The 243,258-nt window shown below is 37.5% G+C and overlaps 3 protein-coding genes across 5 annotated transcripts; 1 reads left to right on the top strand and 2 right to left on the bottom strand.

Annotated features, from left to right (window-relative positions):
* Positions 1-76,445: 76,445 nt before the first annotated feature.
* On the bottom strand, positions 76,446-111,557 carry AGL (amylo-alpha-1,6-glucosidase and 4-alpha-glucanotransferase). Of its 2 annotated transcripts, XM_080349116.1 has the most exons (34): positions 111,364-111,557; positions 110,770-110,919; positions 108,086-108,296; positions 107,013-107,179; positions 106,412-106,615; positions 101,776-101,957; positions 101,425-101,536; positions 100,998-101,118; positions 100,717-100,819; positions 100,529-100,626; positions 99,776-99,915; positions 97,176-97,363; positions 95,764-95,887; positions 95,023-95,186; positions 94,369-94,470; positions 93,997-94,149; positions 93,766-93,916; positions 92,507-92,631; positions 92,284-92,396; positions 92,023-92,157; positions 91,488-91,618; positions 90,756-90,892; positions 89,010-89,143; positions 88,102-88,277; positions 85,605-85,707; positions 84,126-84,351; positions 83,571-83,682; positions 83,044-83,179; positions 82,795-82,907; positions 81,419-81,630; positions 80,763-80,860; positions 80,131-80,218; positions 79,906-80,039; positions 76,446-79,641 (listed from the first exon to the last, which is right to left on the bottom strand). In XM_080349116.1, exons 2-34 carry the CDS (start codon positions 110,849-110,851, stop codon positions 79,524-79,526), a joined length of 4,593 nt encoding a protein of 1,530 aa, XP_080205242.1. In that variant the 5' UTR covers positions 110,852-110,919; positions 111,364-111,557; the 3' UTR covers positions 76,446-79,523. The 2 variants fall into 2 exon arrangements, 1 of the variants encoding a protein (XP_080205242.1); XR_013922448.1 differs by lacking the exon at positions 80,131-80,218 and having other exon boundaries at positions 79,510-79,641.
* Positions 111,558-121,140: 9,583 nt separating this feature from the next.
* FRRS1 (ferric chelate reductase 1) lies at positions 121,141-140,004 on the top strand. 2 transcript variants are annotated; one of them, XM_080348641.1, is made up of 16 exons: positions 121,141-121,524; positions 126,654-126,849; positions 127,072-127,208; positions 128,433-128,527; positions 129,219-129,369; positions 130,106-130,285; positions 131,177-131,275; positions 131,808-131,955; positions 132,505-132,621; positions 133,446-133,561; positions 133,848-133,934; positions 134,901-134,998; positions 135,189-135,247; positions 135,960-136,103; positions 137,026-137,087; positions 137,185-140,004. In XM_080348641.1, the coding sequence occupies exons 2-16, from the start codon at positions 126,654-126,656 to the stop codon at positions 137,275-137,277; spliced, it is 1,782 nt and encodes a 593-aa protein (XP_080204767.1). In that variant the 5' UTR covers positions 121,141-121,524; the 3' UTR covers positions 137,278-140,004. The 2 variants fall into 2 exon arrangements, with proteins under 2 accessions (XP_080204767.1, XP_080204768.1); XM_080348642.1 differs by lacking the exon at positions 121,141-121,524 and adding an exon at positions 121,580-121,715.
* A 4,047-nt stretch (positions 140,005-144,051) lies between these two features.
* Positions 144,052-190,866, bottom strand: PALMD (palmdelphin; the record flags this gene model as incomplete). Its single annotated transcript, XM_080349256.1, has 9 exons — positions 144,052-144,095; positions 148,256-149,353; positions 150,081-150,191; positions 150,288-150,321; positions 151,183-151,297; positions 157,405-157,535; positions 161,973-162,053; positions 166,855-166,900; positions 190,823-190,866. The coding sequence occupies 9 exons, from the start codon at positions 190,864-190,866 to the stop codon at positions 144,052-144,054; spliced, it is 1,704 nt and encodes a 567-aa protein (XP_080205382.1).
* Between the last annotated feature and the right edge of the window lie 52,392 nt (positions 190,867-243,258).

Here is a 243,258-nt window from a genome sequence, read left to right as displayed (position 1 = left end):
TAGGTAACACAGCAGAATTCATATTTTCAAAGCAATATCTACTGATACATTTTGTACCAAATTTCCAAGTATTTAATCTAAATAAATGCAAAAAAAAATTCTATATGATGATTGAAAAATAACACAGAAAACAGATTTTGAACTGGTGTGGTAGCAATGTGAAACTGAAACATAAAAATGGTTAAATAAAATTATCACTTGAGATAAGAGGCATTCTGAGGTAATACAACTAAAATTATCACCTATGCATCTATGCATCTATCTTTAAACTGAAGTTTGTTCATGCTACTCCATTTCAGTTACTGAGAAATGGTCCCTTTTTCAGATTGAGAGTAAAATTACTCTGAAAAACTGAGTAAAATTATGCTGAAAAACTGATTGGCAGTATATGCACTGCATCGTATTTTTCATTTAATAAATAGCACATAGGAAGAAGATCTAGAAAACAAAGAAAAGTTGCTTGCCTGTCCACTATATGGACTGCTTCCAGAATATGATGAGACCTGTAAAAAGAATGTGACAATTTTGTAAATAATTTTTTAAAATACCGTCTTGGCATCAAAAAAACCTGGACCCAATCTAAACCATACTCACAATACTGATTAGCTGGAAGAACTTTACACAGGTTTTTAATGGAGTGGCCAATTTGTCCTGATTACTAGTATAGTAATTCTGTTTGGTAGATTAAACAAGTAAAGGATTTAATTTCAATTTATCCTTATTCCTTCAGATTGTTTACTTGCAAAGAGAAGCTGATAATTTACATGTTGTTTCAGCACTTCTGATTCTCAGAAGTGGCATGTATGCCATGAGTGCTGTACTTCTGGCATGTGGGTTTTGCTTGATTTCATAATCTCAGAAAGTGTAGTAGTCATCTAAGCAATTTTGACTATACTGAGACCACAGAAAACTGAACTCCCCCTCAAAAGTAAATCAGCTTAATTTCAGCAAAATAGTGGTTTGTTTTGTTTTCTTTTTAAAGTATTTACAAAAGTATAGGGAATATACTAATTAGACAGAAAATTGGAAATAGCCATAACTTTTAAAATTGATTGTTCTGTTCCTACTTGGAAGCATTTTGGGCCAAGATTTTTGATCTAAGTTTCACTAGTTCAAATCATACTGTTAATAACCACCGTAAGAGCAGCACTGTTACACACATGTGTAAAACCCAGCAGATAAACGATGAGATATTTGGGAAACAGATTCTTAGGAAAGTTCCAGGCCTCTCTTACAAACCAAAATAAATCAAATGCTTTGAAGCAGTTATTCATATCTGGATATTTTACAGAATTAGCTGCAGTCTTCCTTTAATACAGATATTGGAGAACACTACTACTTCTTTTAATCCAGGGTGGTGAAAATGCATTTTATTTTATATGTGTTTCTTCGAAAATAGAAATGTATCTGGGTAGCTAGTTTTGAATATAACAATATCACAGGTGCAAGTCACTTAATGTTTTTGTCTTAAGCAGGTTCAAAAGTTCTTATTTTAGCACAATGTGAAAAAAACTTCCATCATACATATACATTCACAAATGGAATTATTTCAAGAAATGTAGTTTGGGAATTTTGCAGTATGTGTAGATAGTATGAAAAATATACAAAGAATACTTACTGAACTTCCACCGGGGCACACACATCCACTCTGCATAAAACACAACCAAACTTATTTTCCTGAGTCTATGACTCAAAGAGGCCTCTGAATCAGTAAACTAAGCTCACATTCTGCTACTGCAAGAATATGAACTATGAAATCCTGCTCACAGACTCACCAAGCTCCATCTAAAAAGTAGTTTCTTTCTGTCTCCACTGTCCTTTCAGGGTAGCTGTGCACTTACTGATCATTTTTTTTAAATACAGCCTTCTGATTTCACATTTAAAACTTAAAGTAAAAACCTTACCCACATAAAGGATGAGTAAAAAATTCTGACTAGTACTACAGAATATTTGGGAATATATGTAGTACTCTTTCATGCTACAGATGTTACAGAAAACACTAAAGATGACTTCCAGTGGAGGCCTGCTAGGTGATTTCTGCTCCCATAAAACTAACTGAAAGGTGGCCAGGGCTTCACCATTCAGTGTCTCACTTTCCATATTCAATCTGCATGCAAAGCATAAGAAAAATGTCCAGCACCAAAGCAGGTCCAGAACCTCCCATACAAGTGCCATTCAGACAGTTACTACTGGCTGCTCTGGCCTGCGGGATGTCTGAATGACACAGAAAAAAGAAAATAATATGCTGCTGGGGCTTTAGGCAAAAAGGACAGTGGTGAAGGAAAACAGTTCTTCTGAAGGAACGACTCAAAGTAAATTGTGAGTGCCTGACAGCAGCAGAACTGAACAGTGTGCAGAAGTAAAGCATACCTGTCCGCCAGACTGGCTGCCTCTTGAAGGAGAGCCCTGGGAAAAAGGAAAAACTCATTATTTCTGTGTTATGGTGTAACATTCTCATTTGTTCTCTGTAGTTCTTAGGCTTTCAAATTGCTTCTGTTTAAACATAACAAAAATGGGCTTCTTGAACCCTGATCTGCGTAAGGAAGCATTCGCATGCTGTCACACAGATCCCTGTATCATTTGTTCATACCATGACCTGATGTACCAGACAGACCCATACTTACCAAAACCCTCACTCAGTTTAGCTTAAAGCTATTCTCTCTTAGAATATTCCTTTTTTAAAAAAATGCAGTTCAGTTTTCCTAATGAACTGTGTTCTAAAACTGCAAACACTATGAAAGTAGAAGTTTTACCTGTCCACTGTACTGTCTGCTTCCTGAAAAAGCTATACCCCAAAGAAATGAGAGAGTATTTATATTTTTTGCACATTCTTTAACTTACGATGTCATAGGAAAAAAAAAAAACAACACTTTTACTTGTGTTCCATTGATTTAAGTGTCACGAGAATGTGAACACTTCCTTTATAACCATATTGAAATCTACTAGCCTTTACAATGGCTACTGTTTAAATTGAACAAAGCTTAAATCCAAGTCAGTATAGGCAGGTGCGATTGTGTGCTCAGGGCAACCTCCTGTGCTTTACATTCCTGAGTGGGCTGAAGCAGCAGAAGGTCATATATTCATCTATTCTACTTAGATGCCGTTTTGCTATAAGCCACCCCTTTATAAAATGTTCTGGTTTTCACAAACCAGAAAAAGAGAGAAGGGTGAACATTAGAAAAAACAACCCATAAATAGAAAAACAATTCTCACCTGTCCTCCATAATGGCTGCCACCAGAGTAAGGTGAACCCTGAAGAAAAGGTACCAGTTATTTCTCTATCAAAAAGCTTCTTTAAGGGTTTTTTAAATAAAGACTATTTTATTTCTCTGTTGTACAATGGAAGATAAACACACAACCTGTTCCTTTATGTGTTCTATGCAAATTAGGGATGGTTTGTACCACAAATCTACCATAATACTAGTGATGAATTAGTAGCATTATATACCTAGTTTTAGGAAAATGTATTTGGACTAGAAATCTCTTTCTCTTCCAGTTCCCTCTCTAATAAATCTGACCATAAATGTTTTCAGAGGCCAAGGACAAGTTTGTTGGGAATTTCACTCCATATTAAGGGCTATACCACTAGACAGCACTAGGAACCCTATCCATCACCTTTCATTTCCCAGGAGCATGGAACAGCTCTCAACAACTCCTGCCCCACCCCCTGCTCCCCGCCTGAGACACACTGCTCCTCTGATATCAACTTTGATATCACATTTTGCTGAAGGAAGCGAGGTATTCTGGAGGCTGAGGTAGAGAAGGAATGCAATCTGGGTTTTTGGATAAGGACTATACAGGAAGAGTTTCTCACCTGTCCTCCATACTGGCTGCTTCCTGAAGAAGGTGAACCCTGAACAAAAAGAATTAAATTATCTCTGTATCCATGTCATAGCACTCCTTTAAACCACGCTTCATAGGAGGGAGAGGTACCTATTTTCTTTCAGTGCAAAACTGAGTGGACTGAACCACACTGTGCAAAAAGGACTGAGACTCATCTGGATTTACCATGATGCATCAGAAATTACATCTCCTAAAAACTCTCCTGTGGCTTTGTATCACATACTTTTATAACTACTACACACCAAGCAACAAATGAAATAAAACATGAAAAAAAAAAAATCTCTTTAAAATGTTATTTTACACAGAGAACTACCAAGTCTTTTGGATGAAGTAGGAAACACTACGAGAGAATTCTCACCTGCCCACCATGATGCATGCCTCCTGAGGAAGATGGACCCTGAATATAAACAAAAAAAGGAAATAAAACTTCTTTACACCCATTTCATAGAATCATAGAATGATTTCATGAGGCTTTTAAAAATTTTGGTTAGCTTCATGAGCTACTAATTTATTTCAGAAAGACACAACTTCTAAGTCTTGAAAATTTCAGAAGCCAACTGAGTCAACCATGTATTTCAAGTTCTATTTTTTAATTACTCTTAAGCAATGGTTTTCATCTGAACTTGTTTTGTTTAATCACAGTAGCACCGAATGCTACAAAGAAAAATTTACTGAGATTTTAGACTAAGATAAATAAAGCTAAGGTAGACAGCTGGGTATGCAATGAATAAACTACAAGTTTGCATAGGTCAAAACTACAAAAGTAGGGACTACTAATGCTTACTTGTCCACCAGAATGGCTGCCTCCATAAGATGACCCCTGGAAAAAATATTCAAAATCAGTTATTTCTGAATATCTGATTCATGGAGACGGAGAGTAAAGACATCAGTATTTTGTTATTTGACTGTTTGTTTGTAATCTGCCCAGAATAAACTCTGTATTTTTGTCTTCCTTGGATTCACAATATTACTACAGAGAATAAATCACTATAAAGTTTCTTGAAATATAAAATTGAGATAGCTATCTGCATAATCCTTTCCTTGATAAGAGTCGAATGATGGTAAAACAAATATATAACATAAAATATTAAAAGAGCTTACATGCCCACCATACTGGCTAGCTCCAGAGGAATATGAACCCTGTAAAGAATACCAAATAGTGAATTACCTGCTGTAGGATTTGTTTAAATCAAAACATGACTCTCCAAGGACAATAGGAGTGAAGGCAGGACTTTTCGTATGCTTTAATAACTAGAGTTCAAGCCTTACAAGGTAACTTGGGGAAATTCCCAAGTTCATAAGCAAGGCTGGAAGGTAAAAAACCCCTACTGCTTAGTTTCTGGAGAATGGCATGTCTTTACTTAGAAAGCTGAATCCTGGGCCAAAGCTACTGGTAAAAGATCAGCAACCTAGCAGGACTCTGCAAATCAAACCAAGCAAGTTTACTGAAACCTCATACAACAAGAGGTCTCTTTAAAGAGGGGAGATTTGGTTTGTTTTTCTTCTTAATAGACTTAGGTCCACTAGGAATCAAAAACGCTATGTTTTGATTAATTCTTTCCCCACACCTATTTTTTGTATGACCTTCATTATGCAAGTTTCACACAAACAAGGGCAATATTTGCTAAAAAAGTCTCATGTATAACTTTTAGGACATATCAAACTCAATGATGAATTTAATTTAGTGAGGTTTTGCTCTTTAGACTTATTTCTCATATCAAAACTGAATTTGAGTTTGTGAATAGCCCTCATTTACAAAAGCGGCAAGCTGGATCTCCTTTTGGAACGAGTGCTTACTTGGCCGCCATACTGGCCATGGTGGCTGCCTCCAGAAGAAGGTGAGCCCTGGAGAAAGACAAACAAACCAGTTATTTTCCTCTAACAGAACTATTTCAAAGCAAATCTTTGGAAAGGATAGTAATATTTAAATCTCTATTTAAACATTTTTACATTTTTGTTTGGGTTTAAAATCCACTCAAAATATAAAATCTAGCCTTCCCTACTTTGTTAATACATCTAAAATTTAGCGGGTACCTGTCCACCATACTGGCTATAATGGCCACCTCCAGAAGAAGATGAGCCCTGAAAAAAAAGAAAAAGACGGTGAAAGAAACTAGTTATTTTTCTCTAACAGAACTATTTTAAAGCAAATCTTCAGAAAAGATAGCAGTGTTTAAATTTCTATTTTAAACATTTTTGTTTGAGTTTAAAATCCATTCAAAATATAAAATGTAGCCTTCCCTACTTTCTTAATACATCAAAAATTGAGTGGGTACCTGTCCACCATACTGGCTATAATGGCCACTTCCAGAAGAAGATGAGCCCTGAAAAAAAAAAAAGAAGACAAAAGAAACTAGTTATTTTTCTCTAACAGAACTATTTTAAAGCAAATCTTTGGAAAGGATAGCAGTGTTTAAATTTCTATTTTAAACATTTTTCTTTGAGTTTAAAATCCACTCAAAATATAAATTCTTGCCTTCCCTACTTTGTTAATACATCAAAAATTTAGTGTGTACCTGTCCACCATACTGGCTGTAGTGGCTGCTTCCAGGAGAAGATGAGCCCTGGACAAAAGAGAAGGGAAAGAAAAAAAAAAGAAAGAGACAAACAAACTAGTTATTTTTCTCTAGCAGAACTATTTTAAAGCAAATATTTGGAAAGGATAGCAGCATTTAAATTTCTATTTTAAACATTTTTGTTTGGGTTTAAAATCTATTCAAAATCTAAAATTTAGCCTTCCTTACTTGGTTACTACATCTAAAATTTAGCATGTACCTGTCCAATAGAATTGCTGCTTCTAGAGCCCTTTCACAAATACCAGTTATTTCGGTTCAAAATATCTGACTGAAGGAGTGGCAGTTTATTTCTTTCAGTTTAAAACCAGCACACTGGAGAATGACATCCCCCAAAAAAGCTTTTAACGTTCATTCTTGCAGAGTACTACAGACCTTTTGAGTCCCTCTGAGCTTCTACAAGATCTGCTAAGCTCATAAGGAAATGAAACTGGTTTGTGTTTAGTATGTAATGTTAAGCATCTATCAGAAATGTGTCCTTCATAAGGAATCTTAACTATATAAAATTACTTTTAAATTTCCCTGTAAAGAAGACATTCAAGACAATGTTCTGAGGTAGGCTGCAGCACAGAGTTGGGGAAGGACTAAGATCTACATTCAGTCTGCAAAAGCCATTCACCCATGCTGAGGTACTGGGTGCATCTAGACATCAACGTACAGATCAGGAACGTGCCCTTGAGAAAAACCTCCCGTTAGTAGCCCCCACGTGCTGTGGCTTGTTTTGCACCATGGAGTGGTGTTGGAGTGAAGTAATTGGATGCCTTTCAGATTAAACTAAATTGTAGAATGCTCTCTAAGGGCACAATTAGTGCTTTCAGGTAGTAAAAGGACCAGAGCAGCCCCTTCCTGAAATGTGTATAGTGTGGCTGTCAGTTCATCAGCACTGATTTTTTTCACTCTGTGTAGTGGAACAACCCCAGCAGTTTGCAGTACTTGTTGACGTAGACACAATCACTACATTCCTTCAGTCATTTTACACACTCCTTGATTCTGAACTGCTCTCCAAAGATGGCTAAAGTCACTAAAAAGATATAAATCAGTCCTAATTGGAAGTTTCATAGGAAACAAATCTCAACATCAATAATATGAAGGATGTAGAACACAGATGGGTAAGAATATTTTTGTGTCTGTAGATATATAAACATTCCTCCTTCCAACAAGGGAGCATAAGACTTGTCTTATTTATAATGTAATATTGATTTCTGTATGGTACATTGATGTAGCTGTGTCCCAGTTAGCTTTATATCAGTTAGCAATCTGGTAACAATGCTACAGAGTTTTGTGCTAGATACAAAGAGACTTCCTTTAGTGCAGCACATATAGAGCTCCAGTGATGTAGCCAGCATGCCTTTCTAACACACAATGAACAGAACTGGTCTTGTGAATGCTGTAAACAGGACTCTCCTGCAAAAGAGTTACCCATATAATAGGGCCAGCATCATTAAATTACTGGTCTATGAATCCTAACCTTTCTTGTAGTAAATGGTTTAAGAGGAATACAAACACATAAATCCATGTCTTTGGGGATATTTTGGCATAATACCAAGGAAATCAATGAAACTGACTCCCACAGTAAATCTTTATATTGTTACGTACCTGCATTTGTGCCAAATAGAATTTTTCAAACATTTCCAAACACCACTTGTCTTTGAATGAATACTATTTCAAATGGAAAAAGAAACTGCAAGTGCTCCTTGAATGTTCTGTGTGTACTTTTAATTGTAGCTAAGGTAGTTTATTTTCACAAGTGTATGACGAAATTAGGTACTGACCCTTTTTAACCTCTCTAGCCATTATATCAACAAAACAAGCACAGGGCATCCTTACAAGCTGATGAACAGTGCTTACATTTGCAGAGGAATCACTTCTGACTAAGGTAGGGGATCCACCCTGTAAGGGAAAAAAGAAGAAGAAAAAAAAAAATTAGCCTTTGTCTGATCATAAACTGAAAATAAAACAAAATCTTAAAATGTCTATTCTAGGGTATTTTAAAGGAAAAATATCACAGTCTGAAATGAAATTACACTTACATTTCACTTACTTTTCTTAACTTGCCAAGATAGCAAATAGCCTTTTTTGGCCTGGAAGACCATAAATTAAAAAGTATCGTTTTGTATCTGCGCATAACTCACTGCCTAGAAAATAAGAACACTATCCACTGTGCAGGCACGTCCTTTGCGTATTACATATTACATGTTGATTGACCACATATGATTTGCTTTAGAAAACATGTATCATCATATTTCACAGTCTTTAAATAATTCTGTATAGATTTAAAAGCAGAAATGAGAAGTGGCTCAGGTTTGTGGGTGGTTTTTTTTTATTTGGTAAGCATTGATTTTTGAGACAACTTTTATGGTTGGCAATTTTGTAGACTTGATATTTTTGAGATTATTTTAGCTTCTGTTCATGACAGACTTCTTTTTGTCAATGAATTCTACTATTTAATGATTTATTTTTTTAAACACATACACATCTCTGTAAATACTGGTCAGAGAATACACCTTTCTGCCACCTTTTAGGGTTCCTGGCTTGTATCAGAACTACTGTGGCCAGCAGGACCAGGGCAGTGATCATTTCCCTTTATTCAGCACCAGTGAGGCTGTACCTTGAATCCTGGGTTCAGTTTTGGGTCCCTCACTACAAGACATTGTACAAGAAAGACATTGGGGTGCTGGAGAGAGTTCAGAGAAGGACAACAAAGCTAGTGAAGGGTCTGGAGCACAAATCTGATCAGGAGCAGCTGAAGGAACTGGGGCTGTTTGGCCTGGAGAAAAGGAGGCTGAGGGGAGACCTCATCACTGTCTACAACTACCTGAAAGGAGGTTGCAGCATGGAGGGGTATATAAAAATAAGGGTACATTCAAATAAATAAGTTAGAAATAAATAGGACCACAGATAATTTTCCAGTTAAATAATGTAGTAAACCAAAATGTGTAGTGAATAAATAACACTTACGGAACTTCCTCCAGAACAATTGCATCCCTCCTGTAAAGAATGCAGAAAATATTTAAGATATCAAGAACACAGAACTGAAAAGGACTCCAGTTACAACTCCGATTACTCCTTCTACCATCCCAGGTATGCAAGCCATAAAGTTACATTCAAAACTGCCCAAGCACCCAACTTCTAGAAAGCAGTCTATTTTTTTGTTCTCTTTGTCCTGTGCAACAATTCCCACACTTACTGCTCTGATGGTGAAAAACTTCTAATTTTGTTATGTTTAAATTTGTTATCTACAATCTTGACCTTGAAAACCTTATACACTAAAAAAGATGAGTAAAAAATTCTGAGTAGTACTACAGAATGCAGGGGGATGTTGGTTTTTGTTGGTTTTTTTTTTTCCCTAGAGAGGCCAGAGCACCTGGAACACATGCAGTACTATTTCATGCTACAGACGTTACAGAACACAGGTGATTTCTGCTAAAACTGAGAGGTGGCCAGGGCTTTGCCATTCAGTGTCTCACTTTCCACATTCAAAGTTCATGAAACATGAAAGAAAAATGTTCAGCACCAAAGCAGGTCCAGAACCTCCCATACAAGTGCCATTCAGACAGTTACTAGTGGCTGCTCTGGCCTGTGGGATGTCTGAATGACACAGGAAAAGAAAATAACATGTTGGGCAAAAAGAACAGTAGTGAAAGAAAACAGTTCTTGTGATGGAAAGAAAGTCAAAGTAAATTGTGAGTGCCTGACAGCAGCAGAACTGAACGATGTGCAGAAAGAAAAGCATACCTGTCCACGAGACTGGCTGCCTCCTGAAGAAGCTGAACCCTGTAAATGATACGTCTTCATTTAAAAGATTTTCCTTCAGTTTCACATGTATATTTTATTACAATGTATTGTCTTATACTCTCTAAACTATGTTAGAAAAGATCTATCTGGTTAACAACCCAATTTTACTTATGGAAAGATGAATAAGGATGAAAACCCCACAGTAGTCTGGAAACATAGGTATTACCAAACTGGTAATATTTTCTTGAAGTATGTACATTGGACAACAAAACAAAAAAAACCAACACCAAAACAAATACTGAAGAAATATTTCCCACCCGCTCACCATATGGCTGAAAAAAAAAAATCATTTAATATATGTTGAAAAAATATAAATTAATACAAAATATTTATTACTTTCATTTATTTCCTGGCATTGGAGCATCAGTGAATACATGAATTGTATTTTGACCACTCTGCTTACACTTGGACTTTTACATGACATATATAAGGAAAAGGTGATTGAGTACCAAATAGATCTTGCTCACAGATAAAATAATGCTGGAATACAATTCGAGGACTCGAGCTTTTGTATAACACATACTTCAGGTCAACAATACAAAGAATTAGTATTTACCTGTCCACTGGAGTAGCCACCACTTTGAGAAGATGATCCCTGCAAAAAAGTAGACGAAATTTATTTTTGTTTAAAATGGCTTCTGGAAAACAAGACTATGTTGTTGAATAGTCATGGGCATATTTTTATGAAAAACAAAACAAACCACACACACACACAAACAATCAACCAAAACCAATCCAACAAAACACCAAAACAAAACAGTTTGCCATTTGGTTTCACAAGACACGATGCCAGATGTCATGAAAAATTCTAGGAGATAACAGTTGGGTATAATTTACTTGTCAGGATAATTTTTTTAAAAAACAGCTGTTTTGGAAGGGAACTGCAAATAATGAATAAAATAGATGCTTACATGTCCACCTGACTGGCTGCCTCCTGGGGAATAAAAATCCTGGAAAAATGTATTGAAATTACATGAAAAAACCAAACACTTCCTTTCTTTTGTAGTATGGAAAGATGAGGACGGAAGCTGAGCATTCATTGCTTCTCCACATTCCTTAATTTTCTCTCATGGGTCGTTCAAGAACAATAAAAAAAGGTCTTTCTGTATAAAACAGCACATGCCCCTTTACACTTGTTGATAATTGCTCTTTTGGTGAAAGGTATTATTTTGGATACAATGATTAAAGAGTTGTGGTATCTCCAACAAAATAATTTCTCAGTGTGTCATTTAATTCTCCTTAGAATAAATGAAATGTGTGCTATGTAAAAATGACAGGAAAGTGGAAGCCCTCATAACTAAGTCATGCAGCACAACAAAGCAAAGGGTTTCACTTTGAATAGATGCTGGACAAATCATGGTACTGAAGCCTTTTGCAGTCAGGCAATGAGTAAAAAGGCACAGGAACCTGAATGTGTATATTGTGGTAGTGCGATTGTAATGCATTGGTTGGGATTTCTAGCGGTACTACAATACTTTAAGCACATCCTCATTCCCTCTGTGCTTGATGACTTTCTATCCCACACTAGAAGCTGCCACACCACCTTCCACACGATATAATTTAGGTGGCTAGTGGTTGCCAAGCACTGGGGCAGACACCCTGGCAACATGTAAGGACGGAGCACTTACCCGTTCACTCTGATGGCTGCCAGATGCTGACGTGGAATTCTAAAAAAATATTAGAATCTAGTTTTTGCATGGCAAATACTTCTATTTTTTTTCTAAGCAAGTTTGGAAGGCAAAGGAAACTACTGCTTGTTTGCATGCCTTGTTGGGAAGGTTCAAGATGGTAGGGTGTAGGATAAGCAGTTCAAAGTTTCCAAGTTCCTCCCTTGCTCATTTCTGGAGCATAGCATTTCATTATTTGGAAAGCTGAATTCTGATAGAGCATAATAAAGGAATGAGCTTACGTCTCAATCTACGTTATTTCCTCTAAGAACGCTGTAGGGGTAAACATCAGCACTTTAAAAGCTGTCTTGGTTCTGGGTAAGACCTCAGTGGTGCACACTGATGTTGGAATACTTTAGTTTCTTTCATACCTTAGTTTCTTCCAGAGGGTCTTGGGGCCCCTATAGTATCATATGTTAACTTTGCTGAACATCCACAAGAAGATTTTGCTACAGAAACTGTGTGGAAACTAATGACATTATACTTGTGGCTGAAGTGCAGAGATTAATTTATAAAAATTTGTGGAGAACAATTTCCTACTAACCAGGACAATGGAAAACAAGCTTATTAGAAATCCAGTTAAAGTACAACCAATCACTCAAGACTCCAAGAAAACGAGACATCAAATTTGGGAAATTTTATAAACAGCTTCACCAGAATTAATAGGAAATATACTTTAGTTGGGAGAAAAGGCACGTTCTTAAGCAGAACAGCAAGCAGTTCTCACCACACTACACGAAACCAGACCATTCCTATGCAATATACAGACGAAGAAATATAATGCTTTTATGTCTGGCACTGGAAAAACACAAATCAAGTGTAGCGTGAATTGAAGACAGAAAGAGGGAATTAGTCTGTGCAGTATTAATTAGGGAAGCTGTATTTTAGAAAAAGAATAAAATGAGATAATGATTAAGGGTCAAATACAATGTGTTTTCTCAAAAATACAAGGAAAAATTGAATTTTAAAATAAATCTGTATCTTAAGAGCAATTAAGTTTGAAAGTCTTAATTTGTGGGAATTGCTATGAAAGTCCAGAATAGTAAACATAGATGGAATATAATCTTATGGAAATAAATGACAAAAAATCACCCTTAAGAACAAGAAGGGCTGATCTGACATATGGATAGTATTGTTCTTGTAGTTAAATTAGTGGTTTTGTATTAAATTAACTCTGAAAAAGTAGACAAATTAAATTGCTGGAAGTAAGAAGTATCTGGTTCTTTTATACACTAAGCCTATACTAATATTAAGTTTCAATGGAAATTGTGAAATAAGGGAAGAGAGTTTCCTTTGTAAATACCAATTCTAATAACTGATTCAAAAGGCATATGGTTGTTACAAGTCAGAACTGTTGCAACTGCAATTGTAATTTGCCAAATCCTTATCATACCATAGCACAATAATGTGACATAATATGAATCTATATTTTCCTTTATCTATAGAAACAATATAATTTCAAAGAAGGTATTGCAGAAAATTACAAGACAGATGATCAGAATGTACTGTGAAGGACCTCTTAAAGATAAGATGATGAGATAAGGTAAACATCCATGTAAGCACCTAGATAGTTTAAAAGGTAGTAAATTCTGATATTGTTATACTTGAGAAAAAATGCTTACATTGTCATCATTTTCACCGCCTCCTATGGGAAGTGAATCCTGTAAAATAATTGAAAAACAGTTATTTTCATGTAAAAAGGACTCCTACATGATCTTACTAGTGGAGAATACAAACTATGCTTTTTTTAATGTAAAAAATACTAGATAAAGTTGAATTGAAAAATTAATCATTCTTTACATTCAGAAATTGCATTATCTATGCTCTCTTTATAGATCCTGCACTAGAAGTAGCAAGATAACACAATTTTCTACGAAAAACCAATCTGGATTATATGCCTTATTATTTTTAATATATCATTCTATATGACTTCAGCTGTTTCAAATGTATTGCTAAACAAAGCATAAGATGGTCCCTATAGAATAATCCCACAATGTGACACAGTCTTCAGATACAGTGCATGCATTTCTCTAGACTTTCAATAGCTTCTACATGACTAAGGTGTGTAAAGTACATGCACAAAATATTTTCCTTTTGAATAAGCTAGTGCATAAACAACAAAGTAATTAAAGTATTGAATAACCACAGTGGCACAGTTGGCAGGATGGTGCATACACTGCATCACGTTCCCTCCATCATGGAAACATTTGGAGTTTAAAGGGGTAAATAAAGAGAAACAAAGGATAAAATGGCATTTCTATGGTCATCACTTAAAAATAGAATCATAGAATGGTTTGGGTTGGAATTAGTTCCAAGCCCCCTGCCATGGATAGGGACACCTTCCACTAGACCAGACTGCTCAAAGCCCCATCCGATCTGGTCTGGAACGCTCCCAGGGCTGTGGCATCCACAGCGTCTCTGGGCAGCCTTGCGCAGTGCCTCACCATCCCCATGGTGAAGAAATAATTGAAATATCGAAGCTAGTGCACAAATGAACTGAAACAGCAAGCTTAAGCTTTTCATATATGAGACAAATAACATTTACCTGACCAAAAGATTGACCACCGCTAGGTGTGGAAGATCCGGCACCACCATAGGTAGAAGATCCACCCTGTTCAGAAAACATAAATCATATTCATACTGCAAACAGACTTTTTGGTTTTTTTGGTCACTTACTGTAGGGATCTCCTTCTGGGGAGATTTAAAAACATGAATATTTACGTAGTTATCAGAATGGCTATTGAGCAACTCATAGTTATGTCCCTGTAAAACACTAATTTAACATATTTTAAATCCAAATTCTATTTTCACTTCTGCAGAGAAGCTAGCATTGTTGGGGAGAATAAGCTCTAATGGTAGAAGGCACTCCACTTTTTACTCCCTCATAAACTTTCAGGCTACTTAGTTAACAGTATCTACAAATTGACTCCACAAACAAAAAAGCCCACCTTAATTAAAATGTAGTGAGAGCCAAAATAGAGAATATAGCTGCATATAGGAGTCAGGGTGTTGAGTCTCAGCACCCTTTACACAAAGATGAAAAAAATAGTATTTACCTGACCATAGGATTCACTGCTACTGTCATAGGTGGAAGACCCTCCCTGTACAGGGGAAAAAAAAAAACCAACAAACTTTATTATCTTAGTCCCCTGAAGAAAGAGTTTTCCTTCTTTCAAGGGCAGTATATGAATGAAAATAACAGAGGTCTGTTTTATCTTTATGTCACCATTTAGAGCAGGGTGGCAATAAACAAAGTGTACACTTACAAACGAGAAAAAAATGTACCTGTCCAGAAGATCCACCATGAGAGAAGGAGGATGTGCCAGGATAGTAGGAAGACTCTTCCTGTACAGAAAACATAAACATTACTGTTTTGTAGTTGAAAAGTTATCTCAAGGAAGACTTTTAGACTACTCTTGTGCAGACACAGGGACCAGAATATTTACCTGGTTACCGGAATAAGAGGTGTGGGAAGAAACTGGGCCGCCCTGAAAGGAAAATCACAGACCACTATTTTCATGCAGACAAGTGTTTAAATCGCAGTGTATCCACTTTCATTTTACACCCTTTCTCCCAGTTTTGAGCTAACTTTTATGCACCTAAACAGAAACCAAGATCAATATTGTTAAATGGAAGAAGTTTTTGGGTGATCATTTTCTTAGCCTGCTGAAATCTGAATACTGCAAAGAAACTGCAGATATTGTTTTGTACTGCTCTCTGTCAAATCTCACACCACTAGGTTACATCAGGGTTAATTTAGGTTTTCTTCTTGAAGAGACAGCTATCAGGTCTGTAATTATAGCATGTCATAGCACCCACAATATTGGCAGTGAAGGAACCAGGAAAATGGGAGTCCGAGTTATCCTGGTAAGGGAGGAAGAACAACTACCTGTCCATAGGATCCTCCAGGATAGAAGAAAGGCCCTCCCTGTGCAGAAGACAGAATGGGTTACTGGCTTACATTTGGCTGCTCCTTCAGGGAAGGTTTTAGATGGAGCTTCTGAATAAGGCATTTTATCTGAACATTTACCTGGTCACCAGAATATGTACTGTGTGCAGAACCTGGGACTCCCTGAAATGAAAACACAGACTAGCTATTTTCTTGCAAATGGGATGGTGTAGATAGCAATGTACCTGACTCTTATTGTGGGCCAAATTGTTAAAGAACAAGGAACTTCTTATGACTAATTTTCTTAGCTGGATGAAAGATCATTCCAAGGAAGTTTTAAACACAGTGTAGTCTTTTCTTCTGACAGACTTTATGGTATAAGTTAGAAATAGTTGGTTCAATTCTTGGGTGTTATATTTCACGGCAACCACTACATGGGGAATATAGGAAGGAAGATAACAGAAGTCTCTCTTATGATGACAAATGAGGAAACACACCTGGCCGGAATATCCACCAGGATAGAAGGAAGTTCCACCAGGATAGAAGGAAGACTCTCCCTGTACAGAAAACATAAACATTTACTGTTTTGTAGTTGAAATGTTATCTCAAGGAAGACTTTTAGACTACTCTTGTGCAGACACAGTGACCAGAATATTTACCTGGTTACCAGAGTAAGAGCTGTGGGAAGAAACTGGGCCACCCTGAAAGGACAACACAGACCACTATTTTCATGCAGACAAGTGTTTAAATCGCAGTGTATCCACTGCTCCTTCAGGGAAGGTTTTAAATGGAGCTTCTGAATAGGGCACTTTATCTGAATGTTTACCTGGTTACCAAAATATATGCTGTGTGCAGAACCTGGGACTCCCTGAAATGAAAACACAGACTAGCTATTTTCTTGCAAACAGAGTAAGTCAATTTCCAAATTTCTATTCTTTCAAGATACAGCTTTCAAAACTGACATTACCGCAATCATTGAAAGAGATCACTGGGTTTTTTTTTGTTTGGTTGGTTTGGTTCTGTCTGTTTTGTTAAAGATAAGGAAGCCTTTAGCAGATACTTTTCTGTTCAGGAGAAAAGACCTGAAATAAATAGTAACTTTCCATTTTACTCTTTCTAATCAAAGAATCCTATGCCATACCTGGTAGACTCTATGTTGTTATAGATTATCATGACCCTGACCATGTTTTTCAAAAGTTGCCAGAATGCTGAACTTTTAAAGTATAATATAAATAGGGTTTAGGAGAGCAGATTTTTCAGCTCACTGCTTAAAAGAGTAAACTATTTACCATTTCGTAACATCCATTATTACTCCCACTCCCCCTTTATATACAAAACAAAGGATTATTCTATGGTTAGGTTGCAACCTCAGAGACTATTTATAGACTGAGCTTTTGTCTTTAGGCGAAGCTTAGAGAAAAGTTGGAATAATTACAGTGTAAAGAATTCAGGCATCCACATAAGGAAACTCATCGTTTCCTTTGAAGCAAGCTGGTTTGAATATGTATAGCTTTGACTCTCAATTTATAATCTTTCTCATGTTTGAAGAGACCTTTATGTAACTCACAACTTTTAAGTTTAGAAGAAAGCTTTTTGCAGATATTTTCCTACTGAGCTGAAGAATCTTAAAGGAAGTAGATGACTGTCTCTTTTATGTAAGATTCAGGAATGCTGCTTTATTTATACATATACATCTACCTATACCTTGCTTCTTTTAATTTAGAAGAACAAACCTGACTATCATGGCCAATGTGTTTACATGCTAATCTCAGGCACTGCTACTGCCATATGTAGAGGATCGACCCTGGACAGAAAATGAAAGTAAGTCCAGTTTTTAATTCAGCCTATTCCTTTGCAAAGATCACTGAACTTCACTGTGAGGTGAAGACAAAGATCAAGACTATTATTATCTAGTTTATAATAAATTAATTCTATCAGCTGATACTATCACAAATAGAAATTTGTGTATCAAAGTGGACATGTCTGCACTGAGAACTGGTTTTCTAATGTGTGCAATTTAGATGCCTTATTTTCTTCATGTTGGAAATTATTGTTTGATAGCAACTAAATACACTCTTGTCCTTCTGGCCAAGCCATGATGGCTTGCCATTAAAAACTAAGCCTTTTTTGCACCGATTTAAGCATGCAAAGAAAAAAGGCCCTTTTAGAATGAAAACTTGCATAAAGGTGTCCACATTTTTTCTTGTAAATGTATTTGTGTATACAGCATTACAATCACACAACAAATAAAGTTCTTCCTCAATGAAGTTTCGGTATTAGATATTTTAATAGGCTAGTCCATATTTTATAACATGTAGGTCATGATTAATGTTCAGTCTCAATTATATGAAAGAGGTAGTATTTTACCTGACCAAAATTACTGTTGCTATTTGTTAAAGCCAACGACAGTTAAGTTCAGAAAGCAGTAATTTCTTTATAAAATTATTTTTTTAAATAGCATACTTTTTATAGAAATGATAATACATAGGATTCTTGTTGAAACTTATATCTGAAACAATATTACACTCTTCAAATGGGTTTATGTAAATACAGCTTCAATAAAAGCATCAAAAAGTTTTCAGGTAGAAGACAGGTGACTTTAAAATCCAAGTTCACCTGGCAAAGCCAGGTGAAGCCAGAAGCCTGGTAAAGCTTGTCTGTAATGCCCCTGTAACCTCATTCCTTGGCCTTTTTCCTGGCACAGAGACATTGTCTAAGAGAAAAGTTCATCCAGTGCTACTGATTGTGAAATTGGAGTCATTCTCTTTATGGGAAAAAATAGTTTAAATACTGATTTAAGAGAATGTATTTTGAAATATTTATCAGATCTTGACTTTTACTCACAATATTTTATTGCACCAGGGAGGACAAGGAACCTACAGTCAATACAATTGAATTCTGTGGTTACTACAGGGCATACTGACTCTGGTTTTTGAAAGTAATGAATAATTAGCACATAACAGTCAACTGACAGAGCATCGGGATTACCATGCACAGTTACAGAAAGTTAGTGGCCACATAGTAATTATGCAGTTAAAGTGAGACTCGTTCTTCCATTTAATTGTATATTAATCTGTCCATACTAAGGAAATTATCAATAATGTTTAGTGTTACCCAAGTGTCCATACTTACTAGGTGATTAATTCAAAATACTCCACTATGTAGATGAAAGTATAAACCCAGAAAAATAATTACCTGTCTGCTACCACTGCTTCCATCAGGACAAATGCAACCACCCTATAAATAAAATAAAATAAAATAAAGTAAAATAAAATAAAATAAAATAAAATAAAATAAAATAAAATAAAATAAAAAAGGCAACAGTTATTGCTTTGTGGAAATCTAAAATAAAATCTTATTTCAGATGTTAAATTGTGTTTAGGGGAAGAGAGACTGGGACTACAGAGTAGCTGTGACCTTCCCTAAACCTAGAATAAACAAGAGGACAGCATAGCTCTATACATTTAATGTTTGCTTTGGAAGTTAGACGGATACCACACCTCTCAGTGCTGTCTCAATGACAGATGCCTCATCAAGAGAGAATTATCGGGGCAGTCAAGAGTACAGGGAATCACCATGGTGCTCTCACCAATAAACTGTCAAATCGAAACAGTGTTAAGTGATTTCAGAGAGCCATTTCAGATAAATTTAATCTGAATAGGGTCACTTAATTTACAATTTAATGCATAACATAACCAGGTCCCTAGGCAAAACTACTGGATTTAAACTCTGACTCCTGAATTTTACTTTAATTACTAAGAAGGTATCTGGACAAGACTAAAAATAGAGAAAATCCTGACCTGACTACTTGATCCAGCACCAGTTGCAATAAATGATCCACCCTGTGAAGAAACCAATTATTTTTTATAGAAGCATTCTATCAGAATCTAACATGTATAAAATGATGCAGTGATAAGTAAGGTGACAAACTCTTTGTACTACTTCCCTGCACCAACAGACATTATTTCTTCAGAACTCTCTGTATGAATAATTGTGAAAACATAATTTTGGACAAAACTTAATTAGTGATGAGATACAATACACATGGAATGGATATTAGAAAAACTAATTAAGGAAACTATTGCTCTCTGGAGCTCAGAGATCTGACTGTACTATTGAATTAGACTTCAAACTCTGTGAGACAGAGTACTATGATAGTGTTACATCTACAAAATCCTGGGCATAATGGGATTCCAGATCTCTGGGAAGCTGGGGGTGCCAATGCAGTACAGTACAAAGTATTAAGAAAAACAGAATCAGGTACCACTCTGGATCTGGATCAGTTACATTTCCCATAATTTTGTAACATGTACATCACTGCACCAGAACATAAACCTACAGAATATGAAAGTTGGACCTAATTTCATAACAAAAATACATTATCGCCAAGATGTACCTTATCAAATCCTAAATGAAACAGAATTATATATCTGGCCATTACCATCACTAGAATAGGACTGTTTCTAAAAGAAAAAGATTCTAAAACTATTTGGTTTGTGTTTTGCAAACAACTTTTATGAAGTGCCATCTAAATAAATGCTTGAAATGATTACTTGCCTAGTGGAGTGAAGGAACAGAGGAGACAGTATATTCTGGGCCCATCATCATTATTTACAACTGTGCAAAATTATAACATTATAGCAATGATGCTGCCAAATTAAAATAGCAACCTTCAGCACAGATAAATTAGTGGAACATAGTTTGCAGAATTTAAATATAATTTATCAGAAAGCTCCTTGCAATGAGATAATGCAGTAGACACTGTTATTACCTGGAAGTTAGTGTGGCTGCTGTTTGAAGTAGAAGATTCATTCTGTGAGGAAACAAGAAATGATTCATTTTTCTGGAAGGGTAATAAATTAAAATACAGAGTTCTATTGGGAAAGAACTACCTAACCCTAAATAGGATACTCTGTTATGGAAACTAGATCCTTATTCTTCTTTTTGTAGGTAATACACCAAGGAGCTGTAACACCAGCAGTAGTTCAGAAAAAGTGACAAGCATGGTTTACCTGTATATCATGGTCTCTTCTGCCCAAAACACGCGATGTATCCTGTAAGAACCAAAGACATTTACTATTAGGAGATGAAAACTCTATGATCAGTGACAGACCTTTATCTTTCTGTATTATTTATTTATAACAACTTCAGACCCTTCAATGCATACTTTGAGTAGGAATGCCTTATTATAAAATGAAAGGTTATTTGCACAAAATTTTTATCTTCAAGTCAGACTCAGCAGTGACCTATATACAATACACATCTGTATCTCCTCCACAACATGCTGAGCACAATAAATCACCAAACATTATTCTTTCTTCATTATTCTATCTTACTTCAACTAACATTTTAGTTGTCCTCTGTGTGACACTCATTCAATTTTAACTTAAGCTTGGACCAACTCTGTATATGTGCTTCCTGAAGAACAGGAGTTTGTGCTGCTCTATACCTCAGAGCAGATTTTTCATGTCTTTTTTCATATATATATATATGTATATGAATATATATATATATATATACTTCCTTTAAAGTAAACTCTACCAAAGAAGAAATAGCCCAGCTATTTTATTTTCATTTTTCCTTAAATATGAGAATATTAATTAGGACCAAGATAATTAGCAAAAAATCAGGCATAATCGGACAAATTAGGTATAGTTAGGGCAAAAATCCTACAAGTAGTAAAAAAAAAATTAAAAAAATTACTTACTCTGACAACAAGTTTCTTTCTTGCACAACCAGATTTCTGCAAAGGAGTCAGAGGCCAGTTATTACTTTATAGATGCGGCCATCCACACAAAATGCTTTCAGCAGAAATCTACCTAAACTTGTCAAGGTGGCATATTTCAGGACAGAAAAGTGTCCAGAGCTATCATTTTACTATAAGTGTCTTAAAATGCATCTCCCTAATATATTTTGTTTGTTTCTTTGTTTGTTTTTTTCACCTTACCACTCCTCCATCAGAAGTTCCTGCCTAGCAGAGTTTCCCTCAGCTCAACCCCTGTGGTACAGAGAACAATCTGTGTGATTTTTTTGTTTGGTTTTTTTGACATTCCCCACCTTTCCTTGTGAGAACGTTTAGAAGCAAACTCTTTTACAGTAAAGTCCAGCAATGCACGCTGGATAGGGATAAACAAGGGATTAATTGCATCTTTTGTGAACAAAGAAGGAACTGATGACACTCTTAAACAGGGCTTGCTGCTGAAGGATTTTTCTCTGCAGAACCTTTTGCATTAAAGCCAATGCAATGCATTCAAGGTAAATACAAGAAAATCCGATGTTTTCAGAAGGTCTCCTTACTTCCTAGTGTATGTGTTTGGTGCAGCACCAAAGTGGAAAAATAGGGAAAATCATGAAGCAGTAAAGCATATGACTGACAATCAAAGAGAAGGCAAGTAGCTCATGACAGAAGGTTACTCTAGATGGCAGTAAAACAAAAGGAGGCTGTAACAGAAAAAGCTTTTCTGTGAACAGAAACAAGTACAGAAAAATGTAGTTTATTTACACAGCGGTATATTTGCTTAGTCACAATCTATCCATGTTAATCACAGTTTCTGCTTGTAGGACAGATGGGAAGCTTTGACAGAGAGTGTTTTACCAGGGGATAAACATTACTTTACAATACTAGCATATATATATGTGACTTGAAATTAGAAGAAGTGGAAAAAGCTTGGGGTGGCTACGTGCCTTATGTGCACAGATGGTTAATTCCCAAACTATTATCCAGTCAAAGTGCATATACTGCAACATGTTAGTATATAATCTTAGAAGTATTGTGCTGTTTTAAATAATTGTGCAGCAGCCTTGAGAATGGATAGAAGTGATTGAGAACAGAGAAATATAATATCACATATCTCATTCTTGAATTAACTTTTTGAAGGGCATTATAAAGCATTCCTACACTAAAAGTAGAGATCAGGTCTAATGTAGAAGTGTTCGGTTACTAACACTGTCCTTAATCATAAGGATTTGAATATTACAGAAGAAAAAAAAAAACCACTTACTTGACCATTGGCACCATTGGCACTATAGGTGGTTTCATTCTGGAAAATAATAAATTATTTCATTCTTTGAGAATTATTTCAATACAGTAAGCTTACAGAAATGTGATTCTTTCTGATACTGCATACAGACATAACAAAAATAATTCGTTGTTCACATCCTCCACAGCCTTGCCTAAATTAGTTTGAAATCTTACCATTCCAGTCTGAAAAATATTTTAATAGCAACTTTAGACTGGGAGAAATGTATCATGAAAAGCAGTGAAATTTTCGCCACAGTATCTCCCTTCTTTGTTTCATTGTATGTATTTTTTTTTTTTTTAAAATTACTGTAGAGTGCACCCTTAGATTTTGGGTAAAATCTTCTGAAATAGCTATTAGTGTGGGAACACAACATTTGTTCTGCTCACAAGACTACATCTAGCAGTGCAAAATTTTCCCATCTACATGAAAAGTATATTAGAGAAAGCATACTCACATCATCACAAGCGTTAGGATTGTAATCCTGTGAACCCTAGAAGGACATCAGATAGCAGTTATTTCTTCAGAAAAAATGGAATATTAAAAATGCACTTTGATGTTGTATTCTGCAAGACAGAATTGAGGCGCGTGCGAAGAAAAAGCTGAGTTAAATTAAAGTAAGATCTTTATAAGGAGAATGAGGAGGCAAATACTTGGTTGCAATAGGTACTTACAGAGAATGTTCCACTCTTCGGTAAATAAAAAAAAACAAACCCAACCCAAATAAAAAAAATCACAGAAACTATTATGTTTTACTATATCTTTGAGAAAGATGATGCAGTGACTACAATGATTATAATGAAATAACATGTAACTAGGAGAAAGGAAGAAAGAAATAGTTACCTGGCCATCATAATAGCCAGATGAGGAGGATGATCCACCCTTGAAAACAAAAAAGACAAACCAAAGTTGAGAAAAATACAATATAGAAAGCCTGATTTTGGGCAGAGGCTAAAGCTTGTATGAAGTGATGTACAAGTAGGGAAATAGAGCATTACTTACTTGGCCACCACCATAGTTTTGTGAAGAGTATCCACCCTGTAAAACAAGCAAATAGAAACCCTACTTCAGAAGAAGCTATGGTTTTGTTTGGAGGCTGTAAAGCTGGAATAAACAATTGCCTGGAATTTCTTGATCTTTTGAGGCCCCTTCCAATCCCTGACATTCTGTGATTCTTTGAACAAATACAGCTTTCTAGATATCTAGAGTATTTATCAGATATGATGAAAATTCTTACCAGGAGAAAATTAAGTTCTACCTACCTGGCTGCCACCATAATTTTGTGAGGATGATGATCCACTCTGCTAGCAAAAAAAAATAATTAGAATTAATATTACAATATTGCAGATCAGTTATTGTTCAGCCATCATGGAACCCATGTGAAGTAAAACCTCAGTGGGAGGAAAATACAATCTAGTACTTACTTGGCCACTGCCATAGTTTTGTGAAGAGTATCCACCCTGTAAAGCAAGCAAATAGAAACCCTATTTCAGAAGAAGCTATGGTTTTGTTTGAAGGCTGTAAAGCTGGAATAAACAGTTGCCTGGGATTCCTTTGAACAAATACAACCCTATAGATATCTAGATTATTTATCAGATATGATGAAAATTCTTACCAGGAGAAAATTAAGTTCTACCTACCTGGCTGCCACCATAATTTTGTGAGGATGATGATCCACTCTGCTAACAAAAAAAAAATATATATATTAGAATTAACATTACAATATTGCAGATCAGTTATTTTTCAGCCATCATGGAACCCGTGTGAAGTAAAACCTCAGTGGGAGGAAATAACAATCTAGTACTTACTTGGCCACTACCATAGTTTTGTGAAGAGGATCCACCCTGTAAAGCAAGCAAATAGAAACCCTATTTCAGAAGAAGCTATGGTTTTGCTTGAAGGCTGTAAAGCTGGAATAAACAGTTGCCTGTGTTTCCTTTGAACAAATACAACTCTCTCTATATCTAGATTATTTTCAGATATGATGAAAATTCTTACCAGGAGAAAATCAAGTTCTACCTACCTGGCTGCCACCATAATTTTGTGAGGATGATGATCCACTCTGCTAACAAAAAAAAAATATATTAGAATTAACATTACAATATTGCAGATCAGTTATTGTTCAGCCATCATGGAACCCATGTGAAGTAAAACCTCAGTGGGAGGAAAATACAATCTAGTACTTACTTGGCCACTACCATAGTTTTGTGAAGAGGATCCATCCTGTAAAGCAAGCAAATAGAAACTCTACTTCAGAAGAAGCTATGGTTTTGTTTGAAGGCTGTAAAGCTGGAATAAACAGTTGCCTGGGATTCCTTTGAACAAATACAACCCTATAGACATCTAGATTATTTATCAGATATGATGAAAATTCTTACCAGAAGAAAATTAAGTTCTACCTACCTGGCTGCCACCATAATTTTGTGAGGATGATGATCCACTCTGCTAACAAAAAAAAAAAAATATATTAGAATTAACATTACAATATTGCAGATCAGTTATTTTTCAGCCATCATGGAACCCATGTGAAGTAAAACCTCAGTGGGAGGAAAATACAATCTAGTACTTACTTGGCCACTACCATAGTTTTGTGAAGAGTATCCACCCTGTAAAACAGGCAAATAGAAACCCTGCTTCAGAAAAAACTATGGTTTTGTTTGAAGGTAGTAAAGCTGGAATAAACAGCTGCCTGGGATTCCTTTGAACAAATACAACCCTATAGACATCTAGATTATTTATCAGATACAATGAAAATTCTTACCAGAAGCTAATCAAGTTCTACATACCTGGCTGCCACCATAATTTTGTGAAGATGATGATCCACTCTGCTAACAAAAAAAAAATATATTAGAATTAACATTACAATATTGCAGATCAGTTATTGTTCAGCCATCATGGAACCCATGTGAAGTAAAAGCTCAGTGGGAGGAAATAATAATCTAGTACTTACTTGGCCACTACCATAGTTTTGTGAGGAGTATGATCCCCCCTGTGAAGGCAAAACAGAACAGTTGTAATGCTGGAGAGCTGATTTTGATCAGAATCTATAGAGCTAGCTTTATTAGGTTGCCAAGTTCTTTCTATGTAAGTGGAATTTCAGGGCTGATAAGAAGCACCTTCTTTGAAGAGAATGAGTTGCAGGCTGGAGCTGGGGAGACTCTGCAAGAACCTATGACATCATGAGCAAGAAAACTATACTCTGGATTAGAACTTCTTAAAAGGTTTTTACCAATGGATAACAAAGAGCTACCTACCTGACCACCCTGTGATCCACCCTATAAATAGACAAAAAATATGCCTGCTTTAGACACTTACTGTTTGGCTATGGATTCTTTTTAATGAAAGCTGTGATACTTGATTAGGGGGAGTAAAAGGTCCAGAGGCAGATGCACAATATAGATGTGACTTCTGACATAGTAAGCATAGATTGCCAATAGAGCAAAAGTAAATACTAGATAAGACATATGTCAAAGAACTATAAACATTTATCTTTAAGTAATTCCTAGTACACAGATGAGTTTCATTCTGAACAGTCTGCAGAAAATGTAGCTTTTATTCTCTTGTAGAAAACTCAATTTATACAAATGGAATGAAAAAATCCCCTGGTAACATTATTACACAGAAAGCTGTGAGATACAGTGGCCTTAAGGAAAAGGTTTTAAATAAAATACTCGGTGTGTTTCAACATGGCTTCTTTAGAGGCGAATGTAACTCCTCCAAGTAAAATCAGAAGAGACATTTGTAGAACTATTAGTGTTAAAAGTGCATTATAAGAACAGTGGCATCCTGAGCTATTGAAGTGGGATATTTGCCATTTGCTAAAATGGGGTTGAGACTTCATCCAGAAAAAGCAAAGGAAAATGAAACAAAAAGTATTATCTTTCAATGTTCTAGCAGTTTTTAGTACAAAAAGTGTTCCCTTTAGTCTTAAAAAGAAATAGCTCCACTTTGCAAATAAAATTGAAATGCTATTATGAAATAATTATATACCTGTATCATATATTATTCTTCCAAGTTACAGTAACATATTACATACAGCATATTGTATATACTATACCACATAATAATAATATATTATAGCAACATCTATGTTGTTAATAATTTATATAGTACATATCTATAGTGGTAAAACATGGTATTTATTAATAAAATGAAATTACCTGATTTTTCCATTTCTTGTGAAAAATCAGTACGAATCAAGAAAAGTACCACAATACATAATCTAATAATAATATATAATCTATTGCTGTTTTCTTACTAATTTTTAACATCTACAGAGATCGTTTCTTTAAACAAGGCAGATATCTTTTAGGATACTGGGTTTTAGAGTTCCAATGCTGAAACTTGTAACGAATACACATGCAGCTATCTACACTTCACTGCACGAACTGAATGAATTGTGAAGCCCATTTCTTTCAGGAACCTCAGGGGGCAGTACTAAAATATTTTCTGACTTCAGATGGGAAAAGTCCACAGAGAGGATGGTGAGCTCCAGCACTCATTTAAGTAGTGTCAGTTGAGCAACTCTGCAGCAGGCTTATTCTTTCCAGAATCTGGCCTTACTGTCCTATATAGATAGATATGTCACAGACATAATGCTATTAAAGAGGCGGGGAAAACATCCCAAGCCTCTGTGATGCTCTGGTGTATAGGAAGATAGTGAATTCTAATCTCATAATTGGTAAGATTACATGGATTTGCACTCTAATTCACTTGGTACCAACTGCAGTTGCATAGTGGCAAACCTCATTTTAGACACACACTAAAATCAGAAATGGAAGAACATTTACCTGGTGGCAGGGATTGCTATCATAGGAAACACCCTGTTAAAAAACAAACAAACCAAAAGGTAAATACTCTAAGTTTAATTTTCTTGCAAAATCAGCTACATAATTATGCTAAATATTTCTGTATTTATGCTTCTCTTTCATTCTCATTGCTTTCCCCAATATATTTATTTGAACACAGATTTACTATCATGGCCTCATCCATGATCCTTTCACCATCATTGAAGACACCATCTTTACATTCTTGTAGGCATACATGAGTTGAAATGGAACAAGGATGAAAACTACTAATCGAATTCTTATTCCACAGGAGCCACTCTCTGATCCTATCACTTTCTATAGGAACTAAAAGGAGTAACATCTGAAAATCATTCAGAAACAAAGACTTTATCTATTTACTGAGTAGAAAGAGGAATCCCTACTTGTTCATCTTCTGTGTCTAACACTACATTGGAGAAGCCACTTTATTTTGGTTACAATGACCAGGAATATCAGACTTCCTTGATGTCTTCACTAGGAAATTCTATGTAAGAAGGAAAACAAAAGATTCCAAGCAACCAACATTATATAACTTAGTGAAAAATAAGTTATAAAGAAAGCTGGGTCCAGTTTTCAAGTAGATCGGAGAAAGAGAACTTACTTGTCCACAACCGCTGCTGCTACCTGAAGAAGATCCACCCTATTGGGAAAAAAAACAGAGCAGCTCAATAATCCTTATATTCCTTTTCTCCGTTTCACGTACAGAAATCTATCTTAAAGGGCTTTAGCTACCTGACTGGTTAAAAGCTAGAAGATGAGCTACACACCAATATGGATTGTGCATATTTAATATTATACTGCATCAAAAAGCTGACACCTACACGCACTCCTTTCTATGTGGGAAAGACCTGCTTCAAGGAGCATATTGTTCCCAGACCTATATGAAAAAAAGTTCACAACTCCAACTTCAAATGAGAACTTACCATATTATTTCAAGAAACAAACCACAGGATTCTCTGTACCTCTATGGGAACATCACACACATGTGATGTTCTGACCGGTGACTGACCAATGCTTACCTGGCCATAGGAACTGCCACCTTGAGATGAGTAGCCCTGTAACCAAGCAAAGAACCCATTTGTAAAACAGAGCTGTAGTCCTAGCACAGCTGCAAAAGAAGAGCCCATTTCCACAAAAAGTTCATCTATACAGTTCTTTTTCCTTCAAGGAAATTCAGTGATGTGAACCAAAATTAAGGACCACTCAGCAACACCAAGAAAGAAAATAACCCAACCAAACCAAACACCAAAGCCCAGTTAGAAAGCAGCCCCCTACAGAAAACCTCAATACATTTCTGCATAAATGTTTCACCTGTCCGGAGAACTGGCTGCCTTGGGAACCCTTTAAATAAAGAGATGATAATTACCACCTTGGCACGGATGCTTCTATGGAGAGCATAAGGTTTATGGAAACACAGCTGCAGAAGGGTTTCTCAAAAAGTCTCTTCCTGAGCCAATGAAAACCAGAGCAGTACGCTAAGCTCTGTGCTGCAGACTGTCCCAGTCTCGGCAAAAGCCATGAGATGAATCAATTTGGAGACTACCAAAGGAAACATCGCTCTCAAAAATGTGCCAGTTGTGCTGGTCACAGAGAGGTAAGTGAAGAACACCCTGCAAAATATCAGATTTGCTTACCTGGCCAGAAGAAGTGCTGCTGCCTGTGAAACTTGGCTGACCCTAAAGACAAGGACACCATTTGGTTCCTTTCCTTTTGTAAGGGACCCAGTGTGCATTAGGAAAAGCAGCTATATCTTATGGCTGTGCAGGGCAGGATGAGGAGCCTGCACTTCCTCCTGGCCCTCAGAATGATGGCAAATGCAGTGATTCGCCATCCTGGTATTCCAGATAAATAAGTAGCGTGTGGGTACACTGTGAGTATGAGAACAGACACTTTTAGAGAAAATGTCCTTTTAAGTTCAAATGCTGAGTGATTGCTGTGTGGTTTTGCAGTGCCATAGCTCCCCACTTCTGCAGACATTGTATTCTGACTGGTGACTGGCTGATGCTTACCTGGCCATAGGAACTGCCACCTTGAGATGAGTAGCCCTGTAACCAAGCAAAGAACCCATTTGTAAAACAGAGCTGTAGTCCTAGCACAGCTGCAAAAGAAGAGCCCATTTCCACTAAAAGTTCATCTATACAATGTTCTTTTTCCTTCAAGGAAATTCAGTGATGTGAACCAAAAATCAAGGACCACTCAGCAACACCAAGAAAGAAAATAACCCAGCCAAACACCAAAGCCCATTTAGAAAGCAGCCCCCTACAGAAAACCTCAATACATTTCTGCATAAATGTTTCACCTGTCCGGAGAACTGGCTGCCTTGGGAACCCTTTAAATAAAGAGACGATAATTACCACCTTGACAAGGGTGCTTGTATGGAGAACATAAGGTTTATGGAAACACAGCTGCAGGAGGGATTTCTCAAAAAGTCTCTTCCTGAGCCAATGAAAACCAGAGCAGTACGCTAAGCTCTGTGCTGCAGACTGTCCTAGTCTCGGCAAAAGCCATGAGTTCAATCAATTTGGAGACTACCAAAGGAAACATCGCTCTCAAAAATGTGCCAGTTGTGCTGGTCACAGAGAGGTAAGTGAAGAACACCCTGCAAAATACAAGATTTGCTTACCTGGCCAGAAGAAGTGCTGCTGCCTGTGAAACTTGGCTGACCCTAAAGACAAGGACACCATTTGGTTCCTTTCCTTTTGTAAGGGACCCAGTGTGCATTAGGAAAAGCAACTACATCCTATAGCTGTGCAGGGCAGAATGAGGAGCCTGCACTTCCTCCTGGCCCTCAGAATGATGGCAAATGCAATGATTCGCCATCCTGGTATTCCAGATAAATAAGTAGCATGTGGATACACTATGAGTATGAGGACAGACACTTTCAGAGAAAATGTCCTTTTAAGTTCAAATGCTGAGTGATTGCTGTGTGGTTTTGCAGTGCCATAGCTCCCCACTTCTGCAGACATTGTATTCTGACTGGTGACTGGCTGATGCTTACCTGGCCATAGGAACTGACACCTTGAGATGAGTAGCCCTGTAAAAAAGGCAAGCACTCATTTGTAAACAAAGCTGTAGTCCTAGCACAGCTGTGATAGAAAAGCTCATTTCTACTCAAAGTTCCTCTCTACAATGTTCTTTTTCCTTCAAGGAAATTCAGAGTTTCAAGCCAAAGTCAAGGACCACCCAGCAACAGCAAGAAAGAAAATAACCCAGCCAAACTCCAAAGCCCATTTAGAAAGCAGCCCCCTGCAGAAAATAATACATTTCAGCAAAATAGTTTCACCTGTCCAGAGGACTGGCTGCCTTGGGAACCCTTTAAATAAAGAGAAGATAATTACCACCTTGACAAGGAGGCTTCTATGGAGAGCATAAGGTTTATGGAAATAGCTGCAGGAGGGTTTCCCAAAAAGGCAAAAGAGGTTCTCCTGTCTCTGTACTATACCTCACAAATCACCACTCAAGTCATAACCATATTTATTCTTATTATGACTGATTTTTTTCATGAATAAGCACAAATTTTTGACAGTGTCTTTGTCGAAACTAAGATTAGAAAAGCCATAGGTACAATTTAACAAAAGGAAATGTCACTGCATAAAATCTTTCAGTTCCCATGAGGTACATGGATAATGAGAAGAATCACATATTCTGCAATTTTATTTATAAACACACATTGAAAATATTTAACTTGTGTCATTAAAATGCTATACATTTATATTCAGAAATAAAATAACAAGGAAATATTATTCCTTTCTCTGTCAGGATTCATCACTAGTTACGGAAACATCTAATGCTATACATTTTGAAAACAATGATTTTCAAAATACAAATTTCAGCTGTGTTAACCTGCTACTGATCTTTTAATGAAAATGAGAATTTGTTGTCATAGTCTGAAGGAGGAATGCCTAAACTGTGAACAGTGGTAGGTAGGTTAGAACTGCAAAGGATGCCAAAAACTACATCTGAGTGATACCCATAATACTTTACAAACATGCTCTTAATGCAATTGGATTGTAATCAACTTTCCAAGTGCCTCGTTATCAAGAAATGATGTTATAAGTAGAACACGAAACAAAAGTTGAGCTAAACACTAAATGGCACAGTTTTTTTAAAAAAAGTAATGCTGAACTAGTTGTTTGCATTAGAATAATAGAATGTTTAAATGAACATGGAACTGTGCAGGTTATGATCTATATATATTTTATTTAACATAGAAAAACATTCAAGTTTAAGTTCTAAAATTCCATCTGCCTTCCTGAGCAGGTTGAGATGGTTAAATTTTGCAAATTTTGAGATCATTATGTAATTAGCATACAGAGGGTTTCATATTTTATGACTGTAGAAAACAGCAACCACCACAGAAATGTCCTACTCCACCACTGTACTTTGTGAATATCTAAGATATCCATAAGTGATCCATACTTATTTATTCCAGAAGAGATGAATCATTATTTAGTTCACTGAGACAGGGCTTCAGTTAAAACTCAAGTGTAATGGAAAAAAGAATGTCTACCTGTATTATGATCCTAGTAGCAGAACTTCCCAAGCTCTGGAGGAAAACAAAACAAAAAACCACAACAGTAAACATTTAATTTGACTTGTTTAAATGCAATGCAGTTAAACAGCATCATCCCTCCAACCTGTCTCACTGTCACCTGCATTGGACATATATCAATCACACATATGAATCCAATTTCTGATCCAGTCATTTGTTTGATGAATTTTGGGGCATGATAGATAAATGTAAAAGGGTAGCAGACATCATCCTGAGGAAACTGGTTTGCTCCCATAAGAACTGTATTGCTGTTATAGAAAACACAGGAAAAAAGTATGCTTACCTGGGGGTAGGTATGACGCTGCAAATGAAACAAAACAATCTTTAATTATTTTGCACAAGGCCTTTTCCAAACAGAAAAAAGGCCCTATCTTTTGGACTCAATACAAAACCAAATGTAGAAGAAAGATATAGAAAGGATAGTGTAGAACAAACGCATCTCAGTCTTCATTCAGGTTAGAACAACATGTTTGATTAGAAACTAGACATCAGAAAAACATATATATCAAATGTTATGGCATACAAACTCACTTTAACCACTTTAAGGATAAATTTACTTTTCACTGATTCTATGAGTTCCAAGTAAGCAGAGTAGAAATTTAATAATTTAAAAATGAGAATGGAAGTGAAAAGAAAATTGCAGTAGAAATAGAAAATCAAAACTATTCAAGACCACAGAGTCTGTATACATTGAGAGACCTGGAATCCGCAGTTAATCCAATATCTCTGCAAGTACTAAAATCAATCAAAGAACCACAGGATTCGAAGCTATCTGACTCCTGGCTTTCCCTGAAAGTAATATGTAGCTAGAATAAACCCAGCATGCCAAGCAGCTGTCTACACACACCAGGAATCTTTTGTACAAATTCAGCATGTAGATATTTGAAAGCTTTTTAAGTGCAAATTTTGAGCACTGTAGAGAATAACTGCTTACCACAGGTGGATAAGGGTTGCTGTTGGTGATGACCACTACCTATAGAGAAATCAGAGAAAGCTGTTTACTCAAAGAGTTTATTCAAGTAGTTAAATATATTAGGAAAATGAAGAATACTGCATTATCTGAATTTACAAACTCCAATAATAATGCTATGAATGATCACTTCTATAAAACATTATTTTAATAAAAATGTTTAATGCACATCACCAAGCAAAGAATATATATGTATACATGGTTTACACAATTGTACAAGGAGATAAAAGACTTGCTTCTAGTCAGTCACACAGTGACTCAGCTGTAGAGGCAGACGTGGGATTTCATGTATTATACTGTATCTGCTGGCCTATACTGTGTGTCCTTTTTGATCCTCAACTTTCCAACCCAAACTGGAAGATCAATTTCTTTTTTCTTTATTCAGTATTATGCTAAAAAAAAAAAGGCTTAATATTGAGTTAATTCAAAAAAATAAGCCAAATACAATAGTAGTATCTTCTGTTTAGATTTTAATGTTTTCTGATTAGAAGTTTTTTCCTTTTTTCTCCTCTTCTACCCCGCCCCCCCGCCCAACTGAAATTGGTTCATATTGTCCAGTAGTGTAGAAAGGAAGAGTCAGTGCTACCAGAAGTAAACAATTTTAGTATAAACCAGGGAGAAGTATGACATTTTAAAAACTAAGTTATTAAAAAAACCCAAAACAACAACAAAAACAATCTATCTGTATGTTTTGAATTCCTAAAACAATGGAAAACTAAAATGAAAAAGTATCTGTGAGGACATGAATGGGTACACTGTGCGTTTCATGAACATAGCACATCATTAGCCCTGAGCTTCCTGGGGACTGAACTAAGAGGAACAGTCCATTACATGTTACGAGTCAAAGTCAACAGTAATATGAATTCTACTGGTTTTACTTGCCTTGAGTCACACTTGTTTTCCAGCCCCATCTGAATAATAATTACAAAATCTATCTCCTTAAAAGTCCTAATTACATCACAATCCCATTTCTAACTCTTTAAAAACAAATCCTCATAAGCATGGATGAAATTTTATTTTATATACAGTTAAGTTAACCACAGCACAGCTAGTTAGTATAAGGCATCTTAAGAACCCAATCGATTCAAATAATGTGAAGCAATCTGGGTTAAAAACTTTAAAAGTCTTAACTGGTAAAAGGAACTGCAGTACCACTGAAATAAAAGGAGTAATGCCAAGTTACAACTATAAGAACATTTTTCCTTTCAGTTGAAAAGGAATGCTTACCTTCTTACTGGAATCTGAACTGCTTGAAGAGACAGACTGTAAAGAAAACAGAATAAATTTTTTGCTTAGGTAAATGTATGACAAATTGACTACAGCACTATTTTCCACAAGAATGTTATAGTTAACACCATTTCCATAAAATATCAAACAAAATAAGATTCTGAAAAAATATTTAATGCATTGACAATTAATAAATTAATGACTGAAATAAATCAACTTGTCTAAATTTTTCCACAAACCCCAATTATTTTGGTAGCTTAACGCAGAACTGTAGAAAAGCTGCAGATGTTTATCTAGCATCAAATTAGGAGTTTGCTTATAACAAAAATAATTTATTGGTAGGAAAAAAAAATATTGTCTACCTTAATCGAAAAAGAAACTAACCCAAACTCCATAACCAATCCCCCCCAAAATATAAAAACATACTATTGAAATACAAACTGGAATAAATGGGATGCACCGTAAGAATATAAATGTTTTAAATGAAGCATAATGTGCAGCGAATTTTTGCATTCCATCAACCCATACGTACAATTGCATAGGTAAAAGCCACAAAAAATACTTGTAATTCTTAGTAACTATTGAATAAAGCACTGACTTTTGGAAAATCATAATAAAAGTAACTGGTGTTCATTTACAGAATAAATGTAATTGAGTTTCTGTGCAAAACAGAAGTAAACAACTTCTAACTAAGTTGATATTACAACATACATTATACACATAACTCATCTCCAGAAGTTATTTCCAGATATGACTATGAACCATTTGAAGACAGTCCTCTTTTACCCCCTTTCCATGAATTTTATTATCGTTTGGTAAAAACTGGGCATAACTGCTCAGTTTCTGAATAGCTTAAGAATCTGAAAATATGTTGGAAAGCACATAGTTACCTGGCCATAGGTAAGACCATTGCTGTATGAGGATGCACTCTGAAATAAAAACATAAATTGGGTATTTATTTGTATAGTAATTTGGTAATTATATTTAGAAGTCATTGCTTTTTGCTCTTAGATGACACAGGTTTCCTATGAAACTCATTTCATCTGTACTTAAATAGATCTAGGGCAATAGCAAAGTATACTCAACTTGCTTAAAGATAAATGAAGTAAAAAATTTGCCAACATTCTACTACAGTCATAAGTTTAATGTTGCTCTATCACAAATACAATTTACACTTAGATATTAAAAAATATAAAATCTACTTAATATTTAGGATTTAATATCACTAATGATGCATTTGAAGTTAAGCATACAATTAAGCAGCTTTTTGGCTACGGTTTCAGTTCCCAACAGGTATTAGAGAGTGTGTTGTCCTTCTGGTAGATTTTTTTACTCGCTTTTGTGATTTTAAAAATGGAAAACACGTTAGTCTTTTTAATAAATCTGTTTTCAGGTGAAATTGAAATAAATGAGATTGAAATAGAAATATTTCTAGTAATTAACAAATTATTGGATTAATACAAAAATATTGTAAAAAAAACCCCCAACCAAACAACAACAAAAAACAAACAGGAAAAAACCCCAAAACCAAATAAAAACCAAACAGCACAACAAATCCCCCCCAAAAAATTTTGCAATATCCAAAGACAATTACTCTAACAGACAAAAAAGCATTACACAGTAATAATTCTGACATTTTAGTAGGCTAACAAATTAAGCATTTATAATGGTGAAGAGTAGCCTCTGTAACATAAATGATTACACTTTGAAGAAATGACAAGGTAACACCTTTTAATTTTGTTTTTTGATTCCAGAATAATACCTCAGGCAACTGCCATTTTCCTTAATATATTTAGGAAGAATAATACAGCTGTGCAGAAGAGAATCAAATGCAATTTGCAATAAGGAGATGAGTTAAGAAGCACAGTAGTAGACAACCAGTAAATACATATATAAGCAACTTACATCTTTACAGGCGTATTGACCATATGCACCAGCAGCACCTCCCTAAGAAAAAAAATGAAAGTAGTTATTTCTCATCTATAATTACTTAAGAAAAAAAGGCAAATTTCAGACACCTTCAATTCTGATTGATACTTATGTAGAATATGTGCAGAATACATGATAAGGAGAGTATTGTACTCTCTACTAACACATGAGCATTCATGTGTGCACGTAAGAGCCAGAGATATTAGCCCTTTGTATACTAGTGCTTATCTAGTGGTATTCAGGAAACATTTCAAAACAGACACTGTCAAGAAATTATTTTAATAAAAATAAATTATCAAGATTTAATATAACATTTGTAATTCAAACATTACGTATGTAAAATGTACAAACACATATACATAAAAATTAGGAAGCGGAAACTGGAAATAAACAAAAATCATCACCTTCCTGATTTGCAGTCAATCAAATATAAAATATCAAGGTCCAGCATAAATAGTAATAGTTCCCTTTCCAAAGTAAATCTCACTTATTATTATTAATACAATCAATAGTCTCCTGCAAAATTGCAGTTTTTGTTGTTCTTACCAAAAATCAAATACATACTGTGACAAGTTTTACATTTTACCACTATTGATGACATGAATGTTTTAAATTTTTGGAAACATTGTCCTTGTTGGTGCTGGCTCATCCCCATTTTTCTGGTTTGAAGTGGCAACTGATAGTTCTTAGCAATAGAACTACATGATTGGTTTATTTTTGTTTACTTGCTATACTATGAAAAAGAAGCAAAAAGACCTGTAATTGACATAGAAAGAGTAAAACTTGACTGTTTCATTTATCTTTCATGTTCTTCCTCATTTTTTGTATTGAGTAAATGTTTGAACATAGTAAATTTGCATTAAAAAATAAAGATCTTGTAAATGCTGAAAAGAAACCAAAATAATGATATATATTTGACATTAATCTGCAAATATTTTAGTCCATCCAATTAGTCACCATGTCGAGGAAAAAATGCTTCAGTTAAGTTTTAGATCTATTCAGCACCATGTTAGAGCACTCTTGCATCTTTCCCCTATTTCTGGCTTGAGCTATCTAGGATTCATAATTTCACAAGCACCCCTGCTGCATGAAAGAATGAAAAACTGAAACGGTGTTGGTTATTGTAGATATGTGTGTGTTTACTTCTGAGAGGAGGAACAACTTAGAACATGCAGACCAATTCACACCAGTCTTGTCTTGGGTAGGAGAACAGACAACCTGTTTGAATGTAATCTAAGTGGAACAGACAACCCCTTTCGGTCTTTCTTCATGATTCTATAATCTATATGTTTCTATTTAACTTTTTAACATCTCTGCCAACTACTTTGTGTTGCTGAATAAACTGTAATATTCATCTTCAAGCTCTCTCTTAATTATTTTCTATTTGCAACAGAAGATCCCACATGAACACTGAAATAAACAATGCAACCAAAGGGTAAGAGTTGCTATAAACATAGCTAAGTTTGGGACAAAAAAGTAAACGCAAGAAAAGTGCTTACAGGGCCACATCCATTCCTGGTTATTGTGTAGACTTGTCTACCCTGAAATGAAAACAGAAGTCAATTATTTCCATGTAAAAAAAAGGTGTGTGTGTGGGGAGGGTAGGGGTTAAAAAACAAACAAACAAACAAAAAAAGCGCCCTACTGTTGATGGCATGAAAAGCTGCGCAGGTGACAATGTGTGTGTGCAAATATGGAATAAGCAAGTACAGAAGTTACAAGTTCACTGGCAACTGGCTGTACTATTTCTCATTTAGTATGAGACATTAATCATCGTGGTTTTCATATAACATTGTCATTGGTCACGTAACCTTTCAAAATCCACAAGCTGTTGAGCTAAACAGTCTATATTTTAGAAAAAAAATTAATAACTTCAGGTAGTTAGGTGACATGATGAGAAACTCAACTCTTAGAAAAGAACATGTATTATATGTGAAAGAAACACAATGAAGAAAAATCAGTATTTACTATTTACATAAGAATAATTGGTACTTCTCAGAATCTGGCATTCCAATTGTGAAGATTGAACAAATGGAATATTGCCAATTAACTCACTAATAAATATAACCATTAGTAAGTAGTAAGAAATAAATCCTTGAGAAGCTCAGTTCAAGAAACTGGAGATATACCAGAAAGCAGCTGACATTTCAAGTGCAAATACATAAATTATGGTAGTGGAGACAATTAACTAGAAAACAAGTACTATATCAGTGAGAATGCAGACATACATTACACAAAGTTTTCAAAGGCTACCTGGACAGTGAAATCCCCAAATTTTCAACTGCAAATATAATCTGGTGTTAAAAGTGATCGACATTATACTGGAGCTTTAATATATGCACGCATATCCAGTGAAGTTTGGAGAAATCTTGCAATTTTTTTGTGGAGAAGACAGTGAAGCACAACTATATTCAGTCCTTTTATTTTGATTATTATAAAAAGGAAAAATGCCAAATAAATCTATTTATAATAACTACAGCTTCATTTTCATTATGCCAGATGTCTCTAAAACTATAAAACAAATGGTTTGTGACTGTGTTTGCACATATGGGTAGGAATCCTCTAGGAAAATGGAAGGATTTTTTTTTTTCTCAAAAAAGTTAATGCTCAACAAAAGTTTAATGTGTGAAATCAGAGGAGGTGAAGGTAAGAATAGGACAGCAAGTTATTGAGCTCAACAGAGTGTAGGTAGTTGAACCTAGACCAGTTTACTAGATGAATAACTCTGGTATTCTGTGTTAGCTAAGAGAGATAATATTCTAGTATAGTATTAAATCACCTGAGTACTCTGTAGTTACAGAATTTCAGTTGTTCAAGGTAACTAAAGGAAAACATACAAATGCTGGATGTTAGGACCCTTACCTGACTGCCTGAATAGCTGCTCTGAGATGAACCGGAAGGTCCAACCTGTGAAGAAACCAAAATGCTATTTATTATTTTGCAGAAAACTGATTTTTATATAAATGATTTTCAACGAAAGATCTACTTGGTGGGAAAAAGAAGAACACACAAAGTCATTTTCTGTAACTTCATAGCACCAATTGTTACTATTAAAATTATTTCAGAGATCTTTAAAGCCCAATTATCAAAACTATACCAAAACTCCTGGTATAAATTAACATCTGGCCTGATACACTTGGTGTCCATTATTCAGGAAGAGACCTACACTATCAAGGTAACTAAAAAGTAGATGAAAACTTTATATTGATATTACTATGTAATCACTAGACACTATGTAATGTAGGGTGTATTTGCTGGGAGGAAGGAAAGAAGCTTAAGAGGCTTGTTCACCGAGCTGAAAGCAATAGTATTGAGGAAAAAAAATATAATCAAGTAGTTAAATTTTATATCTAGATTGTGATTTACAAAAGGCAAGGTTTCAGAGCTGTTAAAACAAGTTCCCTTGAAAAGTAAGCAAATACTAAGACCAAAAAGTGAAGACAGGAAAAAGAAAACTTCTGTTACAAAGTTACTTCAGATTTACCTCGAGAATCTGCATGAGGAAATGGTAACAAGACTGACAATGATTTAGAAAGTTTGGGATTTTAATCAACCAAAGTAAATTGCCAAAAAGAAAAATGAATTGAGCAACAACAGGGATAAAGATGTGACTAGAAGCAGCATTTGACTAGGTCTTGAGATCTTGGGCAATCAGCAGTAAATCTCTGAAGAAAGAATATTTACCATGATGCATCGGCCCTGTGTTGTGTAAGTCCCTCCACGCTGCAAAAAATGTACAGATTCCAGTTACTATTTATTGACTGGTGTATAAATATCAAGTTATTTTAAACAGGACATCAACTGAATTCACCCTCATGGTCTGAGTGGAGTTGTTAAGTGTTTCATCGCTTACAATACATTGTAACAATCTGATCAGAGAACTAACATTAACTAATTCAAAATAAAAATACCTTCAAAACTGCATGCAAAATGTAAGCCTAAATGAGATCATGCTAGGAAAGTAATTTCAATGGTACAATATAATCTTCATGCTACAACCATGCAACAACTGGACAAGTAGGACAGGAATTCTAAAACAGGTAACTGAAAACTGGGAAATGGAAGAAAAATAGCTCTTACCTTATTACATTCTAGTTCTATCAGAATCTGTGGGGAAAAAAAAAAAGAGGAAACGTTTGCAAATTATTTACTGGAGGGAAAAAAAGGCAGCTTACTGTAGGAAACAGGAAATTATTTGGTGAAGCAATGGAGAAATGACAGGTGTTTGCTCCTGGTTAGATCACAAGATGATGTACATCAGTGTTGGTACAGTCAAGAACCAATATAATAGATTTGAACAGACTTTCTTTACTTCAGCTATGTATCATGTTTAAGTTGTTTCATATAAGGATAATTCTTGACCAAAAAATAAACTCATTTCCAAGAATATGCTACTCAGCTACAGTTCCCAGGGATTGGTGCAGCAGTTGAGAAAAAAACAGTACACTATATGTATTTCATGCTATGGATTGTTTTGATAACTAGATTGTTAGATTCCCTGTTTTGAGGGCAGTGGGGGGATGATATTTATTTTTTCATCAATTTAGTAAGATGATTAGGCTGTTAAATTAAAAATGTTGAAAATACCTAATGATTTTGGCCATCTTAGTTATTGAATACATGACAGTGGATGTATGCCTTGTATCAAGTCAAAGACATTTTAATTTACTGTATTAGTTTATTGTATGAAAATACACTCAAAACATACCTTCCTTTTACTTTTTCCTGTCGCATTAACTGACCCGGAATGTGTAGCTGTGAGAGTTTTGCTCTGAATTCCAACCCAAAATTTCTTTAGATCTTGGACAACAGTTGCACTAGAAAGAAAGCAAAATAATGATTATTTTTCTATGAAAATATTTCACTATAAAATACCAATAAACTCTTCCCACTCCCCAGCAAAGAAAATCCACTCTGTTTTGATTTTAAGGGTATATAATACAAGTTCAAGAAGAACATTATTTTCCACAACACTTTTCTAGTTACTGTGTTGTCATCCAACATAATTTTGAAGATAAACAAAGCAGATCTTGAGAAGGGGTAGAATAGGAATGGACACTATTTGAAGAAGCATTGACTCCAGTGGGGATTATCAGCTCAAATAACCATAAAAATTGTCACACCTCTTTCCCTCTCTGACAATCTGTATCTATGATGGTGAACTGATTTTCATGCCATTGATAAATGGAAGTGATTGTGTTTTTAATTTGTGTTCTTCTGCTCCTTTTTGTGTTCCTCAAGATTTAATGAAACAAGGTGAAGGCATCCCCTTCATAAATCCACATTTCGAACAATATCAAGCTATCAAATATTTAGATATCTACCAATTACATTGAGTGGGCATTTTGTTAGACTAGGTGCTATTTTTACAAGCTTCAAATCTGCAAGTAAAGTATCAGTAAACATTGGATAAATTTGTCTTCTATTTTCAGCCATTAGTTCGTCGGTTGTAAACTTGGTTTTAAATTTATCTTACAATCATCTACATCAAACTATTATTCTTCTGCTGTTCAAAATGAGAAAAGGTATTGAATAGAGTCTGAACTTCACTTACTCGGGGAATTGGTTACATTCATATTGTTGCTCTTGTAAATAAAGAGGTCAAAGTGTAAAAACAGGTTATTCAAAGATCCATTAATAACCTTGTGCTTAATGAAATTATTTACATGTATTAACATCTGGAGGAGAGTGTTTACCTTTCATAATTATACTTTGAAATGGAAATCATGCTATTTAATGGACACAGTGGGAAGTTATGACAAACTATGAAAAAACCCCACGATTGTGCCAAGGTAACTAGAAACAGCAACACAGATCCATGTCAAAATAATCCATAGAAATAAAATTCCAAGGAAAAAAGATTAAACAAAAGCAATTATTTACATAAATTGAAGATCTCTAACACCATGTGGAGCAATCCATGTTGTTGTAACTTTCTTTTTCTCATCTGAGTTTGCATGACTTACTGCTGAATTCTGGAATTAAAAAGAAATACATATAATGATATAAGATGCAAAAGTTACTTTTACCTATATTATTAGGGGAACTGTCTCTACTACAACAGGTAACACTGACGTCTTCCTAAAAAGTGCCAGGTAGCTTCTACATTAGGTTCATATCACATATAGTAGATTCAGCTATTTCTCGACATTCTAATTTTTTAAACTCTACTGATGAAATAACTTTGCCATATAAAAAATGCTTACTTTTTCTATCAATTCTGATCAAAGTATTTAAAAGGAAAACAAGCTTAAGTAAGTATTCCAGAGACTGAACACTTACCGTTGCATTATGACAGTCCAAGCCTTTAGTGTTTGGATCTGTAATTTTAAAAGTACCAACAGGAACATCTCCTTCTATTTCTCGAGCTTGTAGATTAAATCCTTTAAAACCAACATCTTTAAGTGCTTCTAGAGTCACTGTGAAAACAGATGTTTTGAGAAATATAAGTTTCATATACAACTAAAACCTCTTAAACATTTCACAACTGATTTCCCTCACTCCAAAGCACAAGACTGCATGTACAAAAGGTACTTAAAACCTTTACAGTTTTTTAAAATGTTGAGGTTAATGACAGTTTTTATTAATTACCAAGAGAATGACAACAAAGGAAAAGGAAGAAATTTGGAGAGATATCTCTGTGTAAAATAACATGGAATATACTATTTACTGACAATTTTTAAAGCAATTCTGCTCTACAACTTTCTTATTAATCTAATTCGCTTCCCATGCATACTCAGTGTATTGGCCAATGGCCTTGCTGACCAAAAGATTATTTATTTTCTGTCTAATTAGGCCCACGAAGTCAAAATAACTATGGGAGGAAGAGAATTGCATTTCTTTCTATCTCTGTTTCAAAATAAAATATTAACTTTTGCCTAAGATAGAATTGTAGAACCATTTTTTCCTGTGTTACAACTGGAAAAAGAGAAACTGGTCAGTTTGGCTCTCATATTCTGTACTAAATATGAAAAATTAGTAATCATGAACTACTTGATTTTACTCAAATTTTGTTACTGAAGGAACTCAGAAAAATACAGAAAAGAGCGGTTTCATGTTTTTCGTATATCCAAATTAAAAATTAATTTCAAGATGCATAATGAAATTTTTATCATTTATTATAAACTTGCTCTACTAATGCCAGTATTAGGCACTTCTGCAAATAAAATCAGAATAATGGTTTATACCCAAAGGTATGTGTAGTCATTAAAAACAAGGACAGATAAACTTGGAATGACACTGAAGTCAAGGCAAGGACCAATCACACCTTGACAATTTAACATTCCAAATACCTGCATAATTAGCCTTCCTATTTGTCATCAACTTTCAGTCCTAATTCACTATTTTTTCACAGGTCTCACTGAATGGATGATATCCAACCCTCAAATGCAGTCTTAAATCAAGCACAGATGCAACTGCAGGAGTGTTGGCCACAGGTGAAACTGCAATACACTCAATGGAAGGGCAACCTAATGCAACTCCCTGAGATCAGGTACTGGGTGCTTACAATTTGAAGCAATAGAAAAGTAGTTCCAAGGAAAGAAAAGCATGGTTAGAAATAAAGGGAGAAAAAATGCAAGGTTAGTAGCACCAGGATTCAATATTTTATGGTAAATCCCATATAACCTCACAAAGAACAGTCTGCAGATACTTAAATTCATCCATCATTTTGCTGGTAATTCTGTTTTAAAAATAGCTATCGGTAGTCAAACAGCCCTCCCATCCTTGAAAGAGTTATTCGCATGTTTTTCCAACAATGGCAGCTACGATAGGACTCTAATGCTTCTCCATTCTTCTCTCTACATAGCACTCTCTATGGAAGCACATCCATGCTACTAGGTTCAGGTAGAACAGAATTCCAGATAGACAGTAGCTACTTAGTGAATAATGCTCTTTTTCAGCTACTAAGATACAACAAAGGACATACGACAGGATACAACTCACTTCCACTTCCATGCTCCTTCTAGCAAATGGCTGGAAAAAGAAGCATTAGCAAGCCACCTAAAAGTATGACAGCACCATGAGATGGCATCACAGTGTGGAGAAACAAGGCTTTCAAGGTGTTCCATCCAGAGGGCAATTTAGGATTAGGAAGATAAAAAGGTGATTTAAGCCTCAATAGCTCCACCCCTGCAATTTGATAAAATCTGGGATGCAGCCCCTAGAGGGATGACTCAAAATGTCTCACTCTTGAGTTGCCTTATACTGTATCCTGATTTTTTATTTTCCTGTAAGATGACAGCATGCGAACATCTAATGAGTAGGATCTCTTTGTATTGCGTAGGCCAGATACAACAGCAAATACTTAAATACTAAGTTAAAGAGCAACTGATTATTAGTTCAGTTTGGCCAGCTGTCCCATTTCATTTTCATTTTGTCACAAAAACTATAGCATGAAGTTGATGTATTTAGTAGATAAGGAAAAAACAGATAATGTATTGTCAGTTATACAAATACATACATATTCATATATATTTAAAAAAACATTTCCAAAAGATTTATATCTCGGGTATAGACGAACAAGACTGAAATTAAAACAAACAAACAAACAAACAAAACTAGACTTAGAGGGAAATTGGGGAATTTTGGTGAAGACTAGTAATTCTGAGAGACACAGATAAATATTTAATGACATTCAGATTATTTACCTTGGATTTCATTTCCTGGCTCAAAGTTATCAAAAGATGCAGTAATAATATATGGTGGTGCAGAAGTCTGTGGTTCAGTTTCATAGTTTGGTAATAAAGAATCACAATCGATTGAGTTATTTGTCTGTGGAAAACCAAGGATTCCAGGCAAAAATATCCCACAGAACAAAAAAACAAAGCTGGAGTGTATCCTCATCTGTTGAACAAAAAGACAATATAGTTTATAGTAACTTATTTTTAGTAGTTGTCATATTTGACAAGTATCTGCTTTTCTCCAGGTCAGGAAACAGAACAAGCCTAGAAAGCTGGGCTTTCATTGCATTCATGTATTTGGAAGAAAATAAATTAAAATAAATTACCTATACACACTTGCAGAACAGTGCAATAAATAACACAAATATTTTGATTTTAAAATATTAAATTATTAATGGAAATTTAAATTCTCTGATTACATGACAGCAATTCACTAACAGCCATGTCTGCTGCATTACGACTTTGGACTAGAAGAGGCTTGAAAGAAACTTCCTTGTTGTTGAATCGGCAGATTTAGCTCCGCTCCTTCATTATTCTCAATCCTTGGTCTCTCAAACTGCTTTTTGTAGATATAAACATGACTGGCATACTCACTTTTTACTGCTTTCCCTACTCCCACTTCCCAGAGACAGCCAAGAAATCTATTGTCAAATACCAGGAACTCTTTGAAGTTTTAAAAATACTTGCTTCCTGAAGGACTTAAGAAGACTTTCACAAAGTCCTTTGGAACTTCTAAACAATTTTGAAATACTGAATTGTTAGTGCATGCTTCCTGTGGGTTAAGAACAAATTATACCCAGTACAGAAATTCACAAAAATAACTAAGAGGTGGGACTGAAGCCAAGTCAGTGGGAAGAAAAGATATTTTCTTTATAATTCACTTGTAGTACTGACACTGATGGTCAACTGATTCTAAGAAAGAAAGGAAACATTTCCCCACAGGATTCTCAGGTGTTTAATACTGGATTTTAAAGTTCAAAGATGTTCAAAGCCTAAACATTCAACCATGGCACCACATAATTTGTAAGGCCATTACTTCTTACAAATATCTCCCCGTTCCAGTCACAAAAATGCTGATACGACTGTAAAATCACAAGAAGTATGTAATAATGCTATTTTTCATGTCTGTCTGCTACAGGGTTGCCTTGTGTGATACAATAAGCTGTAACAGAAAGAATGAAGATATTTACTTGAGATTTTTTAAAACATTTCAAGCGCAACATAAGAGAGATGTTCAATTTGTATTGTCTACCTATGTATCTTAATTTGTGCATGAACACATACGACCATTCAGTTTTGTGTTTGCTAATAAGTAACAGAATCATCTGGAAGCAGGGGGGAAACCTTCAGAACACAATTCCAAAGACCCATGCACTTAACTCTGAACTTAAACAATGTTTTAAAAAGCCACTGAGTCAACAGAAAATAAAACACGTGACAGTGAAGTGCTGACAGATTTCCTATAGGAAGATGACGAAGGTTTGCATGGTGTCACAACCAGTAAGTGCAGCAATCAGGAAAGCTGTATGTGCGAGCTATCATGCCTTTAAAGCAAATGAAGTCTATCCCTCCCAAAAGTCTCACGAAAATGTCACTTAAATGTGATCCTGGTAAGCATTGTGTTTTGGAATCTATGCTGGGTGCGGTTATCCAATCTCTTGTGACGATTTTGACATGGCCCACCTCTAATTAAATTTTAAATACAGCATAGGTGCTATTATATCAACAGATGGGGTAAACAGTGATTTAATACAAACCAGTCCGTGTGTTGTTGAAATCTTTGTGTGACTCATGGAAAGACAGAAAAAAAATCTGTTTCTAATTAGATGTGCTATTTCAAAACACAGAGTCCTTAGCACTAGCTCAGTTGGGACTGGAAAATTGTCTGGAGCTGCACTCCACCACAAGAGAAAACCAATCTGAACCCTCCTTTCCTCTTTTTCTAACTCGAAGAGAGCCAGAAACACAAGCACAACAAGTTGAAACATGGCTGAATGCCTCCACTTTGCATCAGCTCTCTGATTTCACAGTTCAATGGCTATTCTAAGAGTCTCATCATGCCATCCTTTGGAACTAGGTTTTAGATGAGCAAAAGATATTAGCATCTTACAAAATTCCACATCGAGGCTTGAGGCAGAAGCAGAAAACAACTTCCATGGAACCCAAGTTCCAATACATACTCTGCAATTACGTTATCTTGCATCACAAATTCACCTTTTCTCCATGAAAACGTAAAGAAACGGAACGTAAATATTTATAAAATAGAAACATAGGAAATTCTGGCAAATAAATTATATTTACAAGCTTCTAATTGAATATGATTATGAAAGGTTAACTCTATCCTCAGTTCCTTCATCTGATAAAAAAACATTCTAATTCCTTACCACAGATACAAACCCTTCTTCCTAGAAGACTATATGACCCTTATCTTTGCATTACCTGAGCTGCTACCTTAAGAATCCTCTTCCACATCTAGTCTAATATGACTTCAGGCCAACAATTAAGTCTCTGGGTGCTAGTTAGTTAGCTATGGCTTTCAAAGTCTAGTGGACTTGGGAAGAGACACTTTGATGGTTTGCTTCTCCAGAGCCTTAGGCAAACTTCTGAACAGAGACAAAAGTTGTTTTAAAAGCCTTTACATATACAGGATTTAATTAATATGATAAATACTTTTCTGTAATTTGAAAAACACAGTCCTGGCAAGTCCGGGACTGGCAAGTCCATCCTGCCAATGCTTTAATTTTCAGTCCTGTATACCCCTTTCTAATCCCATTATTTATGAGTAATTTTCTCCTTTCTTTTCTTCTAAACGTTCTTGATGAGCCACAGACTTACTGTTTAGCCTCTGAGAATAAATATCACCAGTCAGTGAGCACCCTTGTCTACCACATCCCCAACAACACACCTTATCTCCCGAGTGCTGATGCGTGGGCATCCTCCGGTGCCTCTGTGGTCAGTGTGGCGGAGCTGCAGCTGGGCAGCGTGGCTGCCCCAGCAAGATGAGAGGGAGGAGGCGGGAGGCTCGGCCAATCAGCAGCAGGGCGGGGCACCGGCGTGGCCAATCGGGGCCCGCCCTGCTGCCGCCGTGGAAATTGGGGCACCACAAGCGGGACTCCCTGCCCAGATGGGGCGATGACAACACCCGCTCCCAGGAGTGAATCATACCCCTGACCTCCACCATGGCATCCACCACAGGTAACCCTTCCCAAGGTGTTAGCCTTGGCTACTGGGGTGACTAAAATCTACAGAATTATGCTGTACAACAGCCTTTCATGAGCAGCTCCAGTAAAATGTTCTATGGAAAAGGCAGAAAATTCCAGTCACTGTAACACCACCAAGCATTTTCTCACAGCAGAGTTAATGAGGCTGTTTTATCTCATATATCTTGTGGGAAATATCTGAAGTTATGGCACCTGATCTGCATTAAAACCCAAACAGTTTTTTTCTTTAGAAGCATTTTCACAAGCTCTCTGCTGAAGACTGGGAAAAGTCCATAAGCTGGATGACATGACACAGACATGACTATTTAACCAGTGAATAACAGGAAACAATGCATCAAAGATTGTTCACAACAAACTTCAATTTCTTAATGTTTATGCATTTAAAATACACTTAAAATTCAACATGCTGATAGCATTTTAAGAACATTATCTATTTTTAAGATTTAGCATATTTAAATAACTGTATTCTGTTTCAGTTAATCACCTTTAACTAATGAGTAACATTTTATTTACCTTATTCCATTATGAAAGACACTACTTCCTATCTTCTACTATCCCTTGGGGAAGAGATCATAATCTTTTTTCTTACTGTACCATCACACTTACCATTGATACCAATGTTATAAATAGCGATGAAAATGCATGCTACACACCACAAATGCAATTGCATACTGGCAACACCATCAAATAAATGACACAGTAGAGGAATGTCAACTGGTTGCATTAGAAACACATAAGCAAAGAGATGGGATCTTACAAATGCACGCGTGAGGTACAAATGCACTGGAGGAGGTACCACTGCCTGGGAGACAGTGAGAGGTAACTAGAGGGATCAGAACTATCACTCCAGGCTACTCTGCACAGCAATGAGTATGGATATGAATATTTGGTTTGATGGGCAGGTATCTAAATGTCAGGCAATGAATTGCTGTAATCTTGGTAATATTATATTTATAAAGAAGCATAGATAAGACAAGAAATACGCTTATGTTTCCTATGACACTAATAAAAGACTACACTGAACAAGCTGGTAAAGACTCAGATCGGTTTACAGTGTGAGAATTGTAAACCTGCTGTCCCAGCTCTTAAACAACATACTGCTTGTGGTTTACTTCAGAGGAACAGTATTTCCACTTAATCAAACATAGGACACTGATTCAGTAGTAACTTATCTGTAGTCCAGAATTACCATTTAAAAAAAAATCTAAAAACATAACTCTTTTTCAGGTCTCCACAACTGAAAGGACAATTTTGAGACAACAAATTATATACTAACTGAACTAGTCATGATTTCCTGACTCTGGTGAAACCGTGATTGCAAAGTTTGCTGCACACTGAAACTACTGTGCAAATGCAGATCAACCCTACGCTGTATGCACATGCACTGCCCTGGTGCTCGGAATGCCCTCCATACATGTTCCTGTGGGAATCTTAGCCACTTGGGGTTTTTCAGATCTCTGACTGTATGGCAGCCCAGGTTACAGAGTTGGCTGGTCTTTCTTTAAAATAATCACATTAGACTTGTGCCATCAAGGGTGAGTCAATTCATTTGAGGAGCAAGCCAGGGAAAGTGGGAGCGAGGCCAGAGTCCAGAACACTGAAATGAAGGGGATCCCTGCTGTGCAGTGGGTGAAATTTTCAAAGGGTACATGGTGGCCAGAGGCCAAACCATCTACTCACCTAAGCAAAGGAGAGTTTTCTTGAATAAAGGACTGCACACCCTGGCAGAGTTCTCTAGAAATACTTTTTTTCTACTAAAAGCTGTTTACGTCAAATCAGATCAAGTAGTCTATTCCCTTTTTCCTCACTGACATTAAGATCTCCAACTGCTTTCATGATCCTCAAGAGCCTTCAGCTTGCTCTCTGCAACTTCTGAGCCAAAGATTATTTTTGAGCTGGTAACTTACCTTGTGATTCAAAATACTAGAAAGCATAAGAAAGCTTCAGCTAATGCCAACATATATACACAAATAACAAGGTAAAAGATGCTAGGGTTGTTTTTGTTGGGGTCTGGTATCCTTACCAAACTGCTTTGATGTTCCCAGTGTGCAGCATCGATATACCACTGAGTCTTGGACTTTGCAGGAGAACTGACAAACTATTCACTTGGATACCTCAGATGTGCTGAGAGTCAATGAATGATAAATCAGTAGCCACTCCAAAATTATTTCAGAGAAAAAGTGCATAAGAAGTGGTTTTACAGATATGAAGAGATGAGATTATAACTAAATACACCTTTTGTTGAGACCTCCAAAATGACTCTATGAAACAATAACAGTAAGTGGGAAGGAAGAGAAAGAAACTTTGTTTCTTCCAAACACTATTTTCCACAGTTCTGACAAAGAAAATTGTTACTAAACATCCCTGCCTTCTTTTAAGTGCCAGCTGCCTTCCCAAGCTTCCCCAGTCTTTTTCTTTGTTTCCTCCTTGCCCCCAGATGGAAGGCTAAGAAAAATGCCTGTAAGTATTAAAAATAAGATTTCATTTCCTGACTCCTACTTTGGCAATAAAAAGAAATTTCTGCAATATCCTACATTTAATCTCAAAATGAAAGTGGTTCGCTCAGTGTACAGTATTAGTGCTATTAAGAGAATGTTATCATTGTCACAGTCCTCCAGCATACTTTCTGTAATTTGAAAGTACTCAACTGAAGCTATTTAGAAACACATTCTACAGTCTAAATTTAGTGTTAAGGATTCTTAATAGTCTACGAGAATTGTATCATAATGATTATAGGAAGAGATATGTCTATTTACTTTTCCTGCAGTGTTTCTTGTGCCTTGTTCTAGTGTGTCAATATTTATATCTTATTTCTAAGGCTGTTAAGAATTGCCACATTCTTTGTTTATAAAGGAACACTATTCTGCTTTCATTCAGTAATTATATTCTCTTCTTAAAAATACACTGACATATAATACAGTAGAATTGCTTGCTGCTCAAAATAGCTCTAGCTATAACTAATTATAGTGCTCAGGAAAAGACTACATTAAAATAGTGCATTGTAAGAGGTAACTAAAATTTACATGGTATATTTTGAACTCTTACAGAAATATATTAAACATACTCTTGATAAATGTGTAACTATCAGGTAATTCAGTAAGCTAGTAATTTATATATTTTGCTAGAAAAAAAATGTATGAAAATTATAATTTCTCACATAAAAAAAATTTTCAACTCCTTGTTGTCTTTAATTTCTTGTCTTTGCTCATGTTCCTGCTTTTCTTGTCTGATTTAAACCCTGCCAACATTAGTGTAAGTCTGGTAACAATAATGGTAACAATAATGGTCCACACCCCGAAAGTCCTAGTCAGATGATGACACTGGGAGCCTCACATCAGAATTAGTGAGCAAAATTAAAAAAAGGTTTGACTTGACTATAAAAGAGTAGAAAGGGAGTGATCAAATAGATTGCTTCTACAGAGCTTTTTTGCCACATATATGTACTGCTTGGGAGAAACACCTGACACGAACAGGTCATACAACTGCAATGACATGTGAACATTGCGTCATCTTATCTCATGTCTTAGGCAAGCTGACAAATAGTATTGTGCCTATGTGCTTTTAAGGTGAGTGCTTGGGTGTGGCTGCAAACATATCCAATACTTCATATAAGCCACAGTGACTACTATTTACTAGTGATTTACCAGACTCTATATTCAGATTTAAGTCAATGTAAACATCTGTTCATGGAACTATATACATTACAGAAGGAGGATCCCGTTACTGAGATTTGCAACCCAAAAGAAAACTGGAATCTTAATATTAACAATCAAATTTGTTTCCACAGTCACAGAAAAACTAAACAGTCTTTCTTATATATATCACCTACTGGTGTTACTGAAAATATCTATTTGCCTGTCATTTGTATCTATGGATCCAGAATACTTCAGGCACAATTGAAACATGTTTACAGGCTATTTTTAAGTTCCTGCAGCTTAGAAGATTCACATATATAGTGGAGTTAATGCAATGCATATATATGCACGTATGGTTCCCTCATGAGTGAGCATCTAGGGTTCAGTAATCTAAATTTAGCTTTGGAGCTTACACCGATCCGACAGAACTGAGTGAAAAATACCATAGCTACAGGATACGAAACACCAACTGGTATAAACTCACTTAGCTGATGTACTCTCATTCATTCATTCAAAAATGTTGACTGATTACGCTGAATGAGTTTCGACTAATTTGAGAGAAACATTGTTGCACATGCACAAGTGATACTCATGACATCTGCACTATGTGATCAGACTATGCACAGATCTGCTATTAATAAGCTCAGAGCTGTAGCTTATAAGAGTTTGTTTTCTTTTTTTTTTTTCAATCTCCTAAACCAAGAGAGAGATGCTCACACTAGTAGACATTCTTTTGGACTTCAAAATCAACTAAAACATTTGGGACCCACTTATTTGAAACTGTAACTAAAAGAAGTTTATTGCTTGTCTTTATGTCAACGTATACAAGATGTTCCTAGGTAAGAGAACATGACTGTAGCTTTGAAGGGCCTCAGGCTCACCATTTATAGAAGCCAAAAAGAAGTCATCATAGAAAGAGGCATGTTTTTTTAACAGGCAGAGAGGTTGTCTAATTTTGCATAATAACAGGTGCACAACTACTTGAATACAAGAGCATAAAGGAAGCTGAGGAAAGACAGAAGGTCTTATGGGTTTATGTGGTTTCTGATAACATCAGATTCCCAAGCAATAGCCTATTTTCCAGGACATGATCAACAAGGTATTTGATACTGTGCAGGTTTCCAGCGACAAATAGCAACACTTCCACTGCATCTTTTCTATTCATCTTTGAACATGCCTTGCAAACAGTCATGAAATAATCCCCATAGCTCTTTGTGAGGCATGGAAGTATTATTATTTGTACCTAATTCTGAAGAGGAGGAAACCAAGTCACAGAGGGATTAAGTGACTCGGCCAAAGTCATACAGAAAGTCTGCTGCCACTCATGGTATGTGTCAGTCCTTGTCAGCACTCAGTGACACTCCCTGAAAAGTTCACTCAACCCCTTTCTCTGCGTAGGCCAGCATCTTTAAGATTTCATAAGCATCATCTTCCACCCTACCCTTGACTGAAAGAAGAAACTTCATCAGCCCGGGTCAGTCAGGCTGAGCATGATCCTCAGTTAATGGCTTTTCTGCTCTTTCATTTAGGACTCCTGATTATTTCCAGGATTCTACTTTATTTTCACCTCTGCCAGGAATTCCTCCTAATGGACTCTTTTAATCCCCCTTTCCCTCCCTCATCTTCTTCAAATTCGGGTTTAGGATTCTTGCATTCTATATAACCTGTTTCTACATAAAAGCAATCCTATACCTAGCTTAGTTACTCCATTATAGTAGAAGAAAAGCAGCAGAGACTGAATCAGTAAAAGAAAAAAAAAGTGTAATCCACCTCTTCAGTCCATGCATTAATTGTGCTGCCCCAAGACCAGGAGTGCCTTTCCTTTAGGTACAGAAAGAGTCATTTTGTAAGCAAAAGAATAGGCATGAGAGCTGGGGGACCTGCCATCCCTTCCTTGCTCTGTCACAAATTTCCTGCATGACTCTAGCAAGTCATTAATCTCTATATGCCTCATCTAGAAAATGGGATAATGATATTTAACTATTTCATTGGGAGGCTTTATGGTTGTGAAACGTGCTGAGCTCCTTGGATATAAGGAAACTGCTGTCAGAGTAAGCAGTAATAGCATGATTATGTTTGGTGGCAAGGTTTTAGGAGAGTCACTTTGTAACATCAATATCACAATTCTGCATTACGCACACAAGCCTGGCTAATCAAGTGAGTCACTTACTGTGAAATTTGTGTTTTACTTCACTTGTGGTATATCTATGCATAATGTCTGGACCCTAAAGTCAAGATGAATAGTTAACACCCTGTAAATATGTGGAAAGAGACACCTTCTTTAGACAATGACACATCCTTTCTCTAGTCTTAGAATCTAACTGCCAGCATCAGCCTACAAAAGGTTAAGAAACACACCCACGGGCTTTGAAACCTGCTACAGACTAGTACATCCCACCATGTGGCAGATCAGAGTCATAGACTGTACCACAGATACTGGTTCCTTGTTTTTTCTGTCTGATACTCCAGAAAACAATGAGTCTCAAACTAATATATCTGGCATTCACATACTCTTAGATGGGAATGTAGCTATAGATTCTGAATGTATTTGTGAAAGAGTAATTCATTCAGTCAGTGGGAACCACAGATGCTTAGAATCTCTACAAAAAAACACATAACCTTTTTTGAAACCTCTCTATGGATGTAGGTACCTAATGTTAGATACAAATACTCAGCAGTTCGAACTTTCTAAAGCCTCACTTCCCTCCAGTGTCCCATCCTCTCCCTCCTTCTCATTAATATTTCCTGTTTGTTTGTTTGTTTTTTTCCTGTTAGCTTGGTTTTGTTTTTTCTTTGTTTGTTTTGTTTTTCTAAAGGTTTGTATTCCTTTAATTGAGAAGAATGTGTGACATCAAATACTCTTCTGTACTGCTTTTGGCCAGCATAACAGGAAAAATACTGTGACTATCTCCTACAACCTCAAACAGCTCATGCTGACAAAATGACTGGTAACTTATTTTTGGGCAACAGCTTGAAACTGATGCTTCTGCTTCCACCATAGCAATAATTTCATTTGTGATAAGGAATTAATACTGGTCACCTAAATCCTCTGAGATGTTTTAACGTTGGTACAGCATCAAAGAATGTGCCTTGTTTTCCTCTTCAAATTAAAACATCACCTGAAGTAAACATATCTGTTTATATACACTGTCTGTAAATACCAAATACCTCACTGCTGGTATCTTAAAAAAAAATCTTGATATTCACAGCCAGTACCTTGGCTATAGGAAATACCAAACTACCTTTTTACTTGAAAAGGGAACTTAAATCAAGCATTCGTTTTCATCAAATATAAGTTACTAAATTACAAGGAATTAGAGCAGTGTTACGTAATAGAGAAACCATTTTTATATATATACACACAGAGAGAGAAAGCTAAGCTTGTATCACTGTCTACAGAACACATTCTCAAAGGTGAGGCATGGCTTTCATGGGGTTGCTAGGAATGTTATCACATCACAGCAGACATAAAGTCTTCTGATGGTAGTGGCACTAGAAATTGTAGCATTGATCCTATCTAATAAATTTAATTCACAATGCTTTAGAAAATTAACTGCATTTTCTCTAGGAAACATCTGTCCAAAGGAGACCCATATTTTGGAAAATATGAGATCTTGGGATAAACATGAAGTTCACATATATTCTGTTGCTGAATAAGGATCCTCTTATATGTAAGTCACATTTCGTGGTTTCTTATCTTTACAATCAGGAGAGTCCACATCATCACACCAGTGCCTATTTAACTGCTGTATCGTTGGAAAGTGAGCGATTCTGAGTAGAGACAAAAGATATCATTTAAATAGATTTGTAGGTAGCCGCACTTTTGAGTTCCATCACCAAATGACTTGATTCATGTCAACCCAAGTAAAACAAAAGACTAGTTATGATGTGTAGTGGACAGAACTCATATAGCAGGTCAACAGGTTAAAATATTCATTCTACAACCAGTACCTTGGGAAACACACATGGAATAATTGAAGTCCTGAAAAGAAAAAAAAATTACCATTTACTCTAGCAATTTTCAAAAACGCAATCACAAATGAGTGTTGAAACAGGAATTTGTAACACAGCACCACTGTGGTTGTTTCTGCTTGACAGTACCTGAATAATGCAAATTCTGTTAGTAGCCATACATTAAGGAGATGACAAATTATGAATTATTATGTTAAGGTTACAAATGAAATGCAGGAATGCCTGAATGGACTGCTCCTGTTCTCTCAACTGTTTTCTGCCTGATTCTGTGCTCTGGTAAGCCTTTCTGATAATAACAGTTTTAATATATATGTCTTCTAAAGCGCTCAATACAGGCTCTTGCAGGACAAGTCATAGCCTATATACTACAGGATACAGCAATAAACCTCTGAAAAAGCTCTTGGATTAACTTTACTCCAAATTTTAAAACAAGAAGGATCCACCTGTTTCACAAATCACTGCAAAATAAACATATGGTGACAAGGCCTGCCCACCACCTAAAACAGATCATCCATTAAAGCTGGAACTTTTCTAGTATGTGTTGATATTCTAGAATGTGCGGTTTTAAAATTAAATCAGGTCATGTAAGTTCCAAATACGTGCTTTCAGCAAAAGGAAAGCAGTAACCACGTTGTCTAAGCTGACATCACCAACAGGTCCCTACAAATCCACATTTGCTTATGACAACACAGAGATCTACAACTGAGAATGAGCCCTACTTTCAACTCAGAAGGCAGCGTCTGCCAGTAGGACCTAACACTCAGTGAAGAAAAATGTGAGCTTGGCATGACTAAGGTAGGCATTAGGAGAGGTACAGCTGGGAGTGGATAAACTGGAATGGGCAAGGTCGAGACTATTAAAATTTGGCCTATTTCTTCTGCTGAAAAGCTCACTGAAGGATCGTACAGTGCCAAAGTACTGTATTGTTGGCATGTAAAGAATAGTAAAAATAAACCAGTCTTCAGAAAAGGTGTTAGGAAGAAGAATGTGTATGACAAGTTCATGCAAACTAGGAATTAAGAAAATTCAGTAAAATGTGAAGAGGCATTTAAAACACTAAAGGAAGAAGTTAGAGATTACTTATTTCCCCCTGAATCTTGGTCTTGATATGTATTTGGCTATATGGATGGAAAAAATTATATAATATAGTATTTCATGCCCAGCTCATTCTTGAACTTCTCTTTCAATCTAATTTGAACTGTGTGAAATTATAAAGGACATACCATACCATGAACCTCAAGAAACTACTGTGCCAAGACTGCAGATTTCTTAAATTGCACAACCTCTTGTGCCTTGCTAAAACGGGTAGGAGCATGTAATGGCTGAAATGAGAAAAGTAAAAGGGGAGAAATGGAGCGAGAGAAGCAAGTGCTCTACTAGACTGAGTCCTTGAAGTGAGAATTGTAAACAATCTGGAATTTCCAGTTCAATGTTTTCAAAGCCTCTGAGTCTGAGTGACCCTAAAGTAGCTCTAAAGGACTGAGCAGAACACTCACCACAACCAGCAGTTCCCCATTCAGCTTCTGGCAAGAGAATGAGTAGGTCTTCGACAGTTACAAGACAGTTACAAAAGCAACGCAGATAACCAGCAAAACGATCAGTGGCCTAGCTACCCTCTGAATGAAATCTGTTCCTTTTTCCTTTATCAATATTAAATGCTTAGTGGGTAACTTTAGGAAGTTTATAATTTCAGAGCATAAAAATAAACTTTCATTATAATTAATAATTGTAATGTTTGGGGTTAAAAAGTTCAGAGTAAAAAAATTAACCTCCTTTATAATTCATATATATAATAATCCTCAAATTGTAATGTTTATGTTGTTAGCTGCAAGGTACCTAAAGTTTTATACATTTATAATTTATACTTTGAAAGTGTTTAAGTGTCTTTTAATTGTAGAGGGCCACTTTGTTGGAAGGGTGCAACCCAAAGTTCAAGGACTGACACTGACCTGGGTGGTGATGACTTAGAGCCCTAAGGAACTGGGATGCCCCTTAATTTATTATGGTGCTGGCTGAGACACATTATCAAATTTTCTGGCCTCTTGGTTAATGGTAACCTTGATTCTCATGCCCTCACTAGAGAAACACAGGCTAGTTAAGATATACATGTTCCCCAGTAGGCTGTAGCAGTTTTATGCAAATAAAGTGGAAAGTAGGGAAAAAAAAATAACAGAAAATCTAGACAAGTTAATTTGGAGGATCCAACTGACAGGCTTTTGCTAAAAAAAAATTTTAAAAATCATTTTTTTTAATTTAAACAATACAGTATTGTCAATTCTCATGATTTTTTATTTAGGGCAAGAAGAAAAGTGATTACATAAGAATATCAGCTTCCCTTTTTCACTCTAGTTATGCCCCTCCTGCCTCCAAATGAAAACATCACCTGTATTTTAAATACTACAAACAGTGATTATTATTTTTCAAACCTCATAGCTTTGTAAGGTTGAATTTGCAATCCTAGACCTGATCTCAATGCTTTTGCTTTTCTAGATAAAGGGGAGACCCTCCTTCTATAGAACTCTCTCACACCAAAACAGACACTGAACCGAAATGTAATTCTTCCATCAGCTTTGGATGTCAGTGACAATACAGCTATTGATCTGCAATGCTGCTTGTGGAAATGACAAACTGGACTCCTTGTAGGTGGCTGAGAAAGACCTTTCACAACATTAGATAATTTAATAGAACTGTTTGACAAATTTAAGAAATGTTAATAGTAGTAAATTAGAGCACTATTTTCTACTTATAATTAAAATGGGAAACCTGTGTTCAAATGTCTTCAAGACACAAAATTCTATGTTGGTTCTTATTTTAATCATAGCTTTTGACCCTCTTCTAGTATATAAAAAATGCTGTGAAATAAAGCTTTTTGAACTTTGGGGTACTAGAAGACGTAGACACTCTAAATAGGCTGCAGCATTGCTAAGCTAGACATTTTTTACTACAGCAAAAAGTTTGGAAGAGGGTGCAACTCTGAGTTTATTATTGCAACATAGGAGCAGGTTTAATCCTCACAGTCCTAAATAAATACTGGTTCAGTACAATCCTGAATTTATATCTAAGCAAACAACTGAGATATTCTCCAAAAATCGGAAAAAGAACAAAAAGATAGGAGACATATGAAACTCACATCTACATCAGTCTCAGTCTCCAGTATTTAACTACCACGGCATCCCAGAAACTAAAATGGAAAGTGTAGCATTAGTGGGACTCCGGTTCCAACTAGCCAGAGCTATTTATTTTGAGAGAGAATGTAGAAAGAGGAGGGAAGGACTTGTAATGGAGCTGAGGGAGTGCTCTGTGTTTCACCATATCCTGTTTTGAATAGTTTCATTGGGTTTAACCTACAATTAATTTTAGGAACAGATCTTGCAGCACCCTTAGGACATCTACTCTTTCCTGACTCTGTACTACAGAAGCTTACACTGAACTGGTGATACTTCTAGACCATAAACTTTTTCAACGCTCATCAACAGTCAACAAAGCAAATTAGTTGCTGCATTCCAAAGTTTGAAAAGAGAGTGTTAGTCTTGATTTGGACTGTTGGGGAGCTGGTAATGCATATTAGTAACCTGAGTTACCTCCTACTACACTTAGTGATCTATGACCTACTGATACTATTTCAGGTCTTAAAATGAGAAAAACCCAAAACCTTTCAAGAAATCATTTGCTTTACACACAGAAAGCCAGTGGATCCTAGAAAACTGAGGTGCTAATGAAGAATGAAAATTAAGAGCATAGCATATACTATATGAGGGCCTAATGTGCTTTTAGTCAACAAGACTAAAAACCATGAACTACCTGTAGAGCACATTCAATGCATTGGAAACATGAGGTAAATTTAAATGTAAAAAATCCACAGCTATTTCACAGAGTATTTTTGCCTAACAAAACTATTTCTAAAAAGTAATGAAAGGCTGATTGAATGTGAGAGAAAACTTATCATTAATGGAGCTGAAGTTTTAAATAGCTGGTTTTTTTTTCTGGCACTAGATAAACACAAGTTCCTAAAAATGAAGCTTGGGAACCAGTAACAGCAATGTCACTGATAATACCAGCAAGGGAATGATCCTTTCCTCCCTTAACCATATCAAAATGATACACAGTGTTACGAAAACAGGAGGGTGTCTCTTTCAAGCTATCTGTTAATCTAGATGAAGGACCCTTCTGTGCTCAGAAATAATGGGACAGGAGAGGTGTGGACACACATATGCAAGGACAACTATTTATTTATATGGCCTGGGAAACAAGAAGTTAGGTGTGACAGGCTTGGGCAATGCCTATTATCATTTCTGCAGATACCTTGCTACACTGAAATCAGTCCATGTGATAATTATTTCCAAGGGCTTGACTGGTGGCATTGCATCATAACTCCAACTTTATACCAAACCATTTTTGCAGTTCCAAAAGTAGATTAATCCCAAAGCACTTGACAGATGTATGATGGTAGGAAATGTACTTCATGGAAGTGATGGGGAAGAACACAAATGCCACAGGAACAGGCAGGTGGCACTGATCAGTGGCACTGCACATGGTACACTTATTTTGTTCTGATAAATTAGGAGAAGTCTGATGCACACCAATACCTTAACATGGTCAGATTGGTAACTGAAAATAATAATCATTTCATCTCCATTAACTCATTTTTTTTTGAAGCAGCAGAAGAAAAAACTTGCTGGGTGACTCAACTAATCAATTTAGAAAGATTAAGATTTCCCAGTGACTTGGAACTAAAGTTATTTCTCGGATGTGAGCTACTTTCACATTTTAGGTACAGGTATGTCTCAGCATAGCTAACATTTATTACTGCTGTCAGTCAATAACAGCCTTATAAATTATGTGAACTACTTCTAGACTGCACAAAGGAGCATTTTTATGCAAGAAATCATATACTAACACTAATTTGATGTATTTTTAAAACCAGAGTGCAAAATGGTCAGTTGGTAAATACAATTTCTACTTGTATCTTCACCAAGCTTTCATAAGCCAAACATAACTCAAACATTTAGACCTTTTTTAACATATGTCTACAGTAGTTACTATTGCATTACTTCTAGAATTTTTTGTTCTTAGAACTACATATAAGATTACAGGATCTGAATTAACATTTTAAAAATATGATCATCTAAATTATAATATGTATGACAGTGTAGATCTTATAATACAAATGCAGTAACTGGAACCACAGAGGAAAGACTAACTGAAGAAAATGTCTTTGTTATGGTCTTTTTTTGGCATTCCATTATCACCACAATATCATTGACTTTTTAGAAAAAATATAGAAACAAAATAAAAATTACAACAGAGTAATCCAAGAAAGCATCAAGAAAAGGTCTGGTCATATGTTAGAGATTTTGGGAACAACGTTATTATTGTCATCTGGTTACTTTTGACAAATTAATTTCACTAGCTTAATTGTTTTAAAATTAAAACCACACACTGGTTGAATCTTTAGCCTTATAAATCAAGGAGATTCATAAAGATGTACTTATTCTTAAAAGCATCAGTAGTTTAACTTGAGCTTAATTAAATACGAATTTAGTAAAGAGTTATTGATAACTGCAGTAGAAAGAATGTGAATGTGACGACATAAAAACACATTCCTTTTCTCCTATGTCCTGAGAAGTCTTGAAGAAGCTGAAGAATCTACTTCAAAATTGAAAAAAAATCTCCCTTACAACCTTAGTCTGACTGTCTCAAACTGGATGAAGGAAAAATGTTTTGTAAATTAGACTGTAGATTAAAAAGTCCAAATAGCAAAAACTGAGCAAAAACACTTTAAAGAATTTGTCCAACAAATGCGTCAACGTCAAGTGACACTTCTGACAAGAATTTAATAAGGTGTTCCTGCTCTGGCAGGGGGATTGGACTAGATGATCTTTCAAGCTCCCTTCCAGTCCCTAACATTCTGTGATTATGTGATATTTTAGCGATCAATAGATGGAATCTGAGAACATGAACTGTAGTCCAGAGTAGACAACTCATTAGAACAGCTGGATCTCAGACTCAAGCAGTCCTCCTGATTCTAAGCCCAGTCTGGCTGCACCTACATCAGTGCTATAGTTCAGACCAGGAATATACTTCCACATCGCCTGTGAAGCACACATGTTCTTTATTTCAGCCAAATCCATCTTATTCCTCTTTTTCCAAGGTCCTTCCCAGGTCTCATTCTAGTGCATCTAGCCTTAGCAGTAACTATTCTGTGCCCCATTCTGCCTGATCCACAAGGTCCTTATTCATGCTGAGTCAGCATCTCTCCCTAGCTGTTCATTCATCTTTCTTTTATTAGGAGGTAGCTATCATACCATTTTAGAGAAGAAATCTTCTAAGTATAAGTTAAATACATCTTCGGTGGTAATGTATTTTCATATTTTGTGTAAGCGTGAGTGACTTTTAAAATATTTTAGAATTTGGAAGTTGCTTCATTCATTGGTCTAAAATAGCTTGACTTTGGTGACTTACACACAGAATGAAAGATTTGTCCCATGTTTCTTTGCAGAAGGCTATTGATGAGCTACAGTGAGTGGATAACATGGAGATGCTGCATGCATCTGTTGGGCCAGACTAATTTAAAGAGCTTTTAATTTCACTGGATAATGAATAAGCATTTTCAAGCACTTAAGACTTCTTAAATTTGGAAAAATAAAGACACCTATTAAATACATGAAAACTGATGTTTGCGAGCAGAGGTAGTAAGCTTACTGGAGCAAGGGTTATGGCTCCTTATATCATCATACTCAACACAAGAACACCTACCCTGGGCTTCTAGATATTGCCTTAATACAAATATATTAACATCCAGATAGGGACTTGGAAGGCACAAGAGAAGCACACAAAGAAACAGAGAAAGTCTTTAACTACAGCCTTTCTCGGTAGAATCAGTTGATCTTTATTCAGAGGTTTTCTCCAGGTGCTAGGACTGAGATGTGTGTTTTGGCACTCAGGGCTTGCCAATCAGAGTGTAGAGAGTTTCAAAGGTATTCGCTGTCTGTTTCCCAAGCCAAGCCCATCCTTTCACTCTGCATAGCAGTGAGAAGTCACCACAGGATGTGTCCTCATGATGCTAAGTCACCAAGGTTGCACTGAGTTTTCACTTTCAAACACAGAAGGAGGTAAAGTCCCATTCCTTCAGCAGCTATCACTAAAAGGAATACCCGGTTAACAACTTCTGTTCGGTATTCTTAACATTTTTTCACAGTGAATTTGAAAGCTCTTCACTGTAAGGAAAAAACCAGCTTACTTTCTATAGTCAGTTAGATCCCCAAATCTCAAACAACATCTTGCATTTAGTTTCAAAATAATAAGCATGCCCAGAATGATATCTGAAATAAATTAAAAATTAAGCTGAGAAATGCACAACAGTTTTAACTCTAGCACACATTCATTTGGCTTAAAAACTCCCGTAGTGCACTCTGTCCTAGGATATGATGATATCTCTTATTTACCTAATATGACAGTACACACAATAAATACAAAAATACTTAATGCACCTAATCTTGGTGGGGTGGTGGTTTGTTCGTTTGTTTCTTTTAATCCCCATGGCAATAGTTAGAAGTGCAGTATATTTAGTATAGCTACATTTTCAGGAAAAGCTACACTCACCAGTCTGCAACTCTTTGATTGGGATAGACTCTGTCAATGTCTACCAACATTACCCTCAGAATGCCATCAACTCATCCTCAAAACAAAAGCATCTCACTTCTGTTTGGCACTCCCATTGCATGGCAATAGATACAAGTGCAGTAATGGATTAAATTTGTCATAGATAAAGCCTCAGAACAGCTGATGTATCATACATCCTCTGGTAATGCAAGTAGCTATAGAGTCCAGTTTGCAAAGACCACTCATTACAGATAGCATATCAGACAAAGGACCTAGACGCTGAAGACAAAATATTTCTACCAAAGCCTCTTAACCTTTCCTTTTTGACCCTTATTTTTTTTCTTCACAATTAATCACTTTCCTGCAACATTACTGACTCCTCCATCAGACAGAACATGATCTTCCTGTGGGAGCTGTGGCTTACACCAACTCCCTGGCTTGCAAAGTCAGTTTATAAACTTTCACATCCTTCAGGCAAAATCTGCAGTCCTGGGGTGTGATTAACAAACCAGGCCTTGGAACATCTAAAATTCTCCATCCTATAGACCAAGCCAGAGATTACATAATTTTTACTAGACTACGGCATCTTTGTTTTCTTAAGTACTTGACTGTCGGGTACTTCAGTTTCCCATGCAGTATTCAAGGACTGGCAAAATGAGTGACATATCAGCAATTATGTGATTTCCTAGACAAAGTAATGACATGTGAATACACACAGCTCCTAGGATTTTGAGGAGGAGAAACTGGTTCGGAGCACAGTGAGAATGGAATATACAGAGAAGCTGAATTCCCATCATTGTTTCATTATCATCTATCCCTGGGCATAGGGGGCACACAGAGACCTGAGCATAGAAGAGAATGCAGAAATGAAGACAGCATAGCAACAAAGAGCTCCAGACAGATGAGGGACAGCCAGGGAAGCAAAGGCTGTTTGCAGGGAAGCACAACTCACAGGGTACCTCCCCATGAAATGGAAGAGAGGAGACCCTGGTGTGCACACAAGCCACTCAGTTTACAAGACTGAGAAGTGCACATGCTCTAGAAATTGGATAAATGCAGCTGCCCTCAAGATAACACATTTCTATGAAATAAATAAATAAACCACTTCACGCTAGTAGTATTCGCTTCCATATACTAGTCATGAAAATACTTCGACTTCAGAGTTTACTTAATTACAAATACCTAGCTAGTTAACTAAGACAAAGATCATGTGTTTTTTGAAGTGGTCACTCTTCTCCTTCCATCTAATTGTCCCCTTGTCTCTTGCTATTAGTCATGATGTTAAGCCTTAATGTAAGATTATCACCTTTTGGAGGCGGAGACCAAATATCATGCCTTTGAAGCACAATGAATCCTAATTAGGTATAATCAATAATAATTATAGTTGTGTAATGGAAAATGGGAAGGTGAGGAAAAGGAAATAGCTGAGATCATAATAATTACTTTGTATTAGAACTGACAGGGAAAATTAGTATGAGAAGCTCGCCACCTTAAGAAACAGATACCTATTTATTGGAGATTTTCTTAGAGCTGAAATAGTTAAAAAGTACTTAGTGTCACAGTAAACATAACTTGAACATTAACAAGCCCTGGAAGTGAAGCTATATTTTCTTTCGACTTGAGGTACGTGTATCTCTGAAGGTTTTGCTGTGGTAATCTCTTTGGAATGCAGCAATTACCACCTACATGGCAAATTGGAAGTGTTACATTCCTCTGCTAGTAAACCACTCCTCATTTAGCCAGAGGACAGGGAGGAGGATGTGACTCCAATGGAGAAAACAGTCAGAGCCACAGAGTACCCTACTGGGAAGACAAATAAGCCCAAGGTGTTAACCTCATAATGTAAGATTTACAAGCCCTCCACATGGAGTGTAAATCCCCTGTATACTCATGAGATACAAGGTAATTTGGATAAAAATGGAAACTGAGCTCCATGACACTTCTGATCTGATGCTTTGAACTCTGGCATTCCCAGGAATGTTGCTCAATGCTGTCTTGCTAACAATATTTTGTTTACTGACAGGCTCACAGTTAAATGCTACACACTCCAATGATAACTTCATGCTACAGTTATTTTTTGCTTTCCAGTCCAAGGAGAAGTTATGCTACATCTGTGTAATGGTGTCAACATATATAAATGTATACATATGTAAATAAATAAATATTGGCATGTATCAGCATAATGCTACCACTTCAAGACTCAAGTTTTACAATTAAAATAAGGTTTTACCTCCCAAATAGTTGTGGATAAAAGGCAAGAATTTTAGAATGGGTATGTACTTTAAAGGAAGAGAAAGTAGCACTGTACGGACACAAGCTGCTTAAGTTTTTTAAGAACCATCATGTTAGTCTGAACAAGATGGGAGAGCAGCAAAAATTTCACACATACTAGTGTTCTTCCTAGTCTGGCTAAAAAACAAAACAACAACAAAGCCAAACAACCCACACACAAAAAAAAAACAAAAACAAAAAACCCACAAACAAACAAACAAAAACAACAAAAACAAAAAACCCCACCAAAGCCAAAACACACAATTCTCAGCCTTTAGGTTGCAGTTCAACAACCTCAGACAATCTCCAACACCAGCCACAAATGCTCTTAGTTCTCTACCTAATTTGACATCTATGTTTCAATCACCATACCAAAAAAAAAAAAATCCTACATAAACCCCATTTTTTCTCAGTTGTCTTTGTTACTGTTGGCCCATAGCCAGTTCCTACACTAAGGAAGTGGTACTCATGTTGAATTGCACTAATTCCTGCTTTTGCTACAACCTGTAGGTTTATACTAATGCTAAACAAAGCACTTTGATGACCTCAAAATCATCAGATTCAGTTGTGAGTAGGTGTAAGATGACACAGCTTTTATTTATGACTCCAAATGGTAGTAATATGGTGATGAAAACTCTTAGTAGTAAGTAGTGTAAATCAGGCTTTTTAGTGCCGCTTTAGATTGTGGCCTGAGTGCAGGTCACAGGCCACTTATGATCTTCAGTGCAATAAATCTGAATACAATTATATAACAACCCTTATGGAAACATTCATTTACTATAATCCGCTAATTTAAAGACTTAGTATGATACTATACACAGTATGAAAGAGACTGTCTGTTAACATCTCATCAGCCTTTCACAAAATAATAGCATCTTCATAGCAACTGTAATTATAGAGAAACGGTAATACAAATATCCTCAATACATTTTTTAATTAGGTTTGGCAAGTGAAAATATTTTGGAGAGTCAGCTCAAGGTCAGACACCTAAGAACCACCATCCTGCAGCGATTCACAAAGCCCTGACTGAGGATTCCCGCAGTAACTCAAGAAAATGCAGTATACTATCTGCTATAGCTGCATACTCATACTGTTCTTGGTACTACCAATACATGAATACGCCTTTGTGTGTCTGCTTTAAAAGAGTTAAACCACACCTATATCCAGAGTGTAAGATTAATTAGATACTTGAATCTAGGTCACTGTGTATAGTTTTCAACATTAATTAAAAAAAAAAAACAAAACAAAAAAGTAATACAAATTGGAATAAAGAGAGAATAGAAGTGAAAAACAGCAAAGGAGAAGAGAAAAAAGGAAAATACAAACACATCTCAAGTCAGGAAAAGTAGCTGAGGAAGAACATACATCTCCTAACTACACAGTACGCAGGTTTTAGATGTGGAGACAGATACTTTCAGCTTCTTGTCTAAGTTCACAGAAAGACAAGCTTCGTCTTTAATTAAAGAATAATTAAAGAATCTCTTCTTTTTACATTTCCAATGTGAAAGTCAGGAGTGTGTGACTTCCAGTAACAGAAATGTGTGTTTCTATCATAGTCTGTAAACCTGTGGTCTACCAGTCCAAAGATCTAAATTATGGAATAATCTTTTAAAAAACATTCAGCCTGCATTACAGTAATAAATAGATACAACTTTCATGTATGAGTTCTTCACATGCCATGTAATTTTCTACAAAATGCAGTATGGTAAATAACATCTCCGGAGGTATTCAATGGATATTTGAGCTGTTTCATTAAATAAAGACATATGATGATCCAAAGAAGGACCTGTCCCGGACTTTTTGAAACCTTTGTGACATGTTTCAGAAGTCAATTTGGAGATGATGCCTGAAACAGCACCCAGAAAGCCGCACATAGTTAGGTCAGAGACTAGCAAAGCCTGTGAGGTTTCCTGATGGCTAAACATGATCTGACAGAATTGAGGGCAAAGGAGCTGTAAACTGTAGGAGAAAAGGTGTTTTGTAAACTAACTATTTAACTATAGGTAGTGCAATCTAAAGGCACAAACAGCAGAGGATCTTCAGGCTTATTGCGAAGCATTGTGAGATTAGTCATGGTGTAAACTGCTGTATGATCCCTGGCACACGTACAGTAGGATTACATATCAAGCACATACGGAGGGTGAATCCAAGGTCTTGCCACTTTTCATGACAGCCCTCATGACAAGGCAGATAAAAGTACCTCCTGATGACTGCAGTGTTCAGACAAATGTTAGTATTACTGGTACGCTGTGGGAGTGACCTGAACAGGTGGAATTAACGCTGTATGGGTAGGAAACAAATTCTTGCCTTCCTGTTTTTAAATGTTTGTGTTCTACTGTACTTGACACTGTAAGATTATTGTCAGCTACCAGTCACCCTTCATCAATATGTTAGCAAGAAGAGGGGTTATTTTTCTGTTAATAGTACCACCAGCAATAGAAGCAGCAGTTTTTAGAGATCACATCCAATAACAGAGGCAAAATCATTGATTCTTTGCTTAGAAGACACCTTCTCAGCTAAGTAGCAGTCTGGCTAGTAGCATTCTTGTTATTAGCAGAAAACAATTACTAATTACTGATTAACTGGGAGGGCAGTGAACGTGACAGAACAGGAAACCAAAAATCAAAAACCTTTCAGAAAAGCGGTGTGTTAACCAGCTAGCACCAGCCATCATTCACTTCCGCATGTCCTGAAGCTACCAAAAGTTCTCAGGGCACAGCAGTCACAATTTTCCAAGAAAGGAAGTTTAGGCCACAGAGGCACCTACATATTATTCAGACGTCTCTTCAATTAATTCAGAGCAATCCTTAAATTCTTAGCATTGGACACAGACTAGTGTGACTGGTGTGTACTAATTACTGTCACAACTGTTTAGTATTTCATAGCATTCTCACATCTGAGTTTCATATCAAAATTGTAATGTAATATAATAAGGCATTAATAGTAAAAAATGCTAAAGATATAGTATTCTTGACTTCTACTGCTTTCCCCCACATTTGAAAACATATATACATCAAACATATATACATGTTGAAAGAGTGTATTAGCAGCATACTGAGTATATAATTTAGCAAATTAGAGAACGCTGAGAATTAACTTTATGAGACAAAAGTTACTATTATAGTAATTACTATTATAAGTTACTTTTGTTTATGATGTCAAAAGAAACGTGAATTTCAAGCACATAAAACCTTAGAGTCTGCTGCAGTACTTATGTTTCCAGTGATTCTGATGATTTCTGGGTGAAATTCACAGTAGTATTTTAGCTATACTGAAGAAGGGTGAAGTGAAGGACAGAGAAATTGGGAGTCCTCTTTAAGACACCACAGTGAACTGGATGAAGAGCTAGAAATAGGGTTGCCAAAATAACTCAGAATTTTGACTGCAGTCAGGTAGAAAAAGTTTTTTCATCCTGTACAGGAGTTCTTTTTACCCTGAGATTTCAATAACAAAAAAAAAGTGTTTTTAAAAAGTGAAAACCAGATGACAATTGAAATTAGTTTGTAAATGCATCCATGGTGACAATTAGTTCCTCAAGCCACTCTTCCCTTCTGTGGTCCATCCAGAACTCCTAGTCAGACTACTGTTCTGTTTTGGTATAACATCATTAGAGTCCTATGACTCTGATGCCTGATAGGATATAGTATCCAGTTGGGGAGATAGAAAAATAAGGCATAATGTACTAGGGAGTACAAATCTCACCAGGCAGTTGGCTGTATCTCCGAATCAATCTACATTTTGACCACCACTATCTCCTTCCCTCCATCTTCCAGGGTCTGGAAATACGGTCCATGGACAGCTGTGTCCAAAGGGACTCTTCAGTTGTTACATTTATTAACATAATGGTAAGAGACTGCAGATTACCTTAGTTGCACAGCCTCAGCCCAGATGTTACGGCCACTCCGTGAAAACTTGAGAATACTCTTCTTGTTCTTCATTTTGCTGACTTTTTCTTGAGTCTCACATATGTATTATTTCATTCCAGGCTGAATGGTGTGCTTTCTGTTGAACAAAACAGTATTTTTTATTTGCTTACAGTAAAACTAGAAACAAAACCAAAACCAACCAAACAAAAAACCAGAACTAAATTATCTTCAAATCTAATTGTTTTTTATTGTTGAAAAAAGTTTCTTTGCAAAGGCTTCTCATAAGCTGTAATGCAAATACCCACTTTTGGCATTCAGCTGCGTCATCTTGGAATTGATCTATTAAAAAAGATAAAAACTATTACTTTAATGCAGCAATAATACAGGTAGTTTAGGCAACCTCAGTTTAATAATATAAGTGAAATTATATAGGATTGCAGAATCTGAAACTGATACAGTTGAAGAGTTAAGTATTAAAAGCTATTTTACTTGTCAAAAATCTTTCTGATTAAAGGCTTTGTAGCATGAAAACAGTTACAAACTGATCTCTTGTTAGTCTAACAGAAACTGTTAAATTGTTTTTCTTTTGTCAAACGTGAGTATGAGGAGCTAAGATATTACTGTGCAATGAAAAACTACAAATAATGCTTAAAATAAAATGCCTGTTCTTTTTCAAAGTTTGTACAACATAATAATCCTTTGTTATAATACTGTTGAACTGTAGGTTACTAAGTTACATTTGATCATTTTTTCAGAGAGGACCATGAAAAATCAAGGCAAATCATACAATCTAGAAAATATTCCCATTTATTAAAAAAATGGGAAAACAACATTTCAAGAAAAAAAAAAAAAAAGAAGAATGTCAGCAATGTTCCCAAATCCATGCTCTGCTGGGCATCAGATGTTGTCTTTTAAAGAATCTTGCCAACTTTCAACAGCTTCCTCCTTTTGCCCTCCACTGAAACAGAGCATCATACAGACTGTCCATAGGCCCAGACTAACGTTAAACTGCAGCTTCCCCCCCATTATTTCTGTGGTAGTATGGCACACAGCCACACAACACACCAGAACTCCCTCTCTTTCCTGCCTCTTCCCTTCAAAACACTCCACAGCTGAGGAAACAGTCCCCTAGTCCCTCTGTGTCCTCATAAGAAGTCCTTCTCCCTCTCACGCCCTCTCTTTAACCATCACCACATCTCTGACTGTCCTGAAGGACTCACCAACCACCAAGCAGTAGGATGCTCTATAGATGATCAGGCTGGAGTTAAAACTGAAGCTGAAACACACCATCTTTCCAAGAGATTCTCTTCCCTAAGAACAATGCTACTTTTTAACTTCAACTCTGGCAACATAGAAACACCCACCCCCCCACAATTAAATGGGGCCATTTATGTCCAAGGAAATGAGGGAGAAGGATAGGAAGCAAGATTATAACAGCAACATTCAGTTTAGAACAATTACTTCCTCACTGATAAAAAGTATGTGCTAAAATGTAGAAGAAAGGTTTAGTTACTGACTGAAGACTTCTCATCTCATCTACTAAACTAATAAGCATTTACTTTTTGAACATTATAACTTCCAAACTTCTATAGGCATCTTCCAGCACATACAGAACAAAATTTTCTAACAATCTAGAAACCCTTCCTGTTTTTAAGGAATTTTTGTGTAAAGGTCAGCTTTGAAACCATGGCAGAAATAACCAAATGAACACCTGTTTACTCTTACTAACACATATACCTTATCACCACCTAGCTTTTATTTGCTTTTAATATTCTTGCAGAATGTTTTCTCCAATTTGATAAATCCAAAGTACAAAATTCCATTAGCTTTTTGGGAATACAGCAGAATTTAAAGTCAGTTCTGTTAGATTGTCACAAAGGTACTGACTTTCATTTCAAGGAAGGCAAAAACTCCCTATGCATGACTATTTTAAATAATCTATTGTGACAATGTATCCAATCACAGTGGTGTAGGCTCCTTACCTTGGAACAAACAAAATAGTTTATAGTGTTAATACTTCTGACTTTTACCTGATGCTTGCAAAGGTGTATAAACCATTTAAATCCAAAATTATGCAAAAGTAAACCTGAAATTATTCAATGCATGGAAATGAAATTACCCTCTATTTACTCTAATCTAGCTGATAACAGAATCTGGTACTTAAGTTTACTAGAAAGGTGCCAGGAGGCCTTGGGAAATCTCTGGAGTGACGTGACCGTACCAAAGTTACCGCTATGGCCCCCAGAGGCTTGGGGAGAGACCTGGGGCAGTGTTGGCCAGATACGCATTACAAAATGAAACTACCTCTTTAATAGCTGTCACAGTAAGTCTGATTAAAGACTTTACAAATTACAAAATTATCTGGAAAATGTGGTGTTCCCTCCCAGGTTCAGCAACTGGAATAACTGTTAGAAAACGTAGCCCGTTAAAAACATGTGAAGCTGATGGCTGGAACTTAAAGCTGCAGGACAGCTGTACCTGCATTTTGTCACCTACAGATTCTGTGGGTTTTTTTGTTTGTTTGTTTGTTTTAAATTATATATTATATAAAGCTTTTCTGAGCCACTTAAAATGATCTAGCAGTTCATATCACTATTTCTATTATTTTTTCTTATCATATCTCAAAGCCTGAGTTCATTTAGATTCTTTCCTACAGCTGGAATTCTTCTCTGGACCTTCCCATTATTGGCTTTTATTCTTAGAGTATAGCCTTAAAATTATCTTTCACTAAAAAGATCCCAACATAAATCTCAGGTCTATGAATCTTTTATGCCCTATGAGAACAAAGGCATTAAACACAAACTGCAACCAAACCTAAGCACTATGCAGTTTTTCTGAGTCCCAAATTGTTAATTTTCAATTACAGTTTCATCACTTCAGCCTCACTGTTTGCAGTTGATTATCTGAGAAAAATACAGTGTGCAAGCTGAATGTCCCTAGAAAAAATCCATGTAACGAAACACTTTGCTTAAAATAACCACAGTTATGGGGAAAGATGGCTCAGGCAGAATTATTTTCACTTTTCACATTAAGTTTATCTGTACATAAAACAGACAAGGAGGTAGATACAAATATGAGTAATCATTAGATGAACTATAACACAAATAATAAATAAATGCCTAACATAAACCTGGTTTCATATCCTAGCATTTCCCACTCTTTAGGAGATAAATGGATTATTGAACTTTGCAATAAAACAGACAAACAGATTCCTGAATTTTTTAATACCGAAATCTACTCATTAGCTTCAATTATCACCTTAAGACATCAAACTGTCAAAGATCTATCCCTTTTCCGTTACCTGGGAATATATTACTGAAACATTTTCTAAACGTCTAAAACACTTATTATGATTTTTGACCTATAGGAATGGAGATTTCAACCTTTAAAACACAGACAAGCAAGTATGGTTGTACAGAAACACACAGAATTTCTCAGGAGGAAGAACCACAGAACTGAATCACCCAGCCCAGCACTAGCATGAGCCTGAACAACAGAAGGTGGCACACTGGCGCCACCCTCTGCTATGAAGACGGAAACGCTAATTTTTCAGTTGTAATAAAAAGTTGCATTATTCTCACCCAATCTATCATCCCCAACTTTCTACCGAGATGTTCACCTCCAGCCAGCCCACAGTGCTCATCTCCATGTTACCATACATTCAAGTAAGATCTTTCCTAACATGTCACCCGTGATGTTTAAATCAATCGTTTACATCCACAAAATTTATATACCAACTTATTTCAAAATTCTACTCCAAACCCTCCTTAGGCATAACACTACATCTTGACAAGAGCTAACCTACTAATGTCCTCCAATGACAGCTCTTGTTAAGACAATGTTACCTCATTATTTTACAACTCTTCAGGGTGTTATGCAAGCAGCTGTGAGCCTTACTTTGGCAGTTGGAACCAATGTTTCATTGCATATTGTTAGAGAAGATACCACTTTCCAGGTCTAGGCTGTATCAGAACCTTCACAGACAACAGCCATAAGAAGAATTTGGAAGAAATTATTTAAATGCCTCCAAAATGTACCCCACAAAAGAACAGATACTTCATTTTGTAGAAACGTTTCCCTTAAAGATTTATTTTTGCAAGTAACATCTCCTTTCAGCTTTCCTGAATTTTTATATGTGATCTGGACTTTAAAAAACACTTGAAGGAAAAAAAAAATACTTAAACTATTATCATTTAACCCACTTTAGAGCATTATACTTTAAAATAACTGTACTTACAAGTCTGTGATTCCTAAGTGACTGCAAACATCTTTCCTTAGAATTACTTACAAGACATCATCTTACGTTTCTCATCACTACACAAAATTAGGCTCTAGTTTATTTGCCAAAATCAGACTTAGAATTCAGAAATATAGGAGTCTATGTTTGTTAGAAAATTTAATACATGGAACTTACCTCTACTAGTACTTGAAGTCTGGGTCATCCAATTTAAGACCCTTGCCAGGCTGCATCACAAGTCTCTTCTTTTGTGGCCATCTTTCATTCTCATTGCAAAACTACACTAAGGAGAATAGTGTCTCCATCTGGAAGCGTACCAGATGTGTATTGCTGTGGCACACACACATGGGGAAACACTCCTGGGTTTCACAAATTACATAAACTTACATGATTTGAGGTAAACAATTTTACTACTTGTCAAATACAGTAAATGATACCAAATTTCATCTTTATAGTACTCAGAGATTATGATACGAGGTGAACAGCCACCTGTGAATGAAAGGTTGTAAACAGCATAGACATCACAAAGAGGTAAATATTTCTGAAAGAAACAGATTCAAGGAGGCATTACACAATGAGACAAACACATCACAGGCAACAGGACCGTGCAAGTGGTTACAGAAGCTCAAGAGATTGCAACAGCACAGACTGCTGATAGTGCCGTCTGACTAACCACCAGGGACACAGTTTTCTTTCTATATTGCTCTCAGGTTCATTTTCCTACCAACACAACTGCTGGCAAGTTTGCCTGCTAATTCTGCTTTGAAATTTGACCCTGTGAGAACCGGTGATTTGAACAAGTAACAAAGAAGTTGCGCCTTGTTCAGGACTGTACATGCTGTTCACGCTCTGAAATCGACATTCCCTTTCCCAATTTTAAACGAACATTGCTCCACTTGGACAGCTGCACTTTTATGCAACACTCAGAACTAGGAAGCCACTGCTTTGATTTGATAAACACCTCTGTGAAATATCAAATGCGCAGGTAAGTCTCACAGACTGGGAAGAACTCTCAGGGCTGAGCTCTCCCTTATGCTGTTACATCAAAATGCTAGGTGTATAAGCTCTAAAGTTTGCAAAACAAACCAAATACTCATAGGCAAAACCATTTTTCTTCTTACTGTTTACAGGCATATTTGAAAAATGTTTTATTCCAATGAGGGCATGTTTCACCAGTTTTCCCAACAGAGGTGGAGCTCACCTATAATGAAACACTCGTCACTCTGGATGGTGCTGCACCTGGTGGTGGTGTTGGTCAACGCCTCAAGTGGTCTCATGAGACACTTGTAATGACTGGGCTGATGATGCCCTGGCAGGGTTGTGTTTGACAGGCATTGCTCCTGAATCATGAGGCGCTGTGCAACCCTGTGGCTGGCAGGAGGATACACGGGCTTTGTCTACAAAGGGCCGCTCGCTCAGGAAGAGAACTCAAATAACCTTTAAAAAGTGACCTAATGCACAGCAAAGCAGTACTTGCTGTAAATACCTGACACACTTAAAGGCTAGTTTGAGCACGTGGTTACATTTAATTGCCTATTTACCCACCAGCTGCACTGCTCAGCACACCAGCCCTGTGGCACAGTTTCCCGCCCAGCAAGTGGCCCCAGCTCCCGCAGCTGCCAACCCAGCTCCCACAGGGCACACACAGGGTGCTGAACCCCAGGCTGCCCAAGCAGCAGCCCTGCCCGGGGCAGCCTGTGTCCCCTCTGCAGGAAAGCGGACGCAGGGCCCTTCCCTCACCGGCCCCTCACCTTTCCCGCCACCAGGCAGGCGGTCAGGCGGGCACTGTGGAGACGGCCCGCAGGACCCCCTCAGGCGTCCCCCGCAGCCTCCAGGGAAGGGCAAGCCCCTTCTCAGGTGAAGAGATTACCTGTCATTCTGGGGCGACCTGCAGCAATATGGCAAATTTCCCACCTAAAGATGTTTCCCAAATTGCTATGTGCAATGCCAAAAGGGGCTGTTAGCAGGAAGCTGCCTGGTCACCACTGACCATCCATTTTCTCCTCAGTGGAGCTGCCTGAGGTGCCATGAGGTTTCAGAAGTGGCAGCTCTGAGGTCACCAGCTGCCCCTCTCCTTGGCAACTCAGCAACCAGTATTTCTACAGTTCTGTAATGGGTTTTCAATAGGATATTTTAAAATTAAAATATTATACAATAGAAAAACAAATTTCTCAAAGGAAATGCTTGAACAGAAGATTAGAAAAATCCTGATCTATAAAGCACGCAATGAACTGGGGTACTCACCAAACATGTTCTATCAGAGCCAGCTGTGCTGTGAGACCTTGATTTTACAAAGCAGAGCTGGAAAGTGGAATCCCTTCTCTATAGTGACAGAAATTTTGCACATGAAGTTAACTAATAACTGCATATCACTTGGGCAGCTGTTACCAGTTTACCTTCAGACTGTTCTCTTCGGGAATTTGCAGTACCATGGCTTAAAAGTACATAATAACTTGCAGCAGAAGGGATATGCAGAGCTCTTCTAGTCCAGCCCCACTCAAACACAGCTGAGACACTGACACACACATAAGAATCTGGGTACAGAGGTCAAATTGATGAGGTTTTATTTTAATTAGCTGATTGTTGTTAGCACTTTTTTAATTAATATTTGACCTGAGGAGTTAATGATCTCTCTGATGTGTATAAAATGACAAACTGAACAAGCAGCATCATCTCTAATATTTGACTTTTTTCCCAAACAACCAAGTGAACAGGTTAATTTTTACTGAATTAAATGATTTTATTTTGTGCAGTTCAGAAATAAATGAATAATGACATTTTCTAAAAATCAGTTGTTGCTGTGCTAGACAGACATATGTAAAACTCATCTTTCCATTTTACATGACAACATGCAGTGCAAGAGTGATACATTATTTTACTTGAATACTCAAGTTAATAATCTGAATAAATCAAGAGTTATTAACTGTACGAACACTGGTAACAGATAAAATTATTTCAGTTGAGAGGAAGAAAAAGAAAAGTCTCAACACCATATAGATCAAGAAACGCCAACTGGAACACAATGGGATCACAGTTGTTACTAAGTTCTTTAGTTTATTTCTAAACCGGTTTTTACTGATTATAACTCTGCAGTAATAAAAGTTTGAGTGTATAATATAAATGATACTAATGAATGAAAATACAGTTCAGGATCAGTCAATGTAAGTCAGCTATTTTTAGGGGATTATGACTTACATATAGAGTTCATTTAGATTAATATAAGCTCATATAAGTGTTAAATTTAACACTGCTTTCTTCCCTCTTAATTTTTAAACTATCCGTCTTGACAAAGTATTGAGTAGCTTTGTGATACAAAACCCAAACAAAATCCAAACAAACAAGCCACCATCAACCCCCCCAGTTATAACCTCAAATCTTGCTTTTGTTGCTACTTCACAGTAAAGTCTATCAATATGATACATATTTTTTCCTATTTAAAACATCTGTCAAAAAAACTATGCTCAACTAACCAGTGCAGAAGCAACACAATATATGGGCATGTTTATAAGTTCCATAACATACGTATTTTTGTGTACACAGTGATGATTTATCTTTAAAATTTTACTATTAAATTAGAAAAAGAAACTAGCAGTGACAAATATGCAGTCTCTATCAGCAGTGCAGTTTACAAAACAGTGGAAAGTTATCTGTAATAACGTAGGAAGGTTTTGATGAATAATTTTCTCACTTTTTTTTTTCCCCAACATTGGCAGAGTGTTATTGACAATGTTTATAGTTTGACACCTTGTGGAAATCTTTTTCAACAGTCATCATAACTCTTAAGCTGCAGTTCCAATTTTAAAGTGTTTTCATCAAGGAAGAATTTATTCTGCCATATTGCTCCTGCCTTCTAAACCACAGGAGCTATAAGACATACCTTGAAATAATAAATAAGAAATAATTACCTAGGAAAAAACTAACAAGCTAGTGATACAGTAGGACATACACCTCAATATAATTATTAAAAATTTTGGCAAGTTCAGTACATTACGAAAAATATATGCCTCTTGCATATTAAAAAAAAAACAACCTGTGGCAGACATTTCAGTAACGTTTTTGATCCAACGACATCGGTCACACATTGTGTCAAGAAAATAAAAACTTGCCAACCCACGTACTGCAGCAGCTCAAAAGCTGAGGTATAATATAGACCTTCCCTAATCATAACTTCTAAGTACTGAACACTTCAGAAAGGGAGTTCAAATACTTATTAACCTTTCAAATACATAACATGAATATAGCCACTTGTTAAAATTCATCTGTCTTCAGCCTATTAATTTGCCCTTCAGTGTATCTATCTGTAACACATCTCTGAACAAGACAGCACACTTGCACTGTACTTTAAACAGGGTACAGAAACTTGAAAATACAATAAAATCTTGACCTATGTGTTATTAGTGCATTATAATTATATCCTGCGTGTATTTTTTCAACATACATTGTCTGACATTAAGAAATGGGATACCAGTCTTGCTTTCTTTCCCTGTGATGTGGGAAGTGCTATCAGCCTCACTTTCTGCCTGTTTATTACACTAGAATGGGGGAAAAAAAAAAAAATTAAAAAAAAAAAAATCACATGAACAGAGAGTCGAGAATTACCAACTGCTCTTTTTGTCAGCCACCCTTCAGTTTGGGAACACCAAATGCACTTTGCATCACATTCACTGGATGCAGTTCCCAAAGACCCCACATAGAGGCAGCATGCTTATTCCTAGTGGGGTCACTTCAAAAAGGCCTAAAAGCCTCCACTTCTCTGGTGGCAGGGTAGTATCTCTTTCCACTGATGTTAAGTGTTTTCACCCGCTTCAATGAAGCCAGGATTTTCTTAAGAATAAAGGGCTAAGGTGACCATACTACTTCAATAAATTAAATTTAATTAAGCTGTCAAGCCCATTGGCTTCTCTATCTTTGGACTCCCCTAACATATATGCACATGCACATGTTTCTTATGAACTCCTCATGGTGAAAAAAGATTTAAATGAAGAAATAAGTTTGCTACATGGCCCATCCTATTTAAATAAATTCAAAAATTAATTACCATAGGATATTACCTCATTATTGCTAATAAGTTAACCCTCAAAGTAGCTTAAAGTTTTCAAAGATTTTATATATAACTTCAAATGTTGGTTTATTACCGTATTCGTAAACTTTATTTCTGTGGTTGCTTAATGGAGTGTTCAACTGAACACATACAAAAAATTCCTTATAACATAGTTCAACAGAGAGACAACATATTCTGCCTTCATTACTGTATGGTGCTATAGCAGAAAGCGTAACAAACTCAGTAAGCTATAGGTTAGTCTACTCCTCTTTAAGCATGCATTTGCAAAATATCCATTTACTCTTAAAGAGACAAAGAAAAAACATAAGAGCTGTTCTTTGTATTTCTAGCTCAGGAAAGAGCCACTTAACTTTGCTACATTAAGATTTTGATTTGAAAAGTCTAAATAACCAAAACTACTTAAAATTAAGTTTGTGCATATTCTTAAAATTGCTCCTTACTAGAAGTTTCTGCATCATGTGTGCACTGCAGTTTTATTGTCATGGCCTGATTTTCAAAAAACAACCCAAGCCCCACACAGTCGTAGCACACGGGAGCTGCCAGTACTCAGCATCTTTGAAAGTCAGGACACAGCTTAAGTGATTGTGCGGAACAGGACATTTCCCTTGCAATATAAGCCAAGAGTCCATTTATGCCCAATAATAAGAAGACCACAGAAGTTTCATCAAATCAATCAAAATAAACTTTTACAAGTCATGAAGGATTTCAAGGATAACACCGATGGACCAGGCCTGAGTTTCACAGCTAAAAGGGCAATACTGTCCATTTTCATTGGTCAGTTCTGGAAGCCCTTTCCAGGATGATCTGATAAAAGAAAAAAACAAACAAGCGTAGTTGTTAGATTATACATTGAAATTAAAAGAACATTTCATTTCAAAACTTTTTAGAAGATTATTCCAGTAGGAAAATGAACTGACTTGAGATCTGCAATAGTACGTATAGCAGTGAACTTGGTATGTAGAAAACAGATACTATTTATGTGACAGATCTCTACTTTTACATGAAATTAGATTGTGGATACCACTAGCTTGGATGAATATTTTGAATCTGTGTTAATTGGTGTCTTACCTTTCAAGGTGAACATAGTGGCGAGAAAGAACATTCTTAATCATAACTACAGTTTTTGCATATATCTCTGGACCAATCAACTTTGAGAAGTATAATTTGGCACGAAGAAAATATCCAATTGGCCACAGCCATTCCTAAGTAAAGAACAATAAGAGATTAGTATTATAGCTGTCAGTTTGAAAAGGTGACAGCACTTTTTCTAAAATTGAAGAAACTGGTTCTTACAGGTCCTTGGTGATAATTAAAGCCTTTGGCTACGTTATAGTTGTCGTTGTCAAGAGCATTATCATATACTCCACAGTAAACCATATCACTACAAGAAAGAAAAAATAAATTGTGCAAACAAAGCCTTAACAAAAATGATACATAAACACAAAAGGCAGAAATGAACCCCAAATCTGTCATGGCATCTAAAATTAACGATGATTAAGTCACAGAGGTCTCCATCAGGTTCTGTATTTTATATAACAATGAATTCTAAATATGATTTGAACTAGTGGGAAAATGGTTCAAGTCTTCAAATTATTTGAATTCTTAATTTTGCCCTTATGCTTTTACACAAACTGTAGCACTTTGCACTATATCATATATAAGTATGTATCAAGATGAAAATCCAACATATTTTATGATACCAATTTTAACTTGCTTAATGTGTGGCATCCAAAGCCACCTGGTGACTGTGTACATAAATAAAATCAATTGCATGGACTTTTAGAACAGCAAAATAATTGTTCTGGAAGTATTTATTGCAGCCTTTTCACAAGTACATATGAGCATTTTAACAAAAGAAATAGCACAAATAATTCCTACTCTTATGTTTTCTAATTAACACTTATTCTTATCTTTTCTATACTTACTCAGGGTCTAAGGTCTTCATGCCTAATGGACCAAGCAGTTTTTCCTCTGCTATCTGCAGAGCTTTCCAAGCTTTCTCAGGTGTGAACAACTCAGGGGCCTAAAACAAACATTTAAGGAGTAAACTCTGTGCATGTACACACATAAGACTGTGTACACAAATGCAGATGATCTCAAAAAGCCTAAATTTCATTATTACTGAATCAACTTCTCGAAGCTACAATTCAGCGTAAGCAAGAATACAGAAGCTATCCAGTGGTGGTTTTAAATTTTATTTTAAATACACTTGCCAAATATTATTGCTGAAGCTCTTTACAAACCAAACAAGCCACCCTTATAAGCTAAGTTGATGAGAAAAGTGGCCTCCCAGACCTAGCCTTATAAGACATTCTGAATACAGCAAACACTGCAAATTTATCCTGGCTATAAACTGGACAACAGCTTCATTTAATTAAGTCCTGCCAAGGATGTATTTTTAGGAGGTACACCAAGATCGACCAATATTAAAGGCATGGAAAAGAGAAGCTTTCAAAAAGTTATTCTAAGCAGTGCATGGTCCTGATATAATGCCATGCAGATAAACCTTACAACGCAAGCTTAGAATTTTCATTATTATTGAATTAAGTGCGAATGCTTCTCTCCACTCCCCTTCACTTACCACAACCATTGCTATTGTAAAATTTGGCCTGAGTTGGTAATCACACCATGGACTTGAAGCTCCATAGCTGTCCTTATAAATTCCACGTTTGTGAACAAGATTTGGATGTTTCTCATTAGGATCTGCTGCGTTCTCAGAGACAAAGAATAGCCTTTCAAAGTGTCCTTGAATTTTTCTGTTCCACTCATCATATGCGATAGTTTCCTCCTTTCCTGCAAGATGTTACATACAGGTTTTGTTTTCTGTAAACAGCCACGATGGTAACACCAGAAGTATGTTTATGGCTATTTTTACTGGTTTGCATATTGAAGCTTTTTTAAGATACTTCTAACACAAAGGACATAATAGCATTGCAAAAAGTTATTATCCAGAAGTTGAATTATACTGCACATCAACACATGCACAACTTCTTTCCTTTTTTTTGGTTTTCCCACACAACATTTTCTAACTAGCTGGGAGCAAACAGTATGCAGTACTGTGACCTGTAGTAAATATTTAATTGAGTAAGTTTAAATTTGTAATTAACATGTCAGCATGGTAATGTGTAAGCTCTTTTATAGTACTTGATATACATATTCTTGCTGTTTTGGAGACTTCAGAGAGTGTCAAAACATTAGGATAAGTGTCACTTTCAAAAGCTTTCTCTTCCTGAATCCCTGACGCTTAACAGGAGAAGACCAAGGATCACCTCTCTCCAGCTGGTGATTCTCACAAAAAACACCCAAAACCCCTAACCGCACACACACATGAAAAAAAAAACCCAACAAAACAAACTTAGTCACATTTTCTAAAATAGAACAAAAGAACCTCTAAATTAATGGTTTTCCAATATTATCCTTTACTGAAGAGTAAAAAGGCTTTACAGGGCACATATATTCACTTTGGCTGGGTAAGCTCAAAGTAAAGTAAGTTTGTACCCAGATTAGTAACCTTCTGAAATATGTGGGACATCTAAAGATACTTATATAAATATTCACAAAAAGTCATTCTCTGTATTGTGAATATTGAAAAAATAAAAAGAAAAAAGAACAGAATAGTCTTGTGTCATTTTACTTATTCTTGTAATAAATAGATACATATCATAACACATAATAATCCTACCACTTACATCCATTTTGAGAAATGATATTTAGTCTCCAAAATTCCTTAATGCATGGAATAAAATCTTTGAAATCTTGGCAGGACAATAGCAACTCTTAATAAATTTCTGTAGTAACAAAAGGTTTTAATCATATAATTTCCCAAGTTTTTCCCCTTTTACCCGTGTGCTTTTTCAGTAGTTTGATAATCATTCCTGGTGTTATATGGCCACCATTTCATTGTTCTAGTTATTTTTATACTCCAGTAATACAGTTATGAGATGTGCCTGTTTTTACCTTGTCTTTTTACAGTAACTCCACGGTATGGAAACACATTTTTCCCAGATAAATCCAGCAACCAGCGAACGGTTGACTTGCAGAGGCCAACAATTTCCACAGCAGAGCCATCTCTAAAATAATGATGATTTAAAAAAATCATACCTGCAGCAGTTTGCTAGCACATTGTAAAGAGCTTATTTTTAAATTGATTAATCCCAGCTAAAAATATAATTTAAAAACGTCCCCCCAAAAGCCTGGCTTTTGTACCTTGGAGTAGCTGGAACTCCTCTATTGCGAGCTCTGTCGCTCTCTCCCATTTTATCCATCCAAGTGCCACAATTGAAGCAGTTCCCCCCAAAGACAAAGCCAGTTTCACGGTCAACACCTGCAGTTACATTAAAACCTGCCGAGCAAGAATATCATGTGTGAAATTTATATTTTAAACAAAACCAAACCCCAACTGTCCAACTCAGCCCAAACCTCTAAACAAACACAAACCTCCTAAGTGAACAGCAAAGCCTCCAAACAAGAGATTTGAGGCGTGTTTCTGAAGGAAACTGTACTTCTTAAGTGAACTTAAAAAGTGCAAGATAACTTGCACCACAACATATAAACAGTTGCTGGTAAAAAATAATTAATTAGGCATTTTTTTTAAACATTGAATGTATTTAAAGTACTATAGTTTAAGTTGCACTAAACAATTTTCAAAAACATACTCAATAGCTAGAGGAAAAGAAATATAAAATATCATCATCATCTTTTGACTTGCAAAGCTAGTATTCTATGTATGTTACCTTCATCTCTCATGTTTTGATCTATCTGTGGACCAGCATTCCTTTCTCGGAAATTTATGCCTTCCATGTGCCGTTGCATTGCTTCCTGTATTACTTCATAAAGTGGCTGATCCTAGATTGATTGCATGTTTGGATGGTATGTGAAAGGCAAGATGAAAAGTGAGTAGAAAGGTAATATCAACGTGCAAAGAGTAGTAATTCTTAGCCTCTAGAGTTCATGATGCTTCAAAATAAAAGCATCTAAAATTTCAGTAGCAGCTTTGTCAATGGCAACACATTGTATACAATTTTTAATATAAGCATTGTTTCAAGACAAAGAGCAAAGAAAAAATTTAGAAGCTCATGGAATTTTTTTCTTCATTCCCACCTCCCTACACCTGTCTAATCTTATAATGCACATGTAGTGAGATGTGCCTAAAATACAGAATACTTGTGCTGTAATCAGTTTTCACCATTAACAGCAGATAGTGACAGGTTCTTGTAGCCAGAAAAATTACATCCTTTCCTTACAAGTCTGCAGTTGTGTTAAGTACTTAAATCAGAACTATTATTTACCACAGTGCCTGGAGGTTGAGGAGGAGAGTCATCTCTTGGATACATCCTGGAAACAGGACACCTGAGAATGTCTAATCCATTTGGAACAATTTTACAGTAGTCCTGGATACACTGAAGCCACCACCACACAGCATCACGGCAGTTGTATCTGGCATGTGTCCCCTGGCCAAGCAGATTGGGAATGAGACCATGCCTTAAAGTCCCACCAAATGCTAAAATGATGTTTCTAGAACAAAAGGAAAACATGGTCTCGACTAAGTTACTTTCAAGGCCATTATTGGACCAAGTATTAACTACAAAGCATTCGAGTTTACCTTAACAACAAGTAAGTCAAGGAAACAAAAGGGATCTTGAAGACAGATGCCAAAAGTTTGTTGTTGAAAGCAATTAATGACTTCATTTAGCATGAACTTATTTTACAATAAAAATTCATCTATTCCCTACAAATCCCCCAAAACGAATATATTAAATCAGTTTGTACAACTCATACATCTGCTAATATGAAAAAGCTAGTTGGCTTTTTCATACATAGTGTTACAGAGCCTAAATCCAAATTGCACCGAGGTCACAGGGAAGGTTTTTATTGACATTATTTATGATTACCCTGGTATCCATTCTGATGGGTGGGGTGGAATGGGGACGGAGGGCAGGAGTAGATGGGAATTTCCTATTAAAATACAGAGAGGTGACAGCAACTGAGGTTATGAGAAGTTTCATTTGAGAACCGCTGCGCATATCTTGCAGAAAACATGGATTCCAACTAGCTTTAAAAGGGAATAGAACACACTAGTAGACTGCAGATCTTACTGCATGAGAAAGGTAATAGTTGGCCAAATGTACAACAGCATAAATACACTCTCAATTAAAACAACTAATTCTTATGCTTGTATCATGTGGTGAGCTTGATGCAAATTAAAAGATTAATGGAAATATCAGATCAATAGATCTGGCTTATATCTGGCTCATTTGTCAGGTTAAACATTTACATACAGATATCAGATAGTAACAATCCAAAATTAGTTGATTTCTAGTATTAATAGACAAATACTAGCGCTTACTGAAATCAAACAATAAAAAACCCCAGTATACATGAAATCATACTTTCTCCTTAAGTAGTATTCTCTTGCTACTTCAAATTCGTAAATAAATAATTTTGAAATTATTGCTCAGCAACAATGACGCAAGTATATATGAAACACAATCACTTTAAGGACAAACAGTAGTGTTACAGGGGTTAAAACTACCTTATCGATAAAGAACATCAGCTTCATATGAGTGCTAAGAAAGCAAAACAAAATTATTTAAGTAGTGCTTTTAAATCCACTTAGAGAGAACTCCCAAATCCATCTGGGGTCATTAAAGTTTTATACTGCACATGAACAGTTTCTATCAGCTTGTGTGTCATCTCAGGTTTTGAGAGCCTGTCTTTTTCCTAAGAACCTGCAAAAGCAGGAAGAACTAAGAATAAGTCAGTCTTACCTTGCTTCTAGATAGCGCCCAGTAACTAACATTAGACCTCTCAGTGCAATAAAGGTATCCCTTCCCCAAGAGCGAAAAATTCCAGAAGAAAAGTAGGGTAGACCTAAAAAGAAATGTCATTGTTCATCTCATTTATTGACATGGTAGAAATCTCGAAGAACACATGTATGTGTAAAAATAACCAGATATAAACAGATATTCACATTGATAATTTTTTTCCTAGCTTAAGTAAACAATCCTTTAGATCAAGTTCTTGATAAAATGAAATAAAACCTCATTTTAGAACCATTTCCTTCTAGAATTTCAAGACCACACAACAGAATTTCTCACATCAATAATAAAGTCACATTGAAATCTTTAATAAACCACTTTGTGCCATCCTTTAATTAAAAACGCAGAAATAAAACTATCAAACAAAAATCCAGAACTATGGCTTACATATGAGAGCTGCGTCAACTCAGTTGCATAACAGGGATAAGACTGGAGAGCTGAATTCCTTCAGCCCAAAATTGTTCTCAGCCACTATAAAAGGAACCCTGCTTCTCTTTTCCAGCAGCTTCTAGTCCTACATCTTACTGCAGACATTGTAACTTGTAACCTTAAGAAGAATTCTGACTGATAAAGTGTAATAATTACAACAGTAAGGTCAATCCTTGTCTTTCCTTCCATTTATTAACTTTTTCAGTCTAACAAATAAAAGATTCCATATAGTAAAGTAAAAATTCCATATGGTGAAATTTCAAAACAGTAGTCTCTCAGAACATTCTGACTTCTATAACTTTTCCAAAATACTTGTGAATACTTCAATACGGTCTCCACACTTCTGCAATCTTACAGTACATGGCAGCAGCACCTGTGAATCACAGTCTATGTATGAGTTACCAATAGCAGACATGAGTACCAGTGAATACGTGAAGGGAATATTTAAAACCAAACCCTCCAGTATAATTAATCTTTATGATCAGTTTCAGGGAACATTGTGCCCCTGTGCTTCTAGGTAACACTAAAGCAAGGAAATGGAATGTTACTAAAAGCAAGAAACTAAAAGCAATAAAATTCCATGAGAGAAAAACAGACAGCAAAAAGAAGAAAATAAACACCCTGGTGAGACAGATGCCATAGAATCTGTGGATGTTAAAAGTTTCTGTGGTTTCAGAAAAGGAATGAGCCAACTTAGAACAAAAATAAATTAATTCTAAGCCACTAAACACAGAACACAATACTTCTGACACAGTAAAGTGCTCAATCCAAGGACTGCCAGAAGCTGGCAGAACATTCAGAGGTATAAACAGTATTTGCTGATTGCTTTTATGCTCTTTCCTTCTGGTGACTGTTTCAGATCAGGTGTTCTTCTGGTTTGCTAATGGTTCTTTTTCTGCAAACTTCTAAACACCAAATTCACCCTTGACCTCCATTACAATTCAGTTCTTAAATATACTTAGCATAATAAGTTTATCTTTTTTAAAGATGAATTTATCTCAAGCAAGTCTTCTGGAAAGAGAATGTACTTATGGATATGCATATGTGACAGAAGAAGATAAAACTAAAAATGTTTCTAAATAAAGTGCTTATGAAGTCCCCCCTCCCCAAGAGCAGTAATAATAAGGTGGAGATTTTTTTGTTTGTTTGTTTTTAAATCTTAAACACAAGTTAAAACACCAGTGTCCTGTTTTTGTTAAAAAGAAAACCAATTTCTCTTTTAGTGAATTTTCCTTTCAGCTAAGTTCTTAGTAACTGCACTTTTCTGAAGTTGGATACATCTTTTGGTAGACCAAGCAATGGTGTGTGAGGTCACTGATAAGAATGCACCTCAGGTATTTACAAGGTGGAGCAAACGGAACAGGTGACTGAAACTGACCAATTAAGTATTCCATCCCATCCATGTGATACTTCATATAAAAGTGGGAGATTACAAGGGTCTCATTCTCTTTGACTACGGCTGGCACCTGGGGAGGACCCTGCCTGCTGTCCCTGCAACCTGAGGCCTAGTGACAGACCCTGCATCCTTGAATCCAGTTCCGATTTGCTGCAGAGTCCAACCCAGGACTTCCAGGTGCCTGCCCTGCAGTTGCTGGAGCAGTGCTGAGCTTTGCTGGGGAATTGAAGATTGGTTTTGTTTATTTTCTATTATTTTCTCTATTTTATTAGCAGTATTAGTAAAACATTTTCAACTTTTTCCAACTTGCAAGTTCTCTTTCTCTTTGCCTCTCTTGGCCTCTCTTTGCCCTCCTATTGCCTTTCCTTAGCGAGGAGGGAGGGAGGGTCACGAGGTTGAAAAAGTGGGGGGTGGTTAACAAAACATCTGCCATGGTTTATTGTCACCCTGCAATCAAATGGTGACAACAGGGGAAAAGTGAGGAAAACTGCTGCCTACACTGTACACACAGTTGCTGACATATGGATACCAGGAATAATCAAGACAATTTTAATACAGTTACTATAAACAGTTGAATTATTTTGAAAGACTTTTTTTAAAAATAACATTGTTGTCACTTACCAGCTGCCAAGGAAACACAACACTGTTCTTTCTCATTTGTAATCTCATTCAGCCGATAGGGAACATCATGTAAGGAAGGAGACAGATCTGGCAGACAAGAATATTTTCCTATCCCACACATCTGGATTGACCCCAAAGAAAGGTGTTTAACAAATGTTGATCCATTCTGCACAAAGCTGTAATTCAACATAATTAAATTAAAATAACTTTACATTCAGCAACACAGTCTATAAAATGTACTTTTGTTCATTTACAGAAGACTTGAATATTATGCATAATAAAAATAATAATCAAGGAGTTAATTTTAATATTTTGCATTAACCAATTTTGTCTGTAAGCTTTAATTTGTAAGTCACTTTTTTCTCCAAAAGTGGGTGCCCAATGTTAGTGTTAAATATTAATTTTTAATGCAAGTAGGAGTATTTATGTCAAATACTTCCCTTTCCAGGACACAAAGGAGAGACAGAAACTAAAGATGAAACATATTTCAAGAACTAAGGAAAGAGCTCAGATAATGAAAGATATTTATCTGTGTTAATGAAGAAATGTTGAACAAAGCATCTGCATCATGTCTGATCTGTTGTATTTTTTTTTTCCCTGAACTTTAAAAGAACAATTGCATTTGTACTAAAATAAGAGTAAAAAAAGTTTCTGAAGCCTGGCAAAGAAACAATGGCTTAAGGTTTCCTCCTCGTACTGCACAATGCCATCAGTAACCCTGGGTAGATATCTGAACTCTCAGCCTTTCAAACCACCACTATTAGAAAATTGATTTGATATTCACTACCAATTTTAGCCTTCTACATTGGACGCGTATGAAAATATTCGAATTAGACTGTCCAGCAGATAAAACTTAAAAGGTGCAAACATACAGAGGTGCCTCTATAGCTCTGACATGCCAAGCATACCTAGACATCTGACGCCATCCCACATCCAGAAGCGTTGTGTATGCACCCACTAATATGGCATCAAAATAACATGGGATGAGGTAACGTGGAATTCTCTTTAGGTAGACAAACATAGCCTTCAACCATTTACCAACCTATTAAAACACAATATTATTAGAACTTGATAACACTAGCATTCAAAACCCAGTGCTTTCGGGATCCACCTAGTTAAAGTATTTGTTGCAGGTTTTGTACATTTATTACAGGCAGTTTGTGCCTGACCACCTCAAACATGAGGTGATCTTCAGTTATTAACACCACCACTAGCATGCAACCATTCATATCTAAGTTGTCCACACTAGATAATTGTAGTAGAATTACTGTATCCTCTTGCTCCAAAATTTCAGCTGAGAAAGATGAACTCTAAGGAAAGTAGTAGTGAAAAATCTGTACTATGACATAAATGGACAAGAACATCAACTATAGAAAGAGATGAGACTTCGCTAGTCTTGTAGCAAATATCTCAAGTTATTAAAACTGAGTAGCAAAGAAAAGCTGCAACTCAAAAGACATCACTACAATCCACGTGCGGGTATGAGGTTTCTCTTTGCTTAAAAACGCAGGACTGAAGAGATGAAGCTTGAGACCAGAGACAGAAAAATTATCAGAAGGCTAAATTAAGTACAGCCGCTAGTGAAAATGACTGCAGATCAGGGTCTAGGACTTAGAAGTCTGGAGCTTCACCAGTGACACCACCTTGTGACACTGCAAAATGTTTGACATCTGGGAAGTATTTAGCTTCATTCCTTCTTGTAGTGTTACAGAACATCATGGACACCTACTAGAACATCATTAAAGAGTTAAATATTGCAGATGAAGAAAGTATGTATCCATATATTATGGAAAGTTACTTATGTAAACAGTGAAATTGTAAAGTTTAGTTTCATGTGACTTCAGTATAGTTACAGGTGCTTTATTTTCTGCAAAATAGAATGAGACAACACAAACAGAGAACTCAAAAAATACACAGAAAAAAAATAAGCAGCAGTCTTTGAAGAGCAATAAGTCTGGCAAGTATCAGACTAAATTCCTTCCTAGAAAAGCTCAATCTGAGGTCAGATTCAGCACTCACTTCAGTACATTAGACTGCTTTATATCACTACACTTGAATTCAGAAAAAAAATGAAACAAGAATGCTAAAGCCTTTACTGTTACATCCATCATGTAAGCTACCCAAATCAGCTCTTCATCTGTGAAATTAATAAAGCAATTGCCATGCAGGAAAATAAAACATGGCAATGAAAGAAAAGGAGTGTTTTACAATGCAGTTACACAGGTAACTTGAATGTCAGTATTTCCTGTCTTCTCAGTGCACGACTGTGCAATCTTACTATAACTGTACCATAATTATACATGCCTCAGTAGTACTGAGGTCTCTTTTGAAAGTACTTACTTAAAAGAAATGGTCACCTCATTTTTATTTGAGGAAAAGTAACAAACAGGGAAGGATCCCTGCAGGCCTTTACGCAAGAGCTAACAACCCATTCATGCCGTACTTATTTTTCTCTTTACTTTTGCAGTCTATTCTTAAATAGAATTGAGGCATTAAAACATATTAACAGTTTAATCCCTTAGAAGAAATTGCCTAGACAAGAAATATGTTACAGACAGACTGAACTAAAAAAAATATATATATATATATAATTGATAAGGAAAGAAACTAGTAATTTAAAACAGTGAAGTCACCAAATAAATATTTTTACTCACTTCTGCACAGGCTCCTGAGCGTGAAATCAGACGATTACTGACATAATCAATCATCCAGTCTCCAGATCTTAAATTATCACAAAATGGATGACCCAAATCATTCTTTGGTCTGATGTCTGCCATCACTGACATTAACCCTGCAGACACAAACCCAACAGTGTATTAAAGGACACACCATTATCACAAGCAGCAATTACAATTCAGGAGGAAAAGGTAGACAGCAATAGATGCTTTAACTGGATTTAACTGTGTTACTTCTCCTGATTTGCAGAATTAGTTAGGGTACAACTCAGTTGTATTTTCCTCACCATACATCCTAGACAGTTATGAAAGTCATTGTTGAATAGCTCGCACGATAGAATTCAAACATTTGGATAAGTAATTAACATTCCTCAATAATCTAGTAATGCTGAGGGCTTAATTAATGTGACTTTTCACTAAAGGTATATGCGTTTTCTTTTTATTTTAAAAGCAAGCACATTGGTGTTAAAATACATATTGAAACTTAATTTTGCAGCCCTGAGTACCAAGACAGAGGGTTCTTGTTTTAGTATGTGATCTCCTGGGTACAAGACTGATTAGTATCAAGGTCAAAAAGAAAAAAGCACCACCTTAGTGTTTTTTATCCAAACAATGTCACTAGCCATAAACCAGTACTAAGGTATCATCTAGACTGAGCAGCTCTACTTTACTTTTTTTCTTGACAGAAAAAAAGGATGCTGTAACTATTACCTTGGAGGCCTGCGTACTTCAGCGGTGACCAGTTTGGTATATTGTAACAACCTCCACCGTCTTCTTGTTCTTCTGACTCACACCTATACAGTACTTGATTTAGGTCAGCCAAAGTTAGTTTAGATGCAATACTGAAAAAATAGTGGAGAAAAAATAATCACATATACACAACACTCTCACCACTTAATCTTGGAAATTAAGAGCCTGATTTTTCAGATGTTCTGCTCAGATGTTTCCCTATTTATTTATAAACACAGTATTAAGTACAAACTCTGAACAATCATACCCCAACACTGACACGGACCCCATGTTAGGCAGTCTACTTTAAGCAGCAATTACACAGACCACAAACAAAAGAGCTTGGGAAGCTTAAGTATTAACTCTGCTTAGTATTATACATATAAAGAGTATCTCAGAGGCTTTTATTGCACTCTGACAATACAAATACATCTGTGGTAACAAAAAACCATCTGTCCTTGAAGTGGGTTCCCACTGTAGCTCTCGGTTCTACTTCAGAAACTTAAAGAATACTCACGAAGAAAATAACGTTTTTAATATAGGCGCTGAATGATCATCAGGAAGACTTCCAGATTTAAAATGAGGGCTGAACTGGATCAAATGATTGCGGAGTACACCAACAGCCTCTTGCGCCTTTGGGTCAAGGCTAACTCTGTAAATACAAATGCATAACTTGTAGAAATATAGTACTTAGAATAACTAGTCCCAAGTCTCAAACCAGAGAACCCTATCATTCTATTTTAACTAACACAACCATTTGGCAATTATAATAACGTACCTGAACACTATTACACTTCCTGGTGTTAATCTTTCGAATTCTATTTCTTGAACAAATTCATTTGGGCCTTTTATGGCAGTTCCTGCTTGCTTTATAATTTTACTGTCTTTAATCTGAGAAAAGAAAACACATTTGCAACTGAAATTCACTGGTTTTTTTCTAATATAAAATATCACGAATTACAAAATATTACATCAGAACATGGGTGAAGGAGGCTAATTACCTGGATATGCTCTCTGAGTTCCACTGTGAAATTAGGTAATCCATTTATAAAATGTTCATCTTTTTTGTAAGGACTAGCAGTTCTCTCAATAGTCCTAGCCTCAAGTACTACTTCTTCAATTTTTCCTAAGAAAAGTTAAATCATGTTGTAGCCGTTAATATACTTTAAATGAAAAGTGATTCTTTTGAAAACATGAAGCAAAACCTAGAACTAAAAGCCTAAATATTCAAGATATAAGTCTCTGTTGTACAGTTAAAGAACATCTAGAAGTGACAAAAACATGTGGGGAAGTGTTTTAAAATATCCTATAAACATTTCTTACCAGTTCATTTGCTGTATTGTATTTAAAACTGCAATTTTATTATTTTCTAATAAGTTGACCATAAAATCAGTCAACAATTAGTGAATCACAACCTGTCTTTTACTCATCACCAGCACTGCTGGTTTCCTTGTTATCTTTTTGGAGATTGTATTAGATTGGCTTCCGAATTGTGGCTACGGATGGTTTATCTTCTAAGTGTAACAACTTATAAATATTCAAATGTTTTCTCTATCCTTTCAGTAGTCTGCAAACTAAGGTATACAAGTCTTGCGGCCACTTGTGAACATCTTCACATATAACATGACTGACTTTAAAACAGGCACACACATGCACTGAAAGAACTGAGTATGCCTAAAAAGCCAGTTTGGAAAGCTTTTCTTCAGAAATATGTCCAGGTAATGTGTAGAAGTCATTATATTTTACTATTAAACATAGTAAATACTTTGGATATTTGTTTAATAGTATGTATGTGCTACCTATACGTTATGTTTACATTAACTTACATGAAGTTGTTTCTCATTAAGAGGTATTTTAAGCCCACAAAATAAGTCATATATGAGAACATACTGACAAATACGATGAGATTTTAGCCTTTTTTCCCCAGTATAGCACTTAATAAATAGTAATCCCCCCAAACAATTAATCATCTTGCTGTCAACTATTTCTTACCAGGTCACAAACAAGGCAGTAAACAAAACCACAATCTAATGGGGAGCCTACAGCAGGAAGTATGCTCAAGATGTATGTCTTTGAAAATGCTAAGCAAGATACATTTGCTATCGTTACTTCTGGTGTGTGCGTCTTAGTACAAATAATATGAGAGTTTTCAGTATATAACGCTTCTTTAGATTTTATGTGTTTTACGTTAAAACATACAGAATTAGAATAGCTTGAGGTTTTTGTACACCTGCCATCTCTTCAAGAGAAATCTGATTACCTGGGATACACATTTCAGGTACTTCTTTACTGTAGAAGGAAGTTTTAGGATCCCTGAAGGCAGTTCGACTTACAGCCACAACAGACTGGTGTGTGTTAGGGCAATGTCTTGTCACTGCCACTATATCTTCATCAACTTGATCTACGTACACCTAGAAAAGACACACCATTGCAACTGTGCTCACTCAGAACATAAATATGGAGAAATTGCAGTGTTACCCTCACTTCTTGCCTGATTAAAGCCTTTAGCCCCCAGCTCCTGATGCAGCCTGTTTATGGCCAGCCTTCCTGAAAGAATTCCTGTTTGGAAATTTACTTCACCAGAAGCCAGGTGTGCTGCTGGATTCCACTTTGCATAAAACCTCTCTTCAGATACTACAGAGATCTGTAAAGAAATTAAGATTTAAGCAAATATGAGCTACTCTGAAAAAGAAAACCAGCTGGAGGTCTCAACTATATAATCAATTCAAATTTCATATGAACTTGGACAATCTGAAGTAATGCCAGCCAGTAAACTGCTTGAGATTTCAAATATAAAATCTATGTCCTAGGACAAAGTTTACATTTTAAAAATTAACTTAGGAGTTAAACTGTAGACACATACCTGGTGTGGCACTAGTTCGTCATAGCCTTTGGTGCTTCCTGTAGCACAGCATGCCATGGAAACAATCATTGCACTAGGAAGAGCATCATATGCTGATCGGTGCTACATTTAAAAATAAACAGGCAATAAACAGTGAAACAAAGATATAATTCATCCCTCCCCATTCAGCATACAGAAGATATACTCAGTTTAACAGAGGAATTGCTATTCACATGATCATAATTTTCTCAATCACAAAAGAATTATTGAAAAATACACTACAAATGCACTAACAAAAGCAACCTCAGAGAAACCCTCAAAAATAAGCACTCCAATTCCCACCATTCTCTCTCACGCGTTCCTGTAAAACAGGAGCTTAGGAGAATAGGTTAACAAGCAGAGACAGAACCACTTATAGTAGCTGGAATGAAAGAATCAATACAGCTTTAAGTAGCTTTATATACTTTTTCCCTTGAAAGACAGAAGCTTGCATGTCAGAGGGAGCTCCTATAAAATTTTTTTCTGTGCATGAAAACTTGAAGATGTGAAATATGCTCTTCCTAAATATCACTCAGGAAGAACATCCAGATTGCACCAAGCCCTCCCATGGTTCAGAAATATCAATTCAGAAAACATTCAATGTAAACTTTGGGTTTTTTTTGTTTAGGTGCTCACCTGAATTGGACATTCATTATCATGCGTAATATCCATAAACAGTGCATGAGCAATAGCTGGCATCAAAGGCCTCAAACGTGGCTGAACAAAAGAGCCAACAGGTTCACCTCCAAAACGATAAACTAACCTTCCCTCTTCATGGCTATTATAAGCAGTCATTGCCTCTAAAGAACAAAATACGTGTTTGCATAAGAATAACTACCATAGAGTACAGCATGCACAAAGATGTTAATGCAGCATTTGACAGTTGTTATTTCGCTCACTCACAAAAAAAAAACCAAAACAAAAAACAATCACATAACTATATTCTCCAACGTGAATCCATAGCCTTGGAGTATTCCATTTACTATAATATATTAAGGTATAAGAAGCTAAGAGAGAAAAAAAAAAAAGAAAAGAAAAGCAGAGATCTAAAACTGTTTCTCGTAGGCTTTAAGAAACGTGACATAACTCAGACATGATGCATCACCTGCATAGCAGAACTGTGCTACAACTTTTTTCTCTCACTAGAATAAGAGTGAAATATTTAACCTGTAAACTAATGCAGGATGTCTCCTCTTATCTTACAGCTAGTACTGTATTTTTTGCTGAGTATCAAAAAGTTGTAATACAAAACCTGTACTTCCCATTACATGGTGTATGAAATTAAGAGCGCATAATCCAGAAGAAACCTTTGGCTTGGAAAAAGCATGTCATCTATAATCTCTCTTTGGAAAGAGACCACACACGCAGCAAGCCTACCTCTTATTAAGGAGGTAATGCCCAGCCTATTCACAAAGATATTGTCCAGCTCCTCATTTCCCGTGAACAGTTCAGCCACTACATACAAATCGGCTCGCAATTTTCTAGCTGTGTCCAGCATGTACTGCAAAAAGCACAGCCAAAAAAGCCACAAAAAGGGGAAAGGCAGATATAAAAAAGGACAAGTTTCAAAGCTAGGCAAGGATTGGACAATAGGAAAATGCCATGCAGCAAGGACAAACAGAAAGCCAAAAGTAAGGAACAAAAAAGTTGTTACACAGAAGAGGACACACAAGCATAAGGAAAATCAAGAATCAGCATAGAACACAGGAGAAGTTAAACAGAAAACAAAGAAGAGATAATAGCATAAGCAAAGAACACAAATACGTAAGAAAAACAAAAAAAAGCATAACAATGTTAGTTTCACATTAAAAACTCCAAACCACACATGACAATCCTACATAATTTTCAATTGCTTATTGTACCTCTAATCAGGCTCGTAATTCCCAGTCGGTTGACAAAAACATTGTCAATGTACTCACTGCCCGTGAAGAGTTCAGCTATCACATAAAGATTAGGTCTGACTGATCTGGCTGTTGCTAGCATCTCCTACAGATCATAATACATTTTTAATACAAGAAATCCATTGTCAGCTTTGTATATGCAATCATTAACATGTCTTAATCAAACATAAATGAGTTATTCATATATGCAGTTCATTAAAAAATATCCATAACAGGTAAGATTCATAAAACCATCTTTATATTTTACAGAGATTATGTAAGGACTAAGAAATTCTCTGAAGACTTTAAGATAATTACAACTTCGTTTTCAAACAAAATTGCAACTCAAAATGCAAAACCAAAGGTTGAATAAAAGAGATACCTCTTAAGGTAAGAAATCTGAGTAGGACTTCAGATTAAGCCTTTGAAGTTACCATTCCAAAAACAGTAGCAGTAAATAAAAAGACAGTAGAAGTTTTGAACTGGCTGCATTTAAAAGCCACTTTTTGTGGGCAAATCAACATGTTTTAGAGAGCTCTCCATAGATTCAGGTAAGCTCTGTAACCAAGCTGAAACTAAGCACTAATGAGTAGCACTACTTGAATCTATTAAAAGCTAATTTACCAAATAAGTACAATTTCTGGATGTAGTCAGCTCCATGGTAAACAATAAGCACTATTTCAGCTAAATTGGAGAAATAAATGATACAATGGCTACACCACTCTAACTGTTTTAAGTAGCTGAAACCCTATCTAAACATCACCAGTCAAAACTTGGCTTATGCTAAGAGGAAGATTCATTCACACCTGAACTCTGCCACGTAGATCCTGCAGATTTTGTCACAACAATGTAGGAACTTATTTCACAGACAGAACCTGCTTTATAGCAAACACAATTAATTTTGCGTACCTCAGCTACATGAATTGGTGTTGAGTGGCAGTTGTCAAGACGAACACCATGGAAATATTTGGCAGTGATTTCAGTGTATTTTTTCATATGTGCCCAGAGGTACGGGCAATCTTCAGGTTTATTTCCATAACGCAGTTTCACACTGTCTCCCCAACAAATAAGCTCTCTTCTCAAGTAAACATTTGAACCTGTAAGAGAAATTCACTGTAGTGTGTGTATACATATATATATATATAGTATAGACCAAGCACCAAAGTTAATAAGTGGTACTTCATCTTCTACTGCTGAAGAGCAAAAAGCCACTGTGATGAAGAGTAAAAACTGTAACAATAACCACATCAACTCAATCTATATGCCCTACGCTTATGTATAATTTCAAACTACTTCAAGGGAATATTTACCTTCTACAGTGATACCGAAATAATTCTTCAGATTGAAATAAAATTCCTTTTAAATTTTGAAAGTAGTATAAAAACTGTACGTGAGAAAAAGAAAAAAAAAAGCAACAAACAAAGGAACAAAATCAGCAGTCTCATTGTTTATTCTGGCCAAACTTAAAAAAAGCATCTCACTATGTTACCATAAATAAACTGCCACAGCTGCAATTTAAAATTTTATGTTCTGTTACCAGCCGACTGCAATGCTGTAAGGCAAGTTTCCAAAGTACCCATGCAGACAGGCCGCTTAAATGGACAAAGTCTCTAAATAATTTTGTGTGTACGAAAATATTTATCCTCTATCTAATCTAGTTTTATATGCTATTTTTCACCTTCTTTTTGATGCAATCAATAAAAAGAAGTTTAAATCTGAGTTTACCTGTAATATACTTACTGCACATAATATACTGAAGGAGATTTAACTGCCACAATCAGTCACATCTAAAAAGTTACTTCTGTCCGATATAAATCACATATTTGGCAATGGCAGTAATATAATTTAAAAACCATCCAACCAACCTCACCAAACCCCCATGTTATTTGCAGTGTAGTGTTAAGGCACAACCATGGAATTGTCAATCATCAGACCCCACATAAGAGAAATACCTTTATCTTCAGCCACCAACCTTTTGAAGGTCTATTTATATTTCTCTTATGTAAACCTGATCAAAGCATAAACAGGCTCAGCATCACTCAGGACAGGCAATACAGAGCTACTCCATTGCTATCTGCTACTCCTAGACCAGCTATAATGATGCATCACCACGGTTATTTCAGTGGTTGAACCTTGAATTAGATCAGGAAACTGGTTCAGCCGAAAAGTAATCCTGCCTTAGTAAAGAGATTATTTTTCAGCCAGACTAATTTCCTAAGCTCACATTATGGACACTGAACTGATCTGGCCTACAAAATGAAAGACGTACAAGAGTGAGCAGCTACTAAGCAAAGAGCAGGGATTTTAAGTCACCACTACTTCCAAAAACATTCACTTAAGCAGAGCCTAACTTTTATCTTTGCTAATGACAACATAGCTACATTGACAGAAAAATTGGCTTTGGATGTACACCATGATTTTTTTATGGGCCATTTACAGAACTGGCTGCATTTGTTTTGCAATTTATGTATTTGTGCCTTTATGTTTCATGTTTTCACACTGTATTGTCAGCTACGATAATGTGTGGTATAAAACAAAGGTATAACACAAACATAAAGCACTCAAAAAGCTGTAGACAAATGAAGAGAGAAAACTCAGTAATGGAAGTTAAGTATGCTAACTGAAGCCAGCGACTGAAGGAAAAAATACAACAGTCTGCTCAGAAGAAATGGCAATTAGCTGAAAGGCAAATAAACAAAAACACCCTTGAAATATCTATTCTCTTCATCCGTGTGAAAGAGAAAAAAAAAAAGTAAATAAAAAGCAGCAAAAGGGCTGTAGACTGTTTTGGAGAAATCAGGTGTTTGCTAACTCCCAGTCACTCTGGAGCATCAATCAGGTTAGCTTCTAAATGAGATGCAAACAACTCTAAAATACACTTTTTAAATTAGAACTGAACTGGCCTTTGTTTGATTCAGTTTACAAAGCGAATAACTACTCTGAAAACAAGAGTTGTCAACCTTGCTTTTTTTTGGATATCAGCAGAGTTTGAATACAATATTTTAGTGAATGGTGAATTCATACGCTATCTTACTTCCACAAGTAATCTGCATACTTAGCTTGGATTAATTGCATGATCTCTTGACTGCCACTGGACCTCTCAAGGATCCAGTTTTTGCTCACTAATACATAAAATACTGTCCACCTTTTTAATGCATTAGTTTTCTGCCACATTGTCATTGTCTTATGGAAATGTCAACGAGCAGTGGTATTGGAACAAAGCACAAAGTAAGCAAAGAGAATGACAGAAGTGAGGAAGCAAGATGCCCACATTTCAGTGGCAGAAAGCTGATAATTTGCCTATCAAATCTTACAAAACTAACTCAACTCCCAATTCTTACAGTTGTTCTGTATGCTGAAAGGCAGACAAAAGTGCTATGAACTGACTGTCTGCTGTTCTGCAGCTTCACAGAAATACAACTGGAAAAAAGACAGATTAAGTAAAATCTTTTTTGCTTTGGCTAGAATATCAAAAGGTTTATAAGATGATTCAAAGTTATTTTACAAACCTGGTTCTGCAAAGTTTCTAAGAGGATCATCTCCCATAACCCAGCCATTATGAGCCATAAAATAACAGGCTTTATCCGGTTGATTCATCATAGTTTCTTCTTCCTGAAGAGTCAGCTCTTTGAATGGGTAAGTAAAATACCTATGGAATAGACAAGCTATTAAAAAATGAAACAAAACAAACACATAATGTAACCTAATCTGAAATTATCTGTCTTTGAAATTAAAAGATCTGCTATGAAGTGACTTGTAGATAAAACAGCTATTAAAAAAAAGCAGCTGCTGGACTAGAAATGATGGGGAGTTTTCTATTTTATAGCATGCCTCGAAGGAGGAAGGACAGGTGTTGCCACTATTATCTTGGTGTCAGCTGGTAGTGTAAGATTAGAGCCCCAGCTCTTCAAATACATGAATGGCATCAAGTACATCAAACTTGAAAGGCACAAGCTTCCCTAGTTCCACCTCTCTTCCACCTACAAGAGCAATTTGCACTATGTAAGGCTTCCATGTGCTCTGAGCATTGTTTCATGCACTCCAGTCACATTTGTTTACTAAACAGTTATCATTGTTGTTTAAAAAAGATAGTCAATGCATTGAGTGGCATTTGTACCCGAGAAAGAAACCACAGGCCTGTACAAATAAATGTATATTTTAACAAACTTTGGACTCACTTTACCTGGATAGGTTGTCATACTTTAAAAAAAAAAAAGCCACAACCCAAACAGACAACAAGCAAAATTCAACAACAATAATACCTGGTAACTAAAGGATGTTTTCTACTGATAGGACCCTTCTTAGGACCATGACCAGCCAGTCGTTCATAAACCACAGTCCCCACAAGACAATTGACAGCCTAGAAATAATTAAACCATGCATTATCATAATGCCTTCATTTGTTTGCAATTTAAAAAAATTCAGCATTAAGACACAGAAATTATAAGACCTGCTCTTGATGGTGATTTGTTTGTCTGTACTGTTCAGCATTCAGTTCCTCAACCCTCTTGCGAAACCAGTTACAACATTCTTCTATTGCAGCTGGGCCATTACTTAGCAGGAGGACATTAAAAGCAGAGAACAATTAGAATAATTTATTTTTGAAACATGCAATATACCTAACTAAAAGAAATGAAAAATCAAACTTTTCCCATCTCTGAAAATAATTTCATTTATTTGGTTTTGCAAATTTAACTTCGTGATTTTAATTTGTAAGCAATAGTACAATACCTGTGTGGTATGAATGTTGCCAATGCTATATTCATATCTACAGTACAACCAAGTCGTCTGTAATCAGGGTCCTGAACTATTTGAAGATGCTGATTTGGATCGGATTTAGTGCTCATTTTACCTAAGAAGAAGATAGAAAAGAGTATTCATAAAGTAAAAACAGGAATTACATTTAAAACATACACAACTTTTATGCTTCTAGCATAAGCAACATATGGGTAGATAAAAAGCTCTGAAGGGGGGCAAAATCTTCAAAGGCTTTACTAGCCCTCAAAGCATTCTTCTATGCTTAAATTATCACGGTAGATTTCTCACATAGCAAAAAATGGGATTATTTGGTTTTGCAGATCACTGTTAAGTGCACCTATAAGTTTCTTGAACTATAAATATATAATCCACGTGCTTTGGCAACATACCCTTTCTTTACCTTGAGTTAGAAGGGCTTTAAATTGCTGCACAGCTTTGTTAACATCCACTTGGAAAAATTCCCATAGTTTAATTTTTGGATATATATCTTCCCAAATTATTTTACGGATGCACTGTAAAAAAAAAATTATGTTAGATAATAACGTTGATGATGAATATAATTACAAAAAGCTAAGTGCTTGTACTGGTTGTTCAGAAAAAAACAAAATTTCAGGAGTAAAGTGTTATTTAATTAAATATATCTGCAAAGTATACATCATTTTTTGTGCGCTTCCACACCCTTAGAAATATTAAAGGTTTATTCAGCTATTTATAGCATGCATTAGTTTATACTTAGTTCTCATTCACTTACATTCAGGTGATTATCGTTTTCAATCAAGGGAGGGACCCCTTTGGCAATACACTTTCCATCAGCCACCATACAGGTCAGGTGCCACAGAGCTCTATCCAAGACCCACGCTGGCTTCAGGTGAGGAGAATTCACAAGGTTATAGCCACACTCCGGATGCATCCTGAGCCATTCACTGTTAGTGGCTTATTTGAGAAAGGGCATGGGGGTGGGGGGGAAAAAGTAAGTACATAAGCTGAACACTCAGCTGTTTTGTACAAACATCTTAACACCAAGAATTTAAGGTACTATGGTACGTATAGCTAGTTCACATTTCGACTAAAGTTTTCCATACCAATAGAAAATCATGTCTTATACAGAGGTGTGCATCACTGATAGCCATTTGTTTTGCAACAAATACAGTTGCAGAGAAACTTTTTGTTAGTTACATAAAAAAATGCAATAGTATGACCAGTTATAAGACACTAAATAAAACAAACAAAATAAACACAATGTACTTTTGTTGCAGGAAATACATCAAATAATGGACATTAAATGTTTTGTGTGTTGAAGGCCAAACATACATCCCAAAGCAACCTTTATAAAAAAAACCAAACAGCTTAGGCTATCTTATTCTTCAACTCTATCAGATGCTAAAAATGTACAGCCAGAGAGCATGACTGCACACACACACAGACAAAAAATAATTAATGAAAAATGTAGTTAAATGGGTTTTAAGAAAGAATTAGTGGTGACACTGTTGTGTACATAATCAGAAGTGGTATCAGGGAGGCTCGCACAGGAAGATGAATGCACTGCCTGGTGTGGGCAAATGGCACACTAGTTCACATCCAACACTGTCTCTATTTTCTAAACTTTCCCTGTAGTATCAACAAGTACCAGAAGATACGCTGAACATTAAGAATTAACTCAAAGAAGGTAAGCAACCTTCACCAGAAAATGAGTGTGATATTCTAATATAGACAGCAGTGTGACTGCAGCAGTGCAAGTAAACATATACATAGCAAGAATTTTTATTTTGGAAGTATGACAATGAAGAAAAAAAAAAATCCTCAAAAGTTAATTTCAATTTTTTGGAACTGTCCTAAACATTGTTTAACAGAAAATAGTCTTCATATATTCTTTTGAATGAATCTCAGCAATTGAAAAACTAAATGTTAAAAAAATAATGGCATGTATAAGAACAAGAAAAAATTTACTCGAGATTTTACAAGGTTCTTTAGAAACAGAACATATCTTATTATTCCAATGTTTTAGGAAAACAGTGAAAAATATAAGTAGTACTTTACACAAGCAAAAAAAAAAACCAAACCAAAACCAACAAATGATTATATTTGAAACATGAAGAAACACCCATTAGTGTGTCCAAAATTAAAGCAGGACAATTAACACCTAAACCCCAAGTTTGATTAGTTCAAAGAAATTAAAACAAAAACATCAAATGGAAAGAAACGAGTGTACTTTCTCAATCTGTAGTACAAACAGCTCTTCTGAACACCCTCTTACATTACATCTCAAGACCATCATGAACATGGCAAAATTTCATGTTTATAAGGTCAAACCATTTGTGGAAATTAACATCTTCATGGTTTAAATGCCACCTACAAATAAAACCGCCATACTTAGTTGAAGTTACATAAAGCAATAAGCAGCTCAGACTGTTAGAGGCTGTTCTAGGCCAGCTAGATCCCCCTTCTCCCTTTTTAAAAATATATATACTACCTCTACTACTCTATTCACCTAGCAAGACCCATGATTTTCTATAAAGGACTTCCATGAATAAATACAAGGAATTCTAAAGAGTCAAGATATTATTTAAATCTAAGATGTTAATATGAAAAAAAAAAAAGAAAAGAGTCAACAGGCCTTCCCCTAATTCTGGTATGGACCAAAATGATTTTTTCTGATCAGATAGGCTCCAGTGATTCACAATATAACACACACACACACACAAAAATCTAATTCTGCCAAAAAAGAAAAAAAAAAAAAAAGACTGAAATATCACTTGTGATTACATCTGTTACAGCTAGGGAGAAAATACAGGAAAGTATAAAAACATGGAAATATTATGATGAGGAATTACAGAAGGCAATTTCTAAAATTTATTACATTCTTATTTAAAAGAGTAATTTCACATTTTTCAAAGCACTAATTCATAGTTCTATAATTTAAACAGAAACTTGATATTAATATTATGATGCTCACTGCCCAGGACGTTTTTTTTCCCCTCTCCCCTTTATGAAGCTGAGAAAGGGTGGTGTTTGATGCGATTAGTCAAGCGTGTGGAAATGGGAGTTACTCAAGTGTTAAGTTGCAATTAGACAACAGTAGCCTTTTCTGAAAGATAAGGTAGATACAATTTATTTCTGTTCATTTTATTACTTTATATGATTTATTACAGCCACTGAAAGCTCAGAAAACAATAAAAACCCCTCAACTCTCCTATTTCTGTCTCCTGGTAAAAAGCAAATGCCAGCCAGTACAGCATTTTTGGTTTTACAGCTGCACAGAGATGTTAACATCAAAACCCAATTCTCACCGTTCTCTACTATGCAAGTGGTCTGTTCTCCAGCCCGGTGTGAAAACCGAACACCTCCACTTACCCATTTATTGCTGCAAGCAAGCTGGCTGACTGACCCAGGAACAGAGGGGAAGCATTGCCATTTCTGTACAGTTGTCACAGCCAGAAAGCACAAACTACCAACAGATACAACCACCATAAACTGAAGGGTCACAGGCTGTACAGTTACCGGCATTAGAGGATTTACTGTGAGACATCTTAAGCTTTTAATGCAGACATACTGCAGAATTAATAACTATGTGCAAGTACCCATAAGCTACTCACAACTGACTACACATTTTGTGTCTTTTATATTCAAATACTTCTACGAAACATGTTTTACAACTAAATCTTTCTAATGTGCAGGAATTAACTAATTTAACTACTAGGAATTACTGTTCAATTAACATACAAAAAAGAGGTAAATTGCCATCTAATCAAGATCCAGACAAAACTCCCCCTGAAAACTATTTGCCCATTTCCTTATTTCAAAAGCCCCCAAAAAAGCTTCACAGGCATATACAACTTTATTGTTTACTCAGACATTTATTAATGTATCTTTCTGCTTATGCTAAATTTGGTATTTAACAAAGTTTGGTGTCAGCTGTAAATCAAGAAGTCTTGGTTATAAACCTAAAAGTGTTAGAGAAGCTCCAGGGGGGAAAGAGGAAGAATAAAGTTTGAAAGCAGGAAACAAAGCCGTCAAGGATACATTGCTTAATGACACAAGTCAGTACCACGGCCATTCGAATATTTCTGTCCTGTTAAGAGACACTTCTAAACAGCCTTTCACCACAGTAAAAATGTTTAGTCATCCATCCCAATAAAGATTACTTTCAACTCCGAATGTAAATTGAAAAAGTCCTTCTACAAATGTAGCTAATTACTGTGACATTTTCCTTCTCAAATATATTTTGGAGTCTAATAACTAGACTTTGGTATTTCCGTCCATAAAAACATCCTCCTTGGTAGCACACAAATATACACAATAAAAAGATAACAGGATCTCACGCACGTATGAGAGAAACTGAACACCCAGTTGGTAAAGTGCAAGAAATTTTTTGTCCAAAATTGGGAGAATGTTTAAAAGCCCAATTCCCTCAGACACGTAGCCAATAACTATATTTAGTAACTTTGCAACAAACAGACAGGACAAACAACAGGGCCCACACTGCATTGCAGACTGATTGGACAGGAATGTTTGGCAGCAGTCAACACCCAAGAACTAAAGCAAATAAAGCTTGAAACTCACAGATATCTGTGGTTAAGGTTTCTCAAAGGACTGTAACATCAAGATAATCATGTGTTGTATTCTCTGCTACAAGAATGCTAATTATTCTGATTGTTAGGATTACAGCACAAGATGAAAACTGCACTATAAACATAATCAAAGTAAACTCATCCCCTAAATAATCAGCAAAATTATGAATGATGAAGTACTATGATTTAAATTTCATCAGATCATACTGAAGCCACTGTCCCTCAAGCAATTAAGGAAAGCCTTCAATGCGCTGGCATTTTCTATGCTTAAAAAAAAACCAACCAACAACAACCCACCCCAAACAGAAAGCTATCTATCTTTTTTCTTCTCCTTTCCCCAAAGACAGAGCTGTAACATTTCCTTCATTGCTTAATCCTACCCTCTTGGCCCTATTCTTTTTGTTGTCCCAATTAGAGCACTTTTAAGCAGCTACAAGAGTAACACCCTGTTTAACAATAAAATACTCCGTTTATGTCCACCAAATGATTCATAATGCATATCCCATTACTTACGTGGGAGCTGCACACTGCAGATCATAAAAATAAGCATATTATGAAAAATAGACACATGCACAGCTCATTAATTCTAAGACTGGCTCTACTCACTCAGGAATAATACCAAATTCTTTTACATCTGTTATGGAAACACATCAGTTATAATTGTAAAGAGCTGTCCAAGACTTGATAAATTCAAAGGCAAAGACAACTAAGTTGCTTAAACCAGCTACTAAAAGATGGGTTCAAGAGGGAAAAGTTAAGGGAAATAATTAAATATAATCACGGGACCAATCTGGTAATTAATACACACAAAAATCATACCAGTATGATTGTAGACTACATCTGTGATGCAAAGCATATTCCATTCGTTTTTCATTTTTTCCACAAGCGCTCCTATATCACTCCAAGTGCACTTTTTATCACGGCTTGAAAATTCCGGATTTACTTCTAACTGATCAGCCAACGAATAACATGATCGAGACAGTCCAAGCTTCTGCAGTGGTGTAAAATGAATCATGTTGTAACCTAGGTAATAAGAAGCCATTTATTTAGTACTTAAAGCTAGTGTTTGGAATAATCAGTGTAAATTAATCTGAATTGCCCCCTTGAAATTCTACGTAACACAAGCTTTAGGAAAGAAAAATCACACTGTCAGTTCTACAAACATCCAAGTCTATCTGAAGTCAAAGCCATAGAACAAAAGTGGTTTCCTGTATTAGGAAATCCCTGAATTTTTGCACCTCTGCAAATATTTTAATTGTTTGACTAACTTATTCTGTTCACTAAATTTAATCTAGTGGAAGATATTTAGTTTACAAACTGAAGAACAAATGAGCTGTTTACACTGAAGCTCTTTAGTGTAACTTCATTTTTTGATGATAAGGCAAAAACATACATCCCCTTTTATGTGTATTGACATTACCTGTTTCTTTTGCAACTTTAAGCCTGTCTTCCCATTCATGAAACGGTCCCAGACACTTAGCAAGGAATGTCTGGAGTGTAACACAATCCAAAGGTAACACATGATTATCAGCTCCAACACGCAAAATAGGATCCACAACTATGTAACCTCCACCACTTTTTTCATTCCTAGGAAAAAATAATTTTCATTGGTATAGTAAACACCCAATGTACCATTCAGTTTCAGAAAGAGAATCCAACAAACACAGCTCTTTCAAGAACACAGTAGCCCAGTACAGCAGTTGGGGGGAGGTGGGGAACAGGACAGCAGGACACCTGAAGAAATTAGGAAACTCTGAAGAGATGCTCGCCTCTTAGGCATCATCTCTACCAGACTTACAAGAATACAACTGGGATACAGAGCTTTAAATGCTCTGCAAAAGTGAGATACCTTTTTTATTTTCTGACACAGAGTACTGGTTCCTCCTTTTATGATATGGAAAGCAAGAAAGCAAGCATGACTCCCCATCTTTTATACAAACACCTCCATTTGGAGTACCCTCCTCCAGAAGAGACCTGAGCTAAGTGCCCTTTAAAGCCTAAGGGAATTTAACCACACATCTTCCTGAAACTCAGAATACCACACTACAGTCAATCCAGGTACTGGCACTCACTTCTGCACTTCTGTTGAAGCAAAGGAGGAAGTAAAGAATGTGAAGTAAAGAATGACAGAACTTCCACGCTAGAAAGATAGAAAGCAATCATCTTCAAAGTTGATGAAGAAAGTAGAAATTAATCATTCAGATACTCAGGATGCTGATGACTTCAACTTGTAAAAATGGCTTGCCTTTCCAGCATTCACAGAAAACTGACCAACTTTGTCCTGGATACTCTCCAGAATATTTTTTGCATCAGAAAGTATTAAACAACCATCACAGCTACTGTCTTTCATTAGCAGGTTCAGATAGGCCCCACGGTAGCAATTTGAAAAAACGCCTGGAAAAAGTGTGTTTATTCTTCACAGTGATTTCCTCAGGTTAAAATGTAAACCAAGGGACAGACTGCACTTGGCTGCAAGTATAGAATTTCACTTACCCAAGACTGAAATAGTACTGGTATGATCCAGAAATCTGGAGATCCAGCTTGCAGTATTTATCAGAGTCATCTTCTTTTCCTGTGGGATTGTGCCATGACAGCGTCCTGAACTTGTGGCGATCAAATACTTCTCCAGAAGCTGGATAATTTGTGTACACAGTAACGGGTTTGCCTTGAAGAGTTGGGCCCAAGCGGAACTGTAGCTCGAAACCTCAAGGAAGAAAGATAAAATCACGTTATCAGGAGAACTAGATATTTCTATTCTGTAATTACAAACCATATTTTGATATTGTGTTAAGAAGAAAGTGCATCAACATATTCACCAAGAGTTTGAGCAGAATGGTGTATTTCTATGGCATCACCTCTCCCTACTTTACTAACATTTTTCTTTGCATACTTTACATATAGTTTTTCTTTACTTACATGGTACTATTCAACTCCTTTCCAATTTGTTCCTCTTTGCTATATGAGAGTCTTTAAATAAAACACAGCAAAACACCAGGATCATCAGTCTACGTACAATTTTATGCAGATTTTGGATTATGTACTATTAAAGTATTTAGCTTTATCAAGTGTATATATTAAACAGACCCATGAAAAATCTGGAAAATACAGAAATACATTTCAAAACGGGAAATATTTCAAATCCCTTCATTCTCCACTGAGAGTTCACTAAACAATGCTACATTCCTTTCGTTTTTAACTGTAAAATGAAATGTACTTGTGTGTAATCTACAATGAACAAACAAATTGTTAAACTTTCAGAGAGCTCAACAAACCAAAGGGAGTTTTGTATATGTGCTGCAGGTCGCATGCACATCGAAAGAACAGCATTTAAGCTTAAGATACCCATGATAATGAGAACAAAATTAAGTTGAAATATTAGGACCTGAAACCATACTGAAGTCTGCTCAGCTGGATATGAAAAATTCAGTTTAGTCAACAGGTTTCAAAATAGGTTTCTACTTGCATATATGAGGGCCACCACCATGTGCATGGCTAATTAAAGGGTCCTTTCAAGTGACCAAAACAGGTGTAAGTGTTTGCACAATAACTTTTACTAAATTACATGCCAGTCATGTAATTATCTGTGGTGAGATGCCCGCTGGCCCTAGCAGTCCACAAAATTTGGAGTAAAAGAAACCTGAATATTTGTAAAAAGAGAAAACTATTAAAACACAGATAATTAATTATAAAGTGTGAAAAAAAAAAATGAACAATGACAAGTTCCAGTATCTTAAGCTGAAAAAAGCCATTTGCTTATTAAGTAGAATCACGGGGACTCTAATAGCAGAATTCAATATCTGAGTACATTTAAATGCAAGTCTCACCAAGCTCAGAGTTTGTCTTATTAACATAATCACCACTGCACCAAACACCACTATATAAAGCATTGCTTTTAGGATACGGATGTCTGTCAGGTAAACTGAAGCTCATTTGACTGAAACCAAAACAAAAAAACCACCACAACTTTTATCAAAAATCAACACTTTTGGAAGGTTAAGTACACTCTCCTCAGCAGCATCCTGACATTACAGGGATTACTAAAATTAGAGCACAGGGATATATGCCATTGATATCTTATTTCCTGTAACAGTTATACTGACAACAGGAATGCTGTGCTCAAAATTAGCTATGCCCTCTCAGAGACTGTTACCAACAGAGGCACTTTAAATGTTTGATAGCCACACACTTCTGTGTGACTCCTTCCAATAAAATGCACACAACTGGAAGGATAAGTTATAAAAGGAGGTTAGGGTCAACTCTGCACTTGTTCACTAGTGACATTTTCTTAGATTACACTGTCAGAAAAATTTGAAATCAATATAGTTGAAGATAATTCTTTTTCTCAAAAATCAAAACCTTGTTCCTCTACCAAAGTACTTTGATATTAGGTTCCTAGATCAGTAGCATAAAGTAATAAGACCTGCAAAATTTCATGAGTAATAAAAATTGTTGTATCATTCAAAATGGTTTCTAAAGACAGTTTTATGGTCTGAATTTGCTGAGCAGCATAATAGTGGACCAATTAGTAGTCTGGGTTTGTTGTCTTTTTTTTTTTTTTTTGGCAAATAGACTGAGGAACACTTTCAAAGAGAAATAATGTCAAGCTCTCAAAAACATGCAGCCAGAATACTAACATAGCACAGCTACAAGAAATCTGACAGGCAAGGTAAGCTTCAGGAGGAGCTAAAGATCTCGTATTCTAAAACATTATATCAGAGTTTTCAAAATGTTACTAATACTGATACATCTCAAAATAATAACATTAAAGATAGAGTGCTGCATAACACATTGCAGATAAATACTAGAGAGTTGACTTATGAGGGCAGGTTATAAAAGGAAAGGGCCTAAAAACCGCTTGGCACTTTGTTCCCATGCAGACTGATGGCTCCCAGCCCATCTGCTCTCCATTTCTCAAGGGTTTTATCTGTCAGACCAAACTGCAACTGGAGCCTATAGAGCTCTGCAGTCGAAGCAAGCATGTCAGAAGTTATTAAACACTGAAATAAGAAAAATAAACTAAAACAAACAAACAAACAAACGACCACCACGGCAGGCTGAGCTCCCTTTCCACCGCTACCCGAAGAGGGTGGCAAGCTCCCGGCCATTCCCTCTCAGCCGGCCCCGAGGGTTCCTCGCCGAGGAGCAGGAGGCCGAGGAGGCCGCCGCCCCGGACCCACCTTGTTCCAGCCTGAAGAGGGTCTTGTCCAGCTTCTCCATCTCGCCGAGGTGCAGCAGCCGCGTCTCCTTACTGCTCGGCATGGCTGCGGCCGCCGGCCCGGCGCTGCTCCCGCGCCAGGAGACTCACTTCGGGGAAGGAGAAGCGAGCCCTGCCGTGAGGAACAGACAAAAACCCACAGGTCAGCGGGGACACCCGCAGACGGCGGCCGCTCGGGAACGCCTCAAGCCGCCGGTCTCGCTTACATGTTCCGCAGCCCCAGGGGAGAGAGACGAGGCGCTGCAGAGCGGGGACCCGGGTTCGAGGCAGCTGTCAGGAGGCGCCCGGCCCTCCCCCGGCCGGGGACCGCCGCCGGCAGCACCCTGGAGCAGCACCCGGAGCAGCACCCGGAGCAGCTCCCCGTCCCACAGCGCGACCCGGCCCGCAGCCAGAGCGGCGGAGGTGCCCCCGGCCCGAGCCGCCCCGGGGGGGGGAGCCTGACACCTGTCACTCTCCCCGCTCGCCCCGGCGCTGCCGGGAGTCACCGCCAGGCCCCTCAACACCGCCCTGCCTCCGCGGGGAGCGCTGCCCGTCTCAGCCGCCCCACCATACTCACAAGCGGGCCCGGAGAGCGGCGGAGGCGCAGCTGCCCGCGGACGGTGACAACTGCCGAGGCCGAGCGCAGCCGGGGCGGGGGCTGGAGCAGCCCGTCTGTCCTCGCCTGCTGCGGCAGCCCCGGGCTGGGCCGACCGGGCGGGCAGCCACGCACTCGCCAGCAGCCGCGAGCCACTCGGCGGCACCGCTCTTTAACTCCCCTTTTCTTGCTTTTATCTGAAACAAACTTTATTGGTTCCGCCGCGGCCGCGCACGGAGACGGGCGGCGTCTGCTCAGCTCCCGCGAGAGCGCAGGGCCCGCCCGGGCCAGGCTGGGCCTGCCCCGCCCCGCCCCGCCCCTGCCGGGCCCGCCCCGCCCCGCCCCTGCCGGGCCCGCCCCGCCCCGCCCCGCCCCGGGCGGCGCCCCCTGAGGGAGCGGTCGCCTCGGAAACCACCGGCGCTGTAGCGGCGCTGAGCGAGCCCCGAGTCCGGGCCCCGGACACCCCCGGCTTTCGGGGAGGGCAGCGCGGCGGTGCCTTATCTCCTGCCGTTGCCACAGAACCCACCAGCGCCTTTACACACGGCTTGTGCGTGCCGGCACGAGAGGCCGCCCCTGAGGGAACCATCACCTGGAACTAGAGCTCCGTGTGATTTACCGGCCATTCCGCTGATGAAAACGGGACTAAGGCCGCCTGGACAGCCCGGCTGAGGCCTGCGGGCCCAGCCGCTCTTGGCGCGATGGGAACGCCGCTCCGCGGGCGCAGGGGCCGGCGGGGCACCCGGCGCCAGGCGGCGGCTCCTGCCCCACGGGCTGCGCTGCAGAACAAACATGATGCCAGCCGGGCTTCAGTGCTATATATAGTGCGTGGACAAGGCTACAAACTCAGGGGATCCGTCTTTGACCAAGAGGCAAGGTGGCTTAAAACAAACAAACCCCAAACAAAACCCAAACACCGTCCTCGTTCATTTGAAGCACGCTGTCATCTGAATCACTGTCACCAGACAGCCCTTACCATTGCTTTACATCGCAGAATGCCTGCGACAGTTGCTCCAGGCCTCTCACCACTGAAATCGTGAACTGCACCCCACTGTAAAGGTCAGCCTTCCAGCTCTGGAAGGTCAATCTATTTTTATTGCCTAGAACTACGTCAAAAAAACCCCCTGTACTTCTCAATTTACAGTCACTATGTTATAATGTTTATTATTTTTGTTTATTTTCAAAGGTGGTATAGTTTGTGGAACTGGGAGGAGTCAGCAAAACTATTTAGGCTTTATTTCCAGTCATTCCATACATAAGCTTATAACATTGTCTTACTGCAATGTGTTCATCCAGTTCTGATAAACTCAAGGGCAGCGCGAAGGCCTTGATATTCATGGAAACATTTCCACCCATTTCAAACTGAGCTTGCAATCTTTCGGTAGCTATTTTTTTTCCTTCCTCCTTCATCCTCTCCTCCCTCTGAACATTTTAATAAATCTGTTTGTTCCTCATTACACTTAGTGGTTTTTTGTATTGTTGAGAAATGTTTTCCTGTTGGTGTAAGTAAATATGTCAACTTTTATGCCCCCTGAAAATATCAGGATCCCTAGATAGACAGGGGAAAAATTCCTAGTAAAAGCCCCCTGTGTGTTCATGCAGCTGCCCTAACATTAACCTCAGTGAGACTCATTCAGATGTGGTTCAAATGTGATACTTCCAATCTGGATTATTTTACACAGATATTTCTTGGGTGCCCAGCAGGATTGTCCTCTCTTCCTTGTCTTTCCTGAACTACTCATTCCTTACTCAGCTCGCTGGCCTGTGTGCTTTGTATACAGGACAGACTCACACTTAGCAGAGGCCCAGCTCTCCTGGCATGCTGTCTGTTTCCTCTGAATAGGGCATGTCCTAGTAAAGGAGATACAACATAGGAATGGAAAATACAAGAAGCTCCCACAGCATGACAATCATAGGAATGAAACCAACAGACACATCATTGAAAGATCTGGACCATCTCTTTGCTATAGTCCCCAGCAGGCTTTGGTATCCTGAAGCGACTTTGCAATCAGTCTGCCAGAGTCTCGCCTCTTCCTCCAGGTTTGCTGTTGTCCTGTCACAGACTGCAAATGGGGTGTGATTTAGAAATTTCATAAGCTGCTTATGCCATGAGGAAATAACACCTATGTAGCCAAGTCCTTTGCATAAATAGCTACCCCAAACCACATGCTGTGAAAAGCAAGAAAAACCCAAACAGGTATTACTGAAGGCAATTTTACCACTACTACTAAGTTTTAAAATGTAACTGGTTTTCCCTATTTGATAGGGACACTCAGCCAATTCTGATTACCAGGTTTGTACTGCCACAGCTTCACTATACTATGCATTCAGACAGGTTTTGAAATGTATCCACATTTATGAACAAGGATTTTTAAGTTTCTCAAGACAAAAATCATTAGGAACCAAACTAGTGTACAACCTCCTCATTCCAAATCCTGAAGCAGTTATTTTGACCAACACTTGTGACTGTAGCTAAAACAGAGGTTAACAGTGGAAATGAAGGACTTGATCAACTACACAGCAAACAAGTTCCTTAACTACTACTAAATCACTTACTAATTAGAACAGTATCGCTTCATTTGCCTTCAATTCAATATAAAAACCCCACTATTATAAAACATACTGAATGAATATAGCAGGTCCCTTGATTAATTTTAATCAGGACAGCAGAGCAGACTGCTATTATCCTTCCTCCATTAACATCACCTTTACACTGGCACATCCCTTACAGACTTGGGGCCTGTGTTAATTTAGCAGACGCAAATTGAGCAGGCGTTCTGTATGTGGGAACCCCACGGGCAAAACACCAGTGCACAAGTGCTACCATTTAGCATTGCAGATATTGTGTAGGACACAGTCAACAGCAATCACATATGGCATTTGCTGCACTGGCATCTAAATGGTGGATTTCACAGTGCCATTTTATCTTCAGTTTGCAGTCTTTCTGTGTGTGATATGATATACCACAGCAGGAAAAGATCAATAGTTACTTCAAAATAAGAGTGGATACCATATCAAAGTCATTATTAGGAAGTAATTTTCCAGCATTTTCAAATAAATTAACACCAGAATTCTTCAGTCCTTTTACAAACATCGTCCTAGTACTGTCTCCCTTCCCACCTTCTCTTTTGCAACACAGGATCACACAACACTCATCCTGGCAGTGGCCTCAATAGACTCTGGAGAGCATGTTCACCGGGTGTCAGATCACACGTCATGTTGCTTATGCCTGTTGTAAAGGTTATGTGTAGTAACTTAGAAAACTTACAATGACAATACTATTTTATTTTTTTTAGTAGCAGAACAATAGCTCCCAATGACAACAATAGAAACCAACTAGCACAGAGAGAACTTAACTGAACTTCTAACTAAAATTATAGGCAGATTCCTTTGGCCTGTATGCAGGAGATATGAGACCGTAAAATTTAAAGTGATAGCACAGTTTTTTCTCAATGCCCCACACTCATGACCTGTAAATTCATGAATTAACACTGTGCTATTGTTCAAACAATAGGAAGCTTCAGAGATGTTGAATCTTCTGTCAAGCTTTTGTCTTCTAATGGGGAGATCTCATCCAGAAATGCAAACCTGATTTTGAAAGAAAGCTGCTTTTCTTTAAAACTCTATGTCTGCAGTTTGATTAGACTGCAGTTTTTTTTCTGTGAGTTAGATCTTTGCTGTGCAGTGGCTGAAAACAAGTGCTGTTCTTAGGCACATTATGTGCCCAGCAGACATTTCCATATGGCCTTAGACATTAGAATCCAGTATTGAGAGAAAATATTGGTCAGAATATGGAAGTAATCACCTGCAGCCTATTTTTTTTTTTTAAATCTCTTCTAAATAGCTAAACAGATTGCAATAGCCTCATAGGCAGGGAATAAACAGTAGGCTAGAATAAAAATGTCTGTATAAATAAGAAATCAAATGAGATAGAGAGGCTAAGACACTAGCCTATGCAGTCTGCAGTTTGTTCTTACTGAACATGTAAACGCCCTTTCCTCTAGTTTCTTGGCAGTGTTGTTTGACCTTTCAAAGATGAACCTGGGGTCATCATGAATTTTTGGATGGCAGAAACATTTATGGTTTGTTTATAAACGCAGCTCAGCCGTTCTTTTACTGTGTGGCCTCAAATAATCAATGCTCTCTGCTTTAACTTATGTATCAAGTTAGACTGCTGTTAATTTTTAATAGAAAATTGTAGAATTCAATGCATTTATCTTTAAAGTAGTCTAAATTTTATTATAGTTACATGTAGCTTTTCCCTTAGTTGCTTAAGATACATTTAACTATGCGTTAGCTAACAGCATCACATTAACTTGATATAAATAATCTTCTGCAAATGTGGTAACTCGGCAAACAAAAATTTAAATGAAGCCACTGAATGTTATTCTCATACCATTCAGCTTAGCTAAGTGTAAAATAAATTCACACATACTGGGCCAATTTTTGTTTTACAATTGTACCAGTTTGCTGAATCACTACCAGCACTTTTATCTTCCTGTAAATTGTTCTTCTTTCTACTGTATCAAACTATAGTGAGAATACCATGGATGTTTTACTGGTCCATTAAAATAATAATAATCCTTAAATCTTATCTAGACAGCTCTTTAAGCTCAAATGGTAAACAACTGAGTGGACCTGTGTCTGTTATATAAAATTGGCATCTGATTTTTAAGCAAAGAAATAACTATGTACTAGTCCCACACAGCCTGAGGTTATCTGAAAGCTAATACTGAGGTCTGTGGGCTGTAGTGATTTAAAGAGTCTGCCACGCTGTGGTATGTTGCAGATGTCACCAAATGTGTGACTACAACAAACATTTGTTTTAAAAGATAATTTTCATCTTTTCCTCATCTTCATGCTTTGAAACAAATCTTATTTCTTACTGACAAATCACTTTCAGTCCCAGACCTCTTCTCAACCAGTTTTTATATTCTACCACCAAGTTAAACTTGAGCAGAAAGATGTTGCAAGGGTGGTTTGCACTAGAATGCTTCAAACCTAAAATTCAGACTGACAAATCTTTTGCCATATAGGAATAATTTACAGTTGAATTATTACCAAAGGCTGCTACCAGAAATTCCAAATTCTTACTTAATGTTTGTCTTATTCATATTATCAGATCTTCTGGCGAGACATGAACTTGAGCTTAGGAGTGCTGCTCAGAAGTAGCTTGCCCATAACTGGGCAGCAGCTGCCAGGGGTACTCACAGGACGCAGGAATTACTGCTGTATGCCGGGGCAAGCTGCTGCTGCGTAGTTCTTTAGAGTATCTTACCTCTGTGCAACCTACTGGCTCTCCATTCCAGCTGAATTCTTGTTGGAGGATGAATTGCTGTCTCATACAGTAGTGCAGTATTGATATTTTGCCTCTGAGTGTGTCAGTGACATATTTGCTGGGTCGCTGCAGGTGCTGTGCAGTAGGTTCTCCCAAAGTCTGGAACTTCCTTGGAGGTACCAGCTTGCACAGATGATATACTAACCTGGCTCTGCAAGAGGCAGCTTTCCACACCATCCCTAGACGGAGTCACTTTACACCTCACTGTGCTCATCAAGTGAGGATTGCTGCTTATAGCACTTGAAAGCTGGTATGAAACCATCTTATCTCTTTTTGAAACTCTCCTATGTTGGATATGCCTTTTACCAGCTCTGTTGTAGCCTGATCAGTTTATTAGCTTTTGGAAGTGTCTGCAAGCATTTAGGTGAGACTTGCTAAAGTAAGAGCTAAAATCCCCACAAGCATTCCTACCAAGCACACACAAACATCACCATACAGCTCCTACACGGGGGTACTGAGCATGTACTAACCAGCATGTTGCTCTAACCAACAGCATTGCGCATCATGGATCATCCCTACAGAACCATTGCTTGTGCTAGAGCTCAGAGCAATCTCAAACCCCACAGTCTGAACAAAGAATGCAGTTATAAGCCACGAACGAGACAAATGGAGAACTGCTGAGAAGGTGGTGAAAAACTGGAAGTGGGTTGTTTGTGAAAGGACCTCCAAGATGGAAAAGAGTGGGAAAATCAGTTCCTAGTCTGAAGGAAAGTTAGAAGGAAAAAAGCTGTGGAGCAGAGGTGGAATTGAGATTGGCTGGCAAAGAAACTGATCGGCACACAGAAAGGCACTGTATGAGATTTGAATTAATCTTGTAGCTCTACATTATGAATGTGTAATCAGGTTTAAAGTGCCTTAACCTGAAGCATTTACAGGTCAATGCTTTTGCCAGCAAGCTCTTTGCTCCCCGTGAAATGGAATAATAGCATCTCATCACACCTTGCTGATATAATAAAATTAATAATTTTTAAAAGCACCACAGAAATTATGAAAAATATAGAAAACTCAAAGTTAATAATTCAGTACTTTTAGTAGTTTGCATCAGATAAAGCAATGTCCCACATCCCTTGAAGTTGGTAAAATTATTTTACTGCAGTCCATTAACCATTGATTTAATTGTGCTGTGCACTGAATTAAGTGGAGCCTCTTTCAGAAAAGTGGCAGGTTGTCATTACATCATAGCACCTACACAGGCATGGCTCAGATCATATCAGGGAACCAAATTAAATTCTTTCATTTCAGTTAAGCAAGGAATTGTGGGGCTAGTTCAGCTACTGATGTGTCAGAATAGAGATACAAAAACAAGCGGGTTTCTATGTAGTCAAGAGTGGAAAACCTTATTTTACTTAGTGGCTACTGCCACCAGGTGGCTAGTTAGTGCAATTGACTGAAAGCCGTAAAATGCTTTTTTATTTTAAAATACCTCTGGGTAAACAAGTGTTATATAAATACATTTCCAAGTGTGAATTTTTATGTGTGACATAAAGTTTAAAAACAGTGAAAGTAAAAAAGGCTGATTAGTAAAGGGGAATATAGACCAAAGAGAAACAGACATAAAAAGGATATTTCTGCAAGTCAGTGGAATACATTTATCTAGTTTGTAGGTTAAGACTAAGTCAATTGATAAAACAAATTAGTATGAAACAGTGCCAAAGCTCAAGGGAAAATAATTAATTAATTATGGGAAAAATATGTCATCCTACATTGTGACTTTTATCATCATTTATTTCCTTTTAGATGGTCAGGATTTCTCCTTCTTTGGAGGAATCATATTACTTTGGTAGGAAAAAAGTCTTCCTAAGATAATATTATTATTATTTCCTAATACATATTTAGTAAGATAATAATGCTGAAAAGCTTGAAAAATGCTGAAGTCTAGTCTTGTAAATGTGAGATACACAAGAAGGAGATTAATAAATACAGGTGTCAGAACTGTTCTCTTCACAGGAAGACCAGTATCCTGCATGTATTCGACAGAATCTAAACGACCTTTTTCAAACACATGTGAATATATGAAAACAGTGGTAACAAAAACTTCTTAGATCCAAGTTATCCATCATCAAAACAATCTGATAGGTATTCAGCCTTTTTGCACATCAAGCATTTGAACTCATGCAATATTTCACCGTGATAATGTTGCTAGTAGCATAAAGAAACCATTTGCTTAGTGAACACGTATATGAAACTTGGGCAAGGGCTGACCTTCTAAAATAACACAGTTTTTGCTCTATAGTTAGCTTAATATCTAAGAGGAAATTTAATTACAAGGAACCATGTAACAACATGGGTTCTCTTCAGACCTAGTTTCAATGGCTTATTGTTTTTTATATTATGTTTGGCTTGAAAAATACCATTATATGCCTTGGACAGCACAATATTTAATTTCCAAAATTATATATATTCTACTTAATTGTTTCCTCAGTTCTTAAGCAACAGAAATTCCCCTTTTTATACTCAGCGTGAAGTCTCCCTTATGAAAGTCCTGGTGCTTTCAAAATAACAAGCTGTCACTTAGTTCCTTGAGATCCTGTAACAAACTATGCAAAAAAGTCATTAGCTTCTTTTCATGTTAGATAATGTTCATTTGCCACTTGACATTGTCATCCTCTGACATAGTTCAATAGTTGGTTACACAACTTTATCTCTCCTCAAGCTTGCAGGAAGATTAAAAAACAACCACGAGCCCTCTGTATCTGTGATCATTTGGTTAAGCTAGAAACTTCTGCTTTGCGATAAATACAGAATTATTATGACCACACTAACAACTATAATTGCAGTACACTTTACAAAGAAGATGCATCTGCAGACTTTTTATAGTTCATATATCCTAATGCATTTTATTTCTTTGGTACATATTGGATATTGACACTTAACAAATCAGCATGCAGTACTCTTTCACAGAAATATTTTCATTAAAGCTGTAGAACTATTGAGTATTATTGCTTTTTTGTCGTTGTTTTTTTTTTTATTAAAGAGACAAGTATGTTTGCATACTGTGTCCTTCGAGATAGATTGGTGCTTGCCTATGCAGGAGGAATATGAGTACTTGTACTTAGTAGCTACAAAGTAATTTTATTTTCCTGGGAGGGACAGGGGCTTTCTTCCCCCTCCCTCTCCCCCAGTTTTCTTGTTCTGTAGCTCTTTGGCAACAGCCAATACCTTCTAAAATAAGAAAAGCTATAAAATGTGAAGCAAAACAGTATTCCCTCCCTTATCTGGTTTACCTTTCACAGATAAATGATTTCTTTTTTTTCTTAAACATTGACTTCAGTTTCCAATAGGACTGTAGCTTGCATTTCCATCCCTTCTTGTGAGTCTTTATGAGGAAATTACTTCTGTATATTCATATATTTATAACAGCGTTTCAGAAGTATACACCTCATCTTGCCCATGAGCCGAGACCCTAAAATAAGATCTTAAAAATATTTGGATATTAATTCCATTATAACCTGTGCAAGTTATGAACCTAAATATTGTGAAGAATATTGGTCACTGTGGTCACCAGAGTTTTCATATTATAAATGTATTTATGTTAGTATTTGTCATACTAATAATGTGTCTGCAAGGAAGACGTTTTTAAAGAGCATAAATTAGAGACACACAAGCACTTAAAGAAGCATGTATGTATTTGGGCTTATGATTTTATCAAACTCTTTCATATTTTGAGGACTTTATGAACAGCTGTTGCAAACAGATGTTCCCCCCCTCCAGCTAAGGGAAAAAAAATCTGTATTTAATTTTAAGCTATTGATTATGCATGATCTTTCCTCAGGTGCTGTACACTTAGTGAGATCTCAGCTTCCCAATGACCTGCACAAGCAAGATAATACAAGTGTAACAGTCAAATAATTTGTCTGATTAGGCAAAATAGTTCATCATGGTTTTTCAAATTAAATATATCTTACAATATGCTATTACAGAGTAACTCTAAGGTTAATGTTGCCTTTATAAAAACTGAGAAAACAGTAGAACACTAACAGAGCATTTGTAAGCCTGCTAGATTTTAATAGCTAGTGCTTTTCAAGAAAATATGACTAAATTAATAGCACTGGGATGACTAGAACTGCTCAGACCTGTTAATAAGCAACTCAATTACCAGAGCCCTCCAGTCAAAGTGTTTGTTAACACAAACATAATGTTTCTATTATACGGGAGGACACTATTAAATATTTGCCTTTTTTATGCTACTTTGATTTACGAGCCACTGAGGACTTGGAATAAAACAAAAACACAACTCTGAGAAGCCTGTGGAAGTAACCGCAGTTTCTGCCAGCAAAACCCACTTACAGCCAGTACTTATTTGCTTTCTTGATAAGAAAAAAACGCTGATTTTGCAAACACCTTCAGGAGCACGACTGGCCGCGCAGATGAGTTCTGCAAGCTTTTAAAAGGACTATCTCCCCGTAAAACCCCCAGCGCAAGGCTCGAGTTGCAAAACCAGGACCTTCACCAACACCTCCGAGGTCTGGAGGCTGTAAGAAAACTACGTGCTTTTAACACACGTCCCAGGACCCCGGTTCTGCTGGGGATTCACAATCGGCAGCAACTTACTCGAGAACACGGAGCGTCTCAGAGCGGCCGGCCCGCATAGCCCCGGGCGGGCCCCGCAGCGCCCTCGCCCCGGCGGCCTCCGCCCAGCCCGGCCCGCTCCTGCGCGCCCCACGGGGAGAGGCTGGAGCGGCAGAAGGGGCGGGGAGGGTCGGCCCGCCCGCTGCCGTTTTCTGCGGGAGCGGTGCCGGAGGGTAGAGCGGAGCTGCGGCAGCTGGGACGCTGGTGGAGCTCGGAGCGCTTTGGTCACACCAGCACCGGTGAGTACTCAAAGTGTGGGTACTGCAAGCTTCTTGAAAACTACGCATGTTTAATAGAATATCTACAGCAGCTGTGAAGCAAATTAAATTCTGGTGCAGCTTTTGAAGCACCTTGTAGCGTCTTCCTTTCACACAAACATTTCTATTGCTATAGAAAAAACTCTTAAGCATGCTTGCCTGATTGAGTAAAGGTAAGTTATGACTTATATTATCTGGAAGCCAGGCCAACCGTGTTCCTCTCGTATCTTGTTTGCTTCTTAACATCATGTGAATATTACTTTTTTTTTCATTCATTAATGTGTGTAGGAGATAGCAGTACATTAACTGTTACAGGAAATGTGTTGATCCTGTTGTTGGATTTGCTCGTTTGGGTAACAAGCTGTCATTTTTAGGTCAGCCTGCAACTTGGGGTTCTTCATATAGATAAAAGTTTGCAGGGTTGGGGCCTTAAAGATTATGTGCATAAAAAGTATACACATAAAGATTACATAGTGGGACATATGGAGAAAAAAAAAGACACTTATTGTATTCTTTGAGATAGCTTATTCCTCTTCTAAAAGAGAGTGTCTCCTTGATGGGAGTAATTGCATAGCAAGCCTTGAAATCATGCTGCAAACTTGTACCAACTTGTGCTTTGAGGAAAAAGGTATAAAAAAATGATGGCTTGCTTGGTGTTTCCCCCCCCACCTTAGCTGCACCTGAAGATAATTAAATTAATTGCTTAATTTGAAACTCTCTGCGATCTGTGGAAGCACATGTCTGACAAAGCAAAGGAAGCTTCAGGATTGGTGCTTCATTACAACTTAATGCACTTCAGCTGAAGCATAGGGGCTGATATGCGCAGCCTGGGAAGCAGTATAAAATGTGTGCTTGCAGTGAAGAATGTTCTTATAAATGTTTACTTTTTTGTGTGTACTGTTTCTTCTTTCAGGCAAACTTTCTCTGATCCTGGGTATGATAAAGGTTGATACTGTTAAATGCAAATCAAATAGGTGAGGTTACAATGTAAAGTGAATTGCCTCATTATAAGTAGAAAGCTAATAGCAGTTTTACTCAGACTTGATTGTTGTAACAGAAGGACTAGCTGTAAGGTAAGTACCTATACTTGAAGTGTTATAAAAACTCTTTGAAATGTACAAGCCTTGATGCTCTCTCTGAACATGTACTGAGTACAAAGACCCAAGTGCCTGAGGTGTATATATTTTGTTATCTTGTGGGCATGAGGTTGTGCAATTAACACTGTATGGCTGTGTTCTGACGATGGAGCCAGTGTGCTCTGTAGTGCATCCTTGTAACCCTCATAGGGGCATTTGCTGGTGCACCTATTGCATGGTGTGCAGCTGGCAGGCAGGGTGGAGGAAGGAGGTTGTTTGTACTCTCAGGCCTTTGGTTAACACAAGCATTTCAGTGTAATGCTTTATCTTGGAAAACAAGTCCCTGGATAGTGCAGAAATACTTCAACTCCCTGTTGCTCAAATGATAGTAAGTGAACAAAAACAGTGGAGAATTGCCAATTGAAAAATGCTGCAGGAATTGGTTTTTATGTTTTTTTAACATCATTATGATTCAATCCTAAAGTCAGTTATTCTTATTCCTCTTGACTACAGGGAACTTTACTGTCTGTTAATTAGTAGGCTGCCGCTGATGAGTTGCATTTCAAAGGGCTGTAAATAAACCACTACAGCCAAATCTTCTCAGTATAACTTGCAAGCAGAATCTGTCAAGAGGGACATATCTGTGACTTATACTAAGTTATAGTGGAAACTGAGAGTATTAGAATGTGAAGTAACTATGTGTTGGTTTTTTTTTTCTAATTCACCTGTGTGTGTGAGAGGAGTAGAATAATAGAGTAACAGTTCTGTAAGATGCAATAGCTTTGATCAGTCTCTCAGGCCCCTCTTGATATAGGCAGAGAACTGTTTTTATTTTTACTTTATTCTTTAAAAGTCATTTATTATTTTGTGGTGACGTTAAGCATGATTCCCATATTACACTTTAGCTTTCCTGAACTTAACCTCTCTATAACAAATGCTTTTGCCATTAATCTTAATGCTTTTTATTTGGGGTTGTATGCTATTGTGGCTGTAGAACTGCAGTCAGAGAGAAGAGGAAACCATGTAATGGCCCAGAAGAAGAGGTGACTCTTTTATATGAGAGTGACTTGTTGCTTGCTAGTGGCTGAGTTCTGTTGATTGGTTGGTTTAGCGAAACAGATGATTTATTGTGCAAATACTTGGCTGAGGATGGATATAATTGCTTATTGATCTTCAGCTTGAGTATAGAGACAATTTTTCTTTTCCCTTCTAAGAACTGCTTCTTGCTGATTCATTAGTTTAATTATGTGTCTTCCTTAGGTGCTTTTTTTAGTATTGTTCATTTTTGAGCTACTAATGATATGTGCTCAGCTTTCCAGACTAACTCCCTTTTTCCTTCTCTTGGCCTGTCTGTCAGATCCGTGAGGGCACGACATACTATTTTATGCTTTTGTAACAGGTACTTTTTTAGAGCCAAAGGAGACATCTTAACCTGCTTATATGAGGAAGTTATAGGCATCCCTTGAATTTCCCTTTTTCCTTCCTGTACATTCAGATTTTGTATCCTTGTCTTTCTTGCTCACTGTGATTGGGATGGGGCTTGTTTTGCACAGGTGTTGGCTGAAGGCTGAGGTAGTGTGTGTGTGTTGTAAAAGGGGGTGGGGAAGCACAGTGAGGTGCTAGCTGAATTGGGGGCAGCAGATGAGTGATTGTAAACTTCTGGTTTTGCTTATTGCAAACTGCAGTTTTTAATATATTCTCCTGTATTACAAAAAGGTTTTTACTATGGTATTTCAGTTAAAGTTTAGAATTATTTAATTTGAAATTAAAGAATAATTTCTTAAAGTTTGACTTCTCTAGACTGTTGACCTATTGTATTGTTTTGTTTACAATGACACTTTAGGAGATGTCTTCCTAAAATACAAAATTAATCTTTAACCACATAATGACTAATGTTATAAGAGTGCTTCCCATCTTCGTCTTTTGTTTTGTAAGTGGAACACATGGTGGTGTAGCATATTACCAGGTTAAAGGAGGAAAGGGACTTTTCCAGGCAGCTGAGTAAGTGTTGTTTGAGGAAGGCTAAATTTTAATATAGAAATTACTATTCTTTATAGGATCTAGCCCCTATCACTGAACATGCATAGAGAAAGCTACTCTTCTACAATTAACCCTGTTTAAACAGGAAAAGGTGTTTTAAGAAATTCCTACTCAGTATGGTACTTCTTTCAGATTTGGGGCTTTTTCATTCTCATCATATCTGCTTCTTCCTATTCTGACAGCTTTTGAGTCAGCTGAGTCTGCCAAATAACATTTTGTGTTTCATTTTAAATCCCTACCACATCCTCTGCTACTTAAACTAGAATACTAACCTACTCTTTTTCTTGTCTCTGCAGTACGCAGCCTTATCTCTTCTGGTAGCAACTTGTTTTGAAGATTTCACTGATATGTATTAAAGCTGTTTTAATGCCACTGTAGTGCTGAATCTTAGTCCTTATCTTCCTATAGGCTTCCTTAACTTATGAATAAAATCATGTTGATGTAAATTTGTGACAGTTTGGAGAAGTGTTGGAACGAGACGGAAAGGCTTACTTTAACGAGAAGTAAAAGATATTATCATAATGTTATCTTGAATATTTGGGAGGAGGAGTTGAATGTGGTGTGTGTGTGTTTTTTCCAGTTCAACCCCTTCTCATCTCTGATTTTCTTCTATTTACTGGTGTAAGTTTGCTGAGAAGCTGTTGAAGTACAAGTGTGGCATCTTCCTGGATATTGTGGAGTTTTAGCACTGAATGTATGAGAACTTTGGAAAGTTAAGATTGATGACTCTGAGAGTGTGCAAGACTAAGGACATGCCTTGTCTTCGTCTGGCTGCTTTTTAGGTATCAGGTCTCAGTCTGAAGTGGCTTTGTGCTTTTTCTATCTTTGCATCCATATGCGATGTTGGGGAACTTCATAACCTGATACTAGTTATCACTTGGTGCAAAGTGGGCATGGCTTTTCCAGAAGACAAACCTACTTGCCTGGTGTGTTCCATTAGAGCTGATAACCCACTTCTTGTGCCTAAGGATTGAAAAGAGGTTTATCTCTGTTCTCCTGGCCTTTTGGACATGTAAATGCTTTTTCTTGCTGGCTAAGGTGTTCTGTAAACAACAATACAACTGTAAGCCCTGCATTCTGCTAAGGAGAGAAACAATTACCACAGCTTTTTTGAAGACAGGATTGTGGCAGAGCAAAACTGAAATTAGGGCTCATTAACTGTTTTGGGTTGTACTACCTACATATTTTTCATGTATGCTGTTGCCCTAATAAGTGTGTGACAAGCAGGGATATTGTTTGAATAATTGACTGGAAGTCCAATATCCAAATAGAAGAGTTCCAAGGAAAAGTCTTGTGCTTGTCTGCAACAAACATACATATATATTTGTTTGTATCTTTATACCAAATTCCTACTCTTTTGCATGTATAAAATCTGTTTCTGACATGTGACAACTTTAGCTTCCCTGCAGAAAGGAGAACTTGTTACTTGGGATTTACTTGTCATATGTGAAGAAATAGACACGAGTTGTGGAAACTGAAGGGAGTCTGTAATGATGCAGTTTGGAGCTGTGATTAATGAGAGTGGGCTTGGTACTGCTAGCTGTGTAATTCCTAACTACTGTGGACCTTTATACATGAATGAAACATGTTTTGAGGTCCATCTGTCCTGTGCCAGGTATTTAAGGGACTTGGATTTTTTTGGGGAGGTTGGCAGGGGGAAGAGAACAGGAGAGTTGTAAGCAAAAGAAATTTTAAAAGCAATGTCAAAATGTACTGAGAGAAATAATCCTCCCCAGTGGATGGAGGCATCCATCTACTGTCTATACTCTTGATGGCCTGAAACATGGTATCTGTGAACATTCTTGCAGAGTCTGGCAGTTATCAGAAGTACACATTACCTTTAGCTTCTGCAGCTGGGAATGCTGTCTTCTCATGCATGCTTTTGTTCTAAACATGTTTTTAAATTTCAGTGTTCAACTGACTCTTCTACAGGTGAATGGTGGCCTGTAATGTAAATGTTTGTATTTAATTGTCTGTAACTCTTACTTTTTATAGATGGAGCTGCCTGGTCTTGCTTTTGCTGTTTGGATGTTTATTTGCTTCTGTGCATCTGTGGATGGCTATCCGAATGGAAAAGTAAGAGAAGCCTGCACTAGCATGATACCTTGTCATGGTGGCTCTCCACAACTGTCACCTGAGCACACAATTACAGTGGATGAGACCAAATTTAAACCAGGGGACAACATAGAAGGTATTGTGTCAGTCATAGCTGAAGAGTTTAATTTACTGTTTCTTTGTGTTGTAGTAAGACTTCACTCTACTATACTTGATTTATCTTGTTGAATCTTGTTCATGTGATCCATTTACCAGTCATTCAGTGCCTGAAAAATGAGTTTCTGGTGGTTATTGAAATATTCTGTTTTCTTTCTCTGGAGGATATTTCAACTTCCTTTTATTTTTCTTCTTACTTCAGTTCACCTGTCTGGGCCAGAATTTGAAGGATTTTTCATACAAGCCCGGGATGCAGATCACCTGGATAGCCCTGCAGTTGGTTCTTTTGTGTTAGCTGACCGGAGACTTTCTCAGCTTCTGACATGTGGCCGTACCAAGGTATAGTGTGGTGTCTGAAAATGGGACATCAGGCACTAAGAGGTCTGTACTCAACCCTGTCTGTAATAGGACAGAGCTAAGCAATGTAGTCTTCTTTGAGCTCAGGGCATCTCTAAGAAAGTTGGTCTAACTTGAGGTATAGAGGCCACAGTTCATTGCAGCTCTGTCAGACTACTCTTACATTCTTATGAATCATTTAAACTAGCCTGGTGGTAGAAGGCTATTGACTGCGGCAGGAAGATGCAGCATTCATAACATAACTTTTATTCGTGCACGATGAATGTAGTGTATTCCTGGTTATTGTACTTAATATGACAAAAAGGAGGGCATGCTCTATTTACTCTGAGAAGAAGAGTCATCAATTATTTTCTCTGTCCTTAACAAGCACGAAAAGTGTTTTACAGCAAGGAAAGTTTAGGTCAGTTATTGTGGTAAACAAACACTAGAATAGACCATTTTCTTTAGTGTTGCTCTGTCAGTTACTGTTAATGGAGCCTTCCTAGTAACAGGTTAGATCACAATCTTCAATATACATTTTGCCTCGTGCAAGCAATGTGAACTGTGGGTGGTGTTTTAGCAACCCACTTGAACTTCATGAACATGTATTGTCATCTGAGCTGGTGTGGACAAAGTTCTCAATCTGCCTAGATATATTTTGTTTTCTCTCCACTTCTGCCACCTGCCCCCAGTGACATCCAATTAATGCATTCATCAATGCCATAAAGCTATGGGGATGTCTGAGTTGTGCCCTCTGTGCTCTGGGGACTTAATTCAGTGCTGTGTCTCATCTTTTTGTGTTGTGCAAATAAGTCACTGACCCCAAGACTGCTTTTGGTTTTTGTCCTCTGGAATAGTAGTTCTGTTCTCGCTGTACAGTCATTGTGCTGCCCTTTCATGCTTTTACTGTCAAAAAATAGGGCATCATCACACCATTTCTGCATAAATGCTGCAGGGACCTCTGTCTCATCGTTGGAGTCTTCTGGATTGAAAGACCTCTAGTTGTTCCTTTGAGTCTTAAAGTTTGTTAGTATGTGTAAGTTTCAGTGGTAGATTTCATTGGAGTTAATGATGACTGACTGGGGAAGAGCCAGTTGCACTGGGTCTGTGCTGTTTAATGGTGCAGTGTCTGTTTAGGATTGAGCTGCAGCCTGTGATGGCTGTGTTAGCTGAAATCTCCTTAGTGCATATCCACTGTGTTGCTCTTGAACATGTGTGTGTTTTCAGAATTCAGCTGTCAGTCACACAAGTAAAGCAAAAAAGAAATACATAAAAGTTTATTGGATTGCTCCTGGAGATGCACCAAAACGTGTACAGTTTCTGTAAGTATGCTTACCATTACTTCTAGTTTGTTAAAATGCAAATAAAGCACACCTGTATGATCATCTGTGTCAAATATTGGCCAGCAGCTGAAAAGTACGCTTGGTCTCATGGACTGAGAAGTTGACACTTCTTGCTTGCTACAGAGTCTACATTAATGTAGTCTTTTTGTTTGGTTGGTTGCTTATTTTGGAAATATTGGAGATCATTAGTTTGTGTGTTGTGGGGTTTTTTTGTTGTTTGTGGGTGGCGGGGAGTCGGTAGTAGAAGGGGATTCAGAGTCCAGCTTCTTAGTTCTAGTTAACTGCTCACTTGTCATGCCTGTAATATGAAGTGTTAAGAATCTTCTTCTGTGCTTGTACCTAACAAAATGGTGTGTATACCCTCTTGTTATACTGCTGCCTTTTTGGGAACTAATGGATAAAAATTATGCAACTTTTCTCTGAGGTTGTAATCTGTGTGTTCGGCATGAGTGTTCTTTATAATGAGTAGAACTTGCAGTAGTACATTTTAAAATTATTTTTCCACTGAAATTTCAGATAATATCCTACTTTATGCAGACCTTTAATATGTTTTATGTATTAAAGATGGTGGTTTACAAATAAGCTGCACAAACTATAGAAGTGGTTCATTTCTTAAAGTAACAAGCAGCTCTTGATCTATACAATAGTGACTGTGTGTGTTGTGTTTAAGAGCTACAGTTGTGAAGAAATACAGGACTTACTGGGTGAAGATTCCCGGTCCCATTGTTTCTCAGCCTAATGCACCAACCCCAACAACACCCTTGGGTGCAACATCAGAGGCTGTATCAACTTCACACCCTGTTTCCTACTTATCAAAGCCAGTAAGTAATTATAAACCTAAGTAATTCTGTCTTTAATGCTTGTGATCAATGGAATTTAATGAAATCACATCAATACAGCCTATTGACAAAAGGGAGAGATGATGGATGAGTAATTTGGATATCAAAGACCAAGAATATAGACAGCTACACTGTGTTATTTGAGCTGCCTAAACTTGTGTGGGTTACATTAAATTTTGTGATAGCATGCATGGGTCAAAAGGTTGATACAACATTTAGAACTTAACGGTCAGAAAATATTATGTGTGTCTGGGAAGAGAAATAGGAAAAGATTTGCTCTGATCTTGACTAATAACTTCCTGTTTAGTAACCACAGGCTCAGAAACTTCCTTCAATGAGTTACTGTGCTACTGACTTCCATTAATCATAGAATTGTAGAATGGTTTGGGTGGGAAGAGACCTTGAAGTTCATTTACTTCCGACCCATTGCCATGGGCAGGGACACCTTCCACTAGACCTGATTGCTCAAAGACCCAACCAGCCTGGCCTTGAACACTTCTGGGTATTCAACTTGAGTAAAAGTACAGCTTGGAGCTTACCACTGTTTTACCTGCCAGTCCTGGGGTAGTTGTCAGGATGGGTTAAGAGACTGGCATGCAGACATAGATGGCATTTCTTTGCTGTTCCTTGTATGCTTTCTTCTAGAATGGGGTAGAAAGGGAGGAAGAAGAGGGAAACTCTCATTGCTTCTGACTTATTTCTTTGCTTAATTATCTAGTTTAATACATCTGATTGTGGAAGTATGAAGTTCTGCATTAGGAACCCTTCAAACTGTGATCCTGAAAGTGCTTCCTGTTTTTTTCTGTCCTTCCAACAAGAGAAGAGTTCAGTACTTATTGAAATGAGTGGTCCAAGTGAAGGATATTTAGCATTTGCATTGTCCCATGACCAGTGGATGGTGAGTGTCCTATTCTACTGCTCTAGATGCTTTTGTGATATTAGTAAAGTTTTAATGATACTCTAGCAAAAGATGCAAACAGAAAACTGAAATGCTGATAGATGTCAAACAAGGTAATGTTCCTCCCATAGTGCTGCGAGTGCTCCCAGGCTGCCTTTTATAGGTGGATATTCAGTTTTAGCTCAGGCCTGACTATTTGCAGTAGAATTTCCCTGGAGATATCCATGTTGGCAGAATCCAACCTGTCTGCACAGTAGCTGACTGGAATTCCTGGTGGGAGGGAGCAGTCTTGCTTTATTACCTAGACAAAAACTCTTGCCTATCAGAAGCCAAGTTGCTATACTTTCTGAAAACCATTTGCACTTCATCATTGTTTGTACAGGAGTGACTCCATTCTATCTTAAAGTGTTTAGAGATCCTTTTTTCTAATCGGTGTTAAAATGGACAGTGCTGTTTACAAATGCATAATCCATAAAATAACTGTTACACAAAGGAGATGCTGTTTATATTAGTATTTATGTCCCTAGTGCAAGAACACTTGGTCTTTATAGCTACGAGGAAAGCCAATTTTTAACTAAAGAGGGTATTTAAATAGCATAAATGTCCATGTCTATCTTGTCTGGCTAATTCAGTACATTCTAAATAATTAAAAAAACTTCTGATAACATGGTTGTTACCTTTGGAGGGAGGATAAATCATGATGCGCCTTACTGTGTGTCATATCTTTGACTTAATGTGGTTCCACTGTAATACCAAAGTGTTTGAAAGCTGAGAAATAATAACAGCTAGAGAATTCTGTCTTGGGTCTTGTTGCATACATTAAATCAATAAATACATTTGGAGACTGGTTTTTATTGGGCTACAAATATTTTTTTCATTTAAACTCTCCAGGGTGGTGATGATGCGTATGTGTGTGTTAGTGAGGACCACCATGTACATGTAAGCACTGCCTATTTGAAGGGGCGAAGTCCTCCTGTTCTGGATTCAGAGGTACATTGGAAAATAACTTAAGACACTTCCACACTTCCACAAATGTGGGTTTGAAGTAGTGAATGGCTGGCTGCTGCTTTGTGCTTTTATTTGCACAGCAGCTGTAAATGGTAAGATGAATCCGTAATTCTTGAAGGTGAAATTAGTTGGGCTCTTTCTTCCCCGGAAATGTTACTTTTGGAAGTTTAAATTTGGCTTTTAAAAGTAAGTCACATTGAGGAACTTTGTGTCCATTATTACTCCATCCCTTTGATAGGGCTGCAGTTGCAATCAATATATCTTAAAGGCTGGAAGGGAAGAGGAGATTGTTATGAGCTGAGAAAGTTTGTGATAGTAAGTCCAATGCTTATGTTACTGTGTTGACTTACTGACATACCTTCTAAGTTGGTATGCAAGAGATTTTCGTCCCCCTCAATCATTGCTGTTCTTTCTTTGCGTACCACTGACACTCTTGTCTTTTGCAAGGTGACTTTTAAGCAAATTACTCTCTCTGTCTGAAAACACTGGGTATTGAATGTCTTGTGTTTCACAGAATGCCCTTGAAGATGTATCATGGAGACTTGTGGATGGTGTTCTTCAATGCTCTTTCAGAAGAAGTACTCGTCTTCCTGCTTATAAAGGGAGATTTGATCTGAATGCGAGTTACTACATCTTTCTGGCAGATGGGGAAGCTAGTGATGGTAAACTTGACTTGCATCTGGTTGCCTTTCTTTGAACAGCTCTAACCGAGTTAGTAACCTGTATGTAAGATATGGCTTAGCTGAAGATTAGTATCTGAACTAAGGACACTGTTTTCCAAGTTTGAGGTGCTTAGTCCAGTCATCTTTACTACCTCTCTGGATCGTGTTTTTGCTTTTGGAAGTTCATCTTACTCCTATATGGGTGTTGCATGCCCACTTGATGTGAAGAACTGTTAGCTTCTTGAGAGCTGGCCACATATTTTTGAAATGGAGACTAGCATCAAAGGGAATTAATTATTCTTCACCTCTTGTGTGTGTTGTGGAGAAGGCTGTTTTCTGTAGAGGGATGAGTTGGTTCTTGTACATCAAGTGTGCAAGACACTTTAGGTTCAAATTTTTTCACAGACTTCTTACCATATTGCATGCCAGCAGTTCAGTTTGTATGACTATGCTTGGTGGTCACAACAAGGCTTTAAATAAAGCATGAGCACATTTTACAAGTGCAGTGACTTTCATCAGCCATACGTAAACTACTTTGTCTCTGCTTAGGTGGACTAATACATAAACATCATCATCAGCCTCTGATCACCAATGGAATGTACAATGTCACAGGCCTTCCTCAGGATATTGGAGGTTCCCGGTCCCCACGACTTATCAAAGCTCATGGTAAGCTGCAGCTTCTAGTTTTCTTTTCCAGTTCTAGACTTGCTGAGACAGGAGAATTAGGTTTTCCTCATTATTGCAAAGCAGGTATTTTGTCTTGTCTTTCTGGCACTCACGTTATAGATACTTTTGGCTGGCAAGATCTGAGACTGAAGAAAGCAAAGATTTTAATTTTTCATTTCAATAACAGTGTTTATAAGATTCTTTTTGCTCAGGAAAATGAACCTGCCTTTGTCTTTTCCCTTAAATTCATAATTAGGACCTGTATCTGTTTACCTTTTTCTCTCTGGCTTAATTTGACCTAGTTGTGTTGTTGGTTTAATTCTCTTTGAAATGAGGAAACCACTCAGCTGACAGTCCAGAGCCATTCAAGTTAATGAGAATATTTTCTCACAGTACTGAACTGTAAAGCAGGCCCATGAGAGAACTATCTCTCATTCTTTGTGAAACAACTTGTTACAAATGTCACCTTCCATTCTCTGATGTCGAAGTTGTTGGCAGAACAGCATCTCACCAGTATGTACTGACTGTACTGGTGCACATGAAATGTGTGGTAGCCAGAGCTGCTCTGTCCTGTGTGGGCACAGTGTGGCTCTTTTACATGGACATCACCTGCCTTCTAGCAAGATATATGCGGGCAAGTTGTAGCCTGAACCAGGTGATTAAAAATTACCGCTGGTATATTCTGACCATATGTTTATCAACTAAACTATTACCTAGTCTTTGAAGCTGTATTCATAAGCAGCTAAATTATTCACGTTTACATGGTGTGTTTGTGCGTGTGTGTTTGCTTGCTTGTTTATTTATTTATTTATTTATATTTTCAGGAGCACTAATGTTTGTTGCCTGGGTTACCACAGTTAGTATTGGTGTTATTGTTGCAAGATTCTTCAAACCTGTCTGGTCTCATTCATTTCTGTTTGGAAAGGAGATGTGGTTTCAGGTGGGCAAAGTCTCTCTATATTTCTAGTTGTATTTTCTAGCTTCATTGTAAGCAGAATTATAAACCTGCTAGATCCAAGAAATAGGAGATTAAGCTTAGTGTGATTTTTCTTTCTTTAATCTCATAAAATGGAACAATTACAAAGCAGAAGTTCACCTGCTTTGCTGTTAAAAACAAAGACTAAAGAGGACACTAGGTACATATTTAACTGTAGATCTGTTGGATGTATTTTAATGGTGTATTAAGAAAGCCGTAGCATTTCTAAAAGCAAACTGAACTTTTCTAGGTGCATCGTATGCTTATGTTGACCGCAGTCATGCTTACAAGCATTTCTTTTGTGCTGCCTTTCATATACCGAGGAGGTTGGAGCCATGTAAGTGTGTGCTTTTTGTTTTGTTTGTTAACTGAAATGTAAAGGTTTGACCAAATGAATGCGAAGGAGGTCCACTGATGACTAACTTGTTAGAACTATTGTCAAGGAAATTGCTGTGAAACCTACCCGAAGTAGATTGATTTCAAATCCTACCAACACAGAAGAGGAGTGTTTCTTCCTTTAACTGCAATTGCCAAACTTTAATAATTTCCTTCCTTCCTCTTTCCTCCAAGTAAAGTCCTTGCTAACAGTTGCTTTGCATACTAAATTTGTCGTCTTCACATTTTCTTAAGAAAAGTAGAATTTTGGAGGGGAATGCGGAAGGGTCGTCTGAATTTTTAACATGGTAAATCCTCTGGGAATAAGTGTTGTTGTGAACTTGGATTTGAGTAGCTGTATCCAGTGATTACACTTAGCCTTGTACATTAGTATACCTCTTGCTGTCAACTGTGTAGTATTTGATGCAAGGTAGTATCAGAAACTGAGAAGTCTAGAGTTTGAGTTAAAGGTGGGAGAAGAATGTGGTCACAGCTATGAGCTAGGGAAATGGGATAGAATGTTTTAGGTTTAAGAATACAACAGATAGGGTGGTGGGGAGACCAGTGCTGGGAGGAGTTATGAAATAGGCCTCTGCTGAAGACACAGGGTTGAGGATGAAGAGGTTGGAGCATAGCTTCTGTAGTCATATTGATCTCTGCTCTTCAGCTAGTAGAATTTCCCAATACAGCAAAAAGGTGAGACAAACCCTGGATGGATTTACCAATATCTCCTGCTGCCAAGGTGAACCATCTCCATCCAGCTGCAGGGCAGCTTAGTGTGTCCTGTCAGCTCTGCCAGTCTACACACAGTGCTGCTCTGCCATTGTAACTTACTAATACAAGTGTTAATAGAATTATCAACTTCTTGGTATTTTTCCTGTGTCCTTATATAGATGTGATATTGAAAGAAAAATTGTCCTGTGCTTAGCAAGCAGGTTTTCATCCTTATCTTGGCTGTACTGTGATGGCTCTGACAATCTTTCAACCATTGATGGCAGGCTTCAGACCATCTCGTCATGCACCAAGGTACTCATAACTAACTCATTAAGTTACAGCCACAAGAATTAAATAACCCTGTTTTTTAAAAAAATATTTTCTATAGTACATTGAAAAAATATATTTAAAGTAGGTAAAATTGTCCTTTGATTGTTTTGTTCGTTTTTTTTTTTTTCCCCCAAACTATATAATCAGTAAAATTGTCTTTGCTGTTTTGTAGGAGGCACTTGTTTAACTGGTTTCACTGGAGTATTGGTACAACAGCTAGAATACTAGCTGGTAAGTAGGATTAATAGTTGTAACTCCCTTTAAGTGATTTAAGGGAACTTCATTCGTTGTTTGGGCTATTGCTTGTCTAAACAATCTATGGACATCCAGTCTAGGTATCTCTGAAGATTCTTTTCCGTGCTGGCCATCTTCTGCTTGAGTTTTAAGTGGCTATCAGATACAGCTTTAGGGAGAAAAAGTGACTATGTAAAACCACAGAGATTACAGACAAATCTGAAGAATTTCTATAATGAGGACCTCTTCTTATCTGGAGTGATTGCTTTTTGTCTTGGCAGATTTGAGGACAGTGTTCTTGCAGTAACATAGTTCAACGTTATTTAATGGGAGAGGGAAACTCACATAGATAACCAGAACCTGGGCTTAATTCTGTCAGTGGTGACAAGTTTCCCCAGGCAGCTTAAGCACACAAGTTGGGGTGACTGTGATCTTGCTGGTAGTCACAAATGCTTGTGTTTGTGTGACAGGGATGTGAGAGAAAACTGAGCAGGATGAAAACTATCTTGGCCTCCTCCTTTCCTCCCTGCCTTCCCCCTCACACTGCCCCTAAAGCCCCACCTTTTAGCTCCATGAACTCCTTTAACCTCATTCTCCAAGCAGTTGTATGCAGTTCATGGGGAAATCTATTGCTAAAGGTGTTGAAAGCATTTTTTAATCTACCTTGACACAGTACAATTTGTCTTTTTATCTTGTGTTTACTGACTAGTGGTGACTATGTTCTTGGGCATGGATCTACCAGCACTTGACCTACCAGACCCATGGGACACCTATACAATGATTGCTTTTGTAGCTTGGCATGTTGGTATTGATGTTCTTCTGGAAATACACAGCTACTGTCTCATACGTAAAGGTACAAACCCGACAGAACTCCCATTGTTACCTTGGTTGCCGAGCATTGTAGTATGCAAAAAGTGTAACAGTGAACTGAATGTCAGGAGTTGTTCTTTGACCTCTGACTTGTAAGCTAAAGGTAATATCTCTTGAGTAATGGTGTCATATCTTCTGAACAAACTTTAATATGGGAGTAAGCCAGTTTAAGACCAAAGTGTTGTAGGAAAAAATGGTTTTGTTCCTTTTAAAATAGTAGCCTCTTATTTCTCAAACCACAGTTCATGGAGTCAGACGACTTGAAATGTGTATTTTGCAAGAATCTATTGCTTTGGAAGTTCTTGGCTTCACTGGCTAGTGTCACTGAGAGGAGATGACTGTGCACATGTCAATGATGTGTATCTCTGGCAGAGATGAGCCATCTGCAGAACTAAAGAAGCATGATTAGTTAAGAGGTTGTATAAGGTAGCATGTGGAGAAGGAGTGATTATGAAACATGTGAGTTTAGATTTAAATGCAGTAAATACTTCCTAGAAACAGAAAAATTAACTTGAAATGTTTGAACAATGAATGTTTGCATGTTGGCTAATGGAAAATACTTTTAAATGAAATCTAGTTATCTTAAAGTGAAAATATTTAGATCAAACAAATGTGTTGTTCAGCTCAAGACTCAGTGTTTTGATGGTTCACCATAGCAAAAGAGACAAAATGTTTTGCGCTTTGATGTCCAGAATTTACTTTTTGTAGGTCAGCTCCAGAGCAACTTCTCACTTGTGCTGTGGTAGTACAGGTTATGAAATTGCGAATGAGACTCCCAAGTGCTTTTCAAATTTGATGCTGTATAAGACTGACTTAGTTACAGGATCGTGACTTCTGCAGTAGAAAAATGAAAAACACCATTCCTCTTAAAAGCAGGCTTAACTTTTTTTTCTTCCAATTAACAGTTGAAGTGATAGAGGATGACAGAGTACAGATACTGCAGTCACTCACATCTGCAGAAGCAGAGGTAATTCATAATTTTGGAAATAACTACTATGAGATAGTATGATTCTTTGTTTAAACCAATAAAGACTGACACTTCTATGGCTTTTCTTCTCTTGCAGGGTCGTCTGTTTAAACAGATTGTGTTAACCATCTATGTCTGTGGAAATATAGTATTCCTCATTGCCTTCCTGGCAGCAATCAACCAAATATGAAATCAGTAATTGTGAATTTTTTGATGAAATATTGTGTACTTAAAACACTTGCAAGGAATGCTTTTTTTTTCCCTGAAAATGTAATTGAAGAATAATAGCATATGTGCATCACGGTCAGTGTTAGGGAGAACTTGAATTTAAATCTATAGAGGATGCTGCAGCCTGCAAAAGCTGTGTTCTGACGTGACTTTTAATGGGGGAGCCTTTGCCTGAGTAAGGAATGAAGTCTCTGGTTTGTTTTAAACACAATAATTAACTTGATTGAAGCTTACAGGTTAAGATGACTGAGATGATGTGCTGAAAATGCAATTTTCATAGTCTGTTCCCTAAACCTTTTGTGAATATTACTGGGAAAACTGGGAAGATTGATTCTGACAACTTCCTGCTTGTGACAGTTTTCTACATTTAAAAAAAAAACCAAACAAGCCCAAATGACCTCCAGTGTAGTAAAAAACTGTCACAAATGCAGGTTGATGCATGAGCTAAATGCCATTGTCTATCTTTGCAGTTAAATGCAAAAATTATTCTCTCTGCTCTAAGAGCAGTGCACTTACACAAGCATGTGGGTTTGGGAACTTCAGTCCTTTAGTAAAACCACCATTTGCCTCACTCAAAATACTGTTGTGTCCCATCCCCTTCACTGCTTCTAAACCCTACAGAGAAAATGCGTTTGAAATGTAAGTGCATTAAACCCAGTTGTTTTTCTCTAAAACTCAAACAGGAAGAACCTATCTGTGTGTGTGGATTTCTGCTTTTTGCTGTCTTCGGTTGCTTATGCCTTCTAAATTTTCTGTGTGAATAGGATGGGCTTATGCTACTTGTTGCTTAAATGGAAGTGAAAATATTTGCTCAGGAATGTTGCATTTGTATTTGCACTTTTGAGCAAAATATAGATAAGAATTTGGTTAAAATTCAGGAGAAGCTGCTTTGGTTAATATTAAGTGGGAGTACTTTGAGCTAGCACATCTGGGAGACAGAACTGTCTCTATAGGAAAATGGAAGTGTTGTGTTTTTTCTTGGTTAACGAAACATTTATCTAAATACATGAACTGAGTATGGAGAATGGAGAGAGACTATATTGTTTAACTTTTTTGATTCGTGATTTGCCTGCGTATGGAAGGACAGTCAGTCTTGAAATGGCATCTCAGAAATGTACATTTAATATGGCATACAATACAGTGCTTTGCACTTGTTTTTGCAGCTTTGAACAGTATGCTTCCACACATCTTCATTTTGGTACTGGAAAGCATTGATTTTTAGTCATAAGGTTTCAAAATATCTTCAGCCTGGGGCTACTAAGGTAGCTGGGAATAAAGGTGTCGGAGTATTGCATAGATAGTAAATAGTGAGGGCTGGCTTGGTATAGACCACTACAGCAACATCTCTCTACTACCCGATGGCCAGCCCTGTAATACTAGTATGTGTGGATCAGGTAGTGGCGCTCTCAGTTTACTAAAACTGTCTGTTTCTGTCTCTTCCATCTCCTCAAATCCACAGTACGGCCTCTTGCTGGGATGAGTCATATTCAGAAAGCTACAAGTTTGTTTGTGATCTTCTTTTTGGATGCTCAAGTAACTGGTTCAGCCATAAGGGCATTTATAGAGCTGGGATTAATCTCTTTGTCGGCAGCAGACTGCAAGTGAGCCTAAGTTGAATCATCCCTATTCTTCCTGGAAGCTGGGAAGGGGGGGACTACAAATGAAATATGGCAAAACACCAGGCTGAAAGGAAAGAACTAAGTGGCTAATTGTGTGGGTTTGTGTTTTGTGGAGTTGTTTTTATTTTTTGTCCTGTGTGTGTGAGGGTTTGTTTTTGTGTTTTGTTTTGTTTGAGAACTCTGATTTCAAAAGCCTGGGAATCAACAGGGCCCATCTAGTGCTAAAGTTTTAGGGGACTCTTGTGCATAACATGAGTTTATAGAATAAAATCTTTTAACGTAAGCACAATTGATGTCTTTTAATTTAAAAGTCAATGCCAGATTCTTTCTGTAATACAATAGCTATGCTGTGTTGTTTCATTTGCATGTGACAATGAACACAGGGGTTTTAAAAACATGAATGTACATATATTAATAAATTTTGTCTCTTTTAGTAAGGTGAAAACACTATCAAATAGAAACTAGAGAAGAATAGACTTGCCTAGTAGCAAAATGGATTGTCTGTTTTCTTTGTAGATGTTGTTTTATAAATTAAAGCAATATAAATACTTCTTGGAGAAACTATTATTGAAATAGAATGTTAAAATAGTTTCTCTGTAATGCAGATTTTCCTCAAGAAGAAAAAGAAAACCTCGTTTAACATCTAATACAGCTTTAAAGTTGGCAAAATCGTCAGTTACTCTTTGGATAACTTGTTCCTTCCCAGTGGTAGCAATATTGCATAGTTTCTTCTGTAAGGCCTTATGCGTGGTCTTGTAACTAATTTGATGGAAAGACTTGTTAATTTTGTGTGATGTTTGTTCATGCCATGACTCCTCTTCTTTCATGACTAGTAAGAGGAAGCAATGTGTCATTGTATTCTTGTGACTTCCAAAATGACTGGTATACTCCTTTGGGTGGGAAAAAGAGTCTGTGGAAGTGTGTGATATCAGCAGGAAGATTGTGACAAGCGGTTTGATTCTAGAGACAATGGTGGCTGCTGTATATTTTCTTTTATTGAATGATAAAGTATTATACAGAAGAAAACTCCCATTGCTTTTCTTCGTAAAGGAATCTTGCTGAAGTCAAGAAAACTCTTCCACAAAAAGAAATCAAGAAGGTTTCAGTGTTCTCTTTTACTCTCAGATTAAACTTGTGGTGACAAATCAACATTAGCATATTTCTTTCTGTGTTCTAGACAGGCAAACACTCCCAGTCAAGTAGAGACTTGTGATCAGTCTCACAACAAGTAGTTTATTGTTTTGATTGAGTTGTTAGGTGCAGCCTTCAAACTCTGCTCCTCTGTTCTTGACTTAACTACAACTCACATTTCTTGCATATGCTTTGAATGAAATAGCAAATAGCTCAAATGCAGTGGAATTCACTGCTACTTTGCTGTACTCAGTTTTGTTTTGTTTTTTTGCTAACTGATGTGCAGGCTGCAGAATTAACTAAGAAAACATTTCTCTTGTTTCTCGTCCTTGCATTGAATGTTACACTGTTTTCTTTTTTTATGGAAAATCACAAGTTGGGGAGACTTCACGTATACAGGTTAATAAAGGCCGTGTTTTCCTGTACCGGGTTTTGGGAAGGCTGGAGAGAGGGAGGAGGTGGTTGCTCTGCCTCTTGTGTTCTATGGCGGTTTGTGACACTGCGTGGCGCTGGTGTCCAAAGAAATGCTCGCTTGCTTCAGTCTGTCAGAGAGAGGCTGAGACATGTAAAGGATGTCCAAACCAAAAAATGTTACTAGATGAACTTTTAAATTCAAGCTTGTTCATACAAATAGGCATTATGAAATGGATATATTTACTTGATTTCTATGCTGAAGCTTTTGTTTGAACAGTTATGGCCTCTTTTCTTTTGTCATGTGTGTAGACTGTGCTCTACATAGGTACATCTCTTTCCAAGCAACCGAAGATGAATGGCAAGCATTGAGGAAAAGCTGCAACCTCCTGCACTGAAATAATGAAATTAATATCTTGGTGGTTTTTTTAGATGACTCCAAGGATGGTTAACAGGGATGATCTGCTAGCAATTGTGAGAAATTCCCTGCCCACATCAGTCTGTTCCCATCTTCTCTAGGGGCTATGTGTGAAGCGGGGGAGCTGTTGCATTCACTGACCTGAGGAAGTGGCGCAACAGAATTGGCACAGCACAGGAGCTTTGGAACACACTTAGCACCATCTGTCATAGCTCATACCTGAGCTAATTCAACCACTGTTTAGCTTCTGCTGGTCTTTTTCATGCTGTGCAAAAGTAACTTCACATATTTCAAACCACAAAAGCTGAATATCTGCATTGCACTGGCCCGGGCATATGTGACAGTCATCCTGGACAAACTGTACTGCACCAAGAAAGAATCCAGCTCTGGCTTTGTTTCAGAGATACTTCTATTTTGCTGGGCCTTAGAAATTGTTTTGATTCAATGATGGACTGAAATTTTGCATGGCATCTGTGCTGGCATGTGAAAAAGATGGTTTGCTGCCTTGTAATTCTGTTCTTGTTGACACAGGATGTGGGAAAGCTCTGGGGCTGCAGTGCTCGAATGATTAGCATCTCTTCTTCCCAGAAGCACATGGCTCTTGAATGCTCTATTCCTCCAAATTAATGATCTGGTATCTGTGTGGCTACATAGCTAGTGTGTTAGTGTGGGACAGTTCAGATTCATCTGGCATAGACTGAGTAGTTTTTCTATATGTGACATTAAAATTGCCATATGGCAAAGCAGAGATCTGCTGAGCCCAGTATTGTCTCCAGAAGTGGTAGTAATGAGTGCTTAGAGCAAGAAGCGTGACAAGGCCACAGTGATATTTTTCTCTTCCCAGCAAGCTCTCCTTGCTGCTTGGCAGATTCTGCGCGAGGATGTTCTAGACCAGAAACTGCAGCTGGACTGTGAACTTTTGTAATGATCGGATTTTAGCTATGAAACATGCAATGAATTATATAAAGAACTATTAATGCTTTTGCTGTCCCTTTTAATTAGTTACTCTCAAAGTACTGCTTGTTTTTGTTTTAATGATCTGTATTTTGTTTTTACCTTCCTACTTTTATCACAGTCCTTTAGGCCACTCATGCCTGTGTCTTACTGTCTTTCTCCCGGTATAACTGCAGCTGTATTTAGCTGGTTTTTTTCTTCTGATAATACTCATTATCCATCTCTATTTGTATCTTCAGAGGTGGGCTGACCAAGCTCTGCTGAATCTGTAACTATGAAATGTATTGGTAGTGAATTTCACCTGTAGATTTACTATGCATTCTCTGTTCAGTCTCCTTTCTTTTAAACTACTTTGAATAATACTGCATTGGCAACAGCAATTTTGTTCCCTTTTCCATATAACTTAAGTTTAATAGCACTGATTATTGGAGAAGTGTCCATAGCAATCTGCTGCTGTTACAAAAACTGCTTGTGGTTACTCCATATCACTCTCCTCCTGTATAACTTTTTGATGTATGCTGTTAAGAAGCTTTGAGAAGATGTAAAAATAACAAACAAGCAAACTCCAGCAACAACAAAACCCAAAGAAAGAAACAGGATAGACAGAAAAAGTGTAATATAGTTAGATTTATTTGTTCTTATCTACTATTCCAATCTCCAGGTAAGCATCTCTGAAAGGTCCTAAAATTTGAGATTATTACCTGATTCAGACTGGGAGCCACCAAGTGTTTAGAGGCTACAATTCAGCTGGTTACTACCATCGTGCCTCAGTATGAGGTAGTAGCTTCAGTTTCCTGCTTTGAAACAAGGAAGACCAGCAAAAAAAGTTATTATTTTTTTGCTGGTACATAATTTGAGTCAGCTGTACTGGAATAACACAACCTGAGCTTTATCTGTTTAGTGATTTGAATTAGGTTACGATGTAGCAAAACAAAACTACCATACTGATTTGAATATAAGGATGTAGTGCTAAGAGGCACTTCCTGCTCCCCCTGCCCCCCAAGAACTATGTATTGGAAAATCTGACTTGCATGTGATTTTTCTAGGTATAATTGTATCTTATGGCTGTTTTAGGGGCCCTTAGCTCATCCTTCATGTGCAAAGAATTAACTTGTTCCGTGGTGAGAGCCTGGGACTTTGCTGGAGGGCTGCGCCCAGCAGTGGCTGCACCTCTAACAGACCTTGTCTTGCAGCTGCAGGACAAGCCATTGGTGACTCTATTTCTGATGGGAGGCTTGCATTGATTTTAGCTTCCCTGGTCAGTGGAAACCTGGTTACTGAACGGTGGAGTGGTGTTTTTTGTTTTGTTTTTTCTGGTTTTTGGTGGGTTTTTTCTTGTGGTGTTTTTTGTTTGTGTGGTTTGTTTGTTTGTTTTTAATGGAGAGGCACTGCCTGTCTGGCAACAAGTTTCCTGGAAAAGCAGGGCTTTCTGAGCAAGTAAGAAAGTGAAACCGTGTTTGGAAGGTCAGGCTGTTCACAGTGTTATGCACAGGATTGTTCTGCAAAGTTATGGGTGGGCAGCATGGATGGGGAAGGGATTAGGGTCTGAGGATGGCTATACTGTTATATGTAAAAGAGGAGGGTGGGTGGACTGTGGAGCTATAGGAGGTGGCTAAATATTTAAATGCTGACTTGACCATTTTTAGTTTGGTTTGTTGTCACTTAAAAAGGAATGCTTTAAATTTTGGCCAAGATGGTATGCTTGGAAATCAGCTTTTCTATTTACATTTCTTCGTGTTCTTATCTCTCATGTGTAGTTTTTAATTAACCAATGTTTTTACCAGAAAAATGTTGGAATGGCATTTTGAATCAGAATTTGGTAGTTTGGCACACTTTGGTGTGAAACTATGCCATGTGAAGTCTGTGGAGTTGAGTGTTCATCTGCTCTGTGTGTATAGTAAAAACATATTCCAGATTGTGGGAACAGGTATGCACATGTCTTCATACTTAGATGTACACTGCATTTCTGGTGTTAGGTAATTCTCTATTACTTTCAGCAAATCCAGGATGTGATTTGTGTGTATGTGGCAGTTGGTCAAATGTAAAAGTCTGTTAAAGGATTATGCAGAGGGCTGAACAGCCTGGATGCATAAAAGAGAGGAGCAAAACAAGCATTATGATCCAAAAAAGGTGTGTCGAAGAAGCTCTTCTTAGCTTTATTCTGCTTTGGGTAGTAAATTTTACTTCTGTGTCATTATAGCTGTTAAATCACCTTTTTTCCCAGCTTTGCCATTCTCATCCTCAGAGCTGAAAAGAGAAAACAAACAAGTCATTGCATTTTAAGACTGACTTTCCATTTCTGATGCTAAATCTCCTTACTTAGAAAAATAAAGAATAAACATACCTCCGGTGGTTAATCCAGAAGAATAAGCATTGTTTTAATGACATAGAAAGAAATCAGTAGAAGGCATTAGTTCTGGCAATTTTGCAGTAAAGCGAGTATATTAAGAAATCACTTCATTATCATGACTTGAAAATCAGCACAGCTCTTCTCTAACTGTTTTGTTTCTGTTACCTTCACTAGGGCGTTGCAGACAGATGGCATTGTCCTTGACTAGATGCTGACGGATTAATAGGATTCATGAATAATTAAACAAACTCTTTGTTTAAACCAAACTCCTCAGTGGGAGCTGTAACTGTTTGGAAGGCTTTTTCTTTTGTGTTGATGTTCACAGGAAACTTTCCACTCTTCCTGGTGTAGTGAGTCACAGCAGGAGTTAGTCATGTTCCTGATGCGAGTCTGATGGATAACTTAGTATCTATATGAACATCAGTATGGCTGTTGTCTGTAACTAGGTATAATGTGGGTTAGTTTGAAAGTGACAGTACAGGGCAGATGATTAAATGTTAAGGTTATTTTTAGAATGGCAATGTAATGCTGTTGTTTGATAGTGAGAACCTCCCCCAGCATGTAGTTGCTCTGAGAATGCAGTGGGAATAATCTCCAACTCTCTGACCTGTTAGTTTGAAGAGTCACCCAAAATAGCACGTCTCATTCCTTCACCCTGCATATGTCTCTGTACTGAGAGGGTCAAAGCAGCTGTTTACTTGATTTATGCATGTCAGCAAATGTCTAACTTGAGTTATGCCTTGAATGCTGAAGTTATTGCAAGTCAGAAGCATCTGAGTGTAACTTTATATCATAGGGCCACATATTAAGCGTAGCTCTCACAAAGCCCTGTGTACTGTTTGCAGACCAAGGAATCCTGAAGGATTCGAGTCATGGTTGTGGTTTAAGAGAAAAATCAATGTGGTGCTTCACTTACAGCCAATAGTCCTTTTTAGTATTGCTCTCTGAGTTTCAGAAACAGATGGTGTGCATTAATCTATTAAAAAGCTTTCTATGTTACTTTTTTCAACACAAATGGAGTTATGTCTCCATTGTGTTTTCTGAAGGTTGCACAGATTCCAGTGGTAAGAAAAAAACCCTGGCTCATCTAGAGTAGCTGCCTGCCAAAAGCCTCAGACCTTAATGTCCTGTGGGAGCATGTTCCACATTGTCAGATTTTACTACCTATTCTGCCTCAGTTTTTCCTTTCCATATTCATTCCACCATGTTTAGCCTTTGTTCCCCCTCAAGGACTTCTAATTTCCCTAGTGAGTATTGAATCTTTAAAACATTTGCACACTAATGCATTTGACCGAAATTTAGAGAAGAAAATAAGCCCTAATAGTGTAAAACCCTGGTGTCTTAATTATAGCGTTGTCATCCTTCTCTCTGTATGTTTTTTCTGGGGACAAATACTTTGAGATATTGGTACCCCACCAAGCTCATGGGGGAAGGACAATTGCTCCCATATGGAAAGAGGCATGTCCTACATTTGTCAGTTTGGAGACATGCTGAAAGCTTCCAGTTTGATCTGCTGTTTATATAGATTGGAAATTGGAACAATTCCTCTGCCTCTTAGTTGTCCTTGGCCATCACTAACTTTTTCAGTAACTTGCTCTGAAGGTTCCTTTCTTTCCTGAAAGCAAGGTTGTTACACAAGGGACCACCTCCCTCATCTGTCCTGTGCTTTCCTGATTTCCATTTTCTTTCAGGGAGCCCTCAGCGCCTGATTAGTGTCCAAATGCTGCGATTGCTTCCCAAAGCTTTTGTTTCAGAGAGGATTATTTTTTTATTATATGGTTTGTTTTAGTAATGAATGATGAGGTATAAAAAATAATTTTGATTCTCCTCTGGTGGTGTTTAGGGTGAACATGCTAGGCTGGGCATCAGTGGCTGCCTTGAAAACAGTTTATTTCTGTAAGAAACAGCTCTGTGTAATACATTGTTCTAGACTGAGGAGGCTTTCCTGGTTTTGTTTCTTCTTTAGAAGCTGCAGGAGGATTACAAGACTGCTTGGGAAAAATTGAGTCACTTCCTGGCTTTTTCCACTGATCAAAATGTCTCAGGGAGTGGCAATAAATAGGTGGAGGGGTGAAGGGGAATATGGCTTAGTTCCAGATTCTACTGAGCATTTAAGACACTCAGAGGCAGTGGTGAATGTTGGGGTGTATTTTTGAGGCAGTTGCCAAACTGCTTTTAGTTTAAGTGGGACTTTTTTTTTTTCCTATTTGGCTATTTTTTTCCTTGGTAGAATAATTGTAAGTAAATGAGTGAGATCAAATACAGAGTAACAGAATGGATTCTCAAAAGCCTTTGCTAGATTTACACTTTGTTTTGCACTAGTATCAAAAGAAAGAAAACACAGATTGCTCGGAGAGTCCATGAGTGGCGGGGAAAAATGAAGTTTTGGTTGCTGCTTTCAGGAGACAAAAATAAGCCGAGTCTGTTACAGGTAGAGGTGCTCAGCTAACATCTCATGGCCCACCTGAACAGTCCTCCCAGCTCATAGTTACTTCTTGGAAACCTCTCTCCTGGGATCTGTTCAGGAGCACCCACATAAGGACTGTAGGATGAACGAGTTGTTTCAGGAGCAACCAGCTGGTGGGTGGGTGAGGGTTGCTTCTCTGTTATATGCCTCTACATGTGTGATGGGAGGATTAAGGGACTGTTCTCAAAACATAATGGGCTGGAGCTGATGCTGGGGTGGTTTATCTTGGCTGTACCAGCTGCTTCTGCTTTCAGTTGCTGGCAGCAGCCTTTGGTCCTGAGGACCCAGGGAAGTGCACAGGTGGCAGGATTGGTGCTTGAGAGGAGCAAAGGTCCTCTCAAGTGATAGAAAAGTGCAGTGGCCTCATTGATCAGAAAGGCTGGGCAATGCTGCTGGAATACTTCAGGCTGTTGTGTGCCTGATTGCACAAGGCTGATACTCCTGTAAGCTGAGAGCATGATTTACTGATCAGCTCTTCCCCATTAGTGCATACTGATGTGAAAATACTTGAAGCTCTTTACATGATTCAGTGACCACCCTCTCTCCTGGCTTTACTTGGGTCATAAAGAAATGCTGGGTAGCCAATGCATCTTTAGGCAAGGTCCAAACTTACATTTTTTCCTACCAAATTGCAAAATTGTTCAGAATGTACTCTGGAGGAGGAGCAAGGAGACTATGTGGGATCAGGACCCCGATCTTCCTATGATTCAAGCACAGTGCAGTGCTCTTTCCTTGCAGTGGAATGTGACTGCTGTCTGAAATCTGAATTTCTGTAAATATACTTAAATGTAGATAAATTGTATGTGTTAAAGTGCAATATAATTGTAAAGAGCCTTCTGTGCTTCTGGAAGATCTTCCTATTGTTCTTTCAACCTTTTATTATAAAACATTATAGTAAGAAATAGACACCTGGAGTATTAATAGAGTATAAAAATTGTTACAAAATAACATTATGGACTATATGGACTAACCACATGCAGTGATGAAACTGTTTCATTGTCTTTCAGAGGCTATAAAAATATCTAATGCAGGTTAACAAAAAACAGTAGAACTTGCATAAACATTGTCAAGGCAAGGTTGGCAATGCTGATTCCAGAAAAATGCAAAGCAAAGTTGGTTATTAAACAGTCTAATTTAAGGAGCAATTTGAATTATCTAGGAAGTAGTTAGAATGCAGATAGGCACAAAAACATTCTAACAAGGAAACAGTGTTAAGAAGCAATGCTGTTAGTTACCTGGTAGGAATGAAAACTAATTCTGATGATTGAGGTAGCGCTAATGGAACTTTCAACTGTCATTTGAAAGAGAACCACTTTTAATCTTGGAAGATTACAGAAATGGCTTTTCTGAGAGTTTATTTTTCAAATTTTGATATGGTAACTCGTGCATTGCTAAAGATGAAATAATTCCAACAGTACCAAAGTGCAGATTGGCATTTGTTAACAAACAAGAGCAAAGAAACTATTAGTAACTGCATATTAGTCCATGAAACAATCCAAATAATAAAGTGAGACAGTTGCTAGCAGATAAGAGTGGTATCAGTTTGCTACATGAGCGAACAGCAGTGACGTGATTTTCCTTTTCTGTTACCTGTTAGTGAGGGATCTTCGGTACCGTCTCCAGATCCCTGGCTGTGAAGATGAGCAGGGTGTGTTGGTGAGCTCAAGCATTCCTCTTGTTCTTGCCGGGAGATGGAATTTTTGTGGGGTACCTTGTTCAGGCTCATGCCCAGACCACTTGCAGCGTTCGGCTGTGGGACCTCTGGGAGTTTCCTGCTTGGTGGCTGATAAACCTGACTATAGTGGCCTATGGGATGATACGCTGGTTTCTCAGATTTGCTGTCATCTTCATCATCATCATCAATGATAACTAACTCTGCACGGATAACCCCATCGTAACGTGACAACTTTTGGTCTGCTTCTGGATCGTCATCATCAATGCGCTGATAACCCATGAAAATCATTGTTACTGGTTCGGAATCATCCACGTAACATGGTACAGCTTGGACAACGCTGTATTGAGCATCTTCCTCATCTGGAGGTGCGGAGGATGTTTCATTAAGATGGGGGGGACTTAAAAACCTTGTCTCGTTATGTCTTTCCTTTGTATTCTGGTAAGGTTTTATTTCCTCATGTGCAGCTTTTCTTTCCTCGTTATGTATCATCCTGTTCTCAGGGTTAGTGTGCACTTTCTTCTCTGAAAGGGGAAGTACTGGGGAGGGAGACTTTGACTGTATTAACTTTGGAAGATCAAGCCCATTTTCTTTATGTTGCTGCATGAAGGGCTCTGATTTGGAGGAGAATTCTGTCTGATGATTGCTAAATCCATTCAATTCTCTTCTGTGATTATCTTCTGGTTTTGGTCCAGGAGCTAATTTGTCTTTCTGAGGAGTAACTGGCCTGCAAAACTTGTTTGCAAACACAGGCTCATGATACTCTGTGGGAGACTGGGAATTTTTTTCAGTTGCCTGCCGTAGCAGGTCTTCCACCTCAACAGGAGCAAGTTCATCCATCCCATTTTGTGTTGTGCTGCCATTTGAGGACACTGCGTAGACTGACTTCCTGCCATCATCATAGACTTTAATTCCTGTCTCTTTAAACTCCTTTGAAGGAAGAGGTATTGTTGATAACACTGTATTCTCTCCTGTCTTCATGTCTTTTTCAACTTTAATTTCCATGGCAAACAATGCTGTTGAAAGAAACAAATGCTTAAACTGATAATGCAGCAGCTGCAAGAAATATTATGCAAGAGTTCTGACAGCAATAGAGAATGACCGTTAGCACAAGTTATCATATGTGAATTTGTCACATGCATAACCAATATTGGATTCTCACTTTGAATGCCCCTTCCATTCTGGCAAAACTTGAAGTGGAAAAAACTGCCTTTGGATCTAATTCTGTGAGGAAACATAAGCTTCTAAAGAGCCAGTTTTCATTACATGATTGAGCCAGATTTAACCTTGGTCCCTGGTATTGTACTGGGCAATAGCAGTTGAAAGAGCTCAATGTGCTAGAAGACTAGTCTTGGGCCCTCAGAAAGGTTAGGAGGCTTTGTGGTACTTGGGAAATAACCAGACTACTGCTGGCTGCCTGGTATGTGTAAGTGCAGATAGAAAGTGTGAAATGTGTGATATGAAGGGAAGAACGACTTAAAGTTACACCACGTGGAGGGATGAAGTGCTGGAAAGAAGTGTCAATGTTGAAAACACTTGATCCTTATTTTCAATGGCACAGACCTTACACTGGTGTTCCACCTCTCAGTTTTGATGACCTCACTGATAACATAGCACAGCTTAAATGAGAACAATATTGTCCCACATCTGTAATGTTTATCCTTGCCTTAAAGTGTACTAGATTCAATTAATAGGAAATCCTTGCACATATTGACACCCTTTGAATTTGCTAATAAGCAGTACCTTTTCTCTTTTCTTCATCGTCAGCAGCAGCATGTGGTGTACTTTTCAGTGCAGAAGGCCTGAAAGACTTGGGAAGGTCGGGTATGCTGGTGTATATGTAGTCTGCTGCCTCTGAATACAGAAGATCCACAAAACATTTAGTATGTTTTCAGTGACTTCTACAAGATTTTTTTTTTTTCTTAAATAAAAAAAAAGTCTTTAACATACCTTTTTCAACTCTTGTTTTTTCAGTCTTCACAGACTAGGAAAGAGAACCATTGACAATAAGTGTGATTAGTCGGCTTTAAGATGTTAACTAGACAGTGCTTTGCTTTACCTGATAGTTTTAACTTTTTGTGTGCATGCCTTCATACTGACAAGGGGCTAAAAGTAGAAACTGCTCATGGCCAGGGAGAAAGTGAAATTTTGGTGGTCTTTTACTAATGCGCTTCCAAGCCACGCAGGGAAGGACAGGAAACTGCAAAGTGTTAGTCAGCCTCATGCTATGGCCCAAGCTGGTTGCCTTGAAAGATTTTTTTCCAAAGGCTCTGCTTTGGCTTTCCAGTTGTGTCTATCTCCCTGCATGTCTTTAGAAAGTGTTTGTGTGTAAGAACAACTGGAGAACTGAAGTTTAGTTTCATCACTATGTATTTTTTTTGTACAGTTTAAGATGATTTTCCAAATATCAAAATGAACTTCTGACAACAGCTAATGACTGATAATATGAAGTCATGTTTCACTATAACCTGGCTCAGTGGCTTGGAGCAACACATGATATGGTTTATCTGGGTGCATCAGCTGAAGGAGGCTGGATGTATCAGCCTCTGTACCTGTTATGTCTGTCTCTGACTGAGGTGCAAAGTTGCTGTCAGTGGCAGTGTTATTTTGTTGAAGTGTGCTATAGATGAGCAATGATAGGAATTGCTCTGCAACGCCTGTAAACAAGCAAGTGGAGACGTTTGAGCACTTGAACAGTATAACATCTTGGCCCCTCTTGTATTTGTGCTACTGTTACTTTAGACTAAAGCTCATGACCACTTATAGGATCCAGCTAGTTCCCCTTTCCCTGGTTATTATGATGAATAAGTAATGAATTCTACTTCTGGAGTAATTTGGCACTAACCTTTATTATGTCTTCTGTTGTTTTCTCAACAGACTTGAGTTTCTTTAAAATTGCTTCTTCCTTTGCTGATACTTCCATTTCCTCTCTTTCCAGAGCCTCGATTTCCTTCTCCAGTCTGCAATGACAATTCCTTTTGATTTAATACCAGGCAGAGAATAACATTGCAGATTTGACTACATTGTGAATATGGACTTTAGTGTAGCTGGTTCTACTTACCCTGACAAACTTTGCTCTGAGATCAGCTTATGATTTCATGTGCATCAGGAAACACTATGAAATAGTATTCTCATTTAAAAAAAAAAAGTACCTGCCGTAAATTCCTTCTGAGTCTGCTTTGAAAACCGTGGCTGATATTAACTTTTTTTAAGAGGGAATAGATAGTCTCCCACAGCATTTCTGCATCTCTAAGCAAGTTTTATCTCCTACATTGTCTCAAGAAATGTGATTACTTCATTGTAATTAAGATGTAGGAATCTAGTATGCAGACACCAGGGTTATGACTTTAATTGCTTGTCTCCTAATTTTGCATGTGTACTTATGATGAAAAGCGGCAAATTCTTTTGTTGTAAGAAAGTTGGAAGAATGTTCCTGTGCCTGGCAGTACTTAAAGGGCTAGAATACATTGCCTCATATGTTATATTTCAATATATGTAGCCAAGCTATGTTCAGGAGGATCTCCTGTGGAGGAAAGTTCTAGTCAATCTATAACTAGAAGCTACAATTTCAGAAGAACCACCTGTATCGATGGAAATCAAATTGCATTCATATTTCTGAGGGGTAGAACAAGCATTACTTTTTTTTTTTTAATACAATAATAATAATGGCATTTGCAAGTACTTTTTGTAGGTAAAACAGCTCTTAACTATTTTTTTTAGTATAAAAATTAATACAGCTAAAAATCCTAAGTGATGTGCTTTGCAGGCTACTCTTATGAAGTGGATAATGTCATAATTGTGTGGATTTTGAAAACTAAGCAATCTGCATAGTGGGAGGATGCTCAGGAGACCACAGTCTGAGGCTTTGTTGTTTTCCAGTCTGGGATTGAGAATGTAGAATTTATAAGCACCCAGGATGCTGAAGAGACTTTGAGGAGGAGTGAGTGTGTGTGTATGTGTTCAGATGCGAGAGGCCACGACAGTTCTCCCTGGTTTTGCATGTGTGAATGTGGCTTCTAGGCTTTCAAAATATTTTCCTTTGGTAAAAGAGGTGTAACCGTGCTTGACTGACAGCCTGAAGCTTGGTTCTTCAGGGGACAAAATCTCAATTAAAATGCAAGATATTGCTGATGTGGGGTGGGTGTTATAATGTTCCTGATAGACTAGAGCTGGTGTTAGCTACAGACTTAAAAATACTAGTAAGTTTTAAGGACTCCTTTTTGGGGCTGTGTACGAAGGCTTTTACAGGTGTACGCATCTCAGCATTTTATATACTTAGGTCTCTGGGAAGAGTGATGATACCTTGTTTCCAGAAAGCGTTCCTTTTCAGCGGAACAGCAATCATGTAAAACACACTGGTCCAGCACACCGAGGACAGGCAGCTTGGCAGGTTAACATTTGCAGTGTTTGCTCAAGTAATGTCCTCACAAGTATTACCCATGAATTTGCAAGAAAAAACTGTGTAGTGTCTTATATAGGTGTGATACATGTTGCATCAGGTGCTAGTAGAAATTGCTTTCTAAGAAGCGATTAGGTGAGATTTCCAACACTAAGAAACAATTGTTAAGGGTCTAACATGTAAAGAAGGGGAATAGGACAGTTAATGCATGGTTTTTCTTCTATAACCACAATGTTCAGCTGTCTGCAAGGTGGTTCAGGCCCCTCGCTGTTCACTTTTTTTTTTTGTTGTTGCTATGAAGAATGAAACTCTCCCTTTTATCAAAAAATGCTCAAATCTGAACTGATTAGTAGACATACATTAGCTCTATTTGACACCTGAGTAAAGAATGTTTCGAAACAAAGGTCCCCTTTAGGATTGTGATGGAAAGGCCCATGCGACTTCTGGAGATAATCTGCCTACAATTGTCTGTACTCTCAGCAGAAAGAAATAAGGACTGGTCTAAGGGTACTCAAAAGGTCTTCAAAGTGATTCTGATTTTTTAACTGATGGTAAAGCTTGTGCAGAATAATCATCAGAGTGGACAGAATCTGTCTTAATGAAGTGAAGTTTAATAAGCAGATGCCCAGAAGAAAGAATTCTGAGTTTCTCAATAACATACTTTACTGCTCCTGCATGATGTGGCTACATGATCAGTTTAGCAATCTTTCATTTACAGGACTTTGTTAGCTTGAGTGCTATCTATGGCATAGCAAAAGCACTGAGTAGGTACTGTATGGTATGTATTTTGTACTTTTTAGTGGACTCTGTTCATGCTGACCTAGTTTTCTGTATTGCTGCTGGCTGGTTTGAAACTGGGATGGCTATGTCTAAACAAAACAATGATATGTGGAAGGCAGCATGGATATTTTTCTAGAGGACTTTACTAGACAACTGTTGAGAAGTGGTAGGAAGTATAATTTATAGAGAAAAGTGCTTGTTGTGAATAAACCTTCTTAAATTCCTAGTTCAGTGGGAAGTTCCCACATAATCCAGGTATGTTCTTCTGCCTCTATTCTACAGATATAAAATCAAATATCCTTGTCTGAGCCCTCTGTGTATTGTGAAGATAAAAGCTGCAAAGGACTAAGGTGTGTAGATGGATTATAAGAGTAAATAGATCAGTAACAAAAGTATTTCTTTTGATATGAAGGCCTTACCAACCTCTGTCTTTAGAACTTCAGCAATGGTGAGTTAAGTCCTCTTAGTTCAGTATGGTTCAGAAATGTAATTAGGAACATTTCTATAGTGATTTTCATTTCTAGGATGCATTATACCTGTGAAGTTCTTATCATAAGAGTAGAGACAGCATGTCATTTTGTGTTATACTTTTTCCTCAGTTAGTATTTTCATTTGTCTGATTCATTGCAGTACAAATCTGAGATATTTCAGATGCGCGTCAAGAAGTAGGAATCATTTTAAGGAGGAAGCAATTTGGTGGAGCTTCCCAGGAGAAGGTCACATGCAGGAAAAGCTAGTTGGTAACACTGGTATTAACAACAAATGGCTGTGGAAATACTTAGTTTGCTGTGAAAAAAAAGTCAGTTGCCATGAAAGAACAACATATATAAAAATAAAAGGGAAACCATTCACAGGTTCCAATAAGCAAGTGTAGTAAAATAAATGGCATTATATTCTTGGAAAAAGAATATTTTTAATAAGAGGAGAAAGGCCTGTAGCTACCATCAAACACTTATTGCAATTTTTTCCACTATAGCACTTAGAGTTGCAAGTAAACTTATTTCATTTTCATTAGAATTTAAACTGCTGATTTATGGTCAGAATATTAGCTATCTAGGTATACAAATGTTATTTGTACTTGTGATTAACTGAATCTGGAACTATGTAGGAAATTTGTATCTAATACACTTCTCCTAAATGCAGACATATAAACAAAACTATTAATCCCCCCTCCCCCAACACACACACACAAAACCCAAACAACCCCCGCTCCCCCCCCAACACACAAAAACAACAGCAAAAAACCCACAACCAAACAAAAAAACCACAGTAAAACATAGTTGGTGTCCCTGCATCCCATGTACATGGGAAAGAAATTCTAAAACGTGGTTTTTTTGTACCTGCTGAATGTCAACCATGTCTCTGGCAACAATTCTAGTGGGAAGGCAGCAGGTGCATTGCTCTAGTCAGGCTGTTACAGGCTGAGGTGTACATTGAGTGTATGAGCTGAGGAACCTCTGCTTTGTTTGGTGCAATGGGTGTGCTCTTGGCCATGGGATGCAGCACTAAATGTGTGGTCTTCCCGTTCACAATGTGCCTGCATGCAGTCCTTGGGGCTGAGTTGTTACTTCAGGTTCTAGGTTGTGATCTAAGAAAGCATTTGGGGACAAATGCTGGGTTTGGCACTTTCATTTCTCCTTCCATAAAGCACAAATGTATTTAGAAATCTCCATTTAAATGCCTATGGACATATTTTAAAAGACCTGGAAGCTTCTAATTCAGACAAACTTTAAAATTTATAACCTCTTTGCAACTTTTGGCTCCAATTGAGAATTAAAGGAGTGGCAATATTCCTCTGTGATTCTAATTTACCTACATGAATTAAAGGAGTTTTTCAAGTCTGAAGCTCCAGTTGAATTACTGTTTTACTATTTGTAATAGTGATAAATTCTATTAATGCTAGAAAAAAGTTTATACGGCTGTATTCAGAGAAGTAAAGCTCACTGTGTGTGTTCAGTTTTGGTCTCTGAGGAAATAAAAATAAAGGCCACTGAGCCAACAAAACATTCAGGACAATAACAACAAAAACAGTATCAAAAAACTCTGCAACTGTTGTTACAAACACAGGATTTTGTGAGACACGGGAATGACATATGTGGATAATCAACGCTATTTGCTGAAATCCCTAAACTAGTATTGTGGGTAGGTATTAAGTCCTAATCCTGCATTGCAAGTCTTCCTGGGGGTAGCACGGGAGGCACCCATGGCCAGTCTTCCTGGGGGTAGCACGGGAGGCACCCATGGCCAGTGCTGCTGTGAGACAGCTCAGTTGCAGTGACTTAGGTGCAAAGAACCCTGAAAGTAAGTTATGAGATGACAGACTAGATTTACATGTTGGAGATATGGTGCACTTCCTGCTAAAGTAATATTTCACTGTTTTTAAGGCACTTGATATGTCAGGAGTTCAATCACTTTCTTTTCTAGTGGCATAGACATTCACAGACCGCTGCTATAATAGCATTGCTTGTTCTTTACTTGGTTGTCATCAAATGAATTGAAACAGTGTAGGTTATGTCAGGTGAATAAAAGCATCCTTTACCCGACATAGCCACACACCAAATCCAGTTCTTGACTTGGTTCTGAGGTCTAAGAAAAAAAAAAAAAATAATAGTAGTTTTAAATATCTCCCTTTGCTAGATTTCTCAGGGCATAAAGGAGATCTCTGCCCCATGTGGCTCTTTCCTGGTGGTCACACTGTCACAGGGACCCCTTCATGTGTCTCTGTAATCACAACCTGCTGGGATGTTTTTAGAGCAGACTGTCTGCCTCCTACCACTGCAACAAAGAATTCCACAGAGGTATGTGAAAAGCTATTTTGTGGAGAAAAGTGCTTCCAAGCAAGAAGTCAGCATAATTATAGGAGAAGGTGGCACTAAGCTGCTGCCTGTCAGCCAGGAGAACTATCGTTTGTGTCTGAGAGATGGAGTAAGGATGAAAGTGGGTGGGAGATAATGGGAGGAGGTAATCTTGGTGACAACTTTGCCAAAAGAGTGTGTGTAGGAGGAGAGCGGAGAAAGAGGAAGGTATGAAGGAAGATGCTATTGAACTGAAATAAAAGAAGCAGCCTTAAAGGATGATGAAACCAGAATTTAAAGAAACAGGAACATTTCATCTTTGTGTGTGTGCTAATGGGTAGTACCAGTCAGTATGCCTGGACCCAGAGAGGGAGCTGCCTGTGTACAGAGCCCTGTGGTATTTGGGAAAGGTTAACTGTAGCTAATAAGCACCTTGAATCATGTCCATAGTAAATAAAGGAGTCATATATGGGACTGTCTATTGCAGTATGGTGTTAGCCATATGGGGTAGGGAGGCACTAGGCAATGAGATTTGTAGGAATATCTCTAAATGATATAATAGAAAAAGGCCTTTGCTATAACAGACTTCTGGGAATAGAGAACAGAACTTGATGGAAGAGAGAATAAGGCAAGTGATACTAATGAGGCTAGGCAGCTGGTACTGCTCTGAAGTGCTGTATTATGGTAGAATGCTGGTATTAAAGGCTGTGCAGGACCTAGTGAAACTGAAGAAGTTTTAAAACTATTTACTATTGTTTTGAAATTCTGATTCATCAATTGCTTTCTCAGAGCAACACCCATATACTGCAGTTTCCATCTATTGAGTATAGCATGGAAGGGTTATCTGGAATTAGAGAAACAAATAGTATGCAAGATATTTTTTGTGCAGTGTGATAACATTCACAGTGCAGAAGCTTGCACTGTGTATTCTCTACTTCTAGAGGACCAGAAAATATAACAAAGATTGCTTTACTCTATGTATTAAACTGTGTATTTTTAGCCCTTGCTGACATTTTAGTATTTTACAAAGTAAGGTAGGACTTTAAGGAGGGACCATTTTTACCCAAACAGAAGGGCAGGGGTTCTACCCTACCTGAAAATTTCTTGTTCCAGCTCATGAGTTCGTTGTTGGTCCTCTCGATTCTGCTTTTGCATTTCTTCTTGCTCTTTTGGAGTTAGAGAACTAAGGCCGTCCAAGAGCCATTTTTCTCGCAAGGCCTTTTTCTGGTGGGGAAAAATACAAACAAGTGCACTTTGAAAGTTAGATTATTCAGTCATTTACTGTATTTGTCTTCATGCCATAGGCGTGATCCACGGTCTTATGTTGTATCTAGCATAAGGCAATCTGGCAGTGGGGAGTGCTGTTGAAAGAGAAACACTAAAAAGCATTTGTGTTTTGAGATTGTTCATCAATGTCCTGTTTTATTAGTCTACCCAACAAATACATAGAGGACGTCAGTTGCTACATGTAACAGGTTAATATTTCTTAAGTGGATCCAGTGATATGTTTGTCCTTAATAAAGCAAAATAGTAAGAAGTAGGAGTCAGGGCTCCTTAGAAATCTCTTTCAACAGGGTAAAAACCTTGTATGTGTGGTTTTTTTCATTAACCATGAATTTGTACTTTAGATTCCTTGAGCTGTCTGATTTCCATGTTAGTTGTTTTTTTATCCTCCTCTATATAGTTTTGTTAATTGTAGGATGTAGCTAAAGATAAAGTTGGGTTTGACTACTGCTGCTTTGAGGCAGAACTGTGCAACACTGGTGAGAAGGCTGCGTTAACCTCGGTGCTGGTTGCAGCAGCAGTTGGAATTCCTGGCTGCATCCTGTGCGCTGAGTCACTTAAACTGTTGATTCCTACGCTTTTCTGTTTACTATATACTTTACATGGAGGTATTAGTGAGGCCCAACAAAATAAGATTTTAATAGAATGGTTTTACCTGATCTGGTAGATGCGTGTGATCTCACTGGCACAACTCTTATTTACCATAAAATACTGTTTTCTCAAGCTGGAGGGAATACAGTTATTAATTCCCTTTCAATGAAGCTGATTAGCTTTTAATAACAGCTAGTGCTCCTAGAAAAGTGAGATTTTAATCCTGCCTGGATCTGAATTAGTCTAGAATTACTGTCCCCAAAAATCTATAATTTCAGTGGGAATTCCAGAATAGCAGTGTGGCTGGCACTGTGTGACCTCAGAAGCTGATAACACCCATTGAAATCAACAAAAGCTTCATGTATGTATAGGATTAGGCCCAAGTAAACAAACTCCCTAAATATAGGCATAACACAATGGTATTATTTTGCCTTTTCCCAGAGTAGTTTGCTGCTGCTCCCAACTAAATGCCATGTAATATTTTTAATCTAATTAGCCACTTCTGAAAGAATGACACACCACATAGTCTGGAAACAGCCTTTGAATAACAGGCAGTTTCAAGGCTGCTTTGCAGACGCATCGACACAAACCAGTGCTGGAGCAGCTGCCTCAGGGCTGTCAGGTTCTCTCTGCTGTCTCGTATTTCCTTTTGCTGTAAAGCATCTCTAGCTCAGTACTAGGTTGGGCAGGTGTTAAAGCACTTAAAGGAAAGCACTTTGATTTTGCGTTAGGCTTGATATGTTAAGGGAAAGGGATACTTATACATTATGATATGATAAGACCCTGAGAATAGCCAAAGCACTGGAAAGGAATCACTTTCATAAGCCCATGGTCACATGAGGAGTGCTGCAACAATATCCTGCAAATTCTGTTAATAATGTCCTACATGTTCTCCAGGTGTAACTCCACTGCAGTCCTTAAGGCTGGGCTAACACTAGAAGATTCATCCTTTCCTGGAAGGCAAAGGTGTTTTGAATTTGGGGGTCTTGCTCTGCCAGTGATACGGCATGTTGGGTGAGGCAGAAATCACTTTTGCCGTTTTCACAGAAGATATAGTTCAACACTGTTAACTCCAGGAATAAGAATGTGTGTGACCAGCAGCTACAAGGTGGCACTAACAGAGTTCGGGCATGTCAGAAACCAAAATCTTAATAAGCTAAACTAGAAAAGCTTTTGGTAAGTACATGCAAATCAGTGCTGACTACACTTCTTAAGCAACTCTGGTCCTTTCCTTGTTGCTTCAGTAAGAAGGATTCCAGGTAGGAGGAAGAGTTAGTTGCTGGTGCATCTAGAATTACTTGAGGATGGAATTTGACTTGTACCCTCACTAGCAACCCCCATTACCCCTTGCAGTTCCATGAATCCCTGTCCACACCAGAGTCTATATTTGTGTGCATGTCCTCTACTTCACGTAGTAGAGGTGCCTATTTGGGGAATACATGATCCTTTTCCAGTATAATTCTACCAGATAACTAAGACCTGCTGTGATACCTCATCTATCTCTTCCAAGTAAGAAGTTAGCTTGGGGAAAGAAAGTCATTGGGAAGCCAGAGCAGAGACTCACATTTACAAAAAGGAAATATTTTCAACAAAAAAACACAACAAAAAACTCCCCCTAGAACAAGGCAACAACCTTGTAATAAACCTGTTGCCAAGGGTTATAAATAGGAATGAAGGACAAAATGAGAAACAGGATAGTGATATCCAGCTAACAGGAACATCTATATGACAGTGAGATTTACTAACTTGCAATAGTTTCCTAAGGGACAGGTGCGAGTTATGTTGGATAGGTCATGGAGCTCCAGATTTCACCATGTACAACTGGTAGGAGTGTAAATGAGTGAAATCAACCTGTGCAGCTAGGGAAATGAGCCCTCGGTAAAATTTGCTGAGGTGCATAAACGCTTGGAACTCTAAATCTGTCTTAAAGTGATTTCTGCACTAGATTCTTGTGTTTGATTCTGTCAAAATACCTGCATTAGTCTGAAGCATAAATGTTTGTTAAATTATGAAGCTTCTAGGGCATCGGGCAGAGGATGTTCATAGAGTAATGTTTCATTTGATATTAGGTGCCTGCCTTGATATTCAGTTGGAAAAAGTAGTCTCCATTTTGGGTGCTCCAAAAAAGCTAGTAGTACATATTTATTTATGCACCATACATATACAATTTAAATGCGTGTTTGATTCCTCTGCTGAGTAACTCCTCTACAGATCCTTGATTTGCCTCATATGCAATATGACTGCTTTTAATTTAAAAAACTTTTCTGCATGATACCTGTATGATTTTTCAGAGAACAGGAAAACAAATCACATCCTCTGTCCTCTTCCAAAGGAAGAACATTTCAATAATATTTTTCTGTGTTTTAGCTTCTGTAAAATTCCATAAACCATCTTCAAAATAAGTGCAAGTTTAGTTTTTGTTTTCTTAACTTTTTAGCCCTGTTTTACCTATTAATGTTAGCTGAAGACATGTACTAGATCTGTAAGGAAACTGCCCTAGGACTCTGCTCACAGCAGTAGTGAGGATTAGCGGGTTGTCTAGAACAGATCAGTTTATCCTTCTTAAAAGAAGGGCAAAAGAGTCATTCTGAATTTATAGGCATGGAAACTTGAAGAATAAATTGCAGTACCCGATGTACCCACGTAGTGAGACAGAGCAAGGCAGTCACACGTTTGCTGTTCGTTAGTTACCTGACATGGAACAGATATTCCCCTCTCTTTTAGGCAAGATATTACACAGTTGGTCAAGTCAGTCCTTATGATCACTGCCTTCCAATAAAATGGAAGCATGGGTGAGTTTTGCTTTGGCTTGCCTGGCCCAGCAAACTAGTTTATCATCACTTCTCATTTTTTTGGCTTGGCACAAAGAAGAGGGTAGATGAAACCCAGGACCAGGTGTCTATTTTAAAGAAGAGCCTTTTTTAAATATGCTTCTCCCACATTTGCTTAGGGAGACACACCATGTTCCTGGTATTGTATTCAGAATCTTTTTTGAAACTGTTTATCTCCTGACATAACTAAAAGGGTATGTAAATACCAAGTCTTGCATATTTCTAGAAGCATAGATTTTTACCTTTTCTCCCTAAATTACAGGTAGTGCCAAATTGCAACAGACATTTAAAGAATGGTGCTGTTAGGTAGAAATCACTGCAATCTCAAGTGTCTACAGAGGGGGATCCTCCGGTATCTTAGTAATTTTGCTTTTATAATCCTGAGTTTACCAGGCCATATTTCAGGACAATATTTGCAGCATTTATGCCTTTTTCTTTTTTTTTTTTTTTAATATACAAAGAAACAGCATTATTTTACCAAGGAGTCATTTAAAAAGCTGATAAAAGGTAATGGCCAATTAAAAATAAGCTCGTTTTTTGTGTGTGTATTGTGTGTTTTTTTTTCTTTCAGAAGTCTGTGATGAGACCTCGTGATTGTGCTGCACCCTGTACCTAGTGAGGCTGCTGCACTAGAGCTAAGGAGTGAACACACCCAGTCTGAAATGTGAGGCTTAATTTTCAGCTGTGAGTTATTCCTGGTTATGATCTCATTATGTGCCATGAAAGTGATCAAATGACATTAGCTCCTGAGTGTAATATTTTTTTTTTTTTTTTTTTTTTAAAGGGTGATGCTTATTAAAGTCAAATGGAGTCCTGGCGAGATTCCAAAAAGCTGTGAAAATTTGGTAGTAAAAGCACAACTTAAATGCAAGAAGATTTGCATTCCAAAATGCAAACCCTTTATTTATGGTGGAGGACTTGAGGCTATCTTTAGTTGCATAAATCCAACACTTACCTTTAAATGTTGATGTTTCATTTTTTCTTCTTCTACTTTTAGACGTTTCTGTGTAATTTCTTCTTGCAGTTTTCTTTTGTCCTACAAATTAAGAGAGCGATAAAACTTTGTTTAGAGAAGTTACTTTTTGCAAAAGCAAAACGTTTGTGTTCTCCAGTAAGATGGAGTCAATCTATGCAAACAAAGCTTGTACGGTGCTCAGGCAGCGCATAATTCTCAGCAGCAACAGCTCATGTGTCCTATGCAGGTGTGGTTTCCATTACTCTTTCTCTGAAGTACATTTAAACATGTTAATGACTACAAAGCAGTGACGATCCAAATCAGAAATATTTTTACTGTTGAGAGGGATAGGGAAGAAAACAGTAAGAAATAATATTTGAGCATGATCATACATGCAAAATGAGGTTAGAAATTGGTCCTGACCAGGATTCCTAGGGCAGCCCACACACAATTTAGGAGATGAAGGAGTCTGTGTGGTCTGTACTGTGCAGCTGTGATTTATCACTAAATTAAATGGGCTGTTGGTGAATCCAGCACTGAGCTGGATAGCTGACTAATAGCTGAAATAAGCAGGAATAAATAAAGACATAGAAATATATTTTATTAGTCTCATAGAGGTGAAGAACACAGAGAAATGCAATATGCTTTGTATATGTTGTTGCCTCTCAATTTAAAAAAGATTTTTCTGTGTAAAGGCTGTTTTCACGACTGCTGAACTTCAGAAGGAAAGTCCTCAAGTTGTACTGATTTATCATAGTGCAACCTTAATCCTTTTTGCTACAGTTTACATAAAAAAAAGGAAATGGGTGAAGAGTCCACCTTTTCTTTCAATTTGAACAGATTACTCTTGTTGTTGGTGCGTGGTGGTGTTTTTTTGTTTGGTTTTTGAGTCTGTTTTCAGACAACTATGGTTTAGGAAGGAGTTAAGTTCTTCACAAATACAGGAAGAGATTTGCCTTTTCAGCCCACCTGAGGAGCACAGCAAGTCAGTGAGGATGTGCTGGGCACGAGGCTGGGAGTTGTTCTCAGGGTTTCCCTGGGATCTGGGATTGGGAAACACGAAGAGCTGTAGTGTGCTTGGCTGAATCACTTCACTGCTACTTGGACATCAGAAAGCAGCAGTGGGGCCAGAGTCTATAGGGACGCTTTGTTGTTGAAGGATAGGAAGTAGAAGAAAACCACCCAGCCTTGTGGAGAATAAGTGTCAGTGATCTCTTTTGCAGTCTGTGAAGTGCAGTAGCCATCTATAAATATCATCTGTACTTTACAATTATTACTTGATGGTGTTAGTTTGCTGCTTTAATACACCAAACAGCGGAGGTAGGGATCTTGCCTCAAGGTACATGCTGCCTTCATCTCTGTAGTGGTTTTGAGTTTTGACAATGCTCTTTAATACAGTTAAAGTTACTGATGTAGGATCACTACAATATGTAATTTTTCTGCAATGTCCCTTTTAGAGACTTTATTCAAGAGCTGCTGTGCTGGATTTTACTTGGCCAGTCCTGATTTTGGAGACATAACCTCTGGTCTTTGATCTTCACACCTTTCTTTAATTAGGAGATATTCCTGATTTCATTGTATGAATGGCCTTTAAATAACCTATCATTAGATGAAAAAAGTGTGACAAGAGCTTGTGTTTACAGATTGTTACAATTCTTAAGAAAACTGCTTTTTTTCTTTAGTAAAGTTCTGGATAAGAGTCTTAGCCAGACCATGAACTTTTACTTGGTTTATACTATTAAAAATATTCTAAGTCAATTTAAATGTTCTTTTTGTACCAGTGGAGATGTGTTCTAAGAGTTTGGGCAGTCTGAAATGAGAAGTCGTACACAAAAATCTTGTGCAGAAAGAAATCAGAGTGTAAAGGCACAAATAACTGCATTTGAAATTAACTGTGTAACAAGAAACTTATTCAATAATGAAACTTGTGCTTGTTTCTTTTGTTAAAGGACTATGTTTCTTTTACAGCGGATTTTTTTTCTCAAAGTTTTCCACTTGTATCCTTTGGTGTTCAAGCAGGTTTTAATTTCACCGGTTGGTAATAAACATCCATTATACAATTATCCAGATTAAATAGGTTGAAATGGTTTGTCTTTTATATATCTAGTCAAAGAAAGCTGAAGGTCTAATGCCAGAAGGTAAATTCAAGGAAGATTTATGAGGAACCTTTTTGAACCTTGTTTTGCTAGAGTAATTTTTGAAACCTGTTAGGACACTTTCTACAGTATATTCTGCTATGATTTGTCTGCAAATAATGTCTTACCATACAAAGCTTTGTCTATACATCTAGTGGACTAAATGTTTATTCCTAGGTAGCTAAGGGATCCATACTTCTGCTAAACTTTATACGCTGCCCCAGTAGATAATCAGGTTGCTGGCAGAAGCCCTCTAATCCTCTCTTACTATGCTCTTGTTAATGTGGGCAAGATTTGCCTTTTATGAAATAACACCTTCATCCCTTCCCCTCTGTGCATCAATGCAAGGTGAGACTTGAGTCTTGATCCTAATTTTCACTCCTACTGATACCTTTTGGAATCTTTCCTGATTTCTAAGCATAGAAAAGATTTGTGTTCTAAACTGGATCTGTCTGAAAGAAAGGGAAACACATCTATGGAGCAGCGTCTTGTGGAATCTTGTGTGCCAAGTCTGTTGGTTTGTGTCAGTGCTCCCGAGCGATGCCACTGTTGGTCTGCTGGGTCCGCTTGCAGATGCCATCTACTGTCAAAGCCACTGGAGCAGCTAATGGTTTAGCTGATATCTTCTTGTTTTCGTATAGTTTTCCAGAGGTAACGCTTGGTTACTTTATCTGGAGGTATGGATACTTTAGTCTGACATGAGACTGCAGAAATGTCATAATTGAAAACTTCAATATACAATTTAAATTTTCCATAATTTCTGTTTGCATATAGAATGGAGGATTTGATGAGAAAAGATTAAGCCTAAGGTGGTTCTTAGGCTGTTTTGTCTCACAGTTTGCTATGGCCAATGCCAAAGCTTTTGTATTTTAAGATATGACAGTCTCTCTAACAAAAGGGAAACATTTGATTTTTGGTTTTTTTTCACTTGTTATATTCTATATGCACCAGCAGCAGGTGAAACATACATAACAGAGAAAAACGGTTCCTTTTCAGAGCCGTGGGAACATCAAAATATTAAAATAATAATAGAGCTTTCCTTTTTGCTTTGCTACATAGAGAAGATATGAAAATGATTTGAAAACCCCCAGTGGGAGTGCCAGATGCTGTAAAGGAGTCAGGCATTTAACAACAGAAACCAAGCAGGTTTTAGTGCAGGTGTAGCTGTTTACTGCTCAGAGCACCCTGTGCTGTCCTTTGTTGGGTCCTTTACAACACACACCTTGTGGATAGTGCTTGAGATTCTCAGGTGTGTTGCTTGGGACAAACCTTCCCAGAGCCACTGAGTAACTTGTAATTGTAATGTGCTCTTTTCTTAGACAACTTGAACTGTAGATTCTTAAACCTGATGGTAACTTCACCTTATTTAGAATCCATTGTTTCTGCAGTGCTTTACAATGGATACACCGTTCCAACTAAATGGTGTTGATTAATCAAAGTAGAGAGCAAATAGTTCTTTTACGCAGCAAGTGCAATAAATGAAGTCATGGCAAGAACCCAAATGTGATTTCCTATTTCCTGTAAGGCAAGACACTGGAGACTGTCACAGTTTCTTAAAAAAATACTTCTGCAGTATTTGTGTGAAGGCAAAGCTGCAGCCAGAGGACACTAACCCTGGTACATCCATGTACAGCCCTCACCACCAAGGGTGCTGCCCTGTCCTCCTGCCAGACATGGGGAGTATAAAACATGGCAAGGCCCCAACCTGTCTGGGGAGCCAAAACATTGCTTATCTTTTGAGCCCATATGCCAGAAACAAAGTCCAGGTTGTGAATCTGGTTCAAACACCATTAGAGTTAGGCAACACATTTATCTTTGTTCCAATAAGGTATCTTTTAAGACTGTCAGCTATTTATTCAGCCAGTAGTGACTGGTTCACAACGCATCCATGATGCTAAGAGTGTTTAAAAAAAATATTTCTTCCCATTATTTGCTTTTAAAGATTGCCTGTAACAGTGAGTGATCCTTCTGAAGTTTTCCTTTTGTTCCAAAGGGCCAAATATTGCTTCAGTTTAATTCTTTTGTTACTCAATAGGTTTTTGCTAGAGATATCAGAGGAGACCTCAGATTTAGCCATTTTTGTTATCAGCTTATATTCCTTTAAAAAGTAATTCAGTAGTTCCTTTAAAACACAATAAATATTTTGAATCAGACTTCCTTTGAGAAGAGAAACTGAAAATGTTTTCTACTATCTTCAGCATAAATTTTGCTGAGTATTTTTTTTTCCTTATTCTCCTGTGAAAACTGACAGGTAGGAATTTCCTTAATCTAGGCTTGTCCTTTTTTTACTTTTCAGACAGCAAAGTTTATGATAAATAATCAGTAGTTCAGAATTTGGATTTAATTCCACAATGCAAACCTAAAAGTCTTTTATCTCTCTTTCATTGTGAAATGGGAAAATTGATTTGTTCTGGAATTCTCTAGCTGCCTTTTGACCTGCTGTCCTTCAGGCAAACATTCAGCTGTGATGATAGTAATATGTATTTTAGACTGTCCGGTAGTGATTTGCACGCATACTTATGCTGCCTTTAATTTAGTTTGAAAGTGTAATACAACCCATAATAAAGTCAGTACAGGCAACTTTGCTGTCTTAAAGCAATAGTGTATAAACCAGAATTAAGTAACAATTTAAATAGTAACAGTTTCAAGCAGACTTAAGTCTCTTTCCTGGAATAAATCATTCTGCAGAAAACACACAGTAGCAATTGCATTTTTTTTTTTTAATATAGGAAGTTACAAGCACTTACTGTTATGGCCTGGAATCTTTCTTTCAGCAATTCTTCCTCCTCCATTCTGGAAATCAAAAACAGACAAGTACTGAAGGAAAACAGAATGAGACCATAAGCAAAAAGCCTCCTGGTGGGGCTATAAAAAAAACGGAGGTGATTTGCTCCAATTCCAGAGCAGAGAGAAGGCAGAAATTTTGACTTGTCAGGAGAGTCCCACAACAGAGGAGCAGATCAGTCCAGGCAGACACATGTAATGAGGGTGTGGAGAAGAGGCAGCCGTGGAGAGCGCTGGCATGAGTTGACTGACAAGTTGGAACAGTGGAGCACAAGCCCTTTTCCTTCAGAAGCTGCCAACTCTTTGTTTTAATGTGCTCAGCTAGCATGCCATTGCTGCTTTAACTGTTACATGCCCAAACCCCAGTCTTCCAGGATCATGGTAGAAGTAATTTTTTAATTATGTTCTTGTTTCTCTTTGTTCCCCTTGTGTATGCCTCTGGTGATAAACAGATATTTTAAACTTATTAAGTATTCCTATTTCTTATGAGACTTATTTCACCTTTGTATTTTAATCTGCTGTAATGTTAGCACTGTAGATACCACGTTTTTTTAAATTAGGTTCCTAGATGAAATTTTTAGGCAAGCTGTATTCATAGCTAGCAGAATGTTTTAGAACTGCTAATCTAAATTAAAATAAACTTTAAGCAGTCAGGTCTGTCATTGAATGTAAGTGTTAATCTGTGCAATTACTGGTCAGCTCTCCAGGACTCAGGGAAAGCTTTGTCTAAGTAAGGATTTCAGGATCATCATTTCAGTGTTACCAAGATGAATCTAAAATACCAGTGGCTCTTACTCTGGATTTCCATTCAGCTGACTTGGAGGGTTTTTTACTGTGGATTTCTGCTGAAAACAGCATTATGCTCCTTAAGAGATGGCAAACATTTTGACCTTTCCAGCTACATGAGTGGGAGTCAGCCTTCCAAAATCAGTCTAAGAAACTTACAAAACAAGTGAAACTGCCTCTAGTAAAATGCAATTGTAGAAAAAAACTCTAAGCAAGATAAAGCTGAATTCAAACAGCATAAAGACCTAATGTGAATCTGAAATACCTTCGTTACCCTCAGTATCATGTAACTTAAGCCTTTGTAAGGACACCAAGAGGAGAGTCAGTCAGCAAACTTGGTTTTTTTTTCCTGCTAATTCACTGAGATGACTGAACTCAGCAGGATTTGGTGAGGGGTTTTACTTTACATGTCCATATAGTGACCTGGATCTTGGTCACAAATCTGGCTAATTAATAGCAAATTCTAAGATGCTACAAAATTGAACACTTGCTGGTGGGGTTACATCCTCATAATTCAATATGAATCAATATTTAATTTCAATTTCCACCTTCTTAGTATGTCATCACTCATCCATATATGGAAGCAGACTATCCCCCTCCACATTGCGATTAAGGATGCATTAATATTTTGTTTATACTGTGATCCACCCTAAGCTTTTGTTCAAACTTGCAAAGACCCCATGTTTTATTCTCCAGTGAAGACTCTTTTTTTTTTAATATATATATTAATATATGCCTCATTTGGTCAGCAGCTGAAATTAAAAAAGTTACCACATAAAAGCAAGTGTGAAGTTCAAAGGCAAGTGTACTGAGGGATATCAAGGGACAGTTTACATGGGAATTTAAACATGTTCAGTTTATGGATCTGAAAATAAGTTCAATCACTGCACTGAATTGAATATATTCTTGCTGTAGAAGCCAATAGAAAGACAGTCTTTCTGTTTCAACTTTCATAAGCTGGTGTAGCCTGTCTTATTGTATTTTGAAAAAAAAAACCCACTTAAATCATCTTCATATTCTGTGAAGTTCATCTTTAATTTTAAGTGTGTATGTGGACTTCAAAATGTTTAAAAATATTTAAAGCAGAAAATTATTACATCCGAAATAAGGATGTCTGTTTTGGTCCAGAATCTGTACTGTGATATAAATGGGATTCCATTCTCAGTGGGTGGAGAAACAAGATCAGTATTTCGAGTTCAAATCAGAATCAATGGGATTGCATTTCTTTAAATTTTTATGTTCTAAAATATTTTCTTTATGCTCTGAAATATTTAAATGCTTTTAAAAACATTACTTTTGGATGTTACATATTTACGGACCATAATAGTATTCAATGTGTCTTTTTCTAATCTAAACCTCTAGATTTTGAAGTAACCTGAAGATGGTTCCTAAAATGTTAGTTCCCTTTTTAACTGATCATTATTAAGGAAGTATTTAAAGCACACTTTTAACATTTCAAATTGTTTAAATCATATATATCCCCTTGCTAGGAGGGATTTGTTGTTCAGTCAATAGGTTATTTTCCAGTTATCTTAATCCTATTCTAAATGGGATTTATGTGTGAGAGAAGAAATGGACCAGCTGTCATTTTGTCTGTCCCTTAAGCCTGCTTCACCAATAGGAGTATCCATGGTGTTGTAGGTTAGATCAGTGAATCTGAACAGCTGTGTTTGCAGTCCATGGGATTCTTGGAACAAGGTTTTTCAGAACTTGCCTGTCAGAAATATATCCAGAGGAAACTATCAACCCATTCTGCAAGTCTGAGCAAAACTGTGGCTGGCAACTGTATTATTTTCCTTTTGACAGAACAGATTTGCTCAGTTATGCAGAAAATGTTTGTTGGATCACATGATGAGTCATACAGGTTGGATTTTTTTGGCTTAATTTCTTCCTTTGTTCATTTCAATTTTGTGCTGGGTACCTAATGTAGGAGTAATAATGAGAATCTAAAGCACAAGGTGAAACAGTTGCATTACGAAGTCTTAAAGAAAAATGGGTGGGAATTTAGAAGAAAGCCATATCTTGAACCATAATCTAGAAGCAGAACCACAGAGGCACTTTCACAGCTGGAAATGCATGTTCCATTGTCCATTTCTGGAGCAAAGTCTGAGTACTGGCATGGAAAAGTCCCATCACTTTAGAACTGTAGCGGCTGTCCCTGGCCATGCTCTACAAACAAAAGCATCCTCAGTTCTACTTTTGCTCATTGCACTGGGGTTTCTTTTCAAACAAAGCATTAACCTAATACATATACAATGAGTTATAGGTTAGTGTAGTAGTAAACAATTGCTTCTAAGAATCATCATCTAATTAAAGGTAAGGACCGTGAAGCTTTCACTTTTTGAAAGATGTATTTGAAGTGAATGGACTTGATCAGATTGTTATCTGTTGAAAACATAGCTTATAATTTTTTTTTTTTTTTTCTCTTTTGAAAGACTTTCTCTTTAGCTGTATGTTATTTCCCAAAGAAACAAGTTTGTCTCACTCAAGGGCTGGTTTAATGCCTTCAAAGCTGAAGGCTATTTCCACCATTGGTCTGCAAAGTACTTCCAGCTGTTTCAGTCAACAGTGTTTTCATGTTGCAGAATAAGCAGCAAACAGCTTTTGTCTAGGGTACACCAGCTAAAGAACTCATCTTGGGTTCATCTAAAGGGGTAAAAGGGGTTCATCTTGGTGCTATTGTATATTTTTTTTTTTGCTAAAAAGCTGCAGACAGTTACACTTCTCAGTGACAGAAAACTTGGACCTCAGTAAATAAAAAGTTTGAAGTTCAGAGAAAGAGTACTAGCCAGAAGCAGCACCTATTGCATTAAATTTGTTTAACTAGATTTCTTTCGTATTATAAAGAACATATTTTCTTGTATCCATCAAGTCACAAATTCCAATCTAAACTGGAAGGTGTTTAATGAAAAATGTATGTTAATAAAGGGGAAAACAAGCTTTGAATTGATGATAACCTAGAGGAGTGGAGTTATAAACTATCCTTAGAATATAATTTTATAGACATGTCTACATGCAAATCTATATTTAATATATATAAAATTATTACTAATGATTTAAGATACTGGGTATCTATGGGTACTTGTTTAAATATTGCATCTAGGGATATATGTAACTAAGACTAGTTGTGTGTAGCAAGTCTATGGGAGACTTTCTCATTGTTTTTTATTTCTGTGGCTCATACATCTATGGCTTTCTAGTCTGTCAGTTTCTGTTGGTCACTAAATCTTTAATGCCACGTTTAACATGTGGGATTGCTTGACCCTTATTAGGTGAATAAAATTTAAGGTTCTTTCTTTTATACTTTAGTCAGAATCCAGACTGTATTAGCCAGTATGCTTGAAGATACGTAATAAAGCAGGGTGAAAAAGAAGAAAAAAAGCCTCCTGTCTCTCCACCAAATCATACAATATTAGAAATGAAAAAATGTGTGTACATTTTTGGGCTTAGAAGAAGTTCATAACAAAAACTGCCAGCTCTCAGGAAGGATTAAACTTTTACCTTGAAGGCAAATTTTGAAGAAGTAATTCCCTACTAGGCAGGTCTTTCAACTTTAGAAATTTCTTGGATCCTCTCACTGAAGGAAAACAATATCAGACTATCTCAGTTTTATACTCTTTTATGAAGCTAAATACTACCTGCTTTGCTTGTTTGAGTAGACACACCCTGAATCTCTGTGAGGAAAAGCCTTGAACTATTATGTTTCAGTTGGTACAACTCCCTTCCTGTTGCTATTCATAATTATGAATGTATTAAGCCTTTAACATCAAACTAAAGAAACAGCTGTTGGTCGTTGCCTTCCACTGTTTAAAAAGCATTTATTATTTTAATCATTTTATAATAAATCTGCTTGTCAGATATCTTCCAATATTGTAGAGAAGTTTTAGAATGCAGCTCAGGCTCTGCTGTCTCTTCTGTGGTAGGTGTGTATACCATATGCATAGTGGAGCCAAGCTACAAATACCATTATGCTAAATGCAGCTGATGTTGCACGTATTTTTGAAAATTACACAGTGAACTTTGTTGACGTTTATTGATTAGTTTTTGGTTAGTTAAACATGTTTTTTGTAGCTTTTTTCATGTTCCCAGACACTCTTGGCCTCATGTATTTTGGAAATGTTTATGAAACTCTGAATGTTTGTGGTTTTTCACAGCAGCTTTAACAAACTCTGTTGTCTCTCATTTAGAAATCACACTTTGGCACTTTAGTGAATAGCTGAAGTATAATTACTATGATGATATTAAATGTGAGATTGTTAATGGAATGTGTTCAGGTGCCTGGATAAATGATAAGATTGTGTGGGGGCTTTTTGTGTGTAGGTTTGGTGTGTTTTTTTTTTTTTTCTTTTAATGTAAACTTAAAACCACAAAGACTCTGAAATACTCAGGATCAGAGCCTTAAACATGTTGCGGAATGCATTGCTTACAACCCAGCATTTTCCAACTGCTGTAGATACGCGCTTCTAAGAATAGTGCAGAGTTTTAAATCCTACCCAGCCAACTGCATGGGGAATTTTTAGCAGGGCTCTGAGAAACAGCTTTAGTGATTGTGTGGTTTGGTTGTGTTCCATTAAGCGAAACCAAATACCCCATAACCAGGGCCAAATCATGGGGAAAGTAACAAAACTTACATGGGTACTTGCTGTCCATAGACAAGTAAACTCCATGACATATTCTCGTGATTCTTGTTCTCTGATGCTCTTGGAGAACAGCAAGAGAACCATAGTGGCGGTTGGGTCCAACAGGCCTTGGTAGGATGGCAGAGCAAAATTAGGGCCTTGCTAGGTGTATTTTTGTAAGCGCTTTGTGCCAGATGTGGCTTCTCTGAGTACAAGTGCTGCTGGTGGAAGCCTTGAAAGTATACGTGATTTGTCTAGAAGACAGACCTGAAGTAGGAATTATTTAGGAGAAAACCTTTCTTCTGGAGCTGGGGGCCTGGCAGAAGGGGCAGGGACAAGACTGGAGGTGGTGAAGCCATTTAGCAAGTTTCCCTGATGAACAAACTCTTGTTTGCAGGCTGAAGAATGGAAACTGTGTAGGTTACATCAGCTGATTCCCATTTCCCGAGGCATGGGCAGGGTGCTCACCCTGTTCCTCTGGGAAGCTGCCTAACCAGCTTCTGCCCGAACCAAGGTCTGCCCTGAACACTGCAGCTCTGGTGTTCTGCAAGATGGGATGAACCTTATCTGATAGCTTTCAGCAGAGCAAAGAGGAATTACTGCATTCTTCACCTGCAGTTCCAACCACTTTCTTCCTTCTGACTACCCTGTGAACCAATTGAATTTGCTAATCTGTCAGGAAAGCAATTTAAATATATGTTATATATATAAAATATAATAATTATTAAAAAAAAAAAAACATGACCAAACCAAAACACAAACAAAAAACCCTTAAACCCCAGAATAAATGATCTCTGCTATGCCACTGAGCTTAAAGGGAGATGAGCAGTAACAGTAGGGAGAGCAAAGGAATGAATTCTGTCTGGGAGATGGGATTCTTTTGGCAGCAGTGAATTGCTAGATGAACTCAGCCATCTTGCGGGCCTCAGGCTTACCTTACCACAGTGGTCCAGGGACCATGAGAAACCTTAGAATGATGTATATAATAAGCGTGTATGTTTGGCTATTTATCTGAAACTCGAAACTGCCGTGCAAACATGATGACCTCAGACCCTGGCAATCCTTCCTGTGCTTCCAGATACTCAGTATCCTGCCCTGTGGGTGGGCAAAAAATATCTCACATACTATTTGTTTTGCGTAAACCTTTCCAAGTATTAATGGAAAAAATACAGGATAAGATTATGCAAACCTTTATTGTTAGCGGGACTGATAAGATTATTTATGGCAGATAACACTTGTTGCAGGTCCAGGCCTATTTTCTTCAACGAAGAAGACCTATCTTTTTTTGCTGAGGAGTTTATTTGGAAGCAGTGGCTGAGAAACTCCCAACTTGTCAGTCATTTGAACTGTGAACTTCAGCTGTCTCCTGTTTGTTTGCAGTGCTGGGTAGGTCATCCGAATAACACGGGGACTCGGGTGGGATGGCTGACGCCTGCTACAAGGAGCACTGAGCGATACAGCGCGAGCAGCTGGAGCTGAACAGTCATTCAGATGCCTGTGGCAGTGTGTCACCAACATATGTCTTTCAACAGATTCAAGTATTTCACTTCTGCTTCTCATAGCACTATATATTTACCTAACCCCTTACCTTTGAGTGGTGATTATTAACTAGGAGCAAAAAAAACTTGATCTGATATGGTTTCCTTTATTTTTCTTGTAAGATTTGATTGTCAGGATTTCAGACCTGTTTCATAGCTACATTGTCTTACCAGAAAGATGATAATATAACTTCCTGCTTTTCACCTGAATCTGAAGTAGATCCTCTGAGTGGTATCTGTTTGCTTGATATTCACTAGGGGGAAATTACATGAGTAATCTGAACTGATCCAGTGGCTGTGTGGCACTGAAAAGAAGCATCCTTGCCTCTCAGTCCTGGACGTCGGTCCCCACAGCTCACTTGTCTGTCTGCTTGCTGAATCCACTCACTATGCTGACAGGGATCTAACCCAGCAAAAAGGTGGCTATTGCTGAGGTACTGACTCCAATCACTGGCCAGGCACATCTGATGAGTGCCAAAACGTGGTAAAGGAAGAGGGTAGAGGGTGGATCTGTGGCTACTGGAAAATGCAAAGCGGGGAGGAAAGGGCAGTGGAAGAAGAGTGAGGAGTAGGAAGAAAGGGAAGTGGTGGTAAACTCTTAGATAAACTAAACTGTTAGTATAAATTTACATTTACAGACTGTTTAACACAATGTGTGGAAACTTTTTTTTTCTTCCACCTGAAGGCTGAATAGACCTTTCAAACACTGTGTTGGCAGATCAAAGGTTAATATTTTATTACCATTCATGAATAATGCAAAAAAATTATCTGGCCACAAGTTGCATGAAAAGAATATTTTTGGGAATATAAAAGCTCTTTTCTTGTCATATCAGCTGTGGACTGTTTTTTTTACCCAGTGACATCAGGAAAGCCAAGCTAATCTGCAGCTCCTTAATTAGATGTAATTTCTGAAGAGTCTCTTTGCAAATTTCTCTTCAGCCTAGCAAGCAGGACCTTTGGTTGTTTGGGAGATCCATTATAGTCTTTGTGTAGATTTCTTACTGTCCAAATGCACCTGGAGACTGATGGCTTGTGAAGGCTGGAGTTGGATGCTCTTTTAATAATCTATTTTAGTGAAGGATTTTTACATTTGAAAATGTCATTGCATTTATCTTGTAGGTGAAATGACTCTTTGAAAAGGGTTTTGATGCATAGTGTTAATCTGGGAAAGGAACTTGTCAGGTAGTTTCTTATTTCACAAAGTATTACAATGGCTTCCTCTAAGGGGAATCTAGCTATATTCTCAGACTTATAGGTAATGGAGTTAGGAGACTTCAAGAAACCAGTTCTTGGGGTTTCAGTTAGAAACTTAATTCATGTTTCTTTCTTGTAATCATCACTGGATTGGACACAACTCATTTTGCTGTTTGAAAAAAAAAAAAATCAAAAACTGCCTAGCAGTTCTAGTTAAGTGCTATTATCCTTTAATTTAGTTGGTCTGTTCTCTTATTGTGGTTAATGCAGCTCAGGATTGTAACAAAAAATTGTCATTATCTCATGGCTGCTCAGCACTTGCATGACAAGTTTTCTGTTTCTAGTTTCCAGTGGACCATCAGCAATGGGAGAAGAACCAAGGAATGAGTAGCACAGTGTAATCTGTCCTTTCACTGAAGGAACACATCAGGGTAAGTGTCAACATATTTTCACATAGTTTATACTTCAAACACCAGTAAAAAGTTAGTAATAAATTTATTTAAGCATGTATTTTCTGTATTATATATATATATTATATATATTAGTATATGTGTATTTTCTGCTGAGATTTGAGAGTGGTTTTTATTTAAATACCCTTTCTCCAGTTGTATGAAGTATATGATATGTTCATGTAGGTTCATGTTAACACTTGATTCTCTTAGGGGACAGCCACTTATCTAATTATTGCTTGGAACTTAAGCCATAGATCTCAATAACTCTTACACTGATTTATTATTGAGCTGTTTGATGTTATAGCTCAGAAATTAAAGAGCTGAAGTTAGATCAAACAACTTAAAAAACATCAGTTTGGACCTCTAGCTAGTAGAGGAAGGAGCTTTTGGGCCCTAATGATCTATCTGAAGGAAATGTCAGATGAAACATAGCTGAGGGACCTTAGTTCTTTTTAGTCCTAAGAAACGTAATAGAGCAAGATCTTATTATTCAGAATCAGTTATTTTTACCAGTATGAAATTTATTTTGTGGCTGACACATTTTCATTTAAAATGTGTTGCTCATACATAGACTTTCATACCTTTTGAATGATACATGCTTATTTCTTATACAATCTTTTAGCTCTTCATTAGTTTAATAGTTCTGTAAATATCTCAGTTAAAAATACTGATAGGCCATGATTTCAGGTTCCCATTTTGACTACTGATTCTAGTACAGTAGATGAGATAAAATAAAAATGAATTTGCATTTTTTAAGAGTACTTGCCATTGCCACCACAAGTTGAACAATTTCTGTAGTTAAGTGATGTCTTGAGGGTTACCTGTTCTTAACAGAGGCAGAAAATGGCTTTTGAAGTAATCATTTGGCTTCAGAGTACTTTAGAAACAAGTTCCCCTTATTGTGAGATCTGATCAATGGCTTTCTGAAGCTGGGTTAAAACAAATTTTTTTTTTTTTTAAGATATGTGCATGAATTCTTCAGAATTGCACCATAGATCAGAAAAGGAGCAATTTCTACACATTATCACAACTCTTGGATATGTTTAGCTTAGTTTATGTTCAGGTTGTGATGTTGGGACCTGTCCTGAAAAACCGGTGCAGGTGTGTGTTTGGGATGTTCAGAGCTGTTGGTGTTCTGTGCTTGCACTGACTGTGTTGTCCAGAGCTGAGCTAATGCTGCCAGTTGCTTGCTGCCATATGTAAATCAGCAATTAAAACTGACAGTGCAGGTAGTGGAACAGGTTTGTTCAGTGGTTCCTGCTAGGAGTTAAAACAACTCTTCTAACCCCCCATTCCTTTGACTGCAGCCTTTTGTCTTAATTGCTTTATTATTATGATAGTGTCAGCAAAACCAAGCTGCCAGCTGGTACTTTCTCCAAACGGCGTCTGCTTTCCAAAAAACCTTGTGTGAGCCTCAGCCTCTGTCTCTTCCTCCCACTTCTCCCAGACATTATCCTAATCCTCAATCTTTTTCCTATCCTATATTAATCCTATAAACCCTGAGCAGATCTGTTCTCCTCTGTCAGTGTTTGGTGTGGCAGGTCCCACTCTGCAGGGTGCCAGCTCTGTGTGCATGGGCTGCACTCACAGGCTGCAGCCAAAACTGACCACTGTGTGAACCCCAGTTTAATTGTCCCTAACCTAGGCCATTAGGAAACCCTCAGAACAGATTTAAGTGCTCTGAGAACGTTCTGAAAATCTTCCTTACATACTGGTTCCTTAGGTTGTGTTGTGTATGATGTTTATGGTGTAGGACTGTCACTGAGTGAGTGAAATTAAATGCCAGGTTTGAAAATGACATGAATAATACAAGAATAAATGTACAGGACATGCTTTGAAAGATTATGAGCATGACTGAAGCAACCAGTATTTTATTCTGGTTATGTAGAGCTTTCAAAGAGAAATGTAAAACAACAAAACAACTCTTCTTGTTTCTTTACTAGAAAATTACTTTCAATTCTCTAATTATCCTTTTCTTGGAAGTACTGAGTCACTTGTGGTTTTCTGTTTCCTCTAAGTAAAAGCTACCTGTAGTGTAGCTTGTCAAAAACATTTGGTATGAAAGGCAAATATACTAGAGACTGCCACAAATCCTCCTGTGCTAAATTAACACTTTCAGATCCACTTTCTGTTCTGCTTTATTTTTTTCCCCTCCCCATATATTTCCATCTGCATGCTTTGAATGAATCCTACAACCTATTATCCTAGATTAACCTCTTAGCTGTATTTTTGTTATCTAGTTTTGCCTTTACTTACTTGGCCTTTTGAGTGATTAGCCGACAAACTTTGGTTTGATTTACAGGAACACTCCTAGCTGGTGAGATAATGACTAATCTCTCTAATTTATGGTTACCTCTAATATCTAGATACCACCAGTTTCAGTTATGGAAATGGAATAAGAATTATTTTAATTCTTTGGCTTGTATATCTTTGATTATTCAATTATTGTGTAATTTAATGATTCTAAATAATTGCATGCTTCTGAATAATGAAAAAGTTTACAACAATTCATGAACAAGGTCCCATCTCTTTCCATGTAGATATAGGATGATTAATGAACAGTTTGAGATCTGTCCTGTATTCTCATTTATCTGTAGGCTAAATTAGTAGTCTGCCTAGGTTAATCTCAGCACTTTGGAAGTTTACAGAGAGTCTCTCATGGCATCTGCCTCTAGTCTGCTTAATTAAAAACCAGTTAGATTTGTCTGATCAGGGGTGTATGTGTTTTTTGTTTGTTTTTTTCTTTCCTTTCAAGCTCTGGTTTGCAAGGCTTCCATCAATAACAAAAAACGCATTATGGAGGAATAGCTGGAGATCTCTATTTTCCTTTGGGACAGTAGTAGCTGCTACCACAAAACCTTAAAGCCTTGGCTGTGGTTTCTCTCCTTTGCAGATGTCACTTTCTCTTCAATGGTGAGGAATAGTTTTTTCTTCACCATTCTTTAGTATGATAAATAGAAGTGTAGTCTTCAACAGAAAATGATTTATTCTCTAGCATATATTGCAGTTTAAAATTCCTGACAGAAATGTGCATTGCCATTAAAAGAGGGAGATAATGACTCAGATATTTTTGGCTTGTCAGTCTGTCATCAGTTCCAGCCAAAGTGTTGGGTAGGCTGACACAAGATCTAATAAGTGACATAGTGAGTACCAATACATGGGAAATAAATTCTTTCACTCTTATCTTCTCTATTGCCTTTCCCAGAAGTAACTTCAAGTTAAATTTTCATTGATACCTTAATTAGGAAGTGAATTTACAGAAAGCCAACAGAGATTGTGAGAACAGAGATTGTGAGAGCTAAAGAGTAAAGATGAAAGTTCACTGGCATGGGGTGATCTGGAACATGACTAGACTGTGTGCTCATAACCAACATTCACTTAAATACTGTCAAAAGGCAAAAGAGTGAAGGTGGGAGTAAGACTCTTCTATTAAACTAAATTTATTTAAGATTGCTACCTAAACAGTAGGTTTATCTCTTTATCTACCAGTGTTTTGTAACTACTATTAGATGAATGAAGGCAGGTAAAATTATTCAAGTTATTTAGAAACAAATTTCTTAATGAATAATTGAAAACATTGCTTACAGGACAATTTAAAAATGTATCATATTGATATTTTTTTCAGTTTTCCTTTGAATTTTCACACCACTGGAAGAAATTTTTAAAAAATGTGACACATCCAAATTTGCTTTTTGTCACAGGAAGGTGGTGTTTTTGGCAGTTAGCTGTCAATATTATAATAGCATCTACAGTCCTACTGTACTGGTTACGGAACATATTTACAGCACATGTTTGTTGTGACAGTTGTTGAATCTGCTTGCTTACAACCTTCTTTGTGGAACTTTGTACATGTTAAGCTGTCTTTTATAATCCAGAAACAGTGATTTTTTCAAATGGGGACTGGATTTGTGGGTTGTTTAGTGGTATGAGTAATGAAATGTAAGTGTGAAGACTCTGTCACTTCACTGCCTTATCACAAGCCTAAATGAAGTGTGAATGAGTTTCTGTAAATCAGGAAAGTCAACCTGTTCCACTGTGTATTTCCTGCTTCCTATCTGACAGATGGGCATAATAGTCCTTTCCTAGCTCACGGGAAGGAGTGCCATTATTGATTATGGACAACTCCTTCACAGCCATTTAGACCAGTCTGAATTCAGAAACTAGACAAAATGATGGTTGGTCATTTGGTAAAATAAACATATGGGGAAAACAAACAAACAAACAACCTTTAAACAGATTTTTTGACTTACAGATATCTATGCAAAATAGCAATTGCAACTGGACATAGTGATAATGGAATATTGCCAAAACAGTGCTACCAAAATGCAGCCCAGCCCAGCAGAGAGCTGAAACAGCTGCATGATTCCTGTTGAAAGCCCTGGAAGTCCCAAGCAAGTGCTCACTGTGAAGTATGAGCTGCCTGTGTTTCAGATGGTGTCTCTGTTCTATTTTATTTCTGTTGCAATAGGCTGCTCTGCCTTACTGGTCTCCATAACTTAATCTTTTTAATGAATTGTTTTGGAAGATGCAGACCCAGCAGCAAGCTAGTATACTATAGTCATCATTAGCAAATGTGATTTGCCCTTGAATAGTCTCCTATACTAATCATTTTATGTATCACCATCCTTTTTCAGGAGTAGCAGCACTTGCTAAAAGCAACCTGTCCCTGTCAGTTTGCCAAGGGGTCCTGTCGTGTGACTGAGTATCTCACATAAAATGTCTCTGTGCAGCTTGGCTGACTTCACAATTCTTTGCATGCTGAGACTGTTTGAATAGAGTGGTCTGACTATCTTTACAGAGGGCTGTAGTTCAGATCTCATCTAGTGCCCTTTCTAAATCAGCAACCAGACTGATGGTACGCATTAGCAGCTGACAGCACTTGGTTTGGTGATGAGAAGTGACACTTTTCACCCTGGGAGACTGGAGGCTGAGCCAGGGGCTGCCATCAAATTTCTCCGCAGTCACAGCCTGTGCAGGAGACCCTGGCTGGTTTGATATGCAGCAGAAAATGCAGACAGTAAGCAGAGCTTCTGGTAAAGCCTTGTCTCTCTGCATTCAGGGTTTCCTTAAGGGTCAGCCTGTTGGCATGAAGATGAACTATCTGTCTGGGAGGAACAGGACTTCTGCAGCTTGGCAGAATCACCATCTCTGTTATATTGCAGCAGTGTCACTGCCTCCGTTTAATCTTTGTGACAAGGATGTTGGCTGCAGCAGGCACAACTGCTATTTACAAATGCGTTGCTTGCGTGACAGGCTCAGCACACCAGGGTAGGTTTTAAAGAGGGCTCAGTCAGCTTCTGTGATGCTTACAGCCAGTTTTCTGAAGACCTAGGACAGTGAGCTCCAAACAAAGAGTTGTAGAAACTGCCTCTACCAGCTGTGGACGAGCCGTTCTGTGGGCAGCAAACACCTATTTGTGCAAGGAGCAACCACAAGTTCTCTTGTTTTCAGAGGGGCTGTTTATTGGCTTTTGAAATAAAAAAAGTGACTTGTCAATAACTGAGCTTCTTGTTGGTATTGAATTCCTTCTGCCCTGATAAGTGGTAGTTGGTGTTGGTAGATTATAGTATGGTGTATATACAACACAAGCCACAATATTGGGCAGAAGAGAACACCTCTCTCTAGCTGTCTGTATGTATCAGCAAAGTGTGTATCTGACTGTAAAATCCACAAATCTGGATATTCCCCTTATGCACTTATATCTGTAAATAACCCCTCCTTCTTTCAGAGAATGGACCGCTAACAGCACACAGTCTGTACAGAGTCTTTTACAGGCAATGAGGCACCTTGTGATCTGGTCATACAAACACTTGGGCAGGCAATGGTGCCAGCGGTGAGCTTACAAACTAAGAAAATAAGAGGGCCCTTCATGAAAGGTTTGGCTTTGAAACTGTGATGTTTCATATGTGCTACCTTTTCTGATAATGTTAGAGACCTTATCTATATGGGGCAAAGTGCACTGTTAGAAAACACGTATTTAATATACTTTAAATGACAGATCATGATTCAATGCTTACTGTGACCAAAGATCACCTAGAGCTAGCTGGACTGACTTAGCTTTCCCCTCCCTTGACTTTAGCTGTAAATAGGTAACTTATTTTTTAACAGAGCTATCTGTATTTATTCTAGACAATAGCCTGTTTTGTGGTATTTGTAGTGTTGTTTTTTCTAACAATACCTTCCAGTTTGGGATGCGTACTGAACATTTCATTGTTGGAAAGGTTACAAAATTTAATGGGAAAGGTAAGGCATAGTGGGTCATGGTCTTGAACACACAAAATATGAGAGTAAACTGTTGTTTCTGATGAGCAGTCATAGGAAATTGTCAGAAAAACGTGTCTGGTAGTGGGAGATTTTTCTAGGCTGTAGGGCTGACAATGAGCGAGATAAGGAGAAAATTAACCCCAGGAAGGGTAATTAAGACCAGAATAAGACAAAAACAAACAAAACCATAGAAAACCATACAGGAAGCCCAGTCCTTGGTTTTGATTAGTCTGATTTGGTTTTACTTTTGGTACTATTTCATGTCTAACTTATAGATGTGCCTCAGTACTGCTGAAAACATTCAAATAGGTCATGCTTGAACTTCTGGAAGAGATCTCATTATAAATGTAACCTGAAGAACACATAAAACAGGAAAGAGATCATTAGGATTGGAGACCATGATGAATACTAGGAAAAAACTAACTAATACATGAGAAAGTAAGTTGCTGAAGAAGCAGTATTCATGATCTATAGTTTGGTCTTTTGTCTGGCCATCAGCAGGTACATAATAACAGAGCCTGAAAGCTCTTTGATCAGCAGTTCGGCTCCCACGCTGGGAATGAGGCAAGGCTTGCTCAGCTGATACCTCATTCTGACAAATATATTGAGCTACAGGATGGACATAGAGTAGGAGTCAGTGTGGCATTGGTAAGAACAGTAATAGGGTAAACCTCTACCAAACCTGTACAAGTATAATAAGACCATGGAAAAGTTAACCAACAGCACATCTAGTATTTCTTGTTCTGCTGGAGTAAAGCGAGCACTTTCCAAAAGGGAAGCACCGAAACTGGCCTTGCTCCAGGGATGAACCTGCTGGGGCTTGTAGATGTCAGCTGTCTGTTGTGGGTGGGTAGATTCTATACATGTTTCATCAGAACCTGGCAGGGAAGAGAGCTGGGTTGTGTTCTGGCAGGTAAATATGGGATGACACAGTATCTTAAGTGTGGAAACAACACAATTACGCTTTCTTCAGATTGCATGAAACTCAGTGAGAGCAGAAAGACACTGCTTGAGCTTGGATTTTAATGTAAGAGAGAATTCTCCCTCTTCTGAAGTCCTGACATAACAGTTCTTTCAGAAGGTACTAGTAGGTATCATTGCAAGTTTTTCTGCTGAGTGAGATTAATGTTGCCAGGGAATTGTCCACAGGTGCTTGTACACCATGGCTCTGAGAGCTGTGTGAGTATAGAACACACTTCATAGTTACTGATTGTGATCCTTCCAGCCTGCAGCATAGGGAAATTAACATTAATAACTCAGTGTGGTTAGGACTTAATATATGGAACCTGATCCTCAGTTTATAGAGTTGAGTCCTCTGTGTTCACTTATTCAGATCTAGCATAAGTACCCCAAATCTATATATGTGTAACTATGACAGAGTTACTTCAGGTTTCTGTCAACAATGCACAGAATCAGGTCTGGTAGCTGTGAGCAGCTCTGGGCACTGTCAACCAACATGAGGTTCCAAAGAGCTTTAGTCCCCTGAGTTACAGCACGAAGTTTGCTCGTGGGAGTGAGCTGGGGAGAAGTAGCTTCATTTGTAGAGTTCAAATTTGTTAAAGAAGCTTCTGGCTGTGCAATGTAATTTCTTTATAGCATCTACTGGGATATTGCAAGCTTAGGCAGAAGGAGGGGCCAGTTAAAGAGCTTAGGAGCTCATCTGCACTGAGGGATCCAGCCAAAAGAACATTACTCTTGTAATGCTTAAAATTGACTGGAAAGCTAGAAGTAATTTTCAGTGGCACACATAAGGTAGGTTTGGGCTCATTCATAGACTCCTGGGGATAGTTTTCTAAAACAGTGTTTCTTTTGGCTTTCTTCTAAAGATGCACATTCAATCTTTATCCCCCTAGAATCAAGTTTGTAAGGAAGATTGAGTACCATTGTCTGTTATTTTGATAGATGTTGTAGAGTTATGCTGCAAATAATAAATAACCTGGATCTCTCCTCTACCTGGAAGCCCTTGAAGAGCTCTGTGTAGATGGGAAATATCACCTCTTACTGCTGTTCAATTCTCACCTCAAAAGGTAATTTCTGTGAACCTCTTGGAAAGAATGCGTTTATTTTGAAACAAATTTTTGAACTTCAACCAAAAATCCCACTTAAGGAACAGACTGTGACCATGTTTATGCTCATTTTTGCATGGATCAAAGTGCGTGTCCCAAAACAGCAGCCATGCATTATTACTTTAAGCATCCCTAAAATCTAATAGTTAAGTCATATAGACACATATAGTAAATAGACACAATTTCAATTTTATTTCATTATGTAAAAGAACATCTTGAAATATAAGGATTGGTTAGAAAAAATTCTCATTTCATTTTAAGGTTTTTCTCTTATGGAATTTGTTGACTCTTTTTGCACTCCACTGAGCAATCCCAGAGCATGGTGATCTCTATTTTGCAGGGAACACATGAAGAGCACCTACAAGTGAGGCATTAGTAGTTCAAAACATATAATTACAAGCTCTCTCTGGGCAGATTCAAGGTCAAGCTTGTTGCCTCAAGGCAGAGAATCTTTATGGGAAATGTCAGCTAAGGATTAAGGCTATAGCGGAATATATTTGCCCCCTGTCCAAATATAAGACAAACTGCATTAATTTACTTCAGTGCATTGAATTACTCTGTTGCACAGTTAGGAGTATCTGCCAAGAAGTTTTTTTTTTTTTTTTTGAGAAGATAAATCTTTGATTTCTAGCAGCAGCATGGGGACAAATGACAGTCAAGGCACATCATCATGGCTATTCTGCAATCAACTGGGAGCTCTGCACTCGCTGCATTAAGGGAAAAGGAAATGTTTCCTGAGTCTTTTAGCTTTCATTTTTTGTTAGTCAGCCATTACCAAAACAAACAAGGCCAAATTAATTCATTGGCTATCTTTGATGTCAGAGGAGTTATATTTGTACTAAGTCTCAAGCTTCTTAGTATAAAGGCTGTGCTGAGTCTTGCAGGAGAATCCCTTTTTGAGAGCTTTTTGCTAATGGAATGCAGTGTTTAGTGTGGCTTTTCATTATTCATCATGAATCACCCTGCTGCCTGTTCAAAAGCTGCATTTGCAAAGAAGTGTGTTTGCCTTTTCTCAGTTTTCAGTGAAACCTTAAATTCTCATGAAAACAATTGTGCTTGGGCCACCATTATGCTGTGGGTTAATGAGAAGATGGGTCAACTAGGATAAAGGTCACATCAGTGGCAATGTTTTGTTTCCCTTACAACATTTAAAGGTCTCCTGATGCCTAAAAAGCGTCATAGGGTTCCTTTTGCTATTACAGTGCTGTCTCTTTACCTCATCGTCTCTGCTGTCTGTAAAAAGTCAGGATAGACGTAGTATCTTTGCAGTCTTTGACCCAGGTTACATTCAGGGTCACCAGCAGGGGACCTTTCCTTTCTCCTCACTCTTGATGTAGGGACAGATTTTATCTACTTCTTAAGCTGGTACAAAAGGCAGAAGTTTGTACAAATGTTTGCATGGTCCCACTAGGATGAGCATAACCCATGTTCAGATTTCTTCCACTGGCTGCTTCATATTCCTTGTGATGGCTTTTTCCTTGAAGAAATAAATTAGTTTTTCTGCACCTGGTAATCCCCATAGTAGATTTTTCCTCAGTAGTCTGACTTTAGCATTACATTAGAATGATTTCAACAGAACTGACTCTCATCCCTTAGAACCTAGAGCAAGTTGCAAGTACTTGGCTTTGCAGTCTATGTAGCAGACAGATACTTAATTTCAAGTACTTGCTTTTGGGAGGCCATCACAGTGAATCTCTAACTGATGGACAAACCCAGACTTGGCGACAAATGTTTGTTGGTTTTCCCACTTTATTCTCTTTCACATAACAGCTGCTGTACTTTCCAGCTGACTGTTTCCTCAGCTAGTGCTGCCAACATTAGCTGTTTCCAGACTAATGGAAACTTTCTTCTGAATGAAGCAAGTTGTACTGCCATCTATTTGAAGATGGAAAACATTTGTAATCTTTACATACAAAGAAATAAGATCTTACTATAAATATAGAAACAAAGCACTGTTTATGCCCAGATCTCAAATACATCTTTTGAAATATCAGTGAACTGGAAAAGTATTTGGGAATGTGAGGGAACATGAGTGCTCTAAACATCTCATAATGAAATGCAAAACATTATGCTTTTATTTTGCTTATTGAGCTCTTTATTCCCATAGGAGATGGCCTTTTTTAAAAGGAAATGTGGCCAAGAAGGTCTTTAAGAAAGAGCACAACTGTAGCCTGGATTGTTGGCTTGGCCTTATCATGTTCTAGATAGAGGAATGGAAGATGAATGGCTTCACAACCAAATTCCACTGCACTCATCAGCAGAAACTTCAGAACTGGCGCAGGGGCTGCATGTCAACCTCCATGTGCAACTGTTAACCTGCAAGGATCTCTGAGCCTGTTCTGTACATGGGAGAGGTCAGGTATTATGGTGCAACCACAGTAACAGAGATGTCTGTAACCTACCTAAGAGAGACCTTGTATAATTTTTGTGACAGGCATTCGTGATCCTACAAATCTGACAATTTTGCTCTCTAGTGAATGTTTTCAGGCCTCCCGAAACAGCATGACTGCTGTCTTTGTTCTTCTTCTACACTCAGCAGAGGCTTGCATGGTATTTTGTTCAGCATATGAAATGCTCCTTTTGTGTTGTTTCTCAAATTTGTCTGTTGTATGAAATAACTTTATAGTTTAGGCAGTTTTGCACATTCAGAAATGCCTCAATTAGAAAATAGATGGAACTCCAGAAATGAATCTACAAGTAAATGGACATGTAAAAATATTCCAACTTTGTGACAAGCTTCAGACAGACCAGAACATTTACTGGCAGACCTGTCAAGTCCTTGCTGTGTCAATGATCTCCCAAAGTCTGTCTTATTTGTTGATTGCCTGCAAATTGTTATGGTATGCTCATTTGATGGATTTTATTGCAGGTCAAAGGTAAATACAGTGTTATAAAGTAGACCAGGAAAAAATTCCTCTTATCCCATGATTTAGTTTGTCCAGAGGACTATGTTGACTTTTTCATTCAATACATGGCTTGTGCAGAGTAGAAAATGGTAGATGGAATTGAGAATTAAACTATCAGCATGCCACCACTGAGTTTTAGTTCATTTATATCACAATAAATCCATAATCAAATATTTTTGAACCTGTTTGGATTGCTTGACACTCTTTAAATGTTAGACTAATATTATTACCATCTATTAAGCATGAGACCTTCCTATACTGGGAATATTCCTTATCAGAGCAGGGTAATCTTCCTGTTGAAAAAGCTCTCAGTCAACAGATGGAGTAGGAATCTCCCTAGCTGATGGCTAATAGATAAGTGCTGCTCATTAGTGGTTTCCCTTTCATACTTACTGCTTGCTATCTAGCCTTTGGGAAACCTGATTCTTCTAATCTGTTTAGCAATCGGTACGGACAAAGGTACCTAGAGGTGTGCAGGAGTTAAATAGAACAGGACCTTTGTTGGCTCTAGCATAAGCCAAGGGAACCTTTCCAAAATGGTAGTAAGTGAAGGTTTAGTGCTATAGGTAGAAAAATCCCCCTATAACCACACTTTCATAGTGTTTGCTAGGAATCACACTGTCTGCTGGCATGTATGGCAATATACAGTACTGGAGAACCTGACACTGTATTTCCTTAGCTGACTGTGAATTCTCTGTGGAATTCCAAACCTTGAAGTGTCTTTAAACAAACAGAAGCAGCTCTCTTGAGTCTTAAGTCATGGGCATATTCTGTTAGTACCAGCTTACTGTGAGTCAAATGCCTCTGTAAAGTTATGCTGTTTTGTTACAGAACATGCCACTTGGAAACAGCTGGATGGGTGTTGAGCTATGATTGCTACCACTGAGTCCTGCTATGTAGCACTGCTGGAAATTGTGCACACCGATAGACTGTAGTCAAACAGGCTGTTATTGCTGTCACTCAGAGTCAATCCAAACTTTTCCTCAACATTAGCCTTCCTGCCCTCCCCTGAACTCTTCTACCTTCAGACTCTCATGATGTGACCTATTATGCCTTTTCTTTGCTGCTTCCAAGTACTTAAATTAATGGAATCATACAGGCTCCTGTTGCTCTGTGTGTAGATAAACTTTGCTTTCAGTTGTATAGCTGGTCACGGCTGATTTGTCCAAGTCCCAGCCTGAGGGTGATATAGGCAGTGCCCGGCAATGGCAGTGCTGCTGTTTGCTGTCTCCATTTTGCTCTGTATAGCCATGTTCTGTGCACTTCTGACACAGTCCCATCTGGTATTAAAAAGGAAAATCACATGCAAATTGGAAGGGGAATGGCACTGGGGGACTGCTGAGAAACTTGAAAACCTTTATATTCATCTAGGTCCTAGATTTCTGAGAGGAATTTGCCATGATACTTCAGCCAACAAGAGCACAAAGACACTGGGATAACTTTATATGTCCTTTCTTCAGGAAAAAGGCTATGGAAATCAATGATTCATTGTTGGATTGAAGCTGCCAGAACTCTATTTCAGCCCTCTCCGTACCTGAGGTTGGAGTTATTTTAATTTGTAAAATGAGTGATATTTTTAAAACTGAAGTAAGCGAAAATCTTCGCCATGTATTAACCTGCATCTGCTTAATATCTGAGTAATTTAGCAGAGCATTAATTTGTTGAGATAGACATCCAGAGATTAAACTCATTACTTGCCCATATTCTTTAGAAGTTTGTGTGAGAGTGTCAACCTGCCAATTCCATGGATAAATTTCATTATAAATGTAATTTGATTTTAGTATCCCTCTGTCAGTGGAGATGGGCATCTCCAGAGGGCACTGTGACTATTCCTAAAATAGACGAGTTGCTTTCTGGAAGTGGCCGCCGACTCCCTCTGCTGACTACAGAGCCTCTTTCTGCTGTGCTAGTTTTTCTGTTGACAAAACAATGTTGTTGATTCTTTACATACATATAAAACAGACTCAAAAAACCAACAATGCAGGTTACAACAAGTCTAATGTGTGGGCAAAGAAAAGTCCACAGACGTTGAAAATATGTGAAATCAACATTTTAACATGAAAAAGAGCATTTACACGGCTTTTTCATGTTAATGTATATTCTTCCCCACCCCTAATATGAGCATTCAGGAGTGTTAACTCTACTGAACTGTAGACTACTATCAAATCTAGGAAAACTGAAATGCCATTCTGGAAGGGAACCAAGCTATATCTGTGTCTGTTATCACTTTACTGATGCTGCACAGCCCGGTGCCGGTATTTCTGACAAATCCCACCCCAGGCAGGTAGGGAATAATCTGCCATTTTCTTATGGGCCTTACCTGGTCTGTAGCAACTAAAGATTGGCTTGCGTTCAGAAACACAAAATATTTTTTTTCTATTATACAAAGCTTATATCCTAATTGTACTTGAAAACTCTGGGAATAACTACTTAATCCCTGCTGATTGATAGCAGAACTGAGATTCCACATTCTTAGGTAGAAATAATAGCCCATGATAATCTGTGTGGGAAAACTAATCAAATTTGTAACTAGGCATATTAACTGAAAAAAAACTCCATATATTGTGTTACATATATTATTTAGATGAAATAATGAACACTAACAGCTATAGTTATATGAGTGAGAAAGAAAAAAAGCATATGAGAAATTTGATAATTTCTACATCAGTTCCCAGTTCATCTGCTTATTTCTCTAAAACAGGCAAATATCTCTACCAAAACAAAACCAAGACTATTTATGTCCAGGGTTCTAATTTACCACAAGGCAGGCAAAAATGACTGTGGTAAGTTTTCCTTCTCAGAGTTCAGCCTGAAATGAATATTCTGAGCATCCCCCTTAAAGCAGGATGTGAGGGAAAGGTAAACAGCCACAGGAGACTTCTTCATGTGAAAGGAAAGCCTCTCTCATTTAAAAGAAGCTCCATCTGTGCAGGCAAATTCTATAGGCATGGTGGGGGATAGGGAGAGGGGAGAGGCAAAACACAAGGAAGAAAACTGGAAGAAGAGAAATTGAAATAAAAGGGCAATCTGAGTATATAATGTAGAGATGCAAGATAGAGAAGATTGAAATTATCTGTTTTCAGCAATTTAAATAGAAGGTTAAGGTGCCAGCGGGTTTGAAAGGTGAAATAACCAATTTTGAGAGTGAGAAGAGCTGAGCAGGAGTTATAATTTATGGAGGTTAGGGACTGAGAAGTTAGGTCAAAATGAGCTTCATGAGAATGTGACTTCTGATAATGGCATTGTCATGTAAGATAGCAAAAAACCTCAGTGTGGGGGATGTTTAAGGCAATCTGCTGCTGGATATAGCTCTGATGTCCAAAGAAGACGAACAGAGCAAGGCAAAAGTTGTCTTTGATTATAGTAATACTTCTTTCCTGGTGATGGCTCTCCTCACAATGCTTTTTGCTACCTTTCCTGATCATACAGAATGTTTAAACTAGAAGTGGCTAGTTAGAATCTTGTGTTAAAATAAATTGTTCTAGTTCTGACAGTGAAAAGTTGTGGTTTAAATTAAAGCCAAACCACACAATCTGTATGTCTGTGTAAGCTGTTATTATTGCTGCACATGGCTGGTTTGCTGATGGCCAAATCAGCACAGTGACCACAGTGTTTCGTCTGTATTCAAAATTACTGTGTTTAATGTCACAGAAGCAGGTTTAGAACAGTTGGATTAAATTTAACTACATTTCAGTATTCCCTCCTTTCTGCTTCGTCTTTCTCTCCTCTCTCTCCCTATTTTCCCATTGTCTCCCAAGAACAAGTATAGTCGCAGTCACACAGATATTTTACGACTTGTGTAGTTCTAACAGTTCTAACTTTGAAATAGATACTTAACTATTGTGAACTGGTACAAATGCATTGAAGGTATGCTGGATTAATCCAAGTATTTCTCTGTCCTGTCTTCCCTCATCCAAAAGCACAAGAACTCATAATCCAGATCCACACCACAACTGTAGATGTATAAACTAGAATTTTTTTTTTAGTAAGTAAGAAAAACAGAATGGAGAGCAGGATCAAAATACAACAGGAAGACAGATTTTTATAACCAGATTTCTTAAGAGTAGTATGCAGCCTAGGCAAATGTTAAGAAATTGGGGTCTTACCTTTTTTGTCTTTGATGTTGAGAAACTGATGTATCAGACTGCATTTTGGTGTCACATTTATCAGTACCACTTTTCAAATGATGACAAGGCAGAGGGCTGTAAGAAGTGCAATCTGAGATGATAAATCCTTTTGATGCTGTGTTAATGAGCTTCATTCATGGACATATCCATCGAGGTGAAGCTTGGCCTTCTGTGGGGTTAAGAAAAGCAGATGGAAAAAGATATTTTAGAAATGTCCATGGTTGGAGTAAGAAATACTTGCTGACGACTTTTCCTCTGATAAATCAGTTGTCATCTAAAGGACCTACTTGCGTTGTTTGCTGGTTATAATCTGGTAAATATTTAACTTGCTACATAAAAGACTTGGGGCTGTGTGATTTATAAGTGGGTGTAGCCCTCACTTTGGCATTTATTGTGCCCGTTTGTTCTAGACATAGTCTAACTAAATTAGCAGGTGAGGTAAAGACTGCAGTGATTTACTGTAATTTCTGGACAGATAAAAATGCTAGGCAGGTGCTAAAGGTTGCTTTTAACAAAAATTGTAAACTATCATATCACAAACTATTTTAAATGAAATAAGTGTGTTGGCAGTCCAGGACAAAACACAGCAAATGCATTCTAGAATTGAACTTCCATGATCAGGAATGTTAAAATTTCTTAGAGAGACAGTGGGAGGACTATATTGGATATGGAATCAATACATGTTTTGTTTCATGTAAAAAGTATATAGAAAGCAATAATTTCATGGCACCTGTTTGATTTTTCTGTGCCAAGTTTCATGACACCTTGATTTATCGATCTAGTGGTGTATAAAGAATGGCAGGAAACGTGGCTCCGTATTTGACAGGATCCCATGCCTGCTCCCTGTGCCATCTCAGACTGCACAGGCTTCAGCACACATCTCCGTAACAGAGAAAATCTGAATCAAATCTGCAAAGGATTTTGGGCAAACGAGTATGTAGTCTCAAATATTCAAGTTGTATATTAGACAAACTGAAAAATCTGGAAAAGGTGCTTCTCTAAATAGATACGTCAGGAGCAGAGTTAAGGAAATGGGGAGGTTGGGAACAGGTCAGAAATATGAGGGGCTAGTGCCACTTACAGTGGAAATTTTAAGTCTTGGGGAATCTGGCTTGTCAATCTACAAACTGCCATAGAATAACACAGTCTTTTTTGTTTTTCCATTTTGTTGATGTGGGATCTTTCTGAGATGTGGAGATGTTCAAAGGCCAGCTGGGATATTGTTCTGTGCTCTGTCATGTGACTAAAGGTAGGCTGGCACAGGTGCTGGTTAGCAGAGAAGTATCAACCGTGTGGCAATCCGGGTCCAAGTCTACGATACTTGTTCTGGCTGAAACAAGCTTTGTACCCCATTTCCCAGGGGTGACTGGGATTACCAGCTGTAAATAAGCCCTTTGCTGGTGGAGTCTGCTGACTCACTAGTCCCAGAATTCTGACCTCCTACCAGCAGAGCTGAATGCTGGGTCAGGGTACACCCTCCTGGCCTTTCTTCTTGAGTCATTTTCCCATCTTTTGGGTAGGTAAACATAAAAAAAAAAAGAAAATAAAAAAAAGAAAATATAAATTTGTAGGTGTCCTTTCTACACCTGACTGGGTAGAACTCCTAAAACTCCTTTGCTTCTTGTGCATATATTGCCCTTGTTATTTGTCCTCAGGAAAAGAAATATTTTAAATAGTAGTGAGACAGTAATTTTAAAGGAGATTTAAAAAATAACCTTTAACAACATTGACTTGAATATCGACTCCTTAATTCAAGTTTTACATTTTTAGATTGCATAGGAACCTAAATGCTCTGATTTTTAAAATATTTCCTTTAAAAAGAATTGTGCACATGTGAATCTTTCCACAACATCTGTAGTGCATGTGGCTGGAGTGTGGTCCAGGTCTTGATAAAACGCCTTCTAAGAGTTATATTTCAAGTGTCACGCTGACAAGGCATGAACTGATGTCCCCCTCTCCCTGGTCACTCTGTCACTGTGGGGTGGGCAGGGCTCTGCTGGACGTGCTGGAGCGGGGACACCCAGCGGGGCCCTGGGATACCTGTGGGGCACAGCACGCCAGGGCCAGGAGCACTGCCCCTGTCAGATAAGAAAGGAAAACAACCCCAAATCCCATTTTTTTGACAGCAGGAGAGCAGTGAATCTCAAGCTTGATTATTGTTTAATGCCTCAGGACACAATTATTTTTAGATCCATATAAGAGCCCTAATTCATAAAAAATAAAATTGTGCTTCTTACTTGGTCAGAAACAGTATAATTTATTTTTAAATATTGATCTTTAATATTGTTTTTATGACCTCTAAAAACATGCATGTGGGATTATTTTTTTTTTGCTCTAGGTCTATCAGCCTTTAAAAAGGGGATCAGAAGTTTAATTATGGTGTTATAATTATGTGCGTCCCCTATAACTATATTTAATAAAGACTTACTGTGTGCTGTGTTCAAGCATTACTCACAAAGGTTTAATTCTGGTCTACTGTAAATGTTTTGGGCAAATTTGAGTAAACCAATACCTGAATAGTAACACTAAAAGTGGGGTGTGAATGTTGTACCTTAAGGAGCACAGACCCTGTTTACTTTACTTTGTACTGAAACTTTTGTCTTCATGTAGTAGTGTCTGTAGCTTGAAACTATCTTAATATTATTTGTTGTACTACAGGAATTTTGCTTGTCTGAAGAGAATTTTGTTTCTGGAACTGCTACAGAGTATTATAGATGTGATGATACTTTCTCAATTACTTTCGAGTCTTGCTGCTACTGTAGTTTAACCTAAAACAGGTTTAAAGCAAAAGAACACCTCTCCTCCTCTGTAAGATATAATTTTTTTACTGTTACTCAGTTTGACCAGACCAGAGAAGCAGTAACATGGTGAGCTGGCACCTGAACAGCTCAGGGCAACTGATGGATTGATGCTTCATTAGTATTTTGTTCAACTGGTCAGATATGAAGGACAGTAGCAAAGTGTGTGAAGTCTCTACTTTTCTACACAGTTCTGGTGAAGCACCACCTAAGTCAGTCAAGAGCTCTACATACTTAAACTTCCTTAACATTGGAGTATTTTATGGAGATGTTGAAATGGAAATGTATAGCTTGACTTAATGGCTCTATAGATTTGCAAATGTCACCCATGATCACCAAGGGGATTGGACTAGATGATCTTTCGAGGTCCCTTCCAATCCCTAACATTCTGTGACTCTGTGTGAACTGATCCACTGCAATGGATAAAAATGGAGGTTTTTTTGGCACTGGATTGCCTTTGGAATTAGTATTCTTGAAACTAATTTAAAGTAAACACTTAATATATTGTTAATTTTTGTTTTATATGAAGGTGACACCTCCAGCCCTCCCCTGCCCACTGTGCCACTTTCTGTGCAGCATTTTCCTATGCAAAGTACCACCAAACTTCCAACTAAAACACTGAAGTGCTGATCTGATTGAATTTGATTCCTGATGTTCGAAATCTGGGATTAGTTGCCTACTTCTTGAGTGTGTTGTAAACATTTCCAAACAAATATAAACAATTGTTAATATCTTCTATCTTCTCACAGAGTTCTGAAAATAGGTGCTTTGAAGTTTTGTTTCTATGTTTAATTTTTCTGATAAAAAATAATGTTATTTCTATTTAGGCATGTCAAAATTCCTTTGGTTAGTTTTGTGTGAGAAAGTGTACATACAGAAAAGCTGAGTGTCAAAGGTCTTAAGCCTGTAAAAAAATATTGATTATTTGTGTGTGTGTGTGTGTCCCTTGAGTGTCACAAGAGAAAGATCCAAGACACTGGAGAAGACAGTCCTCTTGGTGTTCCGTTCTGTGGCTCATGCTGTGGAGCTGCTCTCACTCACTTAAAATGTAAAAGCAATTTTTTTCCTCTTAGAAAGAGTAAAATTACTTTAAATTGCCTCATTCCATTATCTCTAATTTTAAAAAATTGCCTGACCATCTGTTTGTCTTTCACATAGCATCACCTTCACTTTGGAAGATTCATCCTGATTCCACTTTTCAGGGGTGCATCTTTCAGTGTAGCACAGAATGTCTTTTATTCCTCTGTACGTCCTGCTGTTAGGGTCTCATACAGAAGAATTTATAATGTGTCTAGATTAGTGATTTAGTTCAGATCAGAAATCTGCTTCTGAAGCCAATCTGCTTGTCCTTGATAAATGTGCTTTGATTCACATAATGGAGTAGTCTTGGGGTGCTTTATTGGACGTCTTTCAGATCACACTGGAGAAGACAATGTGTTCCAAGAGCACGTTTGATCACCAGCTGTGTTCAGCTCCTAATGAGACCTGATTTGTTCTTGCCTGAGGTAATCCCCCACAAAATGTGCATGGTGAGGATGTCAGGTTGTCAGCACCAACCACTTCATGCCACAGCTCTGTTTCTAGTGGAGCCTGGTCCTTGCTGATGTGTACATGGCCTCTGTCTTTTTAGTATGATTCCTTTTAGCAGAGGAGGTGTCTGTCTCTTTGACCTTGGAAGTTCTTGTGGAAATGTCTCTTAACAACTCTGTTTCTGTGAGAGCACATATCTAATTGCACTTTCTCTATTTTAGAAGTGAAGGAGGAAGGAAATAACTTCTTTGCCAGAGCCCAGTCTGAGGTTTTGCTGAATACATGGCAGAGTGCTCAGTGCCGGGGTTCTGCTTTGGCTAAACTAGAGAAGTTGGAATCAACTGTGTTTGTGTTCAAATATCCCTCAGAGTATTCCCCGAGTGCTCCATGGAGCTTAACAGGCTCATCCCTTCTACAAAAGTTGGGGAGTGGAGAGAAACACAAAGGGAGGTTTGCCAGCTAGCAAGAAGGATGTGACAAAACAGAGCGTTCTCTACTTATGCTATATAAATAACCATTTCTGCAGTCTTCTGGGATGCATTTTCATTTCCATTTTCTTTCTTGCCTTCCCAAAAACCACCTCCCTAGAAGAATTGATAGAGGTCGACCCTCTGATGTCATGCAGTATCTTTTTTGAGAAAGCTTGGCTCTAGTGAGACTAAAAGAAAGACAAATTTCAGTAGTGATGAACTAATGCAGTCCTGATGGCATACTCCTAGACTGGCTGGGATTTAATGGTATGGCAGTGTAGCAAATTTCTGGATTTCTATGAGATAAGCAAAATACCTGCCCTCTACATGATGCTATTAATAGGCTGAACTTGATTAAATCAGAACAGAAGCAGTTTATAGACTAAGGCAGGTATACTGTGGAAACACTGAATTCAATGTTAGTGACACAGCAAAGATTTTTAGGTATAAGTCACAGCTACAGGAAACTAAAAAAAAAAAAAAAAGAAAGTTGCACACATTAGCAGATTGGATTATTGATGCTTCCTCAAGGTTGTGTTGTGTTTTGGTTTGTTTTTTTCCCATGTCTTTTTCCTGCTCTGTAAAAGCTCAGAGTTCTCTATAGTTTGCAATGAACTCTGAAACAGAAAGTGCATAAATGTCAAATAGGAATGAATAGTTTGGCATCAAATATTCTCAGTAAGATGAGAATATTAAGTCCCTGTAGGACAGTTCAGAGCGGTTTGGAGGTGATCCTGGTTTTCTAATTTTGGCCATGATTTGGTACTTACAATTCTGTACTATTGTTGAAGCTAGCATTCATTGATATACCTGAGGTTCATGTGTCTCTAGCACCTAAGAAAACGAGGTGATCTTCCTTGAGATTTGGGGCAATTATTTTGTGGAATTTAGGTAATCTGTGGTAAAAGCATCCTTCAGTTAGTTCAGTCCAAGCAAATGGCTTAAGCTGAATTTACCAAATACTTGAGGTGCTTTTCAGTTATGAAACATGCTAGTCATGTTTGTTTCTCACTGGAACTTGGAGGCAGGAAATAAACTTCAAAGAGATGTTAGTGTAGCAGTGTGTTATTAACTCCTCTTTGCAGTTGGATGAAGCCTTAAAGAACTTGGGATAAAACTGAGCAGTCTTAATGAAACAGCATTTTAAAAAGAATGTATTATGTACCGAGTTAATAGCTGCTTCAAAAATTTGCTTCATTAACTGGGAAGTATTAAAAGCTCAAAACCACTGTGAAGGATGTGTTAATCAAAAATATTAATGAAATGTGTTGACCTCCAGATATACGTTCCCATGCACAAATACAAGAGCTCTGTAATTGAGACCCATTAAGTATTGTGGCTATATTGGCTGAGCTAGCAGCCTCAGGTGCTGGTGTGTATTCAGTATTGCCAATTTTTTGCTCTGCTGACTATATAAAGCAGGGGGATAGCAGGGGGGAAGAAAGCCTTAACAGCAATCCAGTCTTTACTAATAGGAAGGTGCTTAATATGCAAATGAAAAGCACTCCTAACTCCTCTTCCAATATAGATAGTAAGTGTATTCAGTCTGTCCTCGCTTTCCTCCTGTTAAAAGAAATTTATTATTTGAGACTGAGCTGTGCAGATTTCTGAGCTGCTCAGTGGTTGTGCTACAATACAAAGATCATAGATCTCATTCCCATGTAAGGACACTTCTTTCTTTCTGTAGTAGAAACTCATTAATTTTAATACACACCAGCGAAGCAGCTGAGTGGGCTTTGAGGTCTCCTTCATAGCAGCATGTTGTGTTGCTTCTGCACCACTGAGTTCATTATTCTTTTATTAAGAAGGCAAGGAGGAATACAAGGTGTACAGTCCTAATGCTACCATGCTCAGACATCACAGGGCATCAGTGCTCTCCAGAAACATAGAAAACTTGCCTGAAAAGTGAAATGAAGCTTTTTTTGTTTGTTTGTTTATTCCATGAATGAGGAAACATGTGGCACATATTTCTATATGATTTGCTACTTCTCTTTTCCTCCTTACTCTAAAGTTACAGAGGTCAAGGCTAGAAAAACTGGCTGTATAAGAAATAAGTACTAGTGATGCTATATAGGGCAAATAAAGTACTTGTCTGCATTTCCTCTGCTAACAACTGTATGTAAGATGTTTCCTCGAGCCTCCAATGTTAACTGTGCTGATGTATTTTTACAGACATACACATTTGCTTTCTGTGTTGCTTCTTTAGGATTGAGACTTGTGTCAAGCCTTGAGAGCCCAGTTCCATTTCTGCCAGTTCCTAAATGGGTCTGAGAGTCTCAGCTCAGTTCTGCCAGGATGCGTGAGGGAGGCATTCATCTAGTATTTGGGTCAGTGAAGCTTTTTAGGGGAGGCACGCAGCAGTAGTCAAGACCTTAGTGTATTGATTCAGGTCCAGTTCAGATTTGAATTCAAAATGGAGGTTTGTTTCAGCTGCCACATTCTCCAGCCTCTTTGTCCCACCTCTTTTCTATCAATACATGTATAAAAAGCAAATAAGGAATCTGTAAATTTCAGCACATTGTCATTCAAAGTTAGTGCTCAGGCAGAATAGGTGATCATTGCTGCATATCCAATGTTAGCCATATTTTTACTTTGTTCATTAAAGAAGAGTCTATTTAATTTCAATTTCGGTTCTGCAGAATTTCCCAGGGCTCAGCTGTGGGGATTAAATCCAAGCAGTTGTTCTTAAAGTTTCTAAGACCAAGTCTCCTTTTCTCTTTTTACATTTGTATCTCCTTGCTGTCCCTGTGTAAATAAGCCCTTTTTTTTTTTCTGGTTTGCCCCAAGACTTTTTACTTCTAATTTACAGGTCTGAAAGTCTCATTTGAGTGCAATAATTCTCATACTCTGAAAAAGAGGCACTGTAAGCTCCAGCAGAGGCTTATCCAATCTACCTCTCCTGGGCAATTCGTTAAGGAAAAAGAATGAAGGCAGGCATATTACAATGTCTCCCAGTAACCCCATGCTTTGTCTCCCTGTAGGTGACTGGTTAGTGTCCAGTCAAGGAATGCACACATCAGTTGCTGTGCTGGATGGCAGAAGGTATCTGCTATGTTTGCTTGTTTGCAGTTCATATAGAACAGAAATGTTCTGTGCAGTGTCTGTTCTGCACTGGGACCTGGGGTGCGGCTGCCGAGCAGAGAAGCAGGCAACCTTGCATTCTTGTCCTTGTTACCTGCATAACTGGTTGGGTAAATCCTTTGGTGGGAAGACAATGCAACTGAGTGTGTTTTGCTAAGTAGATTTCAGTCTGGCATGGGTGGACACTAGAGGGCTCTTGTGAAGAACAGAGAGTAGACAAAAAGCCAAGCATTGGAAAGGCTGAAAGAGATAAGGCTTTCCTGAGGACCCAGAGTGATGTGCTACAATCTAAAGATGAAGCAGAATGTATTGTGTGCATTGTTCTACCCCATGTCTGCATTACTGTCAGTGCTTTCATGGTTCCCTGAGAGTTTTATCAGCCATCAGTAATCGAAATTTTAGCCAGATTGATGTTTCTGAATCTTTACACAGTACTCTGGTTGCCAGTCAAATGGGAAGGAGGGGAAGGTTGTGACCTCTTGGAAGCAGTGTGGCCTTGCATCAGTGTAAGGTGGTTGGAAAGATTCTCCTACCTTTTATCATTGACCTGTCAAGCAGAAAATCATATTTGCCTCAGAGTAGGTAAACAACATGTTTATATTTAACTTAATCATTGGAAGAGTTGGTAACATTCATTTACTGTAGGAGGAATGGTGTTTTGCATGACCAGATATCTGCATTCCTTAAGTTGGAAGGACATAGTCAGGACCCTGCTGGCTGGCATGCTGAAAGTAACTGGCTTGCTATCAAGAAATTTGTGGTAGATGCTTGAGGAGAGTTGAAATCGGAATAGTAGGTCAGAGTGTGAGAAGACACGTAAATCAAAATCCTTCCTCTATCTGAGTGCTCAGGCAAAGGGAGCTGGATGCCTGGCCATGAGGCTGGATAAATATTCTGGGAGTGTGGTAGCTGGAGAGAGGCTTGCTGCTTGGACAAAGTCAAATCCTTACTGTGAAATATATCTTCATGAAAAGTACTGAGGCTTCTTACTCAAAGAAAAATCTCAGGCCCAGAGATAACTGAGATTTAGGAAATGTCAGGTTTTATGAAAAGAGACAGATGATAGCAGCACAGAATGCAATAAAAGACAGAAAATTCCTGGGTTAAATAGCAGGAGACCTGCCCTTGAGAATTGAATCAGAGTTCAACATTTCCATGTCATCCTCCACTTCAGCAGTGACTTTTGAAATAAGGGTTTATGGTTCTGGGAATAGAAAAGAAAACAATTATTTTGCTCGGTGTACATGTGTTGATCTTTCATAAGCTATGCAATAAATCAGCTAAGAAATATTTTCTGTGTGGCATCAGAGAGAAACAATTCTGCTTCATTCTTTCGGAACCAGAAATATTGTATTTTTTCCTCAGCTGTTTAAATCCTTCTACCAAGTCCTACCCTCTACAAATAATACCTTCCTAATTCTTGTCATCAAAACCTGCTCTGTGACTACTGCAGCCTCCAAGACAGAATTCGAGTTATACCTTTGAATATAATGGGAAATGCAAGCCATGCACATGTTAGTTTTTCAAGATAAAAGCTTGACAACTGATGTCTGTATCAAAGAAGATTGACTTGGGCACCTAAGAAACTAATGTCTTTGTTGTGTGATAGAAAAGTGCTGTCTCTGTGGCAGTCTACCAGCCTTTGTCTGTCTGTAGGCCTGTTTAGTGGTATTGGCAAAGGACAAGATAATCACTGCACAGGGGCCATTTTCTCTACATCTGCTGGTTTGTATTGATCACAAAACCAGGGATTTGGGTTTTAACACAACCCTTCAGAATTGCTTCTGCAGAGTATCTGTGCAGTCATGGGGGAAGCAAGCATGTGGCTGAGCGCTTTCAGGACATGTACTGTTATGAGGTAGGAAGGGGAGACAGTGAATCAACACAAGGTGACAGCATGCTCGCAGCTGCTGTGGATGTGCCTCACCTCTATGTTGGTACCATTTGGAAACAGGATTGTGCATTTGTGTGATGGTAATTCTCAATTTTGGGAGAGGTTCCACAAGCCAAGCTACTCCAATGGTGTTATTTTAATGTTTACTGACAAGTTTGTTTCCTACAAACTTGTAGGAATAATTTCCTGGATAAGCAAAATATAAATGGCTGTAATGCACTTGAGCATTGAATGCTTTTCTGCCAACAGAGACTACTGAATTAATGCTTGTTACATCTGCAAAACCCTCAATCACCTGGAGGCTTAATTTGACATTTCAAGGACAGGGGTACTTCACACTATTGGACACTTAAAGAAGAGGTGCTGCAAGGAGGAGCAGGGACTGTACCAGCCTTCGAGTTTCTGTGTGGGATGGGAGTGCAATACACTTCAACTATTTTCTGGAATGACAGACTCTTGTTGCTGCTGTGACAGGCTCTGGCTCTACAAATCTTAGCTATTGTATAACTTGGCCCTAGTTAGCTTGTAGAGCAGAACCAACTCTTTTGCCTGCAATTCCTGACACCTATAAACAGTGGGAATTGTCCAGCCCTGCTTCACTGGACTACTTTGAAAAATATGAGGACAATAGTGTTTATCCTTGTATTTGCATAAGCACCTTCCCTGTGACTGTGCGTACCATGAGTTTCTACTCCAGCACTTGCAAAAGAGGAGATTCTGGGTTATTCTGGTTCTGTGAGTTGTGATAGTCAGTAAGGGCATTTGTGCTAGAAAAAAGGGAATATTTCCTTGTGCAGCCTACCCAGTGCAGCTCAATGTTATGGCAAGAGAGCAGGCTTCAGAAGCAAGTTGGTTTTCCTTTCCATTACTGATAGATCCTACAAATAATAGATGTCTGATGGGTTGGTAAAAAGCAAACTCAGACCATTCAGTAGCACCAGTAGGTGATATCTGGAATTCTTGTTTACGGAGAAGCAAAGCCCTTATGCAGCATATGTGCAATAAAACAGGAAGAGAAAATACCTTAATGGAGGTTGAAGGGGAGGGGGGCAACGGGGAGATACCTACTACTACTTAGTGTCCAATGCAAACTAAAATCCTTGAATAATGGAAACAAATTGCTTAATATCCATACAGGATTTTGAAAATCTAAAGTACGGTAAGTGCTATTATTTTTACTACAGAAGCTAAAATTGCTCTTCTAAAGAGATATATTGGAGTTTTATCTTTAAAATATTGTATTAGAAAGGCCTACATGATTTTTTTCTGAAAAGGAATGAATGATATGGTACTTTTATCAACATAAGAATAAAGCATTCACAATTAGACCCTCTACTTTGTGTAGGCTTGGAGGAAAGGAATTTATGAGTCAGCGTATGGTGCCATTAAACATATTTAAAGGTAGTTTAATAATAGTCTTTTCACATTCTTTTAGTGCATATGACTCTCGTTTTAAAAATTAAAAAAAAAAAAAAAAAAATTGCTCCTGGAGATTGAGTGCACTGTATTCATGCTATTCTGCACCTCTGATTGTAAGTACTACTATCAGGAGGCTGAACAAAACATGACCATGAAAATGGGCGTCATAACTGTGGGCTGATACTGCTAGTATACATTTTCCAGAAATACTAATTTGGTGTGTGACAGTGGTAAGCACACAGATTGTCAGGATTTGGCTGTACTGCTCTCCTTCAGAGCCCTGTGTGCTAATAATCAAATCTTCGGTGCCTTTTCTAATGGACAATTTCCAAGACAGCCACATGTTGTTGTGTCTGCTGTTATTCCTTCAGAGTGAACAGAAATATCGTGACACTGTGTCTTGTCACAGTCAATTTTAAGGCTTTAAACATAGAATTGTTTAGGTTGGAGAAGACCTTTAAGATGACAAAGTCTGACCATTATGTAGCACTCCCAAGTCCATGCACCCCATCTACAGTCTTTTAAACTCCTTCAGGGATGGTGACTCCACCACTTTCCTGGGCAGCCTGTTCCAATACCTGACAACTATTTACGTGAAGAAATTTTTCCTAGTATCTGATCTAAACCTCCCCTGGCACAACTTGAGGCCATCTTATCACTTCTTACTTGAGAGAAGAGACCAACCCCCTCCATGCTACAAACTCCTTTCAGGTAGTTTTAGACAGTGATAAGGTCTCTGCTCAGTCTCCTCTTCTCCGGGCTGAACAACTTCTGGTCCCTCGGCTGCTCCTGATCAGACTTGTGCTCCAGACCCTTCACCAGCTTTGCTGCCCTTCTCTGAACTCTCCCCAGCACCTCAATGTCTTTCTTGTAGTGAGGGACCCAAAACTGAACCCAGGATTCGATGTGCAGCCTCACTAGTGCTGAGTACATGGGGACAATAATTTCTGTAGTCCTGCTGGCCATGCCATTCCTGACAGAAGCCAGGATGCCATTTGCCTTCTTGGCCACCTGGGCACACTTCTGGCTTGCTTTCAGCTGTCTGTTGACCAACACCCCCAGGTCTTTTTTCTTTCCAGCCACTCTTCCTCGAGCCTGTAGAGTTGCCTGGGGTTGTTGTTATCCAAGTGGATGATGTGGCACTTAGTCTTGTTGAACCTCATACAATTGGCCTCAGCTCATTGATCCAACCTGTCCAAGCTCCAAAAAACCACTTTGCTCTAATTAGCAGCAAGTTTAACATGGATATGCTGAAACTGTTGTACCCTTGGTTACAAAATATTGCATTGCTGGAATGACAAAACCTACTGGTCACTTACTATGGAATCAGTAACATTGTCTTTACATCTTTATATTTTCTGGGCTAGGAAGGACCACCATGGCTAGGTATGAGAATAAACATGATACTAAGACTGATGTGGCTTCATGTGACCAGGCCTGGATTTTGCTGTGGGTGGAGAGCAATTCTTAGAAACAGAAAATCAAAAGGTAGGAACTGGCAGTTGAACTTCCTGCATTCTTTGAAAAGCCTTCTCTCAGAAATTTCTTTAAATGAAACTACCTTTCCAGTTTTATTTTAAGTAAAGTGAATGATTTTGTTTTAAGTTATTCTGGGACCTTTATAAATATACAGCATAAATTAAATTATGTTGTATGTCTACTTAATATTCATTTGATTTGTTGAGCAGCATTTAGAATTGCTTTCTTACAGTACGTAAGCATAATATACTTACAGGAGATTAGACAGATTCTGGGCTGAAACAAATTGTCAATCTGGAGTGGTAGAATGATAGCCAAAGAAGGTAACATTTTCAAATAATAGACCTCACTAAAGGAATTTTATGTTGTTTCCTTTGAAAATTAAGTGCTGGCTGTTTTCTTTGCTGACTCTGATGCATATTGTACTTTATCACGTGTTCTTGCTCGTATTGTTCATTTTACCGAAGATGGATAGAAAGAAAATCCTATTGTACTTGAAAAAAACTGCTTTTTCTTGATTAATTTATGTAGTGATATACATGACAGTATCAGAAACTGCCCAGAGCCTCCCAAACTACCTCCTAATAACAAGTATAAAAAATAGTATAACTTTTATTGACCACATTTCCTTCTGCGATATTAAGATGATGTATACACATTTACTGTGCATATATAAATGTCTGCAAACCTAATATGAAGTTATCAACTTGGCTGTGTTTGCAGATCATTTAACAAAAGGAAGAAACTAGTTTTAATAAATTTTTGCTTCATATATATGGTGAAACTGTGCAGATTGTAACTGATTTGTAACTGTAATTTGCTCACCTGTGTTCCTTTCATGGTTTCAGTTTGCTATGGCTTTATTCTTTACAACTCGTTACAAGTTGTTTCATAGCATTACTGTGTGCTATTGTGTACTTGCCAAGTTTTACCCCGAAGGTATTTGCATTTCACTTCTGAGTGAAATTCTTCCCATATAGTAGGTGATTTGTAAGGCGCTTTGTGATGTTTGGTGATAAAAGGTGTTATGTAAATTATCTTTGCCATATGGCCTCTTCATGTTTCTGGTTCAAATCCACTGGGAGAAATCTCCCTGAAACATCAACAGAAGTGGATCTGGTCCACACGCAGCCCATGGCAGAGTATTCTTTTGGTTTAATTAGTCTTTCTATTGAAGTTCAGATGTATTAGGCATAAGAAGAAGAAACAAAGCTTCTCAAAAATGAAGATCACTCTACAATGTGTTTGGGACGTACCAAAAGCTGTTTTTAATAGAGAAAAGCATAACAGATTTAAAATTGTCTCGATTGGAGTGAAAATGACTTATAAGGACACTTTTACAAATCATCTGGAGTTTTAGGTCAGTAGTTTGCTGCAGAAATGCTCCAGACCCTGCATATTCAAGCACATGTTAAATTTTATAATATTGCTTTTTTGCTTCTTGCTGACCACTGGTGCACTGATACGAAAGTAAATGATGACTGTTGGTGTAGCTGCATTCTGTGCTGCTTTCAGATGAGGGAAACAAGTACTCCTACCCATGGGATATGCTGATTGCCATGCCTGCAATGCAGGCAGTTTCCTTCTGCTGCTTACAGAAATCACGCCAAATTCTTTCCATTGCAGCCTTTTGCAATCTGAAAACATTTTCAAAATAAAAATGATAATGCCAGTGAGAATGAACTCTTGACAGCAGTATAATGAAATATGTAGGAGGGAGCACTCAATCTCCAGACTCTGAAAGAAAATTTAATTCTACCTCCAGTCCTGCAAGATGTGGTATTGGACCAAGGATTTTCAGTACAATGATTAGCAACAGTGTACAGTCTAATTCATGCATGGTGAGAATATTCCCTTCTGGTGCATGCAACATTAATACTCCAGGGTTTTCTCCACCTGTTGTCACATATGCGTAAAGTGTAACCTCTTTGAGGCAGGGAGTCACTTTGGTGTTACCTGCATAACTGTGCCTAGCACAGTCACACACTGTTAGAGGAATAGAATCACTACTGTAGTACAAATAACAGGCTTTTTTGTTTTGTTTTGGTTGGTTTGTTTGTTTGTTTTTATCTTGGAGAAGTCACAGGAGTGAAAGAATAATAATATCACTCCTAGGTATATACTCTACTTTCTAAAAATTGATGTATTTTTTAATAAATAAGTGCTGGTATAAAAGTTACCTCATTACTTTAATGAAGGTCCAGATTTTCACATAATATAACTTGTGGAAACCTAGTGACAAATGTACCAAACAGCAGAAGAAGAGACTTCCTGTACTAGTGGGAAGATAAAAACTAAACAATTATGGTACTTGTGTTGAAGGTAGGAAAGGAAACTGGGCTCTCTGATGTCTTTTGGCTCTGGAACATGTGCCATCAGTGTGGTTTCTAAAACACAATCCCTCAAAACTGGGCAGAGGTGTCTCCTCCTTTCTTCCCGAGCACTAAGAAGCTGGACTGCGTTTCTTCAGCCATGTTAGGAGGAACATTCCTATCTCTCATCCTGCTGTGGTAAAGAAGGCAACTCACGTGATTATATCAGTGTGAGATTATAGTGTTTCTGGTGAAATTTTCATAATTCAGACATATTAATGACTGGAAGGAACAAGGAAGGGGATGATGGACTTTCTGTTGCTTCAAGTAAAAACTGTATGGTTGTTGTATTTTTTTGTTCTTGGTGTACTGAGTATCCTCAACAATTAATTCCAAGCTGCATTTTTTTTTTGCTTATTAATAGATCATAAAGAAGAAATAGATTAAATTAATGTTTATTTACCTACCCTTTATTGTCCTGCTAACAACCTGCACTTTCTGAACTGGGTGGCGGGCATTTCCCATCAGTGTGTGCTGGAAAAGCAGGGGACAGCGATGCCATCTCATTTGCTGCTGTGCTGAAGTATGTGTGTGCTGGGCTGATCTGACGGCGAGAATTACATTATTTTTTGGGAGAGGCTAAGATGTGGCTTTTCACTTTTTTGGGTGATGAACATCTCTTCCAAACACATTTCATAAAATATTCCCTACTGGAAGAGCTTTGGTAAATTGCTTTTGCAAAGAGACACGACTCAAAGGATTTAGAAATGTAGTTGGAAATGGAGTTTTCTCCAGGAAAAAACATTCAAGTGATCTTTTTTTTTTTTTTTCTTGAAAGATTTTTTTCCATCCTGAATTAAGATAAAAAAACAAGAGTTCACAGACTTCCTTGGGGTAAAAACTGTGTTTTAGGAGAAGCAGGTTGAAAATTTCAGTTCACCTTTAGCTGCTACCAGGCAATGCCGCTGCCTCTTGGGAATGGCTGTATTTTTCAAAATCCTTTCAGTTCTTTCATGCAAGCACTTTTTAGCTGATGGTATAGTTCTTTCATTGTAATTTTGACCGGCTCAAATAGTTAGCCAGGCATGGATGTGATTACGGACATGAGTGGAAGATTGCAATGACTCATTTCACTAAGGAGAATTCAATTTCAACTTGCTCGGACCGTGAGGGATCACACGAATTTCAGAAAATTGCTGAAAAGAAGTCACTTCTGCAAGTGGGGAAAAATAGCGCTTTTCGTCAAGGAAAACCAGCAAACTATTGTTATTTTTAGAGTGGTGTGAGTTTCACTCCATTGAATCCTGGAAAATGCCCTTTGTCCTGAGTTTCCTCTTCACAGGGTGTCTCTGCAGCGGGTGTCTGTGGTGAGGGGCTGCCCTGCGCCGGGCACAGCTGGTTCCCGCCGGTTCCCGCCAGTTCCTGCCAGCTCCACCGGCCCCACAGCACAGCCCTGCACCAAGCTGGTGGTACCTCTGTGAAAGCCTGTTAAGGAAGGGCAAAATGCCATGAAGGTGGTAGGAGTAAGGGAAAAAGTGTGAGGGAAAGCCTTGTCACCTGCCAGGTGGGAGCAGGAGGGTCAGCATGAGGTGCTCTGGGCGCTGGAGCGGGTTCCATGATGTGAATTCCATGAGCGCTCCCTAACACAAGCCAGCAGGTTCCCTCACATCTTGAGTGAAGTGATCGCGAGTGTCTTTCTAGAATTTGCTGATGACAAACCATGGCAAAAATATATTTCTGGTAGGGGAGAGCACATATCTTTCTGAGAGAAATAATAATATCTACTTTTGCCTTAATCTTTTTATTTGTGTTGTGAAACAAGAAAGAAGAGTGGTTGCTTAGGAGACAGAAAATATACAAATATTAATATTTGATTCTCCGGCTAGATTGTTCACACTTTGTAGTACTTAAAGCACTTGAGTGCAGTCTGAAGAGCTGGTAACCCTGACCATCCCCATGAGACACTGCAACAAAATGGGAGTTTCTCCAGAGGGTGCATTACGGTGCCTGCCAGGCTGCAGTGAGCGGGAACCTGGGCACGCACCACAGCGCCCATGAGACAGCAAAGCAGTACCCTGAGCTCAAAGCAAGGTGCTTCCTTACTTAGAGCCTCTGGTCACGGGGCTGAGTACATGTAGCTCTTTATGTCTCCTCTTATTCTGTTTTCTTTTCCAAAGGCAGTGATATTTAATCCGTTACAGTTTGTTTCTTTTTATAATGAAAACAAATATTTGCAATATACTTGGTGCAGTACAACATGTTGTGTCTGGTGCAGCTTTACAGGATGTGAAAGCAAATGGATTTTTGCAATTTGCACAACTGGAATTTATTTTTCTGTTATTTGTCTGCACAACTGGTACTGTCTTGCACACACACACACAGAGGCATAATGATTTATGCTGTAATTAAGACTGCTGAGAAATGTAGGATTTGGGTTTTTTTGGGTGACATGTACATTTTTGCTTTCCTTTGAGCATCTTAGAACTTTTTCTGTGAGGTCAGGTAACTTACACTGGCTGCATCCTGGGCATCACAGTGATGACTGAGACTGCTAAACAGCATATCTTTCTGGAGAATATACTCAGACACTTAATGGCTATATGGAAGCCATTTAGTAATTATATAGAAATAATCTTTTCTATAGAATTACACTTCTTACAGGATCACTGAAATAGCTGCCTACTTCAGGTTCATTTCCCTCTTCCTCAATTATGGGTTAAGGGAAACTGTGAAGCTATAGTCATCTCTCCTGGACAGCAGCCCAGAGATGTGAAACAGCAGGCCTGAGAGCTGTGTCCGAAGCATTTGCCACCTCCCTTGGTTGGCTCCAAAATGTGTTTGGGCTTTGAGGCAAAAAACTTTGGAGCATCAGAGCAGGCAAAATGAGGTGTTACACAAAGAGTTCTTGAAGCTCTAGACCTTGCTAGGTGGCAATTTCTTCTATTCTGCAGCTCCTTAAGCAGGATAATGTTTTATAATCAAAAGTACCACAAAAATAAGATACTTTTTTCACCTTGCCAAGCTTCCTACTTATTTATTTATTCATTTCCTGTACACAGTTAGAATATTAAAATTAACGTTGCTATTCACCCGAGTATATCCTGTTTAACACACACAGGCACACAGGGATTGCAGAATCAGGTCCCCATCTGAATTATTTAGAATAGAATTTTTTCTGAATTAGAGACTAAATCAATTACAGTCACTGGAGATAAACCAGAATCCTTTCTGTGTTTCAATGTAAAAAGAGTGAGATTTTTTTTTTTTAATTAGACTTTATAGCACCTATTTGTACCCTTGGCAATTTAACTGAACTTAACCAAAATGAGATCTCATCAGGTTTTAATTGTGTGGCTAGAGCATTATTAAAATAAGCCATCAAACAGCCCTGAAAACACAATCCTATGTACACCAGTACCTGGCATTAATAAACACATATAATCCCTAAATACCTGAGTACAAATTAATCTAGGTTGGGTGGATAAATGGAGAAAAGCTTGTCCTGTGGTAATACACAGTATATAAGAAATTGTTCTCCAAACATTCTGGTTTTAGTCTGCAGCTGGCAGTCCATCTTCATCTGCAACCTACCCTTTCTTACCAGGTTTTTGATCAGTTGGGGACATTGTGCAATTCTGCGTCACGTAGCCTGGGGCATTTTCACATGCAGAGCAGTCTGAATGCGACTTGTAAATTCACAATTTAGGGAAATTGTTATGTAACTGCAATAAGATGTCTAATCTCCCTTTGCTTAAAGCTGTCACACATGGCTGGATTCTTGGTGAGTGCAAAGCAGTTAAGTTGAAGGCAGTGGAAATTATGCTGCTCTGTACCAGCTGAGAATCCAGGTCACAATGTATACGGAAATCATAAAGCCTCTACTCTGGTTTCTTATATTGTCTGGTATTCTAATGTTTTGTTTTTACATATGTCTCTACAGCTACTTCTGCTTTCTATTGTCTGGGTAAGAACAGGATTGAGCTTTTTTATCAGCTTCTGTATATCTACATGTTAAAAAGAAACTCTTGCTCTCCACAACAAGAAATGAAGGAATGGTGTAAGAATCCTTTTGATTTTTGGATGGATGGTGAAGGCAGATGCACCTGAAAAAGTGAGATGGACAGGGCTCTGACTGCTGCTGAGAGTGGCCTGGTTTATCAAGAAGCCTGTGGTAATTCCTGGAGTGTGGGGAGGTGAGTGTACTCCCATGTCACATCTTGGTCTTGTCATTATTGTTGCGACAGTGAACCCTTGCAAACATTGTGTCAGAGGCTCTGGTGTATTCAGACACTGCAGTGCTGGTGTTTTCACAGTCAAACTGTCAATGTAGTCAGAGGGCTGAATGATTTTTCCCATCTCTACTACAGCTCTAGTGTAGGCAAGAGCAGAATGTGCTGCCTGCAGCCATTAAAGTCTCTAGCACCAAGAGTTCATGGCAAGAGAAAGCTGAAGTGCCACTGGGCAACCTGGCTGCCTGAGGGAGTTCATGAATATACAGAAGTATTTTGAACTGAAATGGGATGGAGTAATTGAGGTTGCAATGCAGATGTGTCAAAAACAATCTAGACATGGCTGAATGTGCTGAAGAAGTTGAAATTAGCATTTATCTGTGCTGGTAGTACCTTATTTTGTACTTCTTAGAGGAAATCATTAAGTGAGAGCAGAATTGCAGCAGTTAAATGGATGACAAGTGTTAATATCTTTTTAGGACTTTGGTTCTGCTTTTGTCCTTCCCACCTGTTAGATCTAAAGTACCTTTTCAGCCTTACTAAACCGTAGTCCACAGCAGATCTGTACTGTCATCTTTGTTGATCCTTCTAGAAACAAAAAAAGGAACTTATGTAATCTGTAAATAAGTGAACTTTCATGCTGTAGATGGTGCTATATCCTGAGCTCTTACTAAAACCCCATTAAATAATGGAAATGGTATGCTTATATATGTATTTACCGTCTATTCTCATTAATTGTAGCTATTAAATACCTGTCTAGAATAGAAAGGATATTTGTTGCAACATTATGGAAATTCTTCAGGTGCTTTGTTAATTTTTAGATATATCAACATACAGTCTTTTATCGGATAATAATATTTTTATTTCCCTTATTGTTTCATTAAATCCTTCCTATGTTAATTTATACACATTCTTTTTCACAAATAACTACATAAGAAATGCGGTGTATTTGGAGCTGCATCGTGTAAAGATGCCTTTGTGAAACCAACAGACCCGTGGGCTGTGCTCCCACCAGGGGGCAGGACGAGACAAAAATTAAGGAGCATTAGAACCCAATAGCCCCGCGTTTCATTTAATTCGCCCCCGCCCCCTCCCCAGGCTTCAATTTCTGCAAAAGCACAGTCTCTGCAGCTGTATGACTATCTGAGTAAAAGCTTTTTTTTTAGGGGGGGTGGGGGGGGTGGGGTGGGTAGGGGTGGAGGTGGAGAGGGAGGAGTTATGTAAACAATGCTTGGCTTCTGCTTCAGTGAATATATAGGTACTGCTGCTTCTAAGATACCGTATGTTCTCACAAACAGAAGTCATATGATGTATTTAGAGGAGCACTTTAAAGCTACATAAAGGTATGTAATCTGTATGTTTCGCATCTTGTAAAAAGCAGTGGTGTTTTAAGTCCCATCTGCAGCATTTAACTATTATTTTTCTTAAACATAGTTGAGAGAGAACCCTAGACACTACAATTCAAGAATGTAGCATTATGTTGTGCTTTGTAAAAACCATGTAGCAGGACCCTGAGGCTTATGCCATGACCAATTACAGAAGAACTCTGATGTCTTAAGTGTTTCTTGTGTCTAGGAATAATGCAGAAGGCAGCCTACTTTCTAAGATATTGCAGTGACCCACTTGTGCAATGATGGAAGGGGATCACTGACTGAAGCCTGTTTAGCCCAACTATAAGTCAAAGAGCTGTGAGGAGCAAAAACTCTTGAATAAACTGGGTTTGTTCACAGAAGTGGATGTGCTTGTAAGGAATTCTATTCATAATTAATTATAGACTAATCCCAGATGATTTGAGTTCTCATCTCTGAGCAAGATTGTGAAAGACTTTTTCAGTAATTGCACTACAGAAGTTAATGCCTGTAAAAGGCGATGAATCATCTGAGAATAGAAAAGTATCAACTAGTTCCCAGGCCACTCCAAATCTACAGCTGAGGTGTGCAACCTGCAGCTTTTACCTGTGGGTTGCTCACAATCATGATTTTACATGTATGTAACCAGAGGCAGAAATTGCCAGGCATCAGAAACCATGGTAAGAGTAACTGGGTTTTCATTCATTATATAGGAATGCCCTGGCAGTGAAAAAACAACTTGAAATTGACAGTACACTTGGCTTTGCTGAAGGATCTCCCAGGCTTAAGTAATGTGTTTCAGTAGTTACCAAAAAAATCAAGGCTCCCCAACTAAAAAGAATGAGGTTCTCTTTATGATCTGTAATTAAAGACTCTACTAACTTGAATATCTCTGGAGCTTTTGTTGTTCATTTAAACTTTATTATTGCATTTGTCTTGAGAGATAAGTTATTCAGGTAGGTCAACTATGTCAAACAGGTAGCTAGAATAAATACAGATGTGGAAGGTCTGAATGCTCAGAGGTGTAAACAACTGCATGGAGACCTGGCATATACTGTTTCTTGCCCACCACTTCTGAATTGAAACTGTGAATCTCAGCACAGTCCTCTGGACTGTCAAAGCTTAAACTGCTGCTTTTGGGTGGTGTTAGGTTGTACTGAAGAATGCATTTACAGGAAGTGACCACAGCACAGGAGTCAAGTAGCAACTCTGTCACAACTACATGATTGTGATCATGTGCCAGTTCTCTCCCGAAGCAGCCAAAGTCTTCGAGTATGTTTCTCCTATATGCATGTGATTTCTTTCTCATGTCAAAAATCAGAATTATAGGAAAAAAAAATTAAAAACCCAGAGTCTGGAATGCTTCAGGATCTATATGTGTAGGAAATTACATGTTTGGCTTTTACACAGACATGTCACAGACTCACAGATTCATGCAGGCTGGATGGGAGCTGGGATGCAGTCCAACCCGCTTCTCAGAGCAGGGTCTGTGCTGAGGTTAAAGTAGGTGTCTCAAGGTTTTGAAAAACTGCAGGTGTGAAGACTTCTTGGGCTACCTGGGCAACCTGTTTCACTGATTTAGTGTCCTGTCACTGTCAAAAACTATTTTCCTTATGTTGAGTCAGAACCTCCCATTTTAGTTCATGTCTGTTGTCTCTTATTCTCCTACCAGGTATCTCTGTAAAAAGCTTTATCTCTTCTCAAGAACCCTCTTGTAGGTATTGAAAGGCTCTGTTAAGTTAGCCTATGCCTTCTATATCAGTGCTGTGGAGGTGAAGGTTTGTATTCCTGTATTTTCACTATAATGTAAATAGTGTGACTATAACACTTGGGTAATTATGATACCATCTTTAATCATTGTCTATACATTTATATGGAATCTAAGATACTCTTCAAGGTTATGGTTACTTTCCCTTAAATAGTCACAAATAGATACTATATTTTAATATAAATATACAAAGTATTGATATGTGTAACGTAGTCACATATTACTATAATAATATATAAAATTCTATAAAATCTAATAAAGATCTAAAAATAATTTATGCATCTAGAAATTACTTGTAATTATATATTTTATTTCTAACATCTGTCAAGTGCTTTAAGCAATTTTTGTACAACTATGCTAAAGCTTCTTCAGAAATCTTATGTATTTAAGTGCAGAAAAGCAGTAACTTGTATCAAACAGGTCTGGTCTGGTCCTATAAACAGTGTGAAAATTAAATATTTTACTATTATTACTGGCCTCATTCACGTCAATGTCGTGAGTCACCACCCCCCCCCCCCCTGCAAAGAGAATAAAAACATGTATTAAGATTCTTTTTATTTCCCATAATTTTTGCATATAGTTCCATTTGTTTCATGTTTTAAGCTTTCCCCACTGGTTAGTCGAATTAAAAACTTAAAAATTTCTGCTGCTGCAGCAACTTAAAGGGGCCAAAATGAAGAGGTGGTACGGGAATCTCTGACTACTTTATCTCAAAGGGAATGAGTTAGCAAGGAACAGAGGAAGGTCTATGTAAGGCAAACTGAAAAAGTACTACAGGGAAAAATTTCCTCCAGCATATTAGTATGCACTAACATCAGCGATATAAATAGGCACACAAAGTGGAAGCCAGAAACAATGCTTTTACTATTTTTTTTCCTCAGTAGAACAATTCAGAAAGTGACTTTGTGTTTGGGAGTTTCACAGCTGGCTGAAACACAAAGTCAGAAAGTTTTCAGCTAAAAACATTTGGCAGAAAACTGAATGTTTTTAAAGCATCTGCAGAGATAGTTCTGTTTTGCCAGTGCCTTATGTCTCATCTTCCTCCCTTGGGCTGCCCCAGGCTGAACTGCACGGTGCTCTGCCCATGGTAGCACGGGGTTCACAGTGGTGCCGCTCAGGACGAGATGGAAGACGCTGGTATATCTAATTGATCTGTATTTCCACATCAGGTGATAAGTTAAAACAGGTAGCATATGAACTCACAACTGCTTACACACAAGGCAAACACAGTTCTACTGTTTGATGGTAAAATATATCAATATGGCTAAAGCATGCTTAAATAATAAAAGTAAGTCTAAACTGAATTATAAAGCTAAAATCAGATTCAAGTTATTGAAATAAATCTGTACAGCTACAGTAGATATAACAGAGATCAGAACCTACCTCAGAGTCAGTGGTAAATAAAAGTCAAGAGAATACTAAAATCATGTATGCCGTTGTCACCAGTGGGTGTATTTCCTTAAGGTGTGTGTTTCTGTGACCAAACCTGCATTTTATCCTTCAGAAACCTTTTTTAAAGGTAATATCTTGGTTTTAATTTCATGTCAGAATATTAAGCTATTTAAGCTTATTTTCTAATAATCAGATATTCAGAAAGTTAAAACAAGACATCTATTTTTAATAACAATCTGCAGTCTCTGATGGATTAAATGTCATGATCTTAAATTCTGAAAGTGAATCTGGAAATTATTTATGTTACTGTACTTTATAAGATTTCCTATTAGATAATTGCTACAGACACTAAATGGAGGTCTCTCAGGAACATTCAGTTAATAACTTTAAGTGAATGAAAGAACGGTCTTTTGCTGAAAGCTGCCAGAAGGAAACCAGCATACATTTGATATAAACATTGTAGTAGAGTTGATTTTTTTTATTATTATTTTTTTTCCTGTTTCTCAATCCACATATTCTTGATTCTTAAAAATTGTCTGGACCGTATGTTATAAAATAATTTGTTACACTTTTGTTGTTAATTCAGAATGATTGACAGCAGAAACTAGGGGGTGAATGTCAAAGTACATAACTACAGTGGCAGGAAGATCAGGCAGATTTAATACATATTTTTGTGAGCTGCTGTTCTCAGTGAACAGATTCTGATGAGGTATGTGTTTGGTGTCAGGAGTTAAGGAACAATTATGCTGCTATGCATGTTTTTTGGTCTAATGTGGCTACTTCCAGGAATGGAAGACGTGAAGGGTGCTGTGTCCATCTCTTTGCACAGGGGTGACTGCAAAAACATGAGCTAACCTTACCTATCTTGCCTAGATACAATTGATTAGTGTGTGATGGATGCAATTTACATTTTTTTTCTAAAGCAAGTTACAATATAGAATTTCCAATCAGTTAAGATATTTTGCAGCAAATGACAGCTTTTAGGAAAAGAATGAAATAGTGAACTGAAGAAAAGAGAATCTGAGAGTAACAATGTAAAATTTCTCTTTGAAGAAATTTTGAATTCACTGTCATAATCACAATTGAATCAAAGCCCTTCATATATGTATACTGCTTTTTCATCTGTGAATCTCAGGAGTGCTAGAAACATTAATTAATTAACCTTCTTAATGATTCTGTGAAAGAAGATTGGTAATTATCATGAGATACTCATTTTAGAGTGGTGAGAAAAGGTACAGAGAAGTAATTTACATAATGTTAAATACTTTGGTAGCACGTGAAGCAGTTACAGTGTGCATTCTGACAGGTCGAGTTGGGATCTGAAAACAATCTAAAAAAAAAAATAGCCAACCTCAGGATATCTCTGATAGAGAACAAGAAAAGATTTTCTGATCTTGATACTCTTGTTCTTTTAACTACTGGAGATAAAAATTGTCAAACATTAGTTGAACAGTAATCTGGATTACAGTAGCTGTAGGAATAGATGTAAATACAAATATCTCTTATGAAGAATTAGCTTCTATTTGATATTTTTTCTAAACTCCTTTTGATCAAAAAGTTCCAAGACAGCCTTTGCTTCTCAAGTATTTTTCTTATATTTATAGTACAGACAGATGCCTTAAAAGATGAGTACAGCTAATGGCTTATGTACTAGTAGGCAATGTTTTCTTATGGAAGTCTTTGCTTTAGAGCAGCAGCTTGAGGAAGCCTAAGTTCTTATTTTTAATGCTAATATTGATACTACTATGAACTGTACAAATTCTTCCTGATGTAAGAGCAATATTTTTGATCATAAAAAGAGACTAAAATACAGACAAAATGTAAAAGATTATGTGCAATCTGATATGTTCTTAATGAAAAAAACCCAAACCTCATGGTAGCACTCAAATCTTACATGAGGATAAATTAGATCCTACAGGAGGAACGGGGAAGGGAACAGGAGGGGAAGGAGCTCCAAAAAATTCCCATAATGCATCTGAGAATAATTATTTCAATTTACTGTTATGTTCAGTGACAACTGCTGTTATATTGAAAAGAAAACACCAAAGCAGTGATTATAGTTGTTTCTCCTTAGGTGCTTGTGTTTGAGTTTGGATCTGAAACTTTGACGCTCGTCCTTTGTCCTCATAGCTACTGGCAGTTGGTACATGCCCAGCCAAAGGAGAGAAAAGGCAATCTCTGTTTCTCCCCATATCTGTAGAATGATCTTGGAGTAAGAGGACTTTTATCATTTGTGACTAGGCACCTGCAGCTGCTGTGGACAATTAAAATAAAAGCAGCTGTACAGTTCATAGGGAGGCCCTAAAGCCATGGTATTCCTGTCACCAGGAGGAGAAAGAGGCAGTCCTATACACCTCCAATACACGTGGGCTCCCATTAACTGGGGCATTCTGAGAGAACAGGGTTTGGTAGATTTTCAGATGATCTTTACTGTATCCACAGGATGAGCATTATCTTTCCATTGTTGAAGTGGCTGGGATGGCAGCTGATTTTCTCTGTGTGATAAATTGACATCCAGGCCTGCAGAGCTGCAGATTTGCACTTGGGTTGGCTGCAGTGCATTCCACCATGCTCAGCACCTCCCTTCGTGGTCCAATGAGGCTGTTTCAGAGCCTTTCAGCTTTGTTTTCACATGTGTCTACAGGTGGTTAGCTCCAGCCCTGATGACTAAGGGTCTTCCTTAGGTGAAAAAAGTGTAGTGTAGATGCAATGTAGTCTTCCTTGGGGCAAATGGGAATGCAGGATGTGGAGATAATCTATAGATACATACACACATATTATGGATTTTTTCCCCTGTATCTTTCATTTCTTTTATAACTTGAGTTGTGTGTATAAAGTATTTTATAAAATAAATGCATTTACTGTTGGTTTAACTGAGAAAACGGAGAGGAAAAAAAGATGACATAAATCTGATAGAAAGGCTCTAGATATTTTCTTGGCTTGCAGATATCTTCTTCAGTGCCGTTTCCATGGTAATTATTTATAGTGCCTGGAGGGAGTGAAGTGCAGGTCACAGATCTGCAGAGCTATAGTAGGCTCTCAGCCCAGTTAGACAGAATCTGACAACAACAAATGGGAATGTCTTTGAAAGAGGCTCTTCTGCTTTCAGAGGAAAATGTAATCTCTTATAAAAATGTGGCTTTGAAAGAAAAACGTTAATCTCTATGGCAGTTTGGGGGTGAAATTGGAACCAAGAGCTGTCGGTTTTCATAATGAAAACAGCTTCAAACTCTCTTCCCTCCATTCCCCCTCCCCTTACTGCTTGAAGTCATTAAGAGTTTCGTCACATTTATTAGAGCAGAATTCTAAGTACCATTCTGGATAATCACCATGTATTCCAGTTTGGCTGATTATTTTACCTCTTGAATGTCCACCTACTGAAACAGCACAACAGGCAAATCTGGCAAATGCTATGGATATTGTGATTCATCAATGAGTATATTCTGCATTTTATTTACATCAAAATATATTTTATATAAAACATCTAAACATATATGAATGTTTTAATATATTTATGTATATGTTGATGTACCTTACATATATGTATATTTTTTTCCTCTCCAACAGTTATGTAATTTTTGTGATACATTATATAACTATTTGTGTGACAGTCTTTTGTCAAAATGAATGCTTCCTATAAAGAATTTGTAAAGAGGGGTGAACAGAAACATGGACTGCAGTTTGTATTAGAGCATCAATCTTTCAGTTTGTCACAAATTACTTGGCAACATTAATGCAATGTTAAGGAGTTTCTTACCCCTTTCTGTCAAGAAAAAACCCCTAGGGCCATTTGATTCACACAGTGCATAGCCCAGCCAACACTGAAGACAAAGATACAGAACAAGATGGTGACGAGGGTATTGAAGCCTGTGTTGATTTGCAATCAGAACAGTGTAAAATGCGATGCAGCTGGGTGTGGCACGTTGGTCATTAGTTCTCAAATATACTGCATAAAGGTTAATTTAAGCAAGGCAATTGTATGACCAAGGCAGAGATCCTTCCATGAGCATTTGTGTTTCAGCTGTTCATAGCTGGCCTTCCGCAGGCAAGGTTTAGTTGACTGTATTTTCTGTCTGCAGTTCCCACAGCTTAAGTCTCTTATTGGTTTATTAGCAAATAAAGTGAAAATGTTTTCATTTTTTAAAGAATTTTGAAACCAAAAGAAATTGTTATTCTCATAATCAACTTTTTTTTTTTTTTCTCTTTGTTCCTAGTTTATTAGAAAATAATGAATACTCCATATACTCTTCAAAGATTGGGATATGCCATGGAGCTACCTTTGGCCTCAACAGGCTCTGTGAACCAGAGAACAGTGGAAATAGCTACTGTATAAGAGTGTGTGACCAGGCATTGTTTTCTTCCATTTTGTTGGAGAAAGGCAGGGTGTTCAATATGATGGTAAGTCACTTCAGAATGACTTTATCTGTATTCCAGGAAAAGAATAAGTGCATGAGAAAGATAATGAAATCAAGTATCCTAATAATTATTTTTGTTAGGGTGGCAAACACTAAGAATGTTTAGATTTCTCATTTTTTATTTCTCTCATACATATTTGAATTATTGTAGATACTGTTGTACAGTGCATTTCCAGTAGCTCAAAATGTAAATGGGAGTGAATATTAGTAATCACTTTGAAGTGTTTTTCCGGCAACTTGACACATATAAATCCAATTCAAATTGTTTCAGCCACAAACCCTGGCTTTAGGTCTTGCTTACAACTATTTTTCAGATTTAGTTTAGCGTCTGAAAGGTTCTGCCTACTGTGAAGTGATATACTTTCCTGTAACTTGTTAGCCAAATGAACTGTGAAAATTTGGAAATATTGAAGGGTATTGAAGACATGCCATGTCTGCTGGTTATGTCAAGAGAGTAACTTTTATGATCTCAGTGCAGTGACAAGATTCATTATTGCAGATGAAATTTCTTTTGGTTTGGGTCTTTTTGTTTTTTCTTTTTTTTTTCCTATTTTTTTTTTTTTTTAAAGAAAGTTAACTTTTTATCATTCTAAAGTTGTTTAGGGGGGAAAAATTATGTATCTCACTGATCCTTTTATTTCTCTTCATTTGACTGACGTAGTATAATATGAGCTCATGTAGTCTGTGTGTCTCTCCTCATCATAGCTTCTCAGAGGCAAAAAAATATTGAATTTCCAATTCCATACAAGTGTTGTGGCAAGGTCTCTCTGCTCAACCATCCCCCTCACTCCCTTTCATATATCTATTATTTTTTTTTTTTTTAAATTTGGAAGATAACTCTTCAAATTAGCACAGTGTTTCCAATACTTCAATAAAGTAGGCCTCTTTACCACTCAGGTGTAAAAATCCTAGAGGTGTCTGCTGGCTGGGGGTTAAATATTAAGCACAGCCTAGAAATTCAGCACTCACCTCATTAATCCATTTGAAACCATCTGTCATAAAAATATGCAATATGCCACATTACTTTTTCCCCCCCTTTGGCATCTGCCAATTAATTTTTAATCTCCAAGAAATGTATTGTTGAATTCAGTAATTTTGTGGCTGTGCTTTTGTCAGTTTGGATATCTTGGCTGATATTTATTAAGATTGCTTCCATTAAAAGAGGCTCAATTTGAAATCTTTTCTATATGGCAGTATACGATTCGTCCCTTGGTGTCATCTTTTCTTGTTGGGATGGACTGTTCTGAACAGCAGTGTGCATAAAGCTGTTCTCCCTAGGAGATACTCTTGGGGAAAAAAAGAACAAAACAAAAACAGCCCATATGCTTCCTTCTTGTTCCAAATGTATTCAGATTCCCACAGTGGTATGAAGTGGATATGGAATTAAATATCTTAAATATGCTGGGATCTGCCCATGCATGTTGTGCTCTATTCCTATAGGTGTGGAATAAACGCAGAGAGCAATAGGAGTTGTGAGCCTTTCCCAACAGGTGTGGTCAATAGTAGATTGAGTACTTATAGTGCTTCATATTGCCTTGAAGAGAGTAAACCTGTATGCATTTCTGAGACATCATACTGTTACAGGCTGAATGCCAGACTCTGTCTCACTAACTGTGGTAAGCGATTCAGCAGATGATAATTTCATCTATTATTACCTATGGTGGTGTTATGAAGATGTGTACTAGTTGCCTCTCAAAGGCTTAGTTTTACATTAATGGGAATAATTGTAAGAAAAAGCACTGATACGCCATTATGGCTGCCTGAGCAGGGCATACTCAGGTATTTCAATATTCCTTCTTCACATTCAGTAGTATCCTTTTGCATAGCTACTGAAAAGAAACCTTATTTTTCTTCACAACAAGCAGAATGGACTATTTCACTTTTCTAGACGTGTTCATTTATTACTTTTTCTCATTGTGCTTTGAAGCTCTTTCTTGGTAAGAGGAGGATTATGTCAATGACAGCCTTCTGAAAAAAAAATTCATAGCAGAGTGTTAATTAACAATATTGGTTTTGCTGCTGGTCTTTTATATAAGCTCGTCTAGCCTTCTAGAAAACCCTTTTTTGCTTTTGCAGATAGAAACAAAGTGATACTGTTTCTGACTAAATTTTGTGCTCATATTCCCATGCATATAATTGCAATGAGAATTTGCTAATTGCTTGCTGATTTTTTTCATCTACAAAAATCCCAAATATAAGCAGTCAGAACCCACAAATATGCATCCCAAGAGAAGCTCTAAAATATTTCATAAGAATGATGCAATATTTTAACCCTATCAAATTCTTCTATTCTGATGGTATCCCTATTCTTTCAATTGTATAGCATCTAGATTTGTGTTTCATTATAATAATACTGTAGTGAAGCTGGGTGGTTTCAACTCCATTGTCATGATAATCTTTTGACATAAAATAGCTTCTTATTTATCTTATAAACTAGTAAGAGGAGTTTTTTAATTCATAATTGTTAGCAAAGTCGTGGTTTAGTTTAGTGGCCATTGTCTGCTCTGTGTAGAGGCTGCTAGAAATGAGTGCCCTGGTTAGCTTTACAGTTACATGAGAAAAGAAAGGGAAGTCTCCTCCGATGAAAACCTGGCAATGAATTGCTTTCTCCTGAGGTGCTAATTGAAGCTCAGCAATGAAAAACAGCAGATTGGCAGTGATTAGTGCGAACTCTTACAAAGAACTGTGCCCACTTCTGAAAATTTTAATAGTCTAAACAGCTTCCTTCGCTTTTGTTTTTCATTGCACCAGATTAATCTCGTTATTTTATTTCACTGATGTGTAATAAGTAACAAAAAATGTAGGGTAAATGGTTTCTTTTCAGCTGATGAGTAGCCACGTGCTTATCAACCAAGCAGAAGAGTACAACCCATTAATGTGAATAATGCTTTTAGACTCAGTTTTGCACAGTACTGGTTTTTGGTGCTGTTTTTTTTTTGTTGTTGTTGTGTTGTTTGGGTTTTTTTTTTAATTTTATTTTATTTTTTAATTTAGGCAACCAGGAAGAGTGAGTGTTCTGAAATACATTTCACAGAGATTACCTTATAATTGAATTTAACACAATTGACCCAAATTTCTTAAAAACTCTGAGACTGATATCTCTGATTAAACATTCAGGAGAGATTTGGTTGTTCTGTGCAGTTCTCTACTAGCCATCACCATGCGGTAGCTCTACAGGGACATAAAATACACAATACTTGAGATTTTCTTGTAGCACTTCAGCTTCGCTACTCTTTCTCTAGAGTCTATTTCACAGCAGCTTGTGTAGAACCATTGTGAATAAACATCTACTCCTGTGTTTGCATAGCCAATCCATACAAGCACGAATGAAACTAAATGATGATTCTTCTGCATTTATGCACTTACGAGGGATACTTGTTTCTATAATTATGATTTTATCTTTTTGTGTTTCTAGGATTTTATAGTTTCAGTGCAGTAGCTTGTATACATGAGCAAGATGATATACGGTGTACACTGAAGAATTTTATGCATCATCTCTGTTTGGCAGGACGGTGTGTTTGAGAGGCAAAGCACTTAGTGTAAGCTGAAGTGACCATAGGTAATGTAGTTGAATGGATGTCTTGCCTGTTGTCCTGTTGACACTTAAAGCTTGCATTTCTTATTACAATTCCAGGATAATTATGTTACCAGCTCACTGGCATGAATGGGCTTGGTCAGTCTCCAAACAGAGTATGTTTGCAGTTGAAATCAAATGCAGTCAATGCTCATGGATTATTTTAATTAAGTCTGACACTGAAGGCATGAGAGAAATGTATAGCTAATTCATGTAACTGCCCTCAGCTCAGGTCTGTAATTGTAATTACATATGGAAGTGCACAAAGCAGAATGATTAATTTTTCATATTATGACTCGAGCCTCACTCTGGGCTTGTGCTAAGGACTGTTTTGTATGAGCTATCTGCAAATGGGTATCTGATCATTTGGGGAGCGAAGGCAAAAGTAACAATGGCTGATGCTAAATGAAACCATTCCTTTGGGTGAAGTTGGCTATACAAGCTGATATATCTTAGTTTTACTAGTCTAGTGATCTAGCTAAGATCGGGAGGATTTTTGACCTTTTGAATTGGAATAGAATAGAATATTTAAGTTGGAAGGGCTGTACAATGGTCACCTAGTCGAACTGCCTGACCTCTTCGGGGCTGACAAAGGTTAAAGCATGTTATTAAGGGAATTGTCCAAATGTTTCTTAAAGACTCTCAGGTTTGGGACACTGACAGCCTCTCTAGGAAGCCTGTTCCAGTGTTTGACCACACTCTCAGCATAGAAATGCTTCCTAATGTCGAGTCTGAATCTCATCTGGTGCAGCTTTGAACCATTCGCACAATCTCTTAGACAACAAAACCAGCTAGTTTCCTGTTAGCCTTACAATGTGAATGGAGTATTTTGTTGTCTCAATTTAAAAAGGGAGATTCTCATGTTTTTGCTGTCACTAACCATGAGACATTTATTTTCTAATGATTTTACACATATTGTCTTGAGAGGTTTTAATGTTCATTAATATTAGCTGAATTCTTTTCACTTGTTGCAAAAATATTACCTAGAATGAAAAAAGTAACATAATTGCATGAATTTGATATACAGCAATACAGTAACTATACAAAGTTATGTAACCATGGGAAAGAAAAATGTTGACATATATAAGCCCCACTCCAATGTATTTTAATGTGGATTTGAGTTGTAGACTTTAAACTTAGCCTGCAACAGACTCTGCTTGATTTGCTGACAGCCTTCTCCCAAAACAAGGAGGCGTTTATGTCAAGTCTGAGTATCCAAAGTGATATGTGCATTGTGACCATGTTTACTCATGAATGCTTAAGTTCATGCAGTAAATATCATAGTCTTGGAACACTTGTGAGTTCAATGTAAAAACCCCAAAGATTCATCAAATAAAAAATATGAACAAATTGCTTTCAAGCAGGTGTTGTTGTATGGATTTTCAAGAGCACAGCAGGAGTCTCACTGTCCCCACCTACCCATTCTAATGTTCATGCATGTTACTGTGCACACACAGCATGTGTTGGCCCATCTTCAGTTAGTTGCTCCGTACACAATAAGCTCGTTGTATATACACATCAAAACACTGGAGAAATGCACACAGAGAAGACTTGTAAGAAAAAACTCTGACCCTTGTAATCATTTCAGTGGAAGTAAAAATTGGAGATATAAGATGCTCTAATTTCTTAGCATCTGGGCTTAGACCTGAATGCTGATCATTTAGATGTTATTGAATGGAGGTTTTCCTTCCAGTCTTCAGCTGGCTGCAATTATATTTCTATCATCTTTCATTTTAATCCGTCATGATTTTTTTTTATCTTACTAAATATGAAAGCAGAAGGAAGGAGAAACATCTGCTATAGAAAATATTCTGAATTGCAGTTTAGCGAGCTTATGAATCCTTTAGGCTTATCACTTGTACAACACTGTGTGGGTGGCACACTGTCAAGTGCAGACAGCACGGTGGAAGATCCCTGTATGGAAACAGTTTTTTTTTTAATGGTAGTGAAAAATATTAAAAAAAAAAAAAGAGGGAAAGGACCTGATTTGGAGGATGAGTATGGCACGTTGGGCACAAATTAGTGTGTGGATTTATACAGATATACTGTGATTAAAAATCCATGTGCTTAATCCAGTGAGTCTTTATTAGAGTTCACTACCATCAGGTGGCAAAATTCCAGCTGAGAACTTTGGACTGGTTTAAATTAATAAATATTAAATTATGGATCTCAGGGAATTTGCCTTGTATTTTTAAAATCTAAATTTTTCATGCTGTTCTATCAACCAGGAAGGATTTGAAAACTCAACTGTACTTTTTTCCACTGGTTCTATTGTTGTTGTTTTCATCTCTTTTGTTAATGCTTCCACCTGACTTTAATATTGCTACATTAACCAGCTGGGTCTCTAGCTAACACTCAGGAAATATTAACAGAAAGTATTTGAGAAATGGATGATTTGGCTGTACAAAATACATATTGTGGGCTCTGACAGAATGTAAAAGATTGTGCTTGTTACCAGAACACTTCTGGTTTCCAATATGAACGCCAGCTAATACGTTTGTTCCAAAGACCTGCCTGCCAAATATGTTAGATTTGGAAAAGAAGTTTTCCTGCAATTGCTGTATGCTTAGCCTGCCTGTCATTATCCCCCTCAGCATTTTTTTCAATGATTGTGCATTTTACACAAGTGCAAAAGAGAAGCAATTTAAAAGGCTTTTTGTATATGAGATACTCTACAGGCAACTCACCTCCTGGAAATTAAACAATGCTGCATTTGTGACAATTTTCTCCCCTGCATGTAATGTTTATTCCACAAAAGACATGATTGTGGAGATAGAGTTCTTATTTGCTGATGCATTAGTTAAAGTGAATGAAGTGATTTTCTATACGGTTTAAACCAAGCTGAGCAGTTTTTAAGAACAGCAATTTCTTTACAGCAGGGCAGGAAATTGTTTTGCAGTCCTATAAACAATCACTATTTAAATACCTTCTTTATCATAATGAAATTTGGACCCTTGAAATTATTAATGAACTTATATTGTGGAATAAAAAGCATAAGCTTTCTCGAATATCCATAGAGATTTTTCCATTTCTCTTAAACAAAAAATCTGTTAGGAGTTTCTTTTCCACAAAATGTTTTAGTTCTGATGATGCTATGTTTTTTGAAAATATTTAGTCAAATAATTCTCATCTAACTGCAGTACAGACTTTACCCTTATATCTGTTTCTGATCCAATCAATACTAGATTTGTTTACTTCAGTTTAATTAAAAAGACAATATAGAACATTTGTCACATTTTAAATGACTTCAGTGAACTGAGCAGATCCACTGTTTTATTGATCTTTGCAGCAGTATAGTCACCAAAATAAGTTGTAGGCAACTTATACAGTACAGGAGCAGTTTCTCTGGGCATTCACTGTCTAGATGAGCTACTGCTGTATCTCTTATCTGAGACACGGGCTGGGTCCTGGAGGCCTTTGTCATGTACTATGAAACAACCCATTTTCTCATTATATAGTCTGCAGCTTAGCATGGCTTCATGTTCTTCAAGGTCACTACTGGGACTGCTAGTTTAGTTTTCCAATCCTTGCCAGTGCAAACAAAAGAGCTAGAATTACAGTTGTATTCTCTGTATATTGTGTAGCTATACACTGTGGCCTGAAACCCACCTACATACAGAAGGTCACCCACAACTAGCTCTAAACTCTCTGTTCTGCTACAGCAGTATTTCTGCTAGTTCAATTCATAAAGTCCATCAGCTGTCATAATTTTTTCCTGACTTGTTTTTAAATTATGGTATTTGTGAGAAAAGTGAAGCTTCAGGGACTCACTTAAGTGTTCATGTAAGAAGCATCACTTAAGTATTTTACAGGGCACTGGTTGTGTGAAGTAGGACAAGAAAGTGTCAAACATGCCAAATGTGTTCTGCTTCAGAAATTCTTTGTTTCTGAGGCAGCAGTACTTGGTTTGTGTGGTAATGTTGGGTTCTGGCTGACTCCTTTAGACTCACTTCTATGGCTCCTTTGGGCACTACCCCATGCTTATGCCATGCTGGTTGTGACAAGGGAATGAGTTTTTCAAGGAGTATTGTAGTGTCTGAATGTAAGGACAGAAGTTATTGTATGTCAGAACTTTGTCAGGCTCCATAGGCTCTAGTTTCAGTAGGTTCTCTTCAAAATACACTAGACTGGTACAGACCCTAAATTAAAGGTTCCCAGATATAGTAATAATAAATTTTCTGCCAAAGAGTGATATTTAATGAATGTTTTGCTGTTTTGCACCATAACATATTTTGTAGGTGTGACAAATCAAATGGATTTAATTTATCTCATGGACACCACGGGTCAGAATCTGTTCCTCTTGGCTTAGAATTAAAATATTAGGGAGAGGATTTCATGTAAATCCTTACTTAAGGGTGTTAAAGATTAAAGTGAGTTCTGATTAGCATAAATCTTTCAATCTCTGCTCCCTGGCCCCTACAGCTGCCCTCAGGTACCATCTTTTAAGAAACAGCACAGAGAGATTTTATTAGTTGATCAGACCTTGTTGGGATAGCCCACTGTGAAAAGCAAATTGCTTGTGATTTTAGGCTATATGGCACCCTGAGTAGGGAATGACAATCACTGTGCATTTGCCAACTGCATGGGAAAGTCCAGTAATGACTAAATCTTGTAAAATAATTCTGATCTTTTCTTCTTTGTTGGATCTTTCCCTTTAGATAATGTTTTTTTAGTTTTTCTTGAGCTGAAATTCATTAGTTTCAAAGTTAATGCAAATTCAGGTATCTAAATAAAAAAGCCCCAGGTCTGAAAATGTGGAGCGTTTTTCTTTACTGGGAGAACAACTTACTAATTAAATATCTAAAAGTGGGCTTCCGTGTTAGTATTGTTGAGATTTCAGAGCTTCGTCACAAAGTTGTGTCAGTATTGAAACAATATTAATGATATTGAAATGTTAAAGAACATTATTTTTTATACTACACAGTCAGGTGTGATATTGCCATGGAGATCTTATGGCAAAGCACTTCATTGAAATATAAATGCTCTTGTTACTTTAGCTCTGATCACTCCTGTGGTTATGAAGAAGAGAAGGAAAAACACATTGCAGGCTCACAAAAGCTGAAGGGAAAACCTTTTCTCATCAGAGTTCTGGCTTTTCAAATGAATTTGATATAAGGTGTGTACTGTGAAGAATTCTGTTTTAACTAGCTCTTAACGTTATGGTTTTTAAAATAGTTTCCTTCTGCATAAGGCATTTTAACAACACCAAATGATTTTAAAAAATAATAATTTCAGGCTGTGTCATTGTGGATGGATGAATATCTGTCATTGTGTATGACAGGCACCTACTCTTATAGAGCTGTCAGGCTTGTGCTTTTAGTGTTATTGTTTCCAAGAAAGACTGCTGTTGTTAGGAGACTTCTTGTGGTAGAAGGTAGAAAAGAGAATGCGTTTAAGATCTCTATTTTAGCAAAGCTGAGATTTCATGTGACAGGGTACTAAGTAACTGTATGCATAAAGTACCAGTCACAATTTTTAATGTTAATTTTTGGAAGGGAATATCGAAGTATTGAAAGCCTTGATGTTGCCGTCAACATTGCATCTGTTTTTCTATTGTGTTATACTTTTTGTAATAATTTGTGAAAAATGCATTCAAAATCTGTGGTAGCTACTGTTGATATCTGCTGTAAAAAAGTGTAGGGAAAAGGAGAATTGCTTATCTTTTTGTTTAGAGACTGCATGGTATCCATGCCTTATTTCCTTATTCTGGCAACACTGGGAACATTACTAGTATGTAGGATTATTCAAACATATAGTAATCCTTGTCTAGAAATTTATATTTGGATTGCAATGTTTTAAATCAGCTTACAGGTCAATGTCAGATATCAACAGCTGTCTCCTGGGCACTACAGTTTTCTGTCAACTGTATGAATTATCACTTGTAGTTGACATACTGTATTTGAATGACAACATGTGAGGAGCACACTCTGATAAAGGACAGTGGACAACATACAACTTCAGTTGAGAATGCTCAAATCACATCTACACTTCTTTTTTCCAAGGCAAAAGTTGATAGGAAGTGGTATCTAAGTGAGGTGGACTGGAGGTGTGCTGTGGGAGTGCTGTTCTGGTCCTGATTTTCCAGCCATGCTGCTTTAACTGAAGCTACTCAGAATTTTACCGCTGATGGGAGAAAATTATATCCATTAATTATTTTCTTTTTTATGCTTGACTACCTCTGTTTATCATTTCACAGCAGCCTGTTTATGCCTGTAAATGGGTCCTAGCCTGTCCTTTGTGGATGAGATCTGTGGAGATACATTATGAAATCTGTGTTAGCCTCTAGAAGTGCTTAAAAAGCTCTGTAAATGGAACGTCATATCTAAATGAGCCATCTGGTCTGCCAAAGAAATAACTCACCTTAGTAAGTGTTCTATTTAGAACCACTGAATAAAAATATTAGTATGTGTTATTCTAAAAGTAAAGGGCAAACATGAAAAATCACCCTGAGAAAAACAGAAAAAAGTTTTAAGTGAAAAAAACACACCCACACTCCTACTATATATTGACCTTGATGTCTTTGTGATTTTTTGTAATGTGAATGAAAGTAGGTGACCAACATGAGTTAAGATTTGTTCTTTTTGGAATAGATTTTTACAAAGTTTTGAGTGATTTTAGTGTGACATTCACTGCTGAAAAGTAAGAAAAAATTTAGTATGCTGAAGAGAAAGAGGCAAAATTCTTCACTCTCACATTACGGTGTGGAAATATTCTGCTAGAAAGTGGGAACTTTTAATCATGGATGTCTCCCTGTATTGAATGACAAGCCATCTGCAAACTGTACTTCTGGAGGTTATGGTACTGAATCTTGTGATCAACATTGCCAATGGAAACAAGAGGTTAGGATGAAGCTGGCAGCTTTGAAGATGGAGTAGATGGAGAGATAAACAAAACAACAAAACAAAACCAAAAACTAAAACACGCAAAAAAAAAAAAAAGCAAACCACTAAAAGAGAAATATTTTCAGCAGTTATATGAAAATGTTGTCTTTGTTTTGTTTTTGTGGTTTGTAGAAATGAGTGAGAAAGCCACAGGGAAAGCAAATGTCACTTCAGTCCATTCATTATGAAAATACGTAAAAACATTTTTGTCTTTAGCTAATTAGAGTTAGAAACCATTTTAATAAGTAATACCAGTTAAAAGATAACAAATGTTGAATTTTGTAGTTATAACCACAAAAATTAATCCCAGGATAGATGTGATTTTAAAATATAAACCCATGATAAAAATATTAAACGTTTCATTAAATTGTTGCTATGTGTTAATAATTCAATTCTGAAACATCTCCTAAAAATGAAAAAGAATAAAGAGTACATAAATAATATTGCTATGGGATATCTTACCCCACATTAAATCAATATTCTGCACAGACAATAGCTAACGGTGATTATGTCAGCTAGACCAAGGTAGAAGGTACTAGACTTCTATAACAACATTAAATCTGCATATCTTCACATGCTCTTCTTATAAGACTCTTTTTTTCCTTTAATACAAAGTTGTCTACAGGGCTGATGTAAATATTTTTGGCAAATATTGCTTTAGTGGTCTTAACATTGAGTCTGAGTGAAAGACTGAAGGATTTTGTGTTCACTGTCTTTCACTCATTTAATTTTTTTTTTCTTATTCTTTTAAGTTTATTTTATTAGGGATATTACAAAATTTAAAGCTTAATCTCCAGTTCATCCTATATTGTGGATGAGATAAGGCATGTGATGGGCACACTCCCCGTCCTCCTAGTGGTGAAATCTAATGGTGAATTCAAATGTAATTCTATACAGTTGCAGGCTGTGGTTATTCTCTGTTTTTCCAGTGTAATTTCATTGACACATTGGCCATGAAGAGTGAAGTTATTAATTGTTGTATTTCATAAGGATGTTTAGCACTGGTGACACATGCTATAGATATGTGATTGGGATAGCTGCTGTTTGAGATTTCCAGACACATGAATGTTTTCCTAGTAGAACCAACTGGGTTTCTGGGAATTCAGCTAATTTTGCAGGGAAATACCAAACAGGTTTTAGAAAAATGAACTTGCTCTGTTTCTTTAATTTGTACGAGTTTTGTATTTTAGCAAGCACAGGACTTTACAGTTTCTATTTACTTTTAATCTAGTTCATATTTTGATGAGGCTCTGTCTTTTAAACAGTAACTGGTTGTAATAATTTTTTTGTAAATCCTTGATTTGTCAGGCACTCAAATGCTTTTAATATTGTTTTGCTGCTCCAAATGAGATATATAAAAAAAGAGGTTTTTAATGATTTGTGTTTCCCAAGTTACCTTTTAGAGGCTTTTTACAGGAAGATCTATAAACAAGGTCTTATCTGGAATTAGAAAAAGGAAGTTAGCATTAATATTTTGGTGCAATTCTAAAGCAGTCTGCATTTTCAACCGTTGGGAGCCATGCAGAAATATAATGTCAACTTTGATCATTTTTATTCCCGGAGTCTTTATTTTGTGTGCTTTCCAATTGTACTTTGGAGTGAAAGTTATCACCACAGTAATATGGTTCATCAGAGGTATCACAAAGTATCTGTGTTTGTTCATTTGCAGCTGACATGGAAGAAAACTATGGCTTTATGCCATACTTGTCTATGGAGAGGTGCAATGAGATATTTAAGGACAGCTGTTTTATGAAGCCTTAACATATTCATAGTGGCAGCTGCAGTTTGCAAGAATATAAGAGCAGCAGTGCTGTGTTTTTTGAAGAAGAAAGTTTTTATCATCTTCCCATCCATGACCAAAATGTAGATGATAATAAATTGCATAGAAAAATGTTGGGAAATCACATAGTAGATCTTCTTGCAAGGGCTCAAGTCAGTAAAAGGTGGCTTTGGTTTAGGATATCACAGTCATTTAACATGGCTGTGTTAAATCCAGTTTGCATCAGGCCCTGTGTATTACCACAAAGACATTGTTTGAGAACCCTCTAGATATTTGAGCAGCTGAGATTTTTCTCACGTTATTGTATTGATTTTTCTGCTTGGTCTTCCATATCCTGAGATATTTTTCTCCATCAAACCATTCTAGCACTAATTCTTGCAACACTTTTGTTTTTAATTTAAAGTGCCAGTCAGTCCTGATGAGACTCACACAAGCAAATAGGATTATTCATCTTGAATAAATTTATAAATGTCAAGAAAGCAAATATGGTACGTTAGCCATGTGTTGTATATGTCAACTGTAGCCAACGGTAAACACAGAATCCTGGATTTACAGATACGTTGATTCTTATATGTCTCTTGCAATAGTGAGCTGATAATCACAAACACTGGATGTACATTATTCCCAGCTTACATTTCAGCTAAAGCTTCTATAAAAATTTGTTGGCAGAATTGTACGAAGATGCATTTTAGTTGCTGTTTTTGTATTGTGCTGCTTGTTCTAACTCAAATACTTGGTGATATAATCATTTCAGCCACCAGGTGGATGTGCAGCCATCGGTCTGTTCTGCCATCAGCCAGGCTCCTGCTATGATGCTGCCTAGAAAGAGTTATTTTTCAACCAATGCCTTTTCTCTTTCAAACTGTCCAGTGTGTTTCAGAAATCAGTTCTTTTGGCTCAGACCATTTTGTGAATGTGCAGTAGATATTCCCCATTATCAGGTGAGCTCGTTGAAAAGGGCAGAGCTACTGCACCACAGACTGTACTTTTGCTTTGGTTTCAAGCAGAAATCTGCTTTTATCAGTAAGCTTTCTTTTCCCACTACACTATACTACGGTGTTTTTTTTTAATTGCAGAGCATAAAAGCTAGGTATCATGGGATATTTTATTTCTTTCTGATAAACCACCTTTCCAGTAGCGTTTTCCAGGAGTGGAATCTAGACAGCTGCTGCCATTTGGCTACATTGACATATTCATCAGCTGCACTTGCATTTAGGGTAGTAAAAGTCTGAAAGCCACTTGAATGTCACTTAGATTGAGTTCAGGTTTGATCAGCTTTAGCCATGTTTTGATATTTCAGATGCCTAAGTTAGTAATAAAACACAAGAAGTCCTACACTTATACCAGTTTATTATTATCTTAGTCATACAGGGTACCTGTTAACTGCATTTCAGCTGTATATTATCATTCATTATGACACAGCTTATGCAGCGCTATATCGTAGTCTCTTGAATAGCCCCTGATTAAAGCTCTGAATTTTCATTTCATGAAGGAAAGCACATTTTGATTTCATTTTGTTTTAGAACAAAGAAACTTTAAAATTTTTTTTCTGCATAATGGAAATTCATATTTTAGTTTTACCATTTGATTTCAGAATTTTGAAAAGGTATTTTAAAGTATACCCTCCAGCTATTTTTAGTATATCCTGAAATAATGGACATATATATATATATATATATACTTATACAAGAATAAAAATCTAAAATAGCAAACATATAAATTGAAGTCTAAACAACAGTTGTGAATGTGTATCTTTTTTTTTGTCAGACCCTTTATTTTTCTAAAAAGAAGTTTTGACAGGAGAAGTTAACTTGTTTCATACTGAAGTGACAAATTTTACTTGGAATCACCCAAATCGGAGTTTAACTGTTTTGAATGCTAATGATATTCCAAGTAAATTTTAAAGGCAAATGTAGTTTACTATGTTGCTGTCCTGTGCTCTATAGCATGGTAGTAGACCACCTACTTAAATAAAATGCTATTTGAGTGCTTCAGATTAACCCTCAAGATTAATTCTGTGTTATGTCTCATAAATACGATATGAAAGTGTCACTCCTATGTTCATTTACATGTCAACAAACCATCAAAAACTGAGGTGTGCATTTTCCTTTTTAATATTGCCTTGCCATGAAGATGACATATTACCTTTCCTTGTGACAACGGCAGTCCTTAGGGTCTGCCATCAAGGCTACTATTTCTTTGGGTTCAGCCTGTAACAGGACAGAAGTTACTTAAAAGTACTGGGATGGACCTATGATGTCCAACTGTCTGGTCTGGAGACAAGATTTGGGAGCAGGTTGTGGCAAGGAATCTGTGTAACAATGAGTTTTGCTGGAAGCAACTTGGCAAATGACATTTAGATTGACTAGCCTTCAAGCTTGCCTCAACATCCAGACGTGGCAAATCCAGTGAAGGGGCACTTAGTGCTTTTTCTACCTCCATATGCCTGAGCTATGTCTTGTGGGGTAAAAAAGACTGTATTGCTGCATAAAAAACTGGCTGGATGGCTGAGTCCAAAGAGTTGTGGTGAATGGAGTTAAATCCAGTTGGCAGCTGGTCACGAGTGGTGTTCCCCAGGGTTCAGTATTGGGGCCAGTTCTGTTTAGTCTCTTTATCAATGACCTGGATGAGGGGATTGAGTGCACCCTTAGTAAGTTTGCCGAAAACACCAAGTTGGGTGGGAGTGTTGATCTACTGGAGGGTAGGAAGGCCAAACAGAGGGATCTCGACAGGCTGGATTGATGGGCCAAGGCCTGTTGTACGAGGTTCAACAAGACCAAGTGCTGGGTCCTGCCTTTGGGTCACAACAATCCCAAGCAGTGCTACAGGCCTGGGGAAGAGTGGCTGGAAAGCTACCTGGCAGAAAAGGACCTGGGGGGTGTTGATTAACAGCTGTGATGATAATGATGTACTCCATTGTGGGTGCTTCCTTTCACGGGAATTTTTCAGTTCTTTGTGTGTTTGAATTGCACTTGGCTGAAATTCTTTGTGTAAGGTACAATCCAGTAGCCTCTGAAACTGGTGAGTTAGACCCACACTGCAGACAATGAAGAAAAAAAAAAAGAAAAAAAAGAAAAAATACAGGCATGGTGTGTGGAAAACATATAAGAGTGGAAATGAATGCCTTTGACACTCAGTGATGACAGAAGCCTGACTATAGAAACTGATAATGACCCATTGTTTATATTTAGACAGGGAAACAAATGTATACATGTATAAATGACTATTTTACAGGTATTCATAGTCTACCTATATAAAATGAAATGAAGTTATAAAATTTCATCAGCCTGTTTTCCCCTCTGCGCTTTCAGTTATTGCAGGTGACTGCAGGGCATTTCTTTTGAATGGTAACTTCCATCTGTGTATCAGGTTACCAACACATACAAGGCACATAAAATATACAGGGTCTTGATTGCTTTTATTAATTTCAAGATCTTGTCCCCAACAATGGATATTTATTTAGCACTGTAATACCTATAGTCCTTCAAAATCTTTTAAGAATACTGTAAGCCTACATTCTCTGTTAGCTCATTGTTTTTAATTGCAATTCAAGCTTTTATTTTTATTTGATGTTACAGAACACTGGCTTTTCAGTAAATAATACTATTGACTGATTTCAAAGCTTGAGGACCTGGCTTAGATCCAACCTTATTTTCCTCTTTAAGAACAGGTCATAGAAGTAGGGCACATCAGACTGGGCTCCCAGCAGGGAAATGGAAAATGTGTCATGATTTTTTTGGGGGAATGTGAGCAGCGCCTCCTGGCTCATTTCGTTCATTTCTGTAGAATAAGGCACAGGAGCAGGTGACCTGCCTCAAAGTTGTAAAATCAATCTTCATTCATTTTCAAGAGCAGACAAGGATCTGCATTTGAAAGTAGTCATCTGATGTTTAGCTTCTTGACATCACTGCAACCAGCTGTGCTATATGAGAAATCTCAGAGGAGATATAACATTTTGTAGTCAATGTTTGACTTTTTCTGAAAGAGGGAGATATATGAATCATCCCAAACATGTCATTTCAGTCTCTCGTAAGTGGGACCACAGCAACAATGTTTTTAATACTCCTTTCCCTCCTCAGCTCTATCCATATAGCCTTAAAATTCTGAACAGGCCCTAGTGCCTATAATGTAAAGACAAAGAGGCATTTTGGTAGCAATAATACAATATTTATAATGTTTAGGAGATAAGTTTTATTAACATGACTATTGAGCATTTTGGTGTTTAAATGCACCAGAAGTGACCAACTCGGAGTTGGGATTTTTGTTGGCTTTGATTCCTGGCATTCAGAGACATATGTTGGGGATATGCAGAAAAACGGAAGAAAGGAGATATACGTTGCCTACTGTTGTTTCTCTTCCCAAGCAGATGGGTTAGCATGCAAGCCAAAATAAATAGTTATGTCTGTAAATCCAAAATAGGGTCTCTGCAAAAATAAGTGGCTAGAGAAAGGAAGTCCAGAAATTTCTGCCCAGTTCACTGTTTTTTGCCCTCCTTATTGTTTAGTGACCGTTTTAAGTGAAAGAAGCTATTTGCTTTAAAATTTTCATCAAAAAGGAAAATTTATTTGCAGAAAAGTTTGCGATGAGTTTCTGCTACTTTGAAATTTTGTCGTGTGCCAGTATCTTTCTGCACTGCCAGTTAAAATTGCTCCTCTTCTCTGTATAGAAGGTTATAGTGACTTCTTCAGCAGAATTCAGAACTCTGAATTAAGTAAATTCCCTAAGGCTTTTCAGTGTTAGCTAATGATCTGCTGTGGTTGGTTTTGAAACCTTTTTTTTTTTTTTAATTGTGAGAGTTAAAACCATTTGTTTGAGTAACGGCTTGAAAAAGCATGGCACAAAGTTCCTAAGTGGTGAAGAAATAAAACAGCTCAGAGCGTGGGGGGAAGTGGCAGGAAGCAACTGTGACCAGTACTACATTTCTGACTTTTATACCAAGTACAGCCTACATTATACCTGTGTGAGAGTTGAGCCTCTGAACTGCAGAAGAGAAACTAAATGATTAGAGGTCTGAGAGGATCCTGTAAACATAGCAAGTGTCATAGCATTTTCTTTTTTTTTTTTTATGATGCATATAGCAGTATAGTGATCCTTTTTTAGCTGAGCACCATGGTGCAAAGATTGAATGTGCTATAGCAGTGCTTTGAAGATGCAATGTGCTATAGACATTGCTATGTGGAATTCATCATCTTTCATATGTGAAAGTGTGCTGCTATTAGGCAGTGTGTCCTCTGTGAGTCTGGACTGGCTTGGTATTTGTGAAGCTGTCAGTGTCATAGACAGTATAGATTTTCTTCAGTGTTTTTGTTTCTAGGGTTTATCTAGAACAAGTCTAGGGATGCAAAGGAGTTTTACACTGTGATCTTCAAGGGCAGACAGGTATTTAGGTAGGCAGTTTGATAAGTAGTAAGCTTTCACTCTTTTGAAGCAGGATCTAAACAGATCTTCAGCTGGAGAGTAACAGCACAAATAAGGGAGCCTTTCTGCCATCACTAAGTAGGAATGGTTATTGTGGCAGAGGTCTCTGATACCAACACCATAGCGAAGTCGTGGGTGAAGTGAGGAAATAAGCTTGAGATTGGTGCTAAAATTAGCAAATGTGGGATGGAGATGTTAAGTATGGAGTCATTGTACTCCTCTGTAAATAATTTAATCCTGAAGTAATGTCTTCTGTCTGAAAATAGTTAATTGACTATTTTAGAGCAGCAGACTAACCTATTCTGAAATAGGTTTGGGTTTTTTGACTTTGTAGTAGGTGACTGTACTCCTTATGAATGTGTGTACTGGTAGGATAAAGACATATAGAGTATCTAGACCCTTAACAAATTGTATCCTGAATAATTTTCCAGCTTTTGTCTTTCTCAGAAGGAGTTTAGAAATGTAAGATTGAAGAGCTGCTAATTTAAGTGAAAGAACAGATGAAATTTTAATTATGTAGAACTGACATAAGTTATTAGCTCTTATGTTAAGGGGGAAATCAGTGCAGTGCACGCCAGGCTTGGGGACCTCTTGTAGCCAGTTGGTGCTAAGGAGCTATTGAGAGTCTTGCTCATTTTCCCATGTGGGGACATTCAGACAGTTGAAAAAAAAAAAGCCATGCTAGGAGCCCTTTTTTGGTTTTGTTTTATAACCAGAAATACTAATAGAGTAAAGCTTTTGCTATTGAAGGATTGTGATCACAATAATTGTAACAACCTTATATGGAAGTCCAGGACTGACTCCTAAATGGGAAATTGGCTTTGGAATGAAGAATTTGGAACACAGAGACAAACTAGCATTTAAGCTGCTTCTGAAGATACGGATGGGAAATCTACTCCAGCTTTGTAGATGTCAGCGTTCTCCCTCATTTTGAAATAAGCTTTACTACATTAATTAAGTCCTGTTTTCAGTTTGAAACTGTATTTAAGAAATAATTTGGTACCTGCTTCACTGAAGAGAGACATGATTTAACTCCTCTACAGGTCCTCAAGTAGACTTCTTTGGTAAAATCATGATTGTTACTTTAACAGTAATATATATATATATATATATATATATATATATATATATATATATAAAAAACCTTCAACACATCAGTGTGATTGTGTCAATGTAAACAGTATATCATTCTTGATATATTAGGAAGTGTTGAATTGCTTAAGAGGAATTATTTCCCCTCTCTTCTTCCCCACTACCCTGCTAGTAAATTTTAAAAAATTGCATAAAAGAGTGTAAAGAGTGACCTCATCAGATCTAGTAAAATAAGTTACTCTGAGATTTCCTGTATTGCTGGAAGAATTGTTAAACCAGACTTGGTAAGAAACTCTTTGCACTAGAAAACAAGATACCACTATAAAAACTAGTACTGAACAAAAAGACAGAACTAACCAGTTATATGCAGTAATGTGGCATCTAAGAACAGGTCAGGAGTATAATTATAGAATCTTGATTACATTAGTGTTGGCATGATTATATAACAATTCCCATGGATTGCAACAATGTTACTTGCATGTACCAATATTTGGTTTGTTGGACTGCTAGCAAAGTGTTTTCTGTACAAACATTGAATCTGGGCTTTTGCCCTTGTCATAAGACAATGATGGGAATTTTAACAAAAGCCACTTCTTTTGTGCGAGATCTGTATTTTTGGCCTAGTACTGTAAGAATACAGTTTTGGGGGTCCTGAGAGCATTAGTGTTCAGCTGTGCCCGTCTGTTACTGACAGAACAAAGTGAGGTGGTTGTATTCAATGGGAATTTCCCCATTTTTCGTGCTCTCCATCTAGAAAAAGGCAGAGTTATGACCTTATGGCCTCAGGACCAGGAAGTATTAGCCAAGCAATTAATAAGAGCAGCTGTCAATGACACAAATATAAAGTTGGTAAATCATGTTCTCAAGGACAATACCTTTTAGTTCTGAGAGTAAATTGAGCCAGTTTGCCTTTTTTATTCTTGTTGTTGTCATTATATTTATGTGGAAACACAGACCATTTTACAACTGAATTTCCTTTGCAGGTTCTGCCTCATCCTGAGCACTGGAACTTGGACTTCACTCTCATTCCTCCTTCCCATGAAGTAACTTCATTTTCTGCGTTTTGGCTGACCTCATTATTCAACCAGCTGGCCCCTTTCCTCCATCAGCCAGCCATTTGTTCTCCTTTGTCATTCTGGGATGCCCTATGTTACCTCTGACTGCCACGTTTCTTCTACAAGGTAAAGTCCAGGATAAAATGTGCCTTGCAGATTTTCCAGGCAGTCAGCTGCCTTGTCTCCTCTGCTCTTTTCTAGTATTCCCCCAATTGAAGGCTATTGCATCTTTCTAGTCTGTAGCCTGAAAGAAGGGAGCTAAATGGGCCAGAGTCCTCTTAAAAATGCCCTTGCAAAAGCTCCTGTTGCTGAATTCACAGTACCCAGCACAGTGAATCTTAAGAACCTGTCTTCTATTGACAGTTATGTGTTATTTCAGCTCACACTTATTTCTTCACAAACAGGGAACAGAAGCCACTAGAATGGGAAAGGAGGAAATTCTGGAACACAGATTTATATCCTTCAGCTTAGTTGGATCCTGTTCCCTTTTATTTAAGTGGCTTTAGATCAGGCCCTGTTGCTAATTTCTTTTCCATTCAGTTTCCCTGGTAACGTTTTATTTTTAGCATCATTATTCTTCAGAGATCTGGCATGGAGGGTTCACTTTGAATATGAACTGTTTTATTTAAATGTTTAATTTCAGGGGCAAAAATGGAAAAAAAGAAACCAAACCAACCCAACATCAAGATGTTCCACAAAGTATCTTTAAATATCTGAAAAATGTGGTCATATCACATGGTTAAAACCTTCATTACTTTTTTTTTTTTTTTTTCCCCTATGGCTTCAGTGGAAGATTTTTGGAAGATGGGTTGTTATGCACTCATGTACTTTAAATCTCTTAAAAATCATTATCCTTTTGTGCACTGGCGGTGTGTTATTCTGATTTTTCAGATCTGTTATCATAGCAGACCCAAAACTGTCAGCAGCACAGTGATTCTAAAAATAATCCGTCTGGTAGAAAAAGAGAAATATTTCTCTCATGCATCTTCAGCACTAGTCACCTTCTCTCCCTGCAAATAGACAGGACAGAAGTAAAGCTGTGGAGATTGCCTCTGTTTACTTTTCTAGATTCTACTTAATGACATACTTGTCATTACATGGTCATCCGAGTGCCTTGCCTGGAAATTTCTCTAGTTTCTATAAGAAATGAGACTAGCAGAATTTCTTGGTTTGGAGATTCCAGCAATCATTACATAATGAGATTATAGTTGGAGGTTGCTTGTCCTTTTGAAATCAACACAATGACTCTGACTAAAGAACAAGTGTAGCAGCTGGTAAAAATTTTGGTTTTCATATATTAATTTAATGAATTAATTATGATTCATGTTTAACCCTTTCTCTCAACTGGCCAGCCTCCTTGACAAAAAGCAGTGCTTGAGAACTTATGCTGAATTTATTGAGAATGAAAATAACTATGCTAAACATTAATAGAGTGAAAAAGTAAAAAACCAAAAAACGAAAAAAAACCAAATATACAAGCAAACAAACAAAAAAACCCCCTACAGTCCTATCTCAATATGATGCTTAGAGTTCAGTAATATGACCTCACTGACAAAGAGAAAACTGTAATTTAACATTTTAAAGCTTTCAGTATTTTTCAAGGTAGTTAGAGTGCTATTTGCCCATTAACAGATCAAGGACTTTCTGATTATGTCTTTCACTCGAGTTGCATACGAAAGATGATCTGTCAGAATTTATCAGCAGATGAATAATTATTTATCCTCTTATGTAGGCTCCTATTTATAGTATTTGTCAAGGAAGTTCTCTACTAGGGAGGGACTATAATATGAGCACTACATGGTGTGATGAAAGCCTTCCCATACCTCAGGCTTTGTAATTTCCTTTTATCTGAAATAATTGCCATAATAAGACATAAGGCCTAAAAAGCTCTTAGGGTTTTAACAGAAAGTCCTGTGCTATTCAGAAGATGCCTTGGTTACAAGCAGATGCTTCTATTTTTTTGCAATACTGAAATCAAGGCTTTTCTATAAATGAAAAAGAACCCCTCATTTTCTCTGTTGCTAGGGAAATGGTAAGAGAGAAATAATCCTTCCTCTTCCTTGAAGAAATGACCAATTCATGTCATGAAATGTGTCATTCTTAGTATTTTTCAGTTCTGTAACTCCATCTGTCCAAACAATCTTGACTAAGCCTGAGATAACATAGTCTGACAAGACTTAGATGCTAATTGGGCCAATAAGATCTCATCACTATCTCTCGAGAGGTTAAGTAAAATGATTATGGCCATTGGCCCATCCCAGCTGCCATACCCAAGAGTAGTGCTAATGGGAGTTGATGGGTTGCTTTCTGCCAAATTTACTTGTTCTCTTCACACATACAAGTTTTAGTTGTTTTTGGTTTTGGTGTTGTTTTTTTTTTTTTTGTTTTGTTTTGTTTTTTTTCCTCTTGCAGGGAGCAGGAATGAAAGGCTTTCTAAAAGAAGGAATTGCTGGAGCTTACATAGTACAAAGGCTCACACAAATTGCCTGTCAGTCAATTGGATTTAATGGGCAGGAAAGACAGATTGGTGAGAGGGGATGGTTAGGACATTTTCTAGGTTCCAGCTAGAACATTTCTCATTTTGAGGTTTTGAATTTTAGCAGTAAGAGGAGAGCTGAAATGCTGCTGCTTCGATTTGTTAGTGTGGGTTAATAATTAGCCCCTGCTTGCATTGATGGTTTTATTAGTGTTGATTATTTGATTTGCTTTGGAAAACACTGTCCTGTTTTGAAAGCTACATGTGATGGTACTGCACATTATTTGCACTTCCCATCTGCAGAATCTTTTTGTCCTTTCTTGGTATGGAGACAAGGAATAGAGAACAATAAAAACAGGTACCTTGAAGCAGTATCAGCCTGCCAGAAGTGTGTGTCGGTCAGCTTTTGTTTCTGTAGACAAAGGGGCATAACTCTGCCAGTAACTCATACTGCCAGCACAGTAGGGCCCAATACTGTGTTAATGGGCTGTGCTATTGCAGCTTCTGTTGGGTTATGCAGTACCTCCACTGTTGTAGAGATTGTGCTTCCCAGAACATGTCCAATCTAAGAAAAAAGAAAAGTGATGATATGGTAAAATGAAGGAATGGGTACATGTAACCTGTTGTATGGAGTTGTAGTGTTTATGAGAAAAGAAAGAAGGGTAGGAGGACATGGCATTGGTGCTATGGTGAGGAGTGCTAGATAATACAAAATACCTGGATTTCCACTTTTGTAAGAGCATTGATGGAGAATGGAAGAAACCGGAGACATCAGTTTTCCAGACCTTGTTGTCTTCTCTTCTTGTCCTTGTTCTGTTACTTGTCAGCAATTTCCATGCTGGTTAATCACTGACCCCTGCTGCTACTACCTCAGGTTTGTCATATTGCAGGCTCTTTTTACTAACAATTTTTAAAGGCCAAAGCCTCACACAGACTACTTATGCTGAAACAAGGAGAGCCAGGGCCGCACTGAGCCCGTGTGAATCCAGGATAGTGCATCTGGTTTCTTATTGGCAGTTATCAAATAATTCCAGTCATTTAAAATGAATATTTCTTTTTATTTTTTAATCTTTTAGAAATTAATTTAATTCACACATCAATCATATATGCATCTGTGTGTATGCCATATTTTGACATTATGTCAGTCAGGGTTGCTTACCTGGACAGAGCTGTAAGTGGTAGCAGCAGCCAGAAGATTCCCCGTTAGATTTTAAAGTATGAGGTTATTTAATCTTGAGTCAAATTTTCAGCATACATTTCCCCCAGATTTATCTGGTTCAAGTCAATTCAGTGGAATTTGGATCCTGAAAACACTGAGTAATTATGTTAGCTAACACAGAGAGTTTGGCAGAGATTTTTAATATCCAGTATGATAGTTAACAGATCTTGTTCATTATAACTGGGCTTTCGCTGTTCCAAGAGTTACTACATCCTTTTTCTTTTTTTTTTTTTCCGTTTTTTAAGGTGACGTAGATGACAATTTGAAAATAAACAGCATACAATATACAAACCTTCTGTCCTTTTGTATCACCTTCTTAATTTGCACTCATTACTCTAGTATATGCCAAGCACTCTTAATGAATGAAAACAAGGCCAACCCAAATGGAAGAGTTTTATTTCTTAACACTCAGACAGTTGTGATGAGTAGACTCAGATTTGAACTTAGTGTGCAGTGGAGAGACAATATAGTCAACGGAGATGTGGCATAGTATCTTCATAGAGACCAACACTGCTGAGCCAAAAGGCAGTCCTTTCCTCAGCAAGGTGAAGTCACCAGAATCAACTAGATGCTCAGCAAAACATAAAAATCAGTATTGCTTCCATATTTGATAAGTAACTGTTGTCTTAAAAAGATATAGATTGAAAGTATTTTCAACACTTCTATGCTTAACGCGATAGATCTGTAATATTCATATCCAGATGCTTCTGCTGCATAGGTTGTTCTAGTTTATTCGTACCAGAGATGTGTAAACTTGGCAAATATCTGAACTTCTAGAATAATA

The sequence above is a fragment of the Nesoenas mayeri genome (genome assembly GCF_963082525.1).
Source record: "Nesoenas mayeri genome assembly, chromosome: 8".
NCBI lineage: Eukaryota > Metazoa > Chordata > Aves > Columbiformes > Columbidae > Nesoenas > Nesoenas mayeri.
This window is presented reverse-complemented; position numbering and strand designations above follow the sequence as displayed.

Bases quoted from the DNA above. Each gene is read 5' to 3' on its own strand.
- AGL (XM_080349116.1), bottom strand. From the start codon at position 110,851: ATGCCGAGCAGTAAGGAGACGCGGCTGCTGCACCTCGGCGAGATGGAG. The intron at 101,537-101,775 runs GTAAGTGAATGA...TTTTTTTTACAG, and splicing joins AAAACGATAATCACCTGAAT to TGCATCCGTAAAATAATTTG. The intron at 92,397-92,506 runs GTAATTAGCCTC...TTCTTTTCTCAG, and splicing joins AACTCAGAGAGCATATCCAG to ATTAAAGACAGTAAAATTAT.
- FRRS1 (XM_080348641.1), top strand. From the start codon at position 126,654: ATGGAGCTGCCTGGTCTTGCTTTTGCTGTTTGGATGTTTATTTGCTTC. The intron at 130,286-131,176 runs GTGAGTGTCCTA...TAAACTCTCCAG, and splicing joins TGTCCCATGACCAGTGGATG to GGTGGTGATGATGCGTATGT. The intron at 137,088-137,184 runs GTAATTCATAAT...CTTCTCTTGCAG, and splicing joins TCACATCTGCAGAAGCAGAG to GGTCGTCTGTTTAAACAGAT.